The 288358-nt window shown below is 42.1% G+C and overlaps 6 protein-coding genes, 2 non-coding genes and 1 pseudogene across 11 annotated transcripts; 6 read left to right on the top strand and 3 right to left on the bottom strand.

The window, feature by feature from the left end:
- Positions 1-58746: 58746 nt before the first annotated feature.
- Positions 58747-62323, bottom strand: Dph3 (diphthamide biosynthesis 3). The gene is made up of 3 exons (XM_075988780.1): positions 61991-62323; positions 61515-61589; positions 58747-59145 (listed from the first exon to the last, which is right to left on the bottom strand). Exons 1-3 carry the CDS (start codon positions 62096-62098, stop codon positions 59080-59082), a joined length of 249 nt encoding a protein of 82 aa, XP_075844895.1. The 5' UTR covers positions 62099-62323; the 3' UTR covers positions 58747-59079.
- A 57-nt stretch (positions 62324-62380) lies between these two features.
- On the top strand, positions 62381-82369 carry Oxnad1 (oxidoreductase NAD binding domain containing 1). Of its 3 annotated transcripts, none has more exons than XM_075988778.1 (9): positions 62381-62659; positions 69019-69153; positions 71456-71578; positions 71835-71898; positions 74967-75073; positions 76001-76142; positions 79392-79634; positions 80954-81062; positions 82046-82369. In XM_075988778.1, exons 3-9 carry the CDS (start codon positions 71463-71465, stop codon positions 82198-82200), a joined length of 936 nt encoding a protein of 311 aa, XP_075844893.1. In that variant the 5' UTR covers positions 62381-62659; positions 69019-69153; positions 71456-71462; the 3' UTR covers positions 82201-82369. The 3 variants fall into 3 exon arrangements, with proteins under 3 accessions (XP_075844893.1, XP_075844892.1, XP_075844894.1); XM_075988777.1 differs by having other exon boundaries at positions 71442-71578; XM_075988779.1 differs by lacking the exons at positions 62381-62659; positions 69019-69153 and adding an exon at positions 72186-72360 and having other exon boundaries at positions 71504-71578.
- A 22487-nt stretch (positions 82370-104856) lies between these two features.
- On the top strand, positions 104857-106130 carry LOC142858152 (ribose-phosphate pyrophosphokinase 1-like; annotated as a pseudogene).
- A 3610-nt stretch (positions 106131-109740) lies between these two features.
- Positions 109741-117932, top strand: Msmb (microseminoprotein beta). Its single transcript, XM_075988776.1, has 4 exons — positions 109741-109896; positions 112789-112894; positions 115114-115216; positions 117596-117932. The coding sequence occupies exons 1-4, from the start codon at positions 109894-109896 to the stop codon at positions 117723-117725; spliced, it is 342 nt and encodes a 113-aa protein (XP_075844891.1). The 5' UTR covers positions 109741-109893; the 3' UTR covers positions 117726-117932.
- Positions 117933-120196: 2264 nt separating this feature from the next.
- Ncoa4 (nuclear receptor coactivator 4) lies at positions 120197-141912 on the top strand. Of its 2 annotated transcripts, none has more exons than XM_075988772.1 (10): positions 120197-120311; positions 133018-133172; positions 134868-135008; positions 135170-135258; positions 135450-135558; positions 135968-136057; positions 137025-137171; positions 138465-139478; positions 139720-139848; positions 140537-141912. In XM_075988772.1, the coding sequence occupies exons 2-10, from the start codon at positions 133032-133034 to the stop codon at positions 140540-140542; spliced, it is 1866 nt and encodes a 621-aa protein (XP_075844887.1). In that variant the 5' UTR covers positions 120197-120311; positions 133018-133031; the 3' UTR covers positions 140543-141912. The 2 variants fall into 2 exon arrangements, with proteins under 2 accessions (XP_075844887.1, XP_075844888.1); XM_075988773.1 differs by lacking the exon at positions 120197-120311 and adding an exon at positions 126117-126332.
- An 826-nt stretch (positions 141913-142738) lies between these two features.
- Positions 142739-163829, bottom strand: LOC142858875 (mitochondrial import inner membrane translocase subunit Tim23). Its single transcript, XM_075988774.1, has 7 exons — positions 163576-163829; positions 161401-161459; positions 158610-158703; positions 158347-158431; positions 156103-156161; positions 153687-153797; positions 142739-143250 (listed from the first exon to the last, which is right to left on the bottom strand). Exons 1-7 carry the CDS (start codon positions 163679-163681, stop codon positions 143135-143137), a joined length of 630 nt encoding a protein of 209 aa, XP_075844889.1. The 5' UTR covers positions 163682-163829; the 3' UTR covers positions 142739-143134.
- On the bottom strand, positions 156652-156848 carry LOC142859295 (small nucleolar RNA SNORA74). Its single transcript, XR_012912196.1, has one exon. It is a non-coding gene; the product is annotated as a small nucleolar RNA SNORA74 (small nucleolar RNA).
- A 43-nt stretch (positions 163830-163872) lies between the features above and the next one.
- Parg (poly(ADP-ribose) glycohydrolase) lies at positions 163873-268067 on the top strand. The gene is made up of 18 exons (XM_075988771.1): positions 163873-164388; positions 172523-172589; positions 173543-174502; positions 175848-176031; positions 179636-179758; positions 179880-179963; positions 183860-183934; positions 208976-209068; positions 211538-211695; positions 219254-219333; positions 223237-223297; positions 226262-226337; positions 230070-230217; positions 239861-239939; positions 243786-243894; positions 254557-254662; positions 265406-265534; positions 266455-268067. Exons 1-18 carry the CDS (start codon positions 164169-164171, stop codon positions 266607-266609), a joined length of 2907 nt encoding a protein of 968 aa, XP_075844886.1. The 5' UTR covers positions 163873-164168; the 3' UTR covers positions 266610-268067.
- LOC142859246 (small nucleolar RNA SNORA77) lies at positions 186544-186671 on the top strand. Its single transcript, XR_012912160.1, has one exon. It is a non-coding gene; the product is annotated as a small nucleolar RNA SNORA77 (small nucleolar RNA).
- Positions 268068-288358: the final 20291 nt, after the last annotated feature.

Below are 288358 nucleotides of genomic sequence, written 5' to 3'. Positions count from 1 at the left end.
TTCAGTAGTCCTCTCTCTGTGGGTTCTCTATGTCCAGTTTATGCAATAGTCCAGGCAAGAGCAGTTTCTTGCCCAAATGGCTATCAAGCTCCATAACGATCCTCTTCGATGCCCATCTTCCTCTTGAAGTAGATTGGTGCTGCCAGGAGCAGAGTGTCTCATTGTCATGAAAAGTCCTCAGTTATTAAAACATTAAATGTCCTATTCTGTAATCTTCGAAAGACATGAAGAATGTCTATCTAAAATATATCTCTATATATATCTAGAAAATCTAACTAACATGACTACAAGCTTTACTATTATCGATGATTATCCATTAACAACCTATATTTCTTAATTATACAGTACATATTTAAATGAACTACACAATTACAATACCTTAATCAAAATCAGAAACACTTATACATATAACAAAATTGACCGTAAATCTCTATAAATAAAGCAAAATCTATACTAATACAAATTATTCATATCTATATCATATCCCCCTTTAAATGTAAAAGAACGTTTATAAACCATATTTGGGAACATGGGCGCAGTTTTTTCTCTCCAAACTGCTTCCTGCTGAATGGGGGCGTCGTTAATTAGGTCTTTCATGGTATAACCTGTGTGCTAGTTTCATCTCAGTTGGCAGTTGAGCGAAGCAATTTTCTGAAGATGTTCACAGCAACCCTTCAGGAGGACGTGGTCCATCATACCAAATCGGAATAGAAGAAATCCATAGAGTCTCATCCTCTGTGAAAACAAAAGAAGAATCTCTTTTCCAAAGTATCATATCCTTAGATCCAAATTCTGAAATCGTAATACCCTTATATCCATTCTGGTTTAGCTTGGCAGCCCATGTAATGAAATGTCTGTCTGTACTTAGCTCCTTTACAGTCAAAAATTTTAAAGAAAACACAATGTACATAATCCAGACTCTCTGTGAATTTTCCATCTTTACGCGGCTTATTTTTATTTATTTCTTTTAATCTCTTAACTATCTGTACTCTGTCTCTTTAAAGACTTTACCTTTTTTTTTTAAACCATTAACTTTATTTTCTATATTCTTTTTCTTCTCTCTCCCAAGCCTACGTACATCCATGCAACAGTGTGACTCGTTTAGCGGTCTGAATCTGTCCTATTGTGAATCTGCAATTTTTTACTATCCAGGAGCACTTTTGATTTACGCCTTTAAATCACTAGACGCTTAAGAATCTAAGCTGTGACATTCCTAGGTTAACTTTTTGCTTTTTTGAGCGTATATCTGTAGACCAGGCTATCTTTGAACTCTCAGAGATCCGCCTGTCTCTGCCTCCCAGGCATTGGGATTAAAGGCGTGTGCTACCACACCTTGAACTCACAGAGATCTGTTCGTCTCTGCCTTCTAGGCACTGGGATTAAAGGCGTGTGCTACCACACCTTGAAGTCACAGAGGTTTACTTTAAGAATTTTAACTTTTAGTCTGTATATATTTTTAACACTGTAAATCATTTAAAATTTTTCTTTGTCTTTGAATCTCTTTACTGTATCTCTCTCTGTTTTTCTGACCACAAGAGCCTTTAATTTACCAAGCAATATCAGTAGGACTGAAGGCGTGGCTTTGCCAGCTAGATCCAGTCCATTCCTTAACTTTCCAGCCTCATGGCCTTTCAAGGTCCCTGCCAGCCAGCGAGCTACAACAGACAACACTCAAGTCCTCTCTTGGTAGCCGGCCCTCCTGCCTCAAACAGTCAGAGTTTGCCCTGGCAGGATGGCCCAGAAAGCCGGCATTTTTAAATGGCGCAGCTTTTTTCCTGCTACAGCTGAAAACCGAAAAGCATGTGTTCAGCTTTTCATCAACACCGTTTAAATGTTTCGTGGCAGGACCTCTTAATGAGCTGCAGGCTTTGCAGCTGAAGCTGAGTCAGGAAGCCTCTCTTAGATGAGGCGCTTGCTTGCCTCTAGCAAGCAAAGTAGACCAGAGAAATTGTCACAATCAAGAAAACATGCTTTACTCTTTCCCAAGCTTTCTCAGGCTTTCAGTGGGTTCAGTTAGCCACACGTCTGGGCGTCATTTGTAGTAATATGGGCGGCGGCAGGGTTGCGTCCCCAGACACCCCAGCCGCCTGCCCGGCTCCCTGCTCCGGCTAGCTTATGCCCCGAAATAATTACACAGACACTGTATTCATTTAAACACTGCCTTGGCCCTTAGCTCTAGCCCTTACTGGCTAATTCTCACATATTAATTTAGCCCATTTCTAATCATCTGTGTAGGGCCCCTAGGTGCGCTTACCGGGAAGATTCTAGCCTAAGTCCATCCTGGGTTGGAGCTTCATAGCGTGCGTCTTCCCTGGAGCAGGTAGCATGGCGTCTCTCCTACGTCTGCTCCGGAGAGGAGAGCTGCGGAGTCTGACCTCACTTCCTCTTCCTCCCAGAGTTCTGTCCTGTTTTCTCCTCCCACCTATGTCCTAACCAATGAGATGGGCCAAAGCAGTTTCTTTTAATTTAACCAATGAAATCAACAGATTGATATATGACACTCCCACATCAGAGAGGCCTGATACTCAAGTGGCTACCCGTGGCCACAATGACTGCAGAGGCCTCTACCCCAAGATGGAAGACAGTCATGGTCATTCACTGTATGAGTCCCTAAACAGCCGTGTGTGTGTGTGTGTGTGTGTGTGTGTGTGTGTGTACTGGAAAAAGAACCCAACTGTGTGCTTGGCAGGTGCTCTACCACTGACCCCCGACCCCCCTTATACCCTGACTCAGCAGTAGGGACTTATTAAAGGGCTGGGTGATGGCAGCCTCTGAGGACTAAGGGGACAACAAGCAATGACGGAGGAAGTGTCTGCACCCTGCTCTGCTGTACCTTCATAAACCGGTGCTCGTTCCAGGTCTTGCCAACTGTATTTTTAACTCAATACTGGATGGTAAAGACATCCAGTCATCTTGGGGTTCGCCTTGTTCCAGAAAGCACTTGATGGGTCCAGTAACAGTGTGGGCCAATTACCCTGACGACCTGAGTGGAAGGTGAGAGCCGGCTCTACAAGTTGTCTGCTCAACTCCCTCTGGAGCTATGGCATGTGTGTGTCTACATGTGTGTGCATGTGCACGCACGGACACACGTAAATAATACATGTAAACATAAATTAGTACGCACTTGAGTGTTCTGCTCTGAAAGAGTTGAGTTGTCCCTTGTAGGGACAGCAGTTGATAGCAGGTAGGCACCATTTCTCAGGGCACAAAATAACCAAATGTCTAGTTGACACAGCCCCAAATTCCTAAGAAACTACAATCCACAGTTTTCCCCAATTAACAAGGTCAATTATAATTTAACATAATAAAACAATATGTACATATATTGCTTTTTGTCATACTCAGTACAGACAGTATAAAAAATATCTACAATGTATACTTTCCACAAGATAATAAATAAGTTAAATAAATCTTTCCATATTGCATTGTGGTGCAGTGTTGGGAAGCTCTCTTTTCCAACAATTATTAACCGCGCCCCCCTCAAGTCTTTCAGAGAGCAAAGGCAAAGGCTCTAAGATAAACACTCACTAGGTAGTGGCAAGGATGCCCTTATTAAACTTTGGAAAGCAAGGGTTCCCCCCACTCCTAGAAGTATGTGTTGAGGAATATTATTTTCAGGTGTGTGACTTTTGTTTATGTTGTCTTTGTTTAACTCTATGAAGCTGTGGTTCTTTGCCTGTCTAAAACACCTGATGGTCTAATAAAGAGCTGAAGGGACAATAGCAAGGCAGGAGCAAAAATAGGCGGGGCTGGCAGGCAGAGAGAATAAATAGGAGGAGAACCGAGGAAGGGAGGAGCAAGAGAACAAGGAGAGGAGGGTGTCAGGGAGCAGCCATGCAGCTGCCTAGCCACACACCCAGCCAAGGAGTAAGGGTGAAGGAAGACACATCAGTAAGAAAAGGAGAAAGCCCAGCAGCAACAGGTAGATGGAGTAATTTTAAGGCTGGGCATGCATAAGGAATAATAAGCCTTGGTGTGTGATTTATTTGGGAGCTGGGTGGTGGGCACCCCAAAAAGCCAAAAGAGTAAAACACCACACATCGCATATGTATCTTTGCTTAGCTTTATTTTTTTTATTGATTTTATTGAGTGTACATTTTTCTCTGCTCCCCTCCCTGTCTCTCCCCTCTCCTTCAGCCCTCTGTCAGGGTCCCCATGTTCCAAATTTACTCAGGGGATCTTGTCTTTTTCTACTTCCCATGTAGATTAGATCCATGTATGTCTTTCTTAGAGTCCTCATTGTTGTCTAGGTTCTGCTGGTTTTGGAGTGAAGAATTTTAGGGTTCACGGAGGCCGTTCTGTGTTTAGCAAAAACAATCCTGTGCAATAAAGGAACTTCCAGATGTATTGCCATCCCTGACTTCAAGCTCTACTATAGAGCTATGGTAATAAATACAACTTTGTATTAACATAAAAATAGATAGTTAGATCAATGAAATCAAATTGAAGACCCTGATGTAAATTCACACACATATGAACAACTTATTTTTTACAAAGAACCCAAAGTTATACTATGAAATAAAGAAAGCATCTTCGACAAATGCATAGTGGATGTCAGTATGCAGAAGAATGCAAATAGATTCATATCAATCGCCCTGGACAAAACTTAAGTCCACGTGGATCCAAGAACTCAACCTAAATCCAGGTACACTGAACTTGATAGAAGACAAAAAGGGACCTTCAACACTTTGGAACAGGAGACAACTTCCTGAATAGAACACGAGTATCACAGACACTGAGATAAAAAATTGATGAATGTGACCCCCTGAAACTGAATATGTTCTGTAAGGTAAAAGAAACAGTTAGAAAGACAAAACAGCACCCTACAGAATGGGAAAATATCTTTATAAATCCCACAGCTGACAGAGGGGCGATATCCAAAATATAAAGAACACAAGAATCTAGACATCAAAATAACAAACCAATTAAAACACTGGGTACAGATCTAAACTGAGAATTCTCAAGAGAAGAATCGCTAATAGCCAAGATACAATAAAGAATTGTTCAACATATTAATCATCAGAGAAATGCAAATCCAAAGAACTCTGAGATAACATCTTACCTGTCAGAATGGCCAATATCAAAAATATTTTATCTACTGGTACTCTAATGTCTGTAGGCTCTTTACCAGGAAGTTTTAAAAGAAGATTCCTCCCCATCATTAAGTGTATACTTCCCTGAAAATAGGGAGATGTTGGTACTGGTGGAGAATTATACCAACCATAAATTTCTATAACACCATTACCTTGTGAACATATAATTTTAGTAGGAGATAAGAGTCAGTTTCCCGCTTGGGAAGTACCAAGGGATTTCAAATCAATAAGAGAGAATTTTGAAGAATGGGGTGCTTAAGGGTTTGCCTTGTGTCCCAGAAGATTCCTGGGGAGAGAAAACAGACTCCGGGCAAGTTATGAGGAAAGTTGGTTAGCAGAGAGGCAACGTTATTTCTCCATGACATCAGCGGTCCCTTCCTTGGACATTCTATTGTATCCTAGAGACCCCTGGAATTTTTGTGATGTCATCTGTGTTGTAGCAACACCTACTGCCCTTGGAGAGTTCCTTCAGTGCCTTTACGGTTACCCATGATCATGTTGGCAAGACTGAGGCGTCTTGTAGGGAGAGAGAATGGAGAGGGAAGCGAGACCAGAGAGAGGCAGAAGAAAGATGGCCTTGAGCCTCACTGTAAACCATCAAGAAACAAATGGTTCAGAAGGCACCCAAAGTCCCGAACAGAAGACGGAGAGCTCCCTGACGGAGGTAGGCTTTAGGTAGCATCTCCAGTAAATGGGGCATAGGAACTGGGGTTTTGGGGTAGCAATCGGACTTCTCTGCAAGACATGGCTCCTGAAAATCAATGATTCCAGGAAAACAATTTGTCTCAACTAGAAGCCAGGAACCCGTAAACAAAAGCTTTGTGCTGGGAGCCTTTGGCTTTCAGTCTTACAGGAGGGCAAGGGTTGATGGGGAACCAGCATTAAAATAGGAACAGCATAAGAAGAGACAAGTAAGTGTGCCCAGATCAAGACAGGGCATCACTGTACTCCAACACTAGTGGGCACTGTCCACCTCTGCGTGCCCTGAGTTGGCAGTGTGGTGACATGGTGCTTCTGGTGACCATGTTCTGCTCCTATATGGCTTCTCCTTTATAGCCATGTGCTTAGAGTGACCTGTTAGGATATTTGAGGAATCTCTAAATGATCAGAGTGACTGTGAACTATGCCTATTTCTTCTTGACTTGGAAACCCACAATTTTGTAGACTCTTTAGCCAAGTTGAACGGAGACTCTGCAGCTGTGAATAGGCCTGAGGAGGTTCTTTCTTTGTTTACCTGAAGCACGAGCTAAGGGGGCAGAGGACACCAGCTGGCTGAGACACCCAACTCCCTTCATTAATGAAAGAACTAAGATCCCATGCAGGGACATCTCAAGCCTGGGTCAGGATCTATTGAGGTGTCCCTGGTCACAGGCATACGAGTTTTCTCAAAGGTTTGTTTAGGGCTCAGAGTCATCTGTCCATCCTCTATGTGCTGTCCCAAGGCAAGGTCACTGTAGTTCATCTACCTACAGGGGCCGCTGCAGAGCAACCATCTCCCCAAATGGTCCTCACCAAGAAGCAGAAGGTGAAGAGTCTGACCACTCAGCTGGAGCAAATGACCAGAGAGAGAAACGAGCTGCGGGATCACCTGATCTCCATCATCGAAGAGCCCATAGACAATAGGTATTCCTTGTTTCAAGCTCCATGGTGATTGTCTTGGTTCACACTTTCACCCTAAATTTATTTCATCTAAGATTTGGACTCTGAGAGGCTGCACCTTCAAGGTGTCCCTTGGCTCAGCACCATGCGCCTTCATGCTTCCCAAAAGAAGAACCAGAAACCCGGGCAGGAGTAAGATGGGAACATGGACTATTCTGCTTCCTCCAAATGAATACCAGAGCCTGAGTCACATAAATAAGAGATGGAGGCAGTACAGCGTGAATTCCCAGCATGCACTTGTATACTATCATATCGTCATCAAATAGTGAGAATTTGACTTCTTTATTTCCTATTCTTATCCCTTCGAACTAGCAAACATCTTAGTGATTTTAGCCGGCCTTCTGAGAGATCATGCAGCCCAGCCACCATCCGCCATCTAAACACACAGTGTCTGCTGTCCTAGGGTCAGAAGAGCAAATTTAATAAGCACCAGAAGCTCCCAGTACATAGGACACAGGGTGTGGCAGCCATTTGTGCTGCCTTAGTCTAGAGCACAGCCTGAATTCATGTCATCTGTGAGGACTTTGTTCAAGGAGTTCTTTGATTCCAGGACCAGGGCCTATCGCAAGCCAAACCCTTTATTAGAGAAGCTGAAGAGGAAGCATGAGAGGGTCGTGTCAGACCTGCAGCGCTTGGAGGATGAGAAGAACGAAGTCACAGAGAAATTCAATGAGCTCGCCAAGGAGTCATTCTTCTATTAGTAAGTGCCTGCAGTACAAGGGACCACTGCATTGTGGGATGGCCATCTCTGCCTTTCTTTGTCTCTGGACTGTGGGGTCTACGGCTCTGGTTCCAGCCTTTCTGCCTCTTAGCAAGCAGCTCTTGGGCTTGTGTCTCTTGCATTCAGTTTTGCTAATTGTGAAAGACTGAGTTGCACCCAGCCCCATGTGTTCATACTTAGTAGCCTCTACATCAGTGAATCTCAACTTTCTTATTGCTGTGACTGTTTTCATACAATTCCTCATGTTTTTGTGATGTCCATCTGTAAAATTATTTATCCTGCTATTCTATAAATATAATTTTGTTACTGATATAAAGCATAATGTAATATCTGTTATGCGAGATATCTAAGATACCTCTCCTGTAAAAGAGTAGTTCCATCATGAAAGAAGTCATGCCCCACAGGTTGAGAACCCCTTTTCTAGATAGACAAACACACATGAGTGGTGTAGCAGGCAGGGTCTCGGGCAGGGCCCTATTGCCATGAACCTCTCCACCACTTGGATCTCTAATCCTCCATCAGAAGGTATTTGTCCCTTTCCTGGTGATGTTGACCCATTTACCACGGTCAGGTAAAAGCAGGTGGGGACCCCTTTTGTTAGTAGAGATTCTTGGATTTCTTTGGTTGTTGGAGTTTTCAGAAGTAGTTTGATTTTTTTTTCTGGAGTCCCCTGTTCTCTGCTTTTGGCCTTCTGAATGCAGCTGTCACAGATGTATAGGACTCTTGTCTCTCTCTCCAGAGACACTGGGGACCAGAGGACTTGATGGGGTATGGAGGCAGGGGTGGCAGGAGGAGGATGGCAGGGGCTAACGATGCAGAGGGTGCTTCCTTTCAGCAATCTGCAGTACCAGCTTGCGATGGAGAAAAATCACATGGAGGATAAGGTGGACTTGCTGAAGCAGGAGAACAAGAAATTGATGCAGTATTGGGTCCTGCTGCAGAAGCACTTGGAGGATTTGCACTTGGCCTTTCAGGACCAAAAGGAAGAGAACAGAGACCTGCAGACCCAGGAGCATCAGGTAGGGACAAGCATCTGGATCAGGGTTAGGTCCAGCATCGTTTATCCACACATTCACTCCCCGCCACCTTCATGACGTCCGCATGTTCATTTCTGTGCCCATGCATCAGTGCTTCTGGGCATGAGTCTCTTGTGAGAATCAAATGGCAAACAACCCCTGCTGCTCTGCTTGAAGCTGCTGTTTAATGAGGGAGGTGGGGTGATCACACATCACACACCTACAGGTTATTATGATGGGAGGGGCGCTATGTACAGACTTGAGGGAGTGAGGTCTAGGTCCTGTGCCTCCTTTGCTTTCCAGGGTTCATATGACATCATGGCGGGGTGGGGCCAGCTCACAAGGAGAAAAGCCACTGGCCAGTGTCAAATGAGTGATTCCCTTTGTCACCTTGTTGGGTGACATACGAGCTTCGTTCCTCCTATTCTCTGCATCACCATGCCCAACACCTGATTTACACTGACAGGAAGCTCTGTGGGAATCTTCCAATCAGTGTTTGCTATGTGTGTCCTGGGCATATTCTCCCTTCACGGAACTTAACAGTATGGAACTGACCTGTTGTCAGGGATGTGGAAAGGGAGAATTGCCGTGGGAACTCTGAGGCTTCCAAACCAAAAGCTCTTCGACCGCCTTAACATAGTTTGGACAAGTAGAGCACAACCCTGTGTACAATTTAGTCCCAGGAGATGGGGAGCAGAGACACCGGACTCTTCTGAAAGAGCTGTGTTCTTAATGTAAACTCACATGTTCATCGAGTATGATATCGTTTTATCCCCCACCTCATTGTGCTCTCGCTCTTGCTCTCTCTCTCTCTCTCCCTCTCTCTCTCTCTCTCTCTCTTTCTTCCTATCTATCTCTCTATCTTTCCGTCTGTCTGTCTGTCCTTCTCTGTGGGTTTGGAGGTCACTGAGTGGTACCATGCACCATGCATACGGATAGCGGCTACGGAGACCACTGTGTTTGTCAGTCTCTACCCTGCAACAGGCGTTCTCCCTTCCAAGAAGCTTGCTGTTTTGGCTGGAATGACTGACCAGCAACTCTTTGGATCCTCTGTGTATGCTCACACTTTTGTGAGAGTATATTCTTGCCTATGCTCAACTCTCCACTAAGTACACAATTTTCTAATGAACAGGAGCAGCAGAGTCTGGAGGAAAATCTGCAGTCCCCAGTGAAGCAGAAGGAGCTAGTCAATCAACAAAAGAATTTGGCAGTAAATCCGCAACATCACGTGACTGTCTCCCAGATGAGGTATGAGCCCAGGCCGGGAGTTAGTAATTGGGTGCTGGTAGTTGGATACCCTTCTACCTTGGAACTTTGCCTTTTGTGGGCTTCGCCTATGGGCAACGCTCCCAGTCATCACCAGGGAAATAACACTTCAGAGTAGGTTCAGGAAAGAAGAACTTCCCTCTAGGAAATAGTATGATTGATATTCACTGTGTCTGCAGAATTGTGTTCTCTTTGCTCCCTTCTGAGTTTTCTGGTTTATTCCAAGACTGCTTTCCTTGAACTCACTGCTTGCTATGGCCTCTGCAGCCTTGGGCAGTAGGGTTGAGAGTCCCACCCTCGGTCATGATTAGATATAACACTGGCTGTCTTTATTCTTTGACCATTTGCCATGTAAATTGTATTATGGATATACTAGGCTTATCATTGACAGGATGAACTCAGACAGATGTCTCTGCTGCAGGATTGGTCAGAACATCACCGAGTGTTGAGCAAAGGATTCCTCTAGAGAGCCAGGAAGTAGATTCTGCTCTAGTCCTAAGGAAATGCAAGTCTCTGTTTGGTCCTAGACCCAGGCAGGGCCTGTTTCTCAGCACACATCACAGGAAATGCTGCTCTAGCATGACAGGCTCTATCTTGCATGGTGCTCATGTTTATGGTTCCTCTGGGCATAAGGACTTAGCTAACCTCATGACCTTGTTCAGGTGACCTGATGGCAAGGCTGTATTACTGCTATCAATAAGATGATGTGTTGATCAGTAACTCCTCATCAATACCAAGTGTATTGCTCATACACTGTTAGCTATGGTATCTATATTCTGCTGTTATGTACAAAATGATGTCCCTGATCTGTAGGAGAATTTTCTATTTTTCTAGTAGAAAGGAAAACATACAAGCTCAGTTTAAGTTATGACATGTGTCTAGGACTGAGAAAAGTTCTAGGCCCAGCTACTCTGTGATCCATTTTTTTTGGAGGGGGACGCTGTAGAAATGATATCATTCCAAAGATCAATGTTGGTTCTCCAGGACGCCTGAGGTGTTGGGAGGTAGGAGCCAGACAGTTGACATGGCATGTCCACTCCTGACCTGTGCCTTAACTGCTATCCTCTCCCAGGTCCAAAACACTCCAGCCTGAGGTGGAAGAGGCCACAGCCCAGGACAAGACCCACTTGCAGAAGGAGCTGCTACAGGAAGAACCACCTGCTGAGCCCCATCCCCAGCAACTACTGAAGTCCCGGGATCATTTTTATTCTTCAAATTTGGATTCCATCGTGGAATAGGCCTTGAGTATGTCTAGCCAGTGACCCATGATATGGCTGCCTCTGGGTCTTGATTCCCTTTCCTTCTTGATAACACCCCCTGAGAGAACTGAGGAAGCCAAAGGGAACCACAAACACCTTGAAACCATCACATTCTTCACATTAGGATCAAGGCCTCCAGACAAAAAGACACCCCTTGTTTCTGTGAACTCACCAGTGAAGGAAATACCAGCTGTCCTCCAGGTGGTCATGCCCAGTCTGATCCGTGTATCTGTTGACTCAGTTCTCATGAAGAAAAAGCACCAAAACCATGCTTGGTGTAGAGAAAACCAGAGACAAAAATTACTCCAAACGCTACATCTACCAGCAATGGCCTCAGCCTTGGGGGGAACCTGATATCTAACAAAAAAGGAATGACTACAGGCATCTTAAAAAGCTGTTCCAATCGGTGACTGCCTCACTACCGTGTCTCTCAGGGAAAACTAATTAGCTTAATTTTTGTTTGGTTTTGTTTTAAACTTTTGTTTTTAGTTGTTTAAGTTTGGCTTTGTTACTTTGATGTTATCTGTTCCTGTTATTGATTTTCATAATTTGTTAAGAGTATTATCTAGTGTTTATGTTGAATGCCCTGTTAAAGCCCCCTTTACGAAAAAAAATGTATTTTTTTTGAGATTTCCAAGTTAATTTATTTCACAGAGATGAAACTAATCAAAACAAACTCCGAAGAGTTACGTGGCCAGCCCGCCACGAGTGACAATATTTGAACTCCAAGCCCAATGGAGTGCTTTCTGGATTGGAACTTTTGTGCAACAGACATATTAAAGCCATAGAAAAGGCAAACTGGCTTTGCAGAGTTGACTCAGGATGAGACTTTTAACAAAGTAACAGACCAGGTTTATAGGTTATACAGTAGCCCCAAAGAAAGGGAAATACCATTCCTAGAGAAATCTGAAGAGCGGTTCACTATTAAGAAAGAGCACGGCGGATGTCGTCAGTATTTGTCTTGAACGGAATGGTGACTTCATGCCCTGGATTTCCTCTCTGCCCTAATGACTCGTTCCTGGATACGTGTTTCAAATATTTTACCATTCAACATTTTATCGTAACTGTGTACCATAAATTGCTTATTTTAAAATATATTATTGCAACTGAAATTTTAATCAATTGTCAAATAACCAATTATATCAATTTTATCCATATTAAATCATAACATTGATGATAATTAATTAAAAGAAAAAGAATGTATTAGTGATCATTCTCATAAATAAATATATAATTTTTCTAAACTAAAATATCTACAGTGGCATAAGTGCTCTTAAACTTCCTAAAATTGACAGGAACTTCAAAATAGTGTTTCTCTATTTTATTCAGGTTATAACAAATTACGTTTGTTTCATTCTTTTATTTAATTTATTTATTTATTTATTAAAAATTTCCACCTCCTCCCATTTCCCTCCCACTCTATCCTCTTCCCCCTCCCTCTCCAGTCCTAAGAGAAGTCAGGGTGCCCTGCCCTGTGGGAAGTCCAAGGCCCTTCCCACTTCATCCAGGTATAGGAAGGTGAGCATCCAAACAGGCTAGACTCCCAAAAAGCCAGTACATTAGGTAGAATCAAAACCCAGTGTCATTATCATTGGCTTCTCAGTCAGCCCTCGTTGTCAGCCACGTTCAGAGAGTCCAGTCTGATCACTCGTTCAGTCCCAGTTGGCCTTGGTGACCTCCCATTAGATCAGTCCCACAGTCTTCGTAAGTGGACTCACCCCTCGCGGTCCTGACGTCCTTGCTCATGTTCTCCCTCCTTCTGCTCTTCATCTGGACCTTGGGAGCTCAGTCCAGTGCTCCAATGTGGGTCTCTGTCTCTATCTTCATCCAACGCAAGATGAACCTTCTCTGGTGATATGCGAAATATTCATCAGTGTGGCTATGGGAGAAGGCCAGTTCAGGCACCCTCTCCTCTGCTACCCAAGGACCTAGCTGGGGACATCCCCTTGGACACCTGGAAACCCCTCTAGAGCCAAGTCTCTTGCCAACCCTAAAATGGCTCCCTTAAAAAAGCAATTTCCAAGTCTTCCCACTTAAACCCATCTTCTTTAACAGGTGTGGTGGCACACTGCTGTAACCCAGAACTCACAGGCACAGAGGGATCTCTGCTAGTTCCAGACGGCATGGGCTATATAGTGAGTTCGCTGCCAGCCAGGGGGACACAGTAGATTTGTATCTTGGGTATTGATAGCATGGCTTACTCCATGGAAAAACACCTTAGAGTGGAATCAGTATCCATACTGTATTCTTGCTGTCATGTATTTAACTAACCCTAAAATATGATACTTTCTAGATACCGTTTTATGAATTGGCCATAAGGACCACATTATTGAGAAATGCACCTTTATTGCTCTGGGGACTCTCAGACATAAAAACATTCGTTACGGGAATACACAGGAAATCAGGAAACCAATACCTATCTGCCTCTCTTTTTCTTGAAACCCAGCATCCATGGTGAGCACACAGCACATTAATGACTTTCCAGGTCACTTTGGGAAATAGAGGCTGTTGGCCTTGAGCTTGCATTTGCCCCATAGGTATGTAGTTACCAAAAGGCCAGAAGAGGGCACTGGAGCCCCATTCATAGATGGTTCTAAGCTGCCTTGTGAGAGAGCTGTAAAAGCTCTTGAACTATGAGACATCTCTCAGCTTCTGCTCTTAGCTTTTGTACTTCAAACCCTAGGTGCTGTATACATTATGGAGATCACCCCCAACCACAGAGAGAAGTAACTGGGAACGAATAGGGACAGGCACACGAGGTAGGCATGCTAATTTTCTTAGGGTTCCAGGCATCTATGGCAGGCTCAGGTGTCTCCACTGATCATTGTGGGTCAGGATCACAGTGCAGCATCGCTTACTGTCAGGCTTGGAGCAGATCTGCCACCTCTCATCTAGGACGACGGTGTAGACTAATCACATCTATGAAATGGCGACTTGAGGTGGCCCTCTTTGAGCCTGAATGTAAGGCAAAGATGCCTTGCTAGCAAAAATCTCCAGTTAAAGCAGTGCTGGGAAGGAGATCAGAGCAGGCACAGTGCACGGAGCCTACAGCAGAAGAGAAATGCCTCTGGTGGAGAGCGTCCCGTGCAAGTTTGAAACATGAGAGGGACAACGGAAGTGGCCTTTGCCGTGACAGATCTTAGTGTATTGAGGCACTTGACTGCTTTGTGGTCTCCCCAGCCCCATGGAGGCAGGGCTTCTTCTAGGTGATTGTTTTGTAATTGGAGAGGTGCCAGGAGTGGATCCGACTTATGAGACTCAGGTGAGCCAGAGAGTCCAGGTGTGGAGGGAGTTTCTCAGACTGGTGCTGAGATACCAGGGAATCATCAAGCTCGGCAGCCAGAGAACCGGGATAGGGGATTTGATTACTCACTGACATGGGTATCCTTCTCTTTGTGAGCCGACCCTGACACAGAAAGGGCCATCTATAGACACATTGAAAACTACGTGAGTCTTGGTTTAGGCCACACTACCTAGTTCCTAGTATACTGCGTGTATCTCCTCCTCCATCTTCTCAGTATGTGGAAGTAGTCTGGGGCAAGCTATAACCTTTTTACACCTGAGTCGTCAGCTGAGTGTTTGGCTGGTTTGCTAAATGCTGACAGATGGGTAGATTAACCTGGCTGCTTTTACTATCATTTCTGAAGGTAGATATAATAGATTCATTTCAGCTTTTCACAGGCTAAACTGTCCTGAGTGTTGAGTGTGGACTGAAGCCCATTCTTTCCCCTCCCATCTATCTAAACAGCCCAGGTTGCTGGTTTGTTTGCAAGTTTGTTTGTTCTGTTTTCATTTGTTTGTCTGAGACAGGGTTTCTCTGTGCAACAGTCCTGGCTGACCTGGATGGAGCTCCTTTTGTACACCAGGCTGGTCTCGAACTCACAGAGATCTGCCTGCTTCTGCCTCCCAAGTGCTGGTATTAAAGGCATGTGCCACCACTGCCCAAATCCACACCCAGTCTTCAGCGCATTCTGTCAGCCATTCTCACGGTGCGGTCTTGGAGTGGACACACTGACAGCTGAGTTGTTTCATCCAGCCTGCCTTGTCATTGTTGTGAAAGATGAGTGGAATTCCAGACCCAGGCTGAAGCTCAGTGCTGGAGTCGTTGCTTAGAGTGCACAATGCATTGGGCTCAATTTTAACCCACGTAGTTAGAAGTGGAGAAAAGATAAGAACCCCTTGACACCAAGAAGTGTAGATCCCAAGGGGAGGCTCCATAGAGTTTTCAAGTCCTCGGTCCTCCAGCATCCAACCTCCCAACCCCAGCTTCACAGCTCCCTCAGTGGACTCCACCTGTTGGACATCTATTCTTCACCACAGCACTCATTTATTTTGGGGGTGGAAAGAATCTGCACTTCATTAATAAAGCACAGAGATGTACCTAGAGTTCATAAATACTGATGTTCAACTTATGAAATCCCGTGTTTGAGTGATCATCTGGTGAGACAGCTCAGCGGGCAAAGGTAGTTGCTGCCAGCCCTACATACCTGAGTTTCTTCCCTGGGACCCACATGATAGAGAGGACAGCCCTCACAAAGACTGTTCTTTCTTCTTCATACGTGTGGTTACGCACCCACACACCCGCCATCACTGTGTTAAAATCAGTGAGAAGAACATGATGAAAAGAATTGTCAAGGAGGCATGCAGATCTCTGTCAGGAATGTCTCCTGGGGACTTGCTGGAAAACTCTGACGTGCTGGTCAGCTTCAACTACACACCACAACCTGTCAATGTGACTGTTCTCAGGGATAATATGTTTTGCATGTTTGCCATATAGAACAGTGAGTGCTCCATGTATTACAAGCTCCATTTCTGAAGGTGAGGAAAGGCATCTTCTTGTGGAGACACAATAAGGACAGTGCCTGGAGTAGTGGTCACTATTGAGATCAAAGACTGCACCTCGTTCTGGCCATATTGCTAAAAATTGTCTACATCTCTGCACCAATTCTCACACCAGAATTCAGTCCATTAGGTTTTTTCCTGTACTCTCATCAGATTGAATGTATTTCGGCTACAATTCCACGAGCAGCCTTTCTCCCTGACCCAGGCAGCACACAAACACTCCTATGCTAAGAGTGTTCCTTGTGGTCACTGCTGGCAACAGAATCAAGAGCATAGTGTCCCCAGTTCTTACGGATAGCCAAACTCACCAGGAGTATCCTGATGTCCCCAGTTCTTACAGATAGCCAGACTCACCAGGAGTCTCCTGATATGACTTTCTTGCCACGTCGCTCAGTGAAATATTTTTAACCTTGCCTTTGTGCCCTGTCTGCAGCTAAAGAAAAGCATCTTGTGCCCTGAGACAGAAACGTGGATCGCCTCACCTGTGGTCAGGCCCCTGGTTTCCTGAGGAACAGCTCCTAGGATCATCAGCTCCTAGGATCATCAGCTCCTAGGATCATCAGCTCCTAGGATCATCAGCTCCTAGGATCATCAGCTCCTAGGATCATCAGCTCCTAGGATCATCAGCAAGTCTCTGGTGGCTTTTCTTTTCTTTATTTTGAGACAAGGTCTCTCTATGTATCACTGGCAATCTCAGGACTGTCTACATAAACCCGGCTAGCCTTGAATTATGCCTGCTTCTGCCTGCAGAATGATGAATTTAAAGCCAGTGCTCCCTTCTAGGTTTCTCATTGTCGTGAACTTCAGTGGAAGGAATATTGTCAGCTTCCTTTCTGAACTGACTGCTGCATTGTCATCCTTTTTAACACTGACATGTCAGCCCCTGTCCCCAGACTCTGCCCTCATGCATAGTGGCCTCTCAGTTTTTTTGTTAGAAGGGTGAACTGGGGACAGAGAGAGGACTTGTGTTAATTGCTCTGACATACAGACAAGAACTGCAATGAGGTCACCTTTATTCTCTACTTTAGACACAGACTCAACTCTGAGTCCCAGGAGGTCCACGGATAAACACAGCTCTGGCCATGTGCAAGTCAGAAGAGTTCCCTTTTGCTGAGCATTAAGATTATGGCAGACGCTATTCTGATACTTTCTCACAGTCTTCAATGTACCACAGGTGTCCCATATGGGAGGGGCCATTGTATATCTTGTCCTATGCCCTGCTGGTATGGTTGGAAATGGTGCTAGCTGGTGACTCAGCACTGAATAGTACCCCTTCCATCACCCCAGGATCAATTGGGGTGGCTTGCTATTTCTAAGGGAACGGGATCTGATTTAAACATCACATACACACGTACATATGTATGTACCCTTCTGGCATAGAGTTGGTGAGAAATCAAAAGGCCCTTGAGAAGAAGCGTATGCGGTGTGTCTTGTCTCTGGAGTAATCCTTGCACTCTACTGCAAAAGTGTTCATTCTGACAGGGCAAGGGACATACTGCGACCTTTGTCAAACCAAGTACGAAAAAGGTCCTTGGACTCCAGGGACTGAGACATGCCTGGTTTCCCCCATTCTGTGCCATTGTTCCTTGCTAACAAGAGGGCTCCTTTTTTATAGCCAGGCACAGGACCATCCAGAGTTAAAACATTGTCCAGCCTCCACAGATCTGATTCAGCTACATACTTACTGGCTGTAGGGATGTAATCAGGAGGCTGAGCTGACTTTGGGGAACTCTTTTTAAACTACAGGGCCTCCTCTCTGTCTAGCTGAGAGGCCTGATACTCAAGTGGCTACCCGTGGTCACAATGACTGCAGAGGCCTCTACCCCAAGATGGAAGACAGTCCTGGTCATTCACTGTATGAGTCCCTAAACAGCCGTGTGTGTGTGTGTGTGTGTGTGTGTGTGTGTGTGTGTATACTAGAAAAAGAACCCAACTGTGTGCTTGGCAGGTGCTCTACCACTGACCCCAGACCCCCCTGATACCCTGACTCTGCAGTAGGGACTTATTAAAGGGCTGGGTGATGGCAGCCTCTGAGGACTAAGGGGACAACAGAGCAATGACGGAGGAAGTGTCTGCACCCTGCTCTGCTGTACCTTCATAAACCGGTGCTCTTTCCAGGTCTTGCCAACTGTATTTTTAACTCAATACTGGATGGTAAAGACATCCAGTCATCTAGGGGTTCGCCTTGTTCCAGAAAGCACTTGATGGGTCCAGTAACAGTGTGGGCCGCTTACCCTGACGATCTGAGTGGAAGGTGAGAGCCGGCTCTACAAGTTGTCTGCTCAACTCCTGTAGTAATATGAGCGGCGGGGCTGCGTCCCCAAACACCCCAGCCGCCTGCCCTGCCCGGCTAGCTTTACCCGAAATAATTACACGGACACTGTATTCTTTTCATCACTGCTCTGGCCCATTCCTATCTAGCCTCTTCTAGGCTAACTCTCACATATTAATTTAGCCCATTTCTAATCATCTGTGTAGCGCCCCTAGGTGCGCTTACCGGGAAGATTCTAGCCTATGTCCATCCTGGGTCAGAGCTTCATAGCGTGCATCTTCCCTGGAGCGGGCAGCATGGTGTCTCTCTGAAGGCGTCTGCTCTGGAGAGGAGAGCTGTTGAGTCTGACCTCACTTCCTCTTCCTCCTGGCATTCTGTTCTGTCTACTCCTCCCACCTATCTTCTAACCAATGAAATGGGCCGAGGCAGTTCCTTTATTGCTTAGCCAATGAAATCAACAGATTGATATGTGACACTCCCACATCAAACTCCCTCTGGAGCTATGGCATGTGTGTGTCTACATGTGTGTGCATGTGCACACACAGGCACACGTAAATAATACATGTAAACATAAATTATTACGCACTTGAGTGTTCTGCTCTGAAAGAGTTGAGTTGTCCCTTCTAGGGACAGCAGTTGATAGCAGGTAGGCACCATTTCTCATGACACAACATAACCAAATGTCTAGTTGACACAGCCCCAAATTCCTAAGAAACTACAATCCACAGTTTTCCCCAATTAACAAGGTCAATTATAATTTAACATAATAAAATGATATGTACATATATTGCTTTTTGTCATACTCAGTAAAGAGAGTATAAAAAATATCTACAATGTATACTTTCCACAAGATAATAAATAAGTTAAATAAATCTTTCCATATTGCATTGTGGTGCAGTGTTGGGAAGCCCTTCGTTTCCAACAATTATTAACCGAGCCCCCCTCAAGTCTTTCAGAGAGCAAAGGCAAAGGCTCTAAGATAAACACTCACTAGGTGGTGGCAAGGATGCCCTTATTAAACTTTGGAAAGCAGGGCTCCCCCCACTCCTAGAAGTATGTGTTGAGGAATATTATTTTAAGGTGTGTGACTTTTGTTTATGTTGCATTTGTTTAACTCTATGAAGCTGTGGTTCTTTCCCTGTCTAAAACACCTGATGGTCTAATAAAGCGCTGAATGGACAATGCAAGGCAGGAGCAAAAATAGGCGGGGCTGGCAGGCAGAGAGAATAAATAGGAGGAGAACCGAGGAAGGGAGGAGCAAGAGAACAAGGAGAGGAGGGTGTCAGGGAGCAGCCATGCAGCTGCCTAGCCACACACCCAGCCAAGGAGTAAGGGTGAAGGAAGACACATCAGTAAGAAAAGGAGAAAGCCCAACAGCAACAGGTAGACGGAGTAATTTTAAGGCTGGGCATGCATAAGGAATAATAAGCCTTCGTGTGTGATTTATTTGGGAGCTGTGTGGTGGGCACCCCAAAAAGCCAAAAGACGAAAACACCACACATCGCATATGTATCTTTGTTTAGCTTTATATTTTTATTGATTTTATTGAGTGTACATTTTTCTCTGCTCCCCTCCCTGTCTCTCCCCTCTCCTTCAGCCCTCTGTCAGGGTCCCCATGTTCCAAATTTACTCAGGGGATCTTGTCTTTTTCTACTTCCCATGTAGATTAGGTCCATGTATGTCTTTCTTAGAATCCTCAATGTTGTCTAGGTTCTGCTGTTTTTGGAGTGTAGAATTTTAGGGTTCATGGAGGCCGTTCTGTGTTTAGCAAAAACAATCCTGTGCAATAAAGGAACTTCCAGATGTATGGCCATCGCCGACTTCAAGCTCTACTATAGAGCTATGGTAATAAATACAGCTTTGTATTAACATAAAAATAGATAGTTAGATCAATGAAATCAAATTGAAGACCCTGATGTAAATTCACACACATATGAACAACTTATTTTTTACAAAGAACCCAAAATTATACTATGAAATAAAGAAAGCATCTTCAACAAATGCATAGTGGATGTCAGTATGCAGAAGAATGCAAATAGATTCATATCAATCGCCCTGGACAAAACTTAAGTCCACGTGGATCCAAGAACTCAACCTAAATCCAGGTACACTGAACTTGATAGAAGACAAAAAGGGACCTTCAACACTTTGGAACAGGAGACAACTTCCTGAATAGAACACGAGTATCACAGACACTGAGATAAAAAATTGATGAATGTGACCCCCTGAAACTGAATATGTTCTGTAAGGTAAAAGAAACAGTTAGAAAGACAAAACAGCACCCTACAGAATGGGAAAATATCTTTATAAATCCCACAGCTGACAGAGGGGTGATATCCAAAATATAAAGAACACAAGAATCTAGACATCAAAATAACAAACCAATTAGAACACTGGGTACAGATCTAAACAGAGAATTCTCAAGAGAAGAATCGCTAATAGCCAAGATACAATAAAGAATTGTTCAACATACTTAATCATCAGAGAAATGCAAATCCAAAGAACTCTGAGATAACATCTTACTGTCAGAATGGCCAATATCAAAAATATTTTATCTACTGGTACTCTAATGTCTGTAGGCTCTTTACCAGGAAGTTTTAAAAGAAGATTCCTCCCCATCATTAACTGTATACTTCCCTGAAAATAGGGAGATGTTGGTACTTGTGGAGAATTATACCAACCATAAATTTCTATAACACCATTACCTTGTGAACATATAATTTTAGTAGGAGATAAGAGTCAGTTTCCCGCTTGGGAAGTACCAAGGGATTTCAAATCAATAAGAGAGAATTTTGAAGAATGGGGTGCTTAAGGGTTTGCCTTGTGTCCCAGAAGATTCCTGGGAAGAGAAAACAGACTCCGGGCAAGTGATGAGGAAAGTTGGTTAGCAGAGAGGCAACGTTATTTCCCCATGACATCAGCGGTCCCTTCCTTGGACATTCTATTGTATCCTAGAGACCCCTGGAATTTTTGTGATGTCATCTGTGTTGTAGCAACACCAACTGCCCTTGGAGAGTTCCTTCAGTGCCTTTATGGTTGGTTACCCATGATCATGTTGGCAAGACTGAGGCGTCTTGTAGGGAGAGAGAATGGAGAGGGAAGCGAGACCAGAGAGAGGCAGAAGAAAGATGGCCTTGAGCCTCACTGTAAACCATCAAGAAACAAATGGTTCAGAAGAAGGCACCCTAAGTCCCGGACAGAAGATGGAGAGCTCCCTGACGGAGGTAGGCTTTAGGTAGCATCTCCAGTAAATGGGGCATAGGAACTGGGGTTTTGGGGTAGCAATCGGACTTCTCTGCAAGACATGGCTCCTGAAAATCAATGATTCCAGGAAAACAATTTGTCTCAACTAGAAGCCAGGAACCCGTAAACAAAAGCTTTGTGCTGGGAGCCTTTGTCTTTCAGTCTTACAGGAGGGCAAGGGTTGATGGGGAACCAGCATTAAAATAGGAACAGCATAAGAAGAGACAAGTAAGTGTGCCCAGATCAAGACAGGGCATCACTGTACTCCAACACTAGTGGGCACTGTCCACCTCTGCGTGCCCTGAGTTGGCAGTGTGGTGACATGGTGCTTCTGGTGACCATGTTCTGCTCCTATATGGCTTCTCCTTTATAGCCATGTGCTTAGAGTGACCTGTTAGGATATTTGAGGAATCTCTAAATGATCAGAGTGACTGTGAACTATGCCTATTTCTTCTTGACTTGGAAACCCACAATTTTGTAGACTCTTTAGCCAAGTTGAACGGAGACTCTGCAGCTGTGAATAGGCCTGAGGAGGTTCTTTCTTTGTTTACCTGAAGCACGAGCTAAGGGGGCAGAGGACACCAGCTGACTGAGACACCCAACTCCCTTCATTAATGAAAGAACTAAGATCCCATGAGGGACATCTCAAGCCTGGGTCAGGATCTATTGAGGTGTCCCTGGTTACAGGCATACGAGTTTTCTCAAAGGTTTGCTTAGGGCTCAGAGTCATCTGTCCATCCTCTATGTGCTGTCCCAAGGCAAGGTCACTGTAGTTCATCTACCTACAGGGGCCGCTGCAGAGCAACCATCTCCCCAAATGGTCCTCACCAAGAAGCAGAAGGTGAAGAGTCTGACCACTCAGCTGGAGCAAATGACCAGAGAGAGAAACGAGCTGCGGGATCACCTGATCTCCATCACCGAAGAGCCCATAGACAATAGGTATTCCTTGTTTCAAGCTCCATGGGATTGTCTTGGTTCACACTTTCACCCTAAATTTATTTCATCTAAGATTTGGACTCTGAGAGGCTGCACCTTCAAGGTGTCCCTTGGCTCAGCACCATGCGCCTTCATGCTTCCCAAAAGAAGAACCAGAAACCCGGGCAGGAGTAAGATGGGAACATGGACTATTCTGCTTCCTCCAAATGAATACCAGAGCCTGAGTCACATAAATAAGAGATGGAGGCAGTACAGCGTGAATTCCCAGCATGCACTTGTATACTATCATATCGTCATCAAATAGTGAGAATTTGACTTCTTTATTTCCTATTCGTATCCCTTTGAACTAGCGAACATCTTAGTTATTTTAGCCGGCCTTCTGAGAGATCATGCAGCCCAGCCACCATCAGCCATCTAAACACACAGCGTCTGCTGTCCTAGGGTCAGAAGAGCAAATTTAATAAGCACCAGAAGCTCCCAGTACATAGGACACAGGGTGTGGCAGCCATTTGTGCTGCCTTAGTCTAGAGCACAGCCTGAATTCATGTCATCTGTGAGGACTTTGTTCAAGGAGTTCTTTGATTCCAGGCCCAGGTACTATCACAAGCCAAACCGTTTATTTGAGAAGCTGAAGAGGAAGCATGAGAGGGTCATGTCAGACCTGCAGCGCTTGGAGGATGAGAAGAACGAAGTCACAGAGAAATTCAATGAGCTTGAAAAGGAGTCATTCTTCTATTAGTAAGTGCCTGCAGTACAAGGGACCACTGCATTGTGGGATGGCCATCTCTGCCTTTCTTTGTCTCTGGACTGTGGGGTCTACGGCTCTGGTTCCAGCCTTTCTGCCTCTTAGCAAGCAGCTCTTGGGCTTGTGTCTCTTGCATTCAGTTTTGCTAATTGTGAAAGACTGAGTTGCACCCAGCCCCATGTGTTCATACTTAGTAGCCTCTACATCAGTGAATCTCAACTTTCTTATTGCTGTGACTATTTTCACACAATTCCTCATGTTTTTGTGATGTCCATCTGTAAAATTATTTATCCTGCTATTCTATAACTATAATTTTGCTACTGATATAAAGCATAATGTAATATCTGTTATGCGAGATATCTAAGATACCTCTCCTGTAAAAGAGTAGTTCCATCATGAAAGAAGTCATGCCCCACAGGTTGAGAACCCCTTTTCTAGATAGACAAACACACATGAGTGGTGTAGCAGGCAGGGTCTCGGGCAGGGCCCTATTGCCATGAACCTCTCCACCACTTGGATCTCTAATCCTCCATCAGAAGGTATTTGTCCCTTTCCTGGTGATGTTGACCCATTTACCACGGTCAGGTAAAAGCAGGTGGGGACCCCTTTTGTTAGTAGAGATTCTTGGATTTCTTTGGTTGTTGGAGTTTTCAGAAGTAGTTTGATTTTTTTTTTCTGGAATCCCCTGTTCTCTGCTTTTGGCCTTCTGAATGCAGTTGTCACAGATGATTAGGACTCTTGTCTCTCTCTCCAGATACACTGGGGACCAGAGGGCTTGATGGGGTATGGAGGCAGGGGTGGCAGGAGGAGGATGGCAGGGGCTAACGATGCAGAGGGTGCTTCCTTTCAGCAATCTGCAGTACCAGCTCGCGATGGAGAAGAATCAGATGGAGGATAAGGTGGACTTGCTGAAGCAGGAGAACAAGAAATTGATGCAGTATTGGGTCCTGCTGCAGAAGCACTTGGAGGATTTGCACTTGGCCTTTCAGGACCAAGAGGAAGAGAACAGAGACCTGCAGACCCAGGAGCATCAGGTAGGGACAAGCATCTGGGTCAGGGTTAGGTCCAGCATCGTTTATCCACACATTCACTCCCCGCCACCTTCATGACGTCCGCATGTTCATTTCTGTGCCCATGCATCAGTGCTTCTGGGCATGAGTCTCTTGTGAGAATCAAATGGCAAACAACCCCTGCTGCTCTGCTTGAAGCTGCTGTCCAATGAGGGAGGTGGGGTGATCACACATCACACACCTACAGGTCATTATGATGGGAGGGGCGCTATGGACAGACTTGAGGGAGTGAGGTCTAGGTCCTGTGCCTCCTTTGCTTTCCAGGGTTCATATGACATCATGGCGGGGTGGGGCCAGCTCGCAAGGAGAAAAGCCACTGGCCAGTGTCAAATGAGTGATTCCCTTTGTCACCTTGTTGGGTGACATACGAGATTCGTTCGTCCTATTCTCTGCATCACCATGCCCAACACCTGATTTACACTGACAGGAAGCTCTGTGGGAATCTTCCAATCAGTGTTCGCTATGTGTGTCCTGGGCATATTCTCCCTTCACGGAACGTAACAGTATGGAACTGACCTGTTGTCAGAGATGTGGAAAGGGAGAATTGCCGTGGGAAATCTGAGGCTTCCAAACCAAAAGCTCTTCGACCACCTTTACATAGTTTGCACAAGTAGAGCACAACCCTGTGTACAATTTAGTCCCAGGAGATGGGGAGCAGAGACACCGGACTCTTCTGAAAGAGCTGTGTTCTTAATGTAAACTCACATGTTCATCGAGTATGATATCGTTTTATCCCCCACCTCATTGTGCTCTCGCTCTTGCTCTCTCTCTCTCTCTCTCTCTCTCTCTCTCTCTCTCTCTATCTCTCTCTCTCTCTCTCTCTTCCTATCTATCTCTCTACCTCTCCGTCTGTCTGTCTGTCCTTCTCTGTGGGTTTGGAGGTCACTGAGTGGTACCATGCACCATGCATACGGATAGCGGCTACGGAGACCACTGTGTTTGTCAGTCTCTACCCTGCAACAGGCGTTCTCCCTTCCAAGAAGCTTGCTGTTTTGGCTGGAATGACTGACCAGCAAGCTCTTTGGATCCTCTGTGTATGCTCACACTTTCGTGAGAGTATATTCTTGCCTATGCTCAACTCTCCACTAAGTACATAATTTTCTAATGAACAGGAGCAGCAGAGTCTGGAGGAAAGTCTGCAGTCCCCAGTGAAGCAGAAGGAGCTAGTCAATCAACAAAAGAATTTGGCAGTAAATCCGCAACATCACGTGACTGTCTCCCAGATGAGGTATGAGCCCAGGCCAGGAGTTAGTAATTGGGTGCTGGTAGTTGGATACCCTTCTACCTTGGAACTTAGCCTTTTGTGGGCTTCGCCTATGGGCAACGCTCCCAGTCATCACCAGGGAAATAACACTTCAGAGTAGGTTCAGGAAAGAAGAACTTCCCTCTAGGAAATAGTATGATTGATATTCAGTGTGTCTGCAGAATTGTGTTCTCTTTGCTCCCTTCTGAGTTTTCTGGTTTATTCCAAGACTGCTTTCCTTGAACTCACTGCTTGCTTTGGCCTCTGCAGCCTTGGGCAGTAGGGTTGAGAGTCCCACCCTCGGTCATGATTAGATATAACACTGGCTGTCTTTATTCTTCGGCCATTTGCCATGTAAATTGTATTATGGATATACAAGGATTATCATTGACAGGATGAACTCAGACAGATGTCTCTGCTGCAGGATTGGTCAGAACTTCACCGAGTGTTGAGCAAAGGATTCCTCTAGAGAGCCAGGAAGTAGATTCTGCTCTAGTCCTAAGGAAATACAAGTCTCTGTTTGGTCCTAGACCCAGGCAAGGCCAGTTTCTCAGCACACATCACAGGAAATGCTGCTCTAGCATGACAGGCTCTATCTTGCATGGTGCTCATGTTTATGGTTCCTCTGGGCATGAGGACTGAGCTAACCATATGACCTTGTTCAGGTGACCTGATGGCAAGGCTGTATTACTGCTATCAATAAGATGATGTGTTGATCAGTAACTCCTCATCAATACCAAGTGTATTGCTCATACACTGTTAGCTATGGTATCTATATTCTGCTGTTATGTACAAAATGATGTCCTAGATCTGTAGGAGAATTTTCTATTTTTCTAGTAGAAAGGACAACATACAAGCTCAGTTTAAGTTATGACATGTGTCTAGGACTGAGAAAAGTTCTAGGCCCAGCTACTCTGTGATCCTTTTTTTTTGGAGGGGGACGCTGTAGAAATGATATCAGTCCAAAGATCAATGTTGGTTCTTCAGGACGCCTGAGGTGTTGGGAGGTAGGAGCCAGACAGTTGACATGGCATGTCCACTCCTGACCTGTGCCTTAACTGCTATCCTCTCCCAGGTCCAAAACACTCCAGCCTGAGGTGGAAGAGGCCACAGCCCAGGACAAGACCCACTTGCAGAAGGAGCTGCTACAGGAAGAACCACCTGCTGAGCCCCATCCCCAGCAACTACTGAAGTCCCGGGATCATTTTTATTCTTCAAATTTGGATTCCATCGTGGAATAGGCCTTGAGTATGTCTAGCCAGTGACCCATGATATGGCTGCCTCTGGGTCTTGATTCCCTTTCCTTCTTGATAACACCCCCTGAGAGAACTGAGGAAGTCAAAGGGAACCACAAACACCTTGAAACCATCACATTCTTCACATTAGGATCGAGGCCTCCAGACAAAAAGACACCCCTTGTTTCTGTGAACTCACCAGTGAAGGAAATACCAGCTGTCCTCCAGGTGGTCATGCCCAGTCTGATCCGTGTCTGTTGACTCAGTTCTCATGAAGAAAAAGCATCAAAACCATGCTTGGGGTAGAGAAAACCAGAGACAAAAATTACTCCAAACGCTACATCTACCAGCAATGGCCTCAGCCTTGGGGGGAACCTGATATCTAACAAAAAAGGAATGACTACAGGCATCTTAAAAGCTGTTCCAATCGGTGACTGCCTCACTACCGTGTCTCTCAGGGAAAACTAATTAGCTTAATTTTTGTTTGGTTTTGTTTTAAACTTTTGGTTTTAGTTGTTTAAGTTTGGCTTTGTTACTTTGATGTTATCTGTTCCTGTTATTGATTTTCATAATTTTTTAAGAGTATTATCTAGTGTTTATGTTGAATGCCCTGTTAAAGCCCCCTTTATGAAAAAAAATGTAGTTTTTTGAGATTTCCAAGTTAATTTATTTCACAGAGATGAAAATAATCAAAACAAACTCCGAAGAGTTACGTGGCCAGCCCACCACGAGTGACAATATTTGAACTCCAAGCCCAATGGAGTGCTTTCTGGATTGGAACTTTTGTGCAACAGACATATTAAAGCCATAGAAAAGGCAAACTGGCTTTGCAGAGTTGACTCAGGATGAGACTTTTAACAAAGTAACAGACCAGGTTTATAGGTAAATACAGTAGCCCCAAAGAAAGGGAAATACCATTCCTAGAGAAATCTGAAGAGCGGTTCACTATTAAGAGAGAGCACGGCGGATGTCGTCAGTATTTGTCTTGAACGGAATGATGACTTCATGCCCTGGATTTCCTCTCTGCCCTAATGACTCGTTCCTTGATACGTGTTTCAAATATTTTACCATTCAACATTTTATCGTAACTGTGTACCATAAATTGTTTATTTTAAAATATATTCTTGCAACTGAAATTTTAATCAATTGTCAAATAAACAATTATATCAATTTTATCCATATTAAATCATAACATTGATGATAATTAATTAAAAGAAAAAGAATGTATTAGTGATCATTGTCATAAATAAATATATAATTTTTCTAAACTAAAATATCTACAGTGGCATAAGTGCTCTTAAACTTCCTAAAATTGACAGGAACTTCAAAATAGTGTTTCTCTATTTTATTCAGGTTATAACAAATTACGTTTGTTTCATTCTTTTATTTAACTAATTCGTTTATTTATTAAAAATTTCCACCTCCTCCCATTTCCCTCCCACTCTATCCTCTTCCCCCTCCCTCTCCAGTCCTAAGAGAAGTCAGGGTGCCCTGCCCTGTGGGAAGTCCAAGGCCCTTCCCACTTCATCCAGGTATAGGAAGGTGAGCATTCGACAGGCTAGATTCCCAAAAAGCCAGTACATTAGGTAGAATCAAAACCCAGTGCCATTATCATTGGCTTCTCAGTCAGCCCTCGTTGTCAGCCACGTTCAGAGAGTCCAGTCTGATCACTCGTTCAGTCCCAGTTGGCCTTGGTGAGCTCCCATTAGATCAGTCCCAACATCTCCATGGGTAGATGCACCCCTCGCGGTCCTCACTTCCTTGCTCATGTTCTCCCTCTTCTGCTCTTCATCTGGACCTTGGGAGCTCAGTCCAGTGCTCCAATGTGGGTCTCTGTCTCTATCTCCATCCAACTCAAGATGAAGAAAGATTCTATACTGATATGCAAGATATTCATCAGTGTGGCTATGGGAGAAGGCCAGTTCAGGCACCCTCTCCTCTGCTGCCCAAGGACCTAGCTGGGGTCATCCCCTTGGACACCTGGAAACCCCTCTAGAGCCAAGTCTCTTGCCAACCCTAAAATGGCTCCCTTAAAAAAGCAATTTCCAAGTCTTCCCACTTAAACCCATCTTCTTTAACAGGTGTGGTGGCACACTGCTGTAACCCAGAACTCACAGGCACAGAGGGATCTCTGCTAGTTCCAGACGGCATGGGCTATATAGTGAGTTCGCTGCCAGCCAGGGGGACTCAGTAGATTTGTATCTTGGGTATTGATAGCATGGCTTACTCCATGGAAAAACACCTTAGAGTGGAATCAGTATCCATACTGTATTCTTGCTCTCATGTATTTAACTAACCCTAAAATATGATACTTTCTAGATACCCTTTTAAGAAATGGCCATAAGGACCACATTATTGAGAAATATACCTTTATTGCTCTGGGGGCTCTCAGGCAATAAAAACATTCATTACGGGAATACACAGGAAATCAGGAAACCAAGACCTATCTGCCTCTGTTTTTCTTGCAACCCAGCATCCATGGTAAGCACACAGCACATTAATGACTTTCCGGGTCACTTTGGGAAATGGATGCTGTTGGCCTTGAGCTTGCATTAGCCCCATAGGTATGCAGTTTGCACAGAGGCCAAAGAGGGCACTGGATCCCTGTTCATAGATGGTTCTTAGGTGCCTTGGGAGAGAGCAGCAAAAGCACTTGAACTATGAGACATCTCTCAGCTTCAGCTCTTAGCTTTTGTACTTCAAACCCTAGGTGCTGTATAAGTTATGGGGATCACCCCCAACCACAGAGAGAAGTCACTGGGAATGCATAGGGACAGGTATACGAGGTAGGCATGCAATTGTCTTAGGCTGCCAGGCATCTATGGCAGGTTCAGGTGTCTCCACTGATCATTGTGGGTCAGGATCACGGTGCAGCATCGCTTACTGTCAGGGTTGGAGCAGATCTGCCACCTCTCATTAGGACGACGGTGTAGACTAATCGCATCTATGATTATATTATGATTATTTTTATGCCGGGAAGGAGATCAGAGCAGGCACAGTGCACGGAGCCTGCAGCAGAAGAGAAATGCCTCTGGTGGAGAGCGTCCCGTGCAAGTTTAGGACAAGAAATGGACAACGAAAGTGGCCTTTGCCATGACAGATCTTAGTGTATTGAGGCACTTGACTGCTTTGCCGTCTCCCCAGCTCTATGGAGGCAGGGCTTCTTCTAGGTGATTGTTTTGTAATTGGAGAGGTGCCAGGAGTGGATCCGACTTATGAGACTCAGGTGAGCCAGAGAGTACAGGTGTGGAGGGAGTTTCTCAGACAGGTGCTGAGAAACCCAGGAATCTTCAAGCTCAGCAGCCAGAAAACCGGGATAGGGGATTTGGTTACTCACTGCCGTGGGTCTCCTTCTCTCTGTGAGTCGACCCTGACACAGAAAGGGCCATCTATAGACACATTGAAAACTACGTGAGACTTGGTTTAGGCCACACTACCTAGTTCCTAGTATACTGCATGGATCTCCTCCGTCATCTTCTCAGTATGTGGAAGTAGTCTGGGGCAAGCTATAACCTTTTCACACGTGAGTCGTCAGCTGAGTGTTTGGCTGGTTTGCTAAATGCTGACAGATGGGTAGATTAACCTGGCTGCTTTTACTATCATTTCTGAAGGTAGATATAATAGATTCATTTCAGCTTTTCACAGGCTAAACTGTCCTTAGTGTTGAGTGTGGACTGAAGCCCATTCTTTCCCCTCCCATCTATCTAAAGAGCCCAGGTTGTTGGTTTGTTTGCAAGTTTGTTTGTTCTGTTTTCATTTGTTTTTCTGAGACAGGGTTTCTCTGTGCAACAGTCCTGGCTGACCTGGATGGAGCTCCTTTTGTACACCAGGCTGGTCTCGAACTCACAGAGATATGCCTGCTTCTGCCTCCCAAGTGCTGGGGTTAAAGGCATGTGCCGCCGCTGCCCAGATCCACACCCAGTCTTGAGCGCATTCTGTCAGCCATTCTCACGGTGCGGTCTTGGAGTGGACATACTGACAGCTGAGTCGTTTCATCCAGCCTGCCTTGTTATTGTTGGGAACATGAGTGGAATTCTAGACCTGGGATGAAGCTCAATGCTGGAGTCGTTGCTTAGAGTGCACAATGCACTGGGTTCAATTTTAACCCACGTAGTTAGAGTTGGAGAAAAGATAAGAACCCCTTGACACCAAGAAGTGTAGCTTAGATCCCAAGGGGAGGCTCCATAGAGTTTTCAAGTCCTCGGTCCTCCAGCATCCAACCTCCCAACCCCAGCTTCACAGCTCCCTCCGTGGATTCCACCTGTGGAACATCTATTCTTCACCACAGCACTCATTTATTTTGGGGGTGGAAAGAATCTGCACTTCATTAATAAAGCACAGAGATGTACCCAGAGCTCATAAATCCTGATGTTCAACTCATGAAATGCCGTGTTTGAGTGATCAGCTGGTGAGATGGCTCAGCGGGCAAAGGTAGTTGCTGCCGGCCCTACATACCTGAGTTTCTCCCTGGGACCCACATGATAGAGAGGACAGGCCTCACAAAGACCGTTCTCTCTTCTTCATACGTGTGGTTACGCACCCTCACACCCACCATCACTGTGTTAAAATCAGTGAGAAGAACATGATGAAAAGAATTGTCAAGGAGGCATGCAGATCTCTGTCAGGAATGTCTCCTGGGGCCTTGCTGGAAAACTCTGACGTGCTGGTCAGCTTCAACTACACACCACAACCTGTCAATGTGACTGTTCTCGGGGATAATATGTTTTGCATGATTGCCACATAGAACAGCGAATGCTCCATGTATTACAAGCTCCATTTCTGAAGGTGAGGAAAAGCATCTTCTTGTGGAGACACAATAAGGACAGTGCCTGGAGTAGGGGTCACTATTGAGATCAAAGACCGCACCTCGTTCTGGCCATATTGCTAAAAATTGTCTACATCTTTGCACCAATTCTCACACCAGAATTCAGTCCATTAGGTTTCCTCCTGTACTCTCATCAGATTGAATGTATTTTGGCTATAATTCCACGAGCAGCCTTTCTCCCTGACCCAGGCAGCACACAAACACTCCTATGCTAAGAGTGTTCCTTGTGGTCACTGCTGGCAACAGAATCAAGAGCATAGTGTCCCCAGTTCTTACAGATAGCCAGACTCACCCAGGAGTCTCCTGATATGTCTTTCTTGCCACGTCGTTCAGTGAAATATTTTTAACCTTGCCTCTGTGCCCTGTCTGCAGCTAAAGAAAAGCATCTTCTGCCCTGAGACAGAAACCTGGATCGCCTCACCTGTGGTCAGGCCCCTGGTTTCCTGAGGAACAGCTCCTAGGATCATCAGCTCCTAGGATCATCAGCTCCTAGGAACATCAGCAAGTCTCTGGTTGCTTTTCTTTTCTTTGTTTTGAGACAAGGTCTCTCTATGTATCACTGGCAATCTCAGGACTGTCTACATAAACCCTGCTAGCCTTGAATTATGCCTGCTTCTGCCTGCAGGGTGATGAATTTAAAGCCAGTGCTCCCTTCTAGGTTTCTCATTGTCGTGAACTTCAGTGGAAGGAATATTGTCAGCTTCCTTTCTGAACTGACGGCTGCATTGTCATCCTTTTTAACACTGACATGTCAGCCTCTGTCCCCAGACTCTGTCCTCATTCATAGTGGCCTCTCAGTTTTTTTGTTAGAAGGATGAACTGGGGACAGAGAGAGGACTTGTGTTAATTGCTCTGACATACAGACAAGAACTGCAATGAGGTCACCTTTATTCTCTACTTTAGACACAGACTCAACTCTGAGTCCCAGGAGCTCCACGGATAAACACAGCTCTGGCCATGTGCGAGTCAGAAAAGTTCCCTTTTGCTGAGCGTTAAGATTATGGCAGACGCTATTCTGATACTTTCCCACAGTCTTCAATGCACCACAGGCGTCCCATATGGGAGGGGCCATTGTATATCTTGTCCTATGCCCTGCTGGTATGGTTGGAAATGGTGCTAGCTGGTGACCAGCACTGAATAGTACCCCTTCCGTCATCCCAGGATCATTTTGGGTGGCTTGCTATTTCTAAGGGAATGGGGTCTGATTTAAACGTCACATACACACGTACATATGTATGTACCCCTCTGGCATAGCGTTGGTGAGAAATCAAAAGGCTCTTGAGAAGAAGCGTATGGGGTCTGTCTTGTCTCTGGAGTGATCCTTGCACTCTACCGCAAAAGTGTTCATTCTGACAGGTCAAGGGACATACGGTGACCTTTGTCAAACCAAGTACGAAAAAGATGCTTGGGGTCGCGGCGGAGAGGCACTGCAATCAGGAATAGGCTTTGGGGGACTGGCGCGGCGGCAGACGCAGGCGGCAGGGACAGGCGCGCAATAACGAGAGCAGATCGCCCCACTACAACTAAATCAAAGAGGTAGGCCACTGGTCGTTATTATCACTTAATATTAATGGGCTCAATTCACCTATAAAAAGGCACAGACTAAGAGATTGGATACGAAAACAGGATCCAACAGTCTGCTGTTTGCAAGAAACACATCTCAACCACAAAGGCAGACATCTACTCAGAGTAAAGGGTTGGGAAAAGGTGTTTCAAGCAAACGGTCCTAAGAAAAAAGCAGGTGTGGCCATACTAATTTCTAACAAAACTGACTTCAAACTAAAATTAATCAGAAGAGATCGAGATGGACACTTTATACACATAACAGGAACAATTCATCAGGATGACGTCTCAATCCTGAATATCTATCTATGCCCCTAATATAAAAGTACCCACTTATGTAAAAGAAATATTACTAGAACTCAAGGCAGACATCAAACCACACACACTAGTAGTAGGAGACTTCAACACACCTCTCTTTCCAAGGGACAGGTCAATCAGACAGAAACCTAATAGAGAATTAAGAGAATTATTGGAGGGTAATGAAGCAAATGGACTTAACAGACATCTATAGAACATTCCACCCAAATAGGAAAGAATATACCTTCTTCTCTGCAGCTCATGGAACCTTCTCAAAAATTGACCACATACTCGGAAACAAAGGAAACCTCCACAGATACAAAAAAAAATATCAGTGTCCACCTGTGTCTTATCTGATCACCACGGATTAAAGTTAGAAGGCAACAACAATACTACCCACAGAAAGCGGACAAACTCATGGAAACTGAACAGTCAACTACTGAACCACACCTGGGTCAAGGAAGAAATTAAGAAAGAAATTAAAGTCTTCCTTGAATTTAATGACAATAAAGAGACAACATACTCAAATCTATGGGACACGATGAAAGAATTGCTAAGAGGAAAGTTCATAGCACTAAGTGCCCACTTAAAGAAAACGGAGAATGCATACATTGGGGACTTAACCACACACCTGAAAGCTCTAGAAAAAATAAGAAGCAGACACACCCAGGAGAGGTAGAAGACTGGAAATAATAAAACTGAGGGCAGAAATCAACAAAATAGAAACACAGAAAACAGTCCAAAGAATCAATGAAACAAAAAGTTGGTTCTTGGAGAAAATCAACAAGATCGACAAACCCCTATCCAAACTAATTAAACAACAGAGAGAGAACGCGCAAATAAATAAGATCAGAAATGGAAAGGGGGACATAACCACAGACACAGAGGAAATTCAGAGAATCATTAGATCTTACTACAAAAGCCTGTATGCCACAAAACTGGAAAATACAAAAGAAATGGATATTTTTTTTTAAATAAGTAGCATATACCAAATCTAAACCAAGACCAGGTGAATGATCTTAATGATATTAAGTGATATTAATGACCAGTGGTTGTTTACTCCGGTTATTCTTATTGTTTTTGGTAGTAGAGTTTGTGTGTCTCCCTTCTTTGAGATGTGCTGATGAAGGGTCGCTAGATGCCTGAGTTATTGTAGGCAGTGTTGGCAATGTTGGATTCCTTGGGTTGTGATTTTCCTTCTATTACTTTCTGTAGGGCTGGATTTGTGGCTATGTATTGTTTAAATTTGTTCTTATCCTGGAATGTCTTGTTTTCTCCATTGATAGTGAACGATAGCTTGGCTGGGTATAGTAGTTTGGGTTTGCATCCATGGTCTCTTAGCTTCTGCAGTACATCTATCCCGGACCTTCTGGCTTTCATGGTTTCCATAGAGAAGTCAGGTAAGTCTGATAGGTTTACCTTTATAAGTTACTTGGCCTTTTTCCTTTGAAGCTCTTAATATTCTTTCTTTAACCTGTATATTTTGTGTTTTGATTATTATATGGCGGGGAGATGTTTTTCTTTGATCTAGTCTGTTTGGTATTCTGTATGCTTCTTGAATATTTAAATGAATATCTTTCTTTATGTTGGGAAAGCTTTCTTCCATAATTTTGTTAAAAATATTTTCTGGGCCTTTGAGCTGTGACTCTTCTCCTTCTTCTATTCCTATTATTCTTAGGTTTGGTCTTTTTATTGTGTCCCATATTTCCTGAATGTTTTGTGTTGAGAATTTGTTGGCTTTGCTGTTTTCTTTGATCTGTGCGTTTGAAATAAATGTTTTATTTTAAACATCTATGGTGTCCTCAGAATCTGAGATTCTTTCTTCTATCTCTTGTATTCTATTGATTATGCTTGTTTCTGTAGACTCTGCTCGTTGACCTAGATTTTCCATATCCAGCTGGTCCTCAGTTTGTGTTTTCTTCCTTGCCTTCATTTCAGTTTTCAATTCTTGAACTGTTTCCATTACCTGTTTGATCGTTTTTTTCTTGGTTTCCCAGGGTATCATGTACATATTTACTCATTTCTTCAAACTTTTTGTGATACTTCTCATCCATTTCTATAAGGGCGTTTTTACATGTTGTTTAAGGGACTCTATTGCATCCATAAAGTCAATTTTTTCCACTTCTTCTGTGTTAGGGTGTTCAAATAATTCTGTTGTAAGATCATTGGGTTCTGGTGTTTTCATGTTGTTTTTCAGATTATTGGGTGAATTCTTGCCTTGGCGCCTGCCCATCTCCTCCTATTGATCCTATCTAATGGGTCTTTTAAAAACCGGATCAGGTTTCCCTGCTGGCCAAGGGCTCCGCTTACATAATGCCCTCGCTCTGTTTCCTGGTTCCTGCCACAGGCCAAGAACCCTCTCACCCCTCCGAAGGGTCTTCAGGACAGTACCATGCTCCCCGTTTGCCAGTGACCTCGCCAACAAAAGGCCTACCTCTTTGATTTAATTGTAGTGGGGCGATCTGCTCTCGTTATGGTGCACCGGTCCCGGCCGCTTGCGTCTGCCACCGCGCGGTCCCCCAAAGCCTATTCCTGATTGCCGCGCCTCTCCACCGCGTCTGGACGCCGCACCTCTCCGCCTCTGCACGTCTGGACGCCACGCCTCTCCGCCTTTGTGCGTCTGGACATTTTTTTAAATAAGGACCATATACCAACGCTAAACCAAGACCAGGTGACAATCTAAATAGACCTGTTACTCGCGGAGAATTAGAAATGGTTATCAAAAATCTACCTTCGAAAAAAAGCCCAGGACCAGATAGTTTCAACGCAGAATTCTACCAGAACTCCCCCGAAGAACTAATACCTATACTCCTTAATGTATTTCCCAATATAGAAACAGAAGAGTCATTGTCAAATTCCTTTTATGAAGCTACAGTTACCCTGATACCAAAACCACACAAAGACCCAACCAAAAAAGAGAATTACAGGCCTATCTCACTCATGAATATCGACGCGAAAATTCTCAATAAAATACTGGCAAACCGAATCCAAGAACACAATAGAAAAATTATCCATTATGATCAAGTAGGCTTCATCCCAGACATGCAGGGCTGGTTCAACATACACAAATCTATCAATGTAATCCACCATATAAATAAACTGAGAGAAAAGACCCTGACTTTAACCCACAAACCTATGAACACCTGATTTTTGATAAAGGAGCTAAAAGTATACAATGGAAAAAAGAGAGCATCTTCAAAAAATTGTGCTGGCAAAACTGGATGTCAATCTGTAGAAGAATGAAAATAGATCCAGATCTATCACCATGCACAAAACTCAAGTCCAAATGGATTAAAGACCTCAATATCAGTCCGAACACACTGAACCTGATAGAAGAGAAAGTGGGAAGTACTCTACAACACATGGGCACAGGAGACCACTTCCTACGTATAACCCCAGCAGCACAGACATTAAGGACCTCATTGAATAAATGGGACCTCCTGAGACTGAGAAGCTTCTGTAAAGCAAAGGACACTGTCACTAAGACAAAAAGGCAACCCACTGACTGGGAGAAGATCTTCACCAACCCCGCAACTGACAAAGGTCTGATCTCCAAAATATATAAAGAACTCAAGAAACTAGACCGCAAAAGGCTAATCAACCCAATTAAAAAATGGGGCACTGAGCTGAACAGAGAATTCTCAACAGAAGAACTTCAAATGGCCAAAAGACACTTAAGGTCATGCTCAACTTCCTTAGTGATCAGGGAAATGCAAATCAAGACAACTTTAAGATACCATCTTACACCTGACAGAATGGCTAAAATAAAAAGCACCAATGATAGCCTTTGCTGGAGAGGTTGTGGAGAAAGGGGTACACTCATCCATTGCTGGTGGGAATGCAAACTTGTGCAACCACTCTGGAAAGCAGTGTGGCGGTTTCTCAGGAAATTCGGGATCAACCTACCCCTGGACCCAGTGATACCACTCTTGGGAATATACCCAAGAGAGGCCCTATCATACAACAAAAGTATATGCTCAACTATGTTCATAGCAGCATGGTTTGTAATAGCCAGAACCTGGAAACAACCTAGCTGCCCTTCAATGGAAGAATGGATGAAGAAAGTATGGAATATATACATATTAGAGTATACTCAGCAGTAAAAAACAAGGACTTCTTGAATTATGCGTACAAATGGATGGAAATAGAAAACACTATCCTCAGTGAGGTAAGCCAGACCCAAAAAGAGGAACACAGGATGTACTCACTCATATTTGGTTTCTAGCCATAAATAAAGGACATTGAGCTCATAATTCATGCTCCTAGAGAAGCTAAATAAGAAGGTGAATCCAAAGACAAACACATAGGCATCCTCCTGAATATTAACCTTCATCAGGCGATGAAAGGAGACAGAGACAGAGACCCACATTGGAGCACCGGACAGAAATCTCAAGGTCCAAATCAGGAGCAAAAGGAGAGGGAGCACGAGCAAGGAACTCAGGACCGCGAGGGGTACACCCACACAATGAGACAATGGGGATGTTCTATCGGGAATTCACCAAGGCCAGCTTGCCTGGGTCTGAAAAAGCATGGGATAAAACTGGACTTGCTGAACATAGCGGACAATGAGGACTACTGAGAACTCAAGAACAATAGCAATGGGTTTTTGATCCTACTGCAAGTACTGGCTTTGGGGGAGCCTAGGCAGTTTGGATGCTCACCTTACTAAACCTGGATGGAGGTGGGCGGTCCTTGGACTTCCCACAGGTCAGGGAACCCTGTTTGCTCTTCGAGCTGATGAGATAGAGGGACTTAATCGGAGGAGGGGGAGAGAAATGGGAGGTGGTGGCGGGGAGGAGGCAGAAATCTTTAATAAATAAATAAATTTAATAAAAAAAAAAGAAAGAAAAAGGTCCTTGGACTCCAGGGACTGAGACATGCCTGGTTCCCCCATTCAATGCCATTGTTCCTTGCTAACAAGAGGGCTCCTTATTTATAGCCAGGCACAGGACGGTCCAGAGTTGAAACATTGTCCAGCCTCCTCAGATCTGGTTCAGCTACATACTTACTGGCTGTAGGGATGTAATCAGGAGGCTGAGCTGACTTTGGGGACCTCTTTTTAAACTACAGGGCCTCCTCTCTATCTGGCTGGGAGGACTGATACTCAAGTGGCTACCCGTGGCCACAATGACTGCAGAGGCCTCTACCCCAAGATGGAAGACAGTCATGGTCATTCACTGTATGAGTCCCTATCAGCCATCTCTGTGTGTGTGTGTGTGTGTGTGTGTGTGTGTGTACTGGAAAAAGAACCCAACTGTGTGCTTGGCAGGTGCTCTACCACTGACCCCAGACCCCCCTGATACCCTGACTCAGCAGTAGGGACTTATTAAAGGGCTGGGTGATGACAGCCTCTGAGGACTAAGGGGACAACAGAGCAATGATGGAGGAAGTGTCTGCACCTTGCTCTGCTGTACCTTCATAAACCGGTGCTCTTTCCAGGTCTTGCCAACTGTATTTTTAACTCAATACTGGATGGTAAAGACATCCAGTCATCTTGGGGTTCGCCTTGTTCTAGAAAGCACTTGATGGGTCCAGTAAGAGTGTGGGCCGCTTACCCTGACGACCTGAGTGAAAGGTGAGAGCCGGCTCTACAAGTTGTCTGCTCAACTCCCTCTGGAGCTATGGCATGTGTGCATCTACATGTGTGTGCATGTGCACGCACGGGCACACGTAAATAATACATGTAAACATAAATTAGTACGCACTTGAGTGTTCTGCTCTGAAAGAGTTGAGTTGTCCCTTCTAGGAACAGCAGTTGATAGCAGGTAGGCACCATTTCTCAGGACACAACATAACCAAATGTCTAGTTGACACAGCCCCAAATTCCTAAGAAACTACAATCCACAGTTTTCCCCAATTAACAAGGTCAATTATAATTTAACATAATAAAACGATATGTACATATATTGCTTTTTGTCATACTCAGTACAGACAGTATGAAACATATCTACAATGTATACTTTCCACAAGATAATAAATAAGTTAAATAAATCTTTTCATATTGCATTGTGGTGCAGTGTTGGGAAGCCCTTCTTTTCCAACAATTATTAACCGAGCCCCGCTCAAGTCTTTCAGAGAGCAAAGGCAAAGGCTCTAAGATAAACACTCACTAGGTGGTGGCAAGGATGCCCGTATTAAACTTTGGAAAGCAAGGGTTCCCCCAACTCCTAGAAGTATGTGTTGAGGAATATTATTTTAAGGTGTGTGACTTTTGTTTATGTTGTCTTTGTTTAACTCTATGAAGCTGTGGTTCTTTCCCTGTCTAAAACACCTGATGGTCTAATAAAGCGCTGAACGGACAATATCAAGGCAGGAGCAAGGATAGGCGGGGCTGGCAGGAAGAGAGAATAAATAGAAGGAAAACAGAGGAAGGGAGGAGCAAGAAAACAAGGAGAGGAGGGTGTCAGGGAGCAGCCATGCAGCTGCCTAGCCACACACTCAGCCAAGGAGTAAGAGTGAAGGAAGACACATCAGTAAGAAAAGAAGAAAGCCCAGCAGCAACAGGTAGACGGAGTAATTTTAAGGCTGGGCATGCATAAGGAATAATAAGCCTTGGTGTGTGATTTATTTGGGAGCTGGGTGGTGGGCACCCCAAAAAGCCAAAAGAGTAAAACACCACACATCGCATATGTATCTTTGCTTAGCTTTACTTTTTTTATTGATTTTATTGAGTGTACATTTTTCTCTGCTCCCCTCCCTGCCTCTCCCCTCCCCTTCAGCCCTCTGTCAGGGTCCCCATGCTCCAAATTTACTCAGGGGATCTTGTCTTTTTCTACTTCCCATGTAGATTAGATCCATGTATGTCTTTCTTAGAGTCCTCATTGTTGTCTAGGTTCTGCTGGTTTTGGAGTGAAGAATTTTAGGGTTCACGGAGGCCGTTCTGTGTTTAGCAAAAACAATCCTGTGCAATAAAGGAATTTCCCGATGTATTGCCATCCCTGACTTCAAGCTCTACTATAGAGCTATGGTCATAAATACAGCTTTGTATTAACATAAAAATAGATAGTTAGATCAATGAAATCAAATTGAAGACCCTGATGTAAATTCACACACATATGAACAACTTATTTTTTACAAAGAACCCAAAATTATACTATGAAATAAAGAAAGCATCTTCAACAAATGCATAGTGGATGTCAGTATGCAGAAGAATGCAAATAGATTCATATCAATCTCCCTGGACAAAACTTAAGTCCACGTGGATCCAAGAACTCAACCTAAATCCAGGTACACTGAACTTGATAGAAGACAAAAAGGGACCTTCAACACTTTGGAACAGGAGACAACTTCCTGAATAGAACACGAGTATCACAGACACTGAGATAAAAAATTGATGAATGTGACCCCCTGAAAATGGAAATGTTCTGTAAGGTAAAAGAAACAGTTAGAAAGACAAAACAGCACCCTACAGAATGGGAAAATATCTTTATAAATCCCACAGCTGACAGAGGGGCGATATCCAAAATATAAAGAACACAAGAATCTAGACATCAAAATAACAAACCAATTAAACACGGGGTACAGATCTAAACAGAGAATTCTCAAGAGAAGAATCGCTAATAGCCAAGATACAATAAAGAATTGTTCAACATACTTAATCATCAGAGAAATGCAAATCCAAAGAACTCTGAGATAACATCTTACCTGTCAGAATGGCCAATATCAAAAATATTTTATCTACTGGTACTCTAATGTCTGTAGGCATTACCAGGAAGTTTTAAAAGAAGATTCCTCCCCATCATTAAGTGTATACTTCCCTGAAAATAGGGAGATGTTGGTACTTGTGGAGAATTATACCAACCATAAATTTCTATAACACCATTACCTTGTGAACATATAATTTTAGTAGGAGATAAGAGTCAGTTTCCCGCTTGGGAAATACCAAGGGATTTCAAATCAATAAGAGGGAATTTTGAAGAATGGGGTGCTTAAGGGTTTGCCTTGTGTCCCAGAAGATTCCTGGGAAGAGAAAACAGACTCCGGGCAAGTTATGAGGAAAGTTGGTTAGCAGAGAGGCAACGTTATTTCCCCATGACATCAGCGGTCCCTTCCTTGGACATTCTATTGTATCCTAGAGACCCCTGGAATTTTTCTGATGTCATCTGTGTTGTAGCAACACCAACTGCCCTTGGAGAGTTCCTTCAGTGCCTTTACGGTTGGTTACCCATGATCATGTTGGCAAGACTGAGGCGTCTTGTAGGGAGAGAGAATGGAGAGGGAAGCGAGACCAGAGAGAGGCAGAAGAAAGATGGCCTTGAGCCTCACTGTAAACCATCAAGAAACAAATGGTTCAGAAGAAGGCACCCTAAGTCCCGGACAGAAGATGGAGAGCTCCCTGACGGAGGTAGGCTTTAGGTAGCATCTCCAGTAAAAGGGGCATAGGAACTGGGGTTTTGGGGTAGCAATCGGACTTCTCTGCAAGACATGGCTCCTGAAAATCAATGATTCCAGGATAACAATTTGTCTCAACTAGAAGCCAGGAACCCGTAAACAAAAGCTTTGTGCTGGGAGCCTTTGGCTTTCAGTCTTACAGGAGGGTAAGGATTGATGGGGAACCAGCATTAAAATAGGAACAGCATAAGAAGAGACAAGTAAGTGTGCCCAGATCAAGACAGGGCATCACTGTACTCCAACACTAGTGGGCACTGTCCACCTCTGCGTGCCCTGAGTTGGCAGTGTGGTGACATGGTGCTTCTGGTGACCATGTTCTGCTCCTATATGGCTTCTCCTTTATAGCCATGTGCTTAGAGTGACCTGTTAGGATATTTGAGGAATCTCTAAATGATCAGAGTGACTGTGAACTATGCCTATTTCTTCTTGACTTGGAAACCCACAATTTTGTAGACTCTTTAGCCAAGTTGAACAGAGACTCTGCAGCTGTGAATAGGCCTGAGGAGGTTCTTTCTTTGTTTACCTGAAGCATGAGCTAAGGGGGCAAAGGACACCAGCTGGCTGAGACACCCAACTGCCTTCATTAATGAAAGAACTAAGATCACATGCAGGGACATCTCAAGCCTGGGTCAGGATCTATTGAGGTGTCCCTGGTTACAGGCATACGAGTTTTCTCAAAGGTTTGTTTAGGGCTCAGAGTCATCTGTCCATCCTCTATGTGCTGTCCCAAGGCAAGGTCACTGTAGTTCATCTACCTACAGGGGCCGCTGCAGAGCAACCATCTCCCCAAATGGTCCTCACCAAGAAGCAGAAGGTGAAGAGTCTGACCACTCAGCTGTAGCAAATGACCAGAGAGAGAAACGAGCTGCGGGATCACCTGATCTCCATCACCGAAGAGCCCATAGACAATAGGTATTCCTTGTTTCAAGCTCCATGGTGATTGTCTTGGTTCACACTTTCACCCTAAATTTATTTCATCTAAGATTTGGACTCTGAGAGGCTGCACCTTCAAGGTGTCCCTTGGCTCAGCACCATGCGCCTTCATGCTTCCCAAAAGAAGAACCAGAAACCAGGAGTAAGATGGGAACATGGACTATTCTGCTTCCTCCAAATGAATACCAGAGCCTGAGTCACATAAATAAGAGATGGAGGCAGTACAGCGTGAATTCCCAGCATGCACTTGTATACTAAGAGCAAATTTAATAAGCACCAGAAGCTCCCAGTACATAGGAAACAAGATGTGGCAGCCATTTGTGCTGCCTTAGTCTAGAGCACAGCCTGAATTCATGTGATCTGTGAGGACTTTGTTCAAGGAGTTCTTTGATTCCAGGACCAGGACCTATTGCAAGCCAAACCCTTTATTTGAGAAGCTGAAGAGGAAGCATGAGAGGGTCATGTCAGACCTGCAGCGCTTGGAGGATGAGAAGAACGAAGTTACAGAGAAATTCAATGAGCTCGAAAACGAGTCATTCTTCTATTAGTAAGTGCCTGCAGTACAAGCCAAACCCTTTATTTGAGAAGCTGAAGAGGAAGCATGAGAGGGTCATGTCAGACCTGCAGCGCTTGGAGGATGAGAAGAACGAAGTCACAGAGAAATTCAATGAGCTCGAAAAGGAGTCATTCTTCTATTAGTAAGTGCCTGCAGTACAAGGGACCACTGCATTGTGGGATGGCCATCTCTGCCTTTCTTTGTCTCTGGACTGTGGGGTCTACGGCTCTGGTTCCAGCCTTTCTGCCTCTTAGCAAGCAGCTCTTGGGCTTGTGTCTCTTGCATTCAGTTTTGCTAATTGTGAAAGACTGAGTTGCACCCAGCCCCATGTGTTCATACTTAGTAGCCTCTACATCAGTGAATCTCAACTTTCTTATTGCTGTGACTGTTTTCATACAATTCCTCATGTTTTTGTGATGCCCATCTGTAAAATTATTTATCCTGCTATTCTATAAAAATAATTTTGCTACTGATATAAAGCATAATGTAATATCTGTTATGCGATATATCTAAGATACCTCTCCTGTAAAAGAGTAGTTCCATCATGAAAGAAGTCATGACCCACAGGTTGAGAACCCCTTTTCTAGATAGACAAACACACACGAGTGGTGTAGCAGGCAGGGTCTCGGGCAGGGCCCTATTGCCATGAACCTCTCCACCACTTGGATCTCTAATCCTCCATCAGAAGGTATTTGTCCCTTTCCTGGTGATGTTGACCCATTTACCACGGTCAGGTAAAAGCAGGTGGGGACCCCTTTTGTTAGTAGAGATTCTTGGATTTCTTTGGTTGTTGGAGTTTTCAGAAGTAGTTTGATTTTTTTTTTCTGGAATCCCCTGTTCTCTACTTTTGGCCTTCTGAATGCAGCTGTCACAGATGTACAGGACTCTCGTCTCTCTCTCCAGAGACACTGGGGACCAGAGGGCTTGATGGGGAATGGAGGCAGGGGTGGCAGGAGGAGGATGGCAGGGGCTAACGATGCAGAGGGTGCTTCCTTTCAGCAATCTGCAGTACCAGCTCGCGATGGAGAAGAATCAGATGGAGGATAAGGTGGACTTGCTGAAGCAGGAGAACAAGAAATTGATGCAGTATTGGGTCCTGCTGCAGAAGCACTTGGAGGATTTGCACTTGGCCTTTCAGGACCAAGAGGAAGAGAACAGAGACCTGCAGACCCAGGAGCATCAGGTAGGGACAAGCATCTGGATCAGGGTTAGGTCCAGCATCATTTATCCACACATTCACTCCCCGCCACCTTCATGACGTTCGCATGTTCATTTCTGTGCCCATGCATCAGTGCTTCTGGGCATGAGTCTCTTGTGAGAATCTAATGGCAAACAACCCCTGCTGCTCTGCTTGAAGCTGCTGTCCAATGAGGGAGGTGGGGTGATCACACATCACACACCTACAGGTCATTATAATGGGAGGGGCGCTATGTACAGACTTGAGGGAGTGAGGTCTAGGTCCTGTGCCTCCATTGATTTCCAGGGTTCATATGACATCATGGCGGGGTGGGGCCAGCTTGCAAGGAGAAAAGCCACTGGCCAGTGTCAAATGAGTGATTCCATTCTCACTTTCGTGAGAGTATATTCTTGCCTATGCTCAACTCTCCACTAAGTACACAATTTTCTAATGAACATGAGCAGCAGAGTCTGGAGGAAAGTCTGCAGTCCCCAGTCAATCTGAAGGAGCTAGTCAATCAGAAAAAGAATTTGGCAGTAAATCCGCAACATCACGTGACTGTCTCCCAGATGAGGTATGAGCCCAGGCCGGGAGTTAGTAATTGGGTGCTGGTAGTTGGATACCCTTCTACCTTGGAACTTTGCCTTTTGTGGGCTTCGCCTATGGGCAACGCTCCCAGTCATCACCAGGGAAATAACACTTCAGAGTAGGTTCAGGAAAGTAGAACTTCCCTCTAGGAAATAGTATGATTGATATTCACTGTGTCTGCAGAATTGTGTTCTCTTTGCTCCCTTCTGAGTTTTCTGGTTTATTCGAAGACGGCTTTCCTTGAACTCACTGCTTACTTTGGCCTCTGCAGCCTTGGTCAGTAGGGTTGAGAGTCCCACCCTTGGTCACGATTAGATATAACACTGGCTGTCTTATTCTTCGGCCATTTGCCATTTAAATTGTATTATGGATATACAAGGCTTATCATTGACAGAATGAACTCAGACAGATGTCTCTGCTGCAGGATTGGTCAGAACTTCACCGAGTGTTGAGCAGAGGATTCCTCTAGAGGGCCAGGATGTAGATTCCCAGTTGGATTCCTAAGGGAAACAAGGGTATTTTCTTTAATTAAAGAGTCCCTGAAGGGCCCATGTTCTCAGCTACACATCTCAGGGAATGTGGCTCCACCATGACAGGCTCCATGTTTCATATTGCCTGGGTACAAGGTTCCTTCCAGGTAGGAGACATGAGCAAGCTCCATGACGTTGTCCCATTGTCTAAGCTGCAAGGCTGTGTTCTGTCTCTAAAATGAGGTGTTCATGAGCATGTTACCATGAACACTGTGTGTTTCTCTGCTATGCTGTCATCCGTGCCTTTAACAGGCTATTACTTTGGTCATAATGGTGTCCCTGGACTGCAGGAGAAAGTCCTGTCCTTTCTCATAGCACACAGTACAAACCGTACCCATAGCAACTTGTGACACTTGTTAAAGGTTGAAAGAAATTCAAGGCCCAGCTGCTCTGTGACATTCCTTTCTTAGGGATACAAATAATGACAACTGTCAAAAGATCAATGTGGAGTGTCAGGCACAATTTAGTTTTTGTGAGGTCACAGCTCGGCAGCTGACATGGCAGATCCCCCAACTGCCTTCCTCCTCCAGGTCAGAGAGTCTCCAACATGAGCCAGAGCAATCCTCAGCACAGGATGAGAGCCTCCCACCAACAGAGCTGCTGCAGCAGGAGCACTAAGGGGCACAGGCAAGTGAGCCACCGTCGCATCCCATCCCAGCACCCACGGGACTTGTGGGGTAGATGTTCTTCCTTGACTCTGGCTTCCTATGTGTGAATAGACCCTGGCTGTGTCCAGGGTAAGGATCCAGGGTAAGAAGCTTCTAGATCTTATCCCCTTTTTTTTCTCTCACAGCACCCCTTCAGAGGACTGAGGAGGCCAAAGAAAGCCACAGACAACCCAAATCCATTGCTCCACTATAAGATCAAGACCTCCTCAGACCAAGATGTGTCTTTCTTATTGTAAACTCAGCATTGAGGCAAACACCAACCTCCTACCTATAGGTGATCTATCCATAATCTGAGCCTTGTGTCTTTTGGCTCACTGTTTCTGGAGAAAAAAAAACCTGAGAAAGAAGCTTGATATACAGAACACACCATCAAGAATGATGAAGAACCCGACATTCCCCAGGAAGTGAGGCACAGCAGCAAGGAGGGAGGATATCGCTGAGAACGAGTTTAAGATAACTGAGTGCCTGACCTTCAAGGCCCCAAAGTAGCCTGGCTGCACTTGTCTTGAAAAGATTCTGACAATCTGGGCCTGCCTTCCTATTTGTGCCCAAAGCTGGTCACAGGGTGAGACAGTGCTACTCTGTCTGCATGAAGAAAACGTTCTTTAGTGTAAATTTCTTTGCTTGATTTTTGGATTTAGGTTTGTTTGCGTTAAGATTTTTGTTTTATTTGTTGCCATTTGAGGTTTTGTTATTTCTTGGTTCTTTAGTTCTTGTTTTTTATTTGATATTTGTTAAGGCTATACACTGTATGTACTGCATCCCCTGTTTTGAACCCCATTGAGTCAAATGACTGTATTTTCATAAAGAAAAAAAGCAATTTCTAACTCTTCATTCTTAAACTAGATTTTTAATCAGGTGTAGTGATACACTCTTGGAACTGCAAAACTCAGCAGGCAGAGATGGGTCTGTTCAGTTTCCAGGTGTCTTTGGCCATGTTGTAAGTTCCCAGCCAGACAGGGCTACATAGGGGAGCTGTCCTGAATGTGATGTCGTGGCCTTACCCCATGGACACCCACTTCATGATGCAAAAAGATCTGTATTTGTCACCTGATGTCATATATTTGCTACTCCAAGAATAGATCTAAATATATACGTGCCAATGACAAGATTGTACATATATTATTGAGAAATATACTTGCATTTTCTTTTTGTACCTTTTTTTGCCAGATACTTTCCACAAAATAGTAAAAGTCTAATAAAATCTTTGTGATTACTATTCTTTTTGTTTGTTTGTTTTTGGTGTTTCAAGACAGGGTTTCTCTGTAGCTTTGGAGCCTGTCCTGGAACTAGCTCTTGTAGACCAGGCTGGCCTGAACTCAGAGAGATTCACTTGCCTTTGCCTTCTGAGTGCTGGGATTAAAGACCTGTGCCACATCGCCTTGCTAACCTGTGTTTTGTAATGCATCTCAGGAAATGAGAACCTTCATTTCTGGAGTATAAAAAAGAAACAGGGAAACCCAAAGCTATCTGCTTCTGTTTTCCTTGAATTATAGCACTAGTTACAGTAGCAATGTAGAGAAAATAACCTCTAAAACACATTGGGACATTGTGTCTTTTACAGTGCTCTTACCATAGCTACCTATTTCACACACTGTTTTCAGATTCATGTGCTTTTTAATTTATGTGTATGGGTAGTTTGCCTGTTGGCTATGAAAAACAAGCATGCAGTTCCCACACAGACCAGAAGAGGGCAATGGATTCCACATGGAGCTGGAGTTACAGAGGCTGGATAGCTGCCCTCTGGGTCCTCTGAGAGAACTACAAACCTTAAAAATGAGTCATCTCTCTGACACCTGCTCTCGATGTTTGTCCTTCCAACCTCATGTAGTATATTGGCTGGCCTGGATCCCTCCCAACCAAAGAGATGTTTCTGGAGAATTGTAGGGACAGGTCCATCAGGTAGGCATGGAAAATTGTCTTGGAGTGTCAGGCATTCAGGCAGAAGGCTCCTGGGTTCGGGATCATCCCTCAGCGTCTCTTACTATCGGTGTTGGAGCATATATATAACCTCTCATCTACTTGACAATGTATATGATTGGGATGAATTGAGAAAACCCTCCTGGGGATGGAAATGGGGCAAGAAATCCCTGCTGATGCACCAGCAAAGCCTGGGTGGGTGGAGCCTAAAGCAGAAAAGAACCTTGTGCCTCTGGTGGAGAGCATGTCTGTGCAAGGAAGGGGGAGGGTTGTATGCTGCTGTTCATTTTCCACAGCAGGTCTCAGAGTGTGTGGAGGAACGGTCTCTTCCTGATGATTGCTTTATTCTGGTGAAGTTCCCCTTGAATGAATATGACTCCTGAGACATACAGCGAGTCAGAGAGTTAATGTCTGGTGGAAATATCCCTGTGGGTCCCGGACTGATGCTGTCAAACCATAGCTGTTAGGAGCTCTACAGCTGGAGAAGAAGGGGTAGATTTCAGATACTGTCTGACATTGGTCTCCTCCTCTTTCTGAACTGATGCTTACACAGTAAGGCATACCTGTAGACATACTGGAAACTAACTGAGATTTCATTAAATCTATACTACCAATCACCCCATGTGGCATGGGCCTTCTTGACCTTCTTTCCATTATCTGGAAGGAGCCTAGGTCCAGCCATGCCTTACTTTCTTGTGGGTCCTCATCACAGCTCTTGGCTGTTTTGATATGTGCTCCAGCTAGATTATCACAGCTTCTTCTCCTGACATGTGCACAGGTAGATTAGAGTTTACTGTCAGCCTTTCTCAGACTAAATGATCCAGAGTGTGCAGTGTGGACTGGGTGATGTCTTCTTCTCTCTCATATAAACATTCCTAGTCTTGAAAGCCTTCTGTCAGCTACTCACTTGGACCGGACTTATGGTAGCCAAATTGACCTTAAAGCTCATTTTTATGTCTGCCCTCTAATAGTTATACGAGATGCATGGACTGTCAAGCCAGCAGGGTTTGAGTACTTGCCTAGCATGTGCAGTGTGCTACTTTATTTTATTACTCCATAGTTAAAGGAGATGGAATATTAACCCTGTTACCTCCTATGGAGTGACATGCTGCAAAATAGTTTTTCTTGTTACCAGATTAGGAAAAGAATTCACTAAAGAAATGTAAAGTGTATAATGTTAAAAGACATAAAAAGATAGTTTGGGTAATGCAAGTTAGGATAGAAAGTAAATTAGGTACAACTTTTAGACTCACCAAGGTAAGATAGATATGGAATATTTTCTCTAAATTTGTCATTTGTTAATGGAAGAGTCATTGTTGAAATATTTATTATATATTATATATAGTTATTGTACTTATTGTATATAGTTTTCCTTATATTAGTTATAATTTTTAATTTTTAGACAGAATGGGACATATGGTGATATCTTGTACAAATAAAGCTTGCCTGAAGATCAGAGGGTGGAGCTACCCACTATCTAACCATAGAGGTCTAGAGGTCTGTACACACAGACAGAAAGTGAAATAGCTGGGCAGAGAGAGGAAGTGAAGGAGAGAGGAACTCACTCTCTTTTTGACTAGGAAGTTGATAGGTAAGGTGGCTGTGTTTTTTCTCCATCTCTCTGATCTCTCAGCATTTTCCCCAATATCTGACTCTGGGCTTTAATTATTGAGACCTATTAGAACTTGTGCTGTGGTATATCCTTCCAGCTTCACGGGGTTGGTGCCCTAAGCATCCATTCTCCTACTCAAGTCTGCCACAGGGCATCATTGTTTGTGAAGCTAGGCAGAGGAGCAGGAAGAAAACATCTGGCTGAGGGTGAGGCCCTGTTTCCGTCACTCCTCTCACTCATCGCTCTGATGGGAAGGTGTTAGGGAGAGAGGGGTGTCCTTGGTTCATAGTTCTAGAGGGTCCTACCCCGTGTGCTTGGCAGAACATACACCCAGCACAGTGTGTGATGGAGGAGCTTGTTCACCTCATCAGACAGGAAGCAGAGGAAAGAGCCTTCTAGCAAAGGGCCAGGGCAAGATGCAGCCTCTACCACCCCCACTTCCGCCACAGCCCCTCTTCACCACTTCCCAATCACTCATCAAGGACCACTCCATTGATTAGAACCATTAGCTACCAAGCCCTCAGCATCTGAAGCTGGGGGAACATTTTATATGAGGATCACCAAGCTGGGGCACAGTGTGGGACATTCACCACCCTAGGTCAGTGGAACCTTCAGCTCCTTGGAGTGAAAAATGGCACAGAGATCCCAGTGAGCAGGACAGATGGGAATGGGAGGCCTGTCTATGTTTGCAGCAAGGGTAGGCTTTTTTAAATGCTTCCCTCCACCAGGCCAGAATTTATTCTGGGATTTGTGGCCAGTTGCTCTGGTGTCCCTGTGAACTCTGACAACTGAATTATTCTCTTCTGTGAGGCTGTGACCACAGCACAGCTTCTCCATCGCATATTAGACACCAACCCTAAAATCAGTCTCCTATTCTGGGATAAAACGATAGATGCCAAAGACCACTGCTTTTCAAAACAGTGTGTGTGTGTGTGTGTGTGTGTGTGTGTGTGTGTGTGTGTAAGAGAGTGTCTGTCTGTGTGTGAGTGTATATGTTTATGAGAATGTCTATGTGTCTCTGTGTGTGTGAGAGAGTGTTTATGTGTCTATGTGTATATGTATATATGTGTGTGTGTGAGGGTCTGTATGTCTGTGTGTGTGACAGAGTGTCTATGTGTCTGTGTGTGAGAGAGTGTGTCTGTGTGTGTGAGTGTATATGTGTGTGAGAGTGTCTATGTGTCTGTCTGTCTGTGTGTGAGTGTATATGTATGTGAGAGTTTATGTGTCTCTATGTGTATGTGTTTATATGTGTGTGAGGGTCTATATGTCTGTGTGTGTGAATGTATATGTGTGTGAGAGTGTCTGTGTCTGTCTGTGTGTGAGAGTGTTTATGTGTGAGAGTGTTTATGTGTCTGTGTGTATGTGTATACATGTGTATTATGTGAGGGTCTATATGTCTGTCTGTCTGTCTCTGGGTGTGTGTATGTGCGAGAGAGAGAGAGAGAGAGAGAGAGAGAGAGAGAGAGAGAGAGAGAATGTGTGTGTGTGTGTGTGTGTGTGTGTGAGAGAGAGAGATGTGCGTGTGTGTGTGTGTGTGTGTGTATGAGTGAGAGAGAGAGAGAGAGAGAGAGAGAGAGAGAGAGAGAGAGAGAGAGGGAGAGAACAATATCAGGGCATGACTCTCTGTACCCCTGTGGGGAGCCGTCAGCATTAATAACAGACACAGTTTCCCCAGCCCCTCTCACCGTGTTCCACATACGCTTGTGATGGACGAACACTGGAAACAACTTAAAAGAAGGGAAGGCTTCTTTAGGCTCATGGGTTCAGAGGGTCCATGGTCTTCTGGCTCTTGTTTCTGGGTCTGTGGTTAAAGCAGAACATCATGACAGGAGCAGCCAGAAAAGGGGAGGGGCAGAAAAAGATCCTCTCTGAGGACATGCTCTAGTGTTCTTTCTCCAACCACACTCCATGTGCAAAGGTTTCCCTGGCCTCCCAGGGAGAGAGAGAGAGGGCCCCTGCAAGCCACTGAAGCTGCCACAAGGCAAAGTTTATGTATGTGGACACACTTGAAATAGGATGACATTAGCCGGGCGGTGGTGGTGCACGCCTTTAATCCCAGCACTCGGGAGGCAGAGGCAGGCGGATCTCTGTGAGTTCAAGACCAGCCTGGTCTACAAGAGCTAGTTCCAGGACAGGCTCCAAAGCCACAGAGAAACCCTGTCTCGAAAAACCAAAAAAAAAAAAAAAAAAAAAAAAAAAAAAAAAAAAAGAAAGAAAGAAAGAAAGAAAGAAAGAAATAGGATGACATGACTATGAAGGAATTGATTTCTTAAACATCATTTGAGTGGTAAAAGCCACATGTACTTAGAGTCACCATGTTGGGCAGAGCCAGTTTATGACACAGGAGCCCTTGATAGCCTCTGTGACTTTGAGACACAGACCATGGGAAATATCACTGAGACCAGTAGTTACTAACAACTGTGTTTGCTCCAGACCTCCGGATGAAGGTCCAGTGAATGTCAGTTGCTCCAGACATTAAGTAGGCTGCCCCTTGGGAATGAGAACACATGGACCCAGAGATCCTTTTGGCTCTGCAGGCCTTGCTGCAAGCTGGCTTGGCCTTGAGCTGTCAACACAGCTGAACTCTGGCTCCTCCTACAGGCCGAGTGAGAATTGCCTCCACTTCACTTATTCCCTTCCGGCTCCTCAGGCAGACAAGGGAGAATTTCACCCAAGCACAGAAATCAGCTAGAAATAGCCTACTCAAAGCCACATCTGAACAGAGCAGAAGGGGGCCTTAAAAATCATTTCTTCGACGCCCCTATCACTGTTCCTCATTAGAGAAACCCAGGCTAACCGAAGTGACCGGTGTTTTTGGCCTCTTTGCCCCTGCCTCTGTCTGACCTGTTGAGCCCACAGAGGGGCTAGAAGCACGGGAGCAACAAGGAAAACAGGAACAGACGGTTTCTGTTCAAGGTCAGGCCTTCCTTCTGCCTCTTTAAGACCACGCGGTAATTCCTTAAATTGCTGATGAGTAAGGCGCACGTTCGCGATAGAGAACAAATCCTCCAACCGTTAAGGAGCCACAGGGCTCTTTGGGTCACTCCCACTTCGTTTGTCCTTTAAGATTTCTGTAATATAGTTCTAGTTTTTGGAAACTCTCCGTTGGGGAAAGAAAAGTAAATAGTGAGATTCTGCCAAGAAAATAGTAACTAGAAAGCCGTTAGTGGCGGCGCTGGAGCGTACCTTTTAATTCCAACGCCCGGGAGGAAGTGGGAAGCGGGTGTCCGTAGAGTTTCCGGCTACCCAAGGAGATGCTGCCTCAGAACGAAATCCCAGACTCCCCCGTGCATTAGGGTTAGTGCTTATCAACAACAACAAACGCTTTCTGCTTCTTGACTGACTGAATGGATACTGTTTATCCTTTCGGGGGTAACTATTAACGTTTGATACTTTATCAAGCTTTCAGAAAGGTCTCTGCATCCGATTTCATTAGTTTTTGCCCCCTACCTCCTGTAACTCAGCATAGTGTGGAGGACACTTAATCAAGCCAGATGGACCATCCATCAGTAGATCACACTCCGCTAGGAGCATCTAAACTACGTGTTAGGAGACGTTTGTTCAAGATCAAAAGTTCGAGGTTCTAGCTATGGTGGTATCTGCTACACCAAAGTGTGAGCTGCCTTCCCAAAAGCATCTAGATAGGACATTGTCGGACACAAATGAGACACATCAGGGGATCAGGACAACAAACCCTGGATGTGACGCATCCAGCAACTAGGAAGGAGAGCAGGAGCTTGGCCTAGATCCCCCCACCCCGCGTATTGCATCTCAATTTTGATGTGAATACCTTCCTGTGGATGCTTAAGGCAGACATTGGAATTATTAACTTATTGCTGTGTATTGTGGGGGTGATGCCCAGCTTTGTGCCCTTATGTATGTGTGATTTCTAAATCCCACGCCTCTACCCTGGCGAGGGGTATCTTTGTTGAGGCTGATCCCTGACAAATGGCACCTAAGGACATGAGCCAGAGGCCACTCAGCTAGAGACTCTCCCACTGTGAACATCAGCTTAGCCTCAGTGGTTCTGCTGGCTCTTGGTAAAGCTCCATTGCAGGCTGACATGCAATGTGTGTGGCTGAGGCCATGTGATTGTTTCATGTGCAAAGCAGGTGTGACCATTTAAAAATAACCTCACTCTGCATGGCTTGCCTATCCATGTCTCTGTCTCTCGCCAGCTGCGTGGTTCCCTGCTGGGGACCAGATGCCCTTCAGAGACCTGCAGCGTGGTCTCGTGTGCCGTCCCTACCTGAGACTGACTGCTCTCGAGACCCACTACCCACTGCCGCCTCTTGGCCTGTAGTGTTTCTGCTGCTGCAGCCACTTGGGAATCCGCAGCAATTTTAACTAATCCATTACACCACCACCAGGCTATTATTTTCTGTTTTTAATGAAAAAAATTTACACACTCTATTTTGATCGTGATGTCCCCTCCCCCAACTCCTCCCAGCTCTTCCCACTTTTTTACCCACTTAATTTCATGTTCTTTTTCTTTCCGGAAAAAAACAACAAAACAAAGAGCCAAGAAGACAAAGATAATACTTTGTTTTGATTGTTTTTTTTTTAGCCCCAGGCACTTGAGCATTTGGTCCTCAGCTGGTGGTGTTTTGGCCTTGCTGGAGGAAGCGTGTCAGTGCCAACAGGCTTTGAGAGTCCCACTTTCAGTTCACTCTGCTTTGTTGAGTTTGTGGTTTAAGATAATATCTCTCAGCTTCTTGCTCTGGCTGCCTACTGCCATGTCTCCTCCACTATTCTGGATTCTCCCTCTGAGACCATAAACCATAAACCCTCCCTTAAGTTGCCTTTTGTCGTGGTGTTTTATTCCAGCAGCAGAGCCATAACTAGAACACCTGTCTACTCTTTCCACAGCCGGGTTCTCACAATGAGGTTTGTTCATTGGCCTTAAGCATCAGCCTTCTTTCCCAGCCATCAGCTCAACTACTCTTGTAAGAGCACCAACCCTCTTTGCCTTACTGACACTAGACTCAAAACTATATTCCTCAACTAACAATAAGAAAGCCCAGAGTCCAAATCCAAATCATCAAACTAGAAAAAACAGCAAATTCCTATCTAAGAGTACTACTGTCCGTGAGACAAGCAAGCGCAGGGAAGAGTGTAGCAACCTTTGGACTTGAGTTTGGGCCGTGCAAACCCCTCTTCTAACAGTGCACATGATCACCCAAGCCCATTACCTGCATGTACTATGTGCACAACCCACTCTAAACAATAGAATACATTTACCTTCTCCTCAACAACCATCAATATTAAACAGTCTATTAAATCATATTCTGGTTATAGCCAGGAATAAAAGTAGGGAGGCCTTTGACAAAGCAAAGGTCCCTCCCTCTTAGCTCACCTAGAGCCATATTTAGTTTAACCTGAAACTGACCCCCCTCACCCCCATCCCCGTGGTGGTTTGAAAGAAAATGACTTCCAAAGGGAGTGGTATTTATGGGAGGTGTGGTTTTGTGGGAGAAAGTGTGTCATCGTAGGGGTGGGCTTTGAGGTCTCATATGCTCATGATACTGCCCACTTCCTGTTGCCGGCAAGACGTAGGAATCTCAATTACTGCTCCAGTACCATGTCTGCCTGCATACTGCCATTTCCCACCATGATAATGGACTGAGCCTCTGAACAGTTAAGTGAACTAAATGTTTTCCTCTATAAGAGTCGCCGTGGTCATGGTGTCTCTTCACAGCAATAGAAACCCTAAGACACCCCTTTCTGCTCCTGCTATGAAAAATCCCCTGGGAAAGTACTCAAGCACCGTTTTAGGAACTTGGGTCCAAATGCCCCAGTTAACTGCATGGTTTTGGTTTTTGTTAAACTGCTTGCTTACTTTACTGTGTTCTTTGCCTTTAAAAGCCCCCTGTAAAATGCATTCAGCAGTGCTCTGGGAGAAATGACTCTCTCCAGACAGTCCCCAGTGAGGCTAATGCAGACTCAATTCTGACTTTGGTTACTGTGAGTCGTCTTTTAGTCTCTACCCCACAACAAGGCCAACATTGCCTACACTAGTTTTGGATGCACAGTAAAATAGACTGTCCTTCAAGTAAACTGTAGGGGATATCCCCCTTTTTTACTGTCTATGGAGCATGCAGTATGCAGGATTCAAATCATATGCATGTTGGGTGCAAGCACAGTATAGAAGTGTTATGTAATTTAGTCTGTCAGTCAAAATGGAGAACCATCCAAACTACATCCCTCCTAAGCAAACTCCTTCTAAGACCCCATGAAAAGACGCCAACAACAACCTGGAGCCCTTGAGTACGTTCACCCACGGGGCCTCCTTTCTAATCAGGGCAGTGGCTTCTCTTTAAACTAAGTTTCCTGGGTACTTTGGCGATGTTTGAGCCTTTATTTCAGTTCCTTGAAGAGGCCAAGAACCTCAAAATCCAGCCCAGACTTCAATCACCATAACATCCGTAATCCACTTACAATGGCCCAAAGTTAAGAGTTCTTTTTTTTTAAATATTTATTTATTATGTATACAATATTCTGTCTGTGTATATGCCTGAAGGCCAGAAGAGGGCACCAGACCCCATTACAGATGGTTGTGAGCCACCATGTGGTTGCTGGGAATTTAACTCAGGACCTTTGGAATAACAGGCAATGCTCTTAACCTCTGAGCCATCTCTTCAGCCCCCAAGAGTTCTATCTTACGTAAAATCACGACTCCAAAAACCTTGAATGTAAAATTTTGGTATTTGGAGGAAAAAGAGCTTCACGAAAATATGAATTTGCATGATCTCATTTTATTAGCCTAGCAATACAAATCATTCTAATAAATTAATACATACAAGTCTAAAAAATTGTTGGCTGTATATGAATGTGTTGCAAACTTATGTGCAGAATCCTTTGAAAAACTGATTTAAAACTTTTGTTTGCTTGTTTGTTTTTCAAGACAAGATTTCTCTATAGCCTTTCTTGGACTAGCTCTTGTAGACCAGGCTGGCCTCAAACTCACAGAGATCCTCCTGCCTCTGCCTCCCGAGTGCTGGGATTAAAGGTATGAGCCACCACCGCCTGTCTTGACTTAAAACTTTTCAAGCTCTCAAGTATAATGCTATGGGAGAAGAGTGGAGCTTCCACCGGCTGTGATGCATGATGGTTTGGAGTTTATAAAGGTTTGAGTCCTGGCAATGAGAACTGATGGCTGAGAGATCACCTGACTATCCTAACCGCACTGACGAGAAATCTGTAGGCACTGGCGAAGTTTACAGAGCTCAAGACACAGCCGGTCCACTTACAGAGTTTCGGAAATGTTTGGGAGTCTAGTCATATCTGAATGGCCTTAGTTTTTTCTGTTTAATACAGGACTAATAGCTGGTATTCCTTTGGTAGTTTTTAGACTTGCTCGGTTGCTTTAAGGACAAAACCACACCCACTTCAACCAATCACTGGCCGGCAGTCTGCTCATGCTTTTCCCTCCTGAGGTGTCTCAGATCAGACTGTTCTGCTACACTGTGTTCACAGCAGGGAGTCTGTTACTGGAATCTCCACAACCACTGCTCTGAGCACAGGACAGTCTCCGTGTAGCTCGTGCTCAGCAGTACCCTGCTCTGTCCATCTGGGCAGTGGCTTTGTTCTCTAAGATCACTTGGGGAGCATCAAAGAGCGGTAAGATTTCCTGTCCTATTAAAAATGTGCTGGCTGGAGACCCAAACCAGGACGTGCAAGGCTCGAGGTTCAACACATCCCCACCTGACAAAAAACAAAGAAATGTAATGTAAGATGCACAACACACTTCTGGAAGCTTTTAACGTACTTTGCCTCAGCCTAATGGCTACCTAGAACTGTACATTACTCACTGGTTAAAAAAACAACCTGGTTACATATTTTAAGCCTCCATTGAGTGGGTACAACATATTTATTGGCTATTTTCTTTTTAAAAAAGAATTTTATTTAGTTGTATAGGTGTTTTGTCTGCGTCTGTGTAACCACATGCATGCCTGGTGTCCGCAGAGGTCAGAAGAAAGCATGAAAACCCCAGGAACTGGAGTAACAGACAGCTGTGAACTATGCGAGTAATGGGAACTGAACAGGTCCTCTTGGGCCTTAACCCATGAGCCTTCTCTCCAGTCCCTACTGGCTTGTTCAGTTGCGGGAGCCATGCCCCAATCAATCTGCTGGACACCAGTACACTTTCAAGTCTATGCATTCACAGCAAAGCTGTGTTTACAGAAACTCTGAGACCACAGCGAGGGAAGAGTTTTTCTCCTTCTCATCATGTGCAGGCTTGTTAGGCGTGCCCCCATGCTCTGCCATGGAGGTGTCACTTATGAGGACTAGCGGTCACACAGGCCGTGACATGTTACAAATGCTGCTATGTGAAGACTCAACCTAACCCGTCTGAAATGCAGTCCCTCGGTCATCTCCAGAATAAAGGCCCAGATACAGAAACGCTTGCTCCGGCCTGGAACAATTATTCATGTACTTTCATTTGCCAAGTTGGCAGACTTCACGCCTCACACTGACTGCAGTTTTCCTCCATTGGCTGTGTTTCTTTTCCTCCTGTCCTAACGTAAGGGATGCACCAAGTATCAGGAGCTGTTCCTTTTACCATTTCCCTCTAGCTTGGCCCTCCTCAGTCACTAACTGGAAGCTACAGAGAAACCGTGTCCTCACAGTCAATTCTATGACTGAACTCTGTGCACAAAGAGCAGCAGGAATGACTGCGAACACGAACAATGCAGTCCCAGCAAGATCAGGGCGGCTGGCTGCCAAAGGAGCCAGAGCGCAGCAGCAGGAAAAGCACAGATTCCCCTAGGTTTCCAACAAAGCAAACAACAGAGAAAGGCCTCCTCTGAATCAACTCCGCAGCTCCATCAAAATAAGGAGCCTGCAGGCTGCAAAGATGGCTCAGAGATTGAGACCATGTAGTGCTTTCCAAGGACCCAAGTCTGGGTCCCAGCACCCATGTCGGTGGCTCACAACCATTTGTGACTCCTGTTCCACGAGACCCGATGCCTCCAGCATTCCTGAGCAGCTGCACTCAACACACACACGCCCCGACACAAATGAACACACACACACACTAAAAATAAAACAGCAAATCTTTAAAAAAAAAATAAAAAGCCTCAGGATTGAAGTGGATGATGTTGTTTTCAGAAAAATGAGTTAGTTTTAAAATGTTCAAATGGTACAACCAGGAGAAAGAAAAAGTGCCAGATCATAAGGCTCTTCCTTTAAATTCAGATGGACAATCAGGAATCCTTCTAATGCCGTGTAAGCACGAAATCCAGGGCTGATGTCACGGGCTCATTTCTTATGAAGAATTCAGCAGCTGATGATGATGCCCACCCACGGAAGAGCAAGCCCCGGAGAGCTGTCCTGTGGAGAGGGGGCTCACTCAGCACTTGATCCGTTCACCTGGGCTCATTGCCTGCTGCCCAGGATGTGGGTCCCTGAGGGCTTCTTCAGCATTTAACTAACTCTTTGTTGGTTGAAGGTGCTGGGACTGTTTCTCCAGACATAAACTGATCCTAAGACAGAAGAAGAAAGGCTATTAGCCACCAGGTGTCTGTTGCACAAATGCATTAACATCTTCTTCACTGCTATATCATTTGTTTCTATTATTATCATTACTATTATTATTATATGCTAGCAATAAAAACATCAAATGTGAAATTTAGGAAAAATCTATTTATAGTATTAGAAAAATGGCAACAAAAAATTTAAAAAGTCTAAGACTTCAGATTAAAAACTGTTGTCCATTGTACGGCGTTAGCAGGACCCTTGCGCTACACTAGATATTCGTAGCCATCGCTGTGACACAACTTGAGGCAAAGGAACACCTTAAAGATTTTTTGTATTTTCACTTATGTGTATGTCCTACCCCACGTGTGTGGGCGGGGCAAAGAAGAGATCGTCAGATTCCCTCGAGCTAGAGTTACAGGTGGCTCTGAGCCACCAGGGTGGGTGACAGAAATGGAACTCCAGGCCTTTTCAGAAGCTCTTAGCCACTACCATCTCTCCAGACCCTACAGCATTTCATTTTTGTGCTGTCAGCACTAGAATAAGAATTAAGAGCATGTTGAAGTTTAGTCCTAAAATCATTATTTAATAAGCAGTGTCTTATAAACATGCCCATTTTGCTAGAAAGCAACCACTTCCCAGAAATTAACGTGTCACATCTTTTAAGGTTTTGCATTAATCAGTTCAATATCTGCATGATCATTCAAATATGTAGCCTCTTTAAAAATAGGTCTCTGGGGCTGGAGAGATGGCTCAGAGGTTAAGAGCACTGACTGCTCTTCCAGAGGTCCTGAGTTCAATTCCCAGCGACCACATGGTGGCTCACAACCATCTGTAATGAGACTGGTGTCCTCATATGGCTAGCAAGGAGACAGACAGAACACTGTATACACAATAAATAAATAAATCTTTAAAAAAAAAATAGGTCTCTGTAGCCGGGCGATGGTGGCGCATGCCTTTAATCCCAGCACTCGGATCTCTGTGAGTTCGAGACCAGCCTGGTCTACAGAGCTAGTTCCAGGACAGGCTCCAAAGCCACAGGGAAACCCTGTCTCGAAAAACCAAAAAAAAAAAAGGTCTCTGTGTTTCTCAACACAGACCTGAAATAATATCTAATTTGAAAATGAGGTTCAGTCTCTGATCTTTATTTTGGGTTTGTTTTTGTTGCTTTTGCTTTTTTTTTTTTTTTTGCAGGGAGCTGGCTTTTTGGTCTTTTTTATTTTTTTGGATTTTTCAGGACAGAGTTTCTCTATTTAACAATCCCAGCCTTTCTAGAACTCTCTCTATAGAGCAGGCTGGCCTCAAACTTACAGACCTCTATCTGCCTCTGCCCCCTGAATGCTGGGATTAAAGGTATGGGCCACGACCCCCAGCTCAGTCTCTGGTCTTTTATCCTGGTTGATGCCAGCTACCACAAGAACTCTGCACATCTACAGTGTGATTCCCAAGGAGTGAGCCCCTAGTCTGTCCTTGTTGCTCTTCGTACCAGAGACCATTTTAATTCAAGAATGAATCATTAAAGTTCTACATTATTGTCTAAACTAAAGCCTGCCTCTCACAAAGCTCTGTGCTCTGGGCTAATTCACCCTACACTCATTTTAGAGTTCATCCTTAAGACTGTTAAGCTCCTTACTTAAGACTCCAAAACATTAACTGCACTTTGGGTGGGGCATAGAAGCATTTACCCCTTCCTACAGTCATTCTCATTGGGTATGAAGGAACAAATTTAACATGAAACTGTAAAATCACAGCTAGGAATCTGAGAAATCTCAAACAAGATAATGTTGATTGTATGCATAAACCAGGCAAGCAATAAAATGCAGTCTTTCGAAATGTCCTGCAGCTCTAAACAACTAAATATTAAATACAAGGGAAATGTCAAAAGAAAGAACATCGACTAAAATACCTTCATATTTTTTCATTCTTGATTAAGTCTTTATCACTAGATTTTCATTATAGAAAATTGCCTTTCCAAAGTGAACACATTACATAATTGAAACTTGAATAACATTATCATACAGCTACGTACTGACCATTTTTAAAGCTTTTTTAAAATAGCCCTTGGTCTAGCATAAAGTTAAGAAAACAGTCTTCTAGGCCGGGCGTGATGGCTCACACCTCTAAACACAGCACTGGGAATCAAAGGCAGGGGGAGCTCTATGAGTTCAAAATCAGCCTGGTCTACATAGCGAGTTTCAAGAAAGCCAGGGCTACATAAAGACCCTGTCTCAAAAAAAACAAAGAAACAATAATAACCCCACTCCCACCCCCCAAATAAACCAAAAACCCAATACTCTTCTGCATTTTTATATCAGACAGGCTGCTTTAAGGTTTTGTCATCACCTTACACCACCACCCCCTTTAATGTATCCCTTACTTTGTCATAAATCACTTTTATAATGAGAGAGCAGCTAGGACACGTTGCCACGTCTTCTCCATTCTCCAAGTCTTCCTACGACGAAATCAAACAACGTACGGTCAGCATAGCCTCCCTTCCGTCATCTTCCCACAAACCTCTCCCATGTCTTTGTGCAAGTCTTGGGTTGGGTAATAACGCAAAGAACTTTTCCCCAAGTGTCACCTCGGAAAACAACCAGGGAGATTAGACTGATTAGATCTACTCCAAAACCCTGGGGTACAAGATCGAGTTCCCTTCTCAAAGAAGCTCCGGGGGGGGGGGGGATTTTAAGGATGGGGCTAGGGAGAACTGCTCCCCCAGCCAGTGTACCCCTGACAGCTTGTTACTACTTTAGGGGCGGGGGTTCAGAAGAACACGTGAGAGACTGAGGCTTGCCAGAGACACCGGAAGCGAAAATGCGCAAGCACTGAGTCGCCGGCGGGCCCTAAGGATACCTTGGTGATGGAGAAGTTATCCCCACAGGGACAGGGGTAGAAATAAGTCTCCGAGTCCTCGTCATATTGAAAGTCCTCGATCTCCACCTCGTCGTGAAACACCGCCATGGTCACCGAGCAGAAACCGCATCAGTGCCCCTAACTCCGCCGGGGCACAGAAGGTCTGGCGTCCCGACCCACCCGGCAGCAGGGACAATCACTTCCGGGAGGGCGCAAGGAGATGACGTACCTCCGACGCAGCGGCCAAATGGGTGACCGGGTCGCGGTCGCCTTGGAGATAGCCGAGCTTGGGCGCTTAGTGCCCGAAGATGGTGCTTCCTGCGCAGCAGGGTTGCGCATCGCTCCGCCCACTGAGTGGCAATGACCAATAGTATGAGGGGTCTCGCGCGCGGCTGGTACGTCACTCCGGGGCCCGGGGAGTTTGGGCCTGGGCCGTGAACCAGTAGTTAGTTTCAGGGCCTCTGGAGTCTCGTCCTCCATCGCTGACTTCAGAGAATCTTTCAAGAGTTGGCTGGAAGCTGCGGCCCTTATTAGAGGGCCGCGCCTCGTCACTGAGACGCAAGGAGCCACGCAGCGTCCTCTCCAGCCCTCCACGGTGGTTGACACACAGCTCTCCTGGAATTGAGTTTCAGGCGACCTTGAGCGGCCTGTTGTAGTTCCTGCCTGCAGGTACTTCGCTGCCTGTCTCACCCAGGCCACCTTCAGACACCCTGAGCTGTGTTGTAGGGGACCAAGATCTGTAAGACAGGGACGAGTTCTAGCCTTATTTGCAATATGCACTACAGTGATAGGTGCAGAAGCGATAATAATATCAATTTTAATTATTGGGGATTTTAGCGGGTCACCCAATGTGCTAAATGTAATTCTATTGATCCTGGGGTTGAAAACCCCATTTTATTTATCTTTAACCCAGATTCAGAGACTAGGCATCTTGCCCAAGATTACATATCGAGGCATAATGAGGGACCTGGCTGTCTCCAAAGTCCAGGAACAAATTATTTATGTGAACTTTAGTTCTTGGTATTAAAAAAGAAAAGAAAAGAAAAGAAATTAGTGGTTTTCCTGGTAGTGTTGTCAGCATGCAGCCTCTTCCTTGAAGGTAGAAGCAAAATGCAAATGGAACGACCTCTGTCCTGAAAGCAGTGCTGGGCCTGTTTTGGTTCCAACCAGGGACTTTGGAGCATTGCTGTGTTACTAGGATCTCACTCACTCAGGTCTCACTGGAGGAGTGCAGTGTGGTGAAAAACCACTGTGGCAGAAGAAGATCCTGGACCCGAGTCTGACTTGATGGGCTCTTGGAGTTGGAAATATGCATTCTTTAGTTCTTCCTTTCTGAGAAAAGATTGAAATCTAATATTGTTTTGCGCGGGAATTAATAGTTATACTATATACTTATATTGTTATACTATACTCAGGTATGGCTTATGTAGCCTACATTTCTGTAACTTACACTTAACTTTTAAGTACATATGGTTTGCGTAAGTTACCAACCTTGTGCACACTGAAAGGACACTACATTTTGAAGTTCTAAAGGCAGAGAAGTCTTTTTTTTTTTTTTTCAAGACAGGGTTTCTCTGTGGCTTTGGAGGCTGTCCTGGAACTAACTCTGTAGACCAGGCTGGTCTCGAACTCACAGAGATCCGCCTGCCTCTGTCTCCCGAGTGCTGGGATTAAAGGCATGCGCCACCATCGCCCGGCGGCAGAGAAGTCTTTGGGAGGTAAAATCCAGACATTGCATTAAATGAGTATATGGAAGGTTGTTTTAAAGATCTCACTTCTTTTTTTCATAACTAGAGACTTACATAGCAGATACTTGTAGCCTGTTGAGGGTTAACTGTAGCCTGTCTGGGCAAAGGAGAAATTCTGTGGCAGTCTTGTATTTTTATAAACACAAATATTTCCCAGGTAGCCTCTGGGACACAGGAAATAACTGACTTTCCAATGTCTATTTTTAGTTCAGATGATCACGGTTGGAACCCATCTTTAGTTCTTATGAGCATTCTTGAATGTGCAGAAATGGATGTAGTTGTGGGTCGGGAGACGGCTTGGCATGTAAAGTATATGGATCTCCAGCACCGATGGGAAGAGGGGCCCAGGCAGGGAGACAGGTGGATCTCTGGAGCACAGTGGCCAACCAGTTGGTGAACTCCAGGTCCAGGGAGAGACTAGCTCAAACAATACGGTGGAGAATGAACACACACAAGCATACACATGATTGGCTGCATCTATATTTGGCTCATAGTATGTATAAATTGTTAGGCCTATTATTTAAAAAAACAAACAAAGGACTAACAAGATGGTTCATCAGTTAAGAGCACTAGCTGCTTCCTCTTCCTGAGGACCCAGGTTAAATTCTCAGCACCTACACTTAAGCTTATAACTGTAGCTCCAGTTCCAGGACCTCCACCACCCTTTTCTGGCCTCTGAGGGCACCAGGAATGGTGCACAGCTGTACACACAGGGAAAAAAACCCATATACAGAAAAACAATAAGAAAATGAGGCTGGACAGTTGGCACAGTGGTTAATAGACTCACTGCTCTGCTAGAGGACCTGGGTTTCATTCCCAGTACCCACATTGAGGCACACAATTGTCTGTAACTCCAGTCCCAATGGATTCAACTTCCTCTTTAACCTCCATAAGCATCAGGTACACACATGGTACACACAAGACATGTAGGCAAACACTCATACACATAAAATAATAAAATTACTTATATAATAAAATAAATGTTAAAAACATTTTTTTTACTGGTACTGGGACTCAAACCTTGGGTCTTATGCATGCTAGATACATGCTCTTCTGACTTAACTACACCCCAAGTCTTGATCTTTTAGAAATCAATTCAGACCCATCAAAACAATTTTCTTGGTCATCTTAAGACCTGAAGTTACAGGGGTGTCTTAGCTACAGTTTTATTGCTGTGAAGAGACACCATGACCATGGTAACTCTTATAAAGGAAGACATTTAATTGAGGCTGGCTTACAGTTTCAGAGATTTAGTCCATTATCAGCATGGCGGCATGTAGGCAAACATGGTGCTGGAGGAGCTGAGAGTTCTACATCTTGATCTGCTGGCAGCAGAAGGAGGCTGAGCCACAGCGAGTGTAGTTGTGAGCCACACTGGATGTAGCTTGAGCATATCAGACCTCAAAGTTTTCCCCCACAGTGACACTTCCTCCAGCAAGGACACACCTCATAATAGCGCTACTCCCTATGGACCAACTATTCAAAACACATGAGTTTATGGAGGCCATAGCTATTCAAAACACCGCCAGGGGCCAGCTAGCTTTTCTTTGTAATTTCTCAACTAATCATTTGCATATATGTTATTTTAAAAAGAGAAAGTAATGAGCCGATTATTTATGGTAGTTGATGCTGTGTTTCTGAAATGCTTATGCATATTGTGCCATTCAAATAACACAGTAGGGTACAGATAGGCTGTATCTTTAGCATTGGGAAATGAGGTTTATGGGCTGAAGAATTAGCTAAGGCAAAGTCATGGCATCGAGTTGGATCCTTCTGATCCTAGAACCAGACTCTTAATGAATAACTGCTCTGTATGATCCAGTTCAAGCAGAATGAGAGGAAACCAGCAGGGATGTTCCTACAGGAAGTTGTAGGGCCCAGATATCCAAACGTTTTCTATACTCTCCATTCTGCCAGCTCTGCTACTACTGCTCTACCAGAATCTTAGACTAAGGCAGCTTCCTGCTTCAACCCAGGCAATCTTAAAAATCTAATCACTTATCTCACATCATGTCCTTCTTCTGGTTGACTGGCGTTCTTCAGTTGCTTCTCGTGAGGTTTATACCTTTACATTGGCCTGCTGTGACCCAGGACACACTTAGGTAGACATCTCCCTGTCACTGTCTCCCAGCTTGTTCTCCAGGTACACTGGCCCTGGCTCTTCTTAGGCTTTGTTCTTGCCAAGATCTCTGCTGTAGTGTTCGCCCCTTCATGTCTGCCCAGCTGCCTCTGGGTGCTGCTCTGGGCTCAGTGGTCCTCACCCCGAGAGGCCTCTACGAAGACCCCTCACCCACACATTTCATTGCTCCTATTTCCTGTCATATTCATCCCCCATCCCTTTAATTGTGGCAGTACCCATCTCGTGCTCAGCTCCTAGGGCTTGACAGCAGGCACCTTTACCCACTGAACCAGCCTGCCAGTGTGATTTAGATAAATACACACACACAAATACCCTTTAGTTTAAGGACTAGAATAAAGCTTAGAAGGTGAATTGAACACAATTTTATAAAGAACCGGGTTGCCAGTCTGACTTAAATAAATACACACACGTGTGTGCATGCACACACATACACACTCTAAGGACTAGAATAAAACTTAGAAGGCAGGTTGAGCACAGTTTTATAAAAATGCCTTTATTTGCCAGTAGGTGGCACTGTTGATCATGGTACTGTTAACAAATTAGTCTTTGATAAAGAGCAGCTTTTGAAAATTAACTTTCTTTAGTTTGCCAGCTGTGTGGAGTAGACTGGCTTTTTCAATTTATATTCTTTTTTATTGATATTTATTGAGCTCTACATTTTTCTCTGCTCCCCTCCCATCCTCTCCCTTCTCCCCTTCAGTCCTCCCACAAGGTCTCCATGATCCCAGTTTACTCAGGAGATCTTGTCTTTTTCTACTTTCTTTTTTTTTTTTTTTTTTTTTTTGGTTTTTCGAGACAGGGTTTCTCTGTGGCTTTGGAGCCTGTCCTGGAACTAGCTCTGTAGACCAGGCTGGTCTCGAACTCACAGAGATCCGCCTGCCTCTGCCTCCCGAGTGCTGGGATTAAAGGCGTGCCCGGCCTTTTTCTACTTTCTACTTCCCATGTAGATTAGTTCTATGTAAGTCTCTCTTACAACATTGTTCACATTGTTGTCTAAATTCTCTGGGATTGTGGTTTGTAGGCTGGCTTTCTTTGCTTTATGTTTAAAAACCACCTATGAGTAAGTATATGTGATAATTGTCTTTCTGTGTCTGGGTTACCTCATTCAAAATAATGTTTCCTGCAAAATTCAAGCTGTCATTATTTTTTCTGCTGTGTAGTACTCCATTGTGTAAATGTATCACATTTTCCTTATCCATTCTTCGGTCGAGGAGCATTTAGGTTGTTTCCAGGTTCTGGCTATGACAAACAAAGCTGCTATGAACTTAGTTGAGCACATGTCCTTGTGGTACGATTGAGCATCCTTTGGATATATACCCAAAAGTGGTATTACTGGGTCTTGAGGAAGGTTGTTTCCTAATTTTCTGAGAAATCGCCACACTGACATCCAAAGGGGTTGTACCAGCTTGCATTCCCAGCAGCAATGCAGAAGTGTTCCCTTGTCCCCACAACCTCTCCAGCATAAGTTGTCATCAGTGGTTTTGATTTTGGCCATTCTTACAGGTGTAAGATGGAATCTCAGAGTTGTTTTAATTTGCATTTCTCTGATGACTAAGGATGCTGAATATTTTGTTAAGTGTCTTTCAGCCCTTTTAGATTCCTCTGTTGAGAGTTCTCTGTTTAGGTCTTATTGGATTATGTGTTCTTTTGGTATCCATTTTCTTGAGTTCCTTGTATATTTTGGAGATCAGACCTCTGTCTGATGTGGGGTTAGTGAAGATCTTTTCCCATTCTGTAGGTTGTCGTTTTGTCTTGTTGACCGGGTCCTTTGCTTTACCGAGCTTTTCATTTTCAGGAGGTCCCATTTATAAATTTTTTCTCTCAGTGCCTGTGCTGCTGGGGTTCTATTTAGGAAATGGTTCCCTGTGCCAATGTGTTCAAGTGCACTTCCCACTTTCTCTTCTATAAGGTTCAGTGTGGCTGCCTTTATGATGAGATCTTTGATTGATTTGGACTTGAGTTTTGTGCATGGTGATAGATATGGGTCTATTTTCATTCTTCTACATGTTGATATCCAGTTATGCCAGCACCATTTGTTAAATATGCTTTCTTTTTTCCATTTGGCATATTTTGCTTCTTTATCAAAGATCAGGTGTTTGAGGATGTGTGGGTTGATATCTGGATCTTCTATTTGGTTCCATTGGTTCTCCTGTCTATTCCTTATGCCAGTACCAGGCTGTTTTCAGTACTGTAGCTCTGTAGTAGAGTTTGAAGTCAGGGTTATGATGCCTCCAGGATGTACAGGATTGTTTTGGCTATCATGGGTTTTTTGCTTTTCCAAATGAAGTTGAGTACCATTCTTTTTTTTGGATTTTCGAGACAGGGTTTCTCTGTAGTTTTTGGTGCCTGTCCTGGAACTAGCTCTTGTAGACCAGGCTGGCCTTGAACTCACAGAGATCCTCCTGCCTCTGCCCACCCCCACCCCCCCAGTGCTGGGATTAAAGGCGTGCACCACCACCGCCTTTCAAGGTCTTTGAAGAATTTTGCTACGATTTAGATGGGCATCGCCTTGAATCTGTCTAAGTAGACTGTTTTAAACAGTATAGTCATTAAAGGTATACTGTATTGTAAAAGCATTTTTTTAGCTTTGTTGTCTAAAATATTAGTGGAACAATGTCCACCTTTCACCGGAGGATGAACTTAATGTTAGAGACTTTGATCCTAAGTGTCTTATAACTGTTTTTCTAGCTGTTGACTAAAATTTTACTTTCTTCAGCACAGCACCAGCTCAAGCTGGGCAGAACCATAAGGGGAACTACCTGAGATCAGACAGGAAGGACATCCGCAGACAGTTGGGTGCAGCCGTGTGGAGGGTATCTCATGGGGTGGGTCCCCTAAGTTGCAGGAGTTGGACTCAGACCATGAAATATCAAGAAGCAGCAGATGAGGAATAAAAAGAAATGAAAGGGTTGATGGCAGGGAGTAGTTGAGAGTGAGGACTTCTCATCGCAATGAAAGTCCCTCCCTTCAGTTTGGTGCTGGGGCTCAAAGCCAGGGTCTGTGTGTGTGTCAAGTAAACACTACTACGGGGATTCACACGTCAAATCTAAATGAGTCTTTTCTTTTGCAAGAGAGACTTGATGGGGCTTTTTCTGTTTCCTGTCTTTATACTTACCCATTTATTGTCTCTGCCATTGCAGGAACTTTGTGGGAATTTTGGTATATGGAAAATTGCTCTGTTCCAGCTGGTTTGAATCCAGAGGTCTTAGCATCGTACCAGGACCAAAATACTGTGTCAGCCAGCTGAGGACCCCCAGAATCCCATGGGTTTCTAAGTAAGTTCTGCTTGATTGCTTTCAGTGACTAACACACTGCTTTTGGTTTAGCATATTTAAGGGAGGTTCATGAGGTAGCAGAAGCCTTCCACCTCTCCTGCTCACTGAGAACATAGCCAGTAGCACAGCTGTTCCTCACTGCTGAAGGGGGCTGGGACAGGAAGAAGGCCATCTGTCTGAAGACTACTTTGGGGGCTGTGGCTTTTGAGAAATTCTCATTTCCATCGCCACCTGATATATTCATTGATTTAGTTTTATCTCTACCTATTAGAACCTAAATTCCCAGAAGCTTTCTTCCAACCTGCCCCGCCAAAGCTTATGCAAGTGCCTGACTCATGCTTGGCCATTAATAAATTTCATTGAATGAAAAAATGCAAAAGCTTCATTGTTGGCTTAAATATTGTAACACTAAGCTATTTCTAATCAATCAATTAGCACCTTCTAAAATGCTTGGGAGAGACATGTTTTATTCACTTCGTTCTCAGAGCCCCTAGGAGAGAGCCAACCAATGTGATGGTATAGTATGGAAAATGTGGGTGTCTTAAGCTAAGAAATTTTTTTGTTTGTTTGTTTCTTATTTTTCTGGTTTTTTTTGAGACAGGGTTTCTCTGTAGCTTTAGAGCTTGTCCTGGAACTCGCTTTTGTAGACCAGGCTGGCCTCGAACTCACAGAGATACACCTGCCTCTGCCTCCAAAAGGCTGGGATTAAAGGCCTGCACCACCACCGCCCAGCTAGAAGTATTTTTTAAATGGCACAAGAAAGTGGTATGGGAGCCACACAGTAAATGGCCTGACTCTTAATCAGTGCCGTACCCACTCGTCTTGTGACTTTAAGACATAAAGTGGTAGGGTGGTGGTACATGCTTGTACCCAGTGCAAGGCAGGAGGAGTCCACATTTGAGGCCAGATTAGGGAACACAGTAAGTTCATAGGCCAGCCTGGGCTGATTTCATAAAACCAAAAAGAAAACAAGAGTAAAGTGTTGAGAGTCTTTATTTCATTTTTATTGAAATGTATTATACAGACAGAAAGTATCTAGCTACAAGGACAGTTTGAAGATTTTGCAAAGTGGACCTCCTGAGGCACTCAGCAGCCATACACTTTCCAAGACTGAATTCTAACATTCTGGGTTATTTTTGTTCTAGACTCTTTGGAGTCTAGCTACTTTGATGCATTTGAACCTGCAGCCTATAACTGAATATTACTGTATGTAAGTAAAATGTATTCCTTGTCATGGATGCTGTGTATAGTGCATGAATATATCACACTTTGCCTACTGTTGTTTGTTTCTTTTGGATAGTTCCTAGTTTGGTCTGTTATAAATGGTATTATCTATTTTTTTTTAAATATTTGTGAACCTTAAGCTTTTATAAATAATAATTCTTAAAAGCTTTATTTTTAGCTGGGCAGTAGTGGCATATGCCTTTAATCCCAGCACTTGGAAGGCAGAGGCAAGCAGTTCTCTGGGTTCTAGGACAGCCTAGTCTACAGAGCGAGTTCCAGGGCAGCCAGGGCTACGCAGAGAAATCCTGTCTTGAAAATCTGCCCCACCCCCGCAAAAAAGACTTATTTTCATTTTGAATTATATGTGGTGTGAGTGTATGTGTGTGTGTGTGTGAGTGTGGAGGCCAAAGGAGTTAGATTCCTGGAGTTGCAAGTAGATATGAACCGCGTGATAGAGTTGCTGGGAATTGGGTCTTCTAGAAGAGCAATACATGTTTTTTTGTTTTGTTTTGTTTTGTTTTGGAGACAGGGTCTATATAGCCCTGTATGTCCTGGAACTCAGTATGTAGACCAAACTGGTCTCAAACACACAGAGATCCACCTGCCTCTGCTTCCCAAGTGCTAGGACTAAAGGCATGTTCTGCCATACTCATTCCAAATCCTTAAGCAATTTTATTTAAATTTTTCATTACATTTCTTTCATTCTTTATTTGTGAGGGGAGACTGGGGATACACATGGAAATCAAAGGATAATTTGTAGGAATTGATTTTCTTCTTCCATTGTGTGGGTAGGCACTTTGATTTTATGTGTATGGGTGTTTTGCCTGTGTATTTGTCTGTGTACCATGTGTTGGTACCTGCAAAGGTCGGAAGCGGGCATCAGATACCCTGTAACTGGACTTACTTGCCATATGGGCACTAGGGATTGAACTCAGGTCCTCTGGAAGAATAGCCAGTATTCTTAACCACTGAGCCATCTCTCCAGCCCCCACAGTCTTTTGCCACTGCCCCTAACATAGTCTGGCATTTTTCTACTTTTCTCTGAAAATGATTTGAAATTTCAGTTTCATTTGTTCAGGAGCGCCATGGCCCATGTTGTCTTGATTCCTGGGTTGACTCGTAGCACTGTGGAAGCCATCTGCATGCAGGCTGCTTCGTGGAGATTGACAGCCAGCACTTGGCGGCACCTTACTCTAACCAGGTGAGTTGTTGGCCTTTGCTGCCATTTGGGTTAATTCTCAAACCCTGATCTCCTGATGGTTTGGGAGGTCCTTTAAGAGAGGCAGCATCCTGGCTTCAGATCGGAAATGAGTGGGCATTTTAGCACTGGCAGAGGTTTGCTATTTTATAAAATCCACAATTAATCACATTTTTGATAGCCATGGTTTTTGGCAGGGGAAGCTAGTTATGTTATGAGGATAATGCTTACTAATCTAATTTTACCTTCTTTTAAAAAGCATAATGAAATCCAGAAGGAAAGCTGATCACTTGGAGAGAACTGCAAGTGTCCTCCGACGGGAGGTCTGTATCCCTGGGGCATGGTGGGACAATCAGGGAAATTTTATTTTCCTCCCCTGGAATGTCCTCAACAGGGGATAGGATAGCTGATTTGGAAGCAGTGGCTGAGCGGTATTGAGATTTTCCACTAAGTTTGGTGTGAACGGGCTGTTTTGGTGAGGGGGCACAGACGGACTAGGCGCCCTCCACACAGGCACATTGAGGGCATGCTGTAGGAGAGGGAACTGTAGGGCCTCTACACATGACGAATGGCTTACCTTTTTTTCTTTTTTTGCCATCATGTCTCAAAGTCCATGTTCGCCCCACTGTAGAAGCACCTCCTAGCTCGTCAGAGCAGCACTGACAGTTGAGACAGGAAGGTGGACGAGCTCACTGCCCTTCCCCTGCAGACTGTCAGTCATACTCAGGCTATAGAAAGCTAACCTGCCAGCTGAAGGGTGCCGAGGATCCTCACCCTTTACCTCAGTGAGTAACCCTGTTTCCACTTAAAAACACGCAGTGAATACTTGCCTTTACTTTTTCAGTTGTTTCGCAATAGTCAGCTATATTTAGTTTAGTATTAGAAGTCCATGTGAGGCAAGATAAATCCTGTTTGTATGCACTTCCACAAATGTGATCAGGCATATTGCCTCCATAGTTGTGTGTGTTAATACCAGGGTACTCTTTAACATACAGGTATGTTGCTAGGCCCTACTTTGAAAACTTAGTTCTCCTTTAGAGTTGCCTCAGTGCTAAAGGTGATTGCTGATTCCTTTGTCTTCTTTTTGAGATGTAGAACGAGTTCAGCAGAGTAAGTTTATAGGTATATAGGAAACTATCCTTTTCCCGTTGATAAATCTGAAAAGATTTTCAACACACAAAAAGTGTTGGCTGTATAAATGTGAAGCTTGTTAATGATTTCTTCTTGAAAGTGAAATCCCATCAGTTGTAAATTAAAAATAGTTTTGATCACAAACATGTGTGTACTCTTTTTGTGGCATGTGGAGATGGGTAGATAAATTAGAGTGATATTGGCAAACTTTATTCAAAGGTCTAGGTTGTTAGTAATTTCATCGCTAAACCGAAACCAGGCTACCTATGATTCAGAAGAGCAGAAAGGACAGGAAGATTGTGTAGGCTAAGGGAACTCATTTCAGGAGAGGAAGGAATGGAAGGCAAGGTTTCGCAATACTTTAAAGACTTTCTAGTTTGCTCCCATAGAATAATTGATGGGCTACAATGGATACGTGGTTCCAGTCCACCACGTTGTACTGGTCCTTGTCATCCATGCCCACAGTTCCCCTGGGATGTGCTGTGCAGTGGCATATATAATAATAAATGGATGAAGCGCAATATATGATATAAAATAAATTAATGCAATAAAGTAGGTAACAAACAATATGCACTTACTATGAGCCAGCAGCATTAGCAGTGCTTTTGTTTGTATTCGCGACGTCAGTGCCCCCAGTAGCACTGTGAGGCAGGGGTGTTACTGGTTTCAGTTCCTAGTTGAAAGTGGCTGGGACATATGCCCTGTGTTACATGGTGGTCAATGGTGTTGCCAAATTGCAGTGGGGGCCATCTCGCTGCAGAGTCTCATTCTGTTAGCAGCTGTGTCTCTTCTTTCCATAGTTTCTTTCTAAGCTGCTCAAGATAAAGCCAGTGGCATCGTATATCATGTCTGATGAACAGGAAGGTGCTAAAGAAAGGATAGATGTGAAGAAAGGGCTAGCTGGTAGCTGCTTAGAGAGCAGTATAGGGCACAGATAGGGTTAGGATCAACAGTATATGTAGAAAGGACATTGCCTGGTGGCACACATCTGTAATCATAACGCTGAGGTAGACATAGCAAGTTCCAGGCCAGCCTGTGCTGTGTAGAGAGACCCTGTCCCCCCCCCCTTTTTTTTAAGGTATAGTCCTTGGGGCTGCCATAGAAAAGCACCCACTTATTCTCCAAGACAGGAAGAAGAAGGGATTAGCTACAACGCAAAGAAAGAAAGGCAAGGCATTTTACAGCAAAGGATGGAAATTTTAGGAGCTATGTTGAGGTAGTGAGACTTTTCTACTGCATTGTGAAAAGTCATCTGCCCATTGAGAGTTGGTTGGGCCTGGAAGTCCGGTTGAAAAAAAGGCCAAAGTGAGCTAGCATCAGGGCAGGAAGTTTCCAGAGCATCTCCTGGCGGGGCTGGTTGGGAGTCCTCTGTTGAAGGGACTGCATTTGATCTTCTGCCCACTGCCCAGGTGGCATTGCAGAGAAGGAGTCTGAGGGGAACTGTGTCTGTCTTCGACCCTTCGAACAGTGTCCCAGCTTTAGGGGAGAAAGAGAGGTGCAGAGCAGAGGTGGAATAAAGGAAGTAAAGACGTTTTTGCAGTTGATAGGTGCTAAGGCACGAATTACTCTTCACGACTAGTTCCCAAGTCACTCCGCTTGGAAGTTTTCAGAAAGTGCATTGAGAACGGTGCTTCCCAAGCTCCCAGTAGGAAAGGGCTCTTGCTTTAAGGTCATGAACTGCTTATATTTTGGAAAAATATAATAAATTAGAAAAAATTTAAGAAATAAACATTCAAGCAAGGCGTGGTGGTACACACCTTAATCACAGCCCAAGCAAGGTGGGTGAGTTCAAGGCCAACCTGACCTAAGTAGTCCCAGGCCAGTCAGAACTACAAAGTGAGTCCCTGGCTCACAAAGCAGGAAGTGCATGAGTACAGACCCAGCTCACTGGTTCTTTGTTCTTTAAACAGTGCTAGCTGCTTTCTATGAAAGTCTGCTGTTAGCATCTATGGACTTCTTCCTCAGAAGCAACTATGGCCTCACCTGGCCCACTACTGAGGGGGATAGTAGATGCCGAGCAGGGTGGCTGAGGGCTTCCCACTCACAGTGCTCTTCGGGGTACCTAGCCCAATGCTCCGATGGATACTAGTTACCCAGTACCTGTAAGGATGATTTTTGTATTCAGAATAAAATAGTGTTGTAGAGGTCTCATAGAGTTCATGTGGTTTACCACCTGATAGAGGGCAGAGCAGAGCAGTGTGTGCTTTGCCTTGTTGGGCAGTTCCGTGTTTCTAAGCCCCGAACCTCTTTGCTGATTCAGGTCATGGCTACAGCTAAGGTGTGTGAAATTGCCCAGGAGTCTCCATCAGTGAAGAGCCTCCGTTTGCTTGTCGCTGATAAAGACTTCTCTTTTAAGGCTGGCCAGTGGTGAGTGGTGGCTCCCTTTCCCTGTAAGATAAGAGGTGTCACATTTTCTTCTGGATAGGACTTCTGTGGGTACCTGTCCCCCACTAGAAGAGAAGGATTCTGGGTCATTTCAGTTTGGGCATATCTATTTGAGAAGAGTCTCTCATTGAACGTAGCTCTCAAGATGATTTTTTAAAAAAAAATGATGAGGACAGATGTTAAGCCAACCTTGTAGTCTCAGAATTTTTCTTTATTTGAATAGACAGTGGTCCATAGCAGTGGGTCAGGACCCTTAACAGGGATTGCTAAGAACATCAGAAAACTCAGATATTTACATTATAATTTATAACAGTAGCAAAATTACAGTTATGAAGTAGTAACAAAATAATTTTATGGTTGGGATCATCACAACCTGAGGAATTGTGTTAAAGGGCCACGGCAATAGGAAGGTTGAGAACCACTGGGTCTGTAGTTTTCAGTGTCTTTGATATAAGGGTGATAGCAGCTTCATTAGAGTAAGTTCCAACGTGTCTGTTCTCTTGTGTGGGGTGGTTTCTGGAGGATTGGCATCAGTTCTACTTTAAGTGTGCGGTGCAGCTCACCAGGGATGCCACCAGAACTCTCCTTTGTGACGTTTTATTAATTCAGTCCTTTGAGTTTATGTAGATCTGATGAGGTTTTTCTGTTTCTTCTTGTGCCATTTTTGATAGTTGATGTCTTTTTAAGTAATATGTGGTTCATGTAAGTTAGCTTTTAGCATAACAGTTCTTCAGAAAATTCCTGAAGAATTCTCTTTATTTTGTTTAAGGTTGGTTACAAATCTTTTATTAAGTTAGCAGTTTATATTTTTTAGTCTAACTAAAATCTTGTCCATTTGTTTTTTTTGCCTGCTGTTGACAGTCTTCTTAGCTAGTACAACAGGAATGGTTTGTTTGTCTGTTCTTTCAGGGTTGATTTCTTTATCCCAGGAGTCTCCGTCGTTGGTGGGTTTTCAATTTGCTCTAGTCCCCAACTGCTAGAACGAGAGAGAATAATAGAGTTGGCAGTGAAATACACAGACCACCCTCCTGCTATCTGGGTTCACAAGAAGGTAAGCAAAGACCTTTTAAGAAAAACCTTTTCTTAGATTTATCTAATTTTATGGTATGAATATTTTACCTGCATGCTTATTTGTGTATCATGTTGTTGAGGACTGACCTCGACAGACATACTTCTTACCAGAGTAGGGGCATGGGAATTGAAGACATATAAGTAAAGAATATGAAGATGCATAGAAATAATAAGACAGAAAACATAGAAAGTATCGGGAGGGCATTCCAGTTACTGAAATCCTGAAATTCTACCCGCGTTTATTTTTCCATGGTTTTTATACCCAACATAGACTTTATTAACAAAATACAAAGGATAACTCACCCAGTCAGTGGCTTTATTACTTTGAGACATCAAACCATTAGCATTCTGTTGTCTATGTAGCAAAGAAGACCACCCTTCCCGAGGTGACCTCATAGTTACTAAAGAAGGAGCAGAAGTACATTTGCATATCCTGACCGCCTGGCAGGATGGCATGGACCTACTAGAATGAGCTCTCTTAATTTCAAAAGAACCAAGCAGTCGTCTCCTGAGCTAGGAGGAGCAATATGCTTGTCAATCTCCAAACTCTCTGACCTGACCAGCAGACGAGGTGGAAATGGGCCTGCATTTTTTGGCCTCCACACCATGTGCGTATCTGTTTCTCTCAGAGTCACTGATGGTTGTGGGTCACCATGTGGGTGTTGGGAATGGAACCTGAGGCCTCTGTAAGAGTGGCGAGTGCTCTAAACTGCTGAGCTTCTCCTAGCCCCTCAACTAACTTTTAAAGTTGGAGATCTGAGCATCTCCATCTGCCTCCATTAAATGTGTGTTCAGTTGTAACCCAGACCCGCAAGAATAGGGTCCTGAATGGCAAGACGTCCAGTGGGAGGACCGGGAACTTGCAGTGAGCAAACTCACACTGAGTTCTCCAGGAAGGGTGGAGAAACAGAACCTTGTTGGTGAACTGTGTTTTAAAAGGATTGGAAGCATTCTATACAAACGTTTGAAAATCACCTGTTACATAAAAAATCTCACTATGACCATCCTAAAGGAAGGAACTGACTCTGCCTACTGTCTGGAGGGGAATCTCCTGCAGTTACAGAGTAGTGCTCAGGGGTCATTAATGCTGAGTCTTTGGTGCTCCACACTGATCACCACAGGCTCTTCATCCGGGCTTCTGAGAGGATCCAGTTCTAACGGTTGCTTGTAACTCGTACTGTCTCGTAAGGTTTACCCCCATGCTTGCGTACACCTCCTGCCATTACCCGCTAGGACATCAGGAACAAAGTGAACTTTAGTTTTTGACCCTTCTTTCTTTTCGTTGCCCCTTCTTCCAATACCATAGTATGTCTTTTATATTGACCCACAACCTCCATCCTATTTCAGGGTTTTCTTGCTTACCAAATGTACCCAGAAACTTAGTACTGTTTCATTCTTTTTCTGGAAATCATTGACAGTCACAAAAAGAGAACAGAAAGCAAGAGCTAACTTTATTCTCATTGCTGTGTTTGTAAAGGTTGCAGAGTACTCTCATGTGTGGGAACTACAAGTAAGGCAAGGAGGGAAGCCAGTAGTAGCAGATCTGGCCAGAACACCAGCAAAAATGCATAGGGGATAGACACGTGGCACTGTCCCACACAAGGTTTCTCTCTCATTTCTCAGTTTCTTTTGCTCCAGGTTCTCATGACAGGAGAGAAGTGTCTATGCCAGTGACAGGGTTGCAGCAAGGGCAGGGCCTCCCGGATTTGGGATTCTTCTAAGGCTTGAGATGGAGGAGCATGTTTAGCACTGCAGTCACCAGTGCAGCCATGGCTACAGTACACTCTTCTGACCCAGCGGCCCCCTTGCCGTCAGAAGGAAAGCCCACTCGCTAGCCTGTGACTCCTACATATTCAACACAGTCAAGGTTAGGTATTCTTCCCCTTGAGGAAGGATTTCCATTCATTTAACAATTCTTCACCAATACGAGACTTAATTAGTGAATTCAAGGGATAAGTTTGGTCATTTAAGTTGTTGAACCTCTAATTAAATCCCTGCTCAGAAGTGTCCACTGCTCACCTGGTATGAGAGGAGCCAAGGCCTGGATGCCAAGGTTTTGACCCTCCAAAGGCATGTGATATGTGACTAAATTCTGTCCGTCTGTGCCAGGAACTCACAGGGAGACAGAACTGTGGTTTCACTGTGTAAATGGCTGTGTTCCCAGATCCTGGTTTCAGAGGGAGGCAAAGAGGCAGACATACCCAGCACCGCGTCTTCTCTGAGAGCCACAATAATCCAGACATCTTTTCATACACAACCCGATGCTAGCAGGAATCCCCTGCCCCCTGAGGAGAGGAAGGAAAGGGACCGATAATCAAAGACTATTTATTTCCACACTCAAGTTTGGACATGTGAAAGCTTCACTCTGTATAAGGTAGAATGAGGTAGAAGTCAGAGGACTTCTATACCACAGTATGTGGTCTGCAGATGCAGCTGGTGTGGGCTTGCCGCGTGGGGGACAGCAGGACACTCCTGTCACCACCTGGGATGTGGTCTTCTAGAACAGTGAACACACCCAAGTACAGTTACATACTTGTCACATTCTGGAAAATTCGGGTCCACTTAGATCTGTGCGAAGCTATCTGAGTTTATTTGTAAGATGAGTCATTGTTCAGGTTCATCTTGATTGTGGGTGTGATGGAGAAGAGAGTGCAAGATTAATTAGTGGACTGGAGAGATGGCTCGGTGGTTAAGACCACTGGCTGATCTTCCAGAGGACCCGGTTCAATTCCCAGCACGAACAGCCTCCTCGAAGGAGGCGTGAGCAGTCACAGCTGGTACCACAGTGCCAGTGCAAGCCTGCAGCGCTCATCTGAGGAGGGAGCCCATTTCTCAGCCTGGGTCAGAACATGGAATAGGACTTTGATGAAGGGGTGCGGGGTGCATACCCCAGAGTGCCTGCCTGCCTGGGTTCATTGCCACTTTTGTTAGCTTAGCTCCTCACCTGTGAAGTTAATGGCAAAATCTCTGAAGCAAGTCCCCCTTTTTTATACCAGAATGGCTGTGTTGTGTGGGTCACAAAGTTGGGATAGTGAGCAGCCTACATGCTAAACAAGTAGAATCAAGCCCTAGAAGTCCCAGGCGCTGGGAGAATTGAAAACAAGTTGTGCAGATTGTCCTAAATACTGAAATACAGGCTGGGGTCAGCCTTGTGGCTTCCCCTAAACAGGATGCTTGGTCTGAGACTCGAGCTGCACAGGACCAAAGGATCTTTTCTTTCTTGCTTCAGTGCACACTTGACTCTGAAGTGGCGCTCAGAGTGGGTGGAGAGTTCTTCTTTGACCCTCAGCCCACAGATGCCCCTCGAAACCTCGTGTTGATTGCTGGAGGGGTTGGGATTAACCCCCTGCTTTCCATCCTGCGCCACTCAGCAGATCTCCACCGAGACCAAGCAGACAGAGGAAGAGGCTATGAGATAGGAGCAATAAAGCTGTTCTACAGTGCCAAGAACACCAGTGAACTCCTGTTTAAGGTAAGGGGGAGATACGTTTACAGGGTGCTGTAAGCAAGTGTGGGAAATTGTATAGTCCATAAAGAGCAGGTGACGTGCAAAGGGGACAATTGAGGCTTTAAGGACACAAATGAGCTCAAGACAGAAGGAGAGGAGTGTATGTGTGGGTAGGGTGATCAAAATAAACTGTGTATAAAAATGCTATCATGAAACCTGTTACTTTGTATGCTAATTAAACAATGAAAACTCATTCAGGCAAACAGGACAAGAAAGAAGTGAAACTGCCTAGGGGATTGAAAGGGAGTAAAGGGAGAAGGATGGGGTGAATATGGCTGAAGTGCTTGGTGTACGCCAATGAAAGTGTCTTTATGATGCCCATCACTAAACAATGAATATAAACCAATAAAAATAAATAGGCATGCATATAAATGGGAATTTTTTTTCTTAGGTTCAGATTTCTCTGCAAAGGTTCACATAAAATACTTGTCAAGGCTTAATCAATTCATGTGAGAATTAACAGGCCATTTCACCCAGGGCAGTTAAACATGTTTCCAGTTAAGTGTCAGGGTAAGATGAGTCTTAGTGGGCATCTTATTCTTCTGTTACTGTGATATAACGCTCTGACCAAGTTAACCTAACATGGAGGTTCTGGTTTCAGAGCGTTAGAGTCCGTGAACATCGTGCAGCAGGCAGGCAGACTTGGTGCTGAAGCAGAGCCAAAATCTCACATCTTGAGACACAAGCAGGAGGCAGCGAGGGCTACCTGGGAAGGGCATGAGTCTTTTGAACCCTCAGAGTCCTCCCCAGTGACACTCATCTAACAGGGCTACACTTCCAACCCTTCTCAAACAATTCTACCAACTGGGGACCAAGTATTCAAACTGAGCCTGGGGCCATTCTCATTCAGATCACCACAGTGGGCTAAAATCTAGAAGTTAATGGAACAGAAAAAAACACTAGGGCCAGGCAAGGTGTCTCACACCTGTAATCCCAGCCCTGGACATATGAGGCTGCAAGATTGGGCATTCCTGGCCAAATCCAGCTACATAGCAAATTCAGGGTTAACGTGGACCACATGAGACTTCCTCAAAAACCAGGAGGAGGCAGAGATAGAGGAGGTGGTGGAGGAGGAAGAAGAGGAGGGGAATGGTGGTGGTTTTAAGACATTAGCCCTTACTGGCCTGAAATTTGCTATGTAGACCCTACTGCCCTTGAACTCATAGAGACCCACCTATCTCTGGCTGCCAAGTGCTGGGATTAAAGGCATTCTACCGTTGTACCCAGCTGTGGTTTGATTTTTTTTTTAATTATAGTTTGACCCAATTTCTTTGACATTCCAGAAAAATATCCTCGATTTGGTAAATGAATTTCCCGAGAAGATTACATGCAGTTTGCATGTTACAAAACAGACGACGCAAATCAGTGCAGAGCTTAAACCATTCATCACAGGTGAGTCCTCTAAAGAGATTGGCTAGCTATGCAGTAATTGGATAGACAGGCCAATTGGTTAAGCACAGATACTTTACTGTTAGGGGTCACCTGCTGGGAATGTCATTTCCAGGGGAATTGAGACAGTTCATATAGAAATACTTACTTGTGATTTGCTTAGTATAGATAGGTTTCTTAATGCCTGTATTAAAATTGTACTTTTCACAATTTTTAGTAGATCCTGGCATTGTGACTATAATATACAAATAAATTATACTCCTGCTTTGATGAATCAGTTCCATTTGCCACCTATGGCTATTTAAATTATTCAGTTTCTCTATTTGGAAGGAGTCCTTAAAGTTTTTTTATTTACTTTTTGTTTGTTTTACTGTTTTGGGGATAAGGTCTTACTGTGTAGCCTTACCTGGCCTGGAACTCGTGAAGATCCACCTGCCTCTCCTCTCCAAATGCTGAGATTAAAGGTTTGAGCCATCATACTTTGCTAAAGTTATTTTAAGTGTGTGTGTATATGTGTGTGTCTGTGAGTGTGTGTGTGTATGTGTGTGTGTTTGCAGTTCTGTATGGATATCAGAGGACAACATTTAACATTCGGAGCTTGGTTCTCTCTTTCCATCTGTGAGTCTCAGAGATCTAGCTCAGGTCATCAGACTTGGTAGAAGCCTCTACATGCTGGGCCATCTTACCGTCCTGAAAGGATTTTATTTATTTCTTAATAAAATAGCCACTTACTTGGCTGAAGGCAGTTTTCATCTCTACGAAGGCGGGTAAGCTTGTGGGCTCTCTCTAAAGAGCAACTGGCGATGATGAGCCGTCTGCTTTGCTTGCGTAGGCCTGGGAAGCCTGAAGAGACCCAGCACACAGTGAACCATGGTGCAGATCAGGCTCACGGCGCTGCAGGTGACCTCTGCCACCCATCTGTTGTAGGTCAGGATACAAATGTGCCTAACCTGATTGGTGTTTCTTTTGTTTTCCTTTTTTGGTAGAAGGAAGAATAACGGAGAAGGAGATACGACACCACATTTCAGCAGAGACTCTGTTCTATATCTGTGGCCCGCCTCCAATGACGGACTTTTTCTCTAAGCAACTGGAGAGCAGCCATGTTCCCAAGGAACACATTTGCTTTGAGAAGTGGTGGTAGGGAGCCGGCCCAGACCTGAGAGCCACTCAGGAGAGTGAGACTGTTTAGGGTTTGTGGATTTGCCTCCGCCTGAGTTGTCTTTTTTAAAGCTGTGAACTAAGTGTCCAGTCCAAGACTAAAAGAAAAACCAGCAACAGATTTACACAATAAACATGCTGTCAACTCGTGAGTCAAGCTTTTCTTGACTATCCTGATTTTTTCTTTCGTTAATATCTATTTAACTATCTCATGATACTTCATTGTTATGGAGTTTCTGGCCCCTGGGAAAAGACCATACACTCAGTCCAAATTGATTACCTACCAGCAGGATGACAGTCTCTGAGCCAAGTTTGAGATTGCCCTGAAGGAGGGGTATTGGGAAAGGTTTATTAAGGGTGAAAAGCACATGAAGACTTTCAACATCTACACAAGCAAGCAAAATCTGGTCTGTTCTGTCAAGTGGTCAGTGTGACTCAAAACAATCTGTGAGTATCTGTAAACAAGTTACAGAAGCCAAAGCAGAAAGCAGTTAGTCGTCGTCACGAGTGGAGGGTCTCTGCTGTGGATTTCTGGTTAGGGGTCACTGAGTCAAGGCTGTTTTCTGGGAACCTGTCTTTCTGGAACTTTGAGTCTAAGGCAAGCAGTCATTAGGTATTAAGATGGAGGTCTAGCACAAAATGGTTTCACTGGCTGACCTTTACACCATGAACTGATTAATGCAAATTTTTCTTTGCCATTAGGAAGAAAAATGGTCTACTTACATTAAAGGAAAATATGAGTTTTGTGTTTAAATTATTGGACAGAGATTCATGAATCTTGTGTTTAGTGAATTTATAATTTTAAATACATTCTTAATTTTAGTTTGAAAAGTCTTAATATTTAATGTTATTTTGTTGTTGTTGTTGTTGTGTTTACATGGCCTATAGCCCCATGTGAACCCCCAGTGTTGCATCAGGAAATGAAAACTCATTAAGAAAACTGCTTTAGTGGGTTGAATATCCTGTTTTCCTTCTTGGTATTGACTACCCTGAGTAATTATTATTAATTCTTCTGTAATGAAACCTTTCTGCAAACTGTCCCCTGCCTTACCACTGAGGAGCTGGCTTCTTATTTGGGGCAAAGGTGTTGGTAATTGTTCTTTCATTCCATCAGCAGCTGGCCTAGCTGGCTGTGCAAATGTTCTTAGGATTGGCTAAGAGGTGTGGAGCCATTTTCGAGTCCTGCTTGTCTGCTTTTCCCGTCCCTCCTTTTTAGGGTTGTTTCTGGCTCCAGCAGGTGGGATATACACATCACTGGATGGTTCTCTCCTGTTGCAGACTAGATCCCCAGATCCACAGACATGGCCAGACTGTCGTCCCCAGCTGCTCTGATGAAACTGCTGAAGGTAGAAAGCGCTGTCTACCTCTTTATATTTGGAGGGATATGTCCAAAGTTCATACACTAATTGAAGCAAAAAAGGCTAGGGCTGGCATCAGCTCAGAGAATATGGGAGATAAAAAGACCGTAGGCAAGCCCAGTGCTGAAGACCCAGGAGGCCCAGCTGAGAGTCTGTTCTTGAGCAGGTGAGAGAGGCAGCTTGCTCTAGTCTCTGTTGCTGCACACAGCCTGAGAGCTTCCTGGCCTAGAGTAGTTCAGCATTGGGGGGGACAAACGCCGTTTAACCTCTGCTTTGACTGAAGTTTTGTCAGGTTTTAAGAGACTCTGAGCTGAGTCATGTGTCACCAATGGCTGGGGCACACTCTGAACTTTAGCATTGTGCAGACGTTATAAAGTGCACATCACAAACTTGAGGTGTCACTAGGTGGTTTAGTCATATGAGATCCCTGTTGTATGACCTGTGTCATTGACTGAACACTGTTGGTCTCTTATATCTCATATTCAGTGAGAGAGATGGGCCTGTGGGTCTGAGGGGGCTATTGTTCACCTCAGAAAGTGGACATCTGCCTTCGGAGGAAAGAGGCTTGGGAGAAGTTCTGAGCAGCCACAATGAACTGGGACTTTACTGATTGTCCTCCAAAGTGTCCATGCTGAGGGATGGACTTCAGGGCTGAGCTCTCAGAGGCATGGGAGGAGCTGAAGAGATGACTCCGTGATTAAGAGCACTAACTATTCTTCCAAAGGACCCAGATTCAATTGCCAGCACCCATATGGTGGCTCCCAACCATCTGTAACTTCAGTCCTAGGATATATGATAGCCTCTTCATTCTTCCTTGGGCCCTGCATAAATGTGGTGCTCTGACATAGATGCAGACAAAACACCCTACACACAAAATTAATTTTTAAAAAAGAGGCGTAGGATGTAGAACTAAGATACAGGAGTGTGGAGTCAGCAAAGGGCTCTTCTGCCAACTGCAGTGGAGGGAACAAGGGACAGGAAGAGTCCATCCAAAGCCTCTGTAAAAGAATGGCTGTGCCTAGGGAGCATTCTCAGAGCAGTGTGAGAGGGCAGCTTCGGGGCCATCCTGCCTCTGTCCTGCCAGCACCATGCTGTGTTCCTACTGTTGTCAGAGGACAAGGGCTCCCTGTCTGGAGATGCCAGCTATGCCGGCCACCCTGCACCTACTTGCTGACACTGTTGGGAACTGCTGCAGTGGGTCAGGCTCTGGTCTTCGTGTGCCTGCACTGTTATTCTTTCTGGTTCTTTTCTGGTGCTAAGTGCTGCGTGGCATATTCTGGTCTGTGGGCTGGGAACACCCCAGTGTGCTTGCTGCCAGGCCAGCCCACATCTCTCTGTGGTGTTCAGTCTGAGCAAGCTTCAGCCGTGTGGCGTGCAGTTTAGGCTGCGGCAGGGGTACAGCCTGTGGAGACTTTGCAGAGCTGTTGTGCATATCCTGGGGACTTGACTTTGGTCAAATTTCTTGGCTGGTTTTTGCTTCATGTAAATTTTCCACTTGTACCTGAGTAAAAATAAGTACTGACCCTTTTTACGGACTTTTGAGGGGATTAGATGCAGTTATATGAATAACACTAAATGGATGGGTTGTCATTGCTCATTTTTTCTTTGTCCTGCTCAGAAAGGATTTCAGGAGGCTGGGCAGACTTGACATTGTTCACTGACTTGGTCCTTCATGTGGGTAGACCAGTAGTTCTTAACCTTCCTAATGCTGTGACCCCTTAATACCATTCTGCATGTTGTAGTGATCCCCCCAACCATAAAATTATTTTGTTGCTACTTCATAACTGTAATTTTGCTGCTGTTATGAATCAAAATGTAAATATCTGTGTTTTCCCATGGTCTTAGGTGACCCTGAAATGGACGTTCAACTCCAAAGGGGTCGCCATCCACAGGTTGAAAACCACTGACTTAAAGATTATAGTCGTGCTAGAGTTAGGAAGATGAACCTCTTCCTGAAAAGGTTAGTGTTACAGATCATCCTGGTTTCTCAAGGACACCAGCTTGGTTAAATGTTTTCCTGACCTTTGCCTGTGTGTTTTCATAGTCCAGAGTCTACACGTCTCCATTTTTCTATCTGTGGATATACAGTGCACTAGAATCACCCTACATGAACAGTTGTCTATAGAGTACTCACTTAGAAGTCTCTAACATCAGTATTTAAATGAAACTTGGACCTTGTTGAGACTTGGTTCCCTAAGTAATGGAAAGCTTGACAAACAGGAGAAAACATAACTATCTTGATTAAACATAGATTTTTAAAGCCAATTCTTGTTGTAAGCAACCTAACAAATTCACCAGTAGTAGGAAAATTGAATCTATACAGACTTCATTGCCACCTGAACTTCTAAAAAAAAAAAGGTTCTTTTACACATTTTTGTCCTTGGTTACATAAGAGCCTGAGAGATGGAATTCTAGACTCCAGAAAGAGCTGACCAAGATAGCAAAGCTTCCAGTGACCTTGGATAGTGAAGTTAGCAAGAAAAAGCAGGAGAGAAACTATATACAGAGCTGAAAATCTTTCCATGTAAATCCTGTCGTTCCAGGTTTTTATAGAAAAGGCGTTGGGCAGCGCCCTGAAGAACAGAGGGAGAGCAATGGTTGCTTTTCTAGCAGGTAGAAAGGGAAAGAAATGTGGGCTTTCCAGTACTGCGGGCTGGATAGGAGACTCTGTCAGGGCCAAGAATGGCAGTCCAAACACAAAGCACTCATGTCTTTATTTTAAAAACCAAGTAAGACAGTGGTGGGATGTGAATTTAATCCCAGCACTGGGGAGGTAGAGGCAGGTGGATCTCTGAGTTCAAGGTCAGCCTGGTCTACAGAGCTAATTTCAAAACAGCCAGGGCTGCACAGAGAAACCCTGCCTCAAAAAACAAACCATAAAATATGTGAAAACCATAAAACATGAACAAAGCTTCAAATAATATTGTGACATCTGTCAGATTCATTTCTGTATCACTATTATTACATATATCATAAGAATGTTTTCTATTCCAAACATGACTATTGATTCTAATGATTCCATGAACACAGAGACCGTAGTATATTACCTTCTTGTGAACAAGATGTTCTCTTCATGACTTTATAATACACAGGCACACAAAATTAGATATTAAAGTAGCTAGTCTCGATGCATTGCCCATTAGCAACAAGTTCATTTAGTGATAGCTTCATCTTAAAGCAAAAATAGCCAAGCTCAGTGGTGACAAAACCCGTGTACATTTCATATGGAAATCATGCAGAAATCTCTCTCCACATGTCAGGCTTTGGTGCCTTCCTGTGTTTAAATCCTTTCACAGTGCAGCCTCAGTAGAAGAGAGGAAGAAGATCTGCATCTCCTGGAGCTTGATTAATGAAAGGACAAGATGCAGGATGAAGCTTATGACATAAACCTGAGGTGAATCTTTCCCTACTTCCCCAGTGCTTTGCAGAACAACTCTAGTTGAAAATAATGCAACAGAGAGATTCATCTTTGTGGCCACTTCCCCACAACTCAAAACATAGAGTAGCCAAACTATTGCAAAAATGCACCTTTTTCTTCTTCGTAGGGTCAAAACCATAGTCAGACCACTTTGCTAGGACATTCCCCAAAGACCTATTGCCAGGAATGGAAGTACGTCATGAATTCCACAGAGACCTGGAGTAAAACAAACAGAACCTTTAAACCACAGGCCAGCAGTCATGAACCAGAGGTAGAAAACACAAAACAGGAACAAGATGGAACTGTGTTTAAGCCAGAAATCAAACTGTCAGTTCCCAGGCCCAAATCCAAAAGGTGCAATGATGCAGTCTGTTGAGGGGGCGTGACCGAGTATGGGAGCTGGGAAGGCAGAGTGCTTCAGGTGAAAGTATGTAGTCCTTTGGAGAGTTTCCTCAGGAGCTGAAATAGAGAAAGTCCCAGAATCATCCCAGACATCACCATAATATGTAACTAATACTAGAGCCGTGCTCCCTGTCAACACAAACACCAGGAGCAGGAACAAGCCTTGATCCTCTAAGATGGGCTTTATTCACAGTTTATTCAGAGTTCTGAGAAGGTGAAAGGTGAATAAAAAAGGCCCTCTGAGCAGCACATCATCACCCAGCAGTGTTTTTAAAATTTTTTTGTTACTTTCATGTATGTGTGTTGTTGTTCTTTCTCTCTGTGTGTATCTCTGTCTCTGTGACTCTCTTTGTGTGTGTGTGTGTGTACAACTTGTAGTCAGTTGTCTTATTTCACAACGTGGATTCTGAGTATCAAGCTCAGGTCACCCTGCTTGGTGGCAAGTTCCTTTTTCTGCAGAGCCACCCAGAGAGCCTCTGCCAGCAGGCTTTATAGGGAAGGAGGCAGGCAGAGTATCATCTTCTAGAGTATTGCTCTTCTGGTCAGCCCGTCAGCCGGTCAGCCACACGCCTGAGGTCTGTGATGTCTCTGCCTCTCTTTCTCCCCCTTGTACTTTGCCCTGGTCATCATATTTCTGGACACCTGGTTTAGTCTAGTTAGTGCCCCTTAGCGCCAATTCTGCATCCCACCTGGACCGGAGAGGTAACGCAGAGCTGTCCTGGCCTGCACATGCTACATTTTGAATAACACGGATGTGGGAATTCTTTTTTGTAGCATGGAGTTTATATAGTGTCACTATAGTGTTGGACATGAAAATGTCCTTATCTGCCCTCTCACACCTTTCCCTTATCACTTTACAAGAAGTGATGGGAGAGAGAGAAGTTGCCTTGACCTGTACTGTATGTGGATCTATTCCTCAGTCTATTAACAGGCCCAGTTGCATGTAGCTCAGAGGAGCCAATCCAGTGCTGTATGCATGGCAGGCAAGAACTCTACAAACTGAGCTCCATCCCTGACCCACGTTGACCCTTTTCTGGCCGCCTATTTCCTTATGTATTCATCAGCTCTGGACACGGGGGTGGTGATGTTTGCTCTTCATCACCTGGCAGCTGTGAACAGAGCTATAAAAAAGCTGGAGTGCAGATGTCCTCAGGGTGGGATTGCTGGACTCTAAGGTACTTCAGGATTTCATTGCTCACGGGAACTCCTTACTGCTTCCCACACCGGAGATTACTGTTGAACAGGGAGAAGGAGGGCTTACTTGAGGAAGCAGACTACAGACTAAACATTCAGGAGGATGTTGGCTGTTTGAGAGACGTAAGCATGTGGCCTGTCAAAAGAAACCTAGGCTGGAGGGAAGATGGCTCATGCACAGTGCTTTCCCACACTGGACCCTCATCTCCTGGGCCTCAGCTTCCTAGCCAGCCAGGCTGACCTACTGGGCTAACCTTGTGCCTTCCCAAACACAGCCTCGGCACTTGACAGCTGTGAATCGTATTTCTGAGCCCTCGAACCAGGAAAGAGCATGGAGGGTGTCTAGCAGTCTGCCAGCACAAGATGAAGGCTTCCAAGGAAAGTTCATCACCTCCCCTGTGGGCCTGTTTCCCTCTGCAGATTCTAAAGGGCATGGTCACTCCATCCTCCTTCATCTACATTCACATTTCTTTTGTTTTGGGCAAGTTGAATTTCCCAGGTGTTTATTGATCCTTTCTCTGTTTTCATGTGTGTGTGTGTGTGTGTGTGTGTGTGTGTGTGTGTGTGTGTGTGTGTGTGTGTGTGTTTGTCCCTTTATTGAACCTACTATATTTCTAAGGCTTCATGTTTTCCATTGTTATAAATTCTTCATATATTGTTTTCTAAGTGTGACCCCTTCCTTGCTTTGCTTGCTATTTAAATAGCCTTAATCAAGGCTCCTGTGATTGGGACCCTGGCGGTCCAGATCCCTTTAGAACCAGCAGGCAGGCGGGCCCTGGCAGTACTGTCCCAGTGGCTGAACCTACAGGTCGTCGCTGTACCTGTCTTGGTCTCACTGATGTTTGCCTGTGTTCCCGTCACATCTGCAGCTAACTCAGCCCCAGTGAAGGCCTCCAGCTGATCTTACTTGTCTATGCTTTCGTTCATGTTTTCTTCTCTTTATATACCTTCCTTTCTCATCCTAATTTCTGTCCATTTAATTCTAAGAATTCTGTAAAACACCCTTTAAAATTGCTTTCTCTGGGCTGGAGAGACTGCTCAGTGGTTTAAAGTGTTGTCTGCTCTTCCAGAGGATCGAAGCTCCATTCCCAGGACACATGGCAGCTCACAACTGTCTGAAACTCCTATTCCAAGGGATACAATGCCCTCTTCCAGCCGCTGCGAGCACTGCACATATGTGGTGCACATAGTTACATGTAGGCAAAACACCCATTCCATAAAATTTTTCCAAAAGCCATCTTGTCAGCAACGGTTTCGCAAACTTACTCTTCAATAAAGAACACACTGATATTATTTCTCTGGGACACGTGACTCGGTTTTCTGTATCTCCCTCTTGCTAATCTGTATGTGTCTTATTCCCAGCCTGGGATCCCTGAAGGTGGAAGCATCACACTCAGTGCTTGCTCCCAGGACCCATCAGGCACCTTTGTATATGGCACTCAATCGAGAATCATTCATTTTCCAGTCTCTGCTGTGCAGTTTCATGACCCTTGCCATCTGGGTGACATCATGCAGTGCATACTGCTATATATATAGGCATCTTCCAGGTCAACCATCTAATGCTGAGTATTGCCAAGATGGTTGTATTAGTCAGGGTTCTGTGGACTACAGAACTTATAGAATGAGTCACTATATAGAAAGGGGCTTTGTTAGAATGACATACATGGTGCAGTCCAGCTAACCCAACAATGCTGGCTGTGAACAGAAAGTCCAAGAACCCAGTATTTGCTCAGTCCACCAGTCTGGATGTCTCAGCTGCTCTTTCGTATACTCAGAAACCCTGAAGAAGTAGGCTCTAATGCCAATGAAGGAATGGATTACTAGTAAGGTGAGGGCAGGCAGGCAGAGTAAAAGCTTCCTTCATTCATGTCCTTATAGATCTGGATTAAAGGCATGGTTTTCCTGGCTCAAATAGTAGCTCAGTCGGTAGAGCATGGGACTCTTAATCCCAGGGTCGTGGGTTCGAGCCCCACGTTGGGCACCAGGTGAAGGCATAAGTCACAAACAATGCCACACCAGTTTGGAATTATGATTAATAGGGTGGTATTTATTTAAAGGGGAAAGAACTTACAGATAACCGTCCCAGACAACAGCCCTCTGCGCAATCAGGAAGGAGTCTAGTCGCTGGAAATGGAGCAGGAAGCAGAGAGCAAGAAAGGAAGTAGCCGCTTTTTTTAAAGGGAGAGACCACACCCCAATGGGCTGGTATCTCAGCGGCTATAGGCTGGAGGAGCGAAAGGACCTCCCGCAACACCCTAGGTTAAAGGTATGTTTTCTTACTTCAAATTAAGCAACCCCCCCTTCCAGGTGTGTATTCTATTTGGGGGTTTTAGTTCCTGATGCTGTCAAGGTGACAACCAAGACTAGCCATCACAGTGATCATTACTGTAGTCCTCAGGGTTCACAACCAGGAAAGACAGCTGGGGACCTTCCCCCATCCCCAACCGTCTGTATTGCACCTTTTAGTGCTATGAAAGACAGTCAGGAGGGAGGAAGCTCCTGGTGAGTGCCAGCTCAGTTCTCTAAGTCCTGTGTCCAAAGTGGTCTATCTTTAGCAATAGTTCTGTGGCGTAGGCTATATTGTTTCAGAGATCCTTGTCTCCATCAGAAACATTCTTCCTGCTGTGGACTGTGCTTAACACACAAAATAGTAATTAATAAAGAGGCAGAAAATACAGAACCGAAGACCTGGATATTAATCCATACACCTTTGAACACCTGATTTTTGACAAGCAAAAAAATATCAAATGGAAAAAAGAAAGTATATTTAACAAATGGTGCTGGCATAACTGGATTTCATATCTATCACCATGCACAAAACTCAAGTCCAAATGGATCAAAGACCTCAACATAAAGCCAGCCACACTAAACCTGATAGAAAAGAAAGTGGAAAGTATACTTGAACATGTTGGCACAGGGAACCACTTCCTAACTATAACCCCAGTAGCATAGACACTGAGAGGAACAGTTAATAAATGGGACCTCCTGGAACTGAAAAGCTTCTGTAAAGCAAAGGACCTGGTCAACAAGACAAAACAACAGCCTACAGAATGGGAAAAGATCTTCACTAACCCCACATCAGACAGAGGTCTGATCTCCAAAATATACAAAGAACTCAAGAAATTGGTTATCAAAAGAACAAATAATCCAATAAAAATGGAGTACAGACCTAAACAGAGAACTCTCAACAGAGGAATCTAAAATGGCTGAAAAAAATAATGACACTTTGAATTTTTCAGGAAAATGGATGGAGCTAGAAAATATCATTTTGGGTGAGGTAACCCAGACCCAGAAAGACAATTATCACATGTACTCACTCATAAGTGGTTTTTAAACATAAAGCAAAGAAAACCAGCCTACAAATCACAATCCCACAGTCCTAGACAACAATGAAGACCCTAAGAGAAACATACATAGATCTAATCTACATGGGAAGTAGAAAAAAGACAAGATCTCCTGAGTAAATTGGGAGCATGGGGACCTTGTCTCCCATGGGCTGAAGGGGAGGAGAGAGGCAGGGAGGGGAGCAGAGAAAAATGTAGAGCTCAATAAAAATCAATATAATTTTTTTTAAAAAAAGCAGAAAGCCGGGCGGTGGTGGCACACGCCTTTAATCCCAGCAATCGGGAGGCAGAGGCAGGCGGATCTCTGTGAGTTCGAGACCAGCCTGGTTTACAAGAGCTAGTTCCAGGACAGGAACCAAAGCCACAGAGAAACCCTGTCTCGAAAAACCAAAAAAAAAAAAAAGCAGAAAATAAGTGTCAGTGGAGTGCCAAGTCAAAATGCACCCCTGAAGACTGAGAAAATACCAAGGGAGAGGGGAAGGAGAAACTGTAAGAGCCAGAAGGGCTGGAGCGAAGTGGCATCTTGTGGACCCCACAGGACTGCTGCCCTCACGGACCACAGCAGCTGTGGGTGCTGGCACAGACCTACAGAAGATCCAGTCAGTCAGCATTTTATCCCGGAGGTGGGAAGGGCTCCCACACTCCCACCTCTTAACAGCTGAGCTATTGACACACAGTTTCTGGGAAAGGAGAGTCAGGATAAGGAGAGTCAGTTTCCTTTAAGTGTGTAGCCCCTGTAGGTAAACCGTACTCTAGTGGATGGCCCCATACTCCTGAGCACATGGGAAGTGGCACTTAAACTCAGGTGGGTTGTTTTTTAAGTGGTTTTGGAGACAAGGTCTCACTATGTAGCCCTGCTTGGTCTGGAATCCACAGAGTCCTCTTCCCTGCCCCATGAGTGCTGGGATTGAAATCTTGCACATCACATTCAGATAAAAAAAAAAAACAACAACAACAACAGAGGTTTTGAAGCTGGGAGGAGTTGGGGAGAGTAGAAAGGATGATTATGGTAAAATACATTATTAGAAATTCTCTAAGAATTATTTAAAATTTTATCGTTTTTAAAAGGAAAAGAGATTCTGATGAGGATATAAAGAACTCTTATATTCAGATGGGAATTTAAATTAATGTAGTTACTCTGGAAACCAGAAGGTGGTTCTTCCAAATAAATAGATAGACCATGTAATATGGTATACCATTCTTAGATATTTACTCAAAGGATTCTGTCAACCTATCCTAGAATTTCACACCCATGGAACCAACCTAAGCGTCCATCAGCAGAGGAATGGGTACAGAAAACGTGGCATACACACAATGGAATTTAGTTCAGTTGTAAAGAAGAATGAAATTATGCCCTCTACAAGAAGATGATTCCCCGCATTAAGTGAATTAATTCAGTGCCTAAAAAAATATTAGTATCTCTTCTATCTGTAAATTATAGATTTTATATAAATACATAAAGTGATTTTATGTATATATATAAAATACCACTTATATATAACACATGCAGACATATAATGGAAATAGGTGCAAAATTTCCTAGTGTAATGAAGGGAACTAACAGAAGGAAGCACATAAAAGGACAGAGGCACATGGAGAAAAATATACCCAAAGACATTTTAAACTTGTATAAAGGGTGAGGAAATTAGTTCAGTGGAGGGACACTTGCCTAGCAAACACACATACAATGCCCTGGGACTGGTCCCCAGCACCTGGGGGTGGAGAGGAAACAAATGAAAAAAAAAAAGGAACTAGCTCCTCAATGAAAATGTTCTTATAACACCGGATACTATGTACATTGGAAATGACAAAATAAAACAGGTAATAAAAGCAAACACAACCATAATAAAAAAAATAATAAAAGTGAAAAGGGCAGGTCTCTCATCCGCCAGGTATGCCACTGGCCTGGAGGTTTTAGGGGGTACAGAGCTTGCTCCACTCCATCTTGCTTTTCCTTCAGTGAAGATTTGAGCTGCTGTCTTCTAATGAGAGCAGAACCTTTGTGATATTTTCCCTCCAGTGCTTATCTCTGTGCTGCTCATACCCCAGTAGGGAGGGTGTGGCCTGAGGAGGGTAAGGCCTGTGGGTGTGGCCTGCAGAGGGTGTGGCTTGTGGGTTTGGCAGTGGTTGTGATTGCTCTACTTGGCCTTTCTGTTCTAGGTACTAGAGGGTATGAACACATCACCAATTCCAGTATCCACATCCTCAGTTCAAGACACCACAGTCTTGCCTTCGAGCTCAGGGGTCTGTACTGGTGTTGTGTCTGCTCCAGATGGGTATTGGTACTACGTTTGATGGTGTGGGGATGCTCCAAGATTTCTTGGCTTCTCAAGGCCCCACAGGAGGTAAAACTATTTTTTCCTACTGCCATCTGAGATCCCACTGATGCGGGATGTCCTTCTGTCTATGTATTGCTTTTATGGGTTGATGAATAAAGCTGTTTTAGCCAATGACTTAGCAGAGCAAAGCCAGGCAGGAAATCTGAACAGAGATAGAGAGAGAGAGCAGGTGGAGTCAGAGAGATGCCATGTCGCTGCCAAAGGAAAAAGACTCTGTCATAACCTTACTGGTATGCCACAGCCTCGTGGTGATACACAGATTAATAGAAATGGGTTAGTTTAAGATGTAAGAGCTAGCTAAGAATATGCCTAAGCTATTGGCCAAACAGTGTCATAATTAATATAGTTTTGTGTGGTTATTTGGATCTGGGCAGCTGGAAAATGAATGAGCAGTCTCTACTTATATCCTGCTGCTTGGGCTTTCTTCTAAACCCACCCCAGGGCAATATGCTGTCAGGGACCAACATAGCTAACTCACAATAGTCCAATATCAGGCTGGATGTGGTGTTATGTGCCTTTAATTCCAGCACTTGGAAGGCTGAGGCAGGCAGGTCTCTGTGAATTTGAAGCCATCCTGGTCTTTATTTCAAGTTCCAGGCTAGTCAGGGCTACATAGAAATCTTGTCTCAAAAAACCAAACCAAAAATAAACAATATCCCATTTCTAGTTCCCCCCCACACACACACACACTTGGCCTCTTGCATCATTATCTAGTCTAGGTAAGCTTTAGAAGGTTTCGTGTGTCTTTTAGGGCTAGGAAGAGGATTAGCTGACACTGGCTGTTCTTCCAGAGGCCTGAGTTCAATTCCCAGCACCCACACGGCAGCTCACAAATCTCTGTAACTCCAGCTCCAGGAGATCCAACACCATCACACGCACAGACATGCATGCAGGGAAACCACCAATTAACTTAAAATAAAAGCAAATAATTAAACAAAGAAAAGAAAGAAGTGGATTAGCGGATGACCTTAAAGCCTTTCTTCCCTAGAGCACTGGGTTCTCTCTGAATTATTGCAGGAAGCATCCTTCCTGAACCCAGAAACTGAGTAATAAAGTAATAAAGAACGGGTGTGTGTGTGTAGATCTGTCTGTAATACTTATATATGTCATGGAGTCCAGAGTTAATTTGGAGGAAATAAACAGAGTGTGTTTACCTACCTTAAATATTAGCTATCTAAAACATTATTGTTATCTACTTAAATATTGACATAAGCTATCATTATCACTTCTCCTTTGTGTACAGTACAAATTAAATATTTATTATATATTTATAAGCTCTCATAATTCCTTCTGGTTTTTAAAACAAATCAGATTAGAAAATATCTTTACTGACATTTTTAGTCTATTTTTTTTCTTTGAGTACAGCAAGGATACAAGGGGAAGGATACGAAGACAAAGTAAAGCTAGCTGGGAAAAGCAAGGGGTGGCTAAATTCTGGAATGGAATGAGCCTTGGGAAGAACGGTGTTGCCTGGGCCCAGAGGAGAAAGAAAGAAACTTTCCTAATGGGTGGGACATGGACCTGTGCTGGCTAACTGGAGAGAGAAGGGAGATGTTGTTATGGTTTTGGTCCCTTTAAGAGACAAGCCACGCCCACTCCCTCCCCCCATTCGCTGAGGCAGGCTCATCTTCAGCTTCCAGCCTGAGCTCGCTCTCTTTTCCATCTGCCTCTCTCCCCACTTCTCCGCTTCCTCCTCCTCCTCCTCCTCCTCCTCCTCCTCCTCCTCCTCCTCCTCCTCCTCTCTCTCTCTCTCTCTCTCTCTCTCTCTCTCTCTCTCTCTCTCTCTCTCTCTCTCCCTCTCTCTCTGTCCTCCCTTCACCCTTCCTCTTCCATAACCCCCTGAATAAACATTCAACCTCACCCTGCATGTCCTGTCTATCCATGTTTCTGTCTTCTGCCCGTCTGCCATGTGTCTCCCTGCCTGGGACCAGCCATTGCTCAGGGACCAGCAGCCATCTCTGCCTGGGGCCCACTGCCTGCTGCCACATGGCCCGCCACCACTGCTCTCAGAGCAGCAGCTGTCTCTGCCTGGGACTGGCTGCTCCCAGGGCCTGCTGTCTGCCGCCACATGGCCCAACACCACTGCTCAGGCCACCGCTCTGGGACCGGCAGCCATTTCTGCCTGGGACTGGCTGCTCCCAGAGCCCGCTGCCTGCCACCACTTAGTACTATATAACATACTATAGTTTAATTCTCACCCTATTTTCTCATTCTCCTTTCCAAAATATGTCTGGAAAATATATTTTATTTTTTTATTTTTGTTTTTTCGAGACAGGGTTTCTCTGTGGTTTTGGAGCCTGTCCTGGAACTAGCTCTTGCAGACCAGGCTGGTCTTGAACTCACAGAGATCCATCTGCCTCTGCCTCCCGAGTGCTGGGATTAAAGGCGTACACCACCACCGCCTGGCTAACCATGAATTTTTAAAAAGCAACTTAAAGAGCAGAGCCAAATTAAACTTTCATTTAAACAGTAATTAGGCAATCAAGAGAAGAGAACGTCTCCCAAACAATGGATTACTAATATCTTTGAAATTTAAACAGCAATTGACTTAATGCCCTGATCCCAATTGTTCTTAAAAGAAGCTGAGCTTGTTTTAAAACCTTCTTTCTCCCATGAAGGGACCTTTAATATTGAGTTATTCCCACTCTGAGGGAAAAACAATAACAACAAAATTTTAACCAATGTTAAGTGAATACAAGAGAATTCTAAGCTCTGGGCTTGTGCTCTCTCAGGCTGCGGCAATGAGGCCCACCTCTTGTTTTCACAGCAGTTCTGTGCTGACCTCAGAAAGAGCCGACACGCAGCCTGCAGCCAGAGAGACAGAGCTCTGATTTTTTTTTTCTTATTTTTTTTTATATATTTATTTATTTATTTATTATGTATACAATATTCTGTCTGTGTGTATGCCTGCAGGCCAGAAGAGGGCACCAGACCCCATTACAGATGGTTGTGAGGCACCATGTGGTTGCTGGGAATTGAACTCAGGACGTTTGGAAGAGCAGGCAATGCTCTTAACCTCTGAGCCATCTCTCCAGCCCCTGATTTTTTTTTTTTCATTTTCAAAGTTTTATTTATTTTTATTTTATGTATGCGGATGCTTTGCTTCATTGATGTCTGGGCACACATAAATGTGTACAGCAACCACAGAAGCCAGAAAAGGGCATCGGCTCCCCCTCCCCCCTGCAAAGCTGGAGTTTTAGGTAGTTGTGAGCCAGTCAGTGTGGATGTTAGAAATCAAACCCAGGTCTTCTTAAAGCAGAGCTCTGATTTTTAACTATGTTTAATTTCTTATATTGGAAAGATCCGTTTTTCCCTCCTCTATTTCTACAGAGAAAAAGTTTTTTTCTTTCCTTTTTTTTTTTAATGGGGCCTTTTAATTTTTAGGCCTTGAATCAATATTCTCCCCACACACACTTTTTCCCCCAGGAAAATCCTTTTTTTCTTGGTTAAATATTTTTCCCTTTTCTATTGGGAAATTTCCTTTTATTTCCTTTCTTCTTCTCTATTGAGTTACTGCCTTTTCTTTTGAGAAGCGTTTTAGCAACTGTACATTTTGTTGCTCCTGAGATGGGGCGTTTAAATTCCCCACGACCCTGCCGATCCTGGAGTCCCAGTTCTCAAAGTAGCCTGCTTCTCTGTCCTTCTTTTAAAAAAAAAAAATATTTATTTATTTATTATACAATATTCTGTCTGTGTGTATGCCTCATTACAGATGGTTGTGAGCCACATGCTGAGAATTGAACTCAGGCAGGACCTTTGGAAAATCAGGCAATGCTCTTAACCACTGAGCCATCTTTCCAGCCCCTTCTCAGTCCTTCAGCGGATCCTTTGTCCTTCTTCAAGCCACGCATTGGGCACCAAAAGGTCCCAGCTGGCATGGCACGGGTGTGTTGGCTCACGCGGGTCTCAGAGACACTTGAGAATGGACTTATCCTCTGCAGCCTCGGTGGACTGAATGAAGTACTTTCCTTCTGCCCTGCCAGGGCAGTTTTTATTTTTTTCCCCGTATTTACGCTTTAGTCTGTTGATTTCCATATGCTCAATACAACCTGAATGAAGCTTCCGAAAATACGATGCCAAGTGCAAATACCTGATTCAGGAGGTACCACTGTTTTCCAGGTTGCCCCATAGCCAGGGTTTGCATAGGCTTTGTATCCATGGGAAACCAACCCTCAGAGGAGATCACAGAGGGTGACAAAAGCTATCTGTAACACAGAGGAGGGATTAGGGCTAGGTGCTAACTCTGGAGCTAGGCCAGGTGTGGCTGCTGGTTGCTAATTCTGGCACAGGGCCAGCGGAAAACTGCTACAATGTATGTGGTAGACAGAGCTCATTGTGAGGTCCAGATTGCACTGAGTTGGAATCTTGCTGCCCCGGTTTCCTTAAGAACTTGCAGAACTGTACCCCTTACCTGATAGTTTCCTCACTCTGTCAATGGGAAAACGAAAGGCAGACTGAAGGCTGTAGTATGAATGATAAAAACCCAGAGACAGATATTGGTGTTCAAGCTGAAGATCAGAAAAGCAAAGCGGCCAGCCACTAGCTCTTACCTCTACCTAGGACTGAAATGGGCAGTCCTGCCCCCACAAATCCTCAGACTGAGCCTGAGACCCATCTCCTCCTGTCTTATATTCTTCTCTAGTGCTGGGATTAAGGGCGTGCACCACCACCCAGTCTCTATGGCAAACTAGTGTGCCACCACTGCCTAGCCTGTATGGCTGACTAGTGTGGCTAGCTTTTTACTCTGATCTTCAAGTAAGCTTTATTTATTAAAACACAAATAAGGTGTTTGGCACTCTGCTATGATTCTCTTAACATGAAATGTGTTCCTTGGGCCAGGTATTATGGCACAGACCTTAAATTCCAAAGATCCAATGGCAGAGGCAGGTGGATCGCACTGATTTTCAGGCCAGTCTAACATTCATAGAGAATTCCAGACCAACCAGGGCTGTATAGTGAGATGTTGTCTCAAAAACAAATAAAATATGGTCCTCACAGAGCTAAGAATAATTGAAGACAGGACTTAAAGTAATTCCAGTACTTAACAGCATGCTTGATTTCTGGTAAGGATGGGCTTCCTTTTGCAAGTTCTCAGTCTTCAGGATCACAGACTTTTAAAACAGAATCAAAAGGAAACTCAAGGTCTGTAAGAAACTGAGAGGAAAACAAGAGAGCAGGCCAGCTGTGAATCAGAGCACCTCCAGGAGCAGGGAGCTGGGTGAGAGGGAGTTGCGTTTTTGAGTCAGAGATGAGTGATCTGTGAACAGCTGTGCGGACTGATAGGGCTTTTCAAAGAGTCAGGACGAGCAGGTTTAGGATTTGGGCCTGCGTTATGCTTAGTCTTGTCGAGATTTGTAATCACCATTGAAAACAAACTTCTGGGCATATCTCTGATGTAGTTTCTAGATTAGGTTAGTTAAGACAAGACCCACCACAAATGTGGGTGGCACCATTTTATGGGCTGGGATCCTGGACTGTATAAGAAGGAGAAAATGACCCGAGCATCTGCATTCCCGCGTTTCTTCTTCCTGGTAATGACTGGATGCTTCACGCTCCTCTCACCCTGCCTTCTGCACCAAGATGAGCTTATGCCCTTAAGCTGGGAGCCAAAGGAAACCCTCCCTTCTTTAAGCTGCTGTGGTTGTGTATTTTATCTCAACAAGCAAAGTAAGAATACGGTTAGTGTCTGGAAAGGGCAACAGAAACAGAGAAAGAAAAAGTTGGACGTTCTCGGTAAAAGAGGGTGGATTTAGCAGCAAGGATCCTCAAGCAACTGCATTGATGGTTCTTCCCCCAGCTCTAGCCCCTTCCACTTTCAGGAATGTTTTTCTCCTTCTTAACACACAACCTCTATTTCTGCCAATGGCCATGGGGGCCTGCTCCGATTCTTTGTTCTAGGTCATGAGAATCTGTAAGTTCTGTGACTGCCATTTAGAGGCTATGCACAACCTGACTAGAGGCCCCTACCTCCCTTGTCTTAGAACCTTTATTTAGAAAATTTGAAGTTGCAAATGCCAATACATCTAGCGCCCAAGGTTGTCTTTCTTTCCTTTGAACTGTAATCATCAGGAAGAAGGCCACTGTGTCCAGTCTGTGTTGGAGTAGGAACTCTCACAGTGTGGGGTATCAACTAGCAAACACAGATGGCCCAGACACAGTGATCAAACTTCCCCAGCTAAGGCTCTTTCTTCTTTTAACCTCTGCACATGGGATGATTTAGATCAGAAGGGGACAGACTTTCTCCAGCAGGGCAGACAGTCATTGACTTTGTAGGCTGTGTTCAACTGCGCCATGGCAGTGTCCAAACAAGCACCCGGCTTTTTAGAAGCACAGTACAGTCTTTGGCTATAAAAAAGAACGGAGTCCTGTTATTTGCTGCTAAATGGATGGAACCAGTGATTCTATGTAAGGCCAAAGGAGAGAAACGCAGAAAGGCAAGAGCTATATTTTCTCTTCTCTCTCATATACGGAAACTAAAAAATGTTGACTAGACAACAGAAGAGTGAATAGTGGAAGTGGGAAAGGCGAGATGGGGAGGACGGAAGGGGGGCAATCGGATTTGATTATGTACATTGCATGCATGTATGGAAATGTACCCTTGACGTCCATTAATATATACAATTAATTTATGCTGACTTGTTTAAAAGGCTGTCTGATTTTTTTTTTATCTGATAGAACTGAGCTGTTTTTCCTGAAATTTCCCTTTCCTACCTGCATTTATTTAAATAAAACAGCTTGGTACTTTTACCAACTGTATGACGCACTGAAGTGGTAGTAAGTTTTGGAATTGGGAAGTCATTTCAGTTTGTTTTTCTTTTTCAAGCTTATATTGTCTGTTCTAGGCAATCTGATGCCAGTGTGAATTTTGGCAGATCCTTCAAACAGTCCACTGCACTGATTTACTTATTAATTAGAAATGACATAGAATTTTCCAGATACATTTGGGTGGACATGGGAGCCTTTGAATCTCTGAGTACAGTATTATTTAAATCAGGAGGTCAGAAGCATTCAGCAAAGCCAGATAGCCACTATTTTTGGTTTTGTGGACCATATCCAACCCTGTCCTTGTAGTGAAAAGGGAGGTATTGACATACATGTGAAGTAACATGGCAGAGGCTTAGTTTATTTTTAAAAAATCATCATAATTTCATAAGATATCAGAAATTAAAGAATGCTGTTTTAGGTCGCATGTCTGCTGCATGGCCTCTGAATCCCCTGCAACAGTGAAGTGTTCGGTTCAGGCCTGTGAATGGTAGGTAGCCTGTCATGTAAAAGCTCCTGCACTTCTTTAGTTAAATGCACCCTTAGTGTTTTTGTTCTTCTGGAGGCTGTTGTGAACAGGTTTGCTTTTTCAACGTTGTTTTCAGATTGTTCGTTGCTCGCATGTAGAAAGGCAGCTGAATTTTTGGCCCAGGAGATGACTCCGCGGGTAAAATGCTTCCTGAGCAGCCATGAGAGCCTGACATGGCTCTCTAACACCCACATAAATAGCTCACATGGCAGTGTGCCCCTGCTGGAAGGTGGACCCAGCAAGATCCCGGAGACTGGATGGCCAGCCAGTGTAGCCAATCAGTGAGCTCCATTTCAGCGAGAGAGCCTCCCATTATTTAGGCCTCCTTAGATTTTCTCCTTCTTGGGTCAGTTTGTGTCTGAGCGGTCATTACACAGTGTATAGACTTTAAAAATAAATTAAATTATTAAAATAAATTAAAAGGTCTTTATTCCATCCGGCTGGGACCACACCTAAGTGTTTAGGGGTCCTAGGTGTGGCCCTGAATGTCCAGATAATGGGGTGTCTAAGGGCAGAGATCTTGCTGAAGCGTCTCGCTCAGCAGCTGCAGAGGGCTTCACAGAGTGAACAGTGTAAAGAAAGCAGTGTTAACAGAAGCTGAGAGGAGCAGCTAGCCAGCCAGAGGAGGGTTCTGCACAAACAGGCAGCAAAGATGAATGGTTAGCTGGGTGAGATTTCCCCACAAACAAGTAATTCTAACAAGGGCTCTAAGGTAGGACATCCTGACCTGTGGTTCCTAGAAGAGAATTGGGTATTTTTCCATGGAATTTTCCATCATGGAGATCAGATTCTAGTTAAACCTGAACTGGCCTAGGCAAGAATACCAGATGGAGGGCCCACTGTGTGCCTTGCCCTGTCACATTGTGAGCAATGCTGATTTTATCTTGATAATTTTATAGCACGCATGCATACCAAATCAGATATTAAAACATCTAGCCTTAACATTATAAAACAATGTCTTGTGGGACAGTGGTGGCACATGTCTTTAATCCCAGCACTCTGGAGGCAGAGGGAGGTAGGTCTATTTGAGTTAGAGGCCAGCCTGGTCTACAGAGTGAGTTCTAGAATAGCTAGGGCTAAACAGTGAAACCCTGCCTAGGAAATGGGACAATGACTGTATTACCAGCTTAAGTGACAGGTTCCTTTCCAAACCTTGAAACAGCCCAGCTCAGTGCTGACAAAATCAGTGTACATTTCATATGGAAATCATGCAGAAATCTCTCTCCACATGTCAGGCTTTGGTGCCTTCCTGTGTTTAAATCCTTTCACAGTGCAGCCTCAGTAGAAGAGAGGAAGAAGATCCGCATCTCCTGGAGCTTGATTAATGAAAGGACAAGATGCAGGATGAAGCTTATAACATAAACCTGAGGTGAATCTTTCCCTACTTCCCCAGTGCTTTGCAGAACAACTCTAGTTGAAAATAATGCAACAGAGAGATTCATCTTTGTGGCCATTTCCCCCACAACTCAAAACATAGAGTAGCCAAACTATTGCAAGAATGCACCTATTCAAGCTGTGGCATGGTGGCTCACACATTTAATCCCAGCACTCTAGAGGCAGAGGCAGGCGGTTTTCTGTGAGTTTGAGGTCAGCCTGGTCTACCGAGCTAGTTCCAGGACAACCAGGGCAACCCAGAGCGACCCTGTCACAAACAACAACAAAAGAATACACCTTTTTCTTTTCTTCTTTGTAGTGTCATAACCGTCATCGGCCCAATTTGTTAGGACATGCTCCAAAGACCTTTGGTCAGGAATGGAGCTGTGCCGTGCATTCCACAGACAGAGCTTGGAAGTAGACCAGCAGATCCACATAACAATTCCTTTAAACCACAGGCCAAGAGGCTGTGAACCAGGAAGTGGGGAGCAGAACAAACAAATGAAACCCTGAACAGAACACTAAGTGCTATTAAGCCAGAGAACAAACTCTGTAACCTGAGAATAAAATCTATTCCATTCGTAGCTGCAAACGATAGGTAGTGTTAGGATCTGGGAAAAGGGAAGTCGAGTTTCCCAGTCCCTCACTCCAGTCCAGGCACAGAGCAGGAATCCTTGATCACACAGTGACTGAAGAGAATCCCCCATGCTGTTCCAGTGTAGTCACTAAACTATGTGACCAGAACACTGAAGCTCATGCTGCATGTCAGCCCAAACGCCAGCATGCAGAAACAGAATAGAATCCTCGTCAGATACAGTTTTAGATTTATTTACTTTTATGTGTATGAGTATTTGCCTGCATGTTGTGTTCATACACCTGTGCATGCCTGGTGCCTCTGGAGATCAGAAGAGGGCATCTGATTGCCTGGAACTGGAGTTACACATGATTGTGAGCCACCATGTGGGTGGTAGGAACTCAACACAGCCTGATCTACATAGTAAGCGCCATAACAGCCAAGGCTACATTGTGAGCCCTGTCTCAAAAACAAACAAACAAACAAACAAATGGAAAAGGGGTGAGAGGAAGGAAAAAGAGGGAGGGAGGGAGGGAGGGAGGGAGGAAGGGAGGGAGGGAGGAAGGAGAGACAGAGGGAGGGAGTAACCTGGCTGAGCAAAAACTAGGCAGCAAGCCTGTTATCAATGCTCCCCATAGCCAGTTCCTGCCTCCAAGTTCCTGATTGAAGTGCTTTCCCTGACTCCCCTCAATGACCTGGAATTCTAAGATAAACAAACCCTTTCCTTCCACAAGTTGCTTTTTGGTTATGGCATTTGTCTCAGCAAAAGAAAACAAACTGGAACTAAAGATTTACTTAAATTATCTGCAAATACTATGTCGTTGTATATAGATGACTTGAAAATCCATGGATTTTGGTTTTCATAGGGAGCATGGAGCCAATTTCCCAAGAATACAACGGACAGCTCTGTTCCTTGTAACGAGATCAACCACCTATGAAAAGCCACTGCTGGCTGCCACTTATTCTCTTCTCCAAACCCAGTTACAGCCTCACAATGGGAAGTGTGAGGCCAGTGACAGATGGCCTCATATTTGTGTGGAGACAGAGGCCACATCAGAGACAGAAGTGAGGAGGCTACTGCTAGCCCTCCCCACTGTCTTCTAGAAGAGGCTTTGGCCATCCAACTCCTGGGAGGGCAAATGTTGCCAGCTCCTGTGGCTTGATGGTATTGGTCATGATAAAATAAGATGATGAAGAAATATGGGACATAGCATGTCCCAACCATCCATAACTCCAGCTCCAGAGCATGTATGAGAGTTAGCTTTCCCTCCTGATGTCAAAATGCCTGAGATAATTGGCATATAAGAATAAAGGGCTTGAGAGACGCTCTGGGCGGGACTGTAAGATGGCGGAGCAACAGGCACTGTAGGTTTTCAGGCTACCAACTGACTTCAGGTCCAGTCTCTGCAGCAGGGGTGACCACTGAGTGAAGAACATGTTGTGTAGTTGCCTAAGACGCCAAATATCAAAATCTTCAGTGGGAGTTCCCACCAGAACTTATCCCAGAAAATTGGTGGCCGCCTGGGCCTGGAGCTAGGCAAGGTGGTGATTAAGAAATTCGGCAGACCTGTGTGGAAACTGGAGAAAGTGTATGTGGAGAGGATGTCTACATTATTCGGAGTGGGTGTGGTGAGATTAATGCCAATCTAATGGAGCTTTTGATTATGATTAATGCTTGCAAGATTGCTTCAGCCAGCCGGGTTACACCAGTCATCCCAAGTTTCCTTAAGCCGGCCAAGATAAGAAAGATAAGAGCCACTGGGCGGTGGTAGCGCACGCCTTTAATCCCAGCACTAGGGAGGCAGAGGCAGGCGGATCTCTGTGAGTTCGAGACCAGCCTGGTCTACAAGAGCTAGTTCCGGGACAGGCACCAAAGCTACAGAGAAACCCTGTCTCGAAAAACCAAAAAAAAAAGAAAGATAAGAGCCGGCTCCCATCTCAGCTGAGCTTGTTGCAAATCCTCTGTCGCAGGAGCAGATCATATTATCATCATGGATCTACATGCATCTCAGATTCAGGGCTTCTCTGATAGACCAGTGGACAATTTATATGCAGAGCCAGCTGTCCTCAAGTGGATAAGGGAGAATATACCTGGGTGGAGAAACTGTACTACTGTCTCAGCTGATGCTGGTGGAGCCAAGTGAGCGACCTCCATGCAGACCAATTGGATGTGGATTTTGCCTTGCTTCACAAGGAAAGGAAGAAGGCCAATGAAGTGGACCCCAGGGTGCTAGCAGGAGGTGTGAAGGATCGGGTGGCTATTCTTGTGGATGACATGGCTGACGCTGTGGTACAATCTGTCATGCCACTGACAAACTTCTCTCAGCTGGAGCTACCAGAGTTTATGACATCTTGACTCATGCAATCTTTTTTGGCCCAGCCGTTTCTCGCATCAACAAATGCATACTTTGAAGCAGCCGTAGTCTTCCTCGGGAGGATAAGATGAAATACTGCTCCAAAATACAGGTGACTGACATCTCCATGATCCTTACAGAAGCCATCAGGGGAACCCACAATGGAGAGTCTGTCTCCTACCTATTCAGCCATGTTCCCTTATAAAAGAATAACTTCGGAGCTCCCTCCGCAGTCCTGTCCAGACACCGAAGAAGGAAGATGTGACCTGCCCCGCTGAAAAAGGTACCGAGTCATATGGCTAACATATACTAGAATAATGGGCTGATATAAGTTATAAGAGTTAATAAGAAGCCTGAGCTAATGGGGCAATCAGTTTATAAAATATAGACCTCTGTGTGATTTCTTTGGGGCTTAATGACTGTGGGACCTGGTGGGAGGACAGAAACCAGTTATTGGATATCCACCACTGCTGATGTAATAAGTCAATCAAACTGAGTTAATAAATCCAGGTTTAATGGAAAGAGCAAAGAACTCCTCGATGACCCTCAGGAGGGCAGGAGAGGAATCACGTGACAAATGGTCTTAAGTAGCTTATAGGTGTGGTCTTGAGCAGCTCTGGGGAGGGGTTAACTCTTGGCTGGCTTTCTGAGGGGAGAGGCCACTGTGTGGAGGACTTTCTGAGGGACAGGGTCTGGGGAGAGAGAGAAGTGGGCTTCCACCTAATAATCCTAGACTCTTTGAGTATATGAGTGCCAGGGGCTCAGGTGGAACTTGCACCAGAACACAAGCTATAGTAATATGCCATTTTAGAAGAAGGATTATTTTGAACCGAAGTAAATTTTTTAAAAAATATTTATTATGTATACAATGCAGGCCAGAAGAGGGTACCAAGTCACTTTACAGATGGTTGTGAGCCACCATATGGTTGCTGGGAATTGAACTCAGGACCTTTGGAAGAGCAGGCAAAGCTCTTAACCACTGAGCCATCTCTTCAGCCCCGCCGAAGTAAAATTTTAAAATAGCAAGTTATATTTGGGGCAAATAATATAGGACTTGCCTAGCATGTGTGAAGGAGGCTCTATCGTTGCTCCCTGGCACCACCCAAAAAGTGGAGGGCACTCATAATCCTTCTTTGAAATCTTAAGTTACTCTTCTACTGCTGTGACAAAGCACCACGACTGTGGGGGTTGGATGAGAATGGCCTCCACAGACTTGCATGTTTGGCTACTTAGTACCCAGCTAAGAACTGTTTGGGAAGGACTAAGAGGTGTGGCCTTTTTGGAGGATGTGCGCCATTCTTAGTTCGCTCCTTCTCTCCCTTGTGCCTATGGACAAAGATTTACACTCTTAGCTATTGCTCCAGCATCACACCTTCCTCCCTATTGTCATACTCCCTGCCATGATGGTCATAAACTCATCCTCTAAAATTGTAAGCTTCTAATAAATACTGTCGTCTAAAAGTTGCCTTGGTCGTGATGTCTTAGCACAGCAAAAGAAAAGCAACTAAGGCTTTTCTCTTACATATCCTCCACACTGGAAAACATTAATAATCTTACCAGTGAGGGTGGGAACTCTGAACAGAGAGAAATTTGTATAAATAAACTTGTTAAGCTAACCCTTGTGGCCCTCATTGCTTCTCTACAGAATTAGGCCTCCCACGCCTCAGTCTTGACGTATTTTCAAAGATTCTTTCTCTAAGTCACTGTATAGTTAAACCTTGGTTCTTTGACTCTTCCGTGTGATCCTGCACCATGTAAAACTTTTTTAAAGTAAATATATGTGTAATTTACTTCTACTATTTATCTTGGATCTATTTAATTATTGGGCCCAGATAAAAACAGTAAGATAGCAATGGTAAAAGTGTGCCTTTCCCTACAACTATTTATCAGGTACTGAGCTAAAAGAGTTAGACACATTCCCCCTTATCTTTCATGTCAGTCCTTGGAGGTGGGGAATCATTCTCTCCATAATCATTAATAAGTAAACAAAGAGTCAAAGATGTTGCTAAGAGATTGCCTCAGGTTCACACAGCTTTTCAAGGAAGGCTTTGGATGTGAGCCCACATCTGCCTCAGCCTCTGCATGAACCTAGCCTGTAGCAATTCTGCATGTGTGCATCTGTGAAGGTGGCATCTTCTAAAGGAAGATATGATACACACAATGTTGATGTGTTGTTACCCCTAATCACAGGTTAAAATCTGATTTCCCTGTGTAAGGATATTAGGAGAGGAAAATTATAAAATGGTATGTACTAATGGGGAACTATGAGAGCATTATTACTGAAATGATTCATCTTCCTGCCTTCACGTCTTCAGTGTTGGGATCACAAATGTGCACCACCATGTCAACTGTGTGAGTTTGTGTGTGTGTGTATGCGTGTGTGTGTGTGAGAGAGAGAGAGGGGGGGGAAGACAGATGGAAACAGAGACAGAGAGGGCATGCATGCGGAGATGTTGGTAGCACTATTCCTAGAGAGACATGAACACACAACTATTCACTCCACATAGGGAGTGAAGTACAAACCAAATTAACAGTTTCATCAAAGACAGCCTTGGTGAAGCCTGGCGTTCAGTGGCTAGTTCCATGTGAATGGTTGAGGGGTTACATACAGAAATAGGGATGACACAAAGGCAGCGCATTAGCACAACTCCAGCTGCAACACTGAATCTCTTTACACGGCTTACAGGCAGATCAACAGGCAACTCATGAGAGTCTCCAGCAACAGTTGTTAACAGCTCCTATAACTGTCAGGTCTCAGCTTCCCGGGCTCCAGGTTGAAGTTCGCTTACTTTCTGAGTCTCATGAACCTCCTATCTCCTTCCTTAGGTCAAGGCTTCCATTTGGAGAAACCTGTTGTATAAGAGGAGGGCAAAACAACCTCATTTGTTCTTCAGACACCATCCACATTAGCTTTTGAGACAGGACTGGCCACTAGTCCAGAACTCACCAGAACTTGACTAGGCTTGCTGCCCATCATCCCAGGAACCCACCGGTTTCAGCATCATTGGTACTGTGAATAGCCTTTTTAGGTTAGGTCCTCAGGGCCGCAGCCAAGCACTTCACTGGCAAGGATGTCTTCCTGCCTCATTCCTTGTCTGGTTTTATACTGCACTGGGGATCAGACTGAGGGCTTCACATGCTAGACAAACACTCCGCAAACTGAGCTCCATCTCAGCCCCGTGTTGACCTTTTCTGACCGCCTATTTCCTTATGTATTCATCAGCTCTGGACGTGGGGTGGTGATGTTTGCTCTTCATCACCTGGCAGCTGTGAACAGAGCTATAAAAAAGCCGGAGTGCAGATGTCCTCAGGGTGGGATTGCTGGACTCTAAGGTACTTCAGGATTTCATTGCTCACGGGAACTCCTTACTGCTTCCCACACTGGAGATTACTGTTGAACAGGGAGAAGGAGGGCTCACTTAAGGAAGCAGACAAAAGACTAAACATTCAGGAGGATGTTGGCTGTTTGAGAGACGTAAGCATGTGACCTGTCAAAAGAAACCTAGGCTGGAGGGAAGATGGCTCATGCACAGTGCTTTCCCATGCTGGACCCTCATCTCCTGGGCCTCAGCTCCCTAGCCAGCCAGGCTGACCTACTGGGCTAACCTTGTGCCTTCCCAAACACAGCCTCAGCACTTGGCTGCCGTGGATCGTATTTCTGAGCCCTCATTTCTTTGTTGACAAACCAGGGAAGAGCACAGAGGGTGTCTAGCAGTCTGCCAGCACAGGATGAAGGCTTCCAAGGAAAGTTCTTCCCTTCTCTGCTCTCACACCAAGACCAACAGCTTGGCAAGGGTGAGGAAATGGTGAACACCTTAGGGTAGAGGCTTAACAGATGAAAAATTTAAATCAACTGAAATAATAACTTCCTGCTCAACCCTCTGTAAATATTTACTGTGCTCTTGGCACAAAGCCTTTCCAAAAAGATCCAGGTGTGGCCACTCTCACCGTATAAATAGGGAGCCAGCACTCGCTCTTGCTGAGGCTTCGCTGGAGGTGCCTGCCTGTCAGGAGTCCTGCTTCTCACAATGGTGGGTGACTGACCTCATACACAGGACTTCTTTCTGACTTTAATTGGAAGTGGGTCTTTCCTTACAGTGTCTTTTCTATGAGCCAATATCAGGGAATGACTGTGGCTCCCCACGGGAGGATAAGAGGAAGGAAACAGGAGCTGGGGAAGAGAGCCATATGAGGGTAGAGAGGCCCTTGCCCCACCTCAGGAGAAATGTTCTCTATGGAACCCTTCTCAGACAGAGCTGGAGGGGTACAATAGTGGGGGATGGTGCCCTCCCTGTCTGCACTCAGACCCCTCCTCCCACCCATCTCCCATGAGGCCTGGGGGTCAACTCGGGTACCTGCAGAACTGCCAGTACCCTTTCTTGACTGAGAGTCTGAAGACCCTGACCCTTGGTTATGGAGAGCGGGGCCCTCCGTTCCAGGAACAGATACTTAACAAAGAGGACACTGCCAATCTGCTTCACCCAAGCTGGTCACAAAGCCACACCACCTAGAAGCCCCAGTAAGAGCTAGTTTCCTTTACTCTCCTGCCCTCATGCATCAGGGGCACATGGCTACTGTCTGCAGCAAGGGAGGTGGACAGAACAGAATACAGGAGAGATCCTCAGACTGGGATCTTAGCATCATCTATGTGGGAGCTTTGATCATAAGCCTGAAGCAGAATCTTCAAGCATGCTCTTTATCACGGTCTCCTTGAAAGCAGCAGTGAGCAGCCAGCACGGATCACTTCCTGTGGGGCTCACATGGGAGAGCAGAGGACACAACAGTCCTGTCTGCTGTCAGTGAACTTAATCTGAAAGTCCGCACCTTGCCATCATGGGAGCAGAGACAAAGACACAGAGGGGGAAGAGGGAGAGAGTGGAGGGGAGGGAGGAGAGGAGAACACGTGAGCCTGAGGTCCGTCCACCAGCATCTCAGTCCTGTATGTCCTGCCGAAGTCTCTGGTGTCTTGCACAACCCACAAGCCTTGGGAGCAGCTCTGGCTCCTCGGTTCCCTTACTGTGACTCAGTAAAAGAAGACTCTAAACTTCCATGATTGCCTTAGCATGGAAAAGTAGGCTTTCCATCTAAGGGCGCCGAAACCCTATCAACAGCCAGAATTGACTGTGAGCCAAAGACTAAAAAAAGAAGAAGAAAAAGTAAATGATAATTGTTGGTGTGTGTTAAATATATTGAGGAGTATTTTTTGGTGATTGTTTTGGTTTCTTTTTCTTTTCTCTTTCATTCCTTCCTTCTTTTGGAAAGATTTATGTTTTCTTTGCAGTTTTAAGCTGGATGAATGTCACTGTGGAAGTAAAAAGGAAGAGCCCAAAGAAAGGTGTCACAAGTCACAGAATGCCTTCTTAGCTGGGTGTGGTGGCTCAAGCCTGTTATCCCAGCACTTGAGAGGCTGGGGCAAGAGGACTGCCCTGAGCTCAAAGCTAGCCTGGGCTACATAGTGAGTTCCAGGTCAGCCTGGGCTGCAGCTCTCTCTGTGTCGCAGTAGTCAGAGCACCCAGGCCGTTGTGTTGTGCGGCCTGCAGGGTTGCACTTCACAGTGCATAGAGGGTCCTTGCCCTGCTTTTCTCTCCCCGCTTTGTTAGGTCCTCGCGCTTTGTTTGAGTTTTGTTGTTTTTATTGCGAGCCACTGTGTTCTCAGTCAGCTCTTTGCTTGGGTGTCATATGGTTTTCCATTTTCACAGTGCAGTGAGCTGAGCTGCCTTTTAGGTCTGTCTTCACCTCTGTGCTGTTCTCGGAGTCCTGATAGAGGGAAATGTGAGTGGTTACACTTCCGATTACTCCATAGACCCTGTTCTCATGGGAACGGCCCTTGTGCTCATCACCTCCCCTGTGGGCCTGTTTCCCTCTGCAGATTCTAAAGGGCATGGTCACTCCATCCTCCTTCATCTACATTCACATTTCTTTTGCTTTGGGTAAGTTGAATTTCCCGGGTGTTTATTGATCCTTTCTCTGTTTTCATGTGTGTATGTGTGTATCTGTCTGTGTCTGTGTGTATGAGAGATGTCTCTTTATTTATGTTTTTGTATCCCTTGATAACTGTGTATTGCTCTGTTTTCATGTATGTGTATGTGCGCAGGCACATGTGATCTCTCTTTATTGCCCTTGCTACTTTTATACTGTACTTTGTTTTTCTTTGTTATAGTGAAACTATTTCATGTATTATTTTTAAATTTGATAGAGCTTTATTTATTTAGTCATGTAAACACTAAAATCACTTTTATCCTTAAGATGATATAACTTTCTGTTCTTACTTTATGATCTTATTAAGGAAACATTTAAGTTAGCTTAGTACAGACTATGTCTTCCCCATAAAAATTGAGCAACCACTTTCCCAAGACTATTTGAGAACTATAGAAAGAGGAAAAACCAGGGCAGAGGGTTCATGGGAGAAACTACGGAGGTGGAGATGGCTCTTCTCATGTCAAAGGGCGCAAGGAGGATGAGCACCTGGGACATGAGCCCCCAGGGCACTGAGAATAAGCCAGGACAGAGCTGCTGCTTCAGGAAGTCCCTGCTACAGCCAGTGATGAGGCTCCCACCATAATCCTTCCTATTCCTACAGCCAGCCACTCTCAGAGTGAACTCTGGGATTGGTTTTTTGAGACAGGTTTCTCACTGTAGTCAGGTCTATCTATCCTGGTGCTCATTCTATAGACCAGGCTGGCCTTGAACTCAGAGATTTGCTCGAATCTGCCTCCTGAGTACTGGAATTAGAGGCGTGTGCCATCACCCCCAGCAGAAATTTCTTTTTATGTGACTGATTTATGTCTTAGTCCCTGACTGCTAGGTTGGGGGTACCTGGGAGTTGCTCCACACTCTGCCCTTCTGCCAGTATAGGATACTCAGTCAAGTAAGACTTTCGAGAGTCACTCATTCTCCACTTCCAACCTCTCCCTGCATTGCAGAAAGCTCTGCTGGGCAGTCTGCTGTTCCTTGCCACCTTGGTGACGGCATGCAAGGCAGTGTGCTTTCTCGAACCACGTAAGGGACTTCCAGACCAACCGCTTGGTGGTAAGTCCTGGGTTTTCCAGTATTTTAAATGCCACTACAGCCTGATAGATATGACTTATAGGGCAGATGGGGAGCCTGCTAGACACCACCTATAGATATTACCTACCTATGACCTATGGCAGACGGGGACACCTTGGGATGTACACTGGAAGAAGGATTTGGGCAGACACAGAAACAGAGTGAGAAGGCTGTTCTCAACTCTAGCTAGATGAGCTCAAAACGCACCACAATCAAGTCCCATTTAAGAACAGCTGAATAGGAACCTTTGGGCTGGAGTTGCACATTAAAAACGCTTTGATTTTCACATGCAGTCAGGGTTAAGAAGCAGCATTTGAATTTTAATGTACATGATCATCCCTGTAATCTTGTTTAAATGCAGTATGTGTGTGGGTGTGTACGGGGGCGGTGAATATTGCTGGAGATGCTCAGATATACCAAACAAACACTTTAATGCTGTTACATTCTGCTACTGTGATGAAACACTATAATCAGAAGAAATTTATGGGAGGCAAGGTCACTTCTAGACCACAGTCCACTGTGGAGAGAAGTCAGGGGCAAAGTTCAAGCAAGCAAGAACTTGAAAAGTATTCCTTGGATGACATGAGGCTGTGTCAAGTTGACAAAACTATATATGATGGGGCTGGAGAGTTGGCTGAGGGTTAAGAGCACTGGCTGCTCTTCTAGAGGACCCGAGTTCAATTCTCAGCACCTACAGGGTGGCGCACAACTGTCTGTAACTCCAATTCTAGTGAATCTAACATCCTTACACAAATATGCATGCAGGCAAAACACCAATACACAATAAATAAAAAGTTTAAATAAATAAAAAATACATTAAAAAACAGCTAACAACTAAATGTGATAACCATTAAGCTACATCTCTTATCCCGTCAAGTCTAATTCACGGGATCTGATAGCAGGTATGAAAATCTAATGTACAGTGCAGCCCTAGGGGTGCTGATGCTGTGGTCCTTCAAGCATGGGTCACTTGGATCTAAGGCAGCAACTCTCACCCTGGCTGAACATTCTTAAAAATAAGGCAGAGGGCTAGGGATGCAGCTGTCTTGGTAGAGGGCTTGCCTAGTATGTATGGGGTACAGAGATCAATTCCAGCATCACATAGTGCAAGGGTGATGACACATTCTAGTAATTCCTGTGCTCAAGAGGCAGAGACAGGAGGGTTAAGAGTCCAGTGCAGGGCCTCGAGAGAGGGCTTAGTGGTGAAGAGCACCGGCTGTTCTAATAGAAGACCCAAGTTCAGTTGCTAGCATCCACAAGGCCGCTTACAGCTATTGGCAATTCTAGTTCCGGGACATCTAGTGCCCTCATCTGGTCACTGAAGATATGATGCAGTAGCCTTACATACATTCATACCCATAAAATTAAAATAAGTCTTTAAAAAAGTTCAATACAATCTTTGGGTAAATGGGAAGTTCAATACCACCTGGAAACACAAGATGCAGGCACCTCAACGCCCCCCAAAACAAAACAAAACAAAACCCGAAGTAAACAAGAAAGTCTGGGCTCCACCCACAGATACTGATTTTGTTGTTCGTTGGTGGGGGATTAGGTATAGAAGAAGACTTGTTTATTTTGGTGTTGGGAATTAAACCAAGGGCTCTGTGCATGCGCAATACCTGTTCTCCACTGAGAGACTTCCCAGTCTGTGGGTAGATTTTAACTACCCACAATGCACCCAGCCTTGAGACTCAACTGATACAAAGCAATGGTAGCAGGGAAGTGAGCATTTTTGTTCAGGACAACTAGAGGGAAAACTAACTGGGCCCCAGCCACTCCTAATAGCTACTAGATTCCAAAGGAAGGGTTTATTTATTTTTCAATACCTGTTCTGAAATAAAATCTAGAAAGATTTAAACTTGCTTAAGAAACATTATCAGAACACTGGACAAGGTGGCTCAGGCCTTTAATCCCAGCAGGGGCAGTTGAATCTATGTAAGCTGGAGGACAACCTAGTCTACACAGTGATCTCCAGGCTAGCCAAGGCTGCATAGCAATACCTTGTCTAAAAAGACAAGCAAAGAAAAACAAAGCCATCACCAGAGGCAGGTGCTGCAGCGTGCTAGATTTTAGCCATCTTGAATACAAAAGCACTGTCCCGGCCACCTCTACAATTGCTTGCAGTCATGCGCCAGTGGCTGGCTCAGTGTCCCTACAAGCTTCGTTTCTGTTACATGACCTGGGAATTTGCATCGTTTTAGATTGCGTGGATCCTGATGGTACCAAACACCCCCTGGAGTCTTATTGGGTGAAGGACTGTAATAGGTGTTTCTGTGGACCAGATTCAATCAGCTGCTGCAGCCTGTAAGTCTCAACCACTGATTCTGAGGGTCCCAAACCACCACTCTAGAGGGGTTCTGCTTTCTTTTGTTTTATGTTTGGTTTTGAAACAGTCTTTTTAAGTTGTCCTGCCATCAAACTCCAGGGCTCAAGAGATCCTGCTACCTCCTGTGTGAGCCGGGTGTGGTGTGAGCGTATGTCAGAAGCATAGACAGACATGTTTGCATCTACCCACAAGGCCAGAACTGCCTGAATATTAGCAAATTCATAAGCTACCTTGAGTTCTATTTAACAAAAAATTACATTCATTTGTGTGTGTGTTTGGTTTTGGGGGGCTACAGTTTGTCAAGCAGTTCCAATTTTCCATGATGCCTAGTCACTGGCAAACAGATTTTTCTTTATTATAACTTTAACTACTACAATGAACTTTAAGATCATACTTTATACATCACACAGTAATTGTATGTATATGTGTATGTATATATGTGTGCATCTGTGTATATATACATGGCTATAAAAGCTGACAGTACAGCAGAGTTGGAAGAGTTGAAGGGTTGGAGGCAGAAATATGATAGAGATGCAGAGTCTGTTGGAGGTGCACCTAGAGTGGAACCTCAGGGCCAAGTTGAGCTGCCCAGTTGAGGAGTTGGACTACTGAAGCCATACAAGCTAAATATAGCACAGGGTCTATATGGACCAACAGGTGAAGGGGCCGCCAGCTATTTGAGCAACAGGAACCGAGATAAACCAAAGCCCCTGGGAGAGTTAGGGGTTCTCTTTCAGCCTCCCCCTTAAAATAAACATTATTGATGTACACATGTGTATGTGAACAAACATCTTCAAAATGTCACAGGCTACAAGTGATCAGCAGTTAGTCTTAAAAAGAATCAAACTAGAACTGTACAGTCAAAGGCATACTTCCATGTGGTGGGGACTTCCACCCACAGGGCAATGTTCACATGGGTTTTGGGCCATGAAGGTTTTAGTTGAGGGCTCAGATGTGGTGTCATCTTCTCCCTGCATGTACCACTGAGGGATACTAATTTAGATGTCCTGGGGGCCAGAAAATTGAGATCCATGAATGGTTTAAAATAACTTGGGGAAGAGGAATGTCTTTTCCCTTTAGGATACAATTCCAGACCTTGATACTGAGACATTATTACAGAGGGCATGGAAATGGCTGCTTTTATACACTCTGGGTAGGGCAGCTTATTTTATTCTTTGGTTTTTAAAAAATATTTCATCTCACTGGATATAGTGGTACATGACTTTAATCCAGCACTTGGGAGGCAGAGGCAGGAGAATCTCCAAGTTCAAGGCCAGCCTGGTCTACAAAGCAAGTTCCGGGACAGCCAGGTCTACACAGAGAAACCCTGTCTCAAGCAAACAAACAAAAAAACTAAAAAAAAAACAAAAAACAAAAAAAAAACAAAAAATGGGAAAAAAGAGATTCATTTTATTAATTATATGTATGTGTGAATAGATATCTGTGTGGCTGTATATGCACATATATGCAATTACCCAGGAAGGCCAGAAAAAGGTGTTGACTCCCCTGGAATTGGAGTTGGGTGCTGGGAACCGAACTCCCATCTTCTGAAGGAGAAGCAAGCACTTTTAACCACTGAATATATTTCTCTAGCCTTCAGATTTCTTTTCTGAGACAAGGGCTCCTGAAACCCAGACTGGCCTCAAACTCACTGTGTAGCTGAGGCTGCTCTTCAACTCTGATCTTCCTGCCTCCACCTCCAAGGGCCGCATGGCACCATGTCTGCTTCTGGCAGGACAACTTAAATCCCAAGCCTCTAAATGGGCTTTGAGGACAATGACTCCTAAATTGTGTGTGCCCCGATGGGTTGTGTGTGCCCTGATGGGTGGGTTTTCCCAGGAATGTTTGCTTCCAGGGGCTTCTCCCTGGGTCCCGCGACCCTGGTTTGGGATGGCTCTCTGCCCCTGTAGGGTGGGTGAACTCCTCTTCTAACCAGACACCAGACAGGGTCAGGACCACCTTTCTGTTTCCACAGTCCTGCACTATTGTGGACCACTCCCTGAACAGGGAGGGTGGGAAGGGCAAGGCTAGTAAAAGCTTTGCTGCCCCCAGAATCACCCAGAGCTGCCCCTGAGCCTGTCAGACCTTCCCAGTGCCTTTCAGTGTATGCAGAGTAGAATGTAAGACCCATGTCAGGGACGGTCTCTCTGACTCCATGGCACAGGCAGCTACAGATGCCCAGATTCTACACTTTGCGTCTTCCAGTTCAAGGAAGCCCTCAATCTGGTGAGGGGAACCCTAGGCAATTTGAGTGTGTGTCATCTGCTTCTTGAACAGACCGTGTGTGAGCGGCAGGGCTGGGTGAATAAATGAATTTCCCCCTTCTAACTAACAGGTCTTGTCTTGTCTCATTACAGAACCAGTATACCCCAAGGCTACGACAAAGAGAAGTGTCAGCAAGTTTTCCACCCAGAGAACTGCACCTACAGCGTAGTGGAGAAGGCGAACCCAGGAAAGTCCTGTCCTGTTTCTGCCTGGGTACTGTAAATGAGCTTCCTGTGGGCCCAAACGATGAGCCGCATTTGAATATTTGTATGATGTAAATGTATCAGTTATAGGCTGGGTGGTGGTGGCTTATCATCCCAGCGCTGGGAAGCAGAGGCAGGTGGATCTCAGGCCAGCCTGGTCTATGGAGGGTAACACAGAGAAACCCTGTCTTCAAAAATGCAAATAAATAAATAAATTTGCCAATTATGTTTGTATGAACTTAATGTATGTTATAAAGCAAACAAACACATGAAGGAGACAAAAAGAAAACCAAACATGTTTTAAAAAAAATCAACTCAACAACACCAGTTACAAATTACAGTCTTTTCCCTGGGCTCAAATGGGTTACAAGCACGGTGCTTCCCTCTGGGGCCCATGTCCATTTCTACCACTTCTGCAGTGTTGAGTTCTTCTGACTGTCTCCTGCTGCCGGTTTATAATGGGAAAAAAACATGTGTTCATGACGAAACCGGCCTTCTCTGCCCTCGGTACTCCCGTGCATCATTCCTTCCACTCACTCAGGCATCTCCTCTCAGGCGTGTCCCCACATCCCTCTGTGTTTGCATAAGGATGGGACAGGTTAGAGACAGCCCGAGAAGGTGCCCTCCAGACCTCTTGCCGGCTGCCAGCAAATCAGATGCCAGGCTCCTGCGGATGGTGGGGACTAGCTCTAGGATCAGTTATGTGTGCCACGCACAGCCCACCTAAAATTGACTTGAGAGGGTGGCAACACTGACTCTGACATTCTCCATACTGCGTAAAACATTGTAGCGCTTCCCCTAAGTTAAAATGTATTACCCAGCATTTGTTAGTGTTCTTTCAGTGGAGACAGACTGCTCTGCAGCTGTCCTCTGCACCTAACCTCAGAGCTCTCCATCAGCCGTCTCAGCTTCGGTTCTATTGCTGTGAAGAGACACCATGACCACAGCAACTCTTAGGAGAGAGCATTTAATTGGGGCTGACTTACAGCTTCAGTGGTTTAGTTCATTATCGTCATGTTGGAGGGATGCAGGCAGAAGGAGCTGAGATTTCTACATCCAGATTCACAGGCAGCAGGGGAAAAAAAAAGAGTAAGCCACTGGGTCTGCCTTGGGCTTCAGAAGCCTCAAAGCCCACCCCCCAGTGACACACTTCCTCCAGAAAGTCCACACCTACCCCAACAACGATGCACACCTGTGAACACTTCTAAGTAGCGCCACTCCCTGCTCCCGAAGGATGCAAACAGATGAGCCTATGAGCGACACTCTTATTCAAATCACAGCCCCGAAGGAAAGAGATTTTATTTATATGACTGTTTTGCCTGCACATATACACGTGTGCATGCCTGGTGCCTTGGAGGTCAGAAGGCACTGGACCCCTGGGACAGAAGTTATGGATGGTTGTGAGCCACTATATAGGTGCTTGGAACCAAAACTGGGCCATCTGCAAAAGCAGTAAGTGCTTTTAACCTCTGCACTGTCTCTCCAGCCCTCAACCACAAGGAAACTTATTCAACTCTAACTCTCCACTCAGCCTTGGCTCCAGCCTGCTATGCATCATTTTTTTTCTCCCCCTTTTTTTCCCCTTTTCAGTCCTTAAAAATTTGACTGCTGGGGCTGGAAAGATGGCTCAGAGGTTAAGAACACTGGCTCTTCTGGAGGTCCTGAGTTCAAACACATGATGTCCCACACCATCTGTAATATCTGGTGCCCTCTTCTGGCCTACAGGCATACATACAGGAGAACACTGTATACAAAATTAATTAATTAATTAAAACTTAGAAAAAAAAGAATTTGCCCTATTAGTTGGATAGGAGAAACAGTAGCTAATATTCTACAGCACAGTCGGACAGCTATACTGATAATCATCATCTGATATTCTCAGTCTCCCTCCTCTCTCGAAGGCTAAGCTGTGCTGCGGGAGGTTGGCCTTGAACTCCTGTCCTCCTCTTCTCCCAAGCGCTGGAATTGCAGCCAGGTCCCGTCACACCCAGATTAACTATTTCAAAAAAAGTAATTAGTTGATAGAATTTTCTAAATTAACAATACAAAGAAGTGATAAATAAAGAGATCGCCCACATCTGACCCCCACACTGTTTACATGTATTGAAAGTTAGCACCTCAAGGATATGTACAATTACTCTGTATCGATTCTAAATTTTTTAATAAAAGAATTTGCCTTGATTTCTATAATAATGGAGTCATGTGAAATATGATCTTTTGTGTCTTGACATGTATCCTTGCATATGAATGTTACAGCTAAATAAAATCTACTTTGTGCGAGCATTTGGTGTGAGGGGCTCACTTGGCGTACTTCTCCATTCAGCATAGCACATCTTCAAAATACTTAATTGATTTACCGATCGGCATGAGAAGGACCCAGATTAGGGGTAGTGAAAATTATCACACGCCTCCACGTTGAGCCCTAAAGAGGCTTTGCGCAGGTGCGGAAGGAAATCTCGCGAAACTGTCAGAACGCTAACGAGAGGCGTGGTAGGGAGGCCACATATCGCGAGAACTCTGGGTGCCGGGGCCGGATTCTTTCGTGGCTGGCTGTCTGGGTCGGTCCAAGGTGCGCTCGGGTCACCGGAAGAAGCCCTGCCAGCTGGTAAGGACGAGCGCGGCCGGCGGGCGCGCTTCCTATTGCTGCCCTCCTCGCCCCGGCCTGTGGCCTGTCCTGCGTTTTCTCCCCGGCCCACGCAGGGTCCCAGGCCATCATCCTACCGGGCCCAGTCGCCTCTCCCTTCCCCGCGCCACCGCAGGCCTGGACTCCTCTCCCTCCCCCGCGATCCGGATTCACCATTCTTCCTTCTTGCCCAGAGCTGGGCCTGTGTCCGTGTCCCCCTTCTCCCCCCGGCCCCCATGTCGACATGCTCCGTCCCTGGGCCCCGATTTGCAGTTCGCAGCCTTGGAGAAGCTTCTCTTCCATTCCTTTCCTACCCTCTCCCGACTGTTCCTGCTTTTTCAGTGGTGACAACCCTGTTTCTATGTCTTGTCTGGGTCTCCGATCCCAGGTGGACCCGTTTTCCATTATTCATCCAGAACATATTTGCTCCTATTCCTTGGGTTTTGGCAAGGTGGGATGTTGGAGGCCGTTTGTGTCGTGAACATAGTATTATTTAACATCCCAGTTAATTCTCCCAGCAGCCCCCACAAAGTAGCTTGATTTCTCCCTTGGGCCGATCAGAAGAGAGAGCGTGCGGGGTTGTTGATTCATTGCTCAGTCACTCATTTATAAAATGCTGTGTGCTCAGACTGTCGAGGACATAGCAGTATAAAAAATGGACATGCTCCCAGCTCTGATGTAACTAAGTCTTGTGGTGGAAACAATGCCGTCTTAAAAGCTACAGGCTGGAACTTGGGAGGATGGACCGATAATGACAAGGCAGAGGGCTGGAGTTACCTGACCCTCAGCACACACAGGTTTCTTATTAGTGCTGGTCAGTAGGACCTGCTCACCATCGCGGCTTCCTTTTGGAAGGACTTGACTTTCTATCACCCGCTTGGGAATTTGGAATATTGTTGTAGGGCGCTTGAGTTATTTCCCTGAGTGTGTTTGGGACAGGTAAGCCAGTTGGTTCTCTGTTAGGATCCCACTGCGACATTTCTGAACTTTAAAGTACACCCGAATCTTGGAAAGAAATTCACCCTGGAATTTATTTCATTTGTACTGCTCAGCAAGCTACATGATTTGCTCTTTGGATTTTTTTAACACCTGAGGTACAAGCCTTTGGAAGCCACCTGATGTGTGTCCTGAGAACTGGACTCTGGCCCCTGAGCCATCTCTCCAGTCCTGTTTTGCTTGTTTGAGACAGGTTGGGCTGCAGGAATCTGCTGGGATTACCAGGTGCACGCCACCACACCCAGCTGCTCGGCTGTTAGGAAAGGAGGTTTGCTAACTCGCAGATGTGTAGCCTCCGGCACTCTTGACAGCCCTCGCATTCACTCTCCCTTTTGCCTCTTCATTAGTTCTTTGAGTCTCTAGGAAAAGAACCTAGACATTTAAAGTTAGGGGTAGGGGTTAGTGACTAAGGATTTATCATGAGTTATCATCTCTCCAGTTACATCATTTTTTTGAGGGAAGGTTTTCAAAAGTGGAAATCATTGAACTACAGAAGGGAGAATTATTTTCCCCTGAGATGGGGTTCCTCTGTGTCACAGTCCTAGCTGTCCTGGAAATAGCTCTGTAGACCAGGCTGACCTTGAACTCACAGACAGTCGCCTCCCTTTGCCTCCCAAATGCTGGGATTAAAGGCATGCACCACCACCGCCCAGTGAGAATTGCTTCTTGAAGGGGAGTTTGTGTCTAATTTTATAAGTGCACGGGACTTAATTCCTCTCCAGTTTATTAAATCAGCATAGACTACTAGAAACCTCAGGGTTCCTCTGAGTATTGTGGCACATATCCCTTCTCCATGTGAGAGTCTCTTGGCTAGTGCTTTGTCCATACAGTGTTAACACACTGGTAGGCGCTTAGAGATAGTCACTGAGCCTGCTTTTTAACTTTTAACTGTGCCTTTTTATTTCAGAAATTTAGTGTTGTCAGTGAACTAGTGGCACAAAGTCTCCACTAGATGGCAGTCTCACCATTGTAGCCTCAGGAACTGCCTGTCAGTTCAAGACCTCAAATACTTGAATGACTACATAAGCCTTAAATGGCCCCTTCAAAATACAGCTGAGTGTTCTAGACTTACTCTGGATCTTAGTCAAAAGGCTAGAAGCAGTCAGACTCAGACTTTTGGAGCTGCGAGCTTGTATCTGTAGTGTACAGCTGTCAAGTCTATGATAACTGCCAAGCTGAGCACTCTGGTTCTGGAGAGTGTCACCAGTAGTACTTTGTAAGCTTGTCTGACAGAGGAGCCACCGTATTGTTCTCCTCAGCGAGTCCTCTGTAATTGTTAAAACTAACATTTTAGCTGTCATTGTTAGCGTACAGTCAATATATCCCAGATCCTAGCTTGTCGTACATTCTCCCTGAATTAGATGGGCTCGCAGGCAAGTGAGCTAAATAATTATGGTGTAGGCACTCTGTTGACTTACCTTCCCTCTAGCATGGCTGACTCACTGTGCTCATGACCACTCTCACACCAGGTAGGCAGGCATTCCTGGCTTTGCTTGGCTTGATTGTGCAGTAGAATCTGGAGGACTAGGAGTCTGCTTGGGACTTTTGAGCTTATAGTTCATTTGGCATGACCTCGATTGCCTTACAGAACTAGAAGTTTGGCTCAGTGTTGGGTGAGTAGCTAACAAAATTGGTTAATGAGGTTTGTTTTGTCAGTAAGTAACAGTCTTTCCATACATGGACAATTACAGCTTCCAAAGTAATCCCTCAGATAAGGTTTGAGTTTTATTTTGGCTTTATTGCTAGTCTCTCAGGCTTTAGGAAGGGAAAAATGATCTCTTGTTTGCTTTTGTAGGAAAAACACACGATAGTTAAAATATAAGAACGGAGATAAGGTATTTCTTTTTTGTTTTTTTGTTTTTTGTTTTTTTCTTTTTTGTTTTTTTCAAGAATGGGTTTCTCTGAATAACAACTCTGACTGTACTGGAACTCACTGTAGACCAGGCTGCCCTCGAACTCAGATCCGCCTGCCTCTGCCTCCTGGGTGTTGGAACTAAAGTGGTGTTCATAGTGGTGCAGATGAGTAGCCCATTTTCCTATCCTTGGCTCTCTTGGGGAAGAAGTTCAAGCTGAACATAGGGTACAGCCCTAGACTGAAAGTCTACCTTGAGTTTCTGTAGTACTGCAAAGTCGGAGGGGAAAGATGTTGAGTTGGTTTGTAAACATAGTGCACATTTTACCTCTCAAACCTGTTGTTCTGAGTCTACGGAATGAAGCTTTTTGGATCTGGCCATTTTAAAGTCTTTCTCAGTACTTACCCTGGGATTTTGATTTCTGTGCTGACACCCTCACCAGTTCTGTTCTGTTTCAGAACCAGGAACTAAATTCATCTGGGTGTTATTGCCAGTGTTCTGGGAACCCAGGCGAGAGGTTAGAATACCGAATTCAAGGCCAGCTTGAACTTTGTGAAGCTCTGTCAGAAACCAAGGGTGTAGCTTAAGTGTTGCCTAGCATTCACAAGGCCGGGCGTTTCCCAGAACTGGGAAAAAAGAACAGCTGTGTTAGAAACACTTTCCTCTTCTGAATTACTTTCCTAAATTTATACCACACTCCTTAATGGAGCAACATCAAGTTGATTATGTTTATAACTGAAATATGTTATCGTGGCTGCTCTGAATTTGATCATTAGTACATTATTTATCTATCCCTTAGTAAAAGATGTATTAAAACCACTGGTAAGTTAAAGACAAACAGTACAATTGGCACCTTTCTCATTAGAGCAACTTTGTCCAACATACAGCATGTTCTTAATGCCAAGGTGCGGATGATACCAGGTGTGTGTACAGTGTCCGGATGTCCAAGGCTGAGTGAACCTCAGGCTAAGAAAGCAGAGCTAACAAGAGCATCGTGTGTTAAAGCAGCAGTTCTCACCTATAGTCCCCACTCCTTTGCGGGTGCTGAATGGCCCTTTCACAGGGATCGCCTAGGACCACCGGAAAACACAGATTAGGATTCATAACAGTAGGAAAATTGCAGCTATGAAGTAGCAATGAAAATAATTTTATGGTTGGGGTCACCAACATGAGGAGCTGTTGTTAAAGGGTCGCCTTTGTGTTAGAGTTCCTACTGGAAACCTGTGTAGATGTGAGTAGGCACAAGAAGGCAGTGGGGCAGTTCTGTGGGCAGGCAGTATCCAAGAATGATGGATTTCTTTAGGAAAGGCTCTCTAGTGCTTGGGACTTGCGCTGCAGACAGCTTGAAGGGCTTAGCATTGCTGGAGTGCTGGAGAACTGGAGAACCAAGCTGGACAGGGTAGAGGGAATGAATGGAAAGAGGGAATTTTTAGTTTATTAAAATGTCCATGTCAAGAATCCCAGCAGTCCCACCCACTGATTAGGTGTGCTCCTCCCCCGCCCTCGGTTTTGAACAGTCTTGGTTTATATATGTAGTCTGAATTCATAGTGTAGCCCAGGATGGCAAGGATGAATCTCCTGCTGTAGCCTCCCGAGTGCTGGGATTACCTGATTAACATCAGTTTTTCTTTAATATACTAAGGATCAGCGATCGCCATAAAGAGAACCATACATTTTTCATTCATCTAGTTTTTTATCTTCACCAAATATCTTATCAAAAAGGATATTTGGAATTAGTTGTTTTCTTTCTTTCTAAGGAAGGTTTGAATTGGGATCTCAGAAACCGTGCTGGTGGACTGCTGCCAGTGTCTGAGGCTTGGTGGCTAGGGATGCTTGTTTTACTCTTGGTGTTCACTAACGTCACTTCATATGCATAGAAAAGAGAAAATAGGTCCTTACCTGTACTCTTCACTGCCTCCAGTGTCCTGCTGAGTCAGCTCACGCTGCCGGTGGCTTGATCCTGTCCACACCCCAGGAAAGAATGTCTGCTCTAGTCACCTGAAGCAAAGTCAACGAGTTTATTAAGAGATTTGAGAGGTTCTTACTGTTTGTACAGGAAACTGCTGATTTTCTGAGGTGTGTTGTTTGGGGCTAGGGCCTGAGGGGAGTTTAGACAGTTCAACTCAAGGTCAGGACGGTCTGGCCTAAATGTGTGTGTGTGGGGGGGGGGTGTTTTTTGGTGTCCTGGGTAGACCTTCAGTTCTGCTGTGGTTGACACTCCCTTTAACTCTCAATCCTATTTCCTCCTGGTCCGAGAGATTACAGATTTGAGCACCACACTTGTTGCAATTGGTTGTTTTTGATATCTTTTTTGTGAAACGTCTTTAGGAAAACGAGCTTGGTTTTACCAGTTATGTTGAAATTTTACTCAGAGAGCAGAAGATATGAAGTAGATCCCAGAGTGAGACACATTTTCCCTTTCACGTACGTCCTGGTTCATTTTCCCCCTTTTGTATCCTGCCAGCACTCTGGAACCTCAGGGCGGTCTTAGTTACATAGCAAAAGCTTTTCTGGTGTTTGTTTTATTTCGAGACTGGGTTTTTTTGTAGACCAGGCTGGCCTTAAACTCATAGAGCCTGCCTCTGCTGGGATTAAAGGCGTGTACCACCCGGCTAGCAAGAGCTTTTCTTTTTCTTTTCTTTTTTTTTCTTTTGGGGTTTTCTGTAGCTTTGGAGCCTGTCCTGGAACTAGCTCTTGTACACCAGGCTGGCCTCAAATTTACAGAGATCCGCCTGCTGATCTCCCGAGTGCTGGGATTAAAGGTGTGCGCCACCACAATCCGGCAGCAAGAGCTTTTCTAAACTCTAAAAAATTAAAAATAAATAAACAACAACAACAACAAAACCCAAAACAAAGCTAACCACCAAACCAAATCAAAATAGCTCTGGGGTGAACCCCAGCCGGCTGGTGGACCGCTGTTGCAATCCGCTGCCGGCCCACCTTTTTTCGGCTGGTTATTGATTTGCAGCTGGAGAGGCTCCGGGAGGAGCTAGCTGCTTTCGGAGGCCGCTGCAGTGGGTGGAGTGGCGGGCGGGAGGGGCGACGTGACGTGTGCAGGGCGGGGCACCACCTGGCCGGACACCTGATCGCCCACAGGGTAAAAAGTGGCGGACCGCGGTCACGCAGCAGTTGGTGTCGCGGGCCTTACTGCCAGGTAAGTCTGCTTCTTGGGCTAAGAGCGCGCATGCGTGCGGCGGGGAACCCTGAGAGCGGTTTCACAGCCGCTCCTAGAAAGGGCAACGGGAAGCCTAGAAAGCTGTTTGAGTCACTACTGCGCTAGCTTAATTTTACCGTTAGTTTAAATTTTTTTGAACCAGAAAAACCTTATTTAGTTTTGCTATTAGGTGACAGAATTTTGCGGCCACTTTAAGGTTACTGCTTAGAGTAATGCTGGGGGCCTAGCAGCTGCGGTGGAAGCTGGTCAATTAGAGCACTGCCGAAGGTAAAGAATTGGAAGTGGATAATCTTTGAGATAATGTGACTCAAAAACACCTTTTCACTGACAGAGAAGAAAAAACAGGCCAAGAAATGGCTCAAAGTGAAATTGCAAAATCCCACTCACCGTTACTAAACTGGTAGTCTTTCACTGCAAATTTACAAATGGTCTCATGTAGGTTGCCTCTTCAAAGATAACGCAGTTGACAGTATTTCAGTCTGCTTTATTGACTCAACTGCCAGGAAAATCAGTAAAAAGTGGAGGACTTTCTTGGAGGCAGGAGCAAGCTGAGACAGAGCTGGAGGGGAGTGTTAGAGATAATCTCCTCTAACCAGGCGTGGGGCACCCGCCTTTAATCCTAGCACTCTGGAAGCAGAGGCAGGCTTGGCCTACTTAGTGAGTCCCATGTTTAATAAAAAGATGATCAAGCTGGGCAGTGGTGGTGCACGCCTTTAATCTCAGCACTCAGGAGGCAGAGACAGGCCTGAGCTCGAGATCAGCCTGGTCCACAGAGCGAGTTTCAGAACAGGCTCCAAAGCTACAGAGAAACCCACTCTTGAAAAACAAAACAAACGTATTTTAAACCTTGGACTAGTTATAATTACATACAGATACTGGAACTGAAAGCTTTCTTCTTCATTTCCTCCTGCTGGGACTTTGTAGTATTTTGATCACTCTGAGCCTGCCATGACAGTGCTGTGTATTTTTGTAGTTGTCGTCCCAGGTAGATGCTTCTGAAACTCGGCTTAGAATTTATTGAGACTCTGTGAAAATTAATAGTAAACCCTTAAAAACATTAATTTTAAACTCTAATATTGGTAAACATAATTCATGGATAAAGACTCGAAAGTAGACTAGCTAACACAGGACCAGACCTGGAGAACACTAGTTCTGAATCCAAATCCCTCCCTGTGCTTGTGACCCTTTAAAAGGATCATTTAGGAGAAATGATTCGACGTGTACAAGCACTTGTTTGTCTTGCTGGCAACCAGCTTGGTTCTCAGCACCTCCATTGCTCAATATGTTACTACCGTTCCAGGGATCAGACGCCTTTTGTCCTCCAAGGTACCAGCACACATGTAGTACACTTTCTTTATGCAAACAAAACTCATACACATAAAATAAAAATAAATCTTAAAGAAAGGATACCAGACTCATTCTACAGACGTGTGTATACACATACGTATGTATGTACGTACATATGCTTGTGTGTATGGATGGGTATGTCATTTATACTCTGCAGGCCTTTGGCTTCATGAAATGTGGGTACTGTACTAAGCTAGCAAAGGTTTTATTTAATTGTGTTATTGATATTGAGAGTTGAACGCAGGACCCCAAGCCTGATAAACACTTCCCACTGAGCTGTGACCACAGTAAACCTTTCCATCTTTCAGTTTGTGGTTAGTGTGGATCATGAGATTACAGCTTTTGGAAATCTTAGGGTCAAAGCATATGATACCAAATTAACTTTAGTTTGTGGTTGGTTGCTCAATACTGATTCAAAGATGTTTGGACTTAATAACTAGATATGTGTGTTGCATATAGATACTCCACCCCCACAAACTTGAGGATTTTATTTTGGTGAGGGACAGTGGTGGTTAAGGATTGAATGTGTTTCCTTCACATTTTCCAGTACTCTAAAACTTAGTGCAGGGATCTTAGAAACAAGGAAGTTAAAACAAAAACAACACACACATAGACACACAACTGTGGGGAAAACTAATGTAGTTCAATTCTTGTTTGAAAGTGCCGGGGCAGTAGTTTGCAAAATTAAGATGAAGATATATATATACACACATGCATATACATATATATGTGTATATATATATATCTTATATGTCAAAATTATATGTATATCTAAACTGTATTATTATTTATGGTTAGACTGTTGAGATTTTGCTTTTGTATAGTGAAAGATTAAATGGGGAGCTATTAAACAAGTGCTACGTAAGTTTGCATAGATTGCATAGTCTCCACTTAACTTGCTGCCGCTGCTGGACGTCTGTGCTGCTATCTGCACTCAAGAAGTGGAGGTTTTTAAGGTTTCCATCACTCAGTTAAACCTGCTAACAGTATTAACTGCACTGGTAAAAAGTGACTGAGTGCTTTTAATCCTAGCACTTGAGAAACAGAGGCAGGTGGCATTCTGTGAGTTAGAGATCAGTCTGGTTTATGTACAGAGTTCCAGCCCTGCCAGACCCTGTCTCAGAACCACAAAGGTCAGTCCTCACCAGGTGGTGGTTGGACCTGCACCTTTAGTCGGATCACTTGGGAGGCAGAGGCAGGCGGATCTCTGTGAGTTCGAGGCCAGTCTGGTCTACAAGAGCTAGTTCCAGGACAGGTTCCAAAGGTACAGAAAAACCCTGTTTCGAAAAACCAAAACCAAAACCCAAAAAAAAAAAAGTCTTCATACACAGATACCCCCCCTCCCACTTCAGCCTGGTTCAGTCTTCCATGAGTAGTTGTTTGTAATGGCCTTTTCTTTCTATTTATTTATTTATTTTATTTTTTTCTTTTTCTAGATAGGGTTCCTCTGTGTAGCCCCAACTGTCTTAGAACTTGCTCTGTAGATCAGGCTGGCCTCAAATTCACAGCGATCCACCTGCCTCGGCCTCCCAAGTACTGGGATTAAAAATGTGCACTATCACTGCCAGGCTGTAATGGCCTCATTCTTTACACCAGGAGGAGGCAGCCAGCAGCTGTGGCACATGCCTGTAATCCAAGTGTTTGGAGGCTGAGATCTTACGATTGTGAGTTTTAACAGGACGACTGTGTTTGAAAGACAGTACCCATTTTAAGTTGGAAAAAATATAACTGTGGTAAAACATGTCATTGGTGACAAGAAAACAATCAACTAGGAACCTTTTGTTTTGTTGTAGCCCAGGATGTCTTGGAATTCACTGTGTAATAAATGGTGGCTTTGAACTCGCTGCAGTCTTGCCTTAGCCCCTGAGCGCTGAGATCTCAATTATGAGCCACTGTGTGTTTTGTCTGTGTCCACTCCTGGGCACTTGATCATGCTTGTGATTAGATTGAAAAGATTCCCATTACGGATCAAGTAGTACAGCCTGCTATAGTTGTATTTGAGTGTTTCTGGCTTGTTCTAGAATTGTGGGGTTTTCACACTATAAAGCAATATTTTAATTAAAATTTTCATAGTGCCAAGCATTGGAGCATTCCACACAAATGAAGACTGTTGGGAAAATAGCCACAGGTCATGCATGTGGAACACCCGATGGTGATGTGGCCTCGGCAGGGCTTTCCAGTACTCGTGAAGCCAGTTATAATATGAGATGGAAACACGAATTAATGCAGCTGCTGTTTTCAGGGTTAGGAAATTCCACAGGGGCTTCTGACAAATGCAATTGAGGAAGTCCTTCCTTCTGTAGGTCGTTGTGGGTAAACAGACTGAGTGAGGTACAGAGTCAGCAAGTGGGAAGTTGGAAATTTACTGAACTTTGAGTTTTCAGTAGGAACTCAGAAGTTCCTCGATCTGAATCCTTTGCTGAAGCGGGGTAAGAAAGACTACTGGGCTTCATCTTCTTACAAGTTTCTTCTTTCTTTTTTAAAAAATGATGTTAGTGTCTGCATTTATATCTCTGTATGACTTATGTGGATAGTGTCTGAGGGCCCCTGAGGCTTTAGTTACAAACGTTTGCGAGCCACCATGTGGATGCTGGAAATTGAACCCGGTCCTCTGGAAGAGCAACCAGAGTGCTTAACTGCAGAGCCATCTCTCCAGTCCCCCAGTTTATTTCTGAGTACTGGCCCTAACCGGCTTTCAGCCTAATGTGAAACCTAGTCTTGGGGATGCTGTCAAGGCAAGTCCAGAACGTCCCTTTGCCTCGAATGAGCAGCCGGCCATTGTGATCCCTCTGAGCAGGATGCTGCTGCTAAGCCAGAGTCATTGCCTTAGGACCGTTGGGCAGTCTGCTAAACCATTCCTCTCCCTGGGGTGATTCTGAAGAAGTCTGATCCTACTAGACTAGACAGGTCTCCAAGTAGTGGAGAGTAGTAATCATGGCCTCCCAGAGAGTTACTTATCTAGGTTAAACAGCCTTCCTGTTTGGAGATGTTTTTTGTGTTCTGTTTTTCCGTCCATGCTTTTGAGGCCTCCTTCCGTTTTCTTAATGTCTCCATAGCATGTTACTCAGAAATAATTTTTAGCCTAATAATTACGGGGCAAAGTAGTCTTGTGACAAATTCATCCAAATAATATCCACATTAAATTCTGCGTATTTCCAGTAGAGTACCAACTCAGAATTTGTTTTCAACAAGATCGCCATCTTTTTTTTTAATTCTCTTCTAATTGTCACCATGAAAGTGTAAACAAAACTATTTGCTCTATTAGGTATAAAGCTACATAGAAATAGTTTGGGATCTGTTTCTCTCACAGGTCTAGATTGTTTCTAATATCTGCCTTCTGTTTTCAGTCCCAGTAATTAGAGAACAGATATTCAAATAAAAAAAACCTACACAGAAACTTGGTTGACCCCTTTTGGACTCCTGACTATTCACTGCCTTTTCTTACTGTGTAGCGAGGATAGATAATCAGGTGGCCTTGAATTTCTAATCTTTTGGCCTCTACTTCAGGAGTTCTTGGGTTTCGGGTGCAACGCTTTATGCTTTACATAGCGTCAATCAAACCAAGGTCTTCGTGCTAGGCACGCAGTCTGCCATCGGAGTTACAGCCCACTCCTGTGCTTGCTTTTTCTAAGTGTTTATAAACCGTATCTTAATTCTAAATCTATCCAAGTTAAACACCAGCTTTGAGCTGTGTCAAGTCTGCTTCGTTGTTGTTCATCTCATTATATCATTTTCCCGCTTGTGTGTCTCTCCTAATCTCAGAGAACCCTTGGTACCAACCTACACTAAATTCTTTTAAAAATATCTTTTATATCTAAATTGCATGGAATTATTGTGTCAGATTTATACTCAGGAAAACTTTCCGACTATTGATGTTTTGCCTCCAGGTATATCTGTGTGAGGGTGTTAGGTCTTCTGGAACTGGAGTTAGACAGTTGTGAGCCGCCATGTGGTTGCTGGGAATTGAACCCAGGGCCTCTGGAAGAACAGCAGTGCTCTTAACTATCAAACTCTCTCCAACTCCCTGTAATACAATTTTTAAAAAGATACTTTTGTGTGTCTGGCTTTCCTGTTTATGTGGGTGTCCAAAGAGGCTGGACGGTGTTAGGTCTCCTGGAGCTATAGTTACAGGTGGTTGTAAGCTACCTGAGGTGGGTGCTGGAAATTGAACGAGGACCAAGCACTCTTAACTACTGGACAATCTCTCCAGTTCCTATATCTTTATTTATTTATTTATTTTTGGTTTTTTTTTTTTTCGAGACAGGGTTTCTCTGTGGCTTTGGAGCCTGTCCTGGAACTAGCTCTGTAGACCAGGCTGGTCTCGAACTCACAGAGATCTGCCTGCCTCTGCCTCCCAAGTGCTGGGATTAAAGGCGTGCGCCACCACCGCCCGGCCCAGTTCCTATATCTTTATAAACTTTATTATAAAAAGAACTTGGAAATCTACAGAAGTACACACTAAAGTTAACCAGACTCAAAGTCCCTGTTATCTTTAGTAACAGTTTGAATAGCACTTCTGATGCTGTTGTGGATCACGTTGGATTGTATATGATTCACTATCATATTTTTATGCACTTAACTTTATCACTAGAACAAACATCCGTGACAGAATTTGAACCTGAAGAACAATTAGCTTTATATCCTCTCTTATATCTCAAGTCCATTTTTTGTCATTTATTATATTTTTGTAGTTGCGGGGATAAAACCCAGGGAATCACACATGGTAGGAGAGTGATTTTTACTTTGAGCCACATCTGTAGTCTAGAATCCTATTAATGATGGGTGTTTTTTGTTTTCTTGTCTTTTGAGACGGGGTCATGTATGTATGAGTCCCTCACCCACCCAGTGCTGGATTACAGCCTTAGTACCAGAGTAGTTTAACACTTTCAGCAGCATGTGGCCTTTAATTCAGCACTATTGCTGTATTTCCTCAGATATTATGTTCACATGTAAAGTGTCCTCCAAAGAAATCAGAATTTTCTTTCTTCACTTCTCTCCCCTCCTTCTTTCTTGAGATAGGGTTTCTCTTTGTAGCTCTGGCTATCCTGGAACTCTCTAGACCAGGCTGGCCTCAAACTCACAGAGATCATGCCTGCCTCTGTCTCCTGAATGCCGGGATTAAAGGCATATGCTAGAGTTTTCTAGCAGAAACAGGTTAGGTAGGGAAGGGAGGCAATATGTATGTATTGAGTATGTGTGGAAATCACCAAAGTTGTTAGTAGTGAGAGCTGGTTGGAGTAACCATTTGAGCCACAATCAAAATGTGGTTTGGGGGTTGTAATTATGATGCTATTTGTATTTCCTTCTTTCTTTAAAGGTACAGTGAGCAGAATGAATACTTCCCTGGAACAGAGTGGCTGCCACAGTAATAGAGAAACCCTTCTGAGGTGCAGTGATGCACGGAGGGAGCTGGAGCTCGCTATTGGTGGAGTACTCCGGGCTGAACAGCAAATTAAAGATAACTTACGAGAGGTATGCTGTGTGAATCCTCTTCCTTGCTCTGGATGCAGCACAAGGCTGGTTTAGAGCACTCAGCTTCTAAGGACTTAACTTCTCTGTGCCATCCAGAAAGTTTGCTTCTGTATCCTGTAGTTTCTGAACCCTAATTAAGTCTCTCTCTGGCATGTTGGGGCTTTTGATTCCACAGGGAAATAAGTCAGCTGCTGAAGGAATCTGAGAATCTACTTGGGGATTTGCTATTCAACATGCGTTTTGATTGCTCCTTTGTGTGACTCTTGTACCCAGTCTTGCAGTCACGCAGAGGAACAGAGAGAGTGAGCAGTAAGCAGTATTCTGCCTTTTTTTTTTTTTTTGAGACAGGGTCTATTTATGTAAACTTGGCTGTCTTGGAACTCACTGTGCAGATCAGACTGGCCAGGAACTCACAGAGATTTGCTGCCTCTCGAGTGCTGGGATTAAAAGCGTGTGCTATGTGGTGCCTGATATGGCTGTGCCTTTTTGATATAAAATGGCACTTTGTTATGTCCCCATTTAACTTGTTGGTAGCATGATTTAAGTTGTATAGTCTCTAAATGACTCCCATTCTGCAAGTCAGAGTGAAATATGTTAGTTCCAATAGCATTCTTCTGGTGAACACTTCAAGTAATATATGACACAAAAAACAACTTTTTCCAAAGGGGAACTTTTATGATATGCTGATATACTTATGTGAATGCCCATGAATGATTTATAGCTATCCTGAATTTTTCCCTCAAAATGTTTGTGTATGGACAAAATGTGAATCATTGTATACTTTTAGGAACATTAGTTTATTCATTTTTTTATTAAATTTTAAAGTTTATTTTACATACCAGTTTCCCCACCCTGCTCTATTCCCATCCCTTCCCCCCCATGCCCTACCCCATCCATATCTCAGAAAGGGGAAGGTCTCCCATGGAAGTCAACAAAGCATGACTTATCAAGTTGAGGCAGGACCATGATTCCCCCCCAAATCAAGGCTGAGTGAAGCATCCCACCGTAGGGAATAGAGGAACATTAGTTTATAATTTACCTAAACTATCCACCCTAATGGTCTCCTTGCTTTTGATGAGATGGTTCATGCCTGTATTAAACTTGCTTACTATAAATGGACTGCTTATTCCACACAGATAGGAAAGAGAACACAGACCAGCTAGATAGAGAGTATCTGTTCTTTCCTTTCCTTGCTCCTCTACCTTCTCCCCACTTCCTTCTCCTCCCCTCTCCTCTTCTTTTCTTTCGGTGGAGAGGGTAGTTTGAGACAGGGTTTCTTTGTAGCCTTGACTGAACTGCAACTAGCTCTGTAGACCAGGCTGGCTTGGAACTCTCAGAGATTCACCTGCTTCTGCCTTCTGAGTGCTGGGATTAAAAGTGTGCATCACTTAGAAAGCTTAAAGTTGTCAGGATAACTGAGGGGGATTAGTATCCCTGCTGTATCTTTTTCTTTTGATTGCTGATATGCAAAATAAGCCTGATCCTCTGAGGAGGAGGAATGAAGATGGATTTTAGAAGTTAGGTATACCTTTTAGCCTTGGATTCTTTAACTAGGATTCATAGGACTTCATGGGATTGCTGTAATTGTAGGCAAATTTTTGAATGTGTGTTGAAAAGTTTAAGAGCATTAGTATTTTATGGGAATTGTCATTCCTTGGCTTATAACACTAGTTTCTGCTCCCATGCATTTCCTAGGTCAAAGCTCAGATCCACAGTTGCATAAGTCGCCATCTAGAGTGCCTCCGGAGCCGTGAGGTGTGGCTCAATGAGCAGGTAGATCTCATCTATCAGCTTAAAGAGGAGACACTACAGCAACAGGCTCAGCAGCTTTACTGGGTAAGGGGACTACGTGGCTAAACTGCATTAGGCATATGTTCTGGATTCCAGACAATGCTTTATCTGCTTTGTATTATTAATATTTCAGATAAAAGTTTAATCTGTTACTTATTAGCTTGGATACTTTTAATTGTAAATAGATGGTTTCATGTTTCTTGTAGCTAATGGGCCAGTTCAGTTGTCTTATTCATCAGCTGGAGTACACCCAGAACAAAGATCTCGCCAATCAAGTCTCTCTGTGCCTGGAGAGGTAAAGGACCTCTCACTTGTTTTGACTTTGTTCTACTCTCGTAGGCATAAAAACAAGTCAGATTTGCAAGTTGGATTTAACTTGACTTTCTGTTCTTGTGTAAAACCATCCTAGTTTTTTTTTGTATACAATGTTACACTTGCTAATACTGGTATTTCTCAGAAAATATCTAAATTTTATCACTTCCATAGACTGGGTAGTTTGACTCTTAAGCCTGAAGATTCAACTGTCCTGCTCTTTGAAGCAGACACATCTGCTCTGCGCCAGACCATCACCACATTTGGATCCCTTAAGACAATTGTAAGTGGTGTTAATTTCAGCTATTTCCTAGGGTGCTTGAAGTCAGTAGCCTGGATGATGAGAACTGTAGGTTGGCAGGTGGAGGTTGTTACTGATTCACTGAGAGTACTTAAGGCTCATCCTCTGTCTTTAAAAACATTCTGATACTTTTAAAAATAAGTGTTATGGTTTTAATGGTTGAGTATCATTTGGGTCTTGTTTAAATCAGACTACTGTCAAGTATAGATTTCTTATGATGACATAGATAACTCAAGCTGATCATTAGCTTATATTATAGCCCATTGGAGTTACAGTGAATAGTACCTCAATGAAAATAGAATGCTTTGCTCAACGATTTTGAAATTTAGGGATTATACTACTATTATTTGGTAGAAAAGCATAAATAATGTGATTCTCTTCTTCTTGATAGCAAATTCCTGAGCACCTGATGGCTCATGCCAGCTCTTCAAATACTGGGCCTTTCCTAGAGAAAAGAGGCTATATCCAGGTGCCAGAGCAGGTAAACTGCAGTTTTGTTTTTAGTAACTGGGTTATTTATGAATTCTTTTGTGTCTTGATAACCATTTTTATTTGCTGTTATTTGTAAAAGGCATCCACTTGAATGCTTCTCTTGAAGCACCAGATGTCATGTTTAGTTGTTTTATAGATTTAATGAGAAAAATAATCAGCTCAGTGGAAATCATTAACATTGTTACTGATATGGGTTCTTCCTTGGTAGTCTATAATTCAGATAGATGAATTTGTAAATAAAAGCAAGTGAATAAAAGATTGAAGACATGAGAGTTAGAAGAACTCTAGCAGTCAGCTGTGTTGTTTTGAGACAGGTTCTAACCATATAGTAAGTCAGACTTAGAATAGTTATATAGCTCAAGCTAGCTTCACCTTGGAGCCTTCCTGCTGTGGCCTCCCAGAGTGCTGAGATTGTAGGTGTGCACCACCATTCCTGGTCTTTTTTTGTAATGGTGAAGATTGGGACTGGCAAGATGGCTCAGGGGATAAAGGCTTACCCTGCAGGTTACCTGAGTTCAATCTGTTGAACCTGCATAAAGTTGGAAGAAGAAGTTCAGCTCTACAGAGTGTCATTTGACCTCCATACACATGCCTTAGTATGTGTGCCCTCTCACACAGTAAGTTTTAAAAATTATGTTTGTGTATGTATGGGTATGGGGCAGGATACACAGGCCATGGTGCCTATGTGGAGGTCAGAGGACCATGTAGATCAGGGGATTAAATTCGGTCAATTTTGCTTTGTGACAGGTGCCCTTACCCACTGATCTATCTCACTAGGCCAGTAAGAAAAAAAGCGAAAACAAAAACTTAAATTGATTCAGGGAAGGCATGTAACGTCAAGTAACCCAGTGTAAGGAGTGCTTGGGTCTCCTGTTTCTGGTAAATTTTCTCCTGTGTTTGGTGCTTCTTTATTAAGCAGCAAAGTTTTTCTTTTGCTTTTTTTTCATGGCTTGTAGAAGTCAGCGTCCAGCAGCACAGCTGCTTCTCTCAGTGAATGGCTTCTTGTGAGCAAACCTGCTGTTATTGGTCATCAGGCTCCTTATGTACCTAGTACCAACCCACAGGACTGGCTTACCCCAAAACAGACCTTGGAGAACAGTCAGGTGTGTGACTGCCTTTATTGTTTCTGAGGTAGATTGGGTTAACAGTAGTTTATGTCTTTGTTTTTTTTTTTAGCATTTTCTAGGTCATGTTTTTAATTACAAGACTGAATCACTATAGGTAGAAAGTTTAGAAAAGAAAAATATCTTTCAAAATACACATCCATAATTCCTAGTGAAGTGACATTAAAACATTTTAAATTTTTTATTTATTTTTTATTTTATCTGTATTGATGTTTTGCATGTATGTCTGGGTGAAGGTGTTGAGTGCCCTGGAACTGGAGTTGCAGACAGTTGTGAGCTGCCATGTGGGTGCTGGGGACCAAACCTGGGTCCTCTGGAAGGGCAGTCAGTGCTCTTAACCACTGAGCCATCTCTCCAGCCCATCAAAACATTTTTTGTTAACAACATTTTCTGTACATATATGTAAATAAAAATCATTCTGTAACTAGTATTTTGGTAAATACAGAATGCATTTGATTGATCACATAGAGTTCATTGGTTGGCTGGAACTTAAGATTCTGTCCCCTATACTTTAGAGCTAATTAGTTCCTTAGGAGTAAATTCCTATAAATTGGTTTCCTAAATTCTGCATAGTACCCTTTGGACTTCTGTTACATTGTGCTAATATGGCTTTCTAGGAAGTTATCAGTGGAGTATTCGCCACTGTCTTAGTTACTTCTTCTATGTGCTGTGAAGAAACACCAGGTCCAAGGCAACTTATAGAAGAAAACATTTAAGTGGGTGCTTGCTTACAGTTTGAAAGGATGAGTCCATGACCCATCATGCTAGGAGTATGGTGGCAGGCATGCAGGGTGCTGGAGCAGGGTGAGAGCTTACATCTTATCTATAAATTAGAAGTAAAGAAACAGACAGACAGACATTGGACCTGGCATGGACTTTTGAAACCTCAAAGTTCACACCCAGTGAATACACCTCATCCAACAATCCCACACCCCTTCTTCCTAAATAGCCCATTACCTGGAAACCAAACATTCAAATCTATGAGCCTGTGAGGTCATTCTCATTCAAACTGTCACAACCACCCAGCCTCTCCAGTAGTCGTCGTTTACAAGTTAGTTTCTTTCATTTTCACAGTATCAGTTTTGCTTTTACAGCAGTTGAATCTATTTATGCTTGTTAGACTTTGAATGTCTGACCTATCATACTGGCATTATATAAAAACTAGTTTCCTTTTCTAAAAAGATTATAGAATATGGAGTTTTCATGTAAATATGTATTTTACTAATTTTTTTCTGGCAAATTCAACATTAATTTTTGGTTACTTCTGTATAGACTTCTGCCAGAGCCTGTAGTTTCTTCAACAATGCCTGGGGCAATCTAAAGGGCTTAGAGAACTGGCTCCTCAACAGTCATCAAGACATTCCTGGAAAACCAAGTTCCTCAAAGTCTAACAGCCATTGCAGCACCAGCTCTTTCTCTACTGAAGCTGAAAAGGTCCAGGACACAGAGCTCCTTGATCAAGAAGAACTGGACCTGTCGGATTGGTTGGTGACTCCCCAAGAACCCTGTGAACTGGAGAAGCCCGAGAATGGCAGCTGTGAAACCAGTGAGAAGTTTAACCTCTTATTCCAGGTGTTCAAAGAGCCCTACAATGTGAATGATTGGCTTGTCAAGCCTGACTCCTGTACCAACTGTCAGGGTAACCAGCCCAGAGGTGTGGAGATTGAGAACCTGGGGAATTTGAAATGCCTGAATGACCACTTGGAGGCCAAAAAACCACTTACGGTCCCCAGCATAAACACCGAGGGTTGGCTTGTCCAGAACCATCAGGACCCATGTAGAGTAGAGGAAGTATGCAAAGCCAACGAACCCTGCACAAGCTTTGCAGAGTGTGTGTGTGATGACAACTGTGAGAAGGAAGCTGTGTATAAATGGCTTCTGAAGAACGAAGGAAAAGATAAGAATGGAATGCCTGTGGACCCCAAATCTGAGTCTGAGAAACGCAAAGAGTTCCTGAATCTGTGGCTCTGCACTTCCAGAAATGAGCTAATAGAACAAGCTAAGGCACCCAAGGCAATGGCTCCTGCTAGAATTGCTGATCCATTCCAAGTCATAAGGAACAGTTGCCTGTCAGAGTGGCTTATTCGGCCCACATGCAAAGGAAGAAACCCTAAGGAAGTGCCCAGTACTGAGGAGAGAGCTGGTAAAGAAATGCTTAAAGGCCCTATGACCACTTCCTGGCGTCCTTTTAATACTGCTGACTGGGTCTTACCAGGAAAGAAAGTGGGAAACCTCAGCCAGTTCTCCTCTGGGGAAGATAAGTGGCTACTTCGAAAGAAGGCCCAGGTGAGCAGACATCAGAATTTACCCCATTTGAATCTGCTTTAATTTATGCTAAATTTGGCCAAGTAGTAATTTTCCCAAGTCATAAACAGGATGGATGATTTTATAATCCACTGTTTTTGTGAATTTCCGAGGTCCTTCGCCTCCATGCTGCAGTAAAGAAGAAAGTTCAGCCTGTTTTATAGCAACAGTTAGTACCTCTGTTCTTGACTTCCTAGTAATCATCTTTGTTATCTTCTTGCAGGAAGTATTTCTGAATTCACCCCTACAAGAAGAACATAACTTCCGTGGCCTCCCTGCAGTGTGTGATCTTTTTGCCTGTATGCAGCTTAAAGTTGATAAAGACAAATGGCTGTATAGAACTCCTCTGCAGGTGGGTACCTGCACCACACTGTGATCATAGCTGCTCATGTTTCCCCTTTCTTACCAACTTAGGCTTTCCCCAACCATTTTCCTGTTAATTTGTAAATGAATAGAAGTACTTTAAAATTTTATGGTACTGTGGGCTAGCAAAATAAAAGTGCCTGACAACCTGAGTTCAGTCCCTGGAACATATGTAAAACTAGATAGAACTGACTCCACAGAATTGCCCTTTGACCTCCTATATCCACACCATAGCACAAATGCCCCGTGTACACCAAACACACACACATACAGAGTAGTATATGAAAACTATTAAAATCTTATACACTTGAACTTACTTGATTATACTTAAGTAACTTTTTTAATCTGTTAACTGCCTGTAATTTTCTTGTCCCCTCATGGATTGTGATTTTTTTTTTAAAGATTTATTTTTATATGCATTCATGCTTTGCCTCCATGTATGTCTGTGTGAGGATGCCAGATTCCCTAAACCTGGAGTTATGAGCTGCCACGTGGGTGCTGGGAATTGAACCTATGTCCCCTGGAAGAGCAGTCTCGGTGCTCTTAACTGCTGAGCCATCTATCCGGACTCAGATTGTGTTATTTTAAGAACTGAGTCCATTTCAAAGTGGAAAGAATTTTGCTGTCTGCAGTGAATGGAGATTTCTGTGGGCTTTTATTTCCCTCTCTTTTTACAGATGTGAAACAATGGACTACTAGAACTGAGCAGCTTTCCTGCAGATCACCACATCCTCGAGCTGAGCGACTATGACCTGCCAAGCCGTTGTTTATTCCAGGCCTGACTAGTCAGCTTCATTCCTCTCCTGCTTAGTTTTGGACTAGTAAACAGAAATCATCGAATTATGAGCTAGTGTGTGAAAGAGGCTTAATGCTAAGGTATTGCAGTTCCTTCTTATGGAAGCACTACCAAACTGACTCCCTTACTAGAAACAGCATTTCGGAACATTGGCCCTTAGCAGCTTCAACGGCAAACACTAGTTTTAAAAGTGAAATATTTCTATATCAAGTGTGTTTAATGTGTTCTAAAACTAGTAAACTTTCCTGACTTTTGATTGCCTTTTAGCTGTTTCTCTTGCTATGAACTTCTAGTGGTTTGAAATTTTTCTGTTCAGTTGATATATTATATAGAATATTTCACAGAACCTTGCCAATACAGTATATTTCCCTCTACTAAATGTCTATTAGTTACATTGCAATTTTTGATATTAATCAGATATTTAGGCTACATGTCATTTCTAACATTTTTCATTCAAAAGAAATTAAGCTACTGCAATTGCTGCCTTTATTCCTTTTCAAGTATCTACTAAGCTCTTTATTGCTTCAAGACCACTTTTAGGGCAGTCAGAGCCCCTGAAGTTCTACAAACCTTGCTTTAAAGAGCCCCAGGCCAACAAAAACAGAAAGGCAAGATGTGTTAGGAATGCAGTACTGACCACCTGTCACCCTGTGTAAATGGAAGCTGAGCTTGACACCTGGTGCTCTTAACTAGGGATAAAGTCAATGTCCTGTTACTTCAAGCACAGCATCCTGAACCTCCAAAAGTACAATGCAGTGACATCTTGATCAACAGGCTGTGCTCAACACTTGTGCCTTGGAGTGTTTATTGAATCTTCATAGAACTGACGTCCTTGAGTTACGCTTACATTTTAGAAAGTTTCTCTGTAGGAGAGTAGCAGGATTTATGTTTTACAATTCTCCAGGATAACTTTAAGCCTTTGAACTGCCTATTGGAAGTACTTGTGGGAAAATTTTACGGTCTCATAGTGACGTTACCATACAGCTCTGGATCACAGCTGAAAAGAGCCTCATATTTTTTTATGTCCCCCCAGATACCACTGAGTATTATGAAGTTGGTGGGTAAAAACAATTTAAAGAGCCTTCCCAACATCTTAAGTTGCAGGGAACTTTGTAGTTTCTCTTTTGAGGTCTAACACACTGTATTTTACATTATTAAAATGTAATTTAAGTTAATCACTATGCTAATGATACATAAACCATTCTTTTGCATTGATAAATTTTATATCTCCATTAAAAGCATAATGGCCACATCACAGTTGTTTGTGTTATCTGTAAAGCTCAAAATGTTAATGTTTGGTAAGGATGCAATAAACAGCATCACTATACACAAGGAGCTTATGAGCCCTATCATTTTCAGCCTTTCCCTAACAAACAACATATATATTTATTTAAAAGCACACTTGCATACAACAGTGCAATCTGGCCACTGGTTTAGTACTTCAAAAAGGTCCTAGTGTATTTTTCTCAACCATGTAGCCAGAGGTTACTTAGTATTTATCACGGTATGTGCCCTGCAGCGTAGTTATGTGATTGTCGCTTTTCCACTTTAGTTTTCCCAGGCTTCTTAGAAAACTTCCAGCCCTTAAATATTTATTCCCCAAGAGTTACCCCAAGAGTGAAGGTCAGCTGTTGGGACAGAGTGTTCTTTCTAGCATACCACTCTAATGATTAACTTAAAGTATCTTGAGGTTGTTTAATGTCAGCTAGGTTGGGAGAAAATCTCACTTTAGCTGTCAGTAGCCCTTCATTTCACCAGAAACACAAAGACACATTGTTTTGGGCCAATTCTAGCAGGAAAAAAGGCTGTCGCTTTAGACTCCAGCAGTTATCTGTGCATGTGTGTTCTCTTGCCAGATGTCGACAGTGGGGTCTTTCTCAGGTACTCTTTACCTTAGGTACCCGGAGCCAAATCTCACTTGAACCTAGCTAGTCAGCTTGTTCCAAGGATCCTGTCACTGCCTCCTGAGCACTGGGGTTGGTCATAGGCAGGCTGCCAGACCTGCTGGGGATCCAAACTCAGGTCTTCACACCTGTGCAGCAAGTGATTTTCCCAATAAGCCATCTCCTTTCACAATTATGACTTTGGTTCTATTTTCACCCTTTATTTGGAATACAGGGCAACATTCGCTTTAGATTTTTAACTGATAAACATGGTGATAAAAGCACTGAAAATAAGCACAGCCTGGATTTGGAGAGTAAGTGGCTTTCCAATTTGGGGGCAGGAGAGAAACAGGTGTAAGACCATCTCCAAAGGAGAAGAGAACACATACTCAGTGAGCCACCAAAGGGTTTGGCTTCCACTCACTAAGGGCACGCAGTGCAGTCCAGGCTAACCATCCATGATCTTTGTCACAGCAAATCAGAGTCTCCAATTGTTCAAAGTAATTGTAGTACAAGAGAGAAAGCTACTCCAGACTGACTTATTAGTCTGTCTGGATGACTGGAAATGTCCCCCGGATCCTGAGGTGGCAAGGTCTTCAGAGTGATTGTTGGAGCAGGGACCCTTTCATGTGCTCCCAGTTGTGATACAGCGCATAGAGACTGGTGAGTGTCAGTCCTGCCAGGCCACCGCGTGCCATTCCTCGAAGACCACCTGGGGAGAGGAGGAAAACAACCTTATATATTTCATGTCCTAGCATCAAGGGTTAGAAAAATGTAATAAATAAAAGCGGGATAAAGTGCAGTAAAATATAAAGCTATCATGGAGAAACTCTTTTAAACACTCTACTCCAAGCAGGAGTAAAGTTTTAAGCCATTACTAAATTCAGGATACAACTTCCCAAATCACACAATACATCTTTTGTATTTTAGAATTGATGACTTGTTCATACTTTTCATGATTTGTACCCAGGATCCTCAAGACTGACGATGTGCTTTCCAATCCAGCCCGTAACCACGGGAATTCAAACACATCAGTCATTCCGTCTCCTCGTTAGAGTTTACGTTGTCACAAGCACCACCACTGGATCTAAGACTGTAAACAAGGTGAACAGCCTATGTGGAAACTGTATCGTCAGCATTTGGACTCTGGACAGGTCCTTAAATATTTGAGGACTCAAGCAGTAGTGATAAAAATAAGCTTTGAGCCCACACACAGGGACAACCCCCCCTCTTGCACTGATGTGTCAATCTCATTAACCTAAGCACTGACCATAAAAGACTAGTTGAGAAAGAATTCAGGATTAGACTTTTTTGAGCTATTTGTACTTGTCAACAAAGTTTTCATGTCGGGGGAAAAATCATCATAAGCATTTAGTCTGAAATGCAGAAATAAAGCTTCAGTTGTTTGAAAATATCCCTCAAATCTATTAAGAGAAAGTGACTCATAAGTTTCTTAAAAATAGGAAATGACCCAATAATTCAGGATTATATAACTTTTATATAGTAAAGAGAAGAAACAGCACCAGAATGGGGTTTCCCAAAGACACTTAAAGAGACCAAGGCATGGTGCAGCTCCACAATAACTAGATACCACAAATTTCAGGGAGCTTACAGGTGTCTGTGTGAGTCATGTCTTAAGAAGATAAGGTGAGGGGGCCCAGGGAGATGGCTCAGTGAGCTTTAAAAGCACCTGACTTGAATTTGGTTTTCAGAGCCCACATGGTGGGAAAAAACTGCTGCAAACTGTTCTTTGACCTCCACATGTGCCTTGGCACCAAAAAATAGAAATAGTAGAGGAGCTCAACAACAGTCAACTCTATAATTTCAGCGACAATTTGGTTCAGTTAGAACGGCAGAACTAACCCTCTTTCTCTGAGCCTACCAGATGGCCTCAGCTGATAGAGGGCTACTCCCCTCCAGAGTCTCTGGTCTGAAGGCTATGATAGCTGACCTACTTAGACTGTCAGGCTTCCATTGAAATGCTTGAAATGTCCCCCCCTTAAAGCTGCCGTCAAATGTGTGGGAGGGATTAAAAAGCAAGACAAAGTTTCACAAAAATCAAAGTAAATGGGGGAAGGGAGGTGGAAAGATGGCTTATTAACCTGGGTTCAATTTCCAGCACCCACATGGTGGCTCATAGCCATCTTAGGCACCAGGCACACACACATGGTTCACATGCACACATGCAGGTACAATACCCATACACAAAAATAGTTAAAATTGTCAAGTAAAGGGAGACATTTCTAAATTCCCATCTCTGCCATCTTGTATTTGGATTGTAACACTGAAGTTGAACGTACAACCATTCAGCGTGGTTTAGAATCTATAAAATTTGGAAAATAACATACTTATCTTGTCAACTTAATCCACTTAGCTTAATAAGGACCAATGTTGTGTCTTTGACTAATAAATTAAGAAAAAGCTGTAGAGCTGGACACTAACTTTTATTAGAACAAAATCATATAATGGAAATACACACATAGAAAAATAAAGGTATCTACAAGAAAAAACAGTTATTAGATCTAAATTTGGGTTTAATGAAGGCTCTCTAAGTAGGCAACCAAAATACAAACCTCAAAACCCCACTCAAAATCAAAATAAAGCAAAGGTGCTCTTCCCAATTAGTAGAGAAATGATAAAGGGCAGGTAATGGAAAGTAACTACACTACTTCATATAACCAAACATTTAATTCTGTACAAGTTGCCTCCCAACACCCCCCAAGGCCTTTTTGATCCAAAAGGTTGTCTATTCACTTAGTGCTGGGGTGTAGCTGCATACATGGCCAGCCACTGGTCTGGAAAAAAACCACTATAAATCATTTCTGACAATTGACTGTGTGCTCTTAAGAACACAGTTTCTGAGTGACCTCTGTGCAAGAGATTCCACATTATTTCTCAAATTTAAAACAACAATCTTCCCTGGGAATGTTCTTAGTTTATATATTAGGGACTACAAAACTTCAATGGGACCTATAAATCTTTAAGATCTTTGGATACCAATGCACAATAAGTGTGCCTTAAAAATAACCGATTCCTCAGAAAACATTCATTTTCTAACAAAAAACAAAAGTTTAGTCCAAACTAATAACATTCATTCTTTAAAGGTAGGGGGAAAAAACCTAAGAGGACAGCAAACACAGGCAGCATGCATGAGTCACACACCCAACCCTAGCTTAAGAGCTGTCTTTTATCACACATACCAGACTAGGCTGGCCTCAAACTCAAGAGATCTGCCAGTTTATGGCTCCCAAATGCTGTGGTTCAGGCCATACACCACCACACATAGCTCCCCAAGTTCTAATTTTTAACACTTTAAATTTTGGGTTTTACCAAATGGCTGCTAAAAAAAAAAAAAAAAACAACAACAATAACAAACTAAGGGACCTCTATTTTAGACTTTTTTAAAACTGAGAAGCTGTCTAGCTCAGACCAGGAAGACAACAAAGTAAACAATTCCATTGTTCAATGAAGTAAAACAAACATGAAGATTTGTGTTTCATTTACTTCCCATCTTCTGACCACTTCTTACCCAGTTCTTCTGAAGAGACAGGAAAACATGGGTCAGAACACTTAAGTGCCTTGTTTCTGGGATACAGAACTGGTTAACAGCAGAGCTAATTCATTAAAATGTCAATTTATAACAAAGAATTGTAACTCTCTCTTTAACAGGCAGATAGTAAAAAATTTTAGGCTCTGAAGGGCAAAGGCCATTCATTATATAGGTACTTTAACATCAATTTAAAACGTGATTTTTTTTTTTGGTTTTTTTCGAGACAGGGTTTCTCTGTGGCTTTGGAGCCTGTCCTGGAACTAGCTCTGTAGACCAGGCTGGTCTCGAACTCACAGAGATCCGTCTGCCTCTGCCTCCCAAGTGCTTGGGATTAAAGGTGTGCGCCACCATCGCCCGGCTAAAATGTGATTATTTTTAAAAAAGGTAAACGTCATGTGCATTGATGTACAACTCCCCTGAAACTGGAGTTGCAGACAATTATAAGCAGCCATGTGGGTGCTGGGAATTGAACCTGGGTCCTATGGAAAAACAGCCAGAGCTCTTAATGGCTCACCGCGGAGCCAGCTCTCCAGCCCTGGTGAAACAGTTTTAGCTGATTCCTGCTTTAAAGGAACAAAATTAATTTACATGCATTTTTTTGGCTTTTGGAAGTTTCATTTAAAATACTCATTTTAAAAACTGGTAAAGAAGGCTGGGGGTATAGTTCAACTCACAAAGTGCTTGCCTAGCAGCAGCATCAATAAAGCCATGGGTTCCATATCCAATACCATATACAATTAGTACGGTGTACATGCCTATAATCTCAGCATTCTAGTAGTTGAAGAAAACCAGCAGTTCAATGCCATCCATCCTTGGTTACATAGGAAGTATGGGGTTAGCCTGGTCTACAGGAGATCTTTTCACTTGCCTCCCACCAGAAATTGGCTCAGTGGAGAAGTCAATGCTTACCATGTACAAGTACTAGGGACAATCTCCAGCATAGAAAAAGTAAATAAAATTGTGGGGCATGCATATAGTATACAGCTCAATGATAATAAACATTTGCATAGTTTTTAAAATAAGTTTATTTTAAATTGTGTATGTGCACATGCATACCCAGAGTATAGTATCCTAGCCCATGTAGGTACCCTCAGAGGCCAGAGGGTCACCCTGAAACTAGAATTACAGGCAATTGTAAAACACCCAAGGCAGGTGCTAGGAACTGAACCCAGGCTCTCTGCCATAGTGGTCTATTCACTCACTCATTCATTCATTCATTCATTCATTTATTTATTATGTATACAATATTCTGTCTGTATGTCTGCAGGCCAGAAGAGGGCACCAGACCTCATTCCAGATGGTTGTGAGCCACCATGTGGTTGCCGGGAATTGAACTCAGGACCTTTGGAAGAGCAGGCAATGCTCTTAACCACTGAGCCATTTCTCCATCCCTGCCATAGTGGTCTTAACTGCTGAGCCGTTTCTCTTGCCCCATATCGTGTTACTTAATACAATATCCACATCTGGAATTTTTTCACCTTGCAAAACAAAGTATTAAAAGAGTAACTCCTCATTTCCTGCCCCTTTACTGTTTTATTTCAATGATTTTGACTATTCTTCGTAGGTAACTTATTAAATAGAGCCACCCAATATTTGTCCTTTTGTGATTGTCTTACCTTAATTAGTACAATGTTCTTAATTCATCCACGCTATTGTCTATGTCAGCATTCCCTTGCTTTTCAAAGGCTTACTACAGTTCATTGTCTTTTGAGAATTGTGAATGTTATAAACATGGGTATACGAAACAATACTCAAATACAAATAAGGGTCAAAAAGATACCTCAACAGGTAGAGGTGTTTGCTTCTGAGCCTGACAACTAAAAATCGATTCTCAGGACTCAAATGATAGAAAGAGAAAAAGCCAATTTCCCGAAGTCATCTTCTGACCTCCGAGTGCTTAGGTATATACACACAGAGAAAATAAATACACAAATCAAAGTCCAAAAGTTAGATAAAAACTGTTTGGGTAAAGAGAAACCATCAAATTCTGCTAGGACACAGAAGAGGAATATTCACTGAGCAATATGTTCTGTAAGATCTATCACAATCTTTAATTAAGCAATACATTTACTTATTGGATGCAGATGTGCATGTGCTATGGTTTGTGTGTCGGTCAAAGGGGAAATTTGTAGGAGCTAGTTTTCTCCTTCACTATGTATGTCCCAGAGATTCAATTTAGGTCACTGGGTTTAGCAGCAAATGCCTTTGCCTACTGAGCTAGGTTGTGGTCCTGCCCTATAATCTTTAAAATGGTTAAATATCACATCCAGATTCAATAGATGAATTCACTATTAATGCATTTCTGTTTGAACAGATTAAATAACAACATATGTTCTACATTTAGGCCTCTGAAAGGTACCTTTGTTTATATGATTGCTTTACTGTGCACGATACACTACTTTGAGTTCTAGTTCATTCATTTCAAATATCAAGTCGTACTTTACTCCACACACATAAAGCTTCAAAAGAATTATAGAATTCCATGTCTTCCTGAGATGTGTGCGAATAGGAGCAGCTTTCTATATTCAAAATAGATTGTTTTACACACACAGATACACAAACAGAGCTCCTGGGGGGCCGGGAGATACAACTCAGTTGGCAGTGTAGTTAGTTGCCTAGACTATGAAACCTTGAGTTCACTCCCTAGTACCCCATAAGTTGGGTACAGTAGCACATTTCTCTAATCCAAGCTTATAACCAGCATTACACCTCCCAAAGGCCTGGGATTTCCAGCGCTGGGATCGCATGTACAAACCACACTAGGCTTTAAATAAGTAAAAATAGGAGCTCACACAAAACTCAAGACCAGTGTTACTACTCATGACACATAGAGCTCAGAGTGAGTAGGAGGTACTTCCTAGTCCAAAGGGAGGGGGTGTGGAAGCTCCAAGTCACCCACATACGGTCTTTATCTTCTCAAACAAGGTAGAACACCATGCTATTTCCTGTTTACTGGTAACCTTAAACCTAAAAATGTACCAAATTTGCTTTAAGACAAATACTATGTCAAGTGACAAGAATTGCCAATTGTGAAACTGAGCAACTGCAATTGTGGAACAGTTGATAATATCTGCTGACCAAAAATGTCAACATCAGTTCACATTGAAGTCACTACAACAAGAGTTTAATTTCTGATTAAACTCAGGAGGACAGACCGACCACAGGAACAAACTTTGTGTGGCAGAAAACACACAGAACTTTAACTTCTTAGATTCAAGGACTCGACACTCAGTGTAAAAACACTTATAGTGTAAATTATTATGGAACCCCTAGAGCAGAAGGAAAAACTCAAGCTAAGCATGGTGACACGGGCCTGAAAACCTAGCACCTGGGAAGCAGAGGCTAGAGGATCAGGAGGTCAAGTCTATCTTTGGATACAGAGTGAGCTGGTACCGGCTTTGGCTACAAGAGATACAGTTTCAAAAAGATTGGGGGGGGGGGTGTTCATAACTTTAACCTAGTCTAATGTTTGTGCTATTTTTTCCTAAAGGATGGGAGTTAGATTCCATGTAACACAAGAAAGCATTCAATAATGATCACATTCTACCATGATAACAGCTAATTCGCTATCAACAAGCACACATCTTAGAGTGAGCTTGTACTTGAGAAATAAGGCCCAAGAAGCCAAAGAAGTCAACGAAGAGTGAGTCTGCTTTCTTTGCTAATGCCTTCTGTTAGTCTTAGCTTTCCATAACAATGTCAGTTCATAAAGTAACATTAGTGAAAGGATATTCAAAGTCAGTTCCTCAAATTTAGAAGTATCAGGGTTACCATTAGTTAATGGTTCTCTTTACCAATATCAAACTAGACGTGAGACCTACAGAATTCAAATGCACACTCCAAAGTACCCCTGAATGACCTCTTCCATTACTGTCGTTTTAAAGTATCAAATTAAAAAGATTTTTTTTCCCCCGAGGAACTGGAAATTGAACCTAGAGTCTCATGAATGACAGGCAAGCATTCTACCCATGAGTGATAACCTGATCCTATCTTTACTTTTTGAAATAAAGAAATTGTCCAGGCTGGCCTTGACAATCTCAGTGCCCTGAGATAGATAGTAGTTGAACAGAAATGTCTCAAGCCCGGCTTAAAAGTAGGCAAAATTTCACATATCATATGTAATATGTAATAGGTAAAAGGCTAATCGCCATAATGTTGAAAATTAATTGAAGGCACACCCAGTAGGAAAGAAGAAAGAGCGTCAGGGAAATTACAATGGTAATAAATAACAGAAGTTGCTCAATCTTACCACCAACTAGGGAAAAACAGTGAGACACAAGACACTATTTTTGGCTTACATGTGGGGAGTTCCCGTAAGTCTTGAAGCCAGCCTCGTTCACAGAGCTAGACATTGTCTTGAAACTAAACCCAACAAAAACTATCTTTCACCAGTTTACATTCATTTCAAAGCAATGGTAGGGCTGGAGACATGGCTTAATGTTTAAGAACACTTGTAGTTCTTCCAGAGGATGGAGTTCGACTCCCGCCGTCTACAGCAGGCAGCCACAACCACCTGTAACTCCAGCTTTAGGGGTTTTAACACCTAGAGTGTCTTCCATATGCCCATGCAGGCATTTACATAGTATACATTAACTAAAATAATAAAAATAAAGCTTAAAATGGGTAGATGATACTTCAAACTGATAATGGTACATAAACTCTTCAAAGGTCACTTTGGCAATAGCTATTATCACTTTTAATATACAGATGTTTTTCTTAAGTAATCTGGCATTCAGCAATTTACCCTGCAGGACAGAACTTTCATGTGCTACAGTGTTTAAGGGAGGTCTCAAGAAAGCCACATATAAACAAAAACAGATGAGAATTTGTAAAAAATAAATAAATAAATAAAAATTGGAAAGAGCATGTGAAGAAAAGGGCACATGAAAAATAAAGACCCTTAAATGAGAAGTAAAAGTCAGATGAAAGAATGGTCTACTCTGGAGTCTTCAAAGTATCAAGAGATCAAATCAGGTAGAAGAGTGAGCCTCAAGGGTCAGTTAACGGCTAAGAATTAACCGGACTTCTAAGTCTTGGCTTCTAAATGGTATTCCCATTTCATCATAAACTTGAATGTGCCTATTTTAACTTGCAGAATTAAGTGTTCACCTTTTTCCCAAGTAGTTTATAATCTACCAGACATTAATTAGGATTTATAAAAACTTTCACAAGATCTGAACAGGGTTCTACTATACAACTCACTCCGCTAAATAAAAGCAATGTCTACAGGAAAGTTGCCCAAATGACCAAGAATCACTGGGAGACATAAAATGAGACAAAACATCACTTTTCTAAAAGGACGTATGGAGTCAAAAACAGTTGACATACTTTATTGAGATTTCTCTTGCCTTAAAGAGACTATATACATATAAGGTACGGTGCTGAGCAAGCCAGAATATGTGCCACTCAAAATCACACTGTGATGGTTAATTTTTTCTGTCAATTTGACTGATTCTAAGGGCATTGCAGAGGATTAACTGAAGAGGAAAATTCTATCCTGAAGGAAAGTGGCACCATCCCACAGGCAGGAAGCTAGACAAAATAAAAGGAGAAAAGGAGAAAACCAGTTGTTTGCCACTGTTCTTTTGTTCCTGGCAAGCTATAACATGAACTGCTCTGCTGCTACAGGCCTTACCCACTCAGCAACATTCAATCCAAATAAACACTCCCTCCTTCACGTTGTTTTTGTCAGACATTTCAGGCAGCAAAGCAAGCCAACTAATAATACAATTTTTTTTACCATGTTACAAACTAGATTTTTATTTGCTTTGCTTTTTGACAATGTCTTGAGGCAAGCTTGATCCCAAATTCCCCACACAGCTAAAAATGACCTTGAACTTTTGATTCTCCACCTCGAGTACTTTGATTACACTTGTATACGACATCCGGTTTTATGCAGCACTGAAAATCTGACCCAGCAAAAGTTCATGTATGCTAGGCAAGTATTCAGACAATTAAGTTACACTTCCAGCATAATCCAACCGTCTTTAATATGTGCCTTTCCGGGCTGGAGAGATGGCTCAGTGGTTAAGAGCATTGCCTGCTCTTCCAAAGGTCATGAGTTCAATTCCCAGCAACCACATGGTGGCTCACAACCATCAGTAATGAGGTTTGGTGCCCTCTTCTGGCCTGCAGACACACACACAGACAGAATATTGTATACATAATAAATAAATAAATATTAAAAAAAAATATGTGCCTTTCCCTCACGTCTTCATCAGTTGTGAAGTTTATCGTCTGTCATTTGAGTTGAGGCTAATATCATAAACCTTAAACATCATTAGTAGTATTCTTTAACTACTTTGACTTTACTTATTTATCTAATTGGGTTTTTTGAGACAAGGTTTCTCTGTGTAGCATTGGAGCCTGTCCAGGCACTCACACAGCAGACCAGGCTGGCCTTGAACTCAGAGAGGTCCATCTTCCTCTGCCTCCCCGGTGTTGGGATTAAAGGTGTGCGCCAACACCGCCCAGATCTACTTTGACTTTATGCTTCTACCTTCTAACCACATTCCTATCAACCTCCCACAGCATGACTATAATAATTCTTCCACTGATTGTATACTAGTGCTTTGCTTGCATGTGAGTACACACATGACATGTAAGCAGTAACTACAGAGGACTGGCTGTGTTACAGATGGCTGTGAGCCACTTGTGGGAGCTGACACTCAAACCCAGGTCCTTTGGAAGAGCAGTCAAGTGTCAAGTCATCTCTCCAGACCAATTCTAGTTATTCTTTATTCAAACATCTCTCATGACTTTTAACCTAAATTATGGCTTCCTATGTTCCAAACCTAAAACTCTCTTGCAGACTTGGGTCCTACACCTTTCTCATGGTCATGTGACTAAGAGATACATCTGAAATTCAGTCGATTTTTCAGGCCCAGCTCAACTATTACCCCTTCCTTTTTTAAAAATTTCCATTATTACTCCATCCAAGAAACAATGTGGCACAGAAAAAAAAAAAAAAGAAGCAAAAAGCAATGGGACTTTTGAGTCAGATTAGGATTTGCTTTGCGTACATCATAAAAGAAAGGCAGCAGGTAAGACAGCTTATCTTGCCTTAATTTAACCTTGTTTACAGAAAAAGGTACTGTGATCTTACTCTCTTCAGGTTTGTAAATTAGATGACTTACAAACAGAACCCTTCATTATCTGATGGGAGACAGATGCAGAAAGGAGGAGATTTAGAAGCACAATATAAGATGGATGTCACGAAGAAATGCTCAGTTAAACAGTATGGCAGTCATAAAAGGACAAATACTGTAGTGTTCCACTACAGGTACAATTACGAGTAACAAAGGTAGAGTATGAGATTGCCAGGAGTTGGCGAGGGACAAATACTGAGCATAGTATAGCACAGCCTGTAAATCTAGTACTCAGGAGGGTAAGGCAGGATGGTAAGTTCGAGGTCAGTTTACAAGGTGAAACCAACAAAAAAGAAACCAACAAGAAAACAACAAAACCCTTAATAACCGTAAGGTTAGTGTACTAGGTTGCATTGTAAACAAACACATACACACATTTATATTACACATAATTTTCTCTGAATATTATAGATGAAAACAAATTTCACTTCTTCATTCAGTACTGCCTACCTGTACATTTATACAACATTCCCGTCATGGTTCCGGCTGCTATTGTGTTGAGGTCATCTTCTGCACCCCGTGTTTTCTCAATGATAACACCAAATGCACTATAGAGCAAGGCTACAGCAGAAACAGATCAGTGGTAAAAGTTAACACGATAATCATAGTAGGTATGCACACCCAAACACATACATCACTGGATCACTGCTTCTAATAGAAAAAAAAAAATCTAAAAACAAAATGTCCCCCAAAAACATCTGCATCACTGCACTGATCCAGACAAGAACTTTCCATAATACAGAAGACCACAGTGACAGCTATGACTATGCCAGCAATGGTGGTGCACTTTTAATCCCAGAACTAGGGAGGCAGAAGTACATGGATCTCTTGTGTTCAAAGACAGCCTGAACTATGAAGCAAGTTCTAGGATAGCCAGGGTTACACAGAGAAATCCTGTCTCAAAAACAAAAACAAACAAAAAAGCCAGGAAGACCTACATTCACTGATACATAAAGCTGGCACATATATATAGTAGCACACAACTGACCGATTATACAAAAATGTAGAATAAATGCTATTTTTAGAAAATATTACTGTAGAGTCCAAGAAAAATATTTCAAAATTTTACTTATGCTCTACCTCAAGTAGCTGTTATATTTTTTTTAATTAAAACACTTATATGTTTCTATTATAGGAAAACAATACAGCCAACAGTGACACATCTTTAATCCTAGCACTTATGAGGCAGAGGAAGGCAGATCTCCATGAGTTAGAGGCCAGCCTAGTCTACATGCCACGTCCTAGTCCACCCAGTAAAATTCTGTCACCTGCTTCCCAAATGAACAAAAACCTCGCATACAAGATCAATAAAAGAATTTGAGGTCTGACTTCCACATGCTACAAAACCCTTAAGTTTTACAGTACTTTCATCCAAACCCTTACATGTACTTTACCTACATTTATCAGGCACAATGCTATAACACATCCTTACCATGTTTCAAAATCATTGCTACATGGGTAGTATACATACTCCTTTAATACCAAAGGAGTATACTTACTAAAGGCAGAGACAGGTAAATCTCTTGTGTTCCGGCTAGCATCAATAACACTAAAGAGAGATCCTGGCTCAAAACAAACCTAGTTATACTTGCCTTTCCAACAATCCATCAAACACAGTCTTACCCTTTGCCTGTTGTGCAACTTCTCTCTACTTTTATGAAAGCTGTCTTTTTGTTAAGCATATTCAACTGAAACTGATCATGTAATACCATTGTGACTAGTCATATGACATTACAATTGAAAAACAGTAACCAAGAGAATGACCATCTATTCCATTTTGTCTAGGAACGTGGGGTTTTATCGAATGTAGAATTTTCAGTGCTAAAAACGAGAAAGTTGTTGTAATACAGGCATGGACTGCTGAGTTTCCCAAGTATATAAGCAACTACAAAAGAGCAGAGGACCATGACTTGTGTGTGTAAGCAGATATCTCATTGTTGTAGACATAAGCAGAACATCAAAGCTGCCATCTGTCAGAATAAAAAGTGTGAATTTGGCTTTATGGTGTCAAAATGTACTGCTTCCAAATACCATAGTCAAGGTTAGAATCTTAACTTGGTTACAATGTTACAAGGTTACAATGGAGGCCTTTTGTGTTTTCAACAATCTTGTTTGCAACAAGTAGGAAGAGCACCGTAAGGTCAGCTTGTCTGTACACTATAAACCTCAGATGGTAAGGCATATGGGCCACAGGTAATTTTAAGTCACCAGCAATCAAAAGAACAAACTACTCATAATTAACAGGTAATGAAGGCACCAGGCTCTGACTAAGCAGCACTAAATTACCCCCCCTGTAACTGAGACTGCTTTCCTTATCTACAAAGGCTTACTGCAGCCCTGCCATTCAGGTTCTGGAATCTACAGGTCACTCAACAGGCTATTAGGAAACAAAGCAAAAGGTCTGTGCAGATCTGTCACGTCTCACTGCAGGACTTCGAGCCTTTCTTAGCAGGTACAACCCTATGCCTTGGACATCATTCAGTTTAAAACAGGGTTTTACTTAGCACACTATTTAGACAAGTAAAGCAGCACTTACAAATCTTTTCACAGATGATAGCTACAATAATTACCAGAGTGGATTTAAATGTTAATTGTTTAGCCTAGAACCAAAATTTTGGGTGACTACACATTCTTTCTTTGCGGTGGTGAAGTGTTTGCCTAGCATGCATGCAGCCCTGGATATGCAGTATCCCGAGTGCATACCTGTAATTTCAAAACTTGGAAGGAGGACCAGGAGGATCAGAATTCCAAGTTTATCCTCAACTATATAACAAGGTTGAGACTTGTTATATAGACAAGTTTCAGACTCAGCCACATGATACCTTGTCTCAAAACAAAAGATTCATTGAACAAGATTTATACTTACCCAGGGAACCTAGAGTATTAGCCCAAAGTGCCCCTTGCCTAGTCACCATATTCAAAATCCTACCAAGAAAGAACGAGAAAAAAAATGTATTTAGGATCATTATTTCTCTAGATCATTATATTCGCTATTATGGTATTTATAAATCATAATAGTAACTATTTAAAACACCTAGACCCAAGCCTCACTGTTTTTGTAACTTTAAGGTCCATATTAATATTACCTAAGATTTTAATAAAAATGGCTGTTACTTTACATAAATGAGCACTCTGGGCAATGACTAAAGGAAAGTCCTGTAAGTAAAGATATAAAGTTATTCAAGACAGATTAAATACAAAGGCTTTGAATTACAGCCTGAAATGCATTTTACAAACTGATCTATGTAAAACTAAACTGTCACTGAAACTGTGACAAGGGTTTGATTTTCTCTTGGGAAAGAGAATATATTTTCAGAATATCAAGTAGAATCAAGGGAAAGGACAGGAGTGTATACAATGCAAAGCCAACTTGAAGAGAGGGAACGGCTTCATTCCCAGAATACATGGAGAAAGTATTGTCTGCTCCCGCACTAGAACTAAGCAGTCAAAATGAATGCTTAGCACACTCTCAAGGAAGCATAGTTGCGTCTTATACCAGAGTCACAGCCCACCAGAACAGCAATGCAGCAACCAGGTGAAGACCACACATTACTCTCCCAGCAGTGTAACACCATCACAGGAATGTGTCTGCGATGGCTGACTACTACTGGAACTGACAGACTATAACCACAAACAGTAAGAATTCAAAGATCCATAGCAATAAAAATGTGTTCACTTTCAAAATGTTATTTAGAATGGCTATGGAGAAATGTATTTTCTAATTAGTTAGATATTTACTAACACATTGTAAGTTTAGTATATAATCTATAACAAGCTTAAAAACTATTAATTTTCATTACTACACTGGTACATTTCCATTTAGTGAGTCTTTACCTAGTTCTCACTTCTATCATCTCTCCACAACTCTGCAAGGCAGAAAGTAGAGAAGTTTATTCAAAATCACAAAATCCTAAGTCATTAAACTAGGATTCTGAAGCTATACACACACAATGTTCTTGGCTGTAAATTTTACCTTTTTTCTACTATTAAATGCTGTTTTCCAATATGGGAAGACAAGAAAGATCATATTGTTATTGTTTTCAAAATTGAAGTACAGTATCTTTTTCTAAGAAATTTCTTACTTCTAAATTCATATATAACATTGGTTGGGGATTTGTTTTAAAACAATACAAGAGAAGAACTGGGTATGACTGGCCATGGCTGACGGTATCACACTATTTTGGCTTGTTAATGCAGGGATTTAAGCAGTGAGAGGAACAGGAAAAATGCTGGTGCCTTTAAGGTCTCCTAGGTCTAACTCCAGCACGGCTGCTGCCATCTTTTGGCAGAGCACTACACTGGCAAGCCGGAGTTCAGTAATGGGCAGGCGAAGCTGGCTCAATGGATGTAACAGGGACAGCTCCTGAGAAGAGACACCTTAGGGCTTACCTATGGCCTTTACATGCACCCACCCCCATCCACATGGACACATGGACAGACAGACAGACAGACAGACACACACACAACCTTGAAGATCTAGAAATTTTATTTAAGAGTTTCAGAATTGAAGCATGTCAACAAGGAGCTAATAAAGCTAGGTATGGCTTTAATTTCATCAAGTATTCTACTGCTACAGTACCCTCCCTCCCCCATCAGACTTCCCAATTAGCAACTCAACAATTTAAAAAACATGCCATACAAGTTTGGAAAACAGAAAACACATGTGAGCCAAGAAACCAGGTTGGGGTAGTCCAGCTGAATGAAGACACCATCTCAAAATTCACTCTTCTGAAAAGCACACAGAAATCTGGTTTCTTATATTTTAGAAAGATAAAACCAAACCAACTATAAAAAGTGGGAGGAAGTTAATTCTCTAAGCATTTTATTTTATTTTTTTAAAGATTTATTTATTATGTATACAGAATTCTGCCTGCATGTATGCCTGCACACCAGAAGAGGGCACCAGATTTCATCACAGATGTTGTGAGCCACCATGTGGTTGGTGGGAATTGAATTCAGGATCTCTGGAGGAATAGCCAGTGCTCTTAACCTCTGAGCTATCTCTCCAGCCCTCTCTAAGCATTTTATTAACACAGGGTGGTAACCACTGAACAACAAAGCAGAAGCTAATATGCAAACATCAATTCATCAAAAGATTTCATAGACTTACTGTACATTTCTTGGTTTGGACCAGGCCATGCTCTGGGTTTCCTTCAATCCTAGCCGAAGACCGTTCATGGCCCCAAATGCAGCCCCTGAATCATAACAATTCAGCCCAAAGGAAAAAAAAAAAGGCTTTATGTTTCTGGTTTGTTTTTTATATAATAAAAACTGTGATACATTTTAAGTTGAAAACAATATTCTAGTTATTTTTCACATTAAGGACCATTAACTACTTGGATATAAGGACATTAAAAGATATATACTACCCACCTGTCATGCAACATCCTCCAATGGTAAAGAAAGCTAGCTCAAATCTGCCTCGGGTTTTGTTAGCGCCAGTTGGCAAAATGAACTCATCAGTATCCTATAGGGTAAAAAGGAAAACCAAATGAGTGCCCCCTGAAGACAGCACTTGGACAGCTATTGTATTCTAATAAAGCTTGCCTGAGGATCAGAAAAGTAAAATAGCCACACTGGCCAGCACAGACCAGGTAGTGGTGACACACACTTTTAATTAGCTTGCCATAGAAACCTGGTGGCAGTGGTGCACAACCTTAATCCCAGAAGTAGAGAAAAATATAAGATGGGAGGAGAGAGATCTCAGTCTCATTCTGAGATTCCTGGAGGCAGGATCGCCATTTTTGGACTGAGGTTGAGATTAAGAGGCCATAACTGGATGTTTTGTTTTTCTGGTCTTTAGGTTAAACCCCAACATCTGTCTCTGAATTTTTATGAATCATGCTTCAAGCTGTAACTTTCTTCCTACTTTTCTCTTTCAGATTTAGGCAGTCTCATTATGTAGCCTAGGCTGGCCTGAAACTTACAATTATTCCCACCACAGCCTTCCAAATGCTTGAATTACAGGTTCTTCAACATTTCAAAGTAGTTTTAAAATAAGTAAACAATTAAATTAATCCAAACTCAGCTATCATATTCAAACAAAACGAAAACTGTCTGCACTAATAGCCAGCCCATAAATCATAAGTGATGATATGGCTATTCTTGGTTGTCAACTGACTACACCCGGAATTAACTAAAACCCAAGCGGATGGGTATACCTGGGAGGGATTTTTTTTTCTTAATTAAATCATTTGAAGTGGGAAGACCCACTTTTAATCTGGGTCACACCTTCTGGTGGCAGCCTATGTTAAGGACATGCATTTTTTGATATATATGAAGTGGCATCTCATTTGTGATTACATTTAATTGGACATTTGTATGGTTTCATGAAAACATCTATTCCAACCCAATGCAATTTTATAACTCATTTCTTTTATCTTAAATGTAAGAATTTTAAGTCCTCTATTCAGTGCTTTACAAATATTTTCTCCCAGTTTCCAGGCTACCCTGTCATTTTTCCTTTCTTCTGCCTTTCCATTCTTTTTCTTTTTAGTTATCTACAAGTAGTCCTCACTGACCTGGAACGCTTTACACTAAATGAAAAGGAACTATTTTCCTTATTCTACTTTTGGAGTGTTCATTGCTACTGTATAGAATCAGGACTAATTTATGTCTCTAGCTCTCACATTCTACAACTATGCTAAATTCATTTATTAATTTTAATAGATTTGCTTGTTTTTCTTTAAATTACTGTAGTTAAGAATCTTGCATTATTTGCAAACAGTTTTGATTCTTTCTCATTCTAGATAACATTTCTTTCCTTTTGGGCTTTTCCCGATAGGGCATCTCTGTGTAGTCCGGGATGTCCTAGAATGCACTCTATGGACCAAGTTTGCCTTGAACTCAAGAGACCCACCTGCCTCTTACTTCCCCGTGCTGAGACTAAAGGCATACACCACCACTTCGTGCCCCCCCCCCTTTTTTTTTGAAAAGACAAGGTCTTATTATATAGGTAGCTTCAACCAGCTCTGTCTGACTCCCAAGTACTGGAATTAAAGGTACACACAGCAAGGCTGGCCAGAATCTGCTTCTTTTGTTGTGCTGGCTAGACAATTCTGAGGGTAAGTAAAGACAGTGAACATGCTTGTATTGTTCCTGATCCTCAGGAGTAAAGAGAGTGGACATGCCTGTATTGTTCCTGATCCTCTGGAGTAAAGAGAGTGGACATGCCTGTATTGTCCCTGATCTCCTGACCTTGAAGAATTTACCCATTCTTTCTTTTTTTTTTTAATATACTAAGTATGGCATTACATTAGATATTCTATAAATGCCATTTAACAGGAAACACTATAGAAAATTTATTTTTAGATGTTAAATCAACTTCAGTTCCCTGAAAGATCCAAACACTGGTCTTTCAACTTTTGGTAATTAGTTCAGGACCTTGATACTTCAAATTAAACTTTAGAAACAAAGATTACACTGGGCGGTGACAGCGGTGATGCACACCTTTAGTCCCAGAATTCAGGAGGCAGAGGCAGATGAGATCTTTGAGTTCAAGGGTGGTTTCTATTGTAGAATAATCTTTTCATACACTGTGAAGATGTGTCATTCTGGTTGGTTTATAAAGAGCTGAACAGCCAACAGCTAGGCAGGATTTTCAGGCACAGAGGATGCTGGGAAGAAGGGTAGAATCACGAAGAGATGCAGAAAAAGCGTTACATGTAGGAGATGAAGTAACAAGCCATGAGCCACATGGCAACACATAAAGTAATAGAAACGGGTTAATTTAAGTTATAAGAACATGTTAGAAACAAGCCTAAGCTATTGGCCAAGCTTCCATAACTAATAATAATCTCTGTGTGGTTATTTGGAAGCTGGCTGGTGAGAAAGACTCCCTACAAACTTCCTCTACAGAATGATTTTCAGGACAACTAGGGTTACACAGAGAATCCTTGTCTCAAAAAAACAAAAAAGGAAAAAAAAACCCCAAAAAATAAAGATTACTTTTACTATGATTCTTTTCACTACACAAAACAGACACCTTAGGAGAACCACCAATGGTTTCAGGAAGAAGCACAAGACAAACCCGAGTCTGTGGTGAGGAGGAGTGCACGGAGACTGGAAGACCGCCCTCCAGGAGTACCTCCTGCTCGTCAGCACTAAGCGCGACCTTGGTGGTAGAGTAGGGCACCAAATCAAACCAGTAAAACCTCTATCTTACCTGAACAAGATAGCGTGGATCCACATTTAAATACGGAGACAGGGGGTTCATACCAGTTACTAGAGAAAAAACAAAATGTCATATCACACAAAATTCCTTAAACTATTTCCTATAGGATTGATTCAGCTGATTGTTACATTTCTTGAAATTCAATAAAAGTGAAATTGTCTTGAGGAACTATTCCTTGCACTGATGACCTACACTTTCCTAAGGCATTGGCACTGACAGGTCAGATCATCACACTCCCAGAAAATTAGCTTAGGTTGTTATGTTTTGGTTTATTTTTATTTATTTATTTAAAAAAAAAAACATGTACTCATTTCCTTATGAGTTTGTGTGTCTGTGTGTGCTGGAGTGCATATGGTCCATCTGGAGCCCCTTCCTTCTACCCATCTGCTTCTAGGGATCCAACTCACGTCACCAGGCTCAGTAGAAAGTGCCCATACCCACTTGCTCTCCCAGATCATGCATAAAAGTAGTTTCTTTAACTAGCAAGACGATCAAGCAAATTGCAAAAGAGTTATCAGTCTCTCAGGGAAACAGTGGTAGGGCTGGCGTTTTTGATTGTGGATAAGTCCATCAAGTCAGCGCCTTCAGATCACACTATTGACAATTCTGCTCTTAGTCACCACGGGGAGAAAGCTTATGGAAAATACAAACTTTCAGAGGGTTAAACTTTAACTCTACCAACTTTGGGGGAAAAAGGTAGCAAGAAAAATTAATTTTCACAGATTTAAAATCTAGTATTTGAGTCCTTCTGTATCTCAGTTGATTGCTCACAGATGTAAGCACTCACCATGACTGCCCACCAGGTCGAAGTCCTGTTACTCCAGTCTTTCCATTGTCACACTAGCTTCCTAGTGCAAGCATCACACCTCACTCATACCAACGCTTCTTAACTTACTTTCTCCTACCCTCTCAACTCACTCTGTGGATGCTAGGAAATCAGCCCTAATGGCTTCCATCCACACTTTGGATCAAATACAATCTCCTTACCCCTGCTTCTAAGCGCTTCTCTTTACTGCTTTTTCCTGCCTCTCTGCTTTTACACTCTTTTATCACTTTACTCCCTTGGAAAGCTAAAGACACATGGACCCAACATGAGTTCAAGTAACCCATCAAGTTTGTCCCATCTCTCAAACATTTGTTGCTAAATTCAGGTCGCAGCTCAAATGTCAACTCCCAAGTTGTTTTCTTGATCTGTTCTCAAATAGCCTCCTCCCACAATCATCTCAAGGTCTTATTTCCTTCATGATATCTATCACGAACGGCCATCTTTTTATGTTATCTGGCTCACCTCAGCAGTATTTACACACACACACACACACACACACACACGCACGCACGCACGCACGCACGCACGCAGCAATTACCTTGTCACATTAAGCAGTGCCCTCTACTCTACACAGAGAAAACCTACGACACACACCAATTGCGTTCTGGACTCAGTGTAGACAGTAGACATTAAAAACAAAGGGCTTTCTTTATGTTCTTAAGTATAAAGGATTTTGAGAAATACTACAAGGATTAGCAAGAAGAAACACCCACTTTAAGAAAAGACTACTCACAACTCCCTGTTATCTTCAGGCCCAAGTTTTATATATCCAGCTCAATTTCTGAAATTATCAAACCTTAAAAGCTTTAAATACGTACTTATGGGAATGATATCCATACCTCTGTAGCTTTGCATTTGCTTACTTCCCTTCCAAAATTTGGTTGGCTTCTTTCTTGTTTATAAATCTCTTAAAGTTTAGCTCATTTCCCAGCTCCTCCTGGTTCCCTGGATTGTCTCAAAAAGAGGGTTCTCGCCTAACGTTATTTAGATTTTAGAAATATTTTTAGAGACCATGTGAAAAAAATTAACTATGGGCTTGTTATATGAAATATGATTATTTCCAGAACTAGGAACACAGGAAAGCGTGCGACGAGAGAAAAGAAGGGACAAGGGTGCTAAAGGAAGACATTTTGTGTGTCCTCCCGAAACTAGGACAATAAACGAGCTTCCGGTGATTCGTGCCACTCACCCCCAACTCCTAAATTCGCTCAGTCTTGAAACCCCATCCCTGTCGGCGAACCCTGTGAATGCGAGCAGGAAAAGCAACAAGGACCGGGGCAAATTTCTAGTTGTCCCAGGACGCTGTCAGAGAGGGTAGCAAAGGCAGGCCCGATACTCACGCGGAACGCCGGCCAAATCGGCGTGCGAGTAACCCGCTCCTCCCGCTCCGAAGAAGCCGGCCAACCCGCCGGTGGTTTTGTTGCCACTTCCCCCGCCACCCTCCATGACGTCGCAGCAAACTGCGGTGGGCTTCCCACCACCACCTCAGGCCGGGGTTGTGTGCTCGGCAGTGGTCCCCACAGCAACAGCGGGAAGACCCGCGTTGCTACTGCCACCTTCACACGCTGACCTTCCGGGCGCCGGTTCCCGTGAAGCACCACGTTTCCGCTTTGCGGCCGTGTACGACCCGGAAGTCCGGCGCGCGGGAGGGACGACTGCTTTCCGGTGGTGGGAAAGTGAGCCGGAGCCCTAACCCGAGTGGAAGCGGCGCGTCTGGGGCAGGTGGGCTCCCTGCCACCGAGCGGAGGCGAGCGGCTGCGCAGGGAAGGGCTGGCACGGAGGCCCAAGGAGCAGCAACCGCAGGAGCCGGCCGTCGCAGAGTGGGAATGGTGCGGGGGGCGCCGAGAAGGAGGCGCAGTCCGTCCCCGTCAGGGTTAGTGAATGAGGCTCTCCGCCCGGGCCGGCCCGGGGACAGTGCGCTGCGGGTCCCAGCATGAGTGCGGGCCCCGGCTGTGAGCCCTGCACCAAGCGGCCCCGCTGGGACGCCGCTGGAACCTCCGCGTCGGCTGCCTCGGACTCCCGGAGCTTCCCCGGCAGGCAGAGGCGCGTTCTCGATCCCGAGGACGCCCCCGTACAGTTCAGGGTCCCACCGTCTTCGCCAGCCTGCGTCCCGGGGCGGGCGGGACCGCATAGAGGCAACGCCACTTCATTTGGTATGTAGGGAAAATAAATCAATCTTTGTCCTTGTTTCATGTCAGTCTGAGGGCCATGGGACTTCTGTCTCTCTTATCTAATCACCACTCTGATGCCCCCTTATTCAATCACTAGAAGCCACTTGTAGGGGAGAGGAGCTACAGTTTCTAGCGACATTTGTGGTGTGGAAAACTTGGGGCCAGTTGCTAACCGGGTGGACCGCACCTGTATGTTTTCCTCAGCTTGGACAGAGAGTGTCTAGTTGTGTGCATGAAGCAGAAGGGCGCTTCAGTCTCCAGAACACATAACGAAAGCTGTTGCAATTTGCACGGTCAAGTGCAAGTGCCATCTCCCAGAGTGCAGAGCAGTTAGTCTTAGCTTGCTGGCATTGTACTTGTCTCTGGCTCACGATGTTGATCATGAACTTGGTCTCTGCCTTCCTACTCGAAATCTATGAAGTCAGATCAACAATGGCACACGTCCAATATGTGTAACAAAGAGTCATGGGTTTACTTGTTCGTGAGGGCGCGATTGTTTTGGTAGGAGTTAAGTGTGGTAACCTAGTTAGGAGATCAAAGGGAGTAGTCCAGATGATTTGGTGTTTACTATGAGTACTAGACACCGTGATAAAGAATAATAAAGCAGTATTTCAGAAATGCAGCTGATGCATAGAATAAATGGTGAAAGAGTGAGAGATGAGCTGTGGAGATACAGGAAAAAAGTGATCCTACTACTCAGAAGTATAGACACTACTGTGGACTTTACTAAGGACTTTAAAGTTTATGTTTTCACGGTAGTTAGAGGCCCTAAACAGTGTGTGTCTGTGTGTGGGGGACTCTAGATTAAACTTGTTTCTAGAACCCGCAATATAGTTGGTTGGTGTATAGAAAATGGAAAAGAAAAATTGCTTGAAATCCCACGACTTAAGGAGTTGGTCTAGATGATTTGCACTTAGACTATGACACAGGCAGTAGAGCAGTTCTTGGCATAAAAATAATAACAGGAGGGCTGGAGAGATGGCTCAGCCGTTAAAGGCTAGGCTCACAACCATAAATATAAAAAAATAATAACAGGAGCTCCAAGTATGGTATAGAGCATGCAAAAAAATAGAGAAAGATGACCAAGGGGAGGCTTAAGCACAGTGCGTAGGAGGAGAAAAAGTCTAGCTTGTGTTCTTTAACCCAGAGCCAACAACATTGCAGAAAGACCCACAGTGTATGGGGCTGAGCAGTCATCAGGGCAAATAGTGTACATTGTCTGTCTTGGGACCTCTAGGGAGCAGACTTGAATCAACCTTTTTGGATTTTTTTGCTTTTGTTTTGTTTTGTTTTGTTTTGTGTGTGTGTGTGTGTGTGTGTGTGTGTGTGTGTGTGTGTGTTTGTGAAACAAGATCTCACTGTGTAGTCCTGAGTTAGTCTGGAGCTCAGAGAGAATTGCCTGTCACTGCCTTCCAAATACAAAAATTAAAGGTACTTAATCAAGTACATTCCTGCCTCTGGCTTGCCCCAAGTCTTGAAATCATAGGACGTGCAGTATAAGTAGAGAGAGGAAGTGTAACAGTGTAAGTAGAAGGGACAGCATACCTAAATACTGTTCGAACTGGAACACGGGGTTGCAGAAGATTAGATGAGCTTTACTGTGGATAAACTGAAGTGCCATTTTAAGGAATTTTTTTAAACTTCATTCTGTATTTAATAGGCCTCCTGGAAGCTTTTAAATAAGAGAATACATTTGGTTAATGTTTTAGAAAGATGGGTTAAGCAGTAGCTTTTTGACTTTTTAAACTTCAGGCTGCTGTGTGCATATTTTTCTGGAACACAGTAATATCTGTAATGAATAAAAAAAAAAGTAAGGTGTGGTGGAAGAGAAAGTTTCTTATAGCATGAGGGAGCGCATTGTCAGAGGCAGGGACATGACCAGAGGGAGCTGGGTCCTGTGGGGGATATGGAGGGGAGAGAGGGGAAACCAGGGACAGCAGACAGGAGGCCAGAGGTCCAAAAGTGGGTGGGTAACCAAAATGCCTGGATTATGTAGGAAGAGCCTCTGGGAAATGGGCAGCCCAGTGACTGGGCTGCAGAGTTTAGAATATAGGACAGGGTGTGCCAGCCATACCTTGTAACAGGTAGGGACTGAGGGATGCTGGGAGAACCTGGCTGCCATGTCCAGTTTTGATATATTAAATGGGAACCTCAGCCTTTTGTCTTGAGTTTTTAAAGTTGGCATATATGCCATGTTTATGATTGAAATGTTTCATGAAATAGCATCCTTACATGTGTAATGCCTTCTTCCATCTTCCTTCTTTTCTTTCATCTTTTCTTTTCTTTTTTCCAGGACATGGATTTTCTGATTAGCCCTGTCTGTCCTGGAACTTACTGGATAGACCAGGCTGGCCTTGAACTCACAGAGATCCCCCTGCTTCTGTCTCCTAAGTGCAGGGATTAAAGGCGCCCAACTCAATATATTCTTATATTGTCTATTGTTTTTTTTTTTAAAAAAAAATGCTTGCCACTTTTAGTTTGTAAAATGTTGGGTTAAAGAATGTCCAGACTGTAAACAGAGACCAGTTTTAGAAAATACATAACTGGCTGGGCGGTGGTGGTGCACCCCTTTAATCCCAGCACTCGGGAGGCAGAGGTAGGCGGATGTCTGTGAGTTCAAGGCCAGCCTGATCTACAAGAGCTAGTTCCAGGACAGGCTTCAAAAAGCTACAGAGAAACCCTGTCTCAAAAAACCGAAGGAAAAAGAAAATACAGAACAGTTGCCCCATAAGTGAAGTACTCAATGATATGAGAGGGGATGATGGACTGTAAATCTAGGACGTAGAGAACTTGCTCTAAAGGAGTGGGAACTGAAGATGAGCTATAGATAATGACTCTGACTTCTGTGACTACATAGTACGTGGTCCCGCTGACTTTATCTGCATGCTTACTGGGGGACGTTGGGGCTACCAACCTTTTCTCAATTGATTGGACTTTAAATTTTCTTCCAAAGAGAAATCAAGTTAATATTCCCATGGATGGTGTTTTCTGTATACCTGTCACAGAGCATCAGTGAACAGAATGTTCAAAGTCTAAATTTTAATCTTTCAACCGTTGTTACAAGTTTTAGAATTTTTTTAAAGAATTATTTATTATGTATACAGGGTTCTTCCTGCACACATTCCTGCAGGCCAGAAGAGGGCACCAGATCTCATTACAGATAGTTGTGAGCCACCATGTTGTTGCTGGGAATTGAACTCAGAACCTCTGGAAGAACAGTCAGTGCTCTTAACCTTTACAGCCGAAGTTTTAGAATTTTTTTCTGTCGGTTGGTATTTAAGGTTTTTTTACATATAGCTATCCTAGAAGTGGGTAGAGAAATGCTTATTCTGTACCTTTTTATCTTCTCGGACACATTTCTTATATTGGCTGAAATCTGTAAATCTCGGTCCACGTAGGCAGAACTCAGCATGGTGTTTACACTCGACTTACCCCAGTTGTGTTGTGATAGGAGACTTTCTGGAAGAGAGGTGCTCCATGAAAATGCAGGTGAATTTGACTGTATTTTATGCCCTTTGCTGACTCTGTTTTCGCTGAGTAGATGACCTCATTGAAGTACAGTCGTTCCTGCAAGATGAAAGTCAGTGTGAATGGTGTGAAGCTGGAGTAATCCAGAACCTCTTATGTCAGTTGCAAGAGAGATTGGGTTTAACTGTTGGGAGAGAGTGTATTTGTTGAATAAGTCTTTGTAGGCTAGGCACAATGTTTTCTCTTACTTTTGTGTTCTTACTGGTACATATACTCCTCAGAATAGACAACTGTATTTTCTAGGTAAGGAAACAGACTCCAAGAACTGAAATAACTTGACCAAGATAATGCTGGTAGATAAGTTCTGGATAATCGGAACTGAAAGGGCTCATTGTATATCTTTAAGGTTACTGTTGCTTTGATGAGACACCATGACCAAAAGCTAGGGAGGAAACGGTTTATGTGGCTTACTTATACTTTCACATCTTAGTTCATCATTGAAGGAAGTCAGAGCAGGAGCTCAAACAGCAGGAACCTGGAGGCAGGAGCTGATGCAGGGGCCATGAAGGGTGCTGCTTACTTACTGACTTGCTTACTTACCATAGCTTACTCAGCCTGATTTCTTAGAAAACGAAGGATCACCAGCCCAGGGATGGCATCACCCACAATGGCCTGGGCCCTCCTGCATCAATCATTAATTAAGAAAATACCATACGGGCTTACCTGCAGCCTGAGCTTATGGAAGCGTTTCCTCAAGTGTGGCTTGCGGCCCCCTTTTTCCAGATGAAGTTTGTCTCTAGCTGTGTCACGTTGACATGAAACTGGATAACTATAGATAACTAGATGTCCATGTCTTTTTTTGTCCCCTGTTTGCTATGGTTATTTCTAGTAAAATGAAAGAAAAGCAACATTTTGTGCTTCCTTAAGTAGAAGAAGGAGTAAGTTGTTTTTTGTTTGTTTGTGTGTTTGTTTTTTGTTTCTCAAGACAGGGTTTCTTTGTGTAGCCCTGGCTGTCCTGGAACTTACTCTGTGTACTAGACTGGCCTTGAACTCAGATCTGCCTACTCTGCCTCCTGAGTGCTGGCATTAAAGGTGTATACCACTCCTACCACCGTCCAGCTTGGATTAAGCTCTTAACAGTCCTGTGATGTGTTGGAAAAGAAACTTAGCAGCCAGTGGTAGTATTGAAAAGAGTGAGGCTGTCCTTTCTCTAGGGTTCAAACGAGGACTGGGGAACATTTGATTCGCAGGATATATTGTTACTTCTTCACCTTCCTTTCCCCATTCATCCTTTTGGCAGGCTCCAGGAATCATAATTGGAAGCCTGAAGCTAGGAGGATATACTTCCATGCTGGGCTTCAGGAGGCAGACAGCTGTCTTCAGCTTCTCTGGAACAGGCCTCCTGGGCTTTCATCACTTGAAGTTTGGGTTCTGTGGACTACTTCATGTGGATGAGAAGAGTGTCTTAGTCACTGTTCTATTGCTGTGAAGAGACACCATGACGAAGGCAGCGCCTATAAAAGAGCATTTAACTGGGGGTTTGCTACAGCCTCAGAGGCGTATTCCATTATCATCATGGAGGGGAGCATGGCACTAGAACAGTAGCTGAGAGTTATATCGTGATGCAGGCAGATAGAGACATCGGGCCCGGAGCTGGACTTTGAGATTTCAAAAGCCCATCTCCAGTGACACAGTTCCTCTAACAATGGCACACCTACTCCAACAAGACTATACCCCTTCTTGTCCTTCTAAATTTCTCAAATAGTGCCATGATGATTAAACATTTAAATATATGAGATTCTGGTGACCATTTTTTTTTTTTTTGGTTTTTCGAGACAGGGTTTCTCTGTGGCTTTGGAGCCTGTCCTGGAACTAGCTCTGTAGACCAGGCTGGTCTCGAACTCACAGAGATCCGCCTGCCTCTGCCTCCCGAGTGCTGGGATTAAAGGCGTGCGCCACCATCGCCCGGCCCCATTTTTATTCCAACTACCTAATGATTAAGCATTCATATATATAAGATTGTGGTGACCATTTTTATTCAAACCACCACTAGGAGCCTAGCTATCGCAGCCTCACATCTAATCCTAATATTACAGAAGGTTTTAAATTCTAGACTGGTTCCAAAAATGGTGTTTCAGCAGTTTACTGGTTTGAAATTTGAGGATTTTTCTAAACTGTCCTTTCTATGGTTTGTGTAGACTTAGTGTCCCATACCTGGAATGCTTGCGGTAAGAAATGATTCAGATGGAGTTTTTAAGATTTTTGGAAGAATTGCATAGACCAAACTGGTTAATCTAATCTGAAAATTTTAAAATCTGAAATGTTTCAAAATTAGCATTAGAACTCAAAAGTTGGATTTTGAAGATCAGGGACACTGAACCCATTTGATAGAATTAAATAGAAAAAGAGCAATAGAAAAAGTTTCATCTTCAAATCATCCTCTTGCTTTCTGACAATGATAAATCACAAAGAGTGACTTAATGAAAGAAGGATTTATGTAAATTACTTTTTTGTGGGTTTTCTTTTTTTTTTTGTGTGTATGTTTTTTGCTTGTTTTTTTGTTTTGTTTTGTTTTGTTTTGTTTGAGATGGGGTTTCTCTTTGTAACAACCCTAGCTGTCCTAGAACTCTCTCTTGTAGACCAGACTGGCCTTGAACTCACAAAGATCTACCTGCCTCTGCCTCCTGAGTGCTGGGATTAAAGGTGTGCACTACCATCGCCCGTCTGTAAATTACTTTTTGTAAAGCAAACCATTTAAAGAGTACTAATCAGGGGGCTGAAGAGATGGCTCAGAGGTTAAGAGCATTGCCTGCTCTTCCAAAAGTTCTGCATGGTGGCTCACAACCATCTGTAATGAGGTCCGGTGCCCTCTTCTGGTCTGCAGGCATACACACAGACAGAATATTGTATACATAATAAATAAATAGAATACTAATCAGAGCTGGGCGGTGGTGGTGCATGCCTTTAATCCCAGCACTCGAGAGGCAGAGGCAGGCGGATGTCTGTGAGTTTGAGGCCAGCCTGGTCTACAAGAGCTAGTTCCAGGACAGGCTCCAAAGCTACAGAGAGACTCTGTCTCAAATAACCAAAAGGAAAAAAAGAAAAATACAAATGCATCTATGACTTAAGTGTTTAGATTCTTAATATTGCCACTTTGAGAACTGAGAATGTTTAAGATTTAATGCAAAGTGACACATGCAGTTCCTGTCCTGTACATTAAAAACTGAAAGGGCATGTGTTTCTAATGGTTATATAAAATGTGATTGCATCCCCACTCCTAAGTTAATCATTTTTATTTTTGCTGCTGGTCATATCTATTTAGTCATTTCTCTGACATCTCAAATTTAGTATCTGCAGAATTTCCTAATCATACCCCCCCCATACCTAATTCTCCTATTTCCCATATTTCTACTCAGTGTTGTTATGACCATTTAGGTCTTTGAAGCTTCAAGCTTGAAGTCTGTAATGACTACTCAGTTTTGCTTATCTCATAAGAAGTTATTTTGTGCCTCAATCAGTAATTTTTCAATCTAGTTGATTTTTTATTTTTTTCTTTTTTATTTTCTTTCTTCCTTTTTAAGAATTTCAGTTCTCATTCTTCCATCACGCTCACAGAGATTCTGATTTAGTAGGTGTGGGCATGGTCCTAGGATCCATTTATTGCTTCTCATGACTCAGGTGACTTGGAACTCCTGACTCAGACCAGTAGCTTTCTCGCTGATGTCCATTGGTGAGCACTCTCTTTGCCTCCAGGTTATCCATTATGAATGACTATAGGCTTCTTAACTTTGAATGCTGGAATCATGGCTCTAAGTGTGACTTCTGACCATCCTTTTGTGCCTCTCTAACTATGGTCTTAGTTTCACTTTTTCTTGTCCTGAATTTTCTTTTTTTTGTGACAGGATTTCTCTGTAGCTTTGGAGCCTATCCTGAAACTAGCTCTTGTAGACCAGGCTGGCCTCATACTCACAGAGATCCGCCTGCCTCTGCCTCCCGAGTGCTGGGATTAAAGGCGTGCACCACCACTGCCCAGCCAGAAATACTATAATTCTTGATCAAGACCTCTTTTAATAGTTTTTAAAAACTAACATTTTTTTAAACATATACCACATAGTGTCCTAATACTTTACATAAATTATTAATAATTTAAACTTCATGTTAACTCCATGGAAGATGCTGTTCGTGTACATAGTTTCCAGGTGAAGAATCTCAGTTGGAAAAAAGGTTCTTTCACTCAGTCACAAAGAAAGCCAGTGAGGTAGCCATGATTTGAATCCAACCTTTTTCTTTTTCTTTTTTTTTCTTTTTTTTTTTTGAGACAGGGTTTCTCTGTAGCTTTGGAGCCTGTCCTGGAACTAGCTCTTGTAGACCAGGCTGGCCTTGATCTCACAGAGATCTGCCTGCCTCTGCCTCCCAAGTGCCAGAATTACAGATGTGCACCACCACCGCCCAGTTTAGGAAAACACTTTCAAATCTGCACTGTGCATATTAGCTGTTCCTGTCTTATCTTTTAATGCTTGAAGTTTGAAAAAGTAGCTGCTCTGTTTAACCTGCAGAGTCTAGCAAAAGGCCTAATATGTATAATAGGCCATATGTTTTCTATTTGAATTTGTATATATATTTAACTTTTAATTTTAATTTCTTATAGTTTTCAAACAGAAGACAATTACCACTTGGATGGATACTAAAGGAACCAAGACAATTGAGTCAGAAAGGTATAAACAAAAATTTTTTTTTAAGATTTTATTTATTATGTATACAATGTTCTGCCTGCATGTGCGCCTGCAGGCCAGAAGAGGGCACCAGATCTCATCACAGGTGGTTGTGAGCTGCCATGTGGTTGCTGGGAATTGAACTCAGGACCTCTGGAAGAGCAGTCAGTTATGAACCATCTCTCCAGCCCAGTACAAAGACATTTCTATATGGATAAATGAAGAGTGAAATGGTGGGGTTGTTTTATCTTGCTTTTTGTTTTTAATTTCTTTGTATTTTTCTTCATCTACCTTTAACTTTTTTTTTTCTTTCTTTTTTCTTTTATTTGGTTTTTCAAGACAGGGTCTCTCTATGGCTTTGGAGCCTGTCCTGTAACTAGCTCTTGTAGACCAGGCTGGCCTCAAACTCACAGACATTCACCTGCCTCTGCCTCCCGAGTGCTGGGATTAAAGGCATGCACCACCACTGCCCACCCCTTTATTAATTTTTTAAAGTTTGTTTATTTTTTAGTTTTTAATACGTAGAGACCTTCATTTGTTTGTGAGATAAAGAGATTAAAGTTAAATGGTTTCTGACTTTTAAGATACTCATATACAGTAGTGGTTATAGGCTACTGCTTCATGAGGTAAATACGTCGTGAAGGTGTGAGCAAGTAAGTAAAGATATGAGTGGTGGCCAGCATGTAGAAGAATGAAGTCACCAGCTTTGGCTGGTCTTTGAAGGAAAAAAGGATTAAACAGAAGGTAACCTTAAGATTTGAAGAAGGGTGGGTGTTTATCAGGCACAGCGCTGAGGAAGGGCATCATGGGTACTTGAGCGAAAGTGCAGAGCGGGGAAATGATGCGCTGCGTGTTTAGCCATCACAAGAGTAAACTTTTCACTATGGTGTTCAGTAGTTTAGCTACTTTGATTTTTTTTTAATAAATTGGTTTTATTTCTTTCTGTTCTCTTGTAGTAAAGAAAACAACAATATAAGGATAGACTCCATGATGAGTTCTCTGCAAAAAGATAACTTTTACCAACATAAGATGGAAAAATTGGAAAATGTTCCTCAGCTTAATCTTGATAAATCACCGATTGAAAAGAACACACAGTATTTAAGCCAGCAGCAGAATGCAAGTATGTGTAAGTGGCAAAATGAAGGGAAGCATGCAGAACAGCTTTTGGCAAGTGAGCCTCCAACAGTATCCCTGGTACCAAAGCAGCTTAGTAATGCTAACATTGAGCAGTCACCCCAAGCTGATGACCACAGTGACACAGATAATGAAGAAGATAGAGACAGTCAGCAGTTTCCTACACCTGTAAAGCTTGGAAACACAAAGCAGACAGTGGGAGATGAGCAAGCCAGAAGCTGCTGTAAGTGCAGTGGGTCTTGCCACTCCTTGAAAGACTGCACAGGCTGTCAGCAGGAGGTGGATGTGGTACCCGAGAGCCCTTTGTCAGATGTTGGTGCTGAGGACATTGGAACTGGGCCAAAAACTGACAACAAATTGATTAGACAAGAAAGTAGTCTAGGTGATTCTCCTCCATTTGAGAAAGACAGCGAGCCGGAGTCACCAATGGATGTAGACAATTCAAAAAACAGTTGCCAAGACTCAGAAGCTGATGAAGAACCAAGTCCAGGCTTTGATGAGCAAGAAGATAGTTCCTCCCAAACAGCAAATCAGCTTTCAAGTTGCCAAGCCAGAGAAGCTGACTGCGATCTTAAGAAACGGCATTTGACTAAGGGAAGGGAAGTTAGGTTACATTTCCAGTTTGAAGGAGAGACTCATGCTGGAACCAGTGATTTAAATGCCAAGCCATCTGGAAACACTTCTAGCCTTAATGTAGAATGTAGAAGTTCCAAGCAGCATGGAAAGAAGGATTCTAAAATCACAGATCATTTCATGAGAATTCCCAAATCAGAGGACAGAAGGTAATTCCCCTCCCTCCCATTTAGGAGTTTCCCTCCAATAGTGTAGTATGTTTTTTTTTTTTTTTGTCTTTTTTTTTTTTGATTTTTCGAGACAGGGTTTCTCTGTAGCTTTTGGTTCCTGTCCTGGAACTAGCTCTTGTAGACCAGGCTGGTCTCGAACTCACAAAGATCCGCCTGCCTCTGCCTCCCGAGTGCTGGGATTAAAGGCATGCGCCACCACCGCCCGGCTGTGTAGTATGTTTTTAAATTTTGTAGGGGGAATTAAGAAAGTAACTACTGTTAATTAAATAGTTGCCTTTTATTAACTATTTATACAAATTAAAGTCTAGATTTCTTTTTTTAAAATATTTATTTATTTATTTTTGGTTTTTCGAGACAAGGTTTTTCTGTAACTTTGGAGCCTGTCCTAGAACTAGCTCTGGTAGACCAGAACTAGCTGGCCTTGAACTCACAGAGATCTGCCTGCCTCCTGTGTGTTGGAATCAAAGGTGTGCGCCACCACTGCCTGGCTAAAGTCTAGATTTCAAAGTGGAAATTCTAAAAAGGCCAGAAGCAGAAAACAAGGAGAGATTTGTATTGGTAGTCAGTTTTAGTTTCATGAACTTTCTTATGGAATTTATGAAAATTATTAGATGAAAATATTGGATTGACTATAACTGTTATTTAACATTTGTTTAGGGTTTTTTTTTTTTTAATGTAATAGCTTCTCTAATGCTCTGACAGAAAAACCAGGTAATACTCTGTTTTGTAAATGAGAAAGCTGAGATTTAGGTTAGAAAATTCACTGAAATCCTATAAGGATATTTTTTCATATATATTTGAATACACCCTTGTATTTTTGCCATTATTCCATGAGGAATTTTAAACCTTGCTCGGTTTTTTAAGATGTGTTTTGTAGCTTATGATACTAAGTTTACTTTTTTGAAATGGTTATATGAAGACCAGAGAAGTAACTGAGTCTCTGATCTGTGACTTATTTCTGTTTTTTTTTAATATTTATTTATTATATATACAGTATGCATGTATGCCTGCAGGCCAGAAAAGGACACCAGATCTTATTACAGGTGGTTGTAAGCCACCATGTGGTTGCTGGGAATTGAACTCAGAACCTTTGGAAGAACAGCCATTGCTCTTAACCTCTGATCTATTTCTCCAGCCCCTCATTTCTGTTTTAAAAGGAGATTTGTATGTTTGAAAGTTTCTTAAGCTCTTGGGTTTTAATATAAGGTTTTAAAGTTGTCCTTGTAAAGCAAGTATAGCACACTTTAGACAGTAATATTTTTCGTAAGTTTTGTGCTTGTATATCTAAGAAAACTGAAACAGTCCATATTTTTCTTAACCTTAGAAAAGAACAATGTGAAGTCAGACATCAAAGAACAGAAAGGAAGATTCCTAAATACGTTCCCCCTCACCTTCCTCCAGACAAGAAGTGGCTGGGAACTCCTATTGAGGAAATGAGGAAAATGCCTCGGTGTGGGGTTCGCTTGCCTCTCTTAAGACCATCTGCTAACCACACAGTGACTGTTCGGGTGGGTATTCTTACCTGTGAGCAAAAATTTTTGTTTCATTTTTTTTCTTTCCAGTTGACTACTCACTATATGTTAGTTATTATTATTTTGTAAAATAAAAAAGTTCAAAATTGTTTATGGTTTAGTGCAGTCTCCATCTTGGTCTTAGATTCTCTGGTCATTCCCTGTCACCACCTCAGAAGTATTTAGACTCAGCATGTCTAAAACCAGTCTCACTTTTTGTTAAGTTGTGGTAAAATGCACATAGCACAAAGTTTACCACTGTAATGATTTTTATGTTTGTGATTCAGTGACATTAAGTGTGTTGACAGTGTTGTACAACCACCACTGATACCCATTCCCAGACTTTTCATCTTCCCAAATAGGAATTCTGTTTCTGTAAAGCAACAACTCCTGCTTTTTGTAGCTCTGTACCTACTTTTGCATTTTTTGTGGCATATTTCCCAGGGTCTACATTGCAGCTTTAGGTTCATTATCTTCATTTCTGTCAGAGGAAGCTTGCAGGAACTCTGACCTTGTCACGTGCTGCTTGACTTTCAGGCTTTGGTTTGAAACCTCATTAGAAACCCTACCATGTTTATAACTTGGATAGTACGTGCATGTGAAGTCATTGACAGTGCCGAGGTCTGTTGCTGGCGAGAGATGCATGGAATTACCCTGAACTATATTTAGCAGCTTTGAATCCTCTGACTTAACCAAGGAAAGCGATTCACTAGTGACCTTGTGCAGGCTGGAACTCTGGGTCTCCCTTCTCCTGCAGCCACCTGGGAAAACTGTTGTGGTTTGTTTGTTTGTTTGTTTGTTTGTTTGTTTTGAATCTTTGAGCTTGTGGTAGATGATATCTTGGCTAGATAAGGACTTGTAGTTTTTGAGAAGCCCTTGGGTATCTTCCTTATTGTCCAAGGACAAAGTACTTGGCCTCTTTTTAGTGATGCTACTTTAGTAGCAGTACCTTCCTGTCCCCAAATTTCTATGTGCTATTTTTGCCTAAATTATTAGCTTTTCAGATCTTTTTTGTTCTCTGTTCTTACTGTAAGTATGGTTAATGCAGCCAGCATGACTCATGCCACAGCCCATTGTTCTGCTGCCTTAAAATTTCATTTATCATTGGATAAATCAGTCTTGCCATTTTAAAACTCAAGCTCAGAGAAAGCCTTAGGAAATAGAAACAAGTTATTTACCAGAATTAAACGCAAATGGCTTCTAGGCCGATTTGCAGGAGAGTCCTTATTTCTGTCTGCATTCATCAATACAGCTTCTGTCCACACTCCAATCAGCTTTCTGGTTTTCTCAACTACCAGACTTACCCGTTAAGCCATTTATAGAACTCTTAAGTTTTCTCTAGCTTGTGTCTCCGAACTTTGTCCATAAACAAACAAAAAAGTTTCTGAACCACATGAGATACTGCACTTCTTGGTACCAACTTTCTTTTGTGGTCAGATTTCTGTGAGTGTGACAAAATACTTGAGATGATAAACTTATAGGAAGCAAGGTTTATTTTGGCTCGAGAGTTTCAGAGTCCTCAGTGTGATTGCTTTTATCTGTTGTGCAGGCCTGTGGCTATTTAGAATGTCACAGTAAGAGAGCACGAAGAAGGAGATCTGTTAATCTCTTGGCATCCTGGAAATCAAGAAGAGATAGGAAGAAATCAGAGACTTACTTCCACTAGGACTGGTATCAAAAGTTCCACCACCTTCCATAGTACTGGGGTCTGGGTGTTAAGCCTTTAATATATGGTCCTTTAGGTGGTGCTCCAGGTCAGAATGAACAGAAATAATACTCTGTGACCAGTGCCTTTCTACCCTCAGTTAGCTTCCTTTTCTTCCTTAGCATTCGGCTGTACTGTCACTACCTTAAATCTCTCAGCTCACCTGATTGAATCTTTCTAGAATAGGTCATTATAATACCATATACCTCTCATTAATAGCATATTATACTTTAAAAAAATTTTATGTGATTATTTTCTGCAGTGAAATATAACATTTGGATAAACCCAGAAAACATTCTGATAAGTGAAGATGACAGACCAAAAAACCTACATGTTGTATGTTTCCATTTATTTGAAATAGCTAGAATAGGCAAAATGAAAATCTGTTATATTCCTCAAAGATTTATTTAATGCTAATTGTGATAGCTTTGTATATGTTTACAGTGGCACACACATACACATATATATGTGCATGCCAAGTTCTACCTTACATTTTCTAGTGGAAAAAAATTAAATAGTTATTTCTCAAGAAATTTAATTTTCGTGACAAAAGGAAATACCTGTATTGGGGCTAGGGAGATGGAACAGTTGTTAAAGTAATTGACACATAAGCATGAGGACCTGTTTGGATCCCAACACTCATATAACAACGAGGTGAGATCTAGAGAAAGGGTTCAGCAACAAGTGCACTTGCTCTTACAGAAGACCTGTTTGCTTCTCAGCACCGCACTGGGCAGCTCACAGCGGCTTATAACTCCAGTTCTGGGGGATCAGATACCCTCCTCAGGCCTCCTGAGACACTCTTAAACATATGGCATATAGACACAGAACATTCACACATAAATGAAAATTGAATCTTAAAAAAGCAAAGTTTGGTGTGACAGTGCTTACCTGTAATCCTATCAGTGGGGACGGAGTAGTGGAAACAGGAAGATTCTTGGGGTTAACTGGCCAGGCAACCTTTCTAGCCAAATCAGTCAGCTCCAGGTTCAGTAAGAGACTGAATTCAGGTAGATGGCTCAGTGGGCTGCGCAAGCCTGACAACCTGCCTTTGATCCCCAAAACCAATGTAAGTAAGGTTTCCTGCTCTCTAAACCCACTTGTGGCACATATATGCCCACATACATGTATCATACATACACACTCACCCCCACACACAATAGTGATACTAGTGTTTAAGTAAAGTGCATAGTGACAGAGGAAGACACCTAATATTGACCTATAGCCTCTGGCCTTTACATGCATGTGCACATTCCTGCACATGCAATCTGTCCTCTTGTGAACACTAACACACACACACACCAAGAAAAAAAACCAAACAAGTGTTGTCCAGTATGATAGTGGTTTAATAAAGAACTATATTAACTTCTTACTTAAAAGTTCCTAAAGACTTCACGGTGGTGAGGAAAATAAAGATGAGAATTCAGGTTTAAATTGATAAAGGAAAAGTAAGAAGATGATAACTGCCATTAACTGTATTAAAAGAGAGAAGATAGTATATATGCAAACATTTGATATGGAAGAATTTGCTGCTTCTGGACTTAGGTTTCTGACTTGTCTCAAATAAATGGCATTTTGGTGAGAACTTGAGCAAAGACTCTAAAACTCAGGCTATTTTCAAAGATGGAGGAGGGTTTTCGAGGGAGTCAGTATCTGGAGCTGCTGGAGTGGGAGGAGGGAGATAGGAAGTGTGGGCATGTCAGGGTCTAAGAGTGTGCTAAAACTTCTCAGGACATGGTGATTGTGGTGATTGTGAGAGGTGAGGTGTGGTGGCAGTTTAAGAGGGACTCGTGGCGTCCTGGAAACTGGTCTCACTGCAGCATTTATTTAGGCTGCTTTGTAGACAGAGCTTAGTTTCTATGTACTTACGGTTTTCCTATTTACTCTGTATTTCAGGTAGACCTCCTGCGAGCAGGAGATGTCCCGAAACCTTTTCCAACACATTATAAAGATTTGTGGGATAACAAGCATGTTAAAATGCCTTGTTCTGAGCAAAACCTGTACCCTGTGGAAGATGAGGTAAATAAAAAAACAGAAGTGTTTTAGTCTCAGGGCCATGGTTTAGCTTTGTTTGGCTTTTGGATTGTGATGCAGAACAGCTTCAAATGCTTTGATCTTGCCTATTTTCTTCTTCTGTAAGAATGGTGAGAGAACTGCAGGGAGCCGGTGGGAGCTCATTCAGACTGCACTTCTCAACAAATTCACACGACCCCAGAACCTGAAGGTACGTCCTCTTCCAGTCCTGTCTCCTACGTAGCTCTAAGAGATAGGTTCTTTAATTTATCCCTCAGACAGTTTTCGATCATAATGGCCTAGACCCAGATGACAGCAGGTCTTCATATGCAGTGTTTGTTTTCTGTTACTTAGGAAGGCTTGGCAGAATTCTTGGTTTCCGTAGTAATACTAATAGAGTAGCAGAGTTGGGATTATAAATGACTTGCCTAGAGCTGCATAGGATAATTTGGTAAACCAGCAATAAGACTTCAGTTTCTTGATTCTCCAGTTTCCCTCAGCTTAAGCCTAATTTTGTTTGTTTTAAAATTATCATGCTATTACAATGTATTTAATAGGAAATCAAGAAAGAATTATGACCTCAGCACTTTTGCCTAAAGGAAAACTGTACCTGCCAATGATTAAAATATACATCAAATATTCTATTTTTATTGCCATTATTACTTTAGGAGTTTAATTATTTATTAGTTTTACATATGCGCAGTAATTTAATTTTTTATTTAAGAGCCTAGGATAATCATTAGATTTTTTTTCCCCTAATATCTACAGTAGGCATGAACATGCAAGTTTTGTTAGAGAAATAGCCAAAAAAGCATAAAGCTTATATGAATTGTGGCACATGTGCCTGTGCTTTGTGAAAATGGTGTTATTCGTTTCCTTTCAGAGTCCTGATTTGTTAGGGACACTCTTGGGTTTCTTGTTTTCTATCAAATTAATCTTGGGTTTCTTGTTTTCTATCAAATTAATTTAAGCTTGTTAAGAGTTCTGTGGGTTTTCTTCCTATTTTCTTTATATAAAAAGCATTGATATGTGTACAAGTATGTATTTTTAACATTTTATCCCTTTCAAAAAGCTTTTTTTTTTCTTTTGGTTCGTTTGTTTTTCTAGACGGGGTTTTTCTGTGTAATAGCCTTGACTATCCTGGAACTCACAGAGATCCACCCCCTCTGCCTCCCGGGTGCTGGGATTAAAGACGTGTCCGGCCTTACAAACACTTTCTGAGGACACTGCTTGAGTGCTATTTGAAAACACTGTGTTAGGTTCTTTTTGTCCTTCTGATAGGCCTAGTTTTTAGAATTTTCATATTTTTTCTTTACACAATTATCAGAGCATTCTGAATTAGTCTGCTTGTCTTTTCAGCAGTTTCTTGGTGCACCTTGATTACTCTAGGAAGGGGTAATTGCTTTAATGTGGTATTCCCTTTAGTTTATCTTAGCAACAGAACAAGGTAATCTGTCAGAATTTCTTATATCTGCTTTAATTTCTTTGTTCAGAGAATGATAACAAAGGAAGAAAGAAGTAAAGAGTAAGCCTTGTGGTTGTTATAATCTTTCTGCTATTTATTCATTCAATGGTAGATTTGGAGAGTTCAGATATTCAAAGTTTTTTGTTTTTTGTTTTTTTTTAAATATTTATTTATTATGTATACAATATTCTGTCTGCGTGTATGCCTGCAGGTCAGAAGAGGGCATCAGACCTCATTACAGATGGTTGTGAGCCACCATGTGGTTGCCGGGAATCGAACTCAGGACCTTTGGAAGATCAGGCAATGCTCTTAACCACTGAGCCATCTCTCCAGCCCCAGATATTCAAAGTTTAAAAGAGAAACAGTATCCTCAGTACTATTTCTGTTAATAGCGTGCTGGATAATTTGTGCAGATAGGTCCTTATGTTTATTATTGTGAGCTAAAAAGAACTAGAGTAGTTGACGGCTAACTGCAAACTAGCCCCCAGCCCTTCTAGTGAAGAACTCATGGCAGATACTTTGAGGGTTGAAGACTAGAGTAAAAGTAAATCCATTTGGATGCTTTTCCAGCTGTGGTTTGAAAATAATGAATCTATGAGTCAGGCATGGCACCACTCTTTGTGGCTCTAGTCCCAGCACTCAAGTGTGATATGAAGTTTGCTGTGATGTTTGAAACTAGCATGAGCTACAAAATGATTTCCAGGCTAGCCTGAACCACAGTGTGAGACCCTGCTTCAATAAAAAAGAAAGAAGAGAAAATTGTGGGTATAATTAAACATGCTCAGTTTTTTTTCTTACAGTTAGATCTTAAACAACAGAATATGCCTATCTAAATAGCATTTACACTGATTTATCGATTGTAAAGAAACCAAATGTAAAGGAGAGTGTGCCTAATTATATGCAAATACTATGCCGCTTATGTAAGAGAGTTGAGAATACTCAGATTTTGTTATCCTGAAGGAGGCTTGAACCAATCTTCCACAGATGTCATGCAATAATGTTACTGGAGTTAATCTAATTATAAAAGTTGTTGAAGGAATTAGAAAATAAACACTTTTAAATATGTTTTTCTTTATCAACTTTGAGGAATCATAAAAAGCACATTCTTTTGATGTGTTTAATTTGATCAATTGTGACGTTTGTATCTACTGTTGACGTCTCTACCAGTCAAGATACTTCCCATTTCTGTCATACCCCAAAGATTCTCCTTGCCCCTTTATCATTGCCTTTGCCTTCTGCTCTGACCTCAAGTAGTTTGCCCTTTTTTCCACTATAGATTGGTTTACAATTTACACGCGAGGAGCCTCATAATATGTGTGCTGCAGTATTTGATTTAAATGAATTTTGAGATTCACCTATGTGATAAAGTATATGCTTGCATCATTTGTCTATTTGTTTGTAGACATTGCTATTTACCATATCATATAACACGTTGAAACCAGATACCAAAGACTGGAAATAATTCTTTTTTTTAAATATTTATTTATGCATTATGTATACAATATTCTGTCTTGTGTGTATGCCTGAAGTCCAGAAGAGGGCACCATACCCCATCACAGATGGTTGTGAGCCACCATGTGGTTGCTGGGAATTGAACTCAGGACCTTTGGAAGAGCAGGCAATGCTCTTAACCTCTGAGCCATCTCTCCAGCCCTGGAAATAATTCTTTAAACATCTTTTAACTCTTAACAGAAATGTTACTTTATGGCTTATGAAAAAAATAAAAGCTTTTACTTATTTTATCCTATGGTTAATGTTTTTCTGAAGGAACTTGGATATCATTTGATTCCAAGTAAATATGGTATGTTTTTGTAGGTTTAGGCTTTAATGTAGGTACTTGTTCATTGTGTATCATGAAGTTTTTTCCAGGGAGCTTTTTATATATCTTTTTAGTGATAAAGCCATTTAGAACCTTTATAGTAATAATTTAACACGGTGGATTTTAGACTTGTATATTTCTTCACAATAATATTGAATTATTATAATTGTTTATAAATTCTACTTAATTTATTAATAATATAAAATACAATGAAGTAGATGAGAAAAATGGGATAAGATCTAATTATAAATAATAGTTTTTTCTGCGCCAACTAATGGATTGCTTTATGAATATCTTAACTGTGGAAACACGGTGTATAGTATTATTTACTCCAATAGTGAAAACTTAAACCAGTAGATGGCATAGTTTGACTTGCCATTCCATATAAATATATAACTGGTGTGAACTGCTAATGTGCTACCATGTCAGGTTCTCTATAGCTGTGGCTGTTAATTTCTGGGATAAGGTAAAAGTGTGCTTACTTTTTTGCTGTAAAATAATTCAACTGTCACAGGGTTTGAGAAAAGTAAATATAATTTTTCTATACTAACAAAGTTATATTTTATAGTTTATGAAAATAATGGATAGTGTCTGATTTTTGTCCAGTTGGAGTACGTTGTCCCATTTAGAATTCATGTTTTAGGGTAATTATATTTTCTTCCCATTGCCTAACATACCTAATCTCATTTTTCTTATGTGAGTAATAAATTAGTGTACATTCAGAAGGAAGCTTGCTTAAGCATTAAGAAATTTGCTGGAAGCAAATTGTAAAAGATAACTTACATGACTGTGTCATGAGCTTTTTGTCTCTGTTTTTTCCTAGGATGCTATTCTGAAATACAATGTGGCATATTCTAAAAAATGGGACTTTACAGCTTTGGTTGATTTCTGGGATAAGGTAAAAGTGTGCTTATTTCTTTGACTGTAAATGGTACTATTTTTTAAAAAGGTCTGAGGAAAGTACATAGAATTCTTCATTACCAACAAAATTTTATTTTACTTAATGGTTTTCCAAATGCTTGATTTAGGTAGATAATTTGGTACTGAATTTTATTTTATTTCCTTGTTATAGTATTTTTTTACGTCGTTAATACTGATATCATTATTATCAATGTATGTATCTGTTCCGTGACTAGATGTTTTCCTCTTTTGGATTTTTAGACAATGTCTCAAAATTTTCTAGTCTGGGCTGCCCTCAAACTGCTGCCACTGTTTCCTATCTCCTGAATGCTGGGATTACAAATATGAGCCATCACAAAGGTGTTGTGATTTATGTATGAAATCACTATTATGCATATATATAGGCTGTGAAATTTTACCTTGTTTTCATCTACACTATAGTAATGTGTGTATGTGTACACACATACAGTAGTAACATTTCATGTTATAAGTATGTGTCTATGAATATATATCAGATTATTTCTTTAGATAATCCCAGAAATTAGATGTTGAGGTGAAGAGATACAGAAGCATGTATCTCTTGGTAGTCTGCATACATGCTGTAAAGTAATTTTTCCGGAGCTACTGCAGCTTCCTATGTCCTCAGTGTGGTAAGAGCATCACACTAGAACTACCAGCAAGATGAATAGCAGCATCTCTTTGTAAAAAATGGCAGGAAACGTCTTTTAACATTGCATTTTGGAGTGTAGTATGATGGTGCATGTTTATCATCCTAGCAGTAACAAGGCTGAGGCAGGCAGGAGGATCTCCAGTTAAGAACAGCCTGGGTGAATACAGAGAGATCTAGTTGATTCTGAACTATGCAGTAATAGTAACCCTAACCCTAATCTTTTTTTGTTTTTTCAATTAAAATTGCTTTGACCTTTGTACGCTTTTACATGAACATGAGTTTTTGTTCCTTTGAGGTAAATATCCCAAGATGTTTTTAAGTGTATTTTTTAGTTTTAGAAGAAATTGCCAAACTACTTACCAAAAAGAGCTGTCCCAAAAATGACAATATGCTTTTGCTAAGTGACTAAGTTTCCACCCAAGAATAGGTACTTTTATATATAATCTTTCAAAAATTACAATTTGAGTTGTTTATATTTCTCATGTTATTTTGAATCCTTTCAATCATTTATGCTTCATTTGTTAATAATAGAAACAAAATTGTTCTTAGAACATTATAAATTGCAATGTTTAATATTCTGCAGTTTGGTTATATAAGAGAGAATAGTTGTTGAACTGTGAGCGTGGCTACATTGTTACTTCATGCCTTTTTGTCTCTAGCTGTCTTTCAGGAAAATATTTTTGAGGTAATTAAAATCATTACTATTTTTCCATTTCACAAATGAGAGCTGTGATTTTTGAGATGGGCTTGTTGAGCGAAGGTGTCCCTAGTGGAAACAGTCTAGCCCAGTCACATGTACTGTAGTTGTCCTGTGATCGTTTTCTGAGAGCTGATAAAGTTCCTTCCACCTTTCTTTTAACATTTTGTTTCTGCTGACCTCCTCTAAAATGAGGTCACTCTCCCTTTTTATTTCTATGACAGGTGCCTTAAGTTGTCTTTTGGAACTCTCTTAACTTTATTTTTGAACTCTTGGCATGATCTAGCAGGTTAAAGCATTCCTGGTAGAGACTTGAAGGTCTTGACCTTTGTGTCTACCAGGCACTCTAAATACTCATGGTCTTGGCTTTAGATGTGGCCTGGTAGTCAGACTGGCTTTCAGAGTTAGCAAATCAGGAGAATACTAGATGAAAAATGTGTTGAGTAAAGAGATGTTTGTGATGTCTGTTACCAATCCTTCCCAAACACACAGTACCCTCAAATACAATTTCTGTGACATTTCTGACATTTCCTGTGACATTGATAGGTTAAGAATCTCTGTTCTCACCGTGTGGTGGCGGCATATTCATTTAATCCCAGCACTTGGGAGGCAGAGACAGGCAGATCTTTGAGTCTCTGAGTTCAAGGCCAGCCTGATCTACAGAACGAATTCCAGAACAGGCTCCAAAGCTACAGAGAAACCCTGTCTCAAAACAACAACAAAACAAACAAACAAACAAGGAATCTCTGTTCTCTAGGACTTCTGCTTTGTCAGGTGCCAGACAGGAATATTATTTAAAACTTCATATTAATAATGCATTTTGGTTGGGAAGAGACCTGAAACATGAAAATGCAGTTGACGTAGGAGACACTGCACTGCTATCTTTTCATTTTCCAGTGTTGAATTCACAAGCATTATTTGCAAGACTGAATGTTGCGCTTTTGTGCTTTCAGATATTGTATATCTGGATCATGGAGGCCTTGTTAAAATATAGAGTGCTGCCCACTGCCCTCTCTATGGTTCCAACTTCGAAAGTGAGCCTGGGGACTTAAAACTGTATGTTTGTATCAGGTTCCAGAGGTCACATTAGACCCCTGATGGCTTTATAGTATTAGACAGGTTATCTTATTCTTTTGTATGCAGGGGGTCAAATACTTTCTTTGATTACTGTGTAGGTATATTTTAAGGATCTAAGCTAAGCATTACATCTGAAGTCACTCTTTAAAATTCTAGAATACTTGTAGATTCATTCTGCACCTGGCTGCAGCTCCTGTCTGGTACTTTTTTCTGTCTATTTAGAGAAATATTCTGGGGTGCTGTGGCTGCCTCTGTCTATCAGGAGCAATGTAGCTTCCTGGGGACATAGTGAAAAAAAGAAAAAAATTTCTAGAATGCCAATCCAATATTGTTTTATTTTTTAAAAAGATTTGTTTATTTATTATGTGTACAACATTCTGCCTCCATGTATGCTCACACGCCAGAAGAGGGCGCCAGATCTCATTACAGATGGTTGTGAGCCACCATATGGTTGCTGGGAATGGAACTCAGGACCTCTGGAAGAGCAGCCAGTGCTCTTAACCACTGAGCCATCTCTCCAGCCCCCTATTGTTTTATTTTTTAAAAAATGATTCTGTCTTAGGTACATTGAATGTGCAGCTTTAATGTTTTAATACTTTAAAATGAACAAATAAATATGTTGATTCCTAAATTCTACATCATTGGCTATTTTTATAGAATAGGTCCTAGTAATAAAATTATCAGGTCAAAGTGTATTGTGATTTCAGTGTGAAATGTCTGCAAAGATCTGTTTTGAACACTTGGTTTCTAGCTGATAGCCCTGTCTTAAAAGGTTGTAGGACCTTTTGGGTATGAAGTTGGCTGGCAGAGGTAGGACTTAGAGGCATGGAGATGGTCACATGTCGTGTTTTACACTTCTGGGGGCTACAAATATGAGCTGATCTTTTTGCTGTTGTTGTTTTTGTTTTTCGATACAAGGTTTCGCTGTAGTTTTGGAGCCTGTCCTGGAACTAGCTCTTGTAGACCAGGCTGGCCTCAAACTCACAGAGATTCACCTGCCTCTGCCTCCCGAGTGCTGGGATTAAATTAGGCGTGTGCCACCACCATCTGGCTGTATGAGCCAATTTTAGCCATCCATGCCTTCCCTGTTATGATAGGTATAATACCCTCTGAAACCATAAGCCAAAATAAACCTTCTCTTAAGTTGTGTCTTGTTATATATTTGATTTCAGTGTTGAGAAAAGTAACTAGTGCAGAACACTGGCTCTAGGAATGGTGCCATTAGTACTATAAATTGGACCGTGAGGCCTTTGAAATCATTTGTAGGAGAAATGAAAAAGTTTGAAGCTGTGGGCCCTGGTATGCTTCTTTTTTTTTTATTTAAATTTTACTGTTTATTATTTACTAGCAACCTTGGAAAGAGACAGTTTCATCAGACCTCACTGCAAGGCAGGGATCCAGGAATAGCTCGTTAGTCCGCGAAGGATTTTCTAATGGAGCATTCTAGTGTTGGTGCAAAAGACCAGAATGCTGATAGAAGTGCAGTCCTGAAGTTATAGGGGAAACGGGATTCATCTGGGATCTGGACTAGAGAAGCCATTTTTATTAGAGCTAGGCAAAACAAATTGACTACTTTCTGTTGTGTCCTGAAAACTGGGTGAAGAAATTCAAAAATAGTCAACTAAGGAAATTTCAAGACAGCATAGCATTCAGGTTGTGGTGCAATTATTGCTCAATATGTTTAGTATAATTATTACTCATTGTGTTTGGTGGGGTTTATAATAAAATTCAAAACAAAACACGGAGCAGAAAGATGTGAAAAAATGTGTAGGAAAAGAGTGAATTGGGTTAGAGTCATAGAAGATAATGTAGAGTCTGTATTATAAAATCTTAGTATAATTAACTACAGTTCATCTTGGGACAATAGTAAAGATACCTGGAGGGCAAGACCCCAGCTGTTGATGTTTCAGCTTATAAAAATGCAAATTCATTTCAAAGGAGAATTCCCAAACAAAGAGAATTTTCTGGGTATCCTGTTTGCCCAGTACTCCCCATGGCCATATTTTTCTCAGGTTCATCCGGGGAAGTATTTAAATGCCACTGCAGCTTGTGATAGAAGGGACCCAGCTACATTTTTAGCTAGGAGCATAACTTAGTGTTTTCTGCATGGAGCTACTTTTATAGGCATGCAAGATGCAAATGCTAGAGGGTTGTGGAGAGATACATGAAGGTTCCAGAAAACCTGCTTAGCTACCGATGTAGCAGTCAGACTCCCTGCATGGATGTCCTGATAGCCTGTATGTAGTGGAGGTATGTTGTTGACGCCAGGCATTAAGTGTGATTCCAGAATTGTTAGCCCTGGCAACCCAAACTTGGCCACCCATCTTCAATAGGCTATATGGCTGAGCAGTTAAGAGTCCTGGTTGTCTTTACAGAGGACCCAGGTTCAATTCCCAGCACTCACATGGTAGCTTACAACTGTCTGTAACTCCAGTTCTAGGGGATCTGATACCGTCACACCAATGCAATAAAATAAAGTAAAATAAATTTTTAAATAAATATATATATAAAACAGAATTTTATCAGTTATAATATCAGTGTGATATGAAACTTCTGATTTAAATAACATGACTTCTCAGACTCTAAATAATTTTAATATTATTGGGATTTATAATTAGATTATAAGGTTGACAACTTGCCTTTTATAATTTGAGATTCTTTCCTGTTTATATCTTCTATGTACTATAATTTTTACAGACCTAAAGAAATTCTTCAGTTGCTTTTAAGGAAAAAAGAAAAACCTTTTATATTATTTATTGACGAGAAGACCTCCATATATCAAAAAGGAATTGTTGCTTATTGTATCCTTACTTTTCTGAAATCTAAATCTAATATCCAATTCAGAGAGAAAATTGTAAATAGTTTTAAAGATATATACTTGAAATGGGAATAGATTTGAATTTGATCAGTTCCTAAGCAAGTAGGTGAATGTAACTATTTACTGGATATCGGAAAGATTATTAGACTCCAAAACCTGTATGCTTTCTATTATAATGATGTTTGTCTTTGGTTTTATTGCTGTGAAGAGACAACCATGACCACGGCAACTCTTCTAAAGAAAACATTTAATTGAAGGAATCAGCTTATAGTTCAAAGTTTAGTTCATCATCATCATGGTAGGGAACATGGTGGCAAGCTGGCAGACATGGTGCCGGAGGAGTAGCTGAGAGTCTTACTTATATCTTGGAGGCAACAGGAATTCAACCGAAACACTGGATGGTATCCTGAGCATAGGAAACCTCAAAGCCCACCCCATAGTGACACACTTCCTCTAACAAGGCCATACCTACTCCAACAAAGCCACACTTCCTAATAGTGCTTTTCCCTATGATTATGGGAGCCAGTTACATTCAGACTACTACAATGTTTTCCCCTACAGAACACTAAATACCTCTGTACATAATACACTTTATTATGCAAGATAAAGTATTGCTTGTCAGCTTTATCATTAGAAAGGGACATTGGACATGTCCATAAATGAGTATAATAATTAAGTAGCATAGCAGAAGAAATATTCTGATAGGACCTGGTATGCCACGGAAGGACAAAAGAATTATATTTAGGGTCAGTGGACAAAAGCATATAGAAGATATACCTCTTGGTTAGTTGAGAGTATGTATAGAAATACAGTTAAAGGAAATACATCTATTAAGTGAATAACAGGTTGGTTTGGTGGCGTCATTGTCTATTTTGGCAGCGTTTAGAATCACCTAGAAACAAGCCTCTGGGCATGCTTGTGAAGGATTAGATTAGTTACTTTAGGTTAGTTCTTGGGGGAATAGCCACTTTAACCTTGGGTGGCACTATCTCATGGGTCCTGGACTGAATAAGAGAGAAAGCAAATGAAGCAGTAACATCTGTTTTGACTGTGACTGCAGTATAGTGATGTGTCTGAGGACTGCTTCCCTGATTACTGCCCCATCATGATGGACTGTATCCTGACCGTGAGCCAAAATAAGCACTTCTTTCCTCAAGCTGCCTTTGTTAGGCAGCAAGGCAGGTAACAGAGGAAAGAGGTATGGAGGAGACCTTGGGGCTGTTGCTGATAGACTTGACCATGTGGTTCTTAGGCCATTGGAATTGCTTTGCAGGAGAAATGTGAAGAGTTTAGAACTTTGGACTGGAAAACCCTTGGCTACAATGATTAACAGAGCTTAATGGGTCATTCTGTTGGGAGCTTTGGAGACAAAAATGTGAAAATGTGCACCCACCGTGTGGGTCTGGCTCATGAAGTCTCAGCAGGGAACAAAGACTGTACTGACTGGGTTAGGGAAAAATAGGTGTTCTGATAATGATTCTGCCTGTGCTCATCGTGAATCCTGAGAGGCTGAGTAAGGCTGAATTTAAAGGTAATGGGCTAGTTTATTTGGCAAAGACAATTTGAAGAAAGGATAGCCTTCAGTTTGCAGCATGGTTACAGCTCACTGTCTTACTAGGTCTGTGAGAGAGTAGAAAGTAGATCAGGAAAACAAGAAAAATGTGAAGTTTGTCAAGGAATGGAAGTCTTAACTTTTTGAACAAGGAAAGTGCAGATGAAGAAGATCTGTTAAGTTAAGAAGATAAGTTTCTTTAACTACAGGAAAAGTGTCCCAGGGACAGGACTCCCACCTAAGGCACACGTGAAGTGCAAACCTGTTTTCTCTCCCTGACTCCCCAGAGTCAGCACACAGCAGCCAATGCAGCAGTGCTCCAGTGGGCCAGGCCTTCTCCCAAGCTGGCAACAGAACTTGACAACATTGACTTTTTGGTACTAGTTTTTTAACCATGAGCTATGTAAGATTTGGGTGGGGAGGGCTGAGGTTCACAGAAATCTTCTGTGCCACAGTTCCAGAGAATGCCTGAGGCCTGGCAATGCCTGACAAGGTAGTAGTAACCTTGCGGAGTTCAGAAGAGGGCATCAAATTCCCCTGGAATTAGCATTAGAGAGGATTGTGAGCCACTGTATAGGTGCTAGGAACCAAGTACAGGGTCTTTGCAAGAACACCAAGTGCTCTTAACTGCTGGGATGTCTCCAGTCCTTTTCTAAGAACTTTGCATATTTGCACTTATGCTCATGTACATTACTCATTTTTTAAAATGTGTTTTTGGTTTTGAATCAGGGTCTCACTTTTGTAGCCCTGGCTGTCCTGGAACTCACTTTGTAGACCAGACTGATCTCCAAAGCACAGAGTTCCACCTGCCTCTGCCCGAGTGCTGGGGATTAAAGGCATACACCACTACACTTGGCTTTACTTTACTCATTTTACATTAAATTTTGCATATAATATGAGTTAAGAGCTCAGTTTTATTATACTCTAAATCTAAAAAAAAATATTTAGTGTGCTGTGTGTGTATACAGGGACACATCTACACACGAACATAATGTGGAGGTCAGAGAACCCCTTTCAGAATCAGTTCTCGTCCACCATGTGGACTCTGGGAATGGAGCCCAGATCATCAAACTTTTGAAGGTTCCTTTATCTGCGGTTTATTATTTTCTTTGTGAGCATCCATTTCCAGTTAATTTTTGGGTATTTATTGTAAGAAATAGGGGTCCATCTTCATTATTTTGGTTATAACTAGTCAGTTGTCCAAACACCATTTGTGAGAAGCGTGTTCTCTAATTCTCTTAGTTCCCTTATCAAAACCCAAGTTTCTATATGTGTGGAAGTTTATCCTAGGCTTCAGTCTTGATTACTGTACCTTTGTAGTCAGCTTTACAATCAGGAAGCATATATCTTCTAACTTGATTTTTTTTCTCTGTTTATTTGGCTTTGTTGGATCTTTTGCATTTGGATATGAATTTTAGGATGTTTGTTAATTTCAAAAAAGCTTCAATAGGCAGCTTTTATAATCATGTTAGAATCAAAATTAATTGCACTTTGTGAGTTAGTGCCAGAATTTCAGGGTTGCTTTATTGAGCTTTTGACCCATGACAGCCATAAAGTAATGGATTCCTTATCTGTTCCTCTGACAGGAAATTGGATGTCTCAGTATCCTTGAATCTTAATGAGTCTACTTCTTAGAGAGATTTAATTTCTAATGCAATGAAAAGTTAACCAAATTGATACAGTTTTTTCTTTGTCACTTAGTTATTGAATATAACATTTGTATTTTGTAATCTTCTTGGCTTTAAGTGGATAACTTCCTTAAACTAATATTAAATTTGATACCTTGAGATGGCAGTAAAACATCCCACTGGTACCTGTTTGACCTCGCTGGGTAGTAATTATTTCATCCTTTCATTCTTTCCCCCCTTCCTCTCCTAATGCTTAGCTAGGGCTTCCCTCTTTATCTGGAGACCTTGCCCCTGGCGTACACAAAGGATTAGGGTGATATATATATATATATAGCAAGTTTGTGTAGGTTTAGTGTAGGTCGTAAATACATGTGATTACCAAGGTGCTGATGATAGTTTTATAGCTCTTTAGGGAAAGGATTCCTTTCCATTTTTATTTACCTTGTCAACATGCAGAGGAATAAAAGAACTTAAAACAGAGCAAATACTTTCTTTCTTATTTCTTACTGAATTTTTTTTAAATATCCTTATTTTGATTGTTTTAAAAGGTATGTGCTATGCATTTTTCCCTGCTCCTCTTCTGTCCCCCCTTCTCTTACTGTATTCTTAAGTTTGCCTGCGTGTATAATGTTTTAAATATTTATATTTGTCTCATATAATTATATTTTCAGCTAAGTATATGCTTAAATGTCTTGCTTATTGTATATTACAAATTTTTCTGTTACAGATGTATAGTTTTTAGTATTAATAATTGCATAGTAGTCTATTAAATTGACATAATTTTCTCAGCTATTGCAGAGTTAGAGATTTGAGAATATCCATGTAGAATAGCTAGAGGCTTGGGGTAGTTTCTCTGCTGTGATAGAATGGCTATTTTGTCATTGTTCCTGTAGTTAACAAAAAAATATAGATGTTTAAGATGTTTGTATGTTTTCTTATCTGTCACATCTTGGAAGATTAATATAGAACTTTATTAAGTCATAGCCCGCGGGGACAGTGCTGCCCAGGCCTTCCACAGTTAGTGAGAAGTGAGTGTCAGGCATTAAAAATGGCAGTGGTAATAGAAAAGGAGTGAGTTAGTGCAAAGGGAATAATTGTTTGGCTAGGTTTGAAATAGAAAGTGAATTATGTATGTTTTGTGTTACCTGTATCTACCTTCTGGAGTAGGAATGCTTTTCAGTCTAAAGAGTTTGTAAATATTGTTTTCTTAAAGGATTTTGAATTAGTTTTTTAAATTTATATTTATTTTTAACTGATAAGAATTAAAAACTATAAGAATTAAAAACTGTATGTATAGATACCAATGTGATATTTCAGTACACGTTTATACTGTGTAATATTTAAATCAAGTTAAACATTGATTTTCTAAAACATTCATCATTTCTTTATAGAGAAAACATTGAAGAACTTAACTTTTAGAAATATATAGTATATTATTGTCATCTTTTGGTCACCTTGTTACACTAACTCTTTATTTAATTATCACATTGAATGCTGAGTGCTGTGCTTTGTTAAGGAGAAAATATCCAGTGAAATTTAATATCATACTAGCATTAGTAATAAAGCTTGATTCCACGTTACTGTTATTACCTTCAGACTTATGTCTCTGTTAGAATCACAGGACCCATAGTTCCAGTCGTGACACGCGACCATCCTGCTTTGGAATGGAAGTAGGAGTATTGCTGAAACTGTCATTGTCAAGAGCCAGCAAAAATTACAGAGATCAATCTATTAATTTGTAATTTATAGTTATTTATATTAGGTACACCATGTTGAAATTGAAGTTATTTAATGGTTTTGCATCTTGAGTGCTAGTGACCTTCTTTACTGCCAGCTGTTAGAAGTATTGGGAACAAATCATGTTTTTTATGGTCCTCCTGTGTGGCGTTCCACAAAATTAAACCCAAGCACTTCAATAATTTATATTCCAAATAGATCAATATTCTTACTCTGGGCATTTTTCACAGGAGGTTTAAACGGCATGCCTTATATGTTAGTGAATGCTCTCTTGTTTTAATGCATTATAAAGGAGCTTTAAACATTTCCGTCTTTTAGCACCTGTGGCATTATTTCATTTCACTCTTAATTATGTACTTGAGGTTTATTTCATACATTAAAGCCAGAGACTGAGGAGGAGCATGAATGTATGTTTAAGAGGAGCTCTTTCTGTTGCAGGAGTGGATGGTGGGTCTAAAGTGCTTTATAATTATTCATTAATCTGCACACATCCTTTTTAAACTTAGAATTTTCATACAATATATTTTGAGCATGTTTCCCATCCCCCACCTCCTCCCACGTCTCCTCCTCACCACCACTTACCCAAATATAATGTTCTTTTCCTTTTTGGCAAAAACAAAAACAAAAGTTAAAACAAGCAAAAAGCTAATGACAAAAAATGCCAAAAGAAACAAAAGGCTTTCAATAAAAAATAGTTTGTTATATATAAATTTAATGACTATATATTTCATGATATATGCAAAAATATTTGATATAGAGAGCCTTAAATTCTAAAATTGATTTATGTAATAAACTTTTTTATTGATCTTATTGAGCTCTACATTTTTCTCTGCTCCCCTCCCTGCCTCTCCCTTCCCCCTTCAATCCTCCCACAAGGTCCCCATGCTCCCAATTTACTCAGGAGATCTTGTCTTTTTCTACTTTCTACTTTCCATGTAGATTATATCTATGTGAGTCTCTCTTAGTGTCCGCATTGTTGTCTAAGTTCTCTGGAATTGTGGTCTGTAGGCTGGCTTTCTTTGCTTTATGTTTAAAAACCACTCATGAGTGAGTACATGTGATAATTGTTTTTCTGTGTCTGGGTTACCCCACTCAAAATAATGTTTTCTAGCTCCATCCATTTTCCTGCAAAATTCAAGCTGTCGTTATTTTTTTCTGCTGTGTAGTACTCCATTGTGTAAATATACCACATTTTCCTTATCCATTCTTTGGTCGAGGGGCATTTATATTGTTTCCAGGTTCTGGCTATGACAAACAAAGCTGCTGTGAACTTAGTTGAGCACATGTCCTTGTGGCACGATTGAGCACCCTTTGGATATATACCCAAAAGTGGTATTACTGGGTCTTGAGGAAGGTGGTTTCTTAATTTTCTGACATCCAAAGGGGTTGTACCAGCTTGCATTCCCAGCAGCAATGCAGAAGTGTTCCCTTTTCCCCACAACCTCTCCAGCATAAGTTGTCATCAGTGTCTTTGATTTTGGCCATTCTTACAGGACAACACAATTTATTATGTCCCAGGGTAAAGTATGTATTGTTGTACTGTTATACCTACATTTAAATAAGATAAGATTTCTTAAAGTTTTGTGATTATGAAAAGCTTAAAATTATAATGTACTAGCAGAGCAAGAATATAAACCCAGAAAAACAACATAACTTGTATTAAAGTAGTTTGCAAAGTTCTCACATGGGGAAATTAATGGCTTTAAGTTTTGATTAACATCTGTATTATGTGACAGAATCTTAAAATGATTAGAAAAAATTCAGCATAAAAGTTATCATTAAAGAACATAAAAGACAGTTGTGTGAGCATCTGTATCACTTGAGCTTCCATACACTTTTGCATCACAGGGTATATTGTATACTGCCTAGCCTTCCATAATATAACATATTATCATGATTGTAACTGTATCAAAGATACTTAGCAACATCTGTATGTTGAAGTTAATTTGCCCTTCCTCCCAGCTGGTTTTCTATAAACATTTTACTCAATGATAATATTCTTTAGACTAGTTTGAAGAAAACTAATCTAAGGCAAGTAGTTGTGGTGACCACTGTTTCAAACCTAAACAGACTTCTGTATTCAATAAAGATGTTCTCCAGTGTAGCCCTTTGGTATTGTGGGGGTTTAGCACTACAGAAGTATGATTTTGCTAATGAATGCATACTTTATAGCTTCTGGTTTAGAATTATTAATAGATAATTTATTTCCTGGGTCTCTCTTGAAAGCTTAAAAAATTGTAAATGTCCTTGTGTTTGTTATGAAGAACCTGTAGCAAATCCCTAATCAAATGAAAGCAGCCTTGGATGTTTCATAAGACTGCAGCTAATGCCTTTATCTCTGTAGCTTTCGAGCCTCTGACTTGGAGTTCTGTGGAAGCTTAACCTTTTTGGACTTCTTCCCTTGGTGACTCACAGTCTCTGGAATCAATAAGGTCTGCATTTCTTTATAGCACAAGCTAATTTAATTCATGAGAACTGTGGAAGCCAAAAGGCATCTAATCAGAGTCACTAAAATATTAAAACAGATAAATTGTGACTTGTAGGTTTACATGAAATATGTCATGTTCCATCATCACTTCCACTTGGTTTATGTGCATTATTGTATTGGGGCATATGTTTAAGATTTATAGTCATGGTTCTTCTAAATGTAGTTCATATCCCATAGGACACATTGCTACAACTGGAATGAGGCACTTCGCTTTGAAAGACTTATCAAGTTGTGGAAGCTCATTCTTAGTGGAGCCCTCCATGTGCCATTGATGTCACTGATGAAGTTAGAGTTATCTTTTGATTATGAAATACTAGATTGTATTTATCACTTGGCACACAAAGATGTCAGATGTTATGGGTACTCAAGAGTGGAAATCGATTCAGTAGAGTTTGTTCTGTATTCTAATAATGAAATTAATCTAGTATATTAATGTCCTTTAGCTGCCAGCCTTTCATTTATTTATTTGAATTAAATAGTAAGTAGCTATTCCTTTTAAATGTGACTTTAGTATTGACTTCATTATTCAGATGCCTATTCTGTTAGAGTGAAGTAATTCGGTGCTTTAATCTCCCCTGTGGCTTACATCTCTCAGCATCTATCTTTGAACTATGCTACTTTTTTGGGCATTTGGCATTTTATGTACCCAATTTGATGTGATGCCTTAATTCCTATTAAATTAATTTTCATTTAATATTATATGTTGTGACCCATTAAGAATGAATCTTTCATATTCCTTTTTTTTGTAAGTGGAATGCCTTAGTCCCTGGTTGCCACAACTGTTCCTTGGTTATAAGAAGAGTATTATAAAAAGACATTTTCTCAAGCAAGAACCATTTCCAGCGTAGTAAAATATGGAGTATTTCCAGAGCCATGGGAAGAGCAGCTCAAAGATAAACAACAGGAATCTTCCTCTGGTAGTGGAATATTGAAGCATCTCAGTCTCTGCTATACACAGCCCTTTCTTGGCTATGTTTTCTATCTCCTGCAAGAGATCTTTTCTTCTTTCATGCCTTTTGCCCTAGAATCACAGAACATTCCAGGTTCAATCTTAGCTCAAGTTCCTCCAAGATTTGCCTGTATTGCAAGATATTCCTTATATTTTCTTTCTTTCCTGGAGCATCCTCTGATGGAGACAGTGGTGGTCCCTACTTTTGAGAGCTTTACTTTGTACAGTATAAGCAGTACCCCTTTTCTAATTCTCATAGCCCTGCCCCCATAGCTAGACATTGTTAAAGCATTTCTGTTTTACAGCTGAAAACCAGGGTGTATAGAAGAGTTTTGTTGTTAGTGGTAGATGTTTTGTTTTGTTTCTAGAGGCAGAGTCACACTGTGTGGCCCTGGCTGGCCTGGGACTCACTGTGTAGGCCAGTCTGGCCTTAAACTCACAGAGATCTACCTCCTTCTGCTTCCCAAATGCTGGGATTAAAGGTGTGCACTTCTGTGCCTTTCTTGAGAGCTGGAGAAACGACACGAAATTAGAATTTGTTAATCATTTTAGCTGCCCCAAGCCACTACTTCCAGTCAGCTGTCCTTCCCCCATCTTATCAGATGCTGTAACTTTCCTTCCTGAGCTTTCTGAAGCTCACCTCTGTCTTCGCAGCACAGTCTCCTCCATGTTAGTAACATAGCGCAGCTGGTGTGCTGCTGTCACTGCTCAGCTGACCCCGTGTGCTGTGCTGCTCATTAGTTCCTCTTGGAGTTACACAGTGCGCTGTCTGAAGCCTTCTATAACATTCTCCTATTTTCAGTTCTCTTGGTCGATAATTTATGAAATTATGTTGTCTCTGCCCACCTCTCTGGCGTTGCTTCACACTACTTCCTGTTCTTGGCCTTAGTCTAAAACTCTCGTTGTGGTTCTCTGGCAAGCTGTTTGTTCCCTTCCATCCTTAGGCTCAGCCCAGGTTTGGTGTCTTGTCCTTTCAGCCCCTCCTCCCTGTTCTTCAGTGTCCTCACGGTTCTGTCTTCTCTCTGCACTTTGTTTCTCAGGTTCTGTTTGAACGTCTATATTTTCCCTAAGACTAAGCTGCTTCCAGGTAGGACCTCTAGTGTGAGCTTTGAACCACAGTCTCTGACCCATTTCAGAGTAACTGTGTAAGGTGACAGTTGGCCTCAGATTGACAACAAGTAGAGAGAAGGAGCCAGTAGATATAACCCTTAGGATTGTTGAATACGTGTTTATGCTGAAGTATATCTCTCTAGAGGAAAGGCTTGGCAGTGTTCATGGTCATTCCTCCCAAAGCTCAACTTGATGGTCTAGACAGAGGAGGTGAACAGTGCACATTTGCAACTTGTGACTAGATTTAAGGGGAAACCAGCCTTTTGTTCTCTGAGATTCCTGAGCGCAGCAAACCCGCTTTGAGCCTATTTACTTCTTTAATTCCCAACATGCAGAAAAAGACTAAACCTAAACTCTAATCTGGTTTTCTTGAACATTGAAGTACTACCCTGATCTTTTCATCTTCCGTCTTGTATAAGCTATAGAGCCAAAACTATTTTTAAGAAAAAAATTATCTGACCATTTTTAAACACAAAAATGAATTAAGCCTGATACAATTGAATTTTAAAAACTTAAGCACAAAGCTGATGATTTAGTTTGTGTGGTTTATAATTAACTACACATTTGGCTGAGAGCCTCTAATTCTTCCCTGGATACTCAGGTGAACATTTCTTTAGAATTGATAGCAAGTGGAACAAGATCCATGCTGCTCGGATAGTGGCCAGTGACCACTTGTGACTGAAATGAGGTGAAGCTTAAGTCCTCATTACATTCAGATTCAAACTTCAAATGCTGGGTCACCACATGTGGTGGATAGGTGACACAGACCACTTCTTACCGCTGCAGTTCACTAGAAACTACTGTACCAGCTCATTCCTGAGATTCCTTGGCCTTTGAGTAGCTGTTACAGGGCATGTTTTAGGGAACCGTTTGGAATGGGCTGTTAGATTAGGGCTGCTTAGGTTCACTTAGTCCCTGTAGTTAGTTAATGCCATCCTGACTGAGGATGCTGCTTAGGTAAAAGCTGTCGGGAGGTCACATCCTCCCACTCGAGATTTCTCTAACTTCTTAGCATTTTTTTTAAATCACATTTTGAATTTTTTTCTAGACTGTATATTACTTGAAATAATTGAGTTCCTAAGTAGAATTTGAAATTGAATTAGAAATACTTTCTTTGTAGTAGTACTGTCTTAATTGCTAATAAATTTTTCTTCTTCTAAAGAATCTGCCACCAGGGGGTGCCCTTAAACCTTTTGAGAATTAGGTTTCTTTCAGCTTTAATTAAAGTGAAATTCATATTGTAGTTTTGTTTATTAATACTAAGTTATCAAGAATGAAGTACTCTGTGTATGTACAGTTCTTGATTTGTATGGAATTTTTATTGTATTAATAAGTTTGGTAAGCTTTCATTGAATTCTCTTAAATTAATTAAAAAATCAAAGTATTTCTTAGAGTATAAAAATCTTAAATGTACAAACTATGCATTTTACTAGCATGAAAAGTAATGATCATACAGAAAATATGACATAGGGAAGACCTTCATGGTTTATGAAACTACAAAAGATTTCATATTTAATGAATTGGGTCTTAGAAATAATGTGACTTTTTGATAAGGGGCATAGTCTGTCTCAAGAACTGGGGTGGCAGTATTTTTTTCTAACTAAAAATGTTTCCACATTGGTTGTTAATTAGAATTAAAGTAACATAATGGTGAAATTCATCCTATCCACAGAAAGTCTTGAATTTTGAGAATTTTAAGCCTCTGATGGCTCATTTTCTAAAGTGAGAAATTAATGCCAATGAGAAGCTCACTAGAAGCAGCTGTGATTAGGAGTGCTGGTAAATGGGGTTTTAGTGAGGTCTGGAAGGAAGTCTTTCTCCCTTTATTTTTTCTTCCTCTCCTTGGCTTGGCTGATGAGAATTTGTTGGTATGAGTGGAGGATAGTCTAAATCTTTGTTCAGCAGCTTGGGTGATGCATGGCACTATTCTTGGTGAAACTGGTATAAACATCTACTCAACCCCATATAGGGTCCCAAAAGTAAAATACCACCAAAGTCTAGCTTGGTGAGTCAGTGAGTTTTATTGGGGTCATTTACACGAACAGGAGTGATTCAAAGATAGATCTCCAAAAGTCCACCTTAGCATGGTGACTTTTCACAAAAGTTGGAACCTTGAAGCTCACCACACAGCTTGCAGGCAGCTGAGTATGTTGGTAAAGTGTCTTTTCCAGGCAATGCAACTGGGCTTATCTGAGAGCATACTCTCTGAGCTATCCCTTCTGTTTATACAAGCATAGGGGAGAGAGGCCTGGTCAGTCTGGTCTGTTTCAGGAACTTGCTGAAGCTGTTGAGTTGTTTTCTTCCTAAGTTTAATGCACTTTCCTGCAAAATGAAATGTATCATCTGGTGAGGAATAGCTGTACAACATTGGCGCTCTAATTAGACTCAAAAAAAGCCAGAAATACCATGCGCCATCAAGGCCCAAGGCCAACCATCTGAATTTCCATCCAGAGGAGGCCACAAAAATACATGAGATGGGTTAAAATTGGATGCCATTGGAATAGTTTGATGAAGACTGTTTAGATGCAAAAGAACAGTGGCATAAGTTGTAGGGGGATAGCAACCTTTGTTACAGGATAAAGTTAGCACAAACAGAAGCACTCTCCACTGCATAGTAGAAACCATCACCTATTTGGTGCGTGCTTGAAGGCAAGAACCATATTGACACACATGTAGAAGACACTGGATCTGCTAGAGCTGCTTATCACCTGCCTTTTCTTAAAAACTGGATGTCAATAAAAGAAATTAGCTAGCATGGTGTGAAGGCTTTGATTCATTTCTCATGACTTAAAAGATTTTTAGGGACCATGGACCTTCTTGTTAGTCAGCTGAACCTTGCAGACATAATTCAACTACAAACCTTATCTTGACTTTAGGAAAGGAAATCCCTAATATTCTATCTAACTTTTGTTTCATCTAGGAGTAGAAAATGAAACTGAGTAGTATTCATACAGTTAAGAGGTTCCTTGAGCCCAGCCATAAGAAGCCCCCTTCTGATGAAATCTATGGAAGACCTGCCTATATTTTTATATCCCAGAGCAACACAGCTTTCTAAGTATGAGCTTTTTCCCTAGGGATAGCAGTGTGCATATGATGCTTTATCTGACCCCGTCTGTGCTTTTTGCACTGTGTGTTAAGTTAGGTCCTTTATACCTTTTCCATTTTTTAAATGGATGTGTTTTTTGAAAGCCTTTTTGGGATGTTGGTATATGTGTTTTATCTGATCAGGCTGCTAATTTTCTGTAGTTATTACTGTATTGATAATGAGGTTGCCAAGCTCTCATGCTCTCCCCGAGTTCCTCTCCTTCTTTATATAATTCTGCTTAGTTAGGGTTTCTGTTACTATTATGAAAAAAGCACAACCAAAGCAACTTGGAGAGGAAAGGGTTTATTTGGTTCCACTTACACATCTTAGTCCATCACTGAAGAAAGTCAGGAGAGGAACTCAAATGGCAGGAACCTGGAGGCAGGAGCTGATGCAGAGGCCATGGAGGGGTGCTGCTTACAGGCTTGCTCCTCATGGCTTGCTCAGCCAACTTTTTTTTATAGAACCTAAGATTGCCAGCCCAGGGATGGCACCATCCACCAATGCCCTGGCAACAGACCTGTTTTTGGTTGTTTGGGTTTTTTTTTTTTTTTTACATGTCAGCCAAAGTTTCCCTACCCTTCTCTCTCCCCACCAAGTCCCCATCCATTTCTCCTCTTCTGTTCCTCTTTAGATATGGGTTGGATATTCTCCCATGGATATCAGCCACCCATATCAACTTGCCATGAGACTAGGTACCTCCTCTTCTAAAAATGTTGGAAGAGCAATCCAGTAGGAAGAGCAGATTCCCAAAAGCAGGCTACAGAGTCAGATATCCCCTGCTCTAGCTATTAAGAATCTAACAAGAAGACCAAATTAAGCTGGGCGGTGGTTGCGCACGCCTTTAATCCCAGCACTAGGGAGGCAGAGGCAGGTGGATCTTCGCGAGTTCTAGACCAGCTTGGTCTACAAGAGCTAGTTCCAGGACAGGCTCCAAAGCTTCAGAGAAATCCTGTCTCGAAAAACCAAAAAAACAAACAAACAAACAAAAAACCCAAAAGCAGATTATACAGTTGTAACATATATGCAGAGGGCCTACATCAGTCCCATGCAGGCTCCCTGGTTGTCAGTTGAATTTCTGTGAGCCCACATTAGCTGATTATATAGGTTTTCTTGTCTGGAGCCCAACCTTATGGAGAAGTTTTCTCAACTGAGGCTTCCTCCTTTAAGATGATTCTAACTTGTGTCAAGTTTATGTAAAGCTAGCCAGCACAAACCCCTTCTGCCTTTGTCTAATTTTTAGTATTTCTAACATACACCATGTCTAGTAAATAACTCTCCTACACTACACATTAAGTCAAATGGTAGTAATGAATGTAATTGTACTAACAAAGATAAAGCATTTACCAGTTAAAAATAGAAAGATTCTATTGCCTGCCATGCTCTCTTCATCCCACTCCAACCCCACGCTAGAAGAAAGAACAGTGTCTGAGCAGTGATATTTCCAGTCAAATGACTGTCAAATTAATCAAAGGACAAATGTAGATTATACCTAGTACAAGTTAAAAGACAAATATTTTAAAACTCAGAAAATTTCTTTTATCTTTAAACCATATGATTTCATATATTTTAATGTATTATGATTTTTATCAGTATTTCCCAGATATGAGTCATAGTATTTTCACAAGTCATAGGGAAATCCTGCATAACTTGTTCTAAGAGGGAGGGAGAGAGAAAGAGAAAGAGAGTGCGTGCACTCAGCGTCAGAGTAGCTTGGTAGGAGCCTTTGCTTGTCTCTATGCAGCCCTGAAGTCATTGGCCCTTCACATTATCTGCTCTCTGCTGCTGCGTTCATTTTGTACTTCTTTTGGTGTTATGAAAGAACGGTCTTATTTAGAGCTTCAGATTAGTTAGCTACTAATTTGTAAAGCATGCCTTCTTAAATATGAAAATATTAGATTGAGTATTTCCCCAAAACCAGTTGTACCGTATTAAAATGTGGAGAGTGTTGTTATGGAAGCCATAATTGTGATGGCTGATACACATGAGAGATCACCCTGTGGCTGGCCTGTCAAACTTTCATGAGCCTTCAGAAATTAAGGAGAATAAGTGAGTTTGTTTTCTTGTAAGCTGTCACATTGCTCTCTTCAAAGTGTCAGCCTGAGCGGTACACAGATAAATGTTAGAAACATTCACCTTCTTTAGCTGATTCTTTACTCTTACATAATTTAGTGATACAATTTTTCTTTTCCCTCTAATGTTTAATTTTTCTGTTCTCTGAAAACATGCCTAAAGAATAAGTTGACATGAAAGATCTTACTTCTTTTAATTTTTGAAATGGGAACTTTGCTCCTAAAGGGACTTGTGATATGCTAGTGGAATTTCCAGTAGGCTTAAGATAGATTATAGAAGCTGAGCCCTGTACAGTCCAGTCACCTCTTAAGAGCCTGCCAGAGTCATTTTGCTAAGCAGTAGAGATTCTGGAAAGGAGAATGAGCTTTGTAAAATAAGCTAGCTAAGTGAGATAGATGACTGTTAAAGTATTTTTATTAACACTGTTATATATGAACACCCCTGTTCCAGACATGATGAATCAGTCGTTAATCTTGTCTTAGAGGGACTTCTAGTAAGCGCTAGAAAGCATGTCCATAAATAACAACAGAAAGCGGAAAATTTTAAGGGTCTTTTTTTTAAGCACAGAAAGATTGCTAGAGAAAACTAGAAAGGAGAAATGAATGGACTTTGAAGCAAAATAGTACTTGAACAATACCAAGAAAATGTCGCAGGTTTAGGCATTAAGGAAAGACATTGCAGTCATGGAACAAATAAAGTCTGTGGTAGTGTAAGTAGGTGCTGTAGAAGACTGAGTAGTTGAGCTGCCAGGTATGAACAATGAAAGGTGGGTGTGTATGTATCTGTATGGATATCATTTTTATGATATACTAAATAAGATAAGCATATAGGTCAAGATAGGCTAAATATTTTAATATTTAGGTAGACAACTAAAGCTTAATTATTTAATATTAATATTTAATATTATGTAGATACATAAATATCTTAATTCATGGAGTTTGTACTGTATTGAAAGGGTGATAAAAGCCATTGAGATGGTTTCAGGTAGAGCAGGGACGTACTAGGATGTACTTGGGCAGAAAGCAAAGGCCAGCAGTTAGATCATGCAGTATTCCTGGTAAGAGTAGATGAGGGCCTGAGTCAGAGCAGCTTAGTGGTTAAGAGGGGTAATGAATACAGGAGCTCTTGTTGAAAACTAGTCAATGGGATTGTTTTGTTTGTTCTTTTTAACGAGGAAGAGGCTTCAGAACAGTTGTGAATTACTGGCCCATTACCTAATACACTTTGCATTTGTGCATGGAGCTGTAGATCCCTCAGACACTATTATATACGAACCTTCAAAACTGGTATTAAGCAGAGTCATAGGATTGTCTACGGTATGGATAAGAAAAGGAACAATTCAGGATTTTCCTTTATGTACATCTGGCTCTGTAACTAGTTTTCCAGTTTCCTGGCCAGCAAGTACCCCCTCTTATGATCTGGGAGAAAACTCCACACCTCCAGTCTTAATGCCTGCTACTCTGGTTTTGAGTGTAAAGACAACTAACTGCTTTATCTTTGAGCTTTAACTTCTAAGCGTTCTTGTACTTTCTCTCTTATAAGGCTCTTTCAGGATAAACTGTGCTTTTGTTATCACCAATTGTGTGTTGGTGTGTAATTCTGTTTGGTTTTGGTCTTCGTGTGTATGCAAGTGTGTGTACATGGGGCTGGGGGTAGAACTCAGGTGCCATTCCTCAGGCATAATCCACCTTAGTTGCTTTGTTCTGTTGTTTTGATTTGTTTTGTTGAGATAGGCTCTCTCACAGGGACCCGGGACTTGACAGCTGGACTTGTCTAGCTGGCTCGCAAACCCCAGGGTTCCACCTATCTCTCTACCTCCCCTGCACTGCTTTTGTTGCCTTTTTTTTTTTAATTTTAAACTTGGTTGCCAGGTATCCAACTCAGTTCCTTATGGGTACAGTGTGCTCTTTACTGACTGAGCTATAGTGAACTCCCAAGCTCCGCTGGCTTTGTTTTACTGTGGTACTGGGGGGGGGGGGAGATCAATGACCTCATACTTGTTAAACAAGGACTCCATCATTGAGTACATCCTCAGCTTTTTCATGGTTAACCAACTCTTCCTCAGCAAATGGTGAATCTTATATATTGTGCTTGATAGTGAGGACATGAGATATTTACAGCACAATCCTTATATGTTTACTGTTTCATACATTTGTGAAGAGGGGAGAAAAACTAATAAAATAATTATAAACTTTAATAACTGCTCTTACAAGTGTGTGTGCTCAGCTATACAGTCATGGAGGGAGGATCATTAAACATGGGAGAAAATGTCACACAGAGACGAGAATGAATTCCCAAAATTTAACTAGTGGCAGTATAAAATGTAAACAAGGCAGGGGGTTACATAACATATCATAATTATGCCTGTTATTTGTTGAAAACCTCATAATTCTACAAGAACTACAGTTATTTTATGGATGAACAGACAGAAATGTAATGGTGTAACTTAAAATACATTTAAAAATGGATTCTTGGATTATAGAAGAACAGATAGATATATGATAGAAGCAAATGTAATAAAAGATTAATATAGAAACTAAACATGCATTTGAGTGTTCTGTATATAGTTTTAATTTTTCTATTTAAAAAGATGTAATCTGAAGACTTATTCTGTTCTTGATATACAAATGAAATTCTCTACTGTCCTAAAGTAACCCATAAAAATGGGAAGGAAAACAGATAAAATTAGAAATGAATGTTACTTAATAAAGAAAAGACAATTGTTTTAGCCCACAGTTCAGGAGGTTCAAAGCCCTCTAGGCTCAGTAATGAAAATGGTATTATGGAAGGGAGAGGAAGAGAGAGATCACATAGTGAGACAAGAAGCCAGAGACTGAGAAAGGGCATTTCTGTAACAACCCTCTTCTGAGAATTAGCTAAGAACTCGGGAGAATAGGCTGGTGCCTCCCAAGAACAATACTCACAGTGACCTCCTGATGCTTGCATATGAATGACCTCCCATCAGTGCCTCACTGGGGACAGTTTCCCAGCACACAAACCGGTAGAGGGTGCAGTCAAACCATAGCAGTTCATGGCTCCAAAAGCTGGAAAGCAAAATGTTCCTTGATGGTGTGTTTAAGGCACATACTAGCACTTAGTAACAATCATGAGAAAGAGGGAACCTACAGCAGCCTACTGAGTCTCAGAGGTTTGTTTTGTTTTAAATGAAAAGTCAACCTGAAAAAACACCAACTGACCTGGCTTTTGGGAGGCAGAGGCAGGCAGATCTCTGAGTTCAAGACCTGCCTGGTCTATAGAGTTAGTTCCAGGACAATCAAGGCTACACAGAGAAACCCTGTCTCAGTAGACCAAACAAACAAAAATCCCACAAACTGTATGAGTTTATTTACATGACACAAAAGTTTGGAAATGGGGAAATACATTAGTAGGTGCTAGTGTTAGGGTCAGTGAGATTAAGGGTTTAACTGTAAATGGATGGTAGAAGTTCTGTTCTGTAGTGAACAGTTCTGTGTCTTTTTTTTGTTGTTGTTGTTGTTTTTCAAGACAGGGTTTCTCAGTGGTTTTGGAGCCTGTCCTGGAACTAGCTCTTGTAGACCAGGCTGGCCTCGAACTCACAGAGATCCGCCTGCCTCTGCCTCCCGAGTGCTGGGATTAAAGGCGTGCGCCACCACCGCCCGGCCAGTTCTGTGTCTTGATTAGTATTGTTTACACAGAAAGAGTTGTGTGATCAAATGACATCGGATGATACATGTACTAGTTCTAATAGTGTAGTGTAGGGCGTATGAAATGGGATTATTGAGGGAAAATGCATAAAAGGTATAATGAACTTTGTCATGCTATTTTTGTGATATCCTATCAATATTTAATTGCTTCAAAAATAAAAAGGGTTTACAAAGCACAAAGAAGTTATGAGCTAGAAGAGTCTGAGTGTTGTAAACAAGTCATTGATATACTCGTAACATTTTCAGATATAGGAAAGCAATTGTCTTTACTTTAGAGCTACCAAGAAATGAATATCCACTACGGATGCATACTTTTAAGCTTTTATTTTTAGCATACTAAAAGAGGTTTATTACAAGAATATAGTCACTTAACTGTTCTGAACTGGTTAGGGCTTCACTCTGTAGCCCAGGCTGGCCTTAAACTTGTAGTGGTCTTCCTGCATCAACCTCAGGAGTGCAGGGGTTTTGGTGGTCAGCTACTATATCATGACTTTCTCTTTTGTAGGAACCTCTGTAGGGACTTTAGAACTTGGGTTGTGTTCCGATTCCCCCATCATCTCTCGTGGAAGCCTCTTACTTCCTCCTCATTTTCCTGCTGTAGTGTCAAGTTCATTTTAGTTTCATCAGCCCTGTTTTTTACAGTGGGTGTTAATAAACAATACTTTGTGCAGCTTGTTGTTTCCCCCCAAAACTAATAATCATCTTGTGTTACTTGCTGTAGTGTTGAAAACTAGATGAACATGGCCCACAAGTCTCATCTTGGTGTGCTTTCGGGTGTGATGCAGGAAACATGGTTTTACCTTCCCAAATGTACCCAACAAGGGAGAATTAAAGATCATAAGGAACCTCATTGTCTCTTAGTCAGTGGGTTAGTCTGGGCACAGATAGTTTGCTTCAGAGTAATTGTGGAGCTTTCTTCATAATTATGGTGATGTCTTATGCTAGTGACTGTTGAAATTAAATAGGTCCTTTAGGGATTATGAGAGAGCCCTTGGTGTTCAGTTTTCAGCTGACATAATCAAGGGTAGAGTGTGCTGTTTTTTATTTACAAGTACTACATTAAAAATTATTTATTTGTTTGTTCATTTGTGTGTATATGTGTGCATATGTAGGTCATAGGACATCTTGTAGGAGTCGGTTTTCTCCACTGCCATATAGGGCCTGGGGAGTGAACTCATGTCATTAGGCTTGGTAGAAAGTACCTTACTCTGCTGAGCCAGCTTGCTGGTTTTACAAATATTATGTTTTTTTGGTAAATATTGTTAGTTTGAGAGAGACTTTATTTGGGGCTACTTTGTTTTTGGAAGACATTTAGGTGAATGATATGAATTGGTAAGTTTACTGGTGAACCTGCTGGTTTGTTTCTACATGTGTTTGTTGGTTATGACACTGCTTTACAGTGGGGATTCAAAATTAACACATGGTTACTATTCGCAACTGTTAGTCATGTAATATATTTCATTGATTTTCAGGTACTTGAAGAAGCAGAGGCTCAACATTTGTATCAGTCCATTTTACCTGATATGGTGAAAATTGCACTCTGTCTGCCAAATGTTTGTACTCAGGTTAGTAAATGTAACTTCCTTCGTGTGTTCTTTGGACTCAAATGGCTATGGTGGGAAAGGGGGTTCTGCTAAAGAACAGGGCACCTCTGCTGTGTCACAGAGAGGCCAGTGGCCTGAGAGGAAGGGCACTACCAAAGCACATTACAAGTGCAGCATTCAGTTTCAAGCTAACTTTTCCATTGCGGCAGTTTGTTTACTTAGACTCCTCTTCCTCCATTTATTTAAACAACGTCTTCTAAAAATAACTATTTTAAAGCAAACTAGTGGATTTGGTTTATTTTTTAAGATGACTTAATACTACCTACATCTCCCTCACCTTCCTACAAAGTGATACATTACTATAGCAGCTGCAGTCATGGTATTTTCTTAACTTTTAAAAGTAAAAGAAAAACTATTGTGTAACATAATTTTGTTTGGAATGCCTAAATTGCATATTGCTCCCCACAGATAACCTCAGAATTTAGTGACTTGAACAGCAGACTTGTGCAGGCTTAGTTTCTATTGGTCATGAATTTGTGGGCAGCTTGCTGAGTAAGTTGTGGCTCACTGTCTCTCCTGTGGTTGCAGTCAGGGTGCCAGCGAGAACTGTGGCCATCTGGAGGCTCAACTTGGAGCTTCACCTACACCTTTGCAGGAGGTCTCGTGTGGGCCTTTCCATACACTGAGTAGGCATCAGGACTTGGTTGCCACCTTCCTCAGTGCAAAATTAGAGTTAAAAGTTAAAACCAATCAAGATTGTGTTCTATATATCCAAAGGATGCTCAATCGTGCCATAAGGACATGTGCTCAACTATGTTCATAGCAGCTTTGTTTGTCATAGCCAGAACCTGGAAACAACCTAAATGTCCCTCGACTGAAGAATAGATAAGGAAAATGTGGCACATTTACACAATGGAGTACTACACAGCAGAAAAAATAATGACATCTTGAATTTTGCAGGAAAATGGATGGAGCTAGAAAACATTATTTTGAGTGAGGTAACCCAGACACAGAAAGACAATTATCACATGCACTCATGAGTGATTTTTAAACATAAAGCAAAGAAAACCAGCCTACAAATAACAGTCCCAGAGAATTTAGACAACAATGAGGACACTAAGAGAGACTTACATAGATACAATCTACATGGGAAGTAGAAAGTAGAAAAAGACAAGATCTCCTGAGTATTTGGGAGTATGGGGACCTTGGGGGAGGGGAGAGGCAGGGAGGGGAGCAGAGAAAAATGTAGAGCTCAATAAAAATTAAAAAAAAAAAAAAAAAGATTGTGTTCTAAGCCGTCCCCACTCTGTTTGCTGCCTTACCTGACCTCAAAGCTGACTTGAAATAATGTTTTGGAGAGAAAATAGAGATGAATGTGAACTTTTTGGAGATGACGCCTATGGTCTGGTGCAGAAAAACAATTTCTTTACTTTTCCCCAGTTGCTTACCTTTGAATTTCTTCAGTAGAAATAGTTGAATTGTCAGTTGAATTTTTTCTTCTTACCATCAGACTGTTGTTCTCACCCTAGTGTGTTTTCTGTTACTAGGAAATGCAGTCCTGCTGTCTCAGCTGCCTTCCATTGAGTGCTTTTGGGGTGGTGGTGCCTGAGGTGTGATCAGGGTGCTTTACGGGAGGCAGCTGCTGAGATGTGTGTGGACACCAGCACACTTGTTCTGAGTGCAGCTGAAAGGGAGAAGGGGACTGTTTTAAACTTAACAACTCATGGGAAACTCTTTTGTTTCACCAGGATGTCTTTAAAACTGCAATTTAAGCATTTGAATTAGAGCAAAACACATTGAACACAATGCTCAGGTACTTAGAGGTCGTGGTGTTTGGGTTGCCACAAAAAGACTAAAGGAAATTGTCCTGTGTCTTCCTTGACTTGGTGTGTTTTATAATGTAGAAAATGCCTTTATTTTTACAAGTTAAACATAGTTCTTTTTGGCAGTTTTCATGTGTTCTGTTAAATGCTTTTGTAAAATTAGATTTGGTTCTCATAAAGAAATTAGCAGTATGCAGTGTGGTTTAGAATAGGAGGAAAATGACTTATTTATTCAATCATATTAATTATTTTGTTTGGGACTTAGAAAAAGTACTGCATCCCACCATTTTTAATGCAAGAACATAACATATACAATAATAGTTAAACTCAGTATTGCATTTTTTCCAACTTGTTTTAATTTCACTACAAGGGTAATTTGTTAATGTTTATTTGCTGAGGTGTCTTGGTTTTCCCTGGTAAGTAATATTTTGTGTTCTCTTTAGTATCATTATTGATTAAAAATCTACACCTTGTCAAATGAGTACACTTTTCTTATCGTCTCCGATAATCAGCCCTTGACTTTTAACAGTATTCCTGATTTAAGGACTCAAGAATGGCTTGAAATTATTCTTGCTTTAATTTAGAAAATGCAATTTGGTACCTCTGTCTTCAAAATTGCTAAACTAATTATTGCGTTTCTCATCTGTATTTTTGTTTCCTTCATCAGCCAATACCGCTTCTGAAGCAGAAGATGAATCATTCTATCACCATGTCGCAGGAACAGATCGCTAGTCTTTTAGCTAATGCTTTCTTCTGCACATTCCCCCGACGGAATGCCAAGATGAAATCGGAGTATTCTAGTTACCCAGACATTAACTTCAATCGGTATGTTTTCAGAGAGTACCTTGTGAAGGGTGGAAGAAACAAATATTCTAGAGTTAATAAACATTTGTTCAGGTGATGTTTTGACCATTTTTCAGACATGATAATTAAAGTTCACAGAGGTAAAGAGTTTGATCAGAATCCTAGGGCCAGTCAGTCACAACGAGGCTTCATCTCAGTTACCCTGTGCCTGTGTCTTCTCCATGCTCTTAGACTGTCCTCTTCTGAATGTTTGTGTTCCATCTGTTGCTCAGTTTGATTATTCACAGGAACGTTTATTACATATTATAATCTTATGATGAAGCAGTTTTTAAAAATGGAAATAAAAGCCCTCATTTCTGTAAAGACCCTGCATAAAAATATAAAGTCAGTAGACATGGTGGCATATGCCTTTAATCCAGCACTTGACAGAGGTCACAGGCAAGTGGATCTCTGTTAGTTCAAGGCCAGCCTGGTCTACACAGCAAGTTCCAGGGTTCTGAGGGTGTTGAACTGTAGGAAGTGCACCAGTTAGGAACAGCCTTAACGTAAGTACAAACCCACATCTCAGTCACTTTTTATCTTTGAAGTAGAATCTTACACTGGAACTTTTTATTTTAATTCACCATTTTGTAATAGTGTAGTTTCTTAAAAACTTACTTTGAGATTTAAACAAAAGGTGCAGAAATAGAACCCAAGAGTTTCTGTGTACAGCTCATGCAGTTTTGCTTTAACACCTTTTGCACTATAATAAAAATAATCACAACTAGGCAGCAGTACTGATCTAGTACTTTTCTGACCTGTGGCCTTATGAATTTTTACAATTTCTCTGTACCTTTTTTCTGATCCAGCTCATACCTAGCACCATACGTTACATGTGTCGGCTTAAATTCCTTCATCTGTTCCTTAGAATTTTTCCTTCCTTTTATAACTTTGGCCTCCTTGAAGACTACTCATTAATTATCTTGTAAAACGTTTTCCATCTGAACTTGGCTAATGTTATTTCACAATGAAAATGAGATCATGCTTTTTTTTTTCTTTTTTTTGAGACAAGATCTCTCTTACTCTGTAGTCCAGGCTGACCTCAAATTCTCAGTGGTTTTCCTTCCTCTGTCTTCTGCTGCTAAGATTATATGTGTAAGCTATGTCACAGGACTAGACCATGGTTTTGGGCAGAAATATCACAAAATTGTCCTCAGCTCTTCACATTAATGGGCTTATAATTCATCTTAGGGTTGGTTCAGCTAGCCAAGGTCATGTCGCCTGGGTTCTCCCACTGAAAAAGAACTTACTTTCTGAGGAAAAGTAAAATACTGCAGATGAGCTCACATTTTTCCACACTAGTTTTAGCATCTGTTGGTTGGTCTTTTCTGCATTTATTATGATAGTATTTGCCTATTGTAATTTTTCTATTCTATTTTCTGTGTTTATTAACTGAAATTCTGTTATATAAGGAAGATCCATTCCATAACTTCTATACTTTTAATATTCCAATAGACTTTATTGGACATCATAAAATTTAATGCAATTATTATTCATTTTGCTATTTATAATTTTTTTTGGTCATTAGAGTTAGTTAAACATACGCTCTTGTACTTTTGGCAAGTTCCCGTCATCTTTTTGAGCATACCTTCCCTTTGGAGTCATAACCTATTTTAGCTTATATTATCCATTCCCTAGCCCTGAAGCCAACCATTTTCTGAGAGTCCTTGGTTCCCTTCATTTAGAGACTGAGATCTGGGTAGTGGGTTTGCTCATTGTTTTTAGTGCAGCTTATTTTCATATAGGCAGAATTTCTGACAGCTCGACATGACAGTGCAGAAATATATTCATAAATCTCCCCAGTACCATAGTGCTAATTTCAAAGGCCTGTCAGCCGCTCAGAACCTCTTGTTCTACAGTTGTCTTCCAGTCACGGTGGCTTCTAAAGATGCTGGGAAGGCAGCTGCGGAACCAGAGTAAACCTTACAGCCTGGAGATGAGAAGAATTCTAGAATAAAGCTGATTAGGAGCTGATGCAATTTTTTTAATTTAAAAAAAAATCAAAATTAAGTCTTAAGTACATTTATAGGATTTTTAAAGCAAATAAAAAATATGAAATTATTTAAATATAAGAATACTCAGCCAGGTAACACACACCTTTAATCTCATATGTTAGGCAGAAGCAGGTAGGAACTGTGAGTTTGAGCCCAGCCTGGTCTACTGGACGACACAGAAAATCTGTCTCTAAAAACAAAAACAAAACAAAAAGAATACTCTCAGGCTACCATAATTTTCAAGTTATAGTAAGGGCTCGCAAACATTAAAAAATGAAGGGAAATCCCAATCATACAATTAGTCTATACTATCAACACAAAGGGGAGCATTAGCAAACAAAAAAATGTATACATTCTGTGTAGCTCAATAGACAGCAAACAGCCACTGTATTCCTCACTGTGTGTTAAGTGCACTAGTTATAGAGACCAGGCAGCCTAAATCCTTTGTTCCTAGTAGAAATTGTCTGTTTTTTAAACCTTACAACTTTCTGGATTGCCGTCTTTTCATGTGGTTTTTATTCCTCCTTCAAGATTCAGTTCACAGGTCAAGTTTTCAGCTGTCTGCTGGACAGTCCTCTTCAGCAGTGTATACCTGCCTCCTCTTAAGAGGTGGTGTGGTTTTTGTTTGGTGGTGGTTGTTGTCTTCATTTTATTTTATGTGTATTGGTGTAAGAGTATCAGATGCCGTGGAACTGGAGCTACAGACAGTTGTCAGCTACCATATGGGTGCTGGGAACTGAACCTGGGTCCTCTAGAAGAGCAATCACTTCTCTTAACCAGAGTCATCTCTCCTGCCCCAGATGGTGTTTTTTTAATGACTCTAACCTAACAAGCAACAAGAACGATGACTGTTTCTACCCACTGATGTGTCTGTTGTGGCTCACTGTTGTCCTTTTTGTGGGAGTTTCCAGGCAGGGAAGATTGTATATGTTTCAGAGAGCATCTGCCTCAACTATAGAAATGAGGCCTAAACACTGTCTTATGCTCAGATATGGTCTGACTACCTTGTCAAAGCAGAGTATTCTGAGAATGCCCAAGAAATGGAAGCAACAACAAAGTTTGTTCATGTCTGCGTCCCCTCCCTCCCTCCCTCCCTCCTTCCCTCCCCCCCCCCCTCTCTCTCACACACACACACACACCATTCCCCCACACCTCACATCCCATTTCTAGGAGATTGAGGACAATAAGCCATTAACCAGTAATACAGTATTTTTCCTTCCTTTCTTACTTCCCTCCCTTCCTCCCTTCCTCCCTCCCTTCCTCCCTTCCTCCCTTCTTCCCTTCCTTCCTCCCTTCCTCCCTTCCTTCCTTCCTTGCTGGTTTGTATTTATATTTATAACTTCTGACAATTCAGGAGACAGAGAGTTTGTGTGTGTGTTTCTCTATTCAGTCTCAAGTGAGATAGGGCTAGCTACTTGATTGAATAAAAAAAATGGTAAAAGTATGTGGTGGGAGGCTGACGTCAATAAATTGAATAAGCCTTCCTTCTTTTATTTATTGTTGTGTTCTTCCATGCCTGCTTAGTTATGTTAAATACCTCTGACCTTTTTCCCCTGCTTGCCTTTCTCAGCCTGAACATTTATATAAAGGCTTCCAATGTGATTAGCATTGATGCTTCTGAAATCACATGGAAACTAGATGGTCAGAGATAAATTGTGGGTCTCAGCAGTGAGCAGCCCAGGAGGCTTTTACATCTGCCTCTTCCCTGAATTGAAATTGCTGCTGGGGCCATATGGCAGTGTTTCACAAAGGAGCCAAGAACGACTTTCTGGCTAGATCCCATATTGTCACTTGCTTCTGTTTTAAAATGAATTTTATTTTGAACTTGATTTACTATATACCAATGGGATTGATACTTAAAGAGGTGTGTGTGTGTGTGTGTGTGTGTGTGTGTGTGTGTGTGTGTGTGTGTGTAAATTTAATTCCAGTAATGTTTTCAGCAGTTCCACTCAGGGGAAGATTTTAGTTAACCATGTTTCTCTGTAAGTATGGAAGGAAAAACACACATTAGTAACTCCCTGACCCTTTACTGACTTCTTCTCTTGACAATGCAAAATGTTTTGTTTGGAACAAAGTGTGGTTGCTTAGCTAGTTTTTTCTATTGTCTTACAAAAGTAATCTGTAATTATCACGTAGTGAAATGTGTAAATAGCTTCCCTACATGGGCAAGGGTTGTTATGACCTGGCTTATGTACAAATTTGTGTACATGTTGCTAACTGAAAAATGTTCTTCAAATATATACACCTAGGGTTTTGAAAAATCTACATTAAAAAAAGAAAGGTGTTAGGAAGTTTAAAATCAGGTGATACTTGGTAACTTGGTTGCCCCTCCCCTCTCCTTGAAGTCTGTTGTGTGTATCTTGTACCCTCTCTGCTCCCAGACCCATGTGTGTCAGCCCACTCTTCTCTCCCTGCTCCATCTGCAGCTCCTTGTTTTTTCTCTTTATCCCCAAGAGTCTCTCCTCAGATTGTATATCATCTCATATTAACATTTTCATGTTTATTTCCAGTGAATTCTGCTATTTTTACATGATACAAAAATAGATGAATTCATTTTATTTGGGTGGTTATGCATAGTGGAACCAAACTGAAAAATCGTCATGAAGATTTAAACCTATTTCTCTTGATGACTGCATTTATACACACGCATGCGCACACGCGCATACAGAAAGAGAGTGAGGAGAGAGAGATCCTTCTTGGCTCTGTAAAAAATATGAAGAATGTGGAACATAATGGTGCCCTCTTTTAATTCCAGCACTCTGAGGCAGAGGCAGGTGGACCTCTGAATTTAAGGTCAGCCTGGTCTACTTCGCAAGTTGTAGGCCAGCCAGGGCTGTCAGCAGTGAGCATGATGGTGGGGAGAAAAGGCTGGTGAATGGCTCAGCAAGAAAGATGCTTGTCACACAGGTCTGATTATGAATTCCATCCCTAGCGAGTTAGGAACTGGCTTCCAACAGCGTTCCTCAGACCTCTACACATTCACCTTGACATTTGTGCACACAACACATATGCAGATACATAAAAATTAACTTTAAAAAAGAAACTGACGTTTATATAAAAAAGAACCTGAGAGATCTTATTTGGTTACACAGTAATTTGAAATTGGGCTTAGAATATTAAATGAACGCAATATGTACAAGTTCTGCTTGATTTATAGACATCTGGGAGTATTTTGCTTGGCTGTTTAGCTGACTGGTTGGTTCTTTTGAGACAGTGTGATGTAGTTCAGGCTAGCCTTGAATTTGACTAGCTGAGGTTGACCTTCAACTCCTGATCTTTCTGCCTCAACATTCCAAGTCCCAGGATGGTAGACATGTGTACCATACCCAGCTCTGTACCTTTAAGATTTAAATGTAAAATAAAATAGTTACTCTTATTTGTAGTGATAATAATAGCCATATAATGTTCTAGAAAAATCCATATTGCCAGGCTAATAAGTCTGTAATCCCAGGGAGCTCTTAAGGTTAATAATTTGCGATTATGGTTATGAAATATGAGGGCTTTTATGTGGTTTTAAAAGTAGCTGACCATATATGGATCATTTTTCCTTTTGGGGAAATTACTCTTTAAGGACAATAGTCATTTTCTCTTCTTTCTGTAATAGTCATATTAAAGAAGTTCCTCCTTAGTTGAATTTTATCATACATCATATCATCCCTAAAAAAATGAGGCTGTGTTTTCTATTTATACTCCTTTCTTCTGTTAAGTCATAATTTTAGAAAGGAATTTTGTATAGAAATCAGGGTATTTACTTAGTAAATCATGCTTATTGATGTAAGATGTTTAATTAAACTGCCATGTGACTTTTTCCTTCCCGTCGTCATTTTTATTTAGACAGACTTTGTCCTAGTTGGCATATTAAGAGTAGATCAAGAGGAAACCTTTGTTTTTATAGTCTCTTTTTTAGCTGCCAGCTAGATTTAAACATGTTTGTAGTAACTATTTTAGAACAGCAAAGCTGAAGTGAGTAAAACTCACCTTATAGGTACTGTTAAACTATATTTTTTTTTTTGTTTTTCAAGACAGGGTTTCTCTGTGGCTTTGGAGCCTGTCCTGGAACTAGCTCTTGTAGACCAGGCTGGTCTCGAACTCACAGAGATCCGCCTGCCTCTGCCTCCCGAGTGCTGGGATTAAAGGCGTGCGCCACCACCGCCCAGCTCTGTTAAACTATTTTTTAAAGTAGAGCATATGGTAGATTAAAATACTGTGCAGTATTGGCATTCCTTTTAGGTAATGATCATACATTTTTTTTCCAGATGTTGACTCTGAATTCAGATCCATCTACACAGCATCCTTTGCTGTATTTCCTTTCCATTTTTTAATTTATTTTAGTTGTAGGATTTTCTGTAAATTGCCTTTCCCCTTTCTTACATAAGATTGTTCTAATCATGAAAAATGGTACCGATTTTACCAGTTACTAAAGAAGACTTTTACTTGAAGGCTTTCTGGATTTAAAGGCAGAATATATGACTAGGGGCAGGAAATCTTCATTATTTATAGCCACTGATTCTTCACATGCTTTTTAAATGCCTTTGGAAAACTAGGTCTTAGGCCCAAAAGTGCTTTTGTGTGAAATCTTATAATGAACTACTTACCCAGGTCATTCACTTCTAAAGCCCTGCATTTTTTTCCTCTGGATAAATTGCATTACATGTTAACAATAACAATGTCATTCCATTACAAAGAAAATAGAATCACGCAGTACATATCGAGATTGCTGGATACTGGGCAGCACAGAGAAGACTTGGGTTTTGTTACCAAGCAAAGGATCTGTGTTAACTCAGACTGCTATAAAAAACAGCACGGGCTCGGTGGCTCAAACAGCAAAGCTTATTTTTTTTGACAATTTTGGGGGCTAGACGTTCCAGATAAAGGTGCTAGTGATTCGGTGTGAGGTGAGAGTTCCTCGTGTCTTATAGACTGTGTCTTCTCACTGTCTCACCCGCTGCATCCTCTTCTTAGGAACCCAACCCTGTAGGACTTATATCTTCTCATCTGATTTCACTTTGCCTTCTCCACAGCCTTATAGACCTTATCTCCAAATAGAACGTTGTTGGGGATTTTGTAGTCAACACAAATATTTGGAAGACAGAAACATCTAGTCCAGAACAAGATTTGTTTAATTACCAAAGACTGCTCATTCAGTCCCAGTGTCTTGTCATAGCTGTCTTTGTCTTTTATTACAAATACTCAGAATGAGGATTTTTCTGAGATACCATTTGTTTAGGTACATAACTACTTAGTAATATTATGCATTATAAGTAGTATTTGCCATGAAGACATTAACTGTGTGGCTTGAATTGTCCCTGGGTACAGAACAGTTTGGGCTGGAGGACTAGCTGGGAGACGAGCACTGCTGTGATTCAGCTGGCCATGGAGGAGCCTAGTTACAGGCAGGTTGAATGCTCGCTTGATGCCCTTGGTATCTGCATCAGTCCCAGGACTGATTCTGGAAGAATTTGTTTTTAGTACTTAATTAAAAATAGAGATTTGGTGTTTATGAATTACAAAGGCATTTTAATCCTTTTACTTCTGGCCTTTTTCAGATTGTTTGAAGGACGTTCATCAAGGAAACCAGAGAAACTGAAAACACTCTTTTGCTACTTCCGAAGAGTCACAGAGAAAAGTAAATTCCTTTCACTCATAACTGTAATTTTTCTTGCTGATGGTAAAAATTCAACTCAAATAATCTGAAAAAATCTTTTGTATTTTGAAATATACTTGCTTGTTCAAATACATTTAAATAATAATGATTTAATATAATATCCTAGATTTATACTGTTCATGTATAGACATAAATGTATACTGTAATATCTGAAATTAAACCTATGTACTTTGAAATAAATACCCAAGGGTTGTTGTGACCCAAAATGACTTTCAAAAGAAAGTTTAATGACCAGAAAATACATTAGGATGCTTCTTATTTAAAGAAAAATTTGCTGGCTTACTTTTTATCTATAAAATCATTTGATTTTCCTCTCATTCCTCTTTCCTGCCCCATTGTCCTAGTTTATAACCATGATAAACAGAATGATAAAAAAGCAGCTTGGGGAGAGGGTTACTTTAGCTTCCCCTTGCAGGTGACAGCTCATCACTAAGGGAAATCACAGCAGGAGTTCAAGCAGGAGCTGAAGCAGACACTATGACAGATTGCTACTTACTCCCTTATCTTACATAGCTCAGGCTCACCTGCCCAGGGATGGTACTGCCCAAAGTAGACTGGGCCCTCCCAGTCAGTCATCAAGCAAAGTAGTCTCTCACAGACATGGCCATAGATCAATTTGATCTGGACAATTCCCCAACTGATATTCCTTCTCCCAAGGTGACTCTAGATTGTGACAAGTTGACAATAAAAACTGACCATCCACTAAGCCTGTCATAGGGCTTTTATGAGATTTAGTCAAACTTAGATATACATGTCTGTCTTCCTCTGTAGGACCTTACTATCTTACTGTCCCCAAAGCAGATTCTCATCTGTGAGATAGAAGGATAATTATAATTACCTCAGGGTAGTTGCAGATATGAAGCAAGAGGATATTAACATACTTAATATGTTAGCTATCACCAGTAGGTAGACTTTCCTACAAGGTACAAGAAAGCCAAAAGACTTGCTAAGTAAGTCAGGTCTGGTTGGTCAAGTGAAATGGGCTTTCTTCTTTTCTAGTCTTCAGCTTAGAGGATTGTCTTAAGTCAGGTCTTGAAATCATTCTAAGGTCATTTACCCCTTTCAATGCAATGTTGCTAAATATTTGGTCAGATTTTTAGAAAGAAGTCTGGTGAAGAAGATTTTGATATTTAAGGGGAAAGCCATATTCTTCATAAAATAGTATTTATAGTTTACTTAATTTAGTTTTGCACCCATACTGAAAGAAATGTTAAGGAAGATGCAGGGTTGTTCAGGCTTATAAGAAACACAATTAAATTAGAATTTAGAATGATTTGTTAAAAATTTGACCTTTGGGCTGGGGAGTTGAGTTGGTAAAGTTCAGGCAAAGACCTTAGGTTGATTCCCTAGTGAAAAAAAAAGTCAGGCGTGATGGTGGGCATTTGTAATCTCTGCATTAGAATAACAGATGGGCTAGTACCTGTATTCTCTGGCCAGCCAGCCTAACCTACTTGACAAGCTACCAAACTAGCCTACTAGGCCAGTGAGATAAGCAAATGGGTGAATGAATGAATGAATGAATGAATGGAAGTTGGTAATACCTGAGGAATGCCCTAACATTCTCTGACTTACACACGGGGGGGGGGGGGGTCAAGCTATTAATTATTTTTACTAACATGTTTTAGATATAAATAAGTTATTGAAAGCTGACTTTGTATTCTGAGGGTCAAATCATATAATCCTTTTCTAAAAGCTAATTGACTTTCTAAGTTTTAAGACTTCATTTATTTACTTTGAGGAAAAAATTAAAAGCTTTTGTTTGTTTACCTAGAAATGTATAAACCCTCATAAGCTTTGGAACTTAGATTGAAGAAGTTAATATAAATAAATTTTTATAAACGAAAGTTGCTTCTTTTCTGCCCATCCCCCATTACTGTATAAATTACTATGTATAGTAATTTACTTCTGTAGAAATACAGCACAGTGTTACTCTAGGTCTTGATGTGACTCTGGTGAGGGAAATAATATGAAAGGGAATGCAGAGTTTCTGGAGTCTACTGTGGAGAGACTGCAGAAATTGGCTTAAAGTACCATATTGCATTATGCTCCAAGACACCACATATGGTAGGAGGTTCCATCACATTGTATTTCTCTAAGAAGGAGAAGATACTCAGAAATGGAGGACTGTCACATCATACATCTGTGCACTTAGTCAAGGATAAAGGAGAAATGAACCTGATGTGCAGAGGCAGACAGCAGAGACTTATACATCTCAACCATGGCTCTGAATAGAGGAGGAGGGAGAAGCTTCAAGTGCCAGGCCTACAATCTTACTGCCGGTGTGGTCTGCAAAGGCCTGCAACAGAATTTAATCCAATTTCAAGCCAGTGATGCCTCAAGCTGACTATTAAAGCAGACGCCAGTCTTATGGGTGAAAATTGTATTTTAATCCAGACCCATACTTTGGTAGCACCACTGTAAAATAGCACACTGCTTTCAGAAACTAGTTTCAGAAAGAAACGAAACCAAAACATAGTTTCAGAATGGATAAGACATAATTCTAGCAGGACCTACTTCTCAGTTTTGTTAAACATATGTATTTATTATTCATGATAAGGACTTCAGAACTATAAAATGTAAACGTTTTCTGAATTAAATTAGTTTATATAACTTAATAAATAAGAATAATATAGGTTAAATATTTAAAACTTGATGACTTAAACATGCTCTCAAGATGTGTTGCCAGGCGGTGGTGGTGCGCGCCTTTAATCCCAGCACTCTTTGAGTTCAAGGCCAGACTGGTCTACAGGAGCTAGTTCCAGGACAGGCTCCAAAGCTGCAGAGAAACTCTGTCTTGAAAAAACAAAACAAACAAACAAACAAAAAAGATGTGTTACTGTTTCTATCTGGATAGCCCTGTTATTCTCCCCCCCTTCTCTTCCTTCTTTTGCCTTGCCTGCAGTGTTTATCAATTTCTCTTAGTCTCTCTTACCTGTAAATGACATTTAATGACCTCATTTCTCTGCTAGGTAATTGAATGACAAGCTAGACCTTGGTTTCTTATGTATATTCAGTGCTTCTCTTGTGTTTGGATATTTGATTTGACAAATTGCTGTGCATTTATTTTAGATAATCTAAAGACTATTTTAATATCCATATTAACAAAAAGTTCTGGTTCTAATACTGCTGGCCTGTATAATATTTGAGTTGCTGGGAGTAAAGAAATGCAGAATTGTCCATAAGAATGAGAGAATGCAATTATTGCTGAACTTTCATTGGACTCAATGCCATTACCACTAATAGTTTCTGACATCTCTTTCTTAGGCTTAAGAGCCTTTTCCCCCTCAGAAGACAGCAGACATGGCATCAGCCTTTTAGCTTGTTTTTTGGTCTGAAGCAGACAGATTACTTCTGGCCAGCTGACTTATTTTTTGCTTTTGACTAAAAACAAACAAAGCAAAAAAGAAAGAAAGAAAGAAAGAAAGAGTAAATATAGCCAAAAAATATTTTTCTCCAAATTTATTGGCTACATTCAAAAATAGATCATCTTTTTCCTAAATTCTTACTTTTTAGTTTTTAAAGCTAAAAAGTGCCAGCTCTCAAATCATACTACTGTACTGCTCTTTACAGTTCTCTTCAGTGAGGATTATTGTCTTATAGAAGGAAATTTTAATGTTAAGAAGGTAGCATTTTTTTAGTCATTATTTTGAGCTCTGTGTCCTGTCTGCAGATTCAGTATGTCACAGAATGAACATCTAAAGATGAGTTTAAACTTATGATCCTCCTGCCTCCAGCCCTGCCTGAGTGGTGTGATTGCAGGTGTAAACACTGAGCCTTTAAATACTGTTAGTGAGATTCTTTTGTTGAGTATGTCAACTCAAAATTAATACTTTGTGTGTTTGTTTTCTTTTATGACTTCTGTAGAACCTACTGGATTAGTGACGTTTACAAGACAGAGTCTTGAAGATTTTCCAGAATGGGAAAGGTAATAATAAAATTAATGATCAAGCCGGGTGGTGGTAGCACACTCGTTTATTCCCAGCACTCAGGAGACAGAGGCAAGCAGATCTCTGGGAGTTTGAGGCCAGCCTGGTCTACAAAGCAAACTCCAGGACAGCCAGGGCTTCATTAATAGATCTTGCCTCAAAGAAACAAAACAACGACAACAAAATTCAACCTTAGAATTACAAAGTTTATTTGGTCATGAGAGGATTATTTTTTACATCTCTTGGAAAGATGGGTTTTCAGCCCTTAACTGCCCTTCATCCAAGGAGTCTCTTCCCATAAATGATTCATCCTTGCTTCTAATTATAAGAATGTGTCTTTTAAATAAAATTCTCATCTTTTGACCTCGTCTAGACTTCTGAAACACATTTTGTTCAGAGCTGAGAGGTTTCTCTATACGAAGATGCTGCCGAGTGAACGTCAGTGTTCTCCCTGGCACCCTGTGCAGTCAGCCTTTATATTTTCATGGATTCTTCTCCTAGAGGTCAGGGCATAGAAACATCTCATTTACTGTGTTTTAGAATTGGCAGGTCAGGAATTTTGAGATTTGATTGATTCCGCACTTAATACAGTTTTTTTTTTCCCAAGTTTTATCTGGAAAAGCTGATGAGAGTAATAGCCAGTCTGAGTTAATCCACAATTGTAAGATTTTTAATACTCTGAAGTTGTTCATACGTTTCCTAATCTAGAGCAAGTTCCCAATGGTAACAATGGTTAAATAAATATGGGCCAGCTTTTTAAATACAAAAGATGATAACACTTATTGTGTGCACATTTTGGTATATAGTTCATGTTAAGAAATGTTTCTTGTTTCTGGCTTTTTTTTCATTGCTTGTATTTTTGTTCAGATTTGGTGAAGAAGAATAACCCTTATGGTGGTCACCTTGAAGGGACCTATCTGCCTAGGTGATGCCATGGTCACCACAGATGTTTGTTTGTGAAAGAAGAACTTGAGCAGACTGAGGGCATGATTGAAATGATTTGTACTAGAGAGAAGTGGGTAGAAATAAACAGCATGAGCCAGGAAAGATGTGTACTTAGATCCACCGCAGTTATAGATGAAGGCGGACCAGGAAGCCCACTAGAATGCCAGTGACTCTGCCATCCCTTCGATAGATGGAGACCAGACAGGCTCGTTGATGGGAAATTCATTGTTTTAGCACAGTCCATTCCATTGTTAGCTACAAGGTACCTAACATAGTAGTTCACCAAAATCATCTATGGTCTTTAAGTCTCTTCCCCCACTCTTGATTATTTTTCTGACACTACAATTAGTGAATACAATTTATTAAGTTCTTCAACATTTGACTTTTTACATACCTTAAAATTGCCTTCTTGACCTCTACTTCTAACTTTGACACAGGAGTATATAACTCATTTTTGGATCATAAACTTACCTTTGACATGCCTTGATTTCATTAATTTCTATTAAAATGTGTTGCCTCGAACTAAACATCCTACTGTGTCTCCCATCCAGACTAGAGTGGAGAGCGTTTCTTTTCTTTGCTTCTCTACTATGGTGAAACAGGAATTGAGGAACACGTATGTTTTATTCATGTCACCTTGGTATTAGTTTGACCTGTCACTAACATAAAGGGCACCCAGCATCCCCGTGGACAGGTGGAAATGCAGACACTGATGTGGATGCTTTCTGAAAGGAATATAGTAACTGTCCCTATGTGAGACGAATTGTCCCTTTAACTTTGATAAGCAGAACCTAACTTAGTACTTTTCTAACTTAATTTTACTTTATTGGTGTCTTGTTTGTTTTAGCTGCTTCATGAGTGAGCTGGGAAATATAATTAAAATCAGTCTCTCAGGCTCCACAGAACCAGAAAAATGCATGCACTTAAAGAGGGAAATGTGGCCAACCAAAGTAGTCCCAGTTGACAGTTCACAGATTCCTGGATCATGCCCCTTTGTCTTTCAGTTGTATCCCTATAGTCATATATCATATGCCCTCATATCCCCTTTGAATAAAATGACCAGGAAGCTAGGACCATGAGAGGGAATTTAAAAGTAATCTAATTGCATTCCATTCCTAGAACTCACATGAGTGTATTTTGTTTGTGTACTTATTCACCACCTACTCCAAAAACAGTATAAGAGTACTATTTAGGTTAACATCCATATGTTATAATAGGTATGTCATATTTATTATAATTTAATATAGCTTTTTTATTCAGTATAGCAATTGGGGGAGGTGAATCTACTAAGAAAAAAGAATAACATCTTTAAGCGTTGTTATGCAATGAAATTATCAGCCCAATATAACAAAGGGCAATATCTCAATAACCATAGATTATGGAAAAAAAGAAAATGATTGTGCCTCCTGAATACTTACTTACAAATGTTAGGTTTATCTGTCAACATTGTTGTTTTTTGTTTGTTTGTTTGTTTTTGTTTTTTTGGTTTTTCAAGACAGGGTTTCTCTGTGGCTTTGGAGCCTGTCCTGGAACTAGCTCTGTAGACCAGGCTGGTCTTGAACTCACAGAGATCCGCCTGCCTCTGCCTCCCGAGTGCTGGGATTAAAGGCATGTGCCACCATCGCCCAGCTGTCAACATTGTTAATATAAAAATTCCATAGGTCAGAATCTCATTGGCACCCCTCTCTAAACACTAGTTATCAAACTAGTGAAAATAGGGCTCCTCTAAGAACCAGGCAATTGCAGACTCCAGCATGATAATAAGGTTTCAAATATCCTCATTTTTGTGTCTTGGGAAATTTTTTAATTCTTAATTTCATGTAGGTGAAAATCATATTCTTTCTCATTTTAATGAAAATATGCATATTTGAGTGAGGAAAAATACCATGATTGTTAACATTATTTCTGGCTCTTGAGATTCAGGGTGGTTTCGTTTGTTTGTTTGTTCATAGTTGCTCATATTTTCGGATGTGTGTGTTGTGAATTACTTATCTAAGAAAATAACTTCTACTTTGTAGATGTGAAAAACCCCTGACACGATTACATGTCACTTACGAGGGTACCATAGAAGGTAATGGCCGAGGCATGCTACAGGTAGGTAAATACCAGAAGTATATGTACATTAAGATGCCTCTTGCCAGGTTTCTGACAGAAAAGGATATTTGAAAACTTGTTTGTCTCCTAAATTCGTCTAATGCAAAAAAGGATGGAAGAAACACAGAACAGATCACTTTGACAGCTGCTATTTGCCCATGTATGCTCATGTGCCTATTATAAAAGCTTTTGACAGAAAAATCCCAAGATCTGGACAACATCAGTCCTCTTGGTTCAGACGCTGATTGTGAATTGACAGAGGATGAAGTTCCCGGGGCCTGGTCTTGACAAGCTGTCAGCAGGCAGTTTTGTTCTTTTTCTTTAAGGGTTTGTTTTTGGCCCAAATCATGACTAGCTTGAGATGTTTTTATGCCAGCAAAAGCCTTGTTTGGGTATAGGAGGCAGACATTTAAGACTGATGGATGAAACAGGCTTCTTCTTCCCCGTGGATAACTCTCAGAGCACATGGTGTAGCTATTTGTACTGTCTTTTCTCTGTTGAAAGCCCGTAATCCTGTCTAGTACTTAATCCTTGCTATGAAGTTGTTACTATCAATAATTCTTTCCAAAATCCGAGAGAATTTTTTTCCCAAAATCTGAGAATTAAGAAGCTAGACACGGTGTCACACGCTGTAATCCTAACATTTGAGAGTCCGAGGCAGAAGCTTGAGGTCAAGGACATAAGTTCCAAAGCAACTAAAGAACCTTATTTTTCCTAGAACAGTCTTTCAGGTAGGCATAGTTATAAATAAAATCTAAAAAGAAGCATATTCTCTTTGCTCTTTATTTTGGTTATGTAAGACAGCTTCTCATTTGTTTCTCAGGCTGACCTTGGACTCACTCCATTACCCAAGGTACTTTTCAGCCTTATGATCCTCTTGCCTCAGCCTGTTGAGTACCAGGACTATAGGCATGCTCCTCTTTGTCCAGTTATGTTTTGTTTTAAATCACTTTCCAGGTGGATGTGGTAGCACATCCTATAACCCCAGCATTTAGGATTGCTACAAGTTCAAAGCAGCATTTTCAGGATCTGCCTGAGATGTAGCATGGTGCGATCGCTCTCTCTGTCTGTCTCTGTCTGTCTCTCTCTCTCTCTGTCTCTCTCTCTGTCTCTCTCTCTCTCTCACACACACACACACACACACACACGCACGCACGCACACGCTCACATGTCCTCACACACTTCTACCTCAAATCACATTCTTCCAATGATTCCTTGAACTTGCAAACAAAAACACTTAAAATAACTAAATTGGTAATCTATTCTTTATATTTGAAGAAAAACTGATTATCTTACATTTTTTCTCCTTAAAAAATATTTTTCAGTGTGCTTAAAATTGTTCCAAATGGATATCACTTTCTGTTGCATTTCTTCTTTTATGTGGTTCTTTCCTGCATTAAAGTCTTAGATAAAATGAGGGAGGCATAATGTACCTAAGAACTAAGCAAAGCTATTGCTAGTTAGCACCGCAGGAATGCTGACCTCTCATTACAGAACAATTCAACAAGGAATCATTTACCAACAATCAGGGTTGAGATTCTCCCCGCTTGCCTGCATTATATTATATATGAAATATGGTAAGTTAAAAGACTTCCATAAAGGCTCCTAACTCTTATTAATTGCTCTTTGTACCCATTCCACATCTCCCCAGGAGGTCAGGGAATATTATATTGCGGTGCTCCAAAAGCTCATTATGTAGCGAATAAATTATATTATAGTGAATGGCAACAACAAAACCTCCGTAAGGAGTGTTATCATTTCTCTTTTTATCAGGTCATAATGCAGAAACTGAGTAGTATGAGCAAGTGCCTTTAAAGTAAGAGACTTGGCAAATGAGTGGCTAAAAGTAAATAGACACTCATGTGCTTATATTCGTGTACTGAAGCTGGTTTCTGACCTGTTAGAGAGCTCTTTATAAGTTCTTTTGTAAGAACTAGAAGCTTTGGGTTTCTTTTTCTTTTTTAAGCTCTGGCTTTCACAGTGTATTTCTGTGTCCACCTTAGAAGTAATGAGTGTCAGGGTCTTTTTATCAAAAAGTGCACAATAATATCGTGTGGTGTGTTTCTCATAATTATTATCAAGTAGTGTATAAGTTTGATAAATCAGACCTTTTTATTTTAGTTATGTACCTGATTCCGGTAAAAATCAAGTTATGTTGCTCTCAAATCCTGTTTGTAATTCATAGAAGCATCACAGTGATAGCCACATTTGTCAAATGCTATCTATTTCATTTCTGGATTTTCCTATACTCTACCACAGCCTCGAGGCCTATTATAGTTATTCAGTAGTTATCTAGCCTACCTCATTGCTGTTAATTATGCATCCTTTAGTGTATTCTTGAAACTAAAACTCTGCCCTGAGTTATCTTAACCCTGGTCCAAGTTGCTAAATGAATCTTTCCCAGAACCTCAAGATTTGAATACCCTAGACCACCTTCTCATCATCTGTAACTCCCATGTGATGTCCTCTACATTGCAGGAATAGTGGGACACTGTTTATAGTCCTTTCTAACAGTTGTTCACAAGGTTTTCCATTTTCCCTAGTCTGCCAGCCAACTCAGGATCGAATGCCGCCTCCTTTTGGAAAGCTGCATTGTCTCCTCTGTGCTCAGCTTTTACTCATTCCATTATTGAGATTTGTGAGAAGTAACTATTCTGGAGTTTTAATCTCAGTAGTACTCTGGTGCACAAACCCAAATATGTATTTTTTTCAATAATTTGTCAATAGTATGCTTTAATACTTTCTAAGATCTTATGAGTAAAATAAGAATATGTTGCCCTTTATTAATTTTTGTCTTTTCACATTTTTGATGAACATAAGATTTGTATTCTTGCCTATTCATCTGTAGAATAATCTTCATATTTTCATTTCTATTGCTTTAGAAAATAAGAACAAGTTTTGGGAGATCTTATATTTTATAATAATTAAAACTTCTTACAGTTTGTAATAAATTGTTTTTCTTGTATGTTTGGGTATATATATATATTTAACTTGTGTCAATCTGTGTAATCTAACTCTTTAGAATAATCTAAACAATCTAATTGAAGACATGATCTCTCTTTCTAAAACTGAAGTAATGCAACAGGCCACTTGAGCTCCTTTGAGGATCGTGGCTTTTCAGTCGGGAATGAAGCCCACACTCTGGAACAGAATCAGAAATGCTGATGTAGACTTACAGACTAAATTGCAAATATTAATGGAGTTAAATCTTTGTTCTTATACTGGATTTTCATTTCCTCCCTCCATTGGGTGTATTTTTAGAAATTATTGGTAGTATTCATTCAAATTGGGGGTTCGATTTGGAATAAAAATTCTATCCCTTTATTCTTCCATAGAAGCAAAACAACTCCTGAAAATAAAAGTTTGATTATTTAAAAATCACTTAAAATACACAGAGGGAGGTTGAACAGTAGGTAGATGTAGGGAGATGATCTTGAAATCCCAGAGCAAGACTAATCTTGATTTAGGACTAGAAAGACACAGATAAGGTTTTTATTTGATATTTTATCTAAAAGCTGAATTTTCCAGGTTTCTTAGGAAGTTTAGGTCCCAAAGAATAGGTGTTAGCTGTCCTGAGAAGGAAGATATGTAAGCAACTATAGCCACTCCTTAGGAAGATGGGGGTCTGGTTTTCACAGGAAAGAAAAAATTTGGTCCCATTGAGTAAGTGTTTCTTTGTAACATTTGTAGGTGTTCTGGACACTATTTTACACACTACATTTTCTCCAATAGGTGGATTTTGCAAATCGTTTTGTTGGAGGTGGTGTAACTGGTGCAGGACTTGTACAAGAAGAAATCCGCTTTTTAATCAATCCTGAGTTGATTGTTTCACGGCTCTTCACTGAGGTGCTGGATCACAATGAGTGTCTTATTATCACAGGTCAGTGTGAGTGTGTGTGTCTGCACAATGGTCTAGAATCCCCAAAAGCTGCCCAGACAAGACTTTTCTCTTCTTTGAGCGATAGACCCAATATTTTATTTTTATTACCTTTTCTTTATTTGTTGAAGAAGGGTCGCTTGCTTCCTCCAGCTCATATGGAAGTCAGAGAACAACTTGAGGTGTTGTTTCTCTCCTACAGTATGGGTTCCAGGGATTGAAATCAGGCCATCAGACTTGATGGCACCTCCATTCACTGAGCAATTTTGCTGGCCCCAGACCCAGTAGTTTAAATTTATTATTTATACTTTTTTATTATTATCTTTTTTCTTACAAATATCTTGAGTACATTTTATCCCCCATCTTTTAGTTGTTGGCATATCCAGGTGGCACCCTTCATGTGAGTGACTGAAAGAATATAGCTACAGGAAGACAAAACATTTTGCCAGTTACTGGGACTTTTGGGTTTTTTTCTAAGCCTGTAAAACTGAATTTCTTTTCTGTTATTGCTTTGAGATTAGATTAGATTGTGGTTCCTTGGACAGGAGAATTTGGGTTATTGTTATTAAAGTGTCCCCTATGACTTATATCTGAAGTATATAAAACTAAAGTGTATGCAGAGAGGTGCATGATGAAGTTAAGACTGAGCTCTGGTCTTGATGTCACACTCTTGGCCTCTGATAATTTTCAGACAACCTTCAAGAGAGTATTTGATTTTCCCCTTTGTTTTTCTCGTAGGAGTCTTTGTTTTTTTAACAGTTTTATTATGATTTCTCTGGGTATGGATCTCTTTGATTTTACTTTACTTGTAATTCATTGAGCTTCTGGAATGCTTAGATCTATTTTTGTCATCAAGTTTATTAACTGTTTGGCCGTCATGTCTTATGTAATGTTTGTTTGTGTTGTGCAGGTACAGATATAAGGGGTGCATTTACATGTGTGCTCATGTGCATGTGGAAGCTAGAGGACAGCCTTGGATGTTGTCCTCAGGAGTGCTCTCTACCTCCTTTCTGACAGCCTATCATTGATCTGCGGCTCACTCATTAGGCTAGGCTGCCTAGCCAGTAAGCCTCTGAAATCCTCTAGTCTGTCCTCCCCAGCACCAGGATGGGATTCCAGGAGCCCTTTCTAGCAATCTTTTTACCAGTTGAGCCAAACCCCAGCCCTAAGCCCTTATGTCTTAAAATATTCTTTTCTCTCCAAATATATAGATGTTGGTACACTTGGTAATATACCAGTCTTTGGACCTCTGTTCATTTTCTTCATTATTTATTTTTTCTCTTCTTCAGATTCAATTGATTTTTGGTCTAATTCACTGGTTCATTTACCAGCTGTAATCTGCTCTTAAATTCTTCTAGTGAATTTTTAATTTTTATTATTGTACTTTTCAATTCCAGAATTTCTTTTCTGCCCTCCCCCATTTGTCTTTATGTTAATGTGTCTTTTAAAAGAATTTTTCCATTTTTTAATTTTTTATTATATTTTGTTTGTTTTTTTATTTATTTATTTATTGTATATGTACATGCCACAGTATGGTTTGGAGATCAGAGAACAATTTTCAGGAATCAGATATCTCTTTCCACTATGGGTTATGGGGATCAAATTCAGGTTGTCAGGTTTGATGGCCCGTGCTTTACTCACTGGCAGGCCCTAATATATCTGTGAGAATTATCATTCTCATACTTACTTTGCTTTAGTACTAAGTAAGACATAGTTCTTTTCAATTCTTTCAACATATTTAAGATATGTTTGCGTTTTTCTACTAAGTCCAGCATCGGTTTACTGGTTTACTGTTGACTACTTATTCCCGGGTATGGGGCACACTTGTCTCATTCTTTACACAGGTCCGTGGTCCTGTTGTAGTTGATAATGAGATCTGAATATTTTAAATAATATGGCAACCCTAGAAACTGTATTCCCCAATCAAAATTATTGTTATTAGCTTGGATTGCTCACTTCCTTTCCTGAACAAATTCTGTGGAATCTGTACTGTTTCTGGAGTGTCATCACAGAGGTTTCTGTTCAGTTTTTTAGTGGTTAGTTGATGAGTATACAGATTCCTTAGATGAGTGGAGTCAGTGGGCTCCTACTTTTCTGAATGCTCTGTGTGCATTGCTGGCACCATCAGCCTTCCTAGGTCCTCGATGGCTGCTTAACCATACCCTGCCACTTCCATAAAGCTTCAAGCTTGGGCAGTAGGGAAAGCTCAGGTTTTTCCTTGGCATTTGTAGCACATAGTGTTCTGCACTCCCAGGAATGTGCTAGAATTTTCCTAAGCTCCTTGTTGACATCTTGTTGTCAGCTTTTCTTGGATGCTTGCCCCATGTGGTGACCACCACCTTAGGCAGTCTCCATGGTAAGTAGGCAGGGACATGTGCTGATCTCGTACAACTCTTGGACACTAGGCTTCTCACACTGGACAAGCTCCAGGTTTGTAAAGTCAAGACAGCCTTCTGTGTGAGGTCTCCCCAGGGGAAAGGTCTAATGACTGTTCTCGGGAAGTCACGCTTTGGAGGAGCTTCAGCACTCTTGTTTCTGCTCTAGCTGCTACCGGGCTGCTGCTTTCCATAGTAGTTAAGGTTTTAAAGTTATCTTGCTGCTTGGGAGAATGGCTTCATGTTGTTTAGACATTCTTACCCACATGATCTCATGGTTTGGTAAGGTAAAGCAACCAGCAAAATTTATGTAGCTTATTGCCAAATTAAAATTAGAATCTCAGCAAAGGAATTTATTTCTCTTAGACAGATCCTTAGTTTGTGACTTTTCAGTTAATAACATGAAGAATTTCTATAATTCTGAAGTTGTTTCCAAAATTGTATTGAACTGGAAAGATACACCCTTTGTTCTCAGCTTGTCAGCTTCCATAGTGCTTGACTGTCTGTAGCTGCTGATCATCGTGTAGGAACGTAAGATGCATGAAGGTGAGGAAGTTACCGTAGGGGGAGGTGAGAGTCACAGATTACAGAACTGAAAAATGGGGAAGGACTGGTGAATCCCCACTGTTGGCAGCTAAACCATTTGAACACTTGTACTGTGCTCTTTACATGAACTCTGGAAGTCCTGGCTGTTACTGTTTCCATTGTGTATAGCAATGACAAATTTTAAATATTTTTAGTATTCAGAGGATTTGAACTGAAGACTAGCAACGAAATATCCCATCAATTTTCAAAAAGGATTTTTATCTTTAAAAAGCATAGGTTAATAAACCTTGGTAAAATGCTGAGCATTTAAATCCAAAGCTAGTTCTTTTTTTTATTTCCTTTAATTCTCTTATGGTATGAAAAGAATCTTATCTGCTATTAATTTTATAGTAAATAAGGGACATCACTTTCTCGAAATATTAGAAGGAAAACATTAGTATGTGTCTCTGTCTCTCTCCCTCTTGGCTCCACCACTCTCCCCTGAAGATAGCTTGTCTCCTGAAAAAGAATCCTTCTAGGATTGTCCATGATCTGACTTAGCTGCAGCAATTGGAAAGGGAGTGGAAAATAGCAGATCTGTGACTGTCTTCAGATTGGTGATGACCTCAAGCTAAGGACACTTGGGGTGACTTTTAACTCAGCATTTTCCCCCACATGCACTTAACTTTATTACAGTGCTTCCTAATTAATATCTGTGATGTGATGTTCCCTTAATGGAAATGACCATTTCATCATCTATTTTGTATCTGGATTTCTGCCATCCCCCTTCTTAGGAGACTCTTAACCATGCACTGCAATTTATCTGCCTGATCAATTCCATTCCTTCAGTGATGCAGCTAAGCTCAGTGACCTAATGGCTGTGCTGTGACTATGCTGCCTGAATCTGTAGAAGAGTTTTGAGAAATTGGAAATAAATTAAATTTGTCATCAGTGTGGGGCATCTGGTTGCTATCAGACTTTTAAGTGAATATGAAACAAGTCATACAAACAGGCAAATACTTTTATTCAGTGTTATTTCCGTTTGCTGTGGTTCACCCATAGTAGCTGAGACCTTTTGGTAAGTGTAAATGGAGTGAAGGAATTAAATATCTTCCAGATAGCTTCAGTAGCAAGTGTTGGGGCTCTACAGTGTTCTCTTCTTGCTTCTGTTTGGTGAGCACGTACTGCAGATGCCTACACATGCCTACAGATGAAACTTCATGAGTAGAATAGTAATTTACATGGGACCCTCCTAGAGGTGAATCAGTGAGCATAAGACCCTCCTAACAGTGAATTCAGACCTTCAGGAGTGTCTACACGGGTGTCTACTCAGTCAGCAGAAGTGCTAAGACTAACCAAAAGTAAACCATGGTTAAGAATTCTGTGCCATCTTGGTGAGATAGAAAGTACGGGCACCATCCCTACATAAACAGCCCATTGCTAATGTCTCTAGACTGTTGAGAGAGATCTGAGTTCATTTGGTGTTTTCCAGAGTGTTTAGAAATCAAATGTTTTTATGCTGCTTATCTTTACAAAATATTTCCTAGCCGTGAATACTGAAGACAAGAGCGTCACATCTACTCCGTAGTTGCTTCTGTATGAGTGATGATAAATGGAGTAGGGTGTATGACGTTCATGTGAACTGCCTATCCCAGAGCACAACCCACAGCCAAGTAGAATTTGTTAATTTATTAGTATTTTCCTCAGCTCACTATAAACGTCTATTAATAGTAAGAGAAACTAGATATATTTCTTACTAAGTCTAAAGCTCATAATACTGCCATGAACACTTGAAAGGTTTTTCCTCCAGTGAAGGTCTGCCTCGCCTGAATTGTTACAGACCATCTGACTAACTCATGGTTCGTCCCACCGTGTTCCCTTTTACATTTCCATCACTGCTCATTAATAAGTTTGAATTAGAAATACATTAAAAGCATTCATTTTTCAAAAGACAGTGATTTATCACTTGTCTACCTAGAAAACCTAAGGTTTAATTTGCTTAGAGCAGAAGGAAGCATTTATTTCCGCATTGCAAAGGAGCTATATCTGTCCTCTGCCTCTGTGAAAAGAAGGCTGGCAGTGTCCTCACTGGGGCAGAAACATACAATTGCTATTTTATAGTCTTCAACCATTTCAGTTTTAAAAGACAAAGCAGGTATTTGCATTAAATTAAGAGATCAAAGTAGGCAAGGGTGGTTGTTGTTTGTTGTTGTTGTTGTTGTTTTTAAACAGGAGAAGTGAGACTTGTCTACTGCTAGGCAGAAAACAGAAAACAAGAGTGTTCCTGGCTAGCTCTCAGTTCCCTTTAGGCAGTAGACTAGACAGTGTTATTGCTAATGCTTTGTTTCCTCTAGTGCTTTGCAAAGTTAAGTTCATTGACATGGTTCTGAAGGAGTTTTAATTTGGCTTACTTGGTTTTCTAAGTGATCCCATGAGGTAAAACAATAAGCAACTATTAATAACCCAGAGTTTCAGATGATGCTGGTTGGTCAAGGTCATATGACCAGTGAAGCGTCTCTTGTGGTCCCGTGTTTCCTAATGTCAGTGTGGTGCTTTTTCACCACAGAGTGCTCTTTGAAGATCTGCTTTCCTTTCCTAAGACACGGTCTTACAGTGTCATCTAGGCAGCACTCAGTCCCAGCCTTGCCTCTGTCTCCTGAGCCACTGTGCCTGGCTGCAGATGTGAGTCTGAGAGTCCATTATGTAGTCCGTGCAGCCTGTTGTGACTTCAGGCAATACTGCACTTTCTGTTTTACTTGTTAGGCTTGCACGTGTGGCTGTTGTACACACGAGAACATCCAGCTGTACCACAGTCTAGGAAGGCTCTTCACAAGAAATAGCAAGACCATTAGAGTTGTTTTCTTGGTTTGCAGCATAAAAAATTCAAAATTTATGGCAATTAAGATAAAAATTACTTTAAAATTATTTTAAGAGGCAGTGTGCTAAACAATAAGTTGAAAATTGTAGTATTTAACCTTTATTATGGGAAACTATATATTGTATACCCAAAATAGAGTACTTTTCATAATGCTGGTAAATATAAATGTAAATATATAAATATATATTGACATGCGTATAATGTATTTGGAAGAAACAAAATTTATTATTTTACAACTCAGGCTATCCTTGAATTCATGATCTTTATGCCTTAGATTCCTGAGTTAGGATTACAGGTGCGTGTCACCATACCAGCTTCCCATAGTCTTTGTCAAGATTTACCAGCTTACCTTTTTTCTTCTCCCTTTCCTTTCCCTCTAATATTTAAGAGTGTGTTAGAGACATTGGTCCCTTTTACTCCTAAGTATTTCATCATATATTTCCTCAGGACTAGAGAATCCACCTACCTAAACTTGTCGTGGTTCTGGGTGTGCACTGGCTCTGCTTTATACTAAGTAGCATCCATCGCTCTGTGTGAGCCCCACTGGCTGTGCATTTTTTTGATAATTTACTTTTGGACTGTTTAGTCTTTGGGACCTCCCTCCTTTTTTCTTGTTTGTTTGTTTTCAGAAAGAGTCTCAATCTGTAGTCTAAGTAGCCCATCCTTGTGCTCTTCCGGCTTCCGTATAAGACACAGTAACAGGCTAAGTTACAATGGGTGTATGTTAGCTTGGCTCAGCCACAGCCCCCATGTATGCAGTCAAACACTGAATTCATGTGTTGCTGTGAAGATAATTTGTGGCTGTGATTAAAAGTCCATAGTAGTTAACACTTAAGAAGGGAGATTATTTGCCTTAATCTGTGAGGGTTTGGTTCAGTCAGTTTAAAGGCAGTCTTTCCAGAAGGAATCCTTCTGTGGACAGCTGCTGCTGCCCATGTCTAAAGAGTCCCAGCCTGCTTATTAAACCTGCTTTTTCATTCCCACAGTCATGTGAACCTAGTCCTTATGGTAATCTATTCATATAGGGGTCTCATTCCTTCTGGCCCTGTGGTTGATCTGTGACTGATATGCAACTATCATGAGTAAAACTGCTATGAGCATTCTTCTGAGCAATTTTTTCTTAAGATGAATTCATTTTTATTTGATGTGTTTGAGTGTTTCACCTAAATCTATGTCTGTCCATTTGTATGCCTGCTGCCTGTCAAGGCCAGGAAAGGGCACTGGTGCCCCAGAACTGGAGTTACAGATGGTTGTGAGATGCTATGTGGGTGTTACAAATTGAATCTGAGTCTTCTAGACGAACAGCCAGTGCTCTTAACCATTGAGCCATCTCTCTGGCCCCTTCTGTACAGTTTTTATTGGTACACTGTTTTTTGTTTTCTATTAGATAAATACCTACAAATGACATTTCCAGATCAAACTGTTCATGTTTAAATTTTTTTGTTTTGTTTTGTTTTTTCGAGACAGGGTTTCTCTGTAGCTTTGGAGCCCGTCCTGGAACTCCCTTGGTAGACCAGGCTGGCCTCGAACTCACAGAGATCCGCCTGTCTCTGCCTCCCGAGTGCTGGGATTACAGGCGTGCGCCACTACCGCCCGGCTCTCATGTTTAATTTTATAAGAAATTGCCAAACTATTTTTCAAAATTATTGTGCCATATTGTTTCACCAGAAGTATATGAGACTTCTATTTATTCTATTTCCTTGTCAGCCCTTAGTGTGGCCTTGTTGTTGTTTAAGACAGGGCCTCGCCATGTAACTCTGGGTGACCCGAAACTTATAAAGATCCACCTGCATGGGCCTTCCAAGTACAGAGATTAAAAAATAATGTTCACCACACCTAGCCCTTATTGTGGCCACTTTTATTTTAGCCATACATTGAGATTTATTACAGTATCTCACTGTGGTTTTAGTGTGATCACGAATGACCGATAATGTTAAACATTGTTTCATAATTGTTAGCCAACTGTGTACTTCTGATATGAGATGTGTGTTTATGATTTCTGTCCATTTTTGTAAATTAAGTTGTGTGGGTTTTTTTTTAACTTATTTTGTGTCATTTTGCAAAACTAGGGTCTAAACATGGGGCTTACAAATGCTGGAAAGGGCTCGGTCACTAAACTCTAGTTCCTTAGCTCCTGCTTATTTTTGTTATTGAGACCTCGTCACCTGTTCTGAATACAGGTCCTTTGTGAGACACTTGTCACGTGGGTGCCTTTCCCATACATCTGGTTTTCCTGACACTGACTGTTGAATGTTGGTCCCGTGTAGCTTTTGTTTCATTTGTAAGTTTTGTGGTCACTGCATTTCTTTATCCAGTTAAAGAAATCTTTGGCTAAATGCAGTAAAGCGTTTGTATAAGTTTGTTTTTGAGATAGGGTCTCATGATGCCCAGCTTGAACTCCTGATGTCCCAGCCCCCACCGTTCATGCTGAGGTTAGGGTGTCTCCTGTTTTCTCTGGGAATTTTATAGTTTTATGTTTATGTCGCTCCTCTGTCTCAAATGTGTATTCATAACATGAGGTAGCAGTCTGGGTCTATATTTTTATATGAATATCTACATGTTTCAACAGTATTAGTTTCCTGGATGCTTTATTATAGCTTCCTTTACTGACAGTCAGGTATCCTATAGCCTCTATTATGTTTCATAGTTTTTTCCCACATCTATTTTTAGGCCAAAATCTAGAAACTGTTGAATTCAGATAGTTGAACACTTTAGATTTTGTTTTTTGTTTCTTTTGTTTTATTTTGTTCTTCATTTTCTTCTTTGATGACCATGAAGTCATGGCACAACCACACCCAGTTTAATTAGTGTTTTTTAAACATGTGCTGCTTTACCTGTAGCCCCAGCTACTTAGAGGCTGTTGTGTAAGACTCACTTGACCCCCCGAGTTTAATTTCAGTCTGGGCAATATAACAATGCCCTGAGTCACGAAGGGGGTGTGGGGGATGTGGACGGAAGAAAAGGTTGTTTGGAGATGGATATATAGATCAAGAATTAACCTTGTGATAATATTGAATTTTCTACTTCAAAGGAATGTTCTATTTCTCTATCTGTTTGGGTCTTTTTTTCTCTTTAGTATTCTACATCTGTTACTTAGTTTCCTCAGGGATAATTTGTGGTTTTTTGTCACTGTTTAATGGATGTTTGGTGTTTTGTTTTCTCATTATTTACTGCAGGTGTATATAGAGAGACATCTTTGATTTAACTCCTAGTTATGAGTTTTTCCTACTTTCTTCCCACTCTCAGCAATTCCTTGGGATTTGCTGTATAAACAATGATGACATTTGCAAGACAGTTTTACATTTTACTTTATCTTTGTGTTATTTTGTGTTGGGGTCAAACCCAGGGCCCCCGTTCATGATCTACCATGGACCTACTTCCGCAACCCTGCTTATATGTTTTCCACTATTTATTTCTTTATATATATATATATATATATATATATATATATATATATATATATAGTTTTTCGAGACAGGGTTTTGGAGCCTGTCCTGGAACTAGCTCTGTAGACCAGGCTGGTCTCGAACTCACAGAAATCCGCCTGCCTCTGCCTCCCAAGTGCTGGGATTAAAGGCATGTGCCACCACCTCCCGGCCACTATTTATTTCTTTTCTTGTGTTTATTGCTCTGGTGACAGCAGGGGTGGTGGCCTCATGGCCTGGCTTATCTTTCGGGCACAGTGCTAAATAGAAAGAAGAACAGAGCTCTCCAGTCTGGTCTAGGTAGCGAGTCCGGGACAGCCAGGGCTGTGTAGAGACCCTGTCTCAAGATACCGAAAAGAAAAAGGGAAGAAAGGAACAGTACTCTCACCTTATTGAGCACCTTTGGTAGAATGCTCTCACCATTAATAGACTATTTGTTGCAGGTACTGAACAGTACAGTGAATATACAGGCTATGCTGAAACTTACCGTTGGGCCCGGAGTCATGAAGATGGGAGTGAAAAGTGAGTGTTTCTGATTTTAGTGTTGTGTGACTGAAACTGAAGGAGGGTGTGTGACTCTGGTACACTCTGCGCTTTCCAGAAATTTATTAATTTTTTCATTTTAAATACTTTTCATACAGTATATTTTGATCATATATTTTGTCTTTTTACCTACCCAACTTCTTGTTTAGGTGCGCTCTCTCTCTCTCTCTCTCTCTCTCTCTCTCTCTCTCTTTCTCTCTCTCTCTCTCTCTTTCTTCATAAAGCCAACAAAAACCCATGAAATCCACTTCTGTTTGTCGGCTACTACTGCGCATAGGCCATAGGTAGTGTAGCTGCTAGAGCAGTAACACTCCATCAAAGAAAACTGATTTTCCTATTCTCAGCAGGCATCAGTTGCAAAGAGTTCTTGATGAGGGTTAGGACTTTTTGTCCACCTCCCCTTCTCACTGCTGGGATTTTGTCTGATTTGACTTTGTAGTCTTATATATTATGACAATCTCTATGAGTTCATATGTTTATCAATCCTTTTGTCTCTGGGAAACAGTTCCCTTGAAGTCATTCATCAGTTCTGGCTCCTTTTCTATATAGATCCCTGAGATTTGAGAGGGGTTTGATGAAGACATCCCATTTGGGATTGCAGGTTGTCCAGTTGGGGGTTTCCTATGTTAATTACCATGCACTGAAAGCGGCTTCTCTGATAAGGTTTGAGCAAAGCACTGGCCTACGGTTCTAGTAATGTGTCATTAGGAGTAATTTTATTGTTCTGTTCCTTTAGCAGAATAATAATAGTAGATTTTCCCCGAGACCTGTGACATAATCTGGTCTCAGGTTCTTGGCCACTTTAGTGATGTCGTGTCAACTATAGGTTCCATTTCATGGAGTGGGCCTTTAATCCAGTCAGAAAGTGATTGGTTGATCCTGTAACATTTCTGCCACTGTTGTACCAATATATATCTTACAGGCAGCTTGCTGTTGTAGGTCACAGGGTTTGTAGCTGGGCAATATTGATGATTATTTTTCTCCTCCGATAGTGTGCAGAGCACCTTCCGGCACCATGATCACTTGTCAGTAAGGGTGAATCTCCTAGTTGGGCACCAGCTTGATTTCTCTGTGATTGATGACATAAGTAAATGTTGTCCTCAGCAACAGCCTGTATGTTTGTGGGGAGTCTGTGGGACCTTTTAGCCAACAGCTCAACAACCTCTAACCCATACCTGGCACTGGAGGTTTTACTTGGTGGCCTAAGATGTCTAGGTGAGGAGGCATTGTCTCTCCCATAATGTGGTGACTTCATTTAAATTATTTTTAAATTTAGCATCACAGATTTTTTTTTTTTGGAAGGCAAAACACTTTTGTCATGTCCCAGACATCAAAAAGAAGAATAAAAATTCAAGTTTGAGGCAAAAACCATCAGGGCATGAAGGCGTAAGTCACAAACAATGCCACACCAATTTGGGATTATGATTAATAGGGTGATATTTATTTAAAGGGGAAAAACTTACAGATCACTGTCCCAGGCAACGGCCCTCTATGCAACGCAACCAGGAGTCTAGTCGCCAGCGGAGCAGGAAGTGAAGAGAGAGAGGAGAGGGAAGTGGCCGCTTTTTTAAAGGGAGAGAGACCACGCCCCAAGGGGCTGGTATCTCAGCGGCGATAGGTTGGAGGAGTGGGAGGATCTCCCGCAACAAGGGCATAATTCTGCAGCTCTTTTTCTCTAAGCATAGAGGTTAACTTCCAAGCCCAAACTTAGAATGATTTGTAATTGGAGTTTGAGCCTTTGACTATCACTTAGCTGTCCTTAAATGTTCCATGTTATCAGATACATGGGGGAATGTATGTTGAGACAATTTGCCTAATGCCACATACTACTTGACAGCAAAGTCTGCAGTAAATATTGCTGCTGCTGTTCCCTTTCTTCTTGAAATAGACTTCATATGTTAGCATCTTTGCTTACTCACTAAATGATATAGAAACTTTACTATGCCAGCTGGGGAGGAAGATCACTTTGTGTCCCCCCCCCCTTTTTTTCACTGACTTTTTATTATTTATTTATTTTTATTATTAAAAATTTCTGCCTCCTCCCCACCTCCCATTTCCCGCCCACTTCCCCCCACTTCTCTCCCCCTCCCTTCCCTCCCCCTCCCTCTCCAGTCCAAAGAGCAGTCAGAGTTCCCTGCCCTGTGGGAAGTCCAAGGTCCTTCCTTCCCCCCCTCCATCCAGGTCAAGGATGGTGCGCATCTAAACAGACTAGGTTCCCTCAAAGCCAGTACATGCAGTAGGATCAAAACCCAGTGCCATTGTCCGCCACGTTCAGAGAGTCCAGTTTGATCCCATGGCTTTTTCAGTTCCAGTCGAGCTGGCCTTGGTGAGCTCCCATTAGATCAGCCCCACTGTCTTAGTGGGTGGGCGCACCCCTCGGAGTCCTGACTTTCTTGCTCATGTTCTCCCTCCTTCAGCTCCTCATTTGGGCCTTGGGAGCTCAGTCTAGCGCTCCAATGTGGGTCTCTGTCTCTATCTCCATCCATTGCCAGATGAAGCTTCTATGGTGATATGCAAGATATTCATCAGTATGGCTATAGGAAAGGGCCATTTCAGGCTCCCTTTCCTCAGCTGCCCAAGGAACTAGCTGGGGATATCTCCATGGATACCTGGGAACCCCTCTAGAGTCAAGTCTCTTGCCAACCCTAAAATGGCTCCCTTAATTAAGATATCTTCTTCCCTGCTCCCATTCTGGCAAAAGGAGGTACCTGTATCTATGTCACAGTCCTACTGTCAAGTCCAGGCTGTAGTTTCTTTTTATTTTATAAAATACGTTCTTGTTTGGGTTCTCTGGTGTGGTAAAAAGGGGTTTATTTAGTTGGCTCACAGTTTATAGTTCATCATCAAGGGAAGCAAAGGGAAACTTGAGGCAGGAACCTAGAGGCAGGAGCTAAAGTAGTTAAAAGACCATGGAGCAATCCTGTTTACTGTCTTGTTCTACTACCTTCCTTACATGACTCAGGACCACCTACCCAGAAATGACACTGCCCACAGTGTCCTTGCTACGTCCTTGTATATCAATTAGCAATTAAGAAAATGGCCCACAGATATGCCCACCAGCCAGTCCAGTGGGGTACGCTCCCTCTTCCCACGTGTATTACGTTGACAGCTGAAGCTAACTATGCCTCATATACCTGTGGTAAAACAGTTTTCTGTGTGATCTCCATAATTACCCACAGACTAGCTTTGAGGTTTCCTATCTTTAGTATAAAAACCTGCTTGGCTACCAATATGATCAGTTTTCAATTTTCTGGGTTTCCAAACTCAGCACCTCAGGTAGGCCTTCATTTCTGTGGGCAGTGTATCTTGTCTGCTTCTGTGAGTTTTTACAGAGAGTTTTTGTAGCTGACAGTTGCCACAGTAGGTATGAGTACATATTTTTATGACACTTGACTTCTCAGGATTATTTCTTGTGCAGTATGGGGTAATCACACCAGTGATTTAGTACAGATCTCTGGAAACAAAAGCAGAGTAAATACTATGTCTGTGGTATTAGGGGAAAACAAAGACCAATATTCTTTTGTTTTCTCCCAAATCCTTTAACCTCTGAGGCTCACTGTAAATGATGTACTTGTTTACAATATGTCACCTCATGTTGTCTCTTGATTTTTCATTTTGCTGCACAACAGTCTGCAATATGCATACCTCTGAATCTAAAACTATAATGATTTCCTGCCCTCCTGCTTTGCTGGGACCTATGATTATGGTTTGTTTGTTTTTAATACCGTAACACTGCCAAAATGTCAACAACATGACTCCTACAGGGATCTTATTTGAAGGATTCTACCTGTTCCTTACCTCCCTTCCCTTTCTGTCCCTTCACAGGGACGACTGGCAGCGACGCTGCACAGAGATCGTTGCCATTGATGCTCTTCACTTCCGACGCTACCTCGATCAGTTTGTGCCTGAGAAAATGAGACGTGAGCTTAACAAGGCCAGTAACCTTATTTCTGAGTTCATCTGGCAGCTGTCATCTATTTACTGCCATTTTATTAATGCTGAAATTAATGCTTTCTGGTAATTCTTACAGTGTCAGTGCATCTGCTCTTAGCTCCTCTGATTTAATAGTTCTGTCAGCTTGTACAAGATGTACTTTCCATTTTGTAATTGTTTGATTACTGGCCAGTGTTGCCAGATAGACTGTTGCTTAGTGTTAAACCCCACACATGGATTTATCTCCTCAGGTACTTTTAATGGCTTCAGAACATTATCATTGTAAAATATATAGAAAGGAATAAGCTGTTATTATGTTTTGGTATTTTTGTTTTGTTTTGTATCGGTCACATGACTTTTTCTCTATAAGGTGCACAGATATCAGGATTAAAGCATATTTTAAAACCTCACAAATTGTGTTCCTATCTTGAACAGTAAACATGTTATTTATTGGTTTAGTAATCTGATATATTTATGATGGAAACTGTGATAGTCTATAATGTATAGTTCTGCCTAATCATTTTTTTCTTTTGTTATCTCAGAAATAGAAAGTGAGCTATACCTCGTTTGTTCAAATCTTCACTACTGTGTGCTATAATGAATATATTCCCTCATGAAGTAGAGTGCTGATTCTATTCTGTGCATTTGGAGCCTAAGAAAAACAGCTAAGATGTTCTTTAGTTCCTCAAATTACTCTCATGGCTAAGGAAATTAACTCTGTTCTGCAGACCCTTCTTTATTCCTGCCAGTATAGGATTTTGGTTAGTGTGTTATTTATTATGGTAACAGGTTTTGTGGTTTAGCCTGGCTACCTCTACAGAAACCTTACAAGGAAACTCAACAGTGAAGTCAGCCTGGGTAGAGACAAGCCACCACGGTTTTCCAGCCCTTAAAGCTTAGTAAGCATTTGAAATAGAATTTGATATTATATCCTGGGCCATTTGAACAGCTAATTTATTGGTACAATTGTTTTCTAATGTACAACTTATTAGGTTGTTTGAATATTTAATGGGTGATGTGGGAGAGTCTTTTGTTTTGTGTTATTTTCATTGGTTAATAAAGAAACTGCCTTGGCCTTTAATAGGGCAGAAAATTAGGTAGGTGGAGTAAACAGAACAGAATGCTGGGAGAAAAGCTGGGTCAGGCAGTCGCCATGACTCTCCTCTCCGAGACAAATGCAGGTTAAGAATATTCCTGGTAAGATACCACCTCGTGGTGCTATACAGATTACTAAATATGGGTTAAAGCAAGATGAGAGAGTTAGCCAGTAAGAGGCTAGAGCTAATGGGCCAAGTAGTGTTTAAAAGAATACAGTTTCCGAGTAATTATTTTGGGTAAAGCTAGCCAGGTGGTGGGACACAGCCCGCTGCTCCATCTACAAATGGGTTTTTGTTGTTGTTGTTGTTGATTGTTTGTTTGGTTTTTGGTTTTTTGAGACAGGGTTTGGAGCCTGTCTTGCCTGTCCTGGAACTAGCTCTTGTAGACCAGGCTGGCCTCGAACTCATAGAAATCCTCCTGCCTCTGCCTCCCAAGGGCTGGTATTAAAAGTGTGCGCCATCACCACCCGGATGTTTAGTGTTCTTAAATAAATCTCATAAAGTGTTTCAATAATATGTTGCCAGCAGAGCTGAACCTGTCTAGCAGATGTCAATTTTGACATTTGTTTAAAATAGGACATAGCGGACAATGAGGACTACTGAGAACTCAAGAACAATGGCAATGGGTTTCTGATCCTACTGCATGCACTGGCTTTGTGGGAGCCTAGGCAGTTTGGATGCTCAACTTACTAGACCTGGATGGAGGTGGGGGTTCCTTGGACTTCCCACAGGACAGGGAACCCTGATTGCTTTTCGGGCTGGGGGGGGTCTTAATTGGGGGAGGGGGAGGGAAATGGGAGGCGGTGGCAGGGAAGAGACAGAAATCTTTAATAAATAAATAAATTAAAAAAAAAAATAGGTCTCCTGAGTACAGCTGTGAAGAAAGCCCATTCTTCTGTGTGCTAACAGTTCTCTGCTTTCCTGACACTGCCGGTCAGGCTGGCACTGAGGAGTCTATTTCATAGGTAGTTGTGTACATTTTAAATGCTCTGGGCTAGTATGGAGCTTAATGGTATAGTACTTGCCTAGCATGTGTGAGGCCCTGGATTACATCCTGATACTCCAAAACAAAGAACAAACAAACAACAACAACAAAGATAACTTGTTTTTACTGTTCTAAATTTTGACCTTGAAGCAATTGCCTTCCAGTCTAAAATGTTTTATGATAGAGGCTTAATATCATTCTGAAGCTTAATATCAGTTACAGTTGTTTGGTCAATGGCTTGGGCTTCTTACTGGCTAGCTCTCTCTTTTAAATTAACCCATTTCTATTAATCTGTGTATCACCACGTGGTTGTGGCTTACTGGTGATGCTCTGGTATCTCACTTTCCCAGGAGCTACATGGTGTCTCCTTTACTCCACCTTCCTTCTCTCCCTATCTTTGTTTGGATTTCCTGCTTAGCTATATTCTGCCTGGCCATTGGCTGAAACAGCTTTATTCATCAACCAATAAGAGAAATACATAGTCACAGCATACAGAAGGACATCCTACATCAGAGAACTGCTTCTATAGAATATAGAGTACTTATAAGATACACTCTATATACAAAGAATGAATCTTGAAATAACCTTGTAACAGGGGAGTTATGTTTCATTCAGGTCAGTTGTGACTGGCACACTGCCTGCCTTATGGAAGTATTTCAGAAAGAATTTTTCAGATGACTGTAATAATTAAGCATAAATTAAATATCTTAGAAATTATATGTTTTCTCAGAACATTACAAATTGACCACTTTCTAGATATTTTTAAATACTAAGTTAATCCTAGTTATCCAGTGCCAGGTAGAGCAGAGAAGACAGCTGATAAACAGATGTGCTGTCTTTGTTAAATACAGTGACCCAGTTTTGTATTTGTTTTCCACCTTCAAATATTTATGTCAATATGCAGTTAAGTCTCACTTTTGACTTAGAAAAAGATTCTTTTCAGTCAACTGCAATTGTTTTTCGATTAATATAACCAAGAGCAGTAAAGGTAATGAAGCGATTCTTTACTGTGTACTAGGCATTCCACTTAGCACTTTCTATGGGTCAGAGTTCTTTCCTCCTCTTGAGATGTATTGCTGTGCCACACAGGAGTTCTTGAACTCCCAGGCTCAAGTGGCCTTCCATCTTACTAGACATACAAGACCGCATGGTCTGCTTTAATCCCAACCACTGCAAAAGACAAGTGATGCTGTTCTCACCTCTAGTTAGAGATAGACGGAGCCCTGGGACATGAGTAACTTGCTCCATGCCCAGAGCTGGCCAGTGACTGAGCCAGGGTTTAAATCTTTGTTCTTCTGACTTCTGTTTACTTTTGTTTTTTCTCTTTTCTCTCTTCCCCTCCCCTCCTTTGCCTTTCCTACTTCCTTTCTTTTCTTTGTCTCTTGGTGCTAAGGAGATCACAGGGCCTTGCATGTGCTGGGCAAGTATCCTACCACTGACCTAGATCTCAAGCCTTCAGATCCGCCTGCCTCTGCCTCTCGAGTGCTAGGAGTAAAGGCGTGCTCCACCACCATCCGGCTGTATTTCCTTTTTATTGTTGACGCTTGTGTCAAAATTCATAAAATGTAGATCTTTCCCACAAAAAAAAAAATAGCAGGTCTGATGCTCTAGACTGTCCACCTTATTCTAAGTCTTCATGATTTAGAATCTTCTCTGCCTTGCTGTCCTACAGTTATGTGCCATGATACCCCTTTCTGTTCTCAGAAACTTGGACTGCGTCGGTGTACTCAGTGGATCTTCCCAGTGTTCCTTTCCATCTGATTTACTTTTAAAGGAAATGTAAGATCATCTTCTAACATATTTATTAAATTACCACACAACAAGAAAAATACTGCAGATTTAATACAGCTGATCGACTTGTAAACTAATGTCGAGAAAGCATTAGTTCAGGGCCTGTCATGTGGGAGCCAATTGATAGATGTGTGTTCCTTTTTCTTCCCCCTTTTGAGACAGGGTTTTATTATAGTGCAGACTGGCCTGAGTGTTGAGATTACAGGCTTGTGTCACCATACCTGAGTTAGATGTATGTTCTTTTACTACTTATTATAGTCACAAAATTTGTCATTTCAACAAAATTGTTTCTCTTGCTGAAAAAGAGAAAAGCAACAAATAATTTTGTTAAATGTCATTGTCATCATATTTAAAAGAAATATTGTTATATTTTTATTCATTTATTTTATATGTGTGGTAGGACATGTATTGCCACAGTGTCCACAGTGTATTTGCAGAGGTTATAGGACAGCTTACAAGAGTCACTCCTCTCTTCCTGTTATATAGATTCTGGGGACTGACCTCACATTGTCAGGCTTGGTAGCAAGTACCTTTACCCATTGAGCTATCTCACCAGCCCAACATTTTAATCTGAAAAACTAATACAGGGACCAGAAAGTGGCTTGCAGCATGAAGCCTGAGTTTAGATCCCTAGTACCTACATAAGACCTTTATAAAAATTGACATGTGCCTGTAACCCTAGTGATGGGGAGACAAAGACTTGGATTCCTGGTGCTCAGCCATCTAGCTAAAACAGCAAGCTCTACAGTTAGTTAACACCTTGTCTCAAAAAATAGGATGTACCAATAGAGGAATTCATCTAGCAGCACCTCAGGCAGCCACACACACACTCTCACACATACACACTCATAAAAAAAGAAAGAAAGAAAAGAAAAGAAACTATGGGCTTTCTAAAATTAAATTCTGTTCCTCACTGATCATACTTATATTTTAAACAGACTTACGAATTTTGACACAAGCATCAACAATCACATGAAAGGGAAGTATAGCCAGGTGGTGGTGGAGCACGCCTTTAATACCAGCACAGAGGCAGGCAGATTTCTGTGAGTTCAAGACCAGCCTGGTCTACAAGAGCTAGTTCTAGGACAGGCTCCAAAGCTACAGAGAAACCCTGTCTCGAAAAACCAAAAAAAGGGGGGGGGGAGTTAAAGTTGGAGGAAATAATGTGTTATATTTTGTTATGTTTTGTGAACTTATGTTTAGAACAAACACATTAGATCACAGTAGTGATAATTTGCTTAAATCTTTTGCATCCGTTATGGAAGATAGGGTGGGAGAGTAGTGCATCTTCTAATCAAGCATCAAAGTCTGCAACCAGAATGCAGTGTGTCCGTCCTACCTCTAGCATCCTGTTTGCCACTAGGTGTTGTTGAGCAGATGATCCCTGAAATAGAAACCTCTAGAATAGGGCACCCCGCGCAGGCTCTACCTGTCCTGTTAGACCTACATCAGGACCCGCAAGAAGAGCTGCTCTGTGAAAAACAGGAATCAATCTCACTTTGTCCAGATGATACTGGGAAGGTATTTTTAATTCTGGAAGAGATCAGCTGGTTGACATTTTAGACACTGATGATGGAAAGATTTGTGACTCCAGCTTGTAAAAATGTCAGATATCTCTGCAAGGGAAGAATGAGATGCCAATGAGATGTTGTATGTGTCCTCATAGACTTGTTTAGATGAGGTTACACTATGAATACATTTCCTGGAGCCTTCTGGGATAGAAGATGATTGCCACTGTTTCTTATTTTATTGATTCTTGTTGGGATCCATATTCGGAGTGGGATTATTACTAAATCAGAGCTTTCTAACAAAACCAATCAGTACTTTCTGCTGATATTTCTAAGAAGTTTAGTATCTGATCATTGATAATCTCAAAGTCTATGTCACATTCTTTTTTTAAAGTCTTAGTTTGAAATGTATCATATCTAGAGAGCTTTCCTTTAGCTTTCTTAGTACATAGAACCAAAAAACCATGAAGATATCTGATCCATTTTTTTATTATTTTACAAATAAGAAAACTGAACTCAACTGACTTCTTTCATTTTATATTCATTTAAAAATACGAGAAACTGGACTGGTAAGAAGTCTTGACAGACACTGGCCACCAGTTCCAGTGGCCTGAGTTAGAGCCCTAGAGTCCACATGGTAGAATGAGGGAACTGATTTTCCCCAGTTGTCCCCGAACTCCACAGGCATACTTGATGCTCACTGGCATGTACACATAGACAAAATAAACGAGAAATAGGATAAACTGTCTGCTACCATATAGTTATTTCAAAGATGAAAAAGCCATCCATAATTCTCCCTTTCTAACAGTTTTTTTTAGTAGGTCTTTCCACATAAAATCTCCTATTTTATCATCTATTTCATCTGACTGTATTGGAATCTCTCATGTTTTCTTATCATCATGAAAAAATGTCTATAATTGTTCGGGTTGATAAGCTCTGGCTTAACAACTTTCCTAGTTCTAAATAGTTTACTGACTTCCCAGTTTGCTCTGTGATGTAACATACCAATCAGTGTCTTTATACACCCGGATACTCAGAGCTTTACAGAGTGTATTATGACGGAGCAGAGAATGATTTTTAAGGCTCTTTAGTAATAACTTTATTCTCTTTTCCAAAAAATTAAGTCTTTTTAAGAAACCACAGAATCCAAAAACCTCTGTATCAACTGTTCATTAGTTTAAATTAAACTAGTATGATAGGTTAACTTCATATAAATAAGAAATTCTCCAGGAACAATAATTATTAATCTAGAGGAAAGTATATGTTTAGATGATAGTGAAACATAAAATGTGTCTGTTAGACAGAAGTTTCTATCCTGCCCTGTCCCGTAGCCATTTAGTCCCAAAGAAAACACAGGAGGCTTATAATAATTTTAGCTGTTTGACCTTTTAGCTTAAGCTTATTACTAACTAGCTCTTACAACTTAAATTAACCCGTAATTCTTATCTGTGTTTAGCTGCGTGGCTTGATATCTTTTCTCAGTGCAGCATTCTTATTTTGCGTTCTCTGCATCTGGCTGGTGACTGACTCTCTGCCTTTCTTCCCCCCAGAGTTTTCTTAGTCTGCTCACCCCATCTATATTCTCTGCCTGGCTACTGGCCAATCGACGTTTTATTAAACTAATACAAGTAATAAATCTTTACAGTGTACAAGAGCATTGTTTCTCAACATGTATCTACTTGTCAGAGTGCTTATGTGTTTGTGTGCATGTTATTGCCGGACACTCCATGACCAGCTCTATTTGTCAACTCCCTGCTCTCTCACTTCTTCCTCACTTTCCTGTTTCTTCCCTCATCTCTGTCTTCACTCTTCCCTGATCAGTCTCTAGTTTTTAATTCTAGGTGCCAGCATTTTTCTTTTACTTCTTTTTTGTTTTCAACACTCCCCTTTGGGGCCTTCAGGAATCCAAGGTTACCTTTCTCTTTTCCTCTTTCTTCCTTTCTTCATCTGATCTCATTCTAGCATATAGGTGTTCGTTGATTTCTTCTTAGTCTCCTTCAGTATGAATGTTTTCCTCTTTTTGAGTAATTTATTAGGATGAATAACTTTCTGTGTTGAAGCATATCAATCAGGAGACCAAAGGTCAGTGCAAGGCTGGAGTTGAAGTTGGTTTTCTTTTCTCTGCCAGTTTCCTCAAACACTGCAGCTTTGGTTGGGGGTAGAAAGTATTCACCAATATGGTGCTGTGGAGAACTCCTAACAATTTTCTGGAGTGAGGACTTGACAAATTCTGAGATTGCGTCCCTTTTTTTAATCTCTTTTTTCTCACCAGTGTTAAGTTCTGTTTCTGCTGTGAAGGGTGAAAGAATTTCAACACTTCCGGGATTTGCTAACCTCCTAAAGAAGGGACATCCCTGGACAAACTATCTAAAGGGGTTCAGACAGCTTACTTCAGTTTGCATTCCATCTCTGTTGGATTCTGCACCCATAGATTCAATAAAATATATATTGAAAACATTTTACTTCATCCATTCTGAACATCTATAGATTTTTTATGTTATTACTTGTTAATTCATACATTTGTAGCAGCTGTTTGCAAAGCTAGACATGATTTAAACTCTAAAGAATGCTGGAGGATTGTGTAGGCCATATAATAGTGCGTAGTCTGGAACACAAGTGGACTTTGGTATCCTTGGTGGTAATCCTGTTACACTCCCCTAAAGGTTGCTGGGAGACTACTGTACTACTGGATTTACAAATGCTTGACTTCGCAAAGTGAAAGCATTTACATTTGATCATTCTAACCAGTCCTTTGTATATACCAGTGTGTAATTCTAAATCATCTAGTTTCTATCTAATTATTTTTCACAAGCTTTATCTGATAGTATTTGATAAATATCATTAAATGCCTTTTAATTTCAGTTTCAGAGGTTTTTGTTGTGGCCATTTTTTTTCAAGAGTACTTTTCAAGAAAATACAATATTTTATGTTAGCTGTTACTTCTAATAATTTAAGTGTTTTAAACTCTCCATTGTTAAGCCTGGACATCACTAAACTAAGCTATTTTTGCTCATTGAAATGATTTAACCCCCAGTTATTTAGAGGCAGTTTTAGAGTTTCTAAGGCAGTGGCTGTCAACCTGTGGATTGCAGCCTCTGGTGTTGAAAGACCCTTTCTCAGGAATCACCTAAGACCATCAGAAAGCACAGACATTTGCATTATGATTCATAACAGTAGCAAAATTAGTTAAGAATAGCTACAAAAATAATTTTATGGTTGGGGGTCACCACAACATGGGGGACTGTATTAAAGGGTCGTAGCATTAGGAAGGTTGAGAACCACTGTTCTAAAGTCTGCCAGTCTAGACACGCTAGGTTCAAACAAGAGACAGCTTCGGCTAGAAGGTGGTGGTGCCCACCTTTAATCCTAGCACTCAGGAGCCAGAGATGGGGAGGATCTCTGTGAGTTCAAGGCCAGCCTGGTCTACAGAGCGATTGCCAAGACAGGCTCCAAAGCTACAGAGAAACCCTGTCTAGAAAACAAAACTAAAGAGAAAGAGAGAGAGAGAGAGAGAGAGAGAGAGAGAGAGAGAGAGATTGTAGTGAAAAAAAAAATGTGTTAAATGTAGCCATGTTGGGAAGAGAAATAAATAAGGGTTTTGATACGAGGTTTAGCTTTAAATAGAGCAGGGGGGTTCCACTCATCATTGATCCATTATTGTCATTGCTCATCTGCCCTTCAGAGTTGTCCAATAAGTTGTTAGAAGTGTGCAAAATCTGGGAGGCAAGTTCCTCCTCTAGCTGTAACTGGGCTTTAGCCCTTTCCTTCCTTCAGCATGAGATTCCTGGAGAAGTTGGAGGACTTTAGGGTCCATTGTTTGAATATTCTAATGGCCAAAGGGAGAAACACAAATCTGTCTTTAGTGTTATCTCTCCTGCAGGATGATTATAGTGGGGAAGAGACTGAAACCACACAGTAATAGAAGACAAAAACAAAAACTTGAGAGGCCAAGAACTCATCTTTGTTAAGACAAAATGACAGGAAACAGTGGCAGTTCTGTTTATTCTGACAGGGTTGTTCTCCCTTGCATTCATGTAGTGAATGTCAGATTCTTCATCTTTGAAGAACCTGCCGAAAACAAATGGTGCTCTCTCATAATGTTGACCTGGAAGGGATTTCAGAGACTCAGTCCATCTGGTTATGTATGTAATCTGTGCGTTCTTCTATAGGCTCTGTACCTTGGTATTAAATAACGCTTTAACAACGTATAGTTAATAACCATCAGGATTTATAGCCTCGAAGGAGCAGAAGGAATAGTCTTGTTAATCCGTCCAGACAGTGTGTAAGATACATTTTTTACCTTCATGGAGACTTAAGAGAGCGATTTACTGTATTTCTTCATACAGGCTTCACAGAAGCGACTCTCTTTATCCTTGCTTTTTCTCTTGGGACATTTGTCACAGAGCATTCTTTCAGTTGAAATGTTTTTGTCTTTGGTTGATACCTGAGACAACCTAGAGATTTGTTTTGTTAAGCCTCTACCTCATCTGAGGTAGGAAGACTGACATGACTGATAGCAAAGAAATAAAAAGCAGAAACTTAGAAACCTTAAACTAGGGTCTTCTTGTGTCCAAAATGAGCTTTTCATTTAGTTACTACTTTGCCAACACCCTTAGGATACATGGTGCTTTGTGGGTTGGGGGGGGGGGGGGGGTTACTGGAAAATTTTTAAGTAGTCTAGCTTAGAACAGAGCTGTGAAACTGGAGACTGGGACTGAGGGAGATTTAAAGGCCATTTTGTTCTCTTCTTGGAATATAAGAATCCCTTTTAAAGCTGTGGTCTTAGTCTAACCCCAGTCTTATTTAGCTGGATGTAGAAAGGCGGAACCTGTAAAACTGACTCTGATACTCCAAGCCCAGGGAAGCACTTAATTAAGTCTGACTCCATGGAAGTCGAAAGCACTGATAGAAGTCTACAAAAGTGTGGAATAAGGGCTTGTTGGGAGTTTTCGTTCCTGGTGCTTTGTCAAGGGGTTCTTGAAATCTGTTTAGTAGTCCCATTTCTACTCATTTCAGTTTGATAGAGCAACTAAGACTTTTATTAGTGTGAGGGATTTGTTTTGCTCAACATCAAAACAATTACATTAAAAAAAATACTAGAATTTTTCACTTTACTGTCTTCCCCATCTTACTCCTTTTCTATTTTTCCCTTTTATTTTGGTCCTAAGAAAAGTGGGAATGAGAATAAAAACTTGACAGTGGATGCTGATCGCAGCCCTTCTTACGGTGGGTGCTGCTGGTGTCTGGTTGCTCATGGACTGTGGTATCTCTTTGTCCTGCAGGCTTACTGTGGATTTCTCCGTCCTGGAGTTCCTCCTGAGAATCTTTCTGCAGTGGCCACAGGAAACTGGGGCTGTGGTGCCTTTGGGGGTGATGCTCGATTAAAAGGTAAGTCAGTCACTGTAGACAAAGGCAGCAGCTTGCTGACTAGAGTGAGAGGGCTGGAGAGAGGAGTTAATCTGTCTCGGAAGCCCAATCTAGTGTTGTGTCACTGGAGACTATAAAAGTCTAAGGGTGAAAAAGAGTGTTTGACATCATCCTCTTTTTCTTGCTGTATTAGAAGGAATTCTTAGCTCTGGTTACTATTTCCATGCAGAGGTTGCTTATCTCTTTGGTCAACCAGATCCCATAGTGTTTAGCTGCATTGTAGAAAGGTCATGGGAAAGAAGACTGTGACACCAACTCTGAAGTTTCAAACCAAATGCCCGCCCACTGCAGTGCTTTGTTCACTGGGGGGATGTGTATGGGCATTGCTGTTCACTGAACTTCGTCACTCACTAGCCAGATGGACCATCTGCCATGCTGTGGGTACTGAGAATACAAGGTAAATAAGACGTGGTCCTTCTTCTTGACAGTCACAGCCCAGTATACAACAGGAAGGCAAGGGGAAATGTGGATGTGGTGGCTGATACTCTGATACATTCAGCACAGTGGGAATACAGCCTAGGGGAGCTGCATGAGTAGCACAGACCAGGAGGCATTTGGATACCCACGAAGGATGAGACATTGCAGAACACTGTTGGCAAAGCTACTGGCCCTTTACAGTGATAGCATCTACATCTACTAGATTTGAAAGCATGAAATGTAGAAAGTAGTCGTGTCATTAGCTAAGGGTGCACACTACTCCATTTCATCCCAGCTGGATGTTCCACATTACAGTTCTGACACTTACCTTCCTGGAATGAGTACAGGTTAGGGCATCATCTTCTACGTGCTGCCTTTATTCAGACTATAGCCATAGGCTGGGGGTGGGGGTCCCAGGCTACCTGTACTTTGCCTCCTGATCCCTTCAAGTTTGAAAATTCACTGGAATAACATACAGAATTGTTAAGTGCCATACTTTGAACAGAAAAGATATACTTAGGATAAAGCCTGGGAGACAGTTGGGAACTTTGACAACTTAAATCAATGTGTTCAGCCGTAAAATTCTGTTCACTTTTGGTGCTTAGAGTGGGTTTTCATCACATAGGTGTGCTGATTAAATCATTGCCCATATGGCTGGACTCAGTCTCTCTAGGGGATTGGTGTCTTAGTAAAAATTTCTATTGCTGTCATAAAACACTGACGAAAAGCAACTTGGGGAGGAAAGGTTTGTTTCAGCTTACACTTCTCAATCTATTGTTGAAGGAACTCAGGGTGGAAACTCAAGGCAAGAACTTTGAGGCAGAGGCCACAGAGGGGTGTTGCTTCCTGGCTTGTTTCCCATGGTTTGCTCAGCCTGATTTCCTGTAGCATCCAGCTGCTCAGGAGTGGTCCTGCCCACAATGAGCTAGACCCTCACACATCAATCTTTTTTTTTTCTTAATGCCCAACAGGCTTGCCCATAGGCCAGTTCGGTGAAGGCATTTTCTCAATTAAGGTTCCCTCTTTTCTTGACTCTAGCTTGCCTCAAATTGACAAAGAACTAATCAAGACAGTTGAGGTTATCTGAAGCACCTCATTAGTACCACAAAGTACCTAAAGCAGTTCTTAGTGTCTTCTGTGCTTCCTCCAGGAACATAATACTAAGAGCCAGCTGGGAATCGCCAGGAAACAGTAGGAACAGTCATGGCAAACATAAGGAGTAGCTGGCCTTGACAGCCAAACTAGGCACAGATAAAACCCAGCTTATTAGGAAGGAAACAGGTGTGTCTGTCGCAGCAGAATCATCCCCACAATGAAAAGCTTATTTTCATAAAAGTGACAGTCACTGTTCTGAAACCCAGAAGAGTACCATCAAGTATATAAACATCACCAAACTCACTAGCAACATTTTGGTAGCCATCCATTTGAAAAGCTTTATGGGGGCGGTGGTGGCACACACCATTAATCCCAGCACTTGGGAGGCAGAGTCAGGCAGATTTGTGAGTTCCAGGCCAGCCTGATCTACAGGAAAAATTTTGAAAATATGAAAAAATTTGGTGTATCCATCTGACATGAGTGCATTCAGACCATAATTTCATTCCATAGCCCCCTTTTTAAAACCTGCACTCTGATAGTTTTTAATACCAAAAAGTATAGGCTATTGTCAGTTATTTTAATGGTCCCACATTATTCTGTTCTGTGTACATAAACATCACAGATCAGAGATTCTCTACTCAGTACTATTGGTTTGTGCACAATTTTACTTTAAGTTGCACCTTCTCAGGATAAATTTCTTCAAGTAAGATTATCTCCTAGAACATGTGTCCGTTATATTTTGATACTTGATGTAGCTTGTCCCTGAAGGTCTATAGGATGAACCTCAGGAAGGTGAGTCAGTCTCCAGCTACTCTGTTATTCAGCAGTTTTCCTGTTTATTGTACATTTTTGGTTTTGTGAATTGTTTTTTCATGCCTCCTCATATATTCTTGAGATAGTTGTTCTTCCTCTAGTCAGTAACAATTCTGATACTTTAAAAAAGGCATACACCTTTGATCCCAGCACTTGGAAGGCAGAAGCAGGCAGCGAAAAAACACCTGTCTCAAAAAGCTTCTGAGAGTCCTAAGAGCTCTTTGTTAGTAATTTTTTCCAATTAAAAATTTTAAGACCTTTAAAAAAAAACAAAAAATAAATTTAAAATGTTAAGTGTTCATTGCCTATGTTATAGGCATTTTTCTCAGGTTTTTTCCCCCATATTTTTGGTTAAATGCCACATTGAGTTAATTTTAGGTGTCCACGTTTTTGTGGTGTCTTTCGAATACCCTTTCTTGTCCTCTCAAGTTCAAACACAAATTACCTGGCATATTTTTCTGATGTTTGAAAATTGACAAAAGAAGGAATTCTTGAAATTTATTTTATGAAATTCTTTATCCTCCTGAATTTGTTTGAGGAAACCAGTTTTTCACTCTGGACTTATTGATCTTGTGACAGATACTTCTTTTTTCTGTTTTTCTCTTAAATGAAATGAATGACCAGATTCATGTCATCAATCCAGAAACCTGGTTTGCCATAAACCGTAGTCATTTGTGCTGGACAGTAGAAAGCTTTATAAACGTGTTCATCTATTTCCTTTTCTTTGTGGCTTAAAAATCCATTCTCTCACTGGAGCCTTGCTTGTCCCTCAGGGTAGTGTTCAGAGGTTTCTCTTGTGATTCATTTTCTCAGTTACTGAGATTCAGTCTTAGGAGTTATTCTCTCTCCCATGCACTTGCTTGAATGTCATTAGAATACTTGTCATTAGGCCCTGCAGTAGGATATTGGTCACCTACACCATGATTTTGTTCAGTGTTGTTTGCTTACCGTGCTGTGGATCAAACCCAGGGCCTTTTGCATGTTAGGCAAGTCCTATATCACTACTTACACTTTGATTTTTATGAAATAAAGTATTACACATTAAACCATTACAGAAATACATCTGCTGAAATGGAAAGTTGTTTTTGGAATATTCATATGTAGATGGAAAGTGAACAAACATACTATGTGAATCATTTTTAAAATTAAATTATGTATGCATATAAAAAAGTGCATATATAATCTGTGGTTCTTTATGTTTATCTCTATATGTGCAATAACAAATAACCACAGTTTCCTCTAAGCAGTAATAGAGACATAACATATTTGCTTTTTGGTATGGGTTTTTTTTTTTGGTTGTTATATGTATTGTATTGTTTTTGTAAAAACAAAAACTTACCAGACATTTTATGGAGAATACAAGTGTATACAAATCCTTAAGCCTTTATATCTTTAATCAAAACTAGAAGCAAATATTTTTGAGGTATCTGTTGCCTAATAATACACAAGTTTCACAGTTTACTGTGAAAGTTTTCATTTACTGTCAAGCTTCTTAATATTAGCTTCTCTAATTGTACATTAGTATAATCTTTTATTTGTTTAGTCAGTGGGTTTTGTTTGTTTGTTTTTTGAGACAAGGTTTTCCTGTGTACTGTAGCAGCATATCTTGAATTCACTATGTAGCCCAGGCAGGTCTTGAACTAAGGATCTGGCCTCAGCTTCCAAGTGCTGATGTTACAGACATACTCCACCATACCTGATATGTTGTGAAAAATATAAAGAGAAGACTTTCATTTCTTAACTCATCCACTGTCATTTATTACAACTGCTGCCCCAGGTAACCAGTGGCCTCAGGACTAGGAGAGCAGAGGGCTCTATGTTAACCCCAGAAGCAGCAGTTAACCTGCTGTGCTGTGTCCCAGTAGTGAGGCTTTATGCCCTCCTGCCTGCTGGGGCCTGTTTTTTTTTTCTGGAAGACTCAGGAAAGAGCCTGTGAGTCTGAACTCCCCTGATGGTCCCTGGCTCACAGTGTTTCTTCAGGCATTCAGTAGAAAATAGGCTTCAAATCTCGAATCTGATCTTTTTCTAGGCGGAGGATATGTGATCTAATAGTACTCTCATTGTTGACTGAGGTTTCTGTACCCCCCGTCTCGCAGCCATTCAGTCCCAAAGAAACACACAGAGGTCTGTATTAATCATAAACCTGTTGGCCTAATAGCTCAGGCTTCTTATTAATTAATTCTTACATCTTAAGTTAGCCCATTATTCTTGCCTGTGTTAGCCTCGTGGCTTGGTACCTTTTTCAGCAAGGCATTCTCATCTTGCTTCCTCTGCAGCTGCGTGAACTCAAGACAGTCATGAAGGGACATACATGTCTCTAATCCCAGTACTCGAGCAGCTATGGCCTCTGAATCAGTAAGCCTAGGCTACATAGAAGACTTTGTCTTAAAACACAAACAACAACAAAAAGCTAACCTCCAGAAAAATTAATAATCGAGAATGGTAACGAGATAGTGCCAGTGAGTCATTTTCTGCCAGGCTATGGTTAACTTGACCTGAAAACCCTTTAATTGAGGGTTGTGGAAATTATGGTGTAAACATCAGAAAGATGAATCCTGAAACTAGATTGTAGAGCAGGTCACCTCGCTTTGTCATCTCAGGTTCCTTCATACTTTGCTCCCTCTATGGGAATAGACCACACTTCTTTTTCTGTCTCAGTTTCCCCTGAATACATGTAACATTCCTGCATTGTTGGTTTTGTGGCCCATTGTTTTATGTGATAGTGCAAGGCCAAGGATGAGTGGAGTGTTTGTTATCAGTTAAAAGAGATGCTACTGGGTTTCTGGGTCTGGAAATGGCTTGCACACTGCTGCATAGTCTTAAGTTGAAGGTGATCGATCAGTCAGGTTTAAGAACCATTGCATTGTCTCTTTGTGTTTGCATAGCTACTCTTGTAACCCTCTTCATAAAACCGGGAAGCCACGGTTGGTAGACAGACTCACAAAGGAACACAGCAGGGATATGTTAGGACTGGTGAAGTTGTCTCCCTCCAAAGACATTATCATTATATTTTTATTGTGAGGTAAGGTGATATATTGAGTGTATTCTGTGTTCTAGGAGATGTACTAGGTGTATTAATGGGTCATAAGTCATGGCAATAAGTTAGTCATTTGTTGTATAAGCCCACAACAACCTATTAGGAAGACTTTTTGTTTTTATAGGTGACATACTAAGGCATAGAAAGTGGGTAGTAAGCTTGACATCACACAGCTATCAACTTACCAGTTCCATATTCTAACCAGATTTAAGACCAGTGTGTACACTTTTTATTTCATCTGCATTGGATTTGGATCTAAATATGAGAGCTGACATTTGTGATGGTTAACCTAGATTAATGAGTCATCTTGATGGGATTTAGGGTCCCCATGGAAACCTCTAGGCATATCTATTTGGGGTTTCTAGTTGAGGTCAATTAAGGTGGAAAACCCACCCTAAATATGGGCAGTACTGTTCAGTGGGCCAGGGTGCTGGGCTGACTACAAAGGAGAGCAGCTGAGCATACAGAGGGACCAGCCGCTCCCCTGCCTTCCCTCCCGTGATGGGCTGGCTGTACTGTCAACCTGGGAGCCACATGAGTCTTTCTGTCCTTCAGTTGCTTTTGTTGGGTGTCTTATGCCAGAGTGAGGAAACTGCTACAGCACTGCAGGTAGAGTGGCGGGCTTGAAGAAAGACTGTTTAAAGCAGTAGACTATAGAGGTAGAACTTAGTGATGTCTGTAGGAAGATGGCCGGTAAGGCGAGACTAAGCACAGTAGTAGCCAGGGACAGGAAGGCTCAGCAGGTAAGAAGTGGTCTACAAGAGTGCTTTTTGGTGTAAACACCATATGTGTCTTGGGGTTTAACAAGCAGAGCTGGATGGAGACTGTCAGAGCAGCCAGGGGTGTGAGCTCAGAAGACTGAGTTCAGTAGGAAGGTGTGGGCAGTACTTCCACACTGTCCTGTTTGAACCTTCTTGCCAGAATACACTCAGAATGCAAATAAGCAGGTTAAGGAAACCTTGTGTCTGACCTATGGTGAAGTCTGCTTGACATGCAGAATGATTTTGTGTTGCAGCTTGGAAAAAGCGGCATGGGTAAGGCATGGGGTTTTGAGTCAGAGTACAAGGTACAAATCTCAGCTCTGCTGCATTCTTTCTAGGCGTCTTTGGACATTCTTAGCCTTTTTCAAAATGGCAGTAATACTAATTATCTTGTTCTATTTCTGTAAAAATTAAATGAGTTTATCCTTAGTCGACTTCATTTTGCTTTATGTTCCTTATGAGTAGGAGCATACTACTGATACTACATGTGATAGCCTCAGACACCACCTAAGGACGAGTTTTCATTATCTGACACCTTCCAGTGAGACAGGGTCTCCCTCTATAGCACTGGCTGTCTGGGGAACTTGCTCTGTTTGAAACCAAGGACCACCTGACTTTCCCTTCCTAGTGCTGGGATTAAAGGTGTGTACCTCCACACCTGGCCCTATCTTACCCATATTTGCTTGGTTCATTTGCTGTAACAGGATGCAGTAAATTACTTCTTAAGCTTATTCATATTTGTGTTTTCCTCACGGTATAACGTGGTTGCCAAAAAGAAAATTAAAACGAAGCTCCCTTGGTTAATTTAAGTGATTATTTTGGCACCTATGTATGCTTGAGCTAGAATTATAAGCTTTTATAACAGACTTGGCATCTGTCCCCATATCCCATTAAAGTTATTCTCATCTAACTTCTAATGTAAGAGAATTCGCTTAAATCATGATGTTTAATTCTAGAGGTTTGCAAAGACCTTGGACATGTCATAGACAGCGGGTGCAGTAGATAGTGCCATTTAAAATACTGGAGAGATGGCTTAGTGGTTAAGAGCACTGACTGCTCTTCCAAAGGACCACGAGTTCAATTCCCAGCACTCACATAGCAGATTACAACTATCTGTAACTCCAGTTCCAGAGGCTCCGACTCTCTCACGCAGGCACATTAAATAAACAATGAAAAGATTTAAAATACTTTGTCAATGACTTAATGATGTATTTGAGATTAATTTATCTTCCTGGAAATTTCATTTGTGTAGTTACAGTCTTAACATCTGATACAGGCAGAAAAATTATAACAGTAATTAGAGAATCCTAACAGAGTTTCTAAGGATCATTTAGTTCAACTCCTTTGTGTAACTGAGAAAACAAGGCCAAGAGAGCCAAGCCAAAGTGGCTGAGTACAGCTAGCAGAGGTGGGGACTGACATGGATGCCTGTCTGGTCCAACGTATGTCTGCTCAATAGGATGACTAGAACAGAGGCAGGTGTGCGGTCAAGACCGACTGATGGGCCCTTTCCTAGCATGTTAAGCCAGCGTTTCATTCTCTCTAAAAAGGAAAACATGGTCTGTTTTGGTAGAGGAAGATGACAATTCATTAGTTTTCATTTTTTATATGTACTTTAAGGTTAATTAAGAACCTTTTAAAACTGGGCCTTCTGAAGCTTTAATGTTGTATAAGTTGGTTGAGCAATTTTAATTAAAACTTGAAATTAATTACTTTCAACATTATAAGATTAATGAAACCTAGTCATGGTATCTCCAGGTTGTAGATGCTCAGTAAATATGGTTTAAAAAGCAGGACAGGATTTGGATGGTGTTTTAGAACCTCACATGCCTTGGCAAAAATAATAGCAGTAGGCATAGTAGCACACTGTTCTAATCCCAGCACTCATGCAAGTCACTGAGGCAGAGGATTGTGAGTTCAAGGCCTGCCTGAACCTACAAAGTAAGACCTTACTTTTTAAAAAGATAAAAATAGCACACTCAGCCGGGCGGTGGTGGCGCACGCCTTTAATCCCAGCACTTGGGAGGCAGAGGCAGGCGGATCTCTGTGAGTTCGAGGCCAGCCTGGTCTACAAGAGCTAGTTCCAGGACAGGAACCAAAAAGCTACGGAGAAACCCTGTCTCGAAAATTCAAAAAAAAAAAACACTCATTTATAATTTTAAATAATTATGTGTGTGTGTGCATACACTACATGTAGAGGACAGAGAACAACTTGTGGGAATCCAGGTTTTACTTCTACCATCTGGGCGGGGATTGAATTCAGACTGTTAGGCTTGGCAGCAACTGCATTTACCTAGTGGACCATTTAAGCATAGTTAATGTTTCTCCTCTTCCTTAAATATAGCAGATTTGTAGCCTTGATTGAGGTAGTAGCTCTCTGTTGTTTTTTTGTTCTAATGCACCAGGGGCTACTCATTTCAGCATCTTCAGGAACACTCTGTCGCTGTGGTGGGACAGATGGATGTGAGTGCTAGAGGGATGTGGGGTGATGTGAGTTCTGGAGGAATGCGGGGTGGTGTGAGTTCTGGAGGGATGCGGAGTGGTGTGAGTGAGTGCTGGAGGGATGCAGGGTGGTGTGAGTGAGTGCTGGAGGAATGCGGGGTGGTGTGAGTGAGTGCTGGAGGGACTCTGGGTGGTCTGAGTGCTGGAGGAATGCGGGGTGGTATGAGTTCTGGAGGGATGCGGGGTGGTGTGAGTGCTGGAGGAATGCGGGGTGGTGTGAGTTCTGGAGGGATGCGGGGTGGTGTGAGTGAGTGCTGGAGGAATGCGGGGTGGTGTGAGTTCTGGAGGAATGCGGGGTGGTGTGAGTTCTGGAGGAATGCGGGGTGGTGTGAGTTCTGGAGGGATGCGGGGTGGTGTGAGTGAGTGCTGGAGGGATGCAGGGTGGTGTGAGTGAGTGCTGGAGGAATGCGGGGTGGTGTGAGTGAGTGCTGGAGGGACTCTGGGTGGTCTGAGTGCTGGAGGAATGCGGGGTGGTATGAGTTCTGGAGGGATGCGGGGTGGTGTGAGTGCTGGAGGAATGCGGGGTGGTGTGAGTGCTGGAGGAATGCGGGGTGGTATGAGTTCTGGAGGAATGCGGGGTGGTGTGAGTGCTGGAGGGATGCAGGGTGGTGGCAGGGAGTGCTGGAGGGATGCAGGGTGGTGGCAGGGAGTGCTGGAGGGATGCGGGGTGGTGTGAGTGCTGGAGGAATGCGGGGTGGTATGAGTTCTGGAGGAATGCGGGGTGGTGTGAGTGCTGGAGGGATGCAGGGTGGTGTGAGTGAGTGCTGGAGGGATGCAGGGTGGTGGCAGGGAGTGCTGGAGGGATGCAGGGTGGTGTGAGTGAGTGCTGGAGGGATGCGGGGTGGTGTGAGTGAGTGCTGGAGGAATGCGGGGTGGTGTGAGTGCTGGAGGAATGCGGGGTGGTGTGAGTGCTGGAGGGATGCAGGGTGGTGTGAGTGAGTTCTGGAGGAATGCGGGGTGGTGTGAGTGAGTGCTGGAGGGATGCAGGGTGGTGTGAGTGCTGGAGGAATGCGGGGTGGTGTGAGTGCTGGAGGAATGCGGGGTGGTGTGAGTGCTGGAGGAATGCGGGGTGGTATGAGTTCTGGAGGAATGCGGGGTGGTGTGAGTGCTGGAGGGATGCGGGGTGGTGTGAGTGAGTGCTGGAGGGATGCAGGGTGGTGGCAGGGAGTGCTGGAGGGATGCAGGGTGGTGTAAGTGAGTTCTGGAGGGATGCGGGGTGGTGTGAGTGAGTGCTAGAGGGATGCAGGGTGGTGTGAGTGAGTGCTGGAGGGATGCGGGGTGGTGTGAGTGAGTGCTGGAGGAATGCGGGGTGGTGTGAGTGAGTGCTGGAGGGATGCAGGGTGGTGTGAGTGAGTGCTGGAGGGATGCAGGGTGGTGTGAGTGAGTGCTGGAGGGATGCAGGGTGGTGTGAGTGAGTGCTGGAGGGATGCGGGGTGGTGTGAGTGAGTGCTGGAGGGATGCAGGGTGGTGTGAGTGAGTGCTGGAGGGATGCAGGGTGGTGTGAGTGAGTGCTGGAGGGATGCGGGGTGGTGTGAGTTCTGGAGGAATGCGGGGTGGTGTGAGTGAGTGCTGGAGGGATGCGGGGTGGTGTGAGTGAGTGCTGGAGGGATGCAGGGTGGTGGCAGGGAGTGCTGGAGGGATGCAGGATGCTTAGCCTGTATGGGAAGAGCCTGTAACAGTCGGTGACTTCATCAGAACCTTCCAAGTGAGACTGTGATGCAAAAGACCAGTGAGTATGTGATGTGACAAAATTATTAAGTTGTGCAAAAAGAAAAATAATTCAAGATTAATAGAAGTAACTATAAATACTACCTTTATGCCTTGGTTTGCTGCTTCAAGTGTGCTTTTTTTTATGGTTCAAAGAAGATAACTGCAGTTGGATGTTATTCTCAAAGCATACTTAGGAGTCATAATTTGTGTTATCTTGTGTTCACTGTACCTGATAACATATGCATTGGGTTTGTAAATCCTTAATCTAGGATAAATCTGTGCCATACCAGCTTCTGTAGCTGGTTGAAAGAGTTACTGGTATATTGATAAGAAGCGCTATGACATAACTGCATGTTCTTTTTGCTGCAGCCTTAATACAGATCCTGGCAGCTGCTGCTGCTGAACGTGATGTGGTTTATTTCACCTTTGGGGATGCAGAATTGATGAGAGACATTTACAACATGCACACTTTCCTTACTGAGAGGAAACTGAATGTTGGTGAGTAGGAGATAGTCTTGACACTTAGTATCTAGATGGATGAGTACAAGTATCTAGATGGATGAGTACGGTCCAGGAGAACACTTGCTAAATCTGGTGCATCATAGTAAGAAAGGTCTGCCTGGAGCTGGGGAAGTAACAGAGCACTTAAGCAGGCAGGTTCTGCAGAGCTTTGGTTTTCTTTCCTGGCAGAGTTTCAGTCGTGATATTGACTTAAGTTTGTCATCTTAGAGTGAGGTCTCTAGCCAGGCATAGTGGTATGTGCCTAGAATCCCAGCCAATTGAAAGGATCATTAGTTCCAGACCAATCTGGAATAATAGATAGGATAATAGCGAGCCCTGTCACACACACACACACACACACACACACACACACACACACACACACACACACACAAGAAAACTAGAATCAATGTCCATTTTTACTTTTATTTATAGAAAAATCTAAAAGGAAATATGAGGGTATACATAGTGCATAAAAACACATATTCAAGGAAGGGATGGAAGGGGATGGAGGAGGGGGGAGAGATAAATTCAATCCTGACAGTCCTCAAGTCCTCAGTCTGTCAAATTTATGAGAATGCAGTGTGCTCATCAAGTATGTTGCTCCTCTGGGAGCTGGGTGTGTAACTGGGGTTGCAGTGAACTCTATAGTCAATGCATGGACAATGGATCATGAACAGCCTATAATCATAACCTAAGCTCCTTAGAGTGCTTTTTAAATGTTAAAGTTTATGTCCAGGAAAACCTTCTAGCCATTGGAAATTCATACTATATTTTTAGAAGCCAAATCTAAGCTTATACTATTTAAGCTAAGTTAAAATAGCAGTGTGTTTGTTTGTTTAATTGATTATTTTTGTGTTTGAAGTTTTCCCATCAATATAATTTAATATGCAAATTGTTCTGGCCTTTCACTCTAGGAAAGGTGTATAAGTTGTTACTACGATACTACAATGAAGAATGCAGAAACTGTTCCACTCCTGGACCAGACATGAAGCTTTATTCTTTCATATACCATGCTGTTGAGTCAAGTGCAGAGACCACTGAGCAACCAGGACAAAAGACAGGGACCTGAGAAACCAAGTAAATAGGACCTTCCTCTCCCCTCTCAGAGACTTCCTGTGTGAACTGTGGGGTGTAATGTATGAACTGACTTAAGCTGGTATAAATGTGTATATAATCCACATTTGTAATCAAGGATGCACCCCTTCTCTGTGTGAGTTGTCATTTGTACATCTGAGCCCCTTTCGACTTATTGACATGGGCTTAGATGTTTTCTTCCATTATCTTCTCCTTCAGTCCTTATTCTTTGACTTTTCTTTATTTTGCCAATCAGATTTCTTGTGAAATCCCATGAAAGGTTGCACTCAGCTTTGAGGTCACTTCCTTGTCTGATCTTCCCCAGGCTGCTTTGGTGGCTAGCAGATGCCATTGCACCTGGAGGAAGTTCAAACCCGGGACTCAAGTGGAGACTGCTACAGAGTTCCTGGGAGCCTTGCATTGTCTACATTTTGAATTTTAAAAATTAAGAGTTGATGTTTTTCTTATGTTACTTAATGTCAGGATCTTAGGCTAATCTGTTTTTTATTTAAGATAGACTAATTTCCAGTTACTCTTTTAAACATCATCCCTATAGCAATGATTTATTCGTCCTTTTCCCCAACTCCATTTTTTTTGGCACTATTTAGAGGAAAGAAGCTGTAGAATCAAAGTCTTCCTCATACAGTGTAAAGAAACCAGGTTCAGGAGAGTCACGGGGTTTTTTGTTTGTTTTTCTTTTGCAATTAGGATCAATGTTTGTTCTGTGGCACTTACGGCTTATTGATGTAACCAAAGGTTGGGGACTGGAAACTTCATGCTGATTTGTACATACTGAAGTTTCTCTGGCAGTAAAGCTTAGAGTTAATACGTTTTCATTAATAAATCATTTGTCAGAAAATCTCATATCACCTATATTTTATTTATCCATATAAACATGTGCTTCTTAATTGTATATGTGGGAGCACATAAGATCCAACAGCTGAGGGGGGAACAACTAGATTCAGGCTTTATCAGAGCTCTGTTCAGAATGTGTTATTCAGATTTGTATTTTTAAAACCACCAACGGGGTAAATGGTAACTGATGTTTTTGTGAGGTTAATTTGGAAACCAAAGCCAATCTCGCGTTAACTGGTCACAGTTTAATGACAAAAACACTTTTCCGGATTTCCTAAGTAGTCTTAAACTGTTGGGGTTCTGGTGTGCAGTCTGGCTGTCGGACTGGCCCAGTTGAAGTCAATCCTGTTTCTAAGAAGCTCTTGTTCCATGCTCTAAACTCCTTTGCCATCTCTGGTAGGAACATGGGGCCTGGGCCAGTGTCTCGGCTCTGTCCTTTTGTGTAGAGATTGGGAGGATAACGCGCTTTGGCACATGAAGGCCACCGCTCATTGATGAAGCTCTTTACTGCAACAACTAAGACTGTTGATCAGATCCCAAATGTAGAGGATTCTGGCCTTATCCTCAGTGATACTAAATAAAATCTCTTTCCCTTCCAGTTGTTCTGTGCTTTCCTGAGGACTTATGGATATATTTCATTTCCTTCTTTTTCCATTCTCACACCTTTCCCTCTTAGGCAGTCAGACGATAAGGAAACTGTAGATCAGGCTAAAAGCCCACCCACCCAGCCTAGTACCCCAGAGTGCAGAAGCTGAGACCCAGCTTTAGTGCTGTGCAGGGTTAGCGCAGCACTCTATAGCTGCCTCCTGTGGAGATGCAGGATGTGGCCATCTATAGCTGCCTTTTGTGGGGTGCCAGGAATTAAGGCTGATGAGTGTGTATCAGTGTATGCTGATGTCGGCGTGTCCCGATGAGCGTGTATCAGTGTATGTTGATGTCGGCGTGTCCCGATGAGTGTGTATCAGTGTAGGCTGATGTCGGCGTGTCCCGATGAGTGTGTATCAGTGTATGTTGATGTCGGCGTGTCCCGATGAGTGTGTATCAGTGTAGGCTGATGTCGGCGTGTCCCGATGAGTGTGTATCAGTGTATGTTGATGCCGGCGTGTCCCGATGAGTGTGTATCAGTGTATGCTGATGTCGGCGTGTCCCGATGAGTGTGTATCAGTGTATGTTGATGTCGGCGTGTCCCGATGAGCGTGTATCAGTGTATGTTGATGTCGGCGTGTCCCGATGAGCGTGTATCAGTGTATGTTGATGTCGGTGTGTCCTGATGAGTGTGTATCAGTGTATGTTGATGTCGGCGTGTCCTGATGAGCACAGGTTAATAAAGCTGAGCAAACTGAGGAGGGGTATCATGCAGAGAACACTATCACTCTATCCTTGAAGAACCTCTGCCTTTTAAAGGGGGAGGGGTGTAATTAGCATCCTTGTCTATTGTGTTTAATGGCACCTTCTTATTCTCTTTCATGTAGCATTTGTTGTTTTACTTTGTATTGTTGTCTCTTCTCCTTTAATTTATCAAGTTTGGAAATCTTAAATTTTTAATAAAGCTCATTTTAAATTTCTAACCCACTTAAGAAAGCAATGTGTAGTAACAGGTAGGGCATCAAATCGAGAGAATTGAGTTAACAGTTTAAACTTGTCTCTGAGTCTCTTACCTCATTGAGCTGGCAAATGAACTAGTAACCTGCTGGGAACTAAGCATAAAGCCGCAGTCTGGTGTCTAGCATCTGCTAGTTGCTCTACACAGTGTAGCGCACTCCGCTAGTGCGCTAGCAGATGTGACGCCAGCTCTACCGTTAGGAGTTCATTATGAAAGGGCAAAGGACCCCACCCCCATCTCCAACCAGGGCCAGAAAAAAGGCCCTAGGCTTCAAGAAATCTGCCCCCCATAGAATTCCAGAAAGCAGCCCACCTCACCTCATGCCCTGAAACCTGGAGGTCACAAAAACAGGCAGACTCTCACCCACCCTGCAATTAAAAATAAAAACCAGTTTCTTGGGTCTAACAAAGCTATGCCCTGCCCTTCCCTAAGCACTATAGAAACCCTTCTCAGCTGTACATGGTGTGTTCCTGGACCCTCAAGAACAAGTCACAGGATTTGGAGGCATCAGCATCTCAAGCCAATCAGAGTTTGCTCTTGTCATTTTGAGGTTAAACTGAGTCTGTTTTTTCATTTTCTCCCACTGACATCTTTTTTACAAAGAGGACCTGCCTCATCACCCCTACTGAGGGTGGAACTTGGCACGACGGGTGCTCGAGCACTGAGTTTGTGCCCTGCACCCTCCAGATGCAACCGGGTCAGTCTCCCAACACAGGTCCTTGGTGTTTCGTTCTATGCCTACCCACACACCTAAGGCTCCTTTTAGAAAGTTGGTTCGGTGTGCCCCATTTCAGTCAGGGCATATTACATGACTTCAGACGTGCGATTTTTCACCGGTGCCATCAGGGTTGTACCCCTAAAGTTTTGATTCTGGACCCATTCAGATATGGAATTTTCCAATGGAGGATGCTGAAACTAAACAGTTATGCTTTGCCGTGGGTGTATTTATACTTGCTGGAACAGTTCCATCTGTAACTTGAAGAGGAAATGTAACGAAGCCCGGTGTTTACAGTAGCAGACAGATATTTATCTCTCATGTGTAATGGTCTAGAAACCAAATGTCCAGTCCCACTCCAGAATATACTTAAAAGGTTGGGCTGTGGTAGAACTGAGAGTCTCTTGAAACCTTAACTAAAAGTGAGGCCTGTGTGGATTCTTACTTGCTTCCTTCCTTTTCTCTAGTATCTGTAACTTTACTCTTGTGACTTCCTGATGCAAAGAAAGGCCTGGTCTAGTGTATTATTTTAAAGAGAAAGGTTAAAAAAGCCTGAACTCTGAAGCCTGTAGACACCACCCACCGCTCTGTGGGGGGGGTGGGGGGTGGGGGGGGGTGTTGGAAGGGGGAATGACACGGAGAGACAAAAGTCCAGTTGTTGCTAGAATAGGAGCCCACAATAATCCGTGCACTTTGGAGGGAAGAAACATTCCAGTGTGAGACTCACTAGACCAAACTGCTCAAAGCCATTTCCCATCACAGTCCACTGCCTACAGCAAAGTGTCCGAGTTCCTGTTCCCTAGATGCCACAAGAACCTTTGGAGCTAACGGTGGCAGATTTCCCAAACCGGTCAGAGGAACTGTGTATTTTTATCTAATGACTGTTTTTATTTTGTTTTATTTTATTTATTTATGTTTATTTTACATGCATGATTAATGTGTTGTGAAGATTCTAAATTTGGGGACCAGGAGAGGTCTACTTAGTAGTTTTTATAAGGACAGTGTATGAAATTCCAGCCCCCGTTTACCGTGGCCTTCTTTTCCCTCCAGTAATTATTCACTGTCTGAGATTTTGTGGACATGTGTCATTTCACACATGACAAGCATTCTAGGTACATTTGTTTTTCTTCCATGTTAGGCTTTTGAAGTCACATTGCCTAGCGTTTAATCCCTTGTAATTTTCATACCTATAAGAGAGCTTGAGTCAGGGACCGTGGCCTGGGCCATCCACAAATTCATAGGTACTAAGAGCTTTCTTGGGGCCAGCTGTTGTATTCTGCTCAGGAGAAGCAAAGACGAGTGACTTGTGTCTATATCCAGCTCTAAGTTGAGGTAGAGTGAAGCTAAATGACCTGAAACCCACAAATGACATTTTAATTTTTACTGCCTTATTCCAGTTGAACCCGTTGAATCTCTTTGCTATCAGTTTGAAAACTAAATAGGAGCCCAGCAGAGCTCTGCTTTGAAGAGTTGTGTAGCAAATGATCTCAGACATCACGTGAGGCCAGCTGTCTGGACACCTCAGTAGGCTCACATCCTGCCTTCAGCAGGCCCTGAACGCCAAGGAAGCCGCTCTGAGGACAGAAAGGTACTGAGGATGACAGAAGGCCTGTGGCCTGAAGGAAGGAAGGTGTCTGCTGGGAGTGGAAGGGACAGTGGGACACAGGGAGCTGTACAACAACAGCTCAGTTGTTTCTAAAAATGCCCGAATACACCCTACTACTTTGTGTGCTAATTAAGTAACTAGTTTTTAAAAGTAATTTTCTACTGGGAATGCTCGTTTCCCTGGAGTGGGTCCAAACACCCTGGATAAAGGTTAGGCTTCTTTTGCTTTGGCTGGATTTACATCATCTCAGTTGGTCTAAACAGTATGAATTTCATCATTAAAAGGTGAAAATTAACAGATGAAGTTCATGTAATAGCACAGTATTCAAATTGTGGGGGTCTGGGGACTAGAAGGTACTAGGGGGGTCACCCTAGATGAAAAGATAGACCAGCATCACAGATGTCTTCTGTTAAGGTTTGTAAGAACACACTATAAGCTGGGATGTAAAGTTTCAGTGTGTCGATCAAAGCGTGTTCTCTAGAGCTGGCAGCCTCTTGTCTTGAGCATGTGTGAAGACAGAATTCATTCCCGTGAACCAGTCATCCTTTTTTCTCCATATTCCAGCATCTCTAACGTCAGAATATTTTTAAAAGTTTACAGTGCTTTTTCTTAATGATACATAAGATTAAGGGAGTCTTTTATAGTTTATAATCTAGGGAATCTCATTTTTGAGGAACTGTGGTAATCTTAGTGGCGACCATATGCCGGTCACTTAAGCTCTGGGTACTATAAGTGTAACTGAGCAATGGAGCCCCCGTTAGCAAGGTTATGCTCTAGAGAGAATGCAGATGCTCACTAGTCTCGTAAAGTTCTGCATGTTACTTAGACTAGGTAGTTAGGAAATTGTGTTTTTTAAAAGAATTTTATACATACATTAAAACTAGAAAAATGAACTTCAGTATATCACCCCTCTTTATTAAATTAATTTTCAACAATTAATTTAATTCCAACCCACTACCTACCTCTGAATTATGAAGTTCACCCAAGACATTTCATCTGTAACCAGTATATCTTAAAAAGATGTACCCACAATATCACACACACACACTGAAATAATAGGAAAGGACTTCTAATTCTAAAGGGTAGCATTAATAGTGGACATGCTTTCCAATGTCCATGTTAAATACAAATAAAGCCATGGTCATTATAGTAAAACAACAACAACACCACAACTGGATGACAGAGATAGCAGAAGGAAAAGGACAGACTAACTAGGGGCCTGGGAATCTACAACACAGAGGTTCCTGTGGGTTTTCTTACTGCTTCGGAAACGCCATGCCCTTACTGGGGAAGCCAACTACTCGGAAATGCTGAATGCAGAAGGAAATGGGGGGGGGGGGGTCCGAAATGCATAACTAATAGAGTTAAATTTCTGAAAACTAAAGGAAAAAAAAAAACCTTGAAAATAATGAGCAAGGAAGGACACATTCTGAAACAAACAGTTCAATTGATTGGATTTCTTATCAAAATTCATGAAGCCTGGAAGTAAATGCTACATTCTGTGTGGTTGCCAAAAAAAAAAAAAAAGAAGAAGAAAAATTCAGAAAAAACATAATTCAGGGATAGAGGTCATCATGACAGTGTGAGATGTGGGAAAGCCAAGGGAGCTTGTTGAACTGACTAATAAACCTAGCTTATCCAAGAGCTTAACTGAAGCCCTCAAAAGAGATGGAGTGGTTTTCAAAAAAAAGATATTAGAAAATCAGAAAGGATAGAAAGTTGACGTGTGGGTGAGTATGGTAAACCTCAAGATTCCCAAATGTTTATTGAAGTTAAAAGTGGTTTTATTGTGTGTAGAAATGAAGCAATGACTCAGTTGTCAATGTTGAGGGTCAGAAGCATGAAGAGAGAGTTTCTATATCACACAAACAGGTAATGCAGCGCTGGGACACAGTGACAAGCTGTGGGTGGCACATGTTGGCATACGTACGGCAACCACCAGAAGAGATACACTTGCAGCTGCTGTCTGTCTGTGACTGGGATTCTGAAGAGCGCTGCAGTAACCTATTAGAAGGCAGGAAAGCCAGGTGGTGGTGGTACGCACTTTCAGTAAGCATCTCAGAAAATGAAGCAAATTAAAAAAGAAAAAGCAGAAAAAAAGTTCAGTGTTCAAAACAATCAATAGAACTAATAAGCCTTTAATCCAGCTACAGAAAAAAAAAAGTAAATTTATGTTAGTATCAGAAATGGAAAGGGGGTATTACTGTCTATCCTAAGACATAACAGTTAATATTCTGAACTTAGTGCTCACAAATTTGATACACTAAAAGAAACAGACCAGTTGTTTTAAAAAGAAAAACATCTGCCACAAATTACAGAAAGAATCTAAATGGGCCTACCTTTAAAAAATCAGTAGCTAATGGCCTTCCAAACAGAAAGCTCCCACCTACATGGTTCCTAATGGATCCTATAAAATGGAGAACTCAGCAATCATCTACAGTCTGTGTCCTAGGATAAAGCCAAGGGAACGCACCCAACTCATGCTGTGAGGGCACCACCACCCTCAAGGACAAAAGCCAGGCAAAGCCCTTTAAAGAGAACATACTGCAGACCAGTGTCTCTTGACTTAGATGCATGCATTTTGAAGAGAGTGTTAGCTGCTTGAATCTAGCAGCATAGTTTGAGATGGATATCATTACCAAATGGAATTCATCCCAGATATGTAAGGCTGAGGTGATTATTTTTTTTAATTCATAGATCAATCCATCATACTAACAGGCTAAATAGGGGTTGGGCATATAAGCTCCTGGGACAGACTTGCCATATGCGAGGTCCTGGGTTTGGTCCCTAGCACTGCCAGGAAGAAGGAAGGTAACACGATCACATCAACAGGTGAAGAAAAGGCATTTGATAAAATCGAGTTTCTGTTCGCAGTTCAAAACCTCTGCAAAACTAGGACTAGGAAGGGAACTTCCTACCTATATACAAAAAGTGTTAAATCGTGTTCAGTGGGAGGGGCCAAAAACCTTTCTGCTACAATCAGAAAGAAGACAGGTAAGAAGACAGGTATGCCCAATTTCAATACCAGAAAGTCTAGCTACTGCATGAGAATAAAGAAAATAAGATAAAACCACTTGAAAGTCACATGTTTAGAGGGCTGGAGAGATGGCTCAGTGAAAAGTACTTGCTGCTCTTGCAGGGGATGCGGAGCCCTGTCCTGACCTCTTCAGGCACCAAGCACGCACATGATGCACATGCAAGCAAAACACTCATACACATCTAAGTTAAATTAAAATTAAAAAATAATAATGGCGTGTTAATGGGCTGGGAAGATGACTCAGTGAATTAAAGCACACTAAATTTAATGCCTAGAACCCACACAGCAGAGGAAGAGAACCTAGCACCACAAGCTGTCCTCTGAATTCTACATGCTACAGCATGCGAGTGCACCTGTAAATAATCAAATGTTATGAAAATTATACATTTTGCAAACTCTGAAAACAAAACCTGTAACTAATAAGTAGTTGTGTAAGGATGCAGAATGCAGTGCTGATATGCACACACACACAAATCACTCATATACCAGCATGAACAGTTGTGTGAAGTTGCAGAATGCAATGCTAATATACACACACACAAATCACTCATATACCAACAATGTACAGGTATAATTTAAAATTAGAACATTATGTTAGTGTCTTTAAAAACGAAACAGATAGAAGTCTAACAAATTATGTATTAAGATTGTTATGAGAAACCATACACAGTCAAAGTGTTATCAAAGGAGATCTATTGCCAGACATGGAGGTACACGCCTTCTATCTCAGCATGGGGAGGCAGAGGCACGTGGATCTCTGTGATTTTGGGCCAGTCTGGTCCACAGAGTGAGTTCTAGAACAGATAATACAGAGAAGCCCTGTCTCAGGGCCAGGGGTGGCAGGGGAGCACTATTGAGTTATGCCATGCTCACGCATAGCATGACTCAACATTGTTGAAGTACCATCTTTCCTGATTTGACCTATGGATTAAACAGAGGCAAAGAATATTTCATCTCAACACCCTTATTCATTAGGTGTGATACTATCCTTACAGTAAGTGTCCTTCACTAGGTGAATGACAAACGAATTGGAATACAACCACGGACTAGAATGTTATTCAGGGGGGGAGAAAGTTATAAAATCACTAAAAGCCATGAAAGAACCTAAAACGCATATTGCTAAGTGGAAGAAGCAAGTCTGAGAAGGCTTATACTGTGTGTTTCAAATTATATGACTTCCGGAAATTATATCAATAAATTGGATAGATGATTTATAATTGATAGCTATACATTAGAGGTTTAGGGTAGAGAGAGGCTAAAAAGCTGATACTGGGGATTTTCAACTGATGAGACCATAATTCTATGTAAGTTTATAATAGATTCATGACGTAAGCATTTGTTGAATCCTAATAATCAAGACTGGCTCGTTAGAAATATGCCACACTAAAACGTAGAGTCAACAATAGAAGGGAAACAGGGCAGAGGGTAGGGGAGAGGGAGGAACAAACTCCTGGGTGTGGCAGCATCAGTCTTTCTTGTTCTTGAGGCCTTCCTCTGCTGCTAAGATCTGCGTCTGCCCCGCTTCTCGGCAGCTTGTTTGGCTTCGTTTCTGTCCATTCTGCTCAGTGTATGTTAGCTTTCCTGACCCTGTCGCTTCACTAATCTGTACCAGAATATTCCCTTCCTGGAACTCTGAACATTTTAGATGTCACTCTGACCTCTATTTTCTATTTCTCTTAGTCAATTGCTTTAAACATATACTAAGGCAGCTTAGTTCTTTCCATTTCATACATAACTGTACACAGCCATACACAGCCGTGTGGTACCCCAGCGCCCTGCCAATCCATACTTTCCATCCATAGAAAGGGGTAGCATATCAAGGAGAAAGGGACCACCATGCAAGTCCTGCATCCTGGGCAAAGAGGGCCTTGAAAGGCAGCATCTACATGTACTGCCATTAATGAGCCTGGCGGGAGGGGGCAGCATCTAGCAGGTACTAATATTAAAGGCCTCCTTTTTCTCACCAGTTTCCCTTCCCCCTTTCCCTTTCTTTTTGCCCCTGTACACACTGCAATGTACTTTCATCCCGATGGCAAATACTTCACTTTTAAGTTCATGCACCCTGCTCCAAGTTCACACTCCCAATGGCTGATGTATCACTGAGACAGCTGCATTTTGCCTGTTATGCCACATGCCCAGGTCACTGACATGGCCAGTTTTGAAGAAGAGAATTTTCTCACAAGGTGGCTCATCTCCCTACAGAGGGAGTTTGGGGATCCTCATGAGCCAAGGTGTGGGAAAGGTGAGTGGGAAGCAGGAAGTAGTCCAGGGTTCCTGCATGTGCAAGCCGTCCTCGCCATCATCGTCCTCGCTCCTCAGAGGTATTAGTCTGCCACATAAATGGGCGGTGTAAAAAGTCAGCCAAGAGCAGGTGAAGCCGTGACGTTTTGAGGACTTATCTGGGCTTCCTTGCTCTGACAAGGATGTGCTGCAGCAAGACATATTCGGATGCTGGCCGTCTCTGAGTTACCCATGCTGGACTGAATGGCTGAATTTTCCAGACACATACACCCGCTTAAGGAATCAGTAATGTTCCCAGGCAGTGGTGATGCACACCTTTAATCCCAGCACTTGGGAGGCAGGACAGGCAGATCTCTGTGAGCGGCAGGTGGATCTCTGTGAGTTTGAGGCCAGCCTGGTCCACAGAGTGAGTTCCAGGACAACCAGGGCTGTTACACAGAGAAACTTTAGCATGATTGATAAAAACCCAGAGACAGATAATGGGGTTCAGCCTGAAGATCAGAAATGCAAAACAGCCAGTCACTGGCTCTTACCTCTATCTCAGTCCAAATTGGCCATCCTGCCTCCAGGAATCTCAGAATGAGACTGTGTGGGGGGGAACTGTCTCCTCCCATCTTATATTCCTCTCTAGTGCGGGAGTTAAGGTGTGCGCCACTACTGCCCAGTTTCTTTGGCAACTAGTGTGACTACTGGGATTAAAGGTATGTGTCACCACTGCCTGGTCTGTAAAGCTGACCATTGCAGCTGTTTTACTCTCTGATCTTTGGGCGAGTTTATTTATTAAAATACAATTGAAATATCACTACAAGAAATGCTGTCTCAAAAAAGAAAGAAATCAATAATGTTATAATAGCAGAATAGGAGTGTTATCTTCTGCCATTCCTAAAAGCTTGCCCGAAGATCAGAGAGAAGGGTCAAACAGTTGCTACTTTGCCTCCAAGAAAAATGACTGCCCTATTTTGTCATACTATTGAGAGCAGTTAGTAATTCTTTTACCTTTATGATCTTCCTTCCCTTGGGTGGTAATTCATGTATGTATGTTTCCTTTCAAAGTCATGGGCCTTCCCACCCTCTGGAGCAATCCTGAAGGACAGTAGTCTTTACTGACGTTTTCCCCCCCTTGAAAACAAAATTCCACTCAGAACAGGGTCACTGGCACATGTGTGATGCATTGCCTGACCTGTGCTCAGGAAAGGAAAGAAAACTTGAATTCCTTAATATAGCAGATCCATATCACCAAAGACAGCTCTTCTGTGCGTATTCAGCTGTTCCTCTGCTGAAGATTTCCTTCCTGTCCATCTCAAACCAGTAAGTTCCCTGGCATCTTACAAGACTGTCCAAGTGCAGCTTCCCTGGCGAGGCTGTCCTGACCTCAGACAGCCCTTCTGCCTACCTCATGCTGCCCACGGCCTTGCACCATGTGGAGAATGTGTCCACTCTCACCTGGAGCCCTGGCTGCTTTTCTAACCTCCTGCCCAATGCACCTCTGCGGGTGCTGCACTGGGGTCACGTGATGCGTGCTGTCCTCGCCGGTGTGTCCTCTTCCTGCTTCAACAGCATCAGTGACCATCTTTTAACCTCTGATTCCAGCTCTGACCACAGAGCTAACAACACTGCTTTTCTGAATGCTTTTGGTTGACAGTTGGTGAGTCTGCCGATGCCAGCCTGCGGTGCAGAGAGCAGCCTGGGCTCTGTAGCGTGATAACCCTCATCATGGAGGTGACCTGTGTAAGCATTCGACGTGATGGAGCTGATACCACTCTGAGATGTTAAGAAGCTTGCAGAAATCCTAACTTTTTCCTTTTTTTGTTATGAAAGATTTTTTTAAAAAATTGTGTGCATGTGTATACACGCTCTTAGAGGGTGACAAACTCCCGGGAGCTGGAGTTACAGGCAGTTGTGAGTCATCTGATGTGGGTCCTGGCACTCAAACCCGGGTCCTCTGTAAGAACAGCAAGCACTCCAGCCCACTCAGCCATCTTTCCAAACTCCCTCCCTCTCTTTAGATAGGGAACCCCCTGGCCTGCTGGGACCCCACCTGCAGAGAGCAGCTAAGCTAGGATTGGAAGCCAGCCCTGGTTTTGGAAAGACTTTTCAACTTCAAGTTTAAGGACTAGATCCTCCCAGTAAGTTTCTCATGTTGGCGTCCGGATCCAGCACACACGAGGCAAGTATTCTACCGCTGGTTTCCACTTCAGCCTGAAGTCGTTGGCTCATTTTCATCGATGCAATGACATCGTTACTACTTTCTCCAAAGTCCCACCGCTCCTTTTTCTTGTTTCCTTTAACTTACATTCTGTGGATTTTAGATCCAGGAGGTAGGTGGAGTTCTTGCTTCTCAAGCCCCAAGCCCTACACTTGCCATCAACCCTGACATCCACTTGACCTTCCTTCCCCATTTACTTGCCCGGGTCTGTTGTGCAGATCGTTAGACTCCTAATAGCAGGCACCGCATCCTGAGCAGAGTGCGTGTCACGCGGTCTCAGTGGAGTCAGAATCAGCCAGTCACGACAAAGAGAGCCTTTGACATCTGAGTGGCCTCCACATTTGCATCCAGACTGCTTTGGCAGCCACTGCAGACTTAGTTCATCCCTTTGAACGCTATTGGACTGTGACCCAGAGGTGTCTCTCTTAGGCCCTGCTCTTCCTCTGTTTCTCCCGTGATGACTCGTACATGTCATAAATCGTTGCTGGGGTTCAGAGTCAGTGACACGACACTGATTTCAGAAATCGAAAAGAGAACCATAATTCATCAAAATGAAAGCCACTGTGCATCTGCCGCCGCTCATAGCGGCAGCAACCAGATCTTAATGACTGAAAACAGTGGCTTGTAGGACATTTATACACCTTCATCCCACTCCGTAGGCACAGCAGGGCTTGTTCACCCCGTGATTTACACACAAGGGGGTGACCAGAGCGACTCGGTGACAGATCTGGCTTCTCTTCTGTGATAAGGTAGTGTGGCATTGATTGACGGTGGGCATCTAGCAGTGTGGAGGTGACAATACAGTATAGTCTCACTACAGAGGGGACAGCTTTATGTGGTGGGGTGTCATATGACCACCAGCCTCCTTCATCCCTTTGTGAGACAAATAAGGAAATCCGGGGATTTCCTGCTTTCTGGATAATACATGGCTAACTCCATGGCAAGGCTAGCATTTTATTCTGCTTTCTACTTCTTTTTGTGCATGTATGTATATATGTACACACACAAGCACCCATGCACACACACAAGCATGCACACACTTAAATAAACAGGAAATTTATACAAAAAAAGAAGCGGAATACAATTGTAAATTGGTACAACCACTTTCAGAAAACTTTAACAGTATCTACCATGCTCTCGGATATACCTCATGGGAATGTGGCTATTACTCATACTAGAGTATAATAGATATGCACTATAATGTTCTAGATCCATTATTTATAATATCATGGAATCAAAATTTGAACTAGAGTAGAAAGGGCAAAAAATAATGTACACTCCTGCAAGGCATCACACATGCGGGGAAAAGGGGCTGCTGCCAGTGAGTAACAGTCCATGTTACAGACATGATACTGACGAGTAACAATCCATGTTACAGACGTGACACATGACGAGTAACAATCCATGTTACAGACGTGACACACGAGGAGTAACAATCCATGTTACAGACATGACACTGACGAAGAGTAACAATCCATGTTACAGACGTGACACACAAGGCGTAACAATCCATGTTTACAGACGTGACACACGAGGAGTAACAATCCATGTTACAGACATGACACATGAGGAGTAACAATCCATGTTACAGACTTGACACGCAAGGAGTAACAATCCATGTTTACAGACGTGACACACGAGGAGTAACAATCCATGTTACAGACGTGACACACGAGGAGTAACAATCCATGTTACAGACGTGACACTGACGAGTAACAATCCATGTTACAGACGTGACACACGAGGAGTAACAATCCATGTTTACAGACGTGACACACGAGGAGTAACAATCCATGTTACAGACGTGACACACGAGGAGTAACAATCCATGTTACAGACGTGACACACGAGGAGTAACAATCCATGTTACAGACATGACACTGACGAGGAGTAACAATCCATGTTTACAGACGTGACACTGACGAGTAACAATCCATGTTTACAGACGTGACACTGACGAGTAACAATCCATGTTACAGACGTGACACACGAGGAGTAACAATCCATGTTACAGACGTGACACTGACGAGTAACAATCCATGTTACAGACGTGACACACGAGGAGTAACAATCCATGTTTACAGACGTGACACACGAGGAGTAACAATCCATGTTACAGACGTGACACACGAGGAGTAACAATCCATGTTACAGACGTGACACACGAGGAGTAACAATCCATGTTTACAGACGTGACACTGACGAGTAACAATCCATGTTTACAGACGTGACACTGACGAGTAACAATCCATGTTACAGACGTGACACACGAGGAGTAACAATCCATGTTTACAGACGTGACACACGAGGAGTAACAATCCATGTTTACAGACGTGACACACGAGGAGTAACAATCCATGTTACAGACATGACACATGAGGAGTAACAATCCATGTTACAGACTTGACACGCGAGGAGTAACAATCCGTGTTACAGACATGACACTGATGAGGAGTAACAATCCATGTTACAGACATGACACACGAGGAGTAACAATCCATGTTACAGACATGACACATGAGGAGTAACAATCCATGTTACAGACATGACACTGACGAGGAGTAACAATCCATGTTACAGACATGACACATGAGGAGTAACAATCCATGTTACAGACATGACACATGACGAGTAACAATCCATGTTACAGACATGACACATGACGAGTAACAATCCATGTTACAGACGTGACACACGAGGAGTAACAATCCATGTTACAGACGTGACACACGAGGAGTAACAATCCATGTTACAGACGTGACACACGAGGAGTAACAATCCATGTTACAGACGTGACACACGAGGAGTAACAATCCATGTTACAGACGTGACACACGAGGAGTAACAATCCATGTTACAGACGTGACACACGAGGAGTAACAATCCATGTTACAGACATGACACATGACGAGTAACAATCCATGTTACAGACGTGACACACGAGGAGTAACAATCCATGTTACAGACGTGACACTGACGAGGAGTAACAATCCATGTTACAGACGTGACACACGAGGAGTAACAATCCATGTTACAGACATGACACATGACGAGTAACAATCCATGTTACAGACGTGACACACGAGGAGTAACAATCCATGTTACAGACGTGACACACGAGGAGTAACAATCCATGTTACAGACGTGACACACGAGGAGTAACAATCCATGTTACAGACGTGACACACGAGGAGTAACAATCCATGTTACAGACATGACACTGACGAGGAGTAACAATCCATGTTACAGACGTGACACACGAGGAGTAACAATCCATGTTACAGACATGACACTGACGAGGAGTAACAATCCATGTTACAGACATGACACTGACGAGGAGTAACAATCCATGTTACAGACATGACACATGAGGAGTAACAATCCATGTTACAGACATGACACTGACGAGGAGTAACAATCCATGTCACAGACATGACGCTGACGAGGAGTAACAATCCATGTTACAGACATGACGCTGACGAGGAGTAACAATCCATGTCACAGACGTGACGCTGACGAGGAGTAACACAAATCTTATCTCTGCCCATTGGTGCCCTCTGCCAACTTGATTAGAAAATAATCATTAAAGTGATTATGGGGCCGGAAGGGTGGATTTATGGTTGTGAATATTTGCCATTCTTGCTGAGGAACTGAGTTCAGTTTCCAGCACCCACATGGTGGTTCATAGCCATCTCTAACTCCTTATTTCCAGGTGATCCAACACCCTGTTCTGGCCTCCAGAGGCATTGCACAAGTATGGTGCGCCTACATATATGCAGGCAAACATTAATACACACAAAATAAAAATAATCTTTTTTAAATTGAAGAAGACGCCAGAAAATGGAAAGATCTCACAAGCTCTTGGGTAGGTAGAATTAACAGTAAAAATGTCAATCTTACCAAAAGCAATCCACAGATTCAATGCAATGCTCTTCAAAATCCCAGAAAAAAATTGTCACAGACCTCGAAGGAATAATACTCAACTTCATGTGGGGGGGGGGTTAAAAAACAGGATAGCCAAAACAATCCTGTATAATAAAGGAACTTCTGGAGGCATCACAATCCCTGACTTCAAACTCTACTACAGAGCTACCATACTGAAAACAGCCTGGTATTAACATAAAAATAGACAGGAGGACCAATGGAACCGAATTGAAGACCCAGATATCAATCCATACACCTACAATCACCTGATTTTTGAGAAAGAAGCTAAAAATATAAAGTAGAAAAAAGAACATATATTCAACAAATGGTGCTGGCATAACTGGATATCAACATGTAGAAGAACGAAAATAGATTCATATCTACCACCATGCACTAAACTCAAGTTCAAATGGATCAAGACCTTAACATAAAACCAACCAAGCTGAACCTCACAGAAGAGAAAGTGGGAAGTACACTTGGATGCATTGGCACAGGAGACCACTTCCTAAATATAAACCCAGTAGCACAGACACTGAGAACAACAATTAATAAATGGGACCTCCTGAAACTGAGAAGCTTCTGTAAAGCAAAGGACATGGTCAACAAGACAAAACAACAGCCTATAGAATGGGAAAAGATCCAAAATATACAAAGAACTCAAGAAATTGGACACCAAAAGAACAAATAACCCAATTTTTAAAAATGGGGTATAGACCTAAACAGAGAACTCTCAACAAAGGACTCTAAAATGGCTGAAAGACACTTAAGGAAATGTTCAGCATCCTAAGACATCAGAGAAATGCAAATCAAAACAACTCTGAGATTTCATCTTACACCCTTAAGAACGGCCAAGATCAAAAACACTGATGACAACTTATGCTGGAGAGGTTGTGGGGTAAAGGGAACACTTCTGCATTGCTGGTGGGAGTGCAAACTGGTCCAGTCCCTTTGGATATCAGTGTGGCAATTTCTCAGAAAATTAGGAAACAACCTTCCTCAAGACCCCGTAATACCACTTTTGGGTATATACCCAAAGGATGCTCAATCATACCATAAGGAAATGTCTATAACTATGTTCATAGCAGCATTATTTATCATAGCCAGAACGTGGAAACAACCTAAATGCCCCTCGACTGAAGAATGGATAAGGAAAATGTGGTACATTTACACAATGGAGTACTACAGAGGAGAAAAAAATAACGACATCTTGAAATTTTTGGGCAAATGGGGATCTAGAAAACATATTGAGTGAGGTAACCCAGACCCAGAAATAGCACATGTACACACTCATAAGTGGCTTTTAGACATAATGCAAAAGAAAAAAAAACAGCCTACAATTTACCAGAGAACTTAGACAAAAAAAGGACCCTAGGAGAGACATACATGGATCTAATGTACATGGGAAGTAAAAAAAGACAAAATCTCCTGAGTAAACTGGGAGCATGGGGAGCATGGGAAAGAGTAGAAAGGGAGGGGAGAGGAAGGGAGGGGAGTGGAGAAAAATATATAGCTCAATAAAAACAATTTAAAAATCTTTAATTTAAAATTTAAAGAAGATATTGCGCTGTGTTTATACATAGATTTTTTTCTTTGTTATTATTACCTAGAAACAGTGTAATAGCTGTTTGTATAACATTTTCATGAAGCACCATTAGCAATTAAAGATGACTTAAAATGCACAGAAAACTGTGTATATGCAGTATCGTGTATGGGGCTGAGGGGATCCACATACTGGAGCTAGAACCCAGGACTTTGTGCATGCTAGGCAAGTGCTCGATCACTAAACCACATCCCTAGGCAGAGCGGTATGTAAATAATACTGCCCTTTTCTATAAGGGACTTGGGCACCCATGGCAGAGTTCTGCTGTAAAGTTCCATCTCTGCAGTTTGGATACAGTCAGACTCGGTGGATGGTGAACGGTGAGATGGCGGCTGCCGTGAGGAGCAGCAGTAGGGAGGCGGTGCATGCAAGCCCTTCAGGATGCTGGGAACTACTCACATGCTGTTCTGGTGAGGGTGACATGGGTGTATACTATGAAGATCTTTAATCTATATGTGTAGGACTTATGTGCTTAATTAAGTATAAATTATAGTTCAATAAAAAATTAAGGGGTAGAAAAAATTGGGGTTTTTTTCCTATGTATATGTGAAAACTTATATGTTTATATGGAAATTTTTCCTACCCTTACTACATTTAAGCATTCTTACTTAATGTTTGAGTGTCCTAATTTCTTCAAAAGGGGCATAATAGCAATAATGATATTTCTCTTAGACCTGTGGGTTTGTCTGCTTTTCATTATTGCAGCAAACAAAATCCATGGGGTAATCAGTTTAGAGGAAGGCCTGTTTGAGGTCATAGGTATATAGTTTTCAGCTCATGGTTGTTTGGCCTCATTGTTGTGGAGACTGTGAGCTGGAGAAGAAGCAGACCACGCCTTCAGCATTCCCTTTAAGGGCATGCCCTCACATGACTTCCTTCCAGTAGGCCCCACTTCCTAAAGGGTTCACCTCCCAGTGTGCTGGAGAGATGGCTCAGCGGCTAAGTGCACTGGCCACTCTTTTAGAAGTCCTGAGTTCAATTCCCAGCAACCACATGGTGTGGGGGGGGGGGGCTCGCAACCATCTATAATGGGATCTGGTGCCTTCTTCTGGCCTGCAGGCATATGCAGGCAGACCACTGTCTACAAAATAAATAAAGAAGTATGGTGTCTAATGGGTACATTAATGACAATGCTACAGAAATGTGGAGTCTACTTTGGTAAGTCTAGACTGAGATCCTGTGTTGCTGACAGGCTCCTGCGTAATGCCAGGGTGCCAGGCTTCTGGACCAGATCCTCTACAGCTAGCATACAGACAGTGATGCAGCTGAACTCATGGAAGATGCCAAGCAATCCACTCCTGTATCTCTGGGGCAGAAACACGGGAGCTGTCTCCTGAGGGGTCCACAGAAATCGTCCTTCTTGCTGTCATCCCGATGTGAATGATGGCAGACATGTCTTTACCTCTCTTATGGAACAACCATAGAGAATGAATTGCAATCTTTTCTTAAACAGCAAGGTGGTGGCTTTATCTGATATTTCAGTAGCTCAGTTCAGTATGAAAAACTCTAAGCTCAAACAACAATGGCATTGATTATTCCCTAAGGCCCTCATCTCCAGCCCACACACTTCATATAATACAGGAGCCTATCCCAGTCTTATTAACTAACCACGGCCCACACTTCCTCCTTGTTTCCATTGGAAGTTAATTATCCTGCCGGGGTTTCTAAGTTATTCTGTATACGATTGCCTGAGGAGATTTCAGAAAAGAACAGGGTTTTAAGTGTAAGGGAGCCAGCCTTAGCTTCTGTTACAGCAAGTGAACCAGGTGGCCCTTGCATTTACAGCATGTAGATTCACTGGAATTTGAGGCTCAGGACCTATATTAAACCTGGCAGGTCAGACATTGAGTGACCTCTTCAATGCTGATGTACAGCTGACCCAGGAGTTCATTGCACAGTGAGAACGCCTTCTGGTCATTGTAAGGGAAGAGAGACTGAAATTGTGAAGATAACACCTACAGTTTTGTCAAATGTTTGAAAAGCACAACAGAGACAACAGAAAATTTTCCATTTGAAATTCAACTGATTGAGTTGGAGTAAGAAGATGAAAATTTTTCTTTTATAATTTCCTGTGCCTTTCAGCTTCTATAACAAGCATGTCCTGATGCAATTTAAAAAGCCTTAGTGGGCGGTGGTGGCACATTCCTTTAACCCCAGCATTTGGGAGGCAGAGGCAGGCAGATCTCTGAGTTTGAGGCCAGCCTGGTCTATAGAGCCAAGTTTCAGGACAGCTAGGGCTGTTACACAGAGAAACACTATCTTGAAAAGCCAAGTAACAACAACGAGAGAGAGAGAGAGAGAGAGAGAGAGAGAGAGAGAGAGAGAGAGAGAGAGAGAGAGGGAGGGAGGGAGGGAGGGAGGGAGGGAGGGAGGGAGGGAGGGAGGGAGAGAGAGAGAGACGAAAGAAGAGACCCAGCTTCTGACTGCTTTGCCGGTCACTTCAGCGTTCCTTCAATTCTCTTCTCATGTCTTCGAGTTGTTTAGAGCCTCTGCAGGGCTTAAAACTCTCCTGGAACTAGCTACAAGTGAGTGAGCCACACCCTGAACCAGTCCCCAAAGCAAGGCCTCCTTGGCCGAGTACTTGGGTTGCACTCCAAGGGTCCTGAGCAAATAGTTCTTTTGGTCTGAAATGCATGATAGGACTCATCCCTGCACCCCACCTCTAGACTCCCTGAAGGCATGCTGACTCTTACCCTCTCAGTACCCACCATTAAGGTGCTCCCAGTCTTACCACCCCACCTTGTAACTCTTTTCCCATTCCCCCTCCCTGCCCCGCGGATACCTTTCTTCCCTTGAGTCCTTCATTAGGGAAGCCTCTTCTAGACCTTCATTGGGCCTCCTACCAGTCTTTGAACATTCCAGAATGACTTTTCCAAAATAGACTGACTGGTCCTTCACTTGAACCCTGAAGGGGCTCTTCAGAGCTCTGAGCACTCCCAAGATCCCTGGTTGGACCTGGCTAACTCTTAGCCGCACTAGAGAGCACCTGATATCTGGGCAAGACTCCCGGCCTTCCAGAATATATCAGACTCTTGCTGCCTCCAGGCCTTTGTCATCAACACTCCCTCTGGTCCAGGAAGCCCCTGCCTGGTCCATTTGCCCTCCTGAGGAGATGAGACAAAGGCGTGGGGCTGTCAGGCTCCTCCGGCTTCTCTCCATTTTTTCAGGAAGCCCCACTAAGACCTGTTTGTTAGCTTTCTCTCACTGCCTGCAGAACCTTCAGTCTAGAAAGTTAGCGGACTCTGAGGATGCAGCAGGATGAGGGCTGTCTTGCCAGTACCCGCTCTCACACAACCGTCTACCAACACCTGTGGGTGCAACTGTAGCTGGGTAATTGTGTCGAGGGAGGATTTACTGCACTGGGCATTGACTGTCACACTGGGCTGGGAGGAGCAGAGCCTGGAGAGTCTTTCTGCACTGAGGTGGGACAGGGCGCTCCAGTGCTCTCTGAGGAACTCCTGCTAGAGGGGGCCCGAGGGCAGCCCAAGGCAGGAACCCTGGTACAGTACGCCTCAAAACCTGCACAGCCTCTCAGACCCTGTTCTTTCAAAACTCCTGGCAGCCCAGCCCTTCAACCTCCTCAGGGCACTTCCTTAAGACTACTTCTGCCTGCACCGGAAAACTCTCCTTCGTGCCACAGGACTCCAGGCCATAGGCTGTTAATTTCCACAGTTGCCACGCCTCTTCCGGCAGTGTCTCCTGAGCCCTGGATGTCCGAGACTGATGATGGCACCCCCACCCGTCACCCTAGGCCAGACCAGGTACAGATGCGGTCAAGGAGTTGTTCTGGAATGAGAGGGATCACCTACAAGATGCCCGGCCACATGGAATCCAATATCCTAGGTGTTGGAAAGCAGACTCTGGCTAGAGGTAAGGACCGGGAGACCGCTGAGAACTGGGCCTCTCTGGAGAGACCAGGAGGCTAGCCCCCAGGCTACAAGCAGGGATGCTTCCTTC

This window comes from Microtus pennsylvanicus, chromosome 10 (assembly GCF_037038515.1).
Source record: "Microtus pennsylvanicus isolate mMicPen1 chromosome 10, mMicPen1.hap1, whole genome shotgun sequence".
Lineage (NCBI taxonomy): Eukaryota > Metazoa > Chordata > Mammalia > Rodentia > Cricetidae > Microtus > Microtus pennsylvanicus.
The sequence above is the reverse complement of the archived record's forward strand: the minus strand, read 5'-3'. Positions and strand labels throughout refer to the sequence as shown.

Coding starts and splice junctions, on each gene's coding strand:
- Dph3 (XM_075988780.1), bottom strand. CDS start 62,098: ATGGCGGTGTTTCACGACGAGGTGGAGATCGAGGACTTTCAATATGAC. Junction 61,590..61,990: donor ATAACTTCTCCATCACCAAG/GTATCCTTAGGG, acceptor ATTTCGTCGTAG/GAAGACTTGGAGAATGGAGA. Junction 59,146..61,514: donor TAAAAGTGATTTATGACAAA/GTAAGGGATACA, acceptor CTTCTGTCTTAG/GATCAGTTTATGTCTGGAGA.
- Oxnad1 (XM_075988778.1), top strand. CDS start 71,463: ATGGCCCATGTTGTCTTGATTCCTGGGTTGACTCGTAGCACTGTGGAA. Junction 76,143..79,391: donor CTATCTGGGTTCACAAGAAG/GTAAGCAAAGAC, acceptor TTCTTGCTTCAG/TGCACACTTGACTCTGAAGT. Junction 79,635..80,953: donor CCAGTGAACTCCTGTTTAAG/GTAAGGGGGAGA, acceptor TTGACATTCCAG/AAAAATATCCTCGATTTGGT.
- Msmb (XM_075988776.1), top strand. Junction 112,895..115,113: donor TCCAGACCAACCGCTTGGTG/GTAAGTCCTGGG, acceptor GCATCGTTTTAG/ATTGCGTGGATCCTGATGGT. Junction 115,217..117,595: donor TCAATCAGCTGCTGCAGCCT/GTAAGTCTCAAC, acceptor GTCTCATTACAG/AACCAGTATACCCCAAGGCT.
- Ncoa4 (XM_075988772.1), top strand. CDS start 133,032: ATGAATACTTCCCTGGAACAGAGTGGCTGCCACAGTAATAGAGAAACC. Junction 133,173..134,867: donor TTAAAGATAACTTACGAGAG/GTATGCTGTGTG, acceptor TGCATTTCCTAG/GTCAAAGCTCAGATCCACAG. Junction 135,559..135,967: donor TTGGATCCCTTAAGACAATT/GTAAGTGGTGTT, acceptor TCTTCTTGATAG/CAAATTCCTGAGCACCTGAT.
- LOC142858875 (XM_075988774.1), bottom strand. CDS start 163,681: ATGGAGGGTGGCGGGGGAAGTGGCAACAAAACCACCGGCGGGTTGGCC. Junction 161,460..163,575: donor CGATTTGGCCGGCGTTCCGC/GTGAGTATCGGG, acceptor TTTTTTCTCTAG/TAACTGGTATGAACCCCCTG. Junction 156,162..158,346: donor TCCAAACCAAGAAATGTACA/GTAAGTCTATGA, acceptor CTTTCTTGGTAG/GATTTTGAATATGGTGACTA.
- Parg (XM_075988771.1), top strand. CDS start 164,169: ATGAGTGCGGGCCCCGGCTGTGAGCCCTGCACCAAGCGGCCCCGCTGG. Junction 211,696..219,253: donor CCAGACATTAACTTCAATCG/GTATGTTTTCAG, acceptor GGCCTTTTTCAG/ATTGTTTGAAGGACGTTCAT. Junction 226,338..230,069: donor ATGGCCGAGGCATGCTACAG/GTAGGTAAATAC, acceptor TTTCTCCAATAG/GTGGATTTTGCAAATCGTTT.